Consider the following 239,827-nt stretch of genomic DNA (forward strand, 5'->3'; position numbering starts at 1 on the left):
GGCCTTCCTACAACAGGGCCTGGACTTGGGCCTTCGTCTGGCCTCCCTCAAGGTTCATATTTCTGCCTTGTCGGTATGGTTTCAGAGAAAAATTGCGACTGCCTGATGTTCATACATTCACTCAGGGTTGTCTTACGGATTGAACCTCCCTATGTCCCAACTGTGGCTCCTGGGGATTTGTCTGTGGTTCTGGAGGCTTTGCAACCTCTTGAATCCGAGGACCTTAAGTGGCTTTCCCTCAAGGTCTTGTTTCTGCTGGCTATTGCCTCCGCTAGACGGGTTTCAGATTTGGGTGCCTTGTCTTGTAGGTCCCCCTATCTGATTTTTCACCGTGACTGGGCGGTTCTTCGGATGCGCCCTGGTTATCTACCTAAGGTGGTGTCTTCTCTCCACCTTAACCGGGAGATTGTGGTTCCGGCCTTTGTCTCTCCGGATTTATCCTCTAAAGACCAGTCTTTGGATGTGGTACGGGCTCTCCGTATCTATGTGAAGAGGACAGCCTCCGTTAGGAAGTCTGATTCTCTCTTTGTACTGTTTGGTTTTCACAAATGTGGCTGACCTGCTAACAAGCAGCCCTTGGCCAGATGGATTAGAATTGTGATTGCACATGCTTATGTACAGGCTGCCTTCCAGCTCCTGCTACCATCAAAGCCCATTCTACTCGGTTGGACCTTCTTTGGCGGCCCGCCGTGGTGCGACCCTTGAACAATTGTGCAAGGCGGCTACGTGGTCCTCAGTGAACATGTTCATAAGGTTCTATGCCTTCGATACTTCCACCTCCTAGGATGCTTCCTTTGGACGCCGGGTTCTTGTGCCCGCTACAGTGCATCCCCTCCCATAAGGAACTGCTTTAGGACATCCCCGATATTATTCCCTGTGGAATACAGTGTACCTCGCTGCAGAAAAGGATATTTATGGTAAGAACTTACCTTTGTTAAATCTTTTTCTGCGAGGTACACTGGATTCCACAGGGCTCCCACCCTGACGCACTTAGCTTCTTTGGGTTGGTATGGCATTAGCTGCTGATACCTTCTCCTGTCGTGAGAATGTGGTGTCTGTGGCTACTAACTGTTATTGTCTCTTTTACCTGCTACTGCATTGCACTGGTTAACAAAACTGAGCTCCTGTGCACGGAGGCGGGGTTATAGAGGCAGTGCTGAGCATCTTGGGACCAAAGCTTTTAGCTTGTTGGTGCCTCGGATCAAGATCCTACTCTACACCCCGATGTTATTCCCTGTGGAATCCAGTGTACCTCGCAGAAAGATATTTAACAAATGTAGGTTCTTACCATAAATCTTTTTTAAATGATGTGTGCTCTATAGAAGTCTGACGTTCAGTGAGTTCACCAGACAATAAGCTTCTATGCTATAGGAATCATTATGAAGTCCAGGTATGGAGTAGGATCTCTCCCAATCTAACTTCAATGAATACAAGAGCACACTTACTTGAATGAACATTAAATGTGCCTGTTCTTCCCCATCCAGGCACATGCATACTCAATTGTAAGGTGGAGTCACCACTTTCAGTCATTTCAAGAGATGGGTGGATTTTGTCCATATCTTCATCTTGCATTCAGTAACACATATATCTCTCGTTTGATTGCAGATTGCTTACTTGTAAAAGTTGTATGTCCAGTGTTATATTATTCTTACATGTTTCATTCAAAATAAAAAAAATGCATTATGTTCAAATGCAAATTTTATTCTGAAAACCTACATCTAGAATCCTTTTTTTCCTATTCTGGATAGGTGGATTAATCCTTATTATACCAAGGGAGGTCTTCTGAGGACCCCAGAATGTTATTTTTTTGTGATCCTGCCGTATCTAGAACAACTATTTTACTCCTGATTTTTCTGTGTCCCGCATCGGATTAAGATAAATACTGTGCAATTAGGCTTATAAAATGTTCTTTACAAAAAACCATAAATAATAGAAAACGACTACGTTACAAATGCAGGACGGTTTATATGTGAGAAACACAAGAAAACAACCACCACTGTGACATGTCCTAAGGACTGTAGCGATGGCAACACATGAATAGTGATGTATTGTTACCGTAGTAAAATGATATAACCTTTTTACAAGAATATACAGTATCCAATCGGATGTAAAAATGTACACACTATAATGAAGAATATATGGCTTTTATTGGCTAACTACTCTTGAAATAAATAAGCAACTAATTAAATATGCTGTCATACCCTTACTAGAATGTATCCCTTCATAACCCCAAAAAAATAATTTTAGTAATTTACCGCATCAAATAGTTGAGAATTTAGACAAAAAAACGCGGTGTCCTCTGAAAACCCCAGCTTAGTTAAGTACGTTGACGAGGTAGGTTTGGTATATTAAGGGTTAACACCTTGCCTGCATACAAAATGAGGAACACCGCTCTCCCAGTGTTCTCAAATAACAGAAAATGTTGCATTCCTATTTGGGTATAGTATTCTCCCAGTTTGGTTACTGATTCTATACCACTCCACTTTGAATCTGGTATGCAGTCTCCTCCAGTCAGTACAGCTGTTGGCAAGAACTGTCAATGGACAGTTAAACATAGAATTTGATGGCAGATAAGAACCACTTGGCCCATCTAGTCTGCCCTTTTTTTTAACCATATTTTTATCTCAAAACTTATTTGATCCTTATTTCTTTGTAAGGATATCCTTATGACTATCCCATGCATGTTTAAATTGCTCTACTGACTTAGCCTCTACCACCTCTGATGGGAGGCTAGTCCACTTGTCCACTACCCTTTCTGTGAAGTAATTTTTCCTCATATTTCTACTGAACCTCTCCCCCTCCAGTTTCAGTGCATGTCCTCGTGTCCTATTGCTTGGTGAATGTTTCCCTCCTGGACTTTTTTAAAACCCTTGATATATTTGAAAGTTTCTATCATGTCCCCCCTTTCCCTTCTCTGCTCCAAACTATACATATTGAGATTTCTTAGTCTTTCTGGGTATGTTTTGTGATGTAGGCCATGTACCATTTTAGTTACCCTTCTTTGTACAGTCTGTAATGTATTAATATCATTTTGAAGATATGGCCTCCAGAATTGAAAACCGTATTCTAGATGAGGCCGTACCAATGACCTATACAGTGGCATTATTACTTCTTTCTTTCTGCTGCTGATTCCTCTTCCAGTGCAGCCAAGCATCCGACTAGCCTTCCTCATTGCCTTGTTACATTGCTCACCTGCCTGTAAGTCACCTGAAATAGTGACTCCTAGATCCCTTTCCTCCTCAGTAGTTTCCAGTATAGTACCATTAATACTATATTTAGCTTTATGATTTTTGAGACCCAAGTGCATGATTTTGCATTTTTTGGCATTAAACTGTAATTGCCAGACTCTTGACCATTCCTCTAGTCTACCTAGATCCTCAGTCATTTGTTTTACCCCACCTGGTGTGTCTACCCTGTTGCATACCTTTGTGTCATCTGCAAAAAGGCATACTTTCCCTTTAATGCTATTTGCAATGTCACCAATAAAGATATTAAAAAGCACTGGTCCAAGTACAGATCCCTGGGATACTCCACTTGTAACATTTCCCTCCTGTGAATGCACTCTATTTACCACAACTGTTTTCTATCCTGCAACCAAGATCTTATTCATTCAATAATCCTAGTATCCATTCCCAAGCATCTAAGTTTATTTAGCAGTCTGCGATGTGGAACAGTGTCAAAAGCCTTACTAAAGTCTAGTTAAGCTATATCCATGGCTCCACCTTTATCCATCACTTTAGTCACACAGTAAAAAAAGTCAATAAGATTTGTTTGACATGATCTCCCCCCAGTGAATCCATGCTGTTTGGGATCCTGTAAATTGCTGGATTTGAGATAATCTACAACTCTTTCTTTTAAGAGTGTTTCCATCAATTTCCCTATTACTGATGTAAGACTCACTGGTCTGTAGTTGTTTGCCTCTTCCTTGCTTCCACTTTTGTGCAGTGGGACTACACTCTTTTACAGTCCTCTGGAATTTCTCCTGTAGCTAATGACTGGTTGAATAATTCTGTCAATGGTGCTACCAGCACCTCTTTAAGTTCTTTTAGTATCCTTGGATGTATCCCATCTGGCCCCATAGATATGTCCACTTTCTGCTTTGAGAGTTCTGTGAGGACCTTCTTCGTAAATGTACTTGTTTCATTTTCTTGAATAACCCTGCAACTTAACTGTGGCCCCTCCCACTCTTTCAGTTAAGATGATCTGCTATTATCTCCCTCAACAAGACTCCCAGTTCTTAAAGCGCATGACACAAGGGCTATCCCAGTTGCAATCCTGTACTTTCCTGTTTGTCACAGCTCTGGCCCGTCTGCTGGATAGTTAGTACCAGTCACTTTTAGGGCTTCTGAGTGGCACTCACACATTCTGACCCTCCGAGGTCTTTCTTTAGTTAAGCCAAGAAAGCTAAAGCCTGGCACAGCCACAAGAGATGTGATCACAAGTAGGCTTTCATTGATCCTCAGCACCTTGTGTGACATGAGGAACACCAACCCATGACTAGTTATTGGGGAGAAGGAAATGGAATAGTCTTGGTAGCAGACACAGAGGAAGGATGAGAGCCTGATGAGCAGAGAGGAGGAACCTTGAAGGTATAATTGGTGTAGGTGAGAGAGATTCTGATGTGTAGAGGAGAAAGGTCGAGGGTGGTAAACAGAGAGAAAAAGGGAAGGGTCTTTTAAGTAATGAGGAGGAAGCTTGAGGGTATAGGTTGAAGAGTGAGGTTCTGGTGAGCAAAATGTGAATGGTAAGGATCATCTAAGAGAAGGACCTGTGAAGGTGTGAGCAGAAAGGAACAAAAATGGTTACGGTCTGGTGATCTGAGAGGAGGCTTGAGGTTAGGATTGGTAGGTGGGAGGGTAAGGGACTTGTGAACAGAGACAATATACAGATTGCACACCCATGGGAGTAGGGGCAGTAGATATTAAAAGTATAGTACTGTACATTTAAAAGAATATACACCTTTTTACACGGTTACCTGATGGGGCAGTAGATTGTAAAGGTACAGTAATGTACGTTATACAGTTCACAAACATGGGAGAGGTGCACATGGTGGAACACTAAATAGTAGAGGTGAAGCACTGTACACAGAGTCTACCTTTGGGATTGAAACTTAAATCTCAATCCAATAAAAGTCTCACAAAATGTTAGAACTGCAAAAGGTATTTTATTTGAAGTAATCCAATTGATACATCATGTGGCATGAGGACAGTTCTAGACTGAAGAGTTGACCCCTAATATTGTTTAGACAGTCAGTTATATTCTTACTAGGCAGATTTAACTGAATCAGTGAATCACATCACACTATTTAAAATACACCTTAAAAAAATACGTAATACATTTAAATAGATGGTAGGAACTCAATGCCAGGACTTGAGGTGGTGGCTCCGAGTCTGGGGCATTTTGAGTCTAATAACAGGAGAAAAAGCTTATCTTATGCTCAGAAGTCTCAGAACATTCTGTATATAGGATAAAAGTCTCATGAAGAACAGCTTGGTATATTGTCTAAAGCAGTGGTTCCCAAACTTTCTTGAATCACGACACCCTAGAGTATCAGATATTTTTTTCACGGTACCCCTAGGCCAAAAGTTTCTTATTGAGAAATTTAGAAAGAGATAATAAATTAACTAAATTGTGTTTTTATGTCATCGTTAGGTTCAGTTGTGTGGTGAGGGACAATATTTTCATCTGATTGTCCACATACTTTTTTGGCCATTGGCCAACTCCCCAATGTGTTCTGCTAAAGGAATAAGATCCTCAGCTGGAAGTTCTTCTCGCAAGCTCGCTGCCAATTGTTGTGCACAGGTTTCAATCGCTTTGTTAACCCAGCAGCACACCATTGCAGGGCACAGTGTCACATCCGCTGCTGTGTATATGGACTTTAGGTTGTTCTCCAACTTCCTGTCCGACGACTCCTTTAAGGAGGTGGCTTCTGGGACAGGCAGATTTAAGTTTTTAGACAGATGAGACAGAGGGATCTACCGTAGGGGGAGTCTCACATAGTTTCCTGTTTTCAGCAGGAAAAGGGTAGCTGGACACCTGGAATTTTTTATCCAGGTGCTTCCAAGCCGTGGTAAGGATAAGATCCAGTTCCTCTGTCACTGGGAAGGAAGCAGTCAGTGTTTGTTTCTTTCCAAAGAAGGACTTGAGCAGGACCCTGGTCCGCTTTTTCCACTTTTAACACTTGGTGTATTGCTAAAATCTATGCCTCTATCCCCTGGGGCCCAGACTACAGGTTTTCCGGAGCCTGTTCCTCTCCCAAGTCCTGTGTAAATTTGTCCTCTTCTAAAGGGGGCAAATCCTCATTCTGTGAGTCCTCTGACTACAGGACTGAGGGTAACAGTCTCTTTTTAGAGACCGCTTGTACCACAGGAGCAGACGGGGCCATGGCCTTAATGAGCCCCTCCACCGACCTTGCTAGGGCCCGAGCCAAGGCCAGTTCGGGTTCAGGCGAGGGGGCATTCTGCTGAGATTTGGAAACCTGTCTTTGAGAAGCTTCCAGCTCTGCAGTCAGGTGTGACATAACAGACGTGAATTGCGCCACCCAAGCTGGTGTTTCCTGTACCCGGGGTGATCCCCAAGCCTGTTGCTCAGAATCACAAGTAGCACATAACAGAGAGCTAGATGATTGACCCTGAGTGAACTTTTCTGCAGTTTGTGCAAGTAAAGGTCTTCTGTGAAGCCTTTGACCCTTTTTCCAGCCATGGTGTAACACACTGTTACACAAACAATTTGGCAGCTTAGTGGACAGTGGGGGGTCATTCCGAGTTGATCGCTCGCTAGTTTTAGCAGCCGTGCAAATGCTATGCTGCCGCCCACTGGGAGTGTATTTTATCGTAGCAGAAGTGCGAACGGTTGTATCGCAGAGCTGTGTAGTTTTAGAGTAGCTCAAAACCTACTCAGTGCTTGCGATCACTTCAGAATATTCAGTTCCGGATTTGACGTCACAAACCCGCCCAGCCACGCCTGCGTTTTTTCTGGCACGCCTGCGTTTTTCCACACACTCCCTAAAAATGGTCAGTTGCCACCCAGCAACGCCCACTTCATGTCAATCACACTGCGGCAAGCAGTGTGACTGAAATGCATCCTAGACCCTGTGCAAAACTACATCGTTCGTTGTGCCTGTACGTCGCACATTCGCATTTCGCCACATACGCAGAACTGCCAATTTTTAGCATGATCGCTGTGCTGCGAACAAATTCAGCTAGCGATCAACTCGGAATGACCCCCAGTGTTAGGGAGAGACTGCCAGAGAGGCTGGAGAGAAGGGCAGAGAGAGATGAGAGAATAAACACACTTGCCCTAATCAGCACTCTTAGCAGTGCTAAAAACGCCAGCCACCTTAATGCAGTAACAAAAGTGAAAGTAAAACTTCAATCACCCTGTGCAAACGCTCTCCATACAAGTCTACACCCCACTGATTTGAAAACACTACTGGGGAAGACTGTCGCAGACAGGCATGGGCAGCCGGCTGCCTGTCATCTCCTCAATGCTCAGATTCTATACTAAATTATACTAATTCCATGAGGAGAAACCCAGAACGTGACCAGCTCCCTCGGGCACTAAATTAAGACTGGCATGCAGGAGGGGTATAGAGGGGGAGGAGCTAGTCACAATTTCTAAATTTAGAGCGGCAGCTCCTGGTTGGCATCCATCTATACCCCCACTGTCATGAAGGCTCCAGTGTCCCCTAGTGGATGAAGGAGAAAACATACAAGGAAAACACGTTATCCTTCAAAGGCATGACTTTCCCCAGGCTCACTAGCTAAATACCCCTGGCTCATTTCTAGCACACTGCCCATTTTGCCATTATATATTGTCACAAGGACATCATGAACATGCCTGACATGGATGTGTAACAGCAGAGTGTGGAATCCAGTCCAGGTATTCAGTTTGATCACATCTGAGCAACAGCAAGCATGATTACAGACACCTGTCAGCCTGCTGTTTAAATGGTTTCAGACATAAGAGACAGGGCTCCTGACGGAGAACTAGTCGCCCAGGTGATAGGCCAGGGTGGTGGCTACAGTTAGGGGTCCCGGATTAATGGTATCTGGAGAATTTACACCTTGTATGCTACGACCTGCTGTGAACTGTGTTGTCACCTGTGACCCGCTGGTAATTGCGTACAGTATGTTCAGTTGTGAAGTGTCTATCTGTGGGTGTGCAAAATGAGCATAGATAAATCCCTTTCTCCGATTCCACAGGGGACACTGGAGAGCAGTTACAGTGGGGATATAGTAGGTAGCAACTGGGAGCTGGCACTTTAAATATTAACAATGTGACTAGCTCCTCCCCTACTATGTCCCACCTCCAAGTCAGTCTACTAAAACTGCCCAAGAGCTGGAAAAACCAACACTAAACAGAGGAGGTTAACAAAGTCACAGAAAACAAAGGCCCTCATTCCGAGTTGTTCGCTCACTAGCTGCTTTTAGCAGCCGTGCAAACGCTAAGGCGCAGCCGTCTGGGAGTGTATCTTAGTTTAGCAGAAGTGCAAACGAAAGGATCGCAGCGCGGCTACAAAATTTTTTCGAGCAGGTTCTGAGCAGCTCCAGACCTACTCCTAGCTTGCGATCACTTCAGACTATTTAGTTCCTGTTTTGACGTCACGAACACGCCCTGCGTTCGACCAGCCACGCCTGTGTTTCCCCCGGCACGCCTGCGTTTTTACACACTCCCCCGAAAACGGTCAGTTACCACCCAGAAACACCCACTTCCTGTCAATCACTCTGCGGCCAGCAGTGCGACTGAAAAGCGTCGCTAGACCTTGTGTGAAACTGCATCGTTTGTTGTGAAAGTACGTCGCGCATGCACATTGCGTCCCATACGCATGCGCAGAAATGCTGATTTTTAGCCTGCTCGCTGCGAACAATGGCAGCTAGCGATCAACTCGGAATGACCCCCAAAGACAACACACAAGGAAACGTGTGAAACAAAAAACTGCAGTGAAGGTGAGTTGAACAAAAAACAAGCATTCACACAGTGATAGGCAAGAAGACAAACCAATAAGGCAGGAAACAGCGCTGGGTGGGCGTCCAGTGTCCCCTGTGGAATCTGAGAAAGGGATTTATCGGTAAGTACAAAAATCCTCCTTCATCCACTGGACAGCAGTTACACTGGGGACGTCCCAGAGCTCCTATTACGGGTGGGAGAGCACTGAGAGCCCTGCGAAACGGCGCGCCAAACTGCAATGCAGAGACCAAAAAAGTATCAAATCTGTAAAACCTGATAAAAGTATGTCAGCCCGACTAAGTGGCTACGCAACATAAATAAGTCATGGGTCCCACAGAGCGCGTAGAGTGCGCAAAAATGGAAGGAGGTTCCCAAGAAACCGCCAAATAAGCCTGTCGGATAGTCAGACTAATCTAACGGGCTAAAGTCTGTTTGGGAGCTAGCCATCGAGAACGAGCGGCATCGTACCGGACAAATAAGGAATCAGACTTTCGAATAGCAGAAGTCCTATCCACATCGATCTTCAGTGCCATGACAACATCCAAAGATTTGGTGTCCGGTGAATCCGAGAGGGCCGGACCCACAAGCGGCTAATTGATGTGAAAATCGGAAACCACTTTTGGGAGAAACGACATGTCAGTATGAAGCTCCGCTCTATCCTCATGGAACACCAGGTAGGGAGGTCGGCAAGAGAGAATTCCAAGTTCCGACACCCGTCTGGCCGAAGCCAGAGGAAGGACCACTTTCTCAGGTGAGATATTTAATCTCCACCGACTCAAGAGGCTCAAACAACGGAGACTGTAGAAAAGAAGGGACCAGGTTGAGGTCCCACGGAGCTGTCGGATGAAAGGGTGGTTGTATTCTGAGAAGCCCCTGAAAGAAGGTCTGAACCTCCGGAATCAAGGCCAATTTTCTCTGGAAGAAAACAGAAAGAGCAGAGACCTGAACCTTCAGAGAACCAAGTCTCAGTCCCGCAGAGAAACCAGCCTGCAGCGAAACAAAAAGAAAAGGGAGAAGGCGGGCCAAGTGAAAAACCCGTAGGGGAAAACTCCCGGCGTTCAAACCAGGCCACATAGGCTTTTCACATGCAGTAGTAATGAGATGATAGGCTCCGAGCCAGGAGCATGGTAGGTATAACAGTAAGAGGAATCCCCTTCCACCTTAAGATGGCCTTCTCAACAGCCACACTATCAAATGTAGCCTGCGTAAGTCTGGATAAAGAAAAGGACCCTTTTGTAGTAAATCGTCCCGTATTGGTAGGGGCCAAGGTTCCGCTATGGACGCTTGAGTACCAAGCCCTGCGTGGCCAACCCCGAGCCACTAGGAGGACCAGCGTGTCTTCTCTCTTTATGCGCTGCAGAATCCAAGGCAGCAACGGGAAAGTAGGAAAGAGATAAACGAACTGGAAGTCCCAAGGAGCCGTGAGGGCATCCATGGTCGCTGCCACCAGGTCTCTTGTCTGAGAGTAGTAAAGAGGCAGCTAGTGGTTTAGGCGTGATGCCATGAGGTCGATCTGTGGGTGGCCCCACCGATGGACCAGCTGAAGAAACACCTGAGGACTGAGAGTCCACTCTCCTGGGTGCATATCTTGACGGCTGAGATAATCAGCCTCCCAATTTTCCACCCCTAGAATAAAGATTGCCGACATGGCCAGAGTGTATTCCTCTTTCCAGAGTAGGATATTGGTGACCTCTCTCATCACTGCACGGCTGCGAGTGCCGCCCTGTCGGTTGATGTATGCCACTGTCGTGGCGTTGTCGGACTGAACTCTGACGGCCTGCCCGCGAAGCAGGTGATCTGCCTGAAGCAGGGCATTGTACACTGCTCGCAATTCAAGTATGTTTATCAGGAGAGCAGATTCTAGGGATGACCAGTGCCCCTGAAACTGGTGTTTCAGGGTCACAGCCCCCCACACCCGCAGACTTGCGTCTGTGGTGAGGAGAGTCCAGTCCCAAACCCCAAACCATTTTCCGTCCAACAGATGAGTCGAATTTAGCCACCAGAGACAATCATACCTTCGGAGATGGCGTCACCCGTTGATGAAGAAACAGATGAGACATGGACCGCTGATATAGGAGAGACAGCTGGAACGCCCTTGAGTGGAACCGATCATACAGAAGGGTCTCGAACGCCGCCACCATCATCCCAAGGAGACGGATACACAGATACACTGATACCCGACGGTGTTGAAGGACCAACCTCACCAACGTCTGAAGAGAGAGGATCTTGTCTTGAGGAAGAAATACCTTCTGACGTACTGTGTCAAGGATCATCCCCAGGAACAGTAACCGTTGTGTGGGGCATAAGTGAGACATCGGGAAGTTAAGGTCCACCCATGCCGAATCAGAAGGTTCTGGGTCATCTGGATATTTTGAAGCTACTGGTCTGCGGAGTGGGCCTTCAGCATCAGATAGTCCAGATAGGGGACAATCGTCACACCCTGCAAGCAAAGAAGGGCCATCATGACGGCCATGATCTTTGTGAACACTCTGGGGGCCAAAGAGAGGCCGAACGGATGGGCCTGGAATTGGAAGTGAGCGTCCCGTATAGCGAATCGGAGAAAAGCCTGATGTGGAGGCCAAATGGGAACATGTAAGTAGGTGTCCTTGATGTCAAGGGATACCATGAACTTGTTCTGCACCAAGTGGGCGCTACTTTATAGTTGATTAATTATATATTCTAATGGCAGCCCACACAAGGAGGATCTGGATATCCTCCAACAGTTAACTAGAGAAAAAGAAGATTAGTGTGGGCACTCAACTAGAGAGCGCCCACACTAACCTTCTTTTTCATTCTTAATCAACCCTCCTAATGGTCTGGTTCCAAACATATTAACATCTATACACCATACCATATTTGTGGCAGTCATCTGTTTGGTGACTATTTTGTACTTTTATTGGCCTATATATATATATATATATATATATATATATATATATATATATATATATATATATATATAGTATCTGATAATCTATGTGATATCAGTTGACTAGAACATAAAGAACCTAAAACATTCTATTGACCCATATAAACAATTAAAGCATAAACTTTATTATATTTCTTAGAAAGGACAGTGAAGTATAAGGTGACAATGGGGCAGATGCATTTAGCCTGGAGAAGTGATAAAGCAGTGATAAGTGCAAGGTGATAACACACCAGCCAATCAGCTCCAATATATAAATTTACAGTTAGGAGCTGACTGGCTGGTGCGTTATCACCTTACACTTATCACTTCTCCAGGTTTAATACATCTGCCTTAATGTGTGTATTGTGATAAAAGTGTGACTGAATAAAAAAACTGTACCCACCAGCTGTTGTATGCATTCCTCCAGTACTGTACTGTACTGCTATCTAAATGGATACCCTCAATTCTTGCATAAATACAGATGTGTCCTCCTACATCCTTGCTGCAGTCATGTTAAACAGTTGTTCTAGTCACACCTAGGGCCTAATTCAGAACTGATCGCAGCAGCAAATTTGTTAGCAGTTGGGCAAAACCATGTGCACTGCAGGTGGGGCAGATGTAACATGTGCAGAGAGAGTTAGATTTGGGTGGGTTATATTGTTTCTGTGCAGGGTAAATACTGGCTGCTTTATTTTTACACTGCAATTTAGATTTCAGTTTGAACACACCCCACCCAAATCTAACTCTCTCTGCACATGTTACATCTGCCCCACCTGCAGTGCACATGGTTTTGCCCAACTGCTAACAAATTTGCTGCTGCGATTAGGTCTGAATTAGGCCCTTACTCATGTGTGCATTTACAATCGCCAGATGTCTTTCCTGAAAAACACTGTAATGTAGCATTTTGTATGCAGTTACAGCCACATACAGAATATAGGCATGCCGCATATCATTTTAATCGGCAAAGTCTTCTTTTGTGTCTTATTTGCATAATGATGCATTTTCTGCAAAGGCCCCTAATGATAGCATAGCTGCCCGAGAGGTGTGGTATGTTAGACAGAATAGACTTAGGTCGACAGTGTCTATGTTGACCACTATTGGTCAACAGTAAGTAGGCCGACATGGTTTCAAGGTCGACAGGGACTCTAGGTCGACATGAGTTTTTCACATTTTTTTGGGGTGTTGTTTTCTTCGTAGAGTGACGGGGAACCCCAATTAGTGCACCGTGTCCCCTCGCATGGCGAGCGAGCTTCGGGCAAGGTTACCGTTCCCAATTGTAGTCCACGTGGATCGTAAAGTATGAAAAAGTAAAAAAAACGAAGAAAAAAAAAAGTGACAAACTCATGTCGACCTTTTGTCATGTCGACAGAGTCCCTGTCGACCTAGAAACCATGGCGACCAATAGTGGATGACCTAAGTCTTGTCGACCTAGAGACCGAATCCATATAGCCAATCTGGTGTCTATGGTGCTTTTTAAATTTAAAATTTTCTTTTTTTTTTCCTTTTTAATTATCTGCAATATTTATTTTTATTATTATTTTTTAGTTTATTCTATTTTTGTGGTTAAGGAAAACACTGTGCTTGTGTGTGTGTACAGTAAAATTGTTGTTCCCCTTATTTAAATAAAACTATAAAATGAATAACTGCTGTTACATGTGTTGGCTTCTTCGAAAATATACAAAAATGAGACGCAGTAGTCAAAAAATTTGATAGGAAATGTACTTTTACGTAACAAAACAGCTTTATAACAAGAACTTGTAACACAATAGTTTTATAACACATCACTTTAAATGATTTTGCATGATTTTGCATAACATAACAAAACATAACAAAAACTATTACCACGTTATAACAAATATACTGTTACAAGTTAAGTAGGTGTTTCTCGAAGAAGGCAATGATGTCGCTCACACAATTTTTTATATCTACCAAACCTGTGAAAAGAAAAGAAAAAATTAGAATTTACTCACCGGTAATTCTATTTCTCGTAGTCCGTAGTGGATGCTGGGGACTCCGTAAGGACCATGGGGAATAGACGGGCTCCGCAGGAGACTGGGCACTCTAAAAGAAAGATTAGGTACTATCTGGTGTGCACTGGCTCCTCCCTCTATGCCCCTCCTCCAGACCTCAGTTAGGGAAACTGTGCCCGGAAGAGCTGACACTACAAGGAAAGGATTTGGAATCCAGGGTAAGACTCATACCAGCCACACCAATCACACCGTATAACTTGTGATAACCATACCCAGTTAACAGTATGAACAACAACTGAGCCTCAATCAACAGATGGCTCATAACAATAACCCTTTAGTAAGCAATAACTATATACACGTATTGCAGAAGAAGTCCGCACTTGGGACGGGCGCCCAGCATCCACTACGGACTACGAGAAATAGAATTACCGGTGAGTAAATTCTTATTTTCTCTGACGTCCTAGTGGATGCTGGGGACTCCGTAAGGACCATGGGGATTATACCAAAGCTCCCAAACGGGCGGGAGAGTGCGGACGACTCTGCAGCACCGAATGAGCAAACTCAAGGTCCTCCTCAGCCAGGGTATCAAACTTGTAGAACTTAGCAAATGTGTTTGAACCCGACCAAGTAGCAGCTCGGCAAAGCTGTAAAGCCGAGACCCCTCGGGCAGCAGCCCAAGAAGAGCCCACCTTCCTTGTGGAATGGGCTTTTACTAATTTTGGATGCGGCAATCCAGCCGCAGAGTGAGCCAGCTGAATCGTGCTACAGATCCAGCGAGCAATAGTCTGCTTCGAAGCAGGAGCGCCAACCTTGTTGGCTGCATACAGAATAAACAGCGAGTCAGACTTTCTGACTCCCGCCGTTCTGGAAACATACATTTTCAAAGCCCGGACTACGTCCAGCAACTTGGAATCCTCCAAGTCCCTAGTAGCCGCAGGCACCACAATAGGTTGGTTCAAATGAAACGATGATACCACCTTAGGGAGAAATTGGGGACGAGTCCTCAATTCTGCCCTGTCCATAAGGAAGATCAGATAGGGGCTTTTACATGACAAAGCCGCCAATTCTGACACACGCCTAGCCGAAGCTAGGGCCAATAGCATGACCACTTTCCACGTGAGATATTTTAGCTCCACGGTCTTAAGTGGCTCAAACCAGTGGGATTTCAGGAAATCCAACACAACGTTAAGATCCCAAGGTGCCACTGGTGGCACAAAAGGAGGCTGAATATGCAGCACTCCCTTTACAAACGTCTGAACCTCAGGCAGTGAAGCCAGTTCTTTTTGAAAGAAAATGGATAGGGCCGAGATCTGAACCTTTATGGATCCTAATTTGAGGCCCATAGTCACACCTGACTGTAGGAAATGCAGAAAACGACCCAACTGGAAGTCCTCTGTAGGGGCCTTCCTGGCCTCACACCAAGCAACATATTTCCGCCATATGCGGTGATAATGCTTTGCTGTCACATCCTTCCTAGCTCTTATCAGCGTAGGAATTACTTCATCCGGTATACCCTTTTCCGCTAGGATCCGGCGTTCAACCGCCATGCCGTCAAACGCAGCCGCGGTAAGTCTTGGAACAGACAGGGCCCCTGCTGCAACAGGTCCTGTCTGAGAGGCAGAGGCCATGGGTCCTCTGTGACCATCTCTTCAAGTTCTGGGTACCAAGTCCTTCTTGGCCAATCCGGAACAATGAGTATCGTTCTCACTCATCTTTTTCTTACTATTCTCAGTACCTTGTGTATGAGAGGAAGAGGAGGAAACACATATACCGACTGGAACACCCACGGAGTTACCAGTGCGTCCACAGCCATCGCCTGAGGGTCCCTTGACCTGGCGCAATATTTTTTTAGCTTTTTGTTTAGGCGGGACGCCATCATGTCCACCTGTGGCCGTTCCCACCGATTTGCAATCTGCTCGAAGACTTCTTGATGAAGTCCCCACTCTACCGAGTGGAGGTCGTGCCTGCTGAGGAAGTCTGCTTCCCAGTTGTCCACTCCCGGAATGAACACTGCTGACAGTGCTTGTACGTGATTCTCCGCCCAACGAAGAATCCTTGTGGCTTCCGCCATCGCCACCCTGCTTCTTGTGCCGCCCTGTCGGTTTACATGGGCGACTGCCGTGATGTTGTCTGACTGAATCAGCACTGGTTGGTCTCGAAGCAGGGGCTCCGCTTGACTCAGGGCGTTGTATATGGCCCTTAATTCCAGTATGTTTATGTGCAGACGAGTCTCCTGACTTGACCACAGCCCCTGGAAGTTTCTTCCCTGAGTGACTGCCCCCCATCCGCGGAGGCTTGCATCCGTAGTCACCAGGACCCAGTCCTGCGGCCCTCGAGAAGATGAGCACTCTGCAGCCACCACAGAAGAGACACCCTGGCCCTCGGGGACAGGGCGATCAGCCGATGCATCTGAAGATGCGATCCGGACCACTTGTCCAACAGATCCCACTGAAAGATCCTGGCATGGAGCCGGCCGAAAGGAATGGCTTCGTATGACGCTACCATCTTTCTCAGGACTCGCGTGCAGTTGTGCACCGACACCTGCTTTGGTTTCAGGAGATCCCTGACCATGGTCACTAACTCCTGAGCCTTCTCCTCCGGGAGAAATACCTTCTTCTGTTCTGTGTCCAGAATCATGCCCAGGAAGGGCAGACGCGTCGTAGGAATCAGCTGAGACTTTGGAATATTCAGAATCCAGCCGTGCCGTAGCAACACTTCCTGAGAGTGCGCTACGCTGACCAACAACTGCTCTCTGGACCTCGCCTTTATGAGGAGATCGTCCAAGTACGGGATAACTGTAACTCCTTGCTTCCGGAGAAGTACCATCATCTCCGCCATTACCTTGGTAAAGACTCTCGGTGCCGTGGATAGACCAAACGGCAACGTCTGGAATTGGTAATGACAGTCCTGTACCACAAACCTGAGGTACTCCTGGTGAGGCAGATAAATGGGGACATGCAAGTTCGCATCCTTGATGTCCAGAGATACCATAAAATCCCCCTCTTCCAGGCTGGCAATGACCGCTCTGAGCGATTCCATTTTGAACCTGAACTTTTCAATGTAAATGTTCAAGGATTTTAAATTTAGAATGGGTCTTACCGAACCGTCCGGTTTCGGTACCACAAACAGTGTGGAATAGTAACCCCTTCCATGCTGAAGGGGGGGGGTACCATTATTATCACTTGCTGGAGGTACAGCTTGTGAATAGACATCAGGACTATCTCCCTCCCCGTGGGAGAAGCTGGCAAGGCGGATTTTAGGTAACGGTGAGGGGGCGTCACTTCGAATTCCAGCTTGTATCCCTGAGATACAATTTGTATAGCCCAAGGATCCACTTGTGAGCGAACCCACTGGTTGCAGAAATTTCGGAGACGCGCCCCCACCGCTCCTGGCTCCGCCTGTGGAGCCCCAGCGTCATGCGGTGGACTTAGTGGAAGCAGGGGAGGACTTTTGTTCCTGAGAACTGGCTGCATGGTGCAGCTTCTTTCCTCTACCCCTGCCTTTGGCAAGAAAGGATGCACCTCTGACTCTCTTGCTTTTTTGAGAACGAAAGGACTGCATTTAGTAATACGGTGCTTTCTTAGGCTGTGAGGAAACCTGTGGCAAGAAAGTCGACTTTCCAGCTGTCGCTGTGGATACGAGGTCCGAGAGACCGTCCCCAAACAATTCCTCACCCTTATAAGGCAAAACCTCCATGTGTTTTTTAGAGTCGGCATCCCCTGTCCATTGCAGAGTCCATAAGACCCTCCTGGCAGAAATGGACATTGCATTTATTCGAGAGCCCAGCAGGCAAATGTCCCTCTGGGCATCCCGCATATATAAGATGACGTCTTTAATATGGCTAAGTGTTAGCAATACGGTATCCCTGTCCAGGGTATCCAACCCCTCTGACAGAGTATCTGTCCATGCTGCAACAGCACTGCACATCCAAGCTGAAGCAATAGCCGGTCTCAGTAGAGTACCAGAGTGTGTATACACAGACTTCAAGATACCTTCCTGCTTCCTATCCGCAGGTTCCTTTAGGGCGGCCGTATCCTGAGACGGCAGGGCCACTCTTTTAGATAAGCGCGTCAGGGCCTTGTCAACCCTAGGGGAGGATTCCCAGCGTAACCTATCCGTTGGCGGGAAAGGGTACGCCATTAGTATTCTCTTGGGAATCACCACTTTCTTATCAGGGGAAGACCATGCTTCTTCACATAACTCATTTAATTCATGTGACGGGGGAAAAGTCACTGGCTGCTTTTTCTCCCCAAACATATTTACCCTCTTGTCAGGGACAGGGTCAGCCTCTGAAATGTGTAATACATTTTTCATTGCAATAATCATGTATCGGATGGCCTTAGTCATTTTGGGCTGTAATAGTGCCTCATCCTCGTCGACGCTGGAGTCGGATTCCGTGTCGACATCTGTGTCAACCAACTGAGATAGTGGGCGTTTTTGAGACGCTGACGGCCTCTGAGGTTCCTGGGCAGGCCCGGATTGAGAGCCCGGCTGTCCCCCGGCAGCAACATAATCAAATCTCTTATGTAATGAGTTTACATTGTCATTTAAGACCTTCCACATATCCATCCAATCAGGTGTCGGCACCGACGGGGGCGACACCACATTTATCTGCACTTGCTCCGCCTCCACGTAACCCTCCTCATCAAACATGTCGACACAGACGTACCGACACACAGCACACACACAGGGAATGCTCTGACTGAGGACAGGACCCCACAAGGTCTATGGGGAGACAGAGAAAGAGTATGCCAGCACACACCACAGCGCTATATACACAGGGATACACACTACCAGAAGTGAATTTTTCCCAATAGCTGCTGTATCAATACACCTTTTGCCTAAATTTATGTGCCCCCCCTCTCTTTTTTACCCTCTTAGTGCCAGGAGACTGCAGGGGAGAGCCTGGGGAGCGTCCTTCCAGCGGAGGTGTGTAGAGAAATGGCGCTGGTGTGCTGAGGAAGAAGGCCCCGCCCCCTCAGCGGCGGGCTTCTGTCCCGCTGTTTCTGACTAAAAAATGGCGAGGGTTTTACACATATACAGTCACAGACTGTATTATGTGTCTTTTTTATGCCAAAGGTATTCTTATTGCTGCCCAGGGCGCCCCTTCCCCCAGCGCCCTGCACCCTACAGTGACCGGAGTGTGTGGTGTGCAGTGGGAGCAATGGCGCACAGCTGCGGTGCTGTGCGCTACCTTAATGAAGACAGGAGTCTTCAGCCGCCGATTTCATCACCAACTTCTGATCTTCTGGCTCTGTGAGGGGGACGGCGGCGCGGCTCCGGGAACGGACGACCGAGGACCTTTTGCCTGTGTTCGAACCCTCTGGAGCTAATGGTATCCAGTAGCCTAAGAAGCGCAACCTAGCTGTGAACAGGTACGTTTGCTTCTCTCCCCTCGGTCCCACGTAGCAGTGAGTCTGTTGGCAGCAGATCTCACTGAAAATAAAAAACCTAACATTACTTTCTTTACTAGAAGGCTCAGGAGAGCCCACTAGGTGCATCCAGCTCTGGCCGGGCACAGATTCTAACTGAGGTTTGGAGGAGAGGCATAGAGGGAGGAGCCAGTGCACACCAGATAGTACCTAATCTTTCTTTTAGAGTGCCCAGTCTCCTGCGGAGCCCGTCTATTCCCCATGGTCCTTACGGAGTCCCCAGCATCCACTAGGACGTCAGAGAAAAATAAAGAAAGCAGTAGAACAGTAATGAATCAATGGGTTTTATTTTTTCCCTGTGTTTTCCAATATGTCTAATCTGAATTTCCTGTAATCTTAATCCATACTTCCTGATATTCTGGCTGCTGCCTCTGGGAGGGGGACAGCCAGGTCAGCGCAGTTTGGGAGAGTGAGGGGGCATGATGTGGCTTAAGTAGGCAGTGTGCCAGAATAATGGCATCATTGCGGCCCCGCCACCCGCTCTACAATTCCAATAATAACGGCGTTGTAAAACAGCGGGGCATGGCTACAATGACACAAATCAGCACAATTCATCAGCCACCTGGCCCACCCACTTAACTCGTAGAAGTGGGCGGTGCTGGATGGGTGACACTGAGGGATAGTATGTGGCCGGGAGCAGCACCTGATTTTCGGTAACTTTAATCTGAGCTTTATATTATTATAAATGGAAAAAAAACATTCTTATACCGGTTCCTGTTCGATTTTTTAATTAGTACACTCAGCAGGGATTCCCGAAACGGTTAATCCATGGACACAGAATTTAATCTGGCCCTGATAAGAAAGGGAGCCAGCAGACAAGGCAGCAATGCTCCATTTCCAAGGCGGAGACGGAGTGTTGCGGGTACGTGGCTTAGAAACGGGGAAGGGGGGTGCCGGCACGAACATAGCCGCCGGAATCAAAAAGATGGCAGGAGGCTGCCATCATTTTAGCGATCACGGCTGAAATTGCGGTGCGACCACAATTTCAGCGTGGTTAAGGGAAAAGGGGGGTATATGGCGGCTGCTAGCATACTGGGTGTTCTTGCCCTGCAATGGGCGGCCCTCAGCATGCGATCGGAAGCATTGATAATTCTGCTACTTAGCCGAATTTGCAATCCTTACTGCATCAGGTCCAATATCCCCTATCACACGTAAACACACACACGGGTTAATTTGTGTTAGGAGCTAATTAACACAAGTGGTTCTTATCTGGCGTCAATCTTAGGTAGCTATATTTCTACAGTATACTATAAGATTGACTAATACAGGAGTCTAAAAAAAGCATGCACTTACAGTTCAGTATACCGAGCACGAGCTCTGGTATCCCATCTCCCAGAGAATCTGCCGCCACCGCTGCTTGCGCTGGGCCTACCAATGAGAACACAAAAATACTTCACAGCAATAAAAATAAGATTTTACTCACCGGTAAATCTATTTCTCGTAGTCCGTAGTGGATGCTGGGTACTCCGTAAGGACCATGGGGAATAGACGGGCTCCGCAGGAGACTGGGCACTCTAAAGAAAGATTTAGATCTACCTGGTGTGCACTGGCTCCTCCCCCTATGACCCTCCTCCAAGCCTCAGTTAGGACACTGTGCCCGGAAGAGCTGACACAATAAGGAAGGATTTTGAATCCCGGGTAAGACTCATACCAGCCACACCAATCACACCATATAACACGTGATAGGAACCCCGGTTAACAGTATGATAACAATGGAACCTCTGAATAGATGGTTCGCAATAACAACCCGATTTTTGTAACAATAACTATTTACAAGTATTGCAGACAATCCGCACTTGGGATGGGCGCCCAGCATCCACTACGGACTACGAGAAATAGATTTACCGGTGAGTAAAATCTTATTTTCTCTGACGTCCTAGTGGATGCTGGGTACTCCGTAAGGACCATGGGGATTATACCAAAGCTCCCAAACGGGCGGGAGAGTGCGGATGACTCTGCAGCACCGAATGAGAGAACTCCAGGTCCTCCTCAGCCAGGGTATCAAATTTATAAAATTTTGCAAACGTGTTTGCCCCTGACCAAGTAGCAGCTCGGCAAAGTTGTAAAGCCGAGACCCCTCGGGCAGCCGCCCAAGATGAGCCCACCTTCCTTGTGGAATGGGCTTTCACATTTTTAGGCTGCGGTAGTCCCACCGTAGAATGCGCCAGCTGAATAGTGCTACAAATCCAGCGTGCGATAGACTGCTTTGAAGCAGGTGCACCCAGCTTGTTGGGTGCATATAGAACAAACAGCGAGTCAGTTTTCCTGACTCCAGCCGTCCTGGAAACATAAATTTTCAGGGCCCTGACTACGTCCAGAAACTTGGAATCCTCCAAGTCCCTGGTAGCCGCAGGCACCACAATAGGTTGTTTCAAGTGAAAAGCTGACACCACCTTCGGGAGAAACTGAGGACGAGTCCTCAACTCTGCCCTATCCATATGGAAAATCAGATAGGGGCTTTTACAGGAAAAAGCCGCCAATTCTGACACCCGTCTGGCTGAAGCCAGAGCCAACAACATAACCACTTTCCACGTGAGATATTTTAAATCCACAGTCTTAAGTGGCTCAAACCAATGTGATTTTAGAAATTCCAAGACCACATTGAGATCCCAAGGTGCCACTGGGGGCACAAAAGGAGGCTGAATATGCAGGACACCCTTGACAAAAGTCTGAACTTCAGGCAGTGAAGCCAGTTCTTTCTGGAAGAAAATCGACAGGGCCGAGATCTGGACCTTAATGGACCCCAATTTGAGGCCCAAAGTCACACCTGCTTGCAGGAAGTGTAAGAAACGACCCAGTTGAAATTCCTCCGTTGGGGCCTTCTTGGCCTCACACCAAGCAACATATTTCTGCCAAATGCGGTGATAATGCTTTGCGGTGACATCCTTCCTGGCTTTGATCAGGGTAGGGATGACTTCCTCCGGAATACCTTTTTCCTTCAGTATCCGGCGTTCAACCGCCATGCCGTCAAACGCAGCCGCGGTAAGTCTTGGAACAGACAGGGTCCCTGCTGCAGCAGGTCTTGTCTGAGCGGCAGAGGCCAAGGGTCCTCTGCAAGCATCTCTCGAAGTTCCGGGTACCAAGTCCTTCTTGGCCAATCCGGAGCCACGAAAATAGTTCTCACTCCTCACCTTCTTATTATTCTCAGTACCTTGGGTATGAGGGGCAGAGGAGGAAACACATAAACCGACTGGTACACCCACGGTGTCACTAGAGCGTCCACAGCGATCGCCTGAGAGTCCCTTGACCTGGCGCAATACCTTTTTAGCTTTTTGTTTAGGCGGGACGCCATCATGTCCACCTGTGGTTTTTCCCAACGGTTGACCAGCATTCGGAAAACTTCTGGATGAAGTCCCCATTCTCCCGGGTGGAGGTCGTGCCTGCTGAGGAAGTCTGCTTCCCAGTTGTCCACTCCCGGAATGAATACTGCTGTCAGTGCTAACACATGATTCTCTGCCCATCGGAGAATCCTTGTGGCTTCTGCCATTGCCCTCCTGCTTCTTGTGCCGCCCTGTCTGTTTACATGGGCGACCGCCGTGATGTTGTCTGACTGGATCAGCACCGGCCGGTTCTGAAGCAGGGGTCTTGCTTGACTTAGGGCATTGTAAATGGCCCTTAGCTCCAGAATATTTATGTGAAGTGAAATCTCCTGATTTGACCATAGTCCTTGGAAATTTCTTCCCTGTGTGACTGCCCCCCAGCCCCGGAGGCTGGCGTCCGTGGTCACCAGGACCCAGTCCTGTATTCCGAATCTGCGGCCCTCTAGTAGATGAGCCGTCTGCAGCCACCACAGCAGCGACACCCTGGTTCTTGCCGATAGGGTTATCCGCTGTTTTATCTGGAGATGGGACCCGGACCATTTGTCCAACAGGTCCCACTGGAAAGTCCTTGCGTGGAACCTTCCGAATGGAATTGCCTCGTACGAAGCTACCATCTTTACCAGGACTCGTGTGCATTGATGTACCGACACCTGTCCCGGTTTTAGGATGTCTCTGACTAGAGATGACAACTCCTCGGCTTTTTCCACTGGAAGAAACACTCTTTTCTGGTCTGTGTCCAGAATCATTCCCAGGAACAGAAGACGTGTCGTCGGGACCAGCTGTGACTTTGGAATATTGAGAATCCAGCCGTGCTGTTGTAGCACGTCCCGAGCAAGTGCTACCCCTACTATCAACTGTTCCTTGGACCTCGCCTTTATCAGGAGATCGTCCAAGTACGGGATAATTGAAACTCCTTTCTTGCGAAGGAGTATCATAATTTCGGCCATTACCTTGGTAAAGACCCTCGGTGCCGTGGATAACCCAAACGGCAGCGTCTGGAACTGATAGTGACAGTCCTGTACCACAAATCTGAGGTACTCCTGGTGAGGAGGGTAAATGGGGACATGTAGGTACGCATCCTTGATGTCCAGAGAGACCATGTAGTCCCCCTCCTCCAGGCTCGCAATAACCGCCCTGAGCGATTCCATCTTGAACTTGAACCTTTTGATATAAGTGTTCAAGGATTTTAAATTTAAGATGGGTCTCACCGAACCGTCCGGTTTCGGTACCACAAACATTGTGGAATAGTAACCCTTTCCTTGCTGAAAGAGGGGTACCTTGACAATCACTTGCTGTGAATACAGTTTTTGAATAGCCACCAACACTGCCTCCCTGGCAGAGGGAGTTGCCGGTAAGGCAGATTTTAGGAAACGGCGGGGGGGAGACGTCTCGAATTCCAGTCTGTACCCCTGAAGTACTACTTGAAGGACCCAGGGATCCACCTGTGAGAGAGCCCACTGTGTGCTGAAATTTTTGAGACGGGCCCCCACCGTACCCGGGTCCGCCTGAGCAGCCCCAGCGTCATGCTGTGGACTTACCGGACGCAGGGGAGGACTTCTGCTCTTGGGAACTAGCTGTGTGTTGCAGCTTTTTTCCTCTACCTTTGCCTCTCGGCAGAAAGGATGAGCCTCTAGCCCTCTTGCTTTTCTGGGAACGAAAGGACTGTACCTGATAATACGGTGCTTTCATTTGCTGTGGGGCAGCCTGTGGCAAAAAGGTCGATTTCCCAGCAGTAGCTGTGGACACGAGGTCCGAAAGACCATCCCCAAACAGTTCCACCCCCTTATAGGGCAAAACCTCCATGTGCCGCTTTGAGTCGGCATCGCCAGCCCATTGCCGAGTCCATAACCCCCTTCTGGCGACAATGGACATAGCGCTTATTCTTGATGCCAGCCGGCAAATATCCCTCTCTGCATCACGCATGTATAAGACTGCATCTTTTATATGCTCAATCGTCAGCAAAATATTGTCCCTATCCATGGTATCGATATTATCTGACAGGGAATCTGACCACGCAGCTGCAGCACTGCACATCCATGCCGATGCAATCGCTGGTCGTAATATAATGCCTGTGTGTGTGTAAATAGCTTTTAGGGTAGCCTCCTGCTTTCTATCAGCAGGTTCCTTCAGGGTGGCCGTATCCGGAGACGGTAGTGCCACGTTCTTTGATAAGCGTGTCAGCGCCTTATCTACCCTAGGGGGTGTTTCCCAACGTGACCTATCCTCTAACGGGAAAGGGTACGCTGCCAATAATCGTTTTGAAATTATCAATTTCTTATCAGGGGAAGTCCACGCTTCCTCACACACCTCATTTAATTCCTCAGATGCAGGAAAAACTACAGGTAGTTTTTTCTCACCAAACATAATACCCTTTTTTGTGGTACCTGGGGTATTATCAGAAATGCGTAAAACATTTTTCATTGCCTCAATCATGTAACGGGTGGACCTATTGGAGGGTACACTTGTCTCATCATCGTCGACACTGGAGTCGGTATCCGTGTCGACGTCTGTATCTGTCACCTGAGTTAGCGGGCGTTTTAAAGCCCCTGATGACATTTGAGACGCTGGAACAGGCACAAGCTGTGTAGCCGGCTGTCCTATGTCGTCAAACCTTTTGTGTAAGGAGTTGACCCTTTCATGCAATTCCTTCCATAAGTCCAGCCACACAGGTGTCGACCCCGCAGGGGGTGACATCACATTCACAGGCATTTGCTCCGCCTCCACATCATTTTCCTCCTCATACATGTCGACACAGCAGTACCGACACACAGCAGACACACAGGGAATGCTCTTACAGAGGACAGGACCCCACAAAGCCCTTTGGGGAGACAGAGGGAGAGTATGCCAGCACACACCAGAGCGCTATATATCACAGGGATATCACCTATAGAAGTGTGTTTTCCCTTTATAGCTGCATAAATATAGTTATACTGCGCCTAATTTGTGCCCCCCCTCTCTTTTTTACCCTTTTCTGTAGTGCAGGACTGCAGGGGAGAGCCAGGGAGCTTCCTTCCAGCGAAGCTGTGAGGGAAAAATGGCGCCAGTGTGCTGAGGGAGATGGCTCCGCCCCTTTTTCGGCGGGCTTTCTCCCGCTAATGTAAAAGTTCTGGCAGGGGTTAAAAAGCACCTATATAGCCCCTGGGGCTATATATGGTGCCAGTTTGCCAGCCAAGGTGTTAGTATTGCTGCTCAGGGCGCCCCCCCCCCCCCCCAGCGCCCTGCACCCATCAGTGACCGCAGTGTGTGGTGTGCATGAGGAGCAATGGCGCACAGCTGCAGTGCTGTGCGCTACCTTGGAGAAGACAGAAGTCTTCAGCCGCCGATTTTCTGGACCACCTTCTTGCTTCTGGCTCTGTAAGGGGGACGGCGGCGCGGCTCCGGGAACGGACGACGAGGTCGGGTCCTGTGTTCGATCCCTCTGGAGCTAATGGTGTCCAGTAGCCTAAGAAGCCCAAGCTACCACCACTTAGGTAGGTTCGCTTCTTCTCCCCTTAGTCCCTCGATGCAGTGAGCCTGTTGCCAGCAGGTCTCACTGAAAATAAAAAACCTAAACTATACTTTCTTTCTAGGAGCTCAGGAGAGCCCCTAGTGTGCATCCAGCTCGGCCGGGCACAGAAATCTAACTGAGGCTTGGAGGAGGGTCATAGGGGGAGGAGCCAGTGCACACCAGGTAGACCTAAATCTTTCTTTAGAGTGCCCAGTCTCCTGCGGAGCCCGTCTATTCCCCATGGTCCTTACGGAGTACCCAGCATCCACTAGGACGTCAGAGAAAAAAAAAATAGACAGTGAGAATCACTTCCTCTCAGTCCTGCCTCCACGACTTTCACAGTGCTGCTCCTGACCTCTGGTATTCTCTACCTCTCCCTGTCAGACTCTTGCCTCCCTCCAAAAACTTACAACCGGCTCTCAAGACCCACTTCATCCTATGCAGCCCTCTCTCATCCTAGCCTTCTGTTCCGTGCTGTCTACCTCATCTGTGTCACCCCTATCTGTCTGCCCACCCGCCACTTTTAGACTATAATCTACTCCATACTCCCTTACCCTTGGTCTCTGCCGCCCTGCTATTTATTTGATGCAGCGATGCCTATGAACCATGTACTTGCCCTGCATTGTCTTGTACTGTAAGTCACAGAACATCATTATTTACGTCCTATAACAATATATATTATACACCTGGTTCAGTGTCTGGCGGTGGAGGCGTAAGTGGGCAGTGGGTATGGGGGGCATCAGAATGATCGCATCATTGTGGCCCTGCCCCCCGCTATTCAATGCTAATAACTGCATTGTAAAACAAGGCGCATTGCTACAATGACGCGAATCAGCACCCTTCGTCAGCCACCTGGCCCAAACGCTTTGATGGTGGAAGTGGGCGGTGCTGGACGGACAGCACTGCAGTATACTTGCATGTCTTTACAGGAGGAGTACCCCATTTTCGGTAGCCTTAATCAGACCTTTTTATTATAATAAAAATAAGAATTTACTTACCGATAATTCTATTTCTCATAGTCCATAGTGGATGCTGGGGACTCCGAAAGGACCATGGGGAATAGCGGCTCCGCAGGAGACTGGGCACAAAAGTAAAAGCTTTAAGACTACCTGGTGTGCACTGGCTCCTCCCCCTATGACCCTCCTCCAAGCCTCAGTTAGGATACTGTGCCCGGACGAGCGTACACAATAAGGAAGGATTTTGAATCCCGGGTAAGACTCATACCAGCCACACCAATCACACCGTACAACCTGTGATCTGAACCCAGTTAACAGCATGATAACAGAGGAGCCTCTGAAAAGATGGCTCACAACAATAATAACCCGATTTTTTGTAACAATAACTATGTACAAGTATTGCAGACAATCCGCACTTGGGATGGGCGCCCAGCATCCACTACGGACTATGAGAAATAGAATTATCGGTAAGTAAATTCTTATTTTCTCTGACGTCCTAGTGGATGCTGGGGACTCCGAAAGGACCATGGGGATTATACCAAAGCTCCCAAACGGGCGGGAGAGTGCGGATGACTCTGCAGCACCGAATGAGAGAACTCCAGGTCCTCCTCAGCCAGGGTATCAAATTTGTAGAATTTAGCAAACGTGTTTGCCCCTGACCAAGTACCTGCTCGGCAAAGTTGTAAAGCCGAGACCCCTCGGGCAGCCGCCCAAGATGAGCCCACTTTCCGTGTGGAATGGGCTTTTACAGATTTTGGCTGTGGCAGGCCTGCCACAGAATGTGCAAGCTGAATTGTACTACAAATCCAACGAGCAATAGTCTGCTTAGAAGCAGGAGCACCCAGCTTGTTGGGTGCATACAGGATAAACAGCGAGTCAGATTTTCTGACTCCAGCCGTCCTGGAAACATATATTTTCAGGGCCCTGACTACGTCCAGCAACTTGGAATCCTCCAAGTCCCTAGTAGCCGCAGGCACCACAATAGGCTGGTTTAAGTGAAATGCTGAAACCACCTTAGGGAGAAATTGAGGACGAGTCCTCAATTCTGCCCTGTCCGTATGAAAAATTAGGTAAGGGCTTTTATAGGATAAAGCCGCCAATTCTGAGACACGCCTGGCTGAGGCCAGGGCTAACAGCATTATCACTTTCCATGTGAGATATTTTAAGTCCACAGTGGTGAGTGGTTCAAACCAATGTGATTTTAGGAACCCCAAAACTACATTGAGATCCCAAGGTGCCACTGGAGGCACAAAAGGAGGCTGTATATGCAGTACCCCCTTGACAAACGTCTGAACTTCAGGAACTGAAGCTAGTTCTTTTTGGAAGAATATTGACAGGGCCGAAATTTGAACCTTAATGGACCCTAATTTTAGGCCCATAGACAGTCCTGTTTGCAGGAAATGCAGGAAACGACCCAGTTGAAATTCCTCTGTAGGGGCCTTCCTGGCCTCACACCACGCAACATATTTACGCCAAATACGGTGATAATGTTGCACAGTTACATCCTTCCTGGCTTTGATCAGGGTAGGGATGACTTCATCCGGAATGCCTTTTTCCTTCAGGATCCGGCGTTCAACCGCCATGCCGTCAAACGCAGCCGCGGTAAGTCTTGGAACAGACATGGTCCCTGCTGGAGCAGGTCCTTTCTTAGAGGTAGAGGCCACGGGTCTTCCGTGAGCATCTCTTGAAGTTCCGGGTACCAAGTCCTTCTTGGCCAATCCGGAGCCACGAGTATGGTCCTTACTCCTCTCCTTCTTATGATTCTCAGTACCTTGGGTATGAGAGGCAGAGGAGGGAACACATACACTGACTGGTACACCCACGGTGTTACCAGAGCGTCCACAGCTATTGCCTGAGGGTCCCTTGACCTGGCGCAATATCTGTCCAGTTTTTTGTTGAGGCGAGACGCCATCATGTCCACCTTTGGTTTTTCCCAACGGTTCACAATCATGTGGAAGACTTCTGGGTGAAGTCCCCACTCCCCCGGGTGGAGATCGTGTCTGCTGAGGAAGTCTGCTTCCCAGTTGTCCACTCCCGGAATGAACACTGCTGACAGTGCTATCACATGATTTTCCGCCCAGCGAAGAATCCTTGCAACTTCCGTCATTGCCCTCCTGCTTCTTGTGCCGCCCTGTCTGTTTACGTGGGCGACTGCCGTGATGTTGTCCGACTGGATCAGCACCGGCTGACCCTGAAGCAGAGGCCTTGCCTGACTTAGGGCATTGTAAATGGCCCTTAGTTCCAGGATATTTATGTGAAGTGACGTTTCCATGCTTGACCACAAGCCCTGGAAATTTCTTCCCTGTGTGACTGCTCCCCAGCCTCTCAGGCTGGCATCCGTGGTCACCAGGACCCAGTCCTGAATGCCGAATCTGCGGCCCTCTAGAAGATGAGCACTCTGCAACCACCACAGGAGAGACACCCTTGTCCTTGGAGACAGGGTTATCCGCTGATGCATTTGAAGATGCGATCCGGACCATTTGTCCAGCAGATCCCACTGAAAAGTTCTTGCGTGGAATCTGCCGAATGGAATCGCTTCGTAAGAAGCCACCATTTTTCCCAGGACCCTTGTGCATTGATGCACTGACACTTGGCCTGGTTTTAGGAGGTTCCTGACTAGGTCGGATAACTCCCTGGCTTTCTCCTCCGGGAGAAACACCTTTTTCTGTACTGTGTCCAGAATCATCCCTAGGAACAGCAGACGTGTCGTCGGAATCAGCTGCGATTTTGGAATATTTAGAATCCATCCGTGCTGTCGTAGTACTACTTGAGATAGTGCTACTCCGACCTCTAACTGTTCTCTGGACCTTGCCCTTATCAGGAGATCGTCCAAGTAAGGGATAATTAAGACGCCTTTTCTTCGAAGAAGAATCATCATTTCGGCCATTACCTTGGTAAAGACCCGGGGTGCCGTGGACAATCCAAACGGCAGCGTCTGAAACTGATAGTGACAGTTCTGTACCACAAACCTGAGGTACCCTTGGTGAGAAGGGCAAATTGGGACATGGAGGTAAGCATCCTTGATGTCCAGAGACACCATATAGTCCCCTTCTTCCAGGTTCGCTATCACTGCTCTGAGTGATTCCATCTTGAATTTGAACCTTTGTATGTAAGTGTTCAAGGATTTCAGATTTAAAATAGGTCTCACCGAGCCGTCCGGCTTCGGTACCACAAACAGCGTGGAATAATACCCCTTTCCCTGTTGTAGGAGGGGTACCTTGATTATCACCTGCTGGGAATACAGCTTGTGAATGGTTTCCAATACCGCCTCCCTGTCGGGGGGAGACGTTGGTAAAGCAGACTTCAGGAACCGGCGAGGGGGAGACGTCTCGAATTCCAATTTGTACCCCTGAGATACTACCTGCAGGATCCAGGGGTCCACTTGCGAGTGAGCCCACTGCGCGCTGAAATTCTTGAGACGGGCCCCCACCGTGCCTGAGTCCGCTTGTAAGGCCCCAGCGTCATGCTGAGGACTTGGCAGAAGCGGGGGAGGGCTTCTGTTCCTGGGAAGAGGCTGTCTGCTGCAGTCATTTTCCCCTTCCTCTGCCCCGGGGCAGATACGAGTGGCCTTTTGCCCGCTTGCCCTTATGGGGACGAAAGGACTGAGCCTGAAAAGACGGTGTCTTTTTCTGCTGAGAGGTGACCTGGGGTAAAAAGGTGGATTTCCCAGCCGTTGCCGTGGCCACCAGGTCCGATAGACCGACCTCAAATAACTCCTCCCCTTTATACGGCAATACTTCCATATGCCGTTTGGAATCCGCATCACCTGACCACTGTCGCGTCCATAACCCTCTTCTGGCAGAAATGGACAGCGCACTTACTCTTGATGCCAGAGTGCAAATATCCCTCTGTGCATCTCTCATATATAGAAATGCATCCTTTAAATGCTCTATAGTCAATAATATATTGTCCCTGTCCAGGGTATCAATATTTTCAGTCAGGGAATCCGACCAAGCCACCCCAGCACTGCACATCCAGGCTGAGGCGATTGCTGGTCTCAGTATAATACCAGTATGTGTGTATATACTTTTTAGGATATTTTCCAGCTTCCTATCAGCTGGTTCCTTGAGGGCGGCCGTATCAGGAGACGGTAACGCCACTTGTTTTGATAAGCGTGTGAGCGCTTTATCTACCCTAGGGGGTGTTTCCCAACGCGCCCTAACCTCTGGCGGGAAAGGGTATAATGCCAATAATTTTTTAGAAATTAGCAGTTTTTTATCGGGGGAAACCCACGCTTCATCACACACCTCATTTAATTAAACTGATTCAGGAAAAACTACGGGTAGTTTTTTCACACCCCACAGAATACCCTTTTTTGTGGTACTTGTAGTATCAGAAATGTTCAAAACCTCCTTCATTGCCGTGATCATGTAACGTGTGGCCCTACTGGAAAATACGTTTGTTTCCTCACCGTCGACACTGGAGTCAGTGTCCGTGTCGACCACCTGAGGTAACGGGCGCTTTAGAGCCCCTGACGGTGTTTGAGACGCCTGTACAGGTATTAACTGATTTGCCGGCTGTCTCATGTCGTCAACAGTCTTTTGTAAAGTGCTGACACTATCACGTAATTCCTTCCATAAGACCATCCAGTCAGGTGTCGACTCCCTAGGGGGTGACATCACTAATACAGGCAATTGCTCCGCCTCCATACCATTTTCCTCCTCATACATGTCGACACAACGTACCGACACACAGCACACACACAGGGAATGCTCTGATAGAGGACAGGACCCCACTAGCCCTTTGGGGAGACAGAGGGAGAGTTTGCCAGCACACACCAGAGCGCTATATATATACAGGGATAACCTTATATAAGTGTTTTTCCCTTATATAGCTGCTGTATAGATTTATCTGCCAAATTAGTGCCCCCCCTCTCTTGTTTTACCCTGTTTCTGTAGTGCAGGACTGCAGGGGAGAGTCAGGGAGCTTCCCTCCAACGGAGCTGTGAGGAAAAATGGCGCCAGTGTGCTGAGGAGATAGGCTCCGCCCCCTTCTCGGCGGCCGTTCTCCCGCTTTTTTATGGAAAAACAGGCATGAGTTAAATGCATCCATATAGCCCAGGAGCTATATGTGATGCATTTTTTGCCCCCTAAGGTGTTTATATTGCGTCTCAGGGCGCCCCCACCCAGCGCCCTGCACCCTCAGTGACCGGAGTGTGAAGTGTGCTGAGAGCAATGGCGCACAGCTGCGGTGCTGTGCGCTACCTTATTGAAGACAGGACGTCTTCTGCCGCCGATTTTTCCGGACCTCTTCTGCTCTTCTGGCTCTGTAAGGGGGACGGCGGCGCGGCTCTGGGACCCATCCATGGCTGGGCCTGTGATCGTCCCTCTGGAGCTAATGTCCAGTAGCCTAAGAAGCCCAATCCACTCTGCACGCAGGTGAGTTCGCTTCTTCTCCCCTTAGTCCCTCGATGCAGTGAGCCTGTTGCCAGCAGGTCTCACTGAAAATAAAAAACCTAAAACTAAACTTTTTTCTAAGCAGCTCAGGAGAGCCACCTAGACTGCACCCTTCTCGTTCGGGCACAAAAATCTAACTGAGGCTTGGAGGAGGGTCATAGGGGGAGGAGCCAGTGCACACCAGGTAGTCTTAAAGCTTTTACTTTTGTGCCCAGTCTCCTGCGGAGCCGCTATTCCCCATGGTCCTTTCGGAGTCCCCAGCATCCACTAGGACGTCAGAGAAATGAAATAAATGTGGACGCTCAATGCTGCCCGGCATTAAAAACACCAATCCCGGGCGATTTTTGACCTAAATTCTAAGATCCCGATCCCGGGATTGGCCACCCTAATGTACACACATACACACTGGAGTTAATTTGTTTTAGGTGCCAATTAACCTACAAGTATTAATGGGACAAGTGCTTCTTACCTGGAGTGAATTCTAGGTATTTATATTTCTACAGATGTACGTTACAGAATAAACTAATACAAAAGTAAAAAAATTAACGTCTAGAAACATGAACTTACGGCTTTGTGTACGACGCCTGGGCCCTGGTACCTCCACTGCCAGAGAATCTGCCGGAGCCGCTGCTTGGACTATGCGGGGTTGTTTATTACCCGTCGGAGAAAAAGCTTGCGTAGATGTGTTTCCTGATCGTTCTCCTTTAATGCATCTGCTTGTGCTGCTCCTTGCTGAAATAACATCATTAATATTATTTCAATATTCGGGTTATTTGCTTCTCTAAGCAACCTGGTTTATTATAAAATAGACATTAATATGTTGATCTCACGTTCTTCCAAGACAGCCGCAGACGCATCTTCCTTATTGGGACGTCTTTTGGCGATTTCCTTTTCTTTGAGGCCTATTTAATACAGCATTGATATTATAATTAACATAGTTGGGTTTTTTTTTGTTTTTTTAATCTTCACCTTTTTATCTTCTTTTTTTACCTTTTCTCTTCATCGTTTTCTTGGCTCCGGCTGGCGGCATGTCACTGCCCGAAGCTTATATAAAGTGAAACAACATTGTTATTTTTACCAAAGTTGCAGTTTATACCCTTCAAATTTATAGAATACATTTCTTATCTTTATATTTGCTAATTTTATTTTCTATTAAGCTGTCTTAGCCACAAATAAAAATCCTAATATGGTAATTTATAAAAAAAAAAACCTGTGATAAATTGTTGAAAGCTAGTTCGCCTACAAAGAGATAATAGATAATGTACATAATAATAATAATAATAATAATAGATAATACATGAAAGCTCTCAATTGGAAACAGGCATACTTCTGGATATTAATGTTATTTTTTTTATCTATTTTTATTGATTCTGAAGCATATGAACAAGGGGGTCTATTTACTAAGCCTAGGGGGGGAATAAAGTGGACGGGGATAAAGTACCAGCCTATCAGCTTCTAATTTACATGTTACAGGCTGTGTTTGAAAAATGACAGCTAGGAGCTGATTGGTTGGTAATTTATTTCTCACGGTTTTATTGATAAATACTCCCCCCGATAGCTTTCATACACCAAATTATATCGTAATGGCAGAGATAGAGCCCAGATTGCAAGATCTCACATTATAAAATGGCTAAATTAAATAAATAACATAAGTATTAAAATAGGATTTTAATACCTACCGGTAAATCCTTTTCTCTTAGTCCGTAGAGGATGCTAGGGACACTTCAAGAACCATGGGGTATAGACGGGATCCGCAGGAGACATGGGCACTTTAAGACTTTTAAATGGTGTGACCTGGCTCCTCCCTCTATGCCCCTCCTTCAGACTCCAGTTTAAGGAACTGTGCCCAGGGAGACGGACATTTTCGAGGAAAGGATTTATTGTTAAACCACGGTGAGTCTTTTACCAGCTCACACCTTAAGCATGCCGCAGAACGTGGCATTCAACAGAACACAAGCCAACGGCATGAAAAATATGCAGCAATATGCTGACAAAAATCGTAACACAACCTGTGTGTAACCACAACCAATAACTGCAGATACCGTACGCACTGGGATGGGCGCCCAGCATCCTCTACGGACTAAGAGAAAAGGATTTACTAGTAGGTATTAAAATCCTATGTTCTCATATGTCCTAGAGCATAGGTTCTCAAACTCGGTCCTCAGGACCCCACACAGTGCATGTTTTGCAGGTAACCCAGCAGGTGCACAGGTGTATTAATTACTCACTGACACATTTTAAAAGGTCCACAGGTGGAGCTAATTATTTCACTTGTGATTCTGTGACGAGACCGGCAAAACATGCCCCGTGTGGGGTCCTGAGGACCGAGTTTGAGAACCTGTGTCTTAGAGGATGCTGGGGACACTTCAAGAACTATGGGGTTATACCAAAGCTCTAAAATGGGCGGGAGAGTGCGGATGACTCTGCAGTACCGAATGACCAACGTGAGGTCAAGCTCGGCCAAGGCATTAAAACTGTAAAACTTAGACCAATTGTTTGCTAAATGAGCTGCTCGGCGAAGATGCAATGCCGAAACTCTCCGGTCAACTGCCCCGGAAGAGCCCACCTTTCTAGTAGAATGGGCCTTCACCTATTTCGGTAACGGCAATCCTGCCGTGAGATGAGCATGCTAAACCGTACCACAGATCCAGCCCGCAACGGTCTGCTTGGAAGCAGGACACCCAATCTTGTTGGGAGCAAACAGGATAAACAGATCCTGTGTTCCTAAACGGAGCCGTTCTGGCGACATACATTTTCAAAACTCTGACCACATGCAGAGACTTCGATTGAATGAAGGCGACCGTAGCCACCCGCACTACAAAAGGTTGGTACAAGTGGAAAGAAGAAACCACCTTTGGTAGAAAATGTTGACAAACTCTGCTCTATCTTCATGAAAGATCAACTAAGGTCTCTTGTGAGACCAGACCGCTAACTCAGACACTCGCCTGGCGTATGCCAAGGCCAACCTGACGACCACTTTACAAGTGAGGAATTTCACTCCGCCTTACGCAAAGGTTCAAACCAATGTGATTGAAGGACCTGCAACACCCCATTAGATTCCCTGGTGCCACTGGGGCACAAAAAGAGGTTGGATGTGCAACACTCCCTTCACGACAGTCTGAACTTCTGACAAGGAGTCCAATTGATTCTGAAAGAAAACCGATAAGGCCGATTTTAATAGTTGAAAACTCTGCCGTAGGAGTCTTCTTGGATTCACACCAAGAAACCTATTTTCTCCAAAACCGGTAGTAATGTTTAGACATTACCCCTTTTCTAGTCCGAATAAGTGTGGGAACTACTTCCGTGGGAATACCATTACGGACTAGGATCTGGCGTTCAACCGCCATGTCGTAAAACATAGCCGCGGTAAGTCCTAATACATGCATGGCCCCTGTCGCAACAGGTCCTCGCGCAAAGGAAAAAGCCAAGGATCTCCTATGAGTAATTCCTGAGCTCTGGATACCAAGCTCTCCTTGGCCAGTCTGGGACCATGAGGCTCGACCGAATTTTCTTTGTATGAACCCAGAACTTTTGGAACGAGAGAAAACGTAGGGAATACATATACCGACTGAAAACTCCCACGGTGTCACCAGTGTATTCACTGTTCCTGTTTGAGGGTCCCTTGACCTGGAACTCTGAAGCTTCTTGTTGAGACGAGATGTCATCAATTCCTACTCGAGAAAATCCCAACGACATGTCACCCCTTCGAAGACTACTTGAAGGAGTTCTCCCCACTCCCGGATGGAGACCGTCTGCTGAGGTCTGCTGCTCAGTCGTCCACTCCTCGAACGAACATCGCTGACAAAGTGCTTGTATGTTGCTCCGTCCAGCGGAAAATCCTTGTGGCTTTTGCCATTGCTGTTCTGCTTTTCGTTTGTAGAAAATCGTTGTAAACGGCCCTTAATTCTAGACCGGTTACGTGGTGACAAGTTTCCTAACTTGACCAACTTCCTTGGAAGTTTCCCCCCTGAGTGACCGCCCCCCCCCCCCCCCGCCTCGGAGCCTTGCATCCGGGGTCACCAGGATCCAGTCCCGGATCTCGAACCTGCGCCCCTCTAGGATGTGAAAACTGCACAGCCACCACATGAGTGAGATTCCGGTCTTGGAAGACAGGACTATCCTCCGGTGTATGTATAGGTGGGGAACCGGACCACTTGTCCAACAGGTCCCTCTGGAACACCCTGACATGGAAACTGCCAAATCGAGTGGCCTCGTAGGCTGCCACCATCTTTTCCAGCAACCGAATGTATTGATGAAATGACACTCTTGCTGGACTCGGAATTTGTTTTACCAGACTTTGGATCTCCAGAGCCTTTTCCACTGGAAGAAAACAAAAACTCTTTTTCTAGTATTATTCCGAAAACAGACAACAGCGTCGTTGGGACTAACAGAGATTCTGGCAAGTTCAGGAGCTAATCCTGTTGTTGAAGAACTGACAGGGAGAGTGCAATGTTTTGCACCAACTGGTTCCTTGAACACGCCGTTATCAGGGGATCGTCCCAGTACGGGATAATTGTGACTCCGTACTAGCGACGGAGAACCATCATTACCACTATCACCCTGGTGAAAATCTTTGGAGCCGTGGACAGACCAATGGCAACGTCTGAAATTGGTAATGACACCGCTGAATTTCAAACTTCAGGTAAGTCTAATGCGGAGGAAAATGTAATTAGGCCTTCTTTGTGTCTACTGAGCCCAAGAAAATACTAATCACTGCCCTGAGAGATTCCATCTTGGATTTGAATTTCTTCAAGTAGAAAATGAGGGATTTTAGATTTAGGATTGGCCTGACCGAGCCGTCTGGCTTCGGGACCACGAAGAGGCTTGAAAAAAACAAAAACCTTCTCCCTGCTGTGCCAGGGGAAAAACCAGGTCCATGACCTGATCCTGATACAACCTTTGTATTGTGTCACATACTACCTCCCCGTCCGGAGGAGAATCGGTAATTTGTAAAATTGCGGAGGGGAAACGTCTGGAAACTCCAGTATGAACCCTTCGGACACTATTCGTAAAACCCACGGGTCCAGGTCCGTTCCAGGATTGACTGAAGAGTTTTTAGACGTGATCCCACCGGTGTGGGCTCCCGCAAGAGTCCCAGCATCATGCGGTGGATGTGACAGAACAGAGGATGACGTCTGCTCCTGTGATCTTGAAGAGGCTGCTGACCTCTTCCCTTTCCTCCTTCTTCTACCTGCAAAGTAAAGGGGGAACCTGTATCTATTATGCCGAAATGACTGCATCAGACAATGATATGTCATCCGTTGTGAGGGAACATATGGCAAGAAGGTAGATTTACCAGCTACATCTGCCGAGATCACACTAACGAGGCCGTCACCAAACCAGGCTTTACCTTCATAGGAAAGAAAACTCCATTTCTTCTCGGAGTCAGCACCAGCATTCCATTGGTGAATACACAACGCCCTCCTAGCCGAGACCGCCATGAAATTGTCCCGCGAACCCAAGAGTCCTATATCCCTTGTAGTCGTACGGCAGTATGCTGCAGTGTCCTAGTTATGACCCAACTTAAGGAGTATCCCATCTCTCCCCAGGGTATCTATATCGGATGACAAGGTAACCGACCATTTCTGAATACTACTACTCCCCCATGCACATGCAATAGCAGGTATAATTAACGTACGCTTGGACACATAACTAGAATATAACGTAGCTTCCTGCATACGATCCTTTGTGACAGGGCCCCCTACAGAACAAGGGGTAACACCCACTTTATCCTCTCCGCGGCGGGAAAAGAATAAACACTCAGAAATTTTTCGAGGATTTGAAACCATCTTGTCAAGGCTGACCCCGACTTTTTTCAACAGAGCGCTCAGCACCTGAGAAGGAGGAACTTTACCTCAGCATTCATTATAAATTTCTATATATATATATATATATATATATCTCCATACCCATACACACATACACATATATTCATATACACACATATATATATATCTCATATATATATAACCTTTTGTCAGGAACAGCAGGGTCCGTAGTGACGTTAATAGGTTCTTAATGTGTATGAAACATGTACTGAATGCTGTATATTATTTTGTGGATCTAATCAGGAAACATTACGGTTGACAGAAGAACAGTATTCGTGTCTATATCCGGGAGTAGTAATTGGACAAAAATAAGAATTTACTTACCGATAATTCTATTTCTCGTAGTCCGTAGTGGATGCTGGGGACTCCGTCAGGACCATGGGGAATAGCGGCTCCGCAGGAGACAGGGCACAAAAGTAAAAGCTTTAGGATCAGGTGGTGTGCACTGGCTCCTCCCCCTATGACCCTCCTCCAAGCCTCAGTTAGGATACTGTGCCCGGACGAGCGTACACAAACCAGCCACACCAATCACACTGTACAACCTGTGATCTGAACCCAGTTAACAGCATGATAACAGCGGAGCCTCTGAAAAGATGGCTCACAACAATAATAACCCGATTTTTGTAACAATAACTATGTACAAGTATTGCAGACAATCCGCACTTGGGATGGGCGCCCAGCATCCACTACGGACTACGAGAAATAGAATTATCGGTAAGTAAATTCTTATTTTCTCTGACGTCCTAAGTGGATGCTGGGGACTCCGTCAGGACCACGGGGATTATACCAAAGCTCCCAAACGGGCGGGAGAGTGCGGATGACTCTGCAGCACCGAATGAGAGAACTCCAGGTCCTCCTCAGCCAGGGTATCAAATTTGTAGAATTTTTCAACGTGTTTGCCCCTGACCAAGTAGCAGCTCGGCAAAGTTGTAAAGCCGAGACCCCTCGGGCAGCCGCCCAAGATGAGCCCACCTTCCTTGTGGAATGGGCATTTACATATTTTGGCTGTGGCAGGCCTGCCACAGAATGTGCAAGCTGAATTGTACTACACATCCAACTGGCAATCGTCTGCTTAGAAGCAAGAGCACCCAGTTTGTTGGGTGCATACAGGATAACAGCAAGTCAGTTTTCCTGACTCCAGCCGTCCTGGAAACCTATATTTTCAGGGCCCTGACAACATCTAACAACTTGGAGTCCTCCAAGTCCCTAGTAGCCGCAGGTACCACAATAAGCTGGTTCAGGTGAAACGCTGACACCACCTTAGGGAGAAACTGGGGACGAGTCCGCAGCTCTGCCCTGTCCGAATGGACAATCAGATATGGGCTTCTGTGAGACAAAGCCGCCAATTCTGACACTCGCCTGGCCAAGGCCAGGGCCAACAGCATGGTCACTTTCCATGTGAGATATTTCAAATCCACAGATTTGAGCGGTTTAAACCAATGTGATTTGAGGAATCCCAGAACTACGTTGAGATCCCACAGTGCCACTGGAGGCACCAGACATGGTACTTGCTGAAGCAAGTCCCTTCTTAGCGGCAGAGGCCATGAGTCCTCTGTGAGCATTTCTTGAAGTTCCGGGTACCAAGTCCTTCTTGGCCAATCCGGAGCCACGAGTATAGTTCTTACTCCTCTACGTCTTATAATTCTCAGTACCTTGGGTATGAGAAGCAGAGGAGGGAACACATACACCGACTGGTACACCCACGGTGTTACCAGAACGTCCACAGCTATTGCCTGAGGGTCTCTTGACCTGGCGCAATACCTGTCCAGTTTTTTGTTCAGGCGGGACGCCATCATGTCCACCTTTGGTCTTTCCCAACGGTTCACAATCATGTGGAAGACTTCCCGATGAAGTCCCCACTTTCCCGGGTGGAGGTCGTGCCTGCTGAGGAAGTTTGCTTCCCAGTTTTCCACTCCCGGAATGAACACTGCTGACAGTGCTATCACATGATTTTCCGCCCAGCGAAGAATCCTTGCAGTTTCTGCCATTGCCCTCCTGCTTCTTGTGCCGCCCTGTCTGTTTACGTGGGCGACTGCCGTGATGTTGTCCCACTGGATCAATACCGGCTGACCTTGAAGCAGAGGTCTTGCTAAGCTTAGAGCATTGTAAATTGTCCTTAGCTCCAGTATATTTTCTTGCGTGAAATCTGCCGAATGGAATCGCTTCGTAAGAAGCCACCATTTTTCCCAGGACCCTTGTGCAATGATGCACTGACACTTTTCCTGGTTTTAGGAGGTTCCTGACTAGCTCGGATAACTCCCTGGCTTTCTTCTCCGGGAGAAACACCCTTTTCTGGACTGTGTCCAGAATCATCCCTAGGAACAGTAGACGTGTCGTCGGAAACAGCTGCGATTTTGGAATATTTAGAATCCACCCGTGCTGTCGTAGAACTACTTGAGATAGTGCTACTCCGACCTCCAACTGTTCTCTGGACCTTGCCCTTATCAGGCGATCGTCCATTTTCTTTGAAGAAGAATCATCATTTCGGCCATTACCTTGGTAAAGACCCGGGGTGCCGTGGACAATCCAAACGGCAGCGTCTGAAACTGATAGTGACAGTTCTGTACCACGAACCTGAGGTACCCTTGGTGAGAAGGGCAAATTGGGACATGGAGGTAAGCATCCCTGATGTCCAGGGACACCATATAGTCCCCTTCTTCCTGGTTCGCTATCACTGCTCTGAGTGACTCCATCTTGATTTGAACCTTTGTATGTAAGTGTTCAAATATTTCAGATTTAGAATAGGTCTCACGAGCCATCTGGCTTCAGTACCACAATATAGTGTGGAATAATACCCCTTTCCTTGTTGTAGGAGGGGTACTTTGATTATCACCTGCTGGGAATACAGCTTGTGAATTGTTTCCAATACTGCCTCCCTGTCGGAGGGAGACGTTGGTAAAGCAAACTTCAGGAACCTGCGAGGGGGAGACGTCTCGAATTTCCAATCTGTACCCCTGGGATACTACTTGTAGGATCCAGGGGTCCACTTGCGAGTGAGCCCACTGCGTGCTGAAACTCTTGAGACGACCCCCCACCGCACCTGTTTGTACGGCCCCAGCGTCATGCTGAGGACTTGGCAGAAGCGGTGGAGGGCTTCTGTTTCTGGGAATGGGCTGCCTGCTGCAGTCTTCTTCCCTTTCCTCTATCCCTGGGCAGATATGACTGGCCTTTTGCCCGCTTGCCCTTATGGGGACGAAAGGACTGAGGCTGAAAAGACGATGTCTTTTTCTGCTGAGATGTGACTTGGGGTAAAAAAAGGTGGATTTTCCAGCTGTTGCCGTGGCCACCAGGTCCGATGGACCGACCCCAAATAACTTCTCCCCTTTATACGGCAATACTTCCATGTGCCGTTTGGAATCTGCATCACCTGACCACTGTCGTGTCCATAAACATCTTCTGGCAGATATGGACATCGCACTTACTCTTGATGCCAGAGTGCAAATATCCCTCTGTGCATCTCGCATATATAGAAATGCATCCTTTAAATGCTCTATAGTCAATAAAATACTGTCCCTGTCAAGGGTATCAATATTTTCAGTCAGGGAATCCGACCAAGCCACCCCAGCGCTGCCCATCCAGGCTGAGGTGATCACTGGTCGCAGTATAACACCAGTATGTGTGTATATACTGTTTAGGATATTTTCCAGCCTCCTATCAGTTGGCTCTTTGAGGGCGGCCGTATCTGGAGACGGTAACGCCACTTGTTTTGATAAGCGTGTGAGCGCCTTATCCACCCTAAGGGATGTTTCCCAACGCGCCATAACTTCTGGCGGGAAAGGGTATACCGCCAATAATTTTCTATCGGGGGAAACCCACGCATCATCACACACTTCATTTAATTTATCTGATTCAGGAAAAACTACAGGTAGTTTTTTCCACCCCACATAATACCCTTTTTTGTGGTACTTGTAGTATCAGAAATATGTAACACCTCCTTCATTGCCCTTAACATGTAACGTGTGGCCCTAAAGGAAAATACGTTTGTTTCTTCACCGTCGACACTGGAGTCAGTGTCCCTGTCTGTGTCTGTGTCGACCGACTGAGGTAAATGGGCGTTTTAAAGCCCCTGACGGTGTTTGAGACGCCTGGACAGGTACTAATTTGTTTGCCGGCCGTCTCATGTCGTCAACCGACCTTGCAGCGTGTTGACATTATCACGTAATTCCCTAAATAAGCCATCCATTCCGGTGTCGACTCCCTAGAGAGTGACATCACCATTACAGGCAATTGCTCCGCCTCCTCACCAACATCGTCCTCATACATGTCGACACACACGTACCGACACCCAGCACACACACAGGGAATGCTCTGATAGAGGACAGGACCCCACTAGCCCTTTGGGGAGACAGAGGGAGAGTTTGCCAGCACACACCAAAACGCTATAATTATACAGGGACAACCTTTATATAAGTGTTTTCCCCTTATAGCATCTTAATATATAATCATATCGCCAAATAAGTGCCCCCCCTCTCTGTTTTAACCCTGTTTCTGTAGTGCAGTGCAGGGGAGAGCCTGGGAGCCTTCCCACCAGCAGTTCTGTGAGGGAAAATGGCGCTGTGTGCTGAGTAGAATAGGCCCCGCCCCCTTTTCGGCGGGCTTCTTCTCCCGTTTTTCTGACAACCTGGCAGGGGTTAAATACATCCATATAGCCCCAGAGGCTATATGTGATGTATTTTTAGCCAGTATAGGTATTTTCATTGCTGCCCAGGGCGCCCCCCCCAGCGCCCTGCACCCTCAGTGACCGTTGGTGTGAAGTGTGCTGAGAGCAATGGCGCACAGCTGCAGTGCTGTGCGCTACCTCATGAAGACTGAGAAGTCTTCAGCCGCCGATTTCTGGACCTCTTCTCTCTTCAGCATCTGCAAGGGGGTCGGCGGCGCGGCTCCGGTGACCCATCCAGGCTGTACCTGTGATCGTCCCTCTGGAGCTAGTGTCCAGTAGCCTAAGAAGCCAATCCATCCTGCACGCAGGTGAGTTCACTTCTTCTCCCCTAAGTCCCTCGTTGCAGTGAGCCTGTTGCCAGCAGGACTCACTGAAAATAAAAAACCTAATAAAACTTTTACTCTAAGCAGCTCTTTAGGAGAGCCACCTAGATTGCACCCTTCTCGGCCGGGCACAAAAACCTAACTGAGGCTTGGAGGAGGGTCATAGGGGGAGGAGCCAGTGCACACCACCTGATCCTAAAGCTTTTACTTTTGTGCCCTGTCTCCTGCGGAGCCGCTATTCCCCATGGTCCTGACGGAGTCCTCAGCATCCACTTAGGACGTCAGAGAAATAACCATTTTTACGACCCCAAGGGGTCTGAGGGAAATGTATTCTATGAATATGACACCCTCCATAAATATTATTACGTCTGTGCCTGGGCCACAGCTTTATGCAACCTTACTGTACATATATACATATAGGTATAGCCCTTTCTGAGATTTTTTTATTTTATTTTTTTACTTTAGTCAGATATTGGTGGAGCCGTCAGGGTCACCCACACACTTTTGTGTCCCCATATAGTTTCCTTTTGGGAAAAACATCTACCGACATGTTGACACTTTTTTCATGTACCATGTATCCTCAGGAGTCGGCGGTGCCGACAGGATCACTCCCACAGCCGTTTGTGGCAGAGCACTCAGCTTCAGAAATGCCGACCCACGTGTAGCAAACACCCACCGACATTACACTGGCTATAAGGGAAGGACCCCAGTAAATTCTGTCTGGGAACACAGAAGGAGTTTACCAGCTCACCACTCAGCGCTCAATCCTTTATATATTGTGCTTTATTATTAACTTAACTTGCACCAATCAACTGTGCCCCCCCTTCATATTTCACCCTGTTATGTACAGTAGTGTTTTGGAAGGACCAGCGTCTCTGTGGAGAGAAAATGGCGCTGATGTGAGTTGTGAGGGCTAAGCCCCACCCCATCAATGGCACGCTTCAGCCCTGCTATTTCTTTAATATATTTATACTGGCAGGGGTTGTATATAGTGCCTAGGCACTCATATTTGTTTGCCAGTCTCTATTTGAGGATTTATATGCTGCCCAGGGTGCCCCCTGCACCCTACAGTGCCGCTGTGCGTGTGGGAGCATGGCGCGCAGCGCGGTACCTCAAAGCCGTCACTGAAGTCTTCTGATCTTCTTCTACTCACCTGTCTTCTGGCTCTGCAAGGGGGGTGACGGCGGGCTCTGGGAGTGAACCCCTAGGCGTACCTAGTGTTCCAAACCCTCAGGAGCTAATGGTGTCCTGTAGCCAAGAAGCAGAGCCTTTAAACTCACTAGAAGTAGGTCTTACTTCTCTCCCCTAAGTCCAACGATGTAGGGAGACTGTTGCCAGAAGTGCTCCCTGAACATAAAAAACCTAACATAAAGTATTTTCCGAGAAACTCAGTAGAGCTCCTCAGTGTGCATCCAGTCTGCCTGGGCACAGATTCTAAACTGGAGTCTGGAGGAGGTGCATAGAGGGAGGAGCCAGGTCACACCATTTGAAAGGTTTAAAGTGCCCATGTCTGCTGCGGATCCCGTCTATACCCCATGGTTCTTGAAGTGTCCCCAGCATCCTCTAGGACGTATGAGAAAAGATAATAGATTACATATTGTATCCTCTGATTGTTAGAATCTAAAGGAATGCTAGAGCATTCCTCCACCTTGTCACAATCAACCTGGAACAGAACATCCCTTTAATCACTTGCCTGGCATCAGACGCAACCAAGCCCGGCTGGGCATTCCCTGAGATGGTCGCATCCCGGTCGACCAGCCAGAAACGCCCATTCAGAGGGATCTGCCAGCCCTTCTGCACTGGTGGCGGCTCTGCCCCCTGTGTATCCTGATCCCTGCTGGCCACAGTGATAGGGGCAGTCCTGCGGCACCTCCCCACCCGGCGGAAGCCCTCCCACCTTCTCTCCAGATCACACATCAGTGAAAGCAAGAAGTGCAACCCTGTTCTCCCTCCCGCTTACTCCCTCTGTCCCAATCACCGCAGCCAGCAGTGATCGAGCAGGCAGACCAGCATTAACCCCTCCTGCCGGAATCAGAGAAAAAACACCTGGACAGCCGTGGCTCTACACTTCCCTGTCCTGATCACTGTAGCCAGCAGCGATCGTGAAGACCAGCGTTACACCCCCTCCTTGCCAGCATCAGTCACAGGGGTCTGACAAACACAGACACACACACCGCTGCTGGAAGACCGGATTCCAATGCTGGAGGAAGAAGACCTAGCTTCAGAAGGTAATTAAGGACTAATTAAGGTAATTGGTTAATTAGTCCTCACGTGGGGGTTACGCAGGTGCTCCAGAGAAAGTCCCAATTAATTTTTCTAAAAATAACGATTTTAGGAGAAAGCAGACTTGTGGGGATGAGGGGAAAAATAGGATTTTGGTACCTACCGGTAAATCCTTTTCTCATAGTCCGTAGAGGAGGCTGGGGTCCACATTAGTACCATGGGGTATAGACGGGTCCACCAGGGGCCATTGGCACTTTAAGAGTTTGAGAGTGTGGGCTGCCTCCTCCCTCTATGCCCCTCCTACCAGACTCAGTCTAGAAACTGTGCCCGAGGAGACGACATACTTCGAGAGAATTAGATAGTGGTGAGATTCATACCAGCTCCCACAGACCAGGCTCGTCAAGACAACTAGCTTGAACTACTCAGCAACTGCTGAAACATTACTTACCAAGTAACAATGCAGTACTCAACTAAAACAAAGTTGTACTGAACCAAATAACATTTGCAGGAGAACGAAGCGCTGGGCGGGCGCCCAGCATCCTCTACGGACTACGAGAAAAGGATTTACCGGTAGGTACAAAAATCCTATTTTCTCTTACGTCCTAGAGGATGCTGGGGTCCACATTAGTACCACGGGGATGTACCAAAGCTCCCAGAACGGGAGGGAGAGCGCGGAGGCTCCTGTAGAACTGATTGACTGAACTTTAATTCATCAGAGGCCAAAGTATCGAACTTGTAAAACTTTGCAAACGTGTTCGACCCAGACCAAGTTGCAGCTCGGCAAAGTTGCCCTGCCGAGACACCCCGGACAGCCGCCCAAGAAGACCCCACTTTACGAGTAGAGTGGGCCTTAACAGATTTCGGACACGGCAGTCCTGCTGTAGAATAAGCGTGCTGGATAGTGAATCTAATCCAGCGAGAAATAGTCTGCTTAGAAGCAGGACACCCAATTTTCTTGGGATCATACAGGACAAATAGAGAGTCCGACTTTCTGTGATGAGAAGTTCTCTTCACATATATTTTCAGAGCCCTTACAACATCCAAGGACTTTGAAGTAATTGAGGAGTCAGTAGCCACTGGCACCACGATAGGTTGGTTGATATGGAATGCCGACACAACCTTCGGAAGAAACTGCTGACGAGTCCGTAGCTCATCTCTATCTTCATGGAAGATTAAGTAAGGGTTTTTACATGGTAAAGCCCCCAGCTCGGACACGCGTCTAGCAGAAGCTAAGGCCAACAGAGTGACCACCTTCCATGTAAGAAATTTGACCTCCACCTCCTGTAGAGGCTCAAACCAATCCGACTGGAGGAACTGCAACACCACGTTAAGGTCCCAAGGCGCCGTAGGCGGTATAAAGGGAGGTTGGATATGCAGAACTCCCTTCAAAAAGGTCTGAACCTCAGGGAGTGCAGGCAATTGTTTCTGAAAGAAAATGGATAGAGCTGAAATCTGGACCTTCACAGATCCCAACCTCAGACCCATATCCATGCTTGCAGGAAGAGGAGTTGAAACTCCACCGTAGGAAACTTCTTGGACTCACACCAAGAGACATATTTCTTCCAAATACGATGGTAATGTTCAGACGTTACCCCTTTCCTAGCCTGTATGAGGGTAGACATAACCTTCTTCGGAATGCCCTTCCGAGCAAGAATCAGACGCTCAACTTCCATGCCGTCAAACGTAGCCACGGTAAGTCTTGATAGGTGAACAAGAGGCCTCGGCTCTTCTTGCAGTAGATTCAGAAGGTCCGCGTACCAAGCCCTTCTTGGCCAGTCTGGGGCAATGAGGATCGCTTGAACCCTTGTTCTCCTTATGAGCTTTAGGATTCTTGGGATGAGTGGGAGTGGTGGAAACACGTACACTGACTGGAACACCCATGGAGACACCAGGGCTTCCACTGCCACTGCTTGTGGGTCCCTCAACCTGGAACAATAACGCAGAAGCTTCTTGTTGAGACGAGAGTCCATCATGTCTATTTGGGGTAGACCCCAAAGATCTGTTACTTACTTGAACACCTCCGGGTGGAGTTCCCACTCTCCTGGATGGAGATCGTGTCTGCTGAGGAAGTCTGCTTCCCATTTATCTACTCCCGGAAATGAAGATGGCTGGCAGCGCCAATGCGTGCTTTTCTGTCCAGAGGAGTATTTTCATCACCTCTGAACTTGCCGCTCTGCTCTTCGTTCCGCCCTGTCAGTTTATGTAAGCCACTGTTGTAACGATGTCCGACTGAACTTGAATGGCCCGGTATCTTAGAAAAGGGGCCGCCTGAAGACCGTTGTAGACGGCTCTTAGTTCCAGAATGTTGATGGGAGGCCGGCTTTCAGGCTTGACCACTGTCCTTGAAAGGTCACCCCTTGAGTGACTGCTCCCCAGCCCCGGGGGCTCGCATCCGTTGTTAGCAGGACCCAGTCCTGAATTCCGAACCTGCGGTCTTCCAGGTGAGGCAGTTGGAGCCACCAGAGGAGTGAGATCCTTGCCCTTGGCGATAGACGAATTCTCTAATGCATGTGGAGGTGAGAACTCGACCACCTGTCCAGGAGATCCAGTTGGAAGGTCCGAGCATGGAACCTCCCGTACTGGAGAGCCTCGTAAGAGGCCACCATCTTTCCCAAAGACGAATGCATCGATGAACCGACACCCGGGGTGGCTTCAAGACATCTCGAACCATGGATTGGATCACCAACACCTTGTCCCGCGGAAGAAACACCCGCTGCACTTCCGTATCCAGGATCATTCCCAGAAATGACAATCTCCGGGTTGGTTCCAAATGTGACTTTGGAAAATTCAGAATCCAACCGTGACTCTGGAGCAGTCGCGTCGTTAGAACAATGGACTGCAGCAGCTTCTCCTTGGACGATGCCTTTATCAGGAGATCGTCCAGATAAGGAATGATGTTCACACTCTGCTTGCGGAGTAGTATCATCATCTCCGCCATCACCTTGGTAAACACCCTTGGTGCTGTGGAGAGGCCGAATGGCAGGGCCTGGAACTGAAAATGACAGTCCAGCAATGCGAAGCGGAGATAAACCTGATGCGGCATTCCAATTATATAAGTCATGGTCCGGATACTGTCGTTAAATGTTAAGGGGTTAAATTCCCCTAATAAGAGGAGATTGGCCCTTACATATTTTTTTAAACAGAAAGTGGACATTGTTGCGGTACAAGAAACCCACTTTTCATCCTTGAAGCACCCGGTCTTTGGTGACCAGAGATATCCCCAGCGTTTTTTTGCAAATGGCCCATTTAAACGTAATAGAGTGGCGATTCTGATTAGTGCAAGGACACCCTTTGTGTTGCAAGCACAAGCGTCTGATAAAAAAATAGGATTTTGGTACTTACCAGGTAAATCCTTTTCTTTGAATCCATAGGGGGCACTGGAGTACTCTTGGGATATGGACGGGCGTAGCCGAACAAGGGCACTGAATATTTAAATTTAGGACCCTCCCCCCCCTCCATATCCCCGAGTACCTCAGTGTACGACCTCAGTGTTTTTTACTGAGCGAACAGGAACGATATAGAGAGGTTGACAATGGAGAATACCTATAACATAACGGACAACACAATGTTGACCCATAACCTTACTGTCAACTAAACAGTTGACACCATAACCGATAGAACTTTATAATTTGAACCAATCGGTGAAAATGTGTTACCATAAGCTCCTTTGAGCTTAATAGCAATGAAGTAAAACTTGTTACCCTAAGCTCCCTTGAGCTTAACACAACCCAGGTAAAACTGCTCTGGGTGGGCGTCCAGTGCCCCCTATGGATTCAAAGAAAAGGATTTACCTGGTAAGTACCAAAATCCTATTTTCTTTATCATCCACTAGGGGTCACTGGAGTACTCTTGGGACGTACCAAAGCTTCCCTCGTGGGCGGGAGAGCTGTTTGATACTTGTAACAGTAGGCAGCCCAAAGCTAAATGCTGATGGCGCCACCATTTATAACGTGTAAACGTGCACAAACATGGTGCACATGAAGGCTATATAGCCGCGTTTTAGACACTCCACGACCCACTGGGTCTGACATTCCCACAGAACCTGTGGCATGAGCTATTACTGACGTAGGCGATTGTAACTTAGCCTTAAAGTAAACCTGACTTGTAGTCATTATTATTACCCAACTGGATAATGTCTGCTAAGAAACTGGCTAACCCCAGTTGGCAGTATCATAGAGAACAAACAACGTATTTATATCACATACTGTTGACGTTCGGGACATATATAAACGCGTAATGCGTGTACCACATTCAGAATTCTAGAATGTGCTGTCCACACAGGAACCCCTATTGGTATATTGATGTGAAGAATACGAAAGCGTGATTCGTCCGAAGATCTGCTTTGTCATGAGAAAACTCAAATACGGTGGCTTGGAATACAAGGCACCCAAATATGAAAACAAAACCCTTGCCGAAGCCAAGGCTATAAGAAAATTGTTTTCCAAAGTGAGAAACTTAATTCCCATTTGTTGAAAGGGTTCAAAATATGAAAACTGTAAGAAATCTGAACCCAACTTCAAGTCGCCTGGCGCTGTAGGTGGGATAAATAGAGTGTGAACTTTGATGACACCTTGTAGAAAGATGTGTACAGACGCCAATAGAGGCAAACGTCTTTGAAAATAAGTTTACCACACAGATACCTGCACTCTTCGTGCAGATCAACGCAGTTTTCCATCCCACCCCGTTTAACAGAATACGGGTTACTTGAAGGATGATGTTGGAAACTTCTGAGGTTTACAACCTATGTAAGCACACGAAATTTTGTAAAAATGAGCTGCCTTAAACGGCTTACTATTTCGTAACATGGTTAGTATAACCGATACTGTAATGCTCAATTTCTTAAGAGGGCGGTCTGCACCCTCACCCCGTCAACCGCAGCTGCGGTACCTAGATAATAGGTACATAGGTAACTATGGGTAAACTAACGTTCCCTGATGTAACAGGTTGGACGTATTATGAGCGGGCCAAGATCGTGTGCAAGTATTCCTTGAAAATTCGAGAAGCAAACTTCTCCGAAACCCATGAGCTACCACCAGTATGACTGTGACAACTGTCTTATGAGCCGTTTTGACAACAGAGAGAGCAGCGGAAACTGGTGGAGCCAGATACACGATGATGAATGACCACATGAATATGAGAGACTCCACCGCCACTGCCCTTGTGATCTGTTTTGTACACATACTGAGCTTTTGTAATTGTGGCGAGATGCCATCATGTATACTTGAGGGTAACCCCCTTCTGTGGACTCACCTATGAAACACCTCTGGATTTAATGTCCAGTTTTCAGGATCCAAATTCTGACGGGTGAGATCCTCTGTCTAACAGATGTCCACTCACGTAATGATCTCTTGACATTTTCACATAATGGTGTTCTGAGCCATTGAGGATTTGAGTCACATGCCGCATTGCCATGCGGCTTCTTGGTTCTCACTGGTTGTTGTGTATGCAACTGCCGTTGCCTTGTTTGACTGCTTAAGGCCAGCGTGAGACAGGCATCAAACATTTACCTGAAACTCATGGTTGTTCCTCTCCACAGAAATCTTTAGTAAAAGGCGAAAGATTTATTCGTTCTGAAGAGAAAATAGAGTATATACCTGGTCAGACTGAAAGCGAATCATGTATTGCATTGTAAAATGCACAGAGTTCTAGGACCTTTATCGACAGCAATCTGTCGTGTTTTAGAACCTTTGTCGCTGATTTTAACTACAAATCCTGACCCTCTGCGACTGTCGTCCAGAGTATATGCACCCTTTTCCCTCTGTGGGAAACGCGAGTGAAGGGTGGTGAACTAAATTGAAAACACATCTTTATTCTTAATAGGTGAATACACCAATGTACCGCTAGTGTGCGTGTTTTGCACTAATTACTAGACGTACATTTGTTATTGCTGGTGTAGTAGGTAAAAGTCTTTGATTTACCGTATTTATCATCTTACCTAGGCATTGACATCGTTTAGACGGAATTAGATGCGATTGTTTTCGAACTTGATCTGCTACCGCAGTATACCTTAGTAGCGCAAGTTAGAGGAACTTTGTTGAGACAGAGTTCTTATGTGAGATGCGCTATCATCCCAACATCACTTTGGTAAATACCCAAAGCGATAAGCAACGGTAGATATGAAATGGTTAATGGTTGTGGCGATTTGCAAATGCTAGAACCTGTGATGAACATACCGGACTGGGTAAATACGCATTGTCAAGATCAAATGCAATTATGCAAATTTTGTGGCTCCAATAAGCAAATACTAACCGCAGAAAATCCATTTTCTACTGTAGTAAATGACTTTTGATATTGCGACAGAGCTGTTTGGTCTTGCTAAAACAGAGGTGAATAAATAACTCTGACTCTGTTGGCGTACTACTGCCTGGTTTATAAACCAGCAAAGACTAAATGACAACCTGCCAAACCGTTCGACAGAGGCAGTTTTGTACTTTAAGCTGTAAATAGCTGAGACATGTATGAGTTGAAGTCCTGAAACCTCGCAAATGTAACATGTAAAGACGCGCTTCCACAATTGTAAAAGAGGTCATTAAACCACTGGCTTGCTGACTGTAACGTCCTGTCGTTACAAGGCGTGACTGTTTCTTATAAAGGAATAAAACGCCGTTACAAGTATTGTATGCGCTAATGGCAGAATATCCTAAAGGGATAAAATGGCGTTACACATATATCAAATTTAGGAGCAAACAAGCTCTGGTCTTGTCGCACTTAACTAGCGACAATGAAAATAACCGGCGTTAGCAGAAGCTTTACAGATATACTTTGCAGCTTCTTTTAACAGTGATCGGCATGGTTCCATACATAGATTCTAGTGACCCAAATGTATCTGTGGTTTTTATAATGTTTTCCAAAACCCCGCACTATCTGAATGCTGGACTAATGTACACTTCTCACTTGTAGTTATCGGTGTGAGATTTGACATAGAATCGTGCATTAAATTATAAGACTAGTGAAATAAACACTCTGGTACCCAAAGGAAAATTGTCACTTTGGAAAGACTGTCTTTTGTTAGCGCTGGCGGAGTTATTCTGAGACTCCGATTACCGCTGTTTTAATTTGAATTGCCAATGTTAACATTTTTAGTCTGCACTAGAGCCTTATTTGCTATGTAGACAGACATCATAATAGGCAACAGACAGACACTTGCACGCCTTAATAACATTATTATATGGCATATATCTCTATATATATATTGCTGAACAGCATATTTATTAGGAAACTAAATTGTTCTTTATGTGAAAAGCAGTTCACATGGGCATGAAACCCGAACCAAATTCCTACTAACACCCCTGCGCCTTCTGGTGGCTTAACGATGTAGGGCAGGAATGTTCTAGAATTATCCTGAAGTAAAAATTCCCACTAACACCCCTGCGCCTCCTTGTGGATTAGAGGTGTATGGTCTAGAATTATAACTGGAAAACCAGCAATGATTAAAATGGCCGTCATGCCATGCTTTCACAGAAAATCACAGTACAGTTTACCTGCTGCAGTTTTAATATATATAGGCTTAATAGCCTATTATACAGTTACTATGCTTATATACAGTTATAACCCAGTTGTAGGATACAGTAAAATATATGCATTTAGTCAAATAATATGAGCACTGCCTGCAGTGTATTTATTTTGCAACCTTAACCAAAAATAACAGAAAACTTGGTTAAACGTGCAATAGGTTATGCCACTGATAACCTATTGCCAGCCAAAGCCTCATATATATATTATATATATATACAAAGTGTTTACACATATAATCAGTTCATACTGATATTATAGACAGTTATGCCAGCAAAAGCTTTATTATATATTATATATATATAAAACGTGCTGTATATCACAGTACACAGTGTACATTGTTTAAAGTGCTGCGCTGCTTGAACCCATGCAGCCTTTGCTGCTGCTATGGGTATTATTCCCCCCCCCCCCCCCCCCCCCCCCCCTGCATCCCCATGTTACCTGCAGCGTACGGGGATCGGGTGCAGGGAGAGCAGGAGAGCCTGTATCTAGCGCCGGGGAGCCGACCGGAAGCTCCTTCTTTCAGCAGTACACAGTCTCCCTGTGTCTGCGGTGTTTCACTGGGAGAGTGGCCGGCGTCCTTGAGTGACGTGCGGCCGCTCTTTAGTACACAGGAGAGTGTCGGCGGCGTGCCGGGCCATCCGAGCAGTGAGAGCGGCCGGCGTCTGAGTGACGTGCGGCCGCTCTGTTTAGATGAGCGCCCGGAGAGTGCGGCATAGCGGTGCCGCATCAGAGCAGTGAGAGCGCCCGGAGAGTGCGGCATAGCGGTGCCGCATCAGAGCAGTGAGAGCGGCCGGCGTCTGAGTGACGTGCGGCCGCTCTGCTTAGTTCAGCCAAGGAGTCGGCGCTGCGTAGTGGTGGCGGGCCCTCAGAGCAGTGAGAGCGGCCGGCGTCTGAGTGACGTGCGGCCGCTCTGCGCGTATAATGTAAGGAGAACCTTTCTCATTCTAACCACTATCAGGTGGAACTTCATTGCTTCAGCGGGACCCGTCAGCGGCGTGCTCAGCGGCGGCCAGCTCCCTGTACAGTTAACACTCACACAGCAGGGCGGCAGCGTGAGCTGACCGCCCTGACCCCCTCACCATTGTAGTGTCGTACTTCTGTAAGCTCCGTCCAGATTGTGACGGGGCTTCCATCCTGGCTGTGACGGGGCTTCTTACTGTAAGCACCGTCCAGTTTTCAGCTCTCCTCCTGGCTGTGACGGCTTTGTAATCTCCGTCCAGTTGCAGTAGGAGACAGTCTGCCTGTGGCTGTGAGGGTGCTCTTTGTGAGGACCGACACGCCATGCGCTGCCTTGTAGCGCCTGTGGCTGTGAGGGTGCTCTTTGTGAGGACCGACACGCCATTCGCTGCCCATGCAGCGGCACTATCCCGGACCCATGTTTTTCCAGAAACTGGGAAGGGATGTGCTAAGTGTAAAAATAAAAAGTAAAAATTTAAAAATAAAAATCCAAGTGTGGATATACCACAAGCCTTGTTCGTGCTGTGAGCACCGAAAAAACACTGAGGTCGTACACTGAGGTACTCGGGGATATGGAGGGGGGGGAGGGTCCTAAATTTAAATATTCAGTGCCCTTGTTCGGCTACGCCCGTCCATATCCCAAGAGTACTCCAGTGACCCCTAGTGGATGATAAAGAAATAGGATTTTGGTACTTACCAGGTAAATCCTTTTCTTTGAATCCATAGGGGCACTGGAGTACTCTTGGGATATGGACGGGCGTAGCCGAACAAAGGCACTGAATATTTAAATTTAGGAGTCTCCCCCCTCCATATCCCCGAGTACCTCAGTGTACTCTCTCAGTGTTTTTTACTGAGCGAACAGGAACTATATAGAGAGGTTGACAATGGAGAATACCTATAACATAACGGACAACAACCATGTTGACCCATAACCTTACTGTCAACTAAACAGTTGACACCATAACCGATAGAACTTTATAATTTGAACCCATCGGTGAAAATGTGTTACCATAAGCTCCTCTGAGCTTAATATCAATCAAGTAAAACTTGTTACCCTAAGCTCCCTTGAGCTTAAAACAACCCAGGTAAAACTGCTCTGGGTGGGCGTCCAGTGCCCCCTATGGATTCAAAGAAAAGGATTTACCTGGTAAGTACCAAAATCCTATTTTCTTTATCATCCACTAGGGGTCACTGGAGTACTCTTGGGACGTACCAAAGCTTCCCTCGTGGGCGGGAGAGCTGTTTGATACTTGTAACAGTAGGCAGCCCAAAGCTAGATGCTGATGGCGCCACCATTCATAACGTGTAAACGTGCACAAACGTGGTGCACTGAAGGCTATGTAGCCGCGTCGTAGACGCTCCACGACCCGCTGGGTCTGACATTCCCACAGAACCTGTGGGATGAGCTATTACTGACGTAGGCGATTGTAACCTAGCCTTAAAGTAAGCCTGACTTGTAGTCATTATTATTATCCAACTGGATAATGTCTGCTGAGAAACTGGCTAACCCCAGTTGGCAGTATCATAGAGAACAAACAACGTATTCATATCACGTACTGTAGACGTTCGGGACATATATAAACGCGTAATGCGTGTACCACATTCAGAATTCTAGAATGTGCTGTCCACACAGGAACCACTATTGGTATATTGATGTGAAGAATACGAAAGCGGAATTCGTCCGAAGATCTGCTTTGTCATGAGAAAACTCAAATACGGTGGCTTGGAATACAAGGCACCCAAATATGAAAACAAAACCCTTGCCGAAGCACCCTTGCCGAAGCCAAGGCTAGAAGAAAAATGTTTTCCAAAGTGAGAAACTTAATCCCCATTTGTTGTAAGGGTTCAAAATATGAAAACTGTAAGAAATCTGAACCCAACCTCAAGCCACCTGGTGTTGTAGGTGGGATAACTAGAGTCTGAACTTTGATGACACCTTGTAGAAAGATGTGTACAGACGCAAATAGAGGCAAACGTCTTTGAAAATAAGTTTACCATACAGATACCTGCACCCTTAGTGCAGATAAACGCAGTTTTCCATCCCACCCCGTTTATCAGAATAAGGGTAACTTGAAGGATGATGTCGGATACTTCCGAGGTTTACCACCTATGTAATCACACGAAATTTTGTAATAATGAGCTGTCTTAAGCGGCTTACTAGCTCGTAACATGGTTGGTATAACCGATACTGTAATGCTCTATTTCTTAAGAGGGCGGTCTGAACCCTCACCCCGTCAACCGCAGCTGCGGTACCTAGGGAATAGGTACATAGGTAACTATGGGTAAAAGAACGTTCCCTGATGTAACAGGTTGGACGTATTATGAGCGGCCAAGATCGTGTGCAAGTATTCCTTGGAAATTCGAGAAGCAAACTTCTCCGAAACCCATGAGATACCACCAGTATGACTGTGACGAACTGTCTTATGATCCGTTTTTGCAACGGAGAGAGCAGCGGAAAATGGTGGAGCCAGATACCCGATGCTGAATGACCACATGAATGTGAGAGACTCCACCACCACTGCCCTTGTGATCTGTTGTTTTGTACACATACTGAGCTTTTGTAATTGTGGCGAGATGCCATCATGTATACCTGAGGGTAACCCCCTTCTGTGGACTCACATATGAAACACCTCTGGAATTAATGTCCAGTTTTCAGGATCCAAATCCTGACGGGTGAGATCATCTGTCTAACAGATGTCCACTCACGGAACAGATGTCCACTCACGGAATGATCTCTTGACATTTGCACATAATGGTGTTCTGAGCCATTGAGGATTTGAGTTACCTGCCGCATTGCCATGCGGCTTCTTGGTTCTCCCTGGTTGTTGTGTATGCAACTGCCGTTGCCTTGTCTGACTGCCCCTGGTCAGACTGAAAGCGAAGCATGTATTGCATTGTAAAATGCACGGAGTTCCAGGACATTTATCGACAGCAATCTGTCGTGATCCATTTTAGAACCTTTGTCGCTGATCTTGTTTAACTACAAATCCTGACCCTCTGCGACTCTCGTCCCGAGTATATGCACCCTTGTTCCTCTGTGGGAAACGCGAGTGAAGGGTGGCGAACTAAATTAAAAACACATCTTTATTCTTAATAGGTGAATACACCAATGTACCGCTAGTGTGCGTGTTTTGCACTAATTACTAGATGTACATTTGTTCTTGCTGGTGTAGTAGGTAAAAGTCTTTGATTTACCATATTTATAATCTTACCTAGGAATTGACATCGTTTAGACGGAATTAGATGCGAATGTTTTCGAACTTGATCTGCTACCGCAGTATACCTTAGTAGCGCAAGTTCGAGGAACTTTGTTGAAACAAAGTTCTTATGAGCAGATCAGCTAAGATAGAGAAACTCTGTTGAGACAGAGTTCTTCTGTGAGATGAGCTATCATCCCCAACCTCACTTTGGTAAATACCCGAGGCGATAAGCAACGGTAGACCTGAAATGGTTAATGGTTGTGGCGATTTGCAAACGCTAGAACCTGTGATGAACAAACCGGAATGGGTAAACACGCATTGTGAAGATCAAATGCAATTATGTAATCTTGTGGCTCCAATAAGCAAATACTAACCGCAGAAAATCCATTTTCCCACTGTAGTAAGTGACTTGCTGATTGAAATTGCAACGGAGCTGTTTGGTTTTGCTCAAACAGAGGGGAATAAGTAACTCTGACTCTGTTGGAGTACTACTGCCTGGATTATAAAGACAGCTGAAAACCAGGCAAGACTAAATGGCAACCTGCCAAACCGTTCCACAGAGGCAGTTTTGTCCTTTAATCTGTAAATAGCTGAGACATGCATGTCTGGAAATCTCGCAAATGTAACATGTAAAGACGCGCTTCCACAATTGGAAAAGAGGTCATGAAACCACTGGCTTGCTGACTGTAGCGTCCTGTCATTACAAGGCGTGACTGTTTTGTACCACCGCTTATAAAGGGATAAAACGCCGTTACAAGTATTTGCGTTTTGATATCTGAATATCAAATTTAGGAGCAACCAGCTCAAACGCCGTTACAAGTATTTGCGTTCTGATATCTGAATATCAAATTTAGGAGCAACGAGCTCAAACGCCGTTACAAGTATTTGCGTTTTGATATCTGAATATCAAATTTAGGAGCAACCCAGCTCTGGCCTTGTCGCGCTTAACTAGCGACGATGAAAGTAACCGGCGTTAGCAGAAGCATTACAGATATCCTTTGCAGCTTGTTTTAACAGTGATCGTCATTGTTTCATACATAGATTATATTAACCCAAATGTATCCTGGGTTTTTATAAAGTTTGACAGAAACGCATTTACCAATAGCGGATTGCGTCATTTTGGAACCGATTATGTATGTTGTCAAAAACCCCGCACTATCTGAGTGCTGGACTAATGTACCCTTCTCACTTGTAGTTATCGGTGTGAGATTTGACATAAAATCGTGCATTCAATTATAAGACCAGTGAAATAAACACTCTGGTACCCAAAGGGAAATTGTTTGGAAAGACTGTCTTTTGTTAGAGCTGGCGGAATCACTTCCGAGACTCCGATGTTACCGCTCTTTTAATTTGAATTGCCAACGTAAGATTTTTTAAAAATTATTTTTAGTCTGCGCTAGAGCCTTACTCGCTATGTAGACAGACACCACAATAGGCAACAGACAGACACTTGCACGACTTATTGACGTTATTATGTGTCATATATATATATGTTATTGCTGAACATATTAAACTCATGGTTGTTTCTCTCTACTGAAACTTTAGTAAAAAACGAAAGATTTATTCGATGTGAAGAGAAACCAGAGTATTCTTTATGTGAAAACAGTTCACATGGGCATATGAAACCCGAACCAAATTCCTACTAACCCCCCTGCTCCTCTGGTGGCTTAGAGATGTAGGGCAGGAATGTTCTAGAATTATGTAGAAATACAGCCAAAAATTCCCACTAACACCCCTGCGCCTCCTTGTGGAGTAGAGGTGTATGGCCGGAATGTTCTGGAATTATAAGCTGGAAAACCAGCAATGATTAAAAATGGCCGTCATGCCATGCTTTCACAAAAAATCACAGTACAGGTTACCTGCTGCAGTGTTAATATAGGCTTAATAGCCTATTATACAGTTAATATAGGCTTAATAGCCTATTATACAGTGATAACACAGGTCTAGGATACAGTAAAATACATGCATTTAGTTAGGCTTCATTAATATGAACAGTGCCTGCAGTGAATTTTGTATTATCTTGCAGCCTTAACAGAAAATACCAGAAAACATGGTTAAAAAAAAAAAAAAATGCAATAGGTTATGACACTGATAGCCTATTCCTTACTGTTTAAAACGCTGACCAGCCTATTCTTAACCCATGCAGCCTTGCTATATGGTGCTGCTGCTATGGGCATTACTCCCCCTCACCCCCCCTGCAGCTGCGCTGCTTGTGAGGTAGTGTTACCTGTAGCGTACGGGAGCGAGTGCAGGGAGAGTAGGGAGCGCTGTGTATAGCGCCGGGGAGCCGTCTGAAAGAGCGGGCGGCCCCTTCATACAGCAGTGGCCGGGCATCAGCGGCGTGCGGTGTCCTCACTGGAAGAGCGGCCGGCGTCTGTGAGTGACGTGCGGCCGCTCTGTTAGAACACTTTCTCTCTCTCGGCGGCGCCTTACAGTGGTGCCGGGTAATCAGCGCTGGGAGAGCGGCCGGCGTCTCTGAGTGACGTGCGGCCGCTCAGCGCTGTTTCTAGCTTAATTCAGCGGGACACCTTCAGCGGCGGCTTCAGCGGCGGGCAACAGTAAAATCACACTTCCCACACAGCAGGGCGGCAGCGTGAGCTGACCGCCCTGACCCCCCACCATACCTTGTGCCTCCTGTAAGCTCCGTCTCATGTGACGGACTTTCATCCTGGCTGTGACGGGGCTTCTCTCTGTAAGCTCCGTCCAGCTTCTCATCCTGGCTGTGACGGGGCTTCTCTCTGTAAGCTCCGTCCAGCTTCTCTGTCAGATACCTCATCTTGGCTGTGACGGGGCTTCTTCCTGTAAGCTCCGTCCAGCTCTTTGCTTATTCCTGGCTGTGACGGGGCTTCTTCTGTAAGCTCCGTCCAGCTTGCAGGAGACAGTGGCTGCCTGTGGCTGTGAGGGTGCTCTTTGTGAGGACCGACACGCCATGCGCTGCCTTGCAGCGCCTGTGGCTGTGAGGGTGCTCTTTGTGAGGACCGACACGCCATACGCTGCCTTGCAGCGGCACCATCCCGGACCCATGTTTTTCAAGAAACTGGGGAAGGGAAGTGTAAAATAAAAAGTAAAATGAAAAATAAAATAAAATCTCAACTGTGGGCACTTCCCACAAGCCGATGTTCGTGCTGTGAGCACCGAAAAAACACTGAGAGAGTACACTGAGGTACTCGGGGATATGGAGGGGGGAGAGTCCTAAATTTAAATATTCAGTGCCTTTGTTCGGCTACGCCCGTCCATATCCCAAGAGTACTCCAGTGACCCCTAGTGGATGATAAAGAAATGGCAGGCATTTGATTGTGCAAGGCCTTCTGGCTGATAAACTGGTGACTATAGTATCGGTGTATGCCCCTAACGCCAACCAGCTTCCCTTTTTGCGTAAATTATTCACTAAAATTCAGGCGCTTCGTAAAGGTTCCTTGATGGTTATGGGAGACTTCAACCTGGTATTGGATCCAACCTTAGATAGATCCCCGAAGGGTGTTCCGTTGTGTCCGGCCCCCCTCTCCATCTTCCACTGGGTTTAGGGCGTTAGTGAACGAGTTTGACTTGTACGACACATGGAGAGTCCAGAACCCTTCAGCAAGGGATTACACCTTCTACTCGCCTGTACATAATTCATATTCACGCACTGATATTACTTTCTGTGACAAATGGACTCTACAGCACATTCGCTCAGTTAACATTCTCCCCATAACGTGGTCGGATCATGCCCTGATACTTTGCCGGTGGGATCTGGATAAACGGTACCTACCCCCCCACCCTTGGCGGCTATCCCCCCACTTGCTCTCCAATTAAATATCTAAGATGATCGAGGATAGTATTTCAGGTTATCTATTATCTAATGCCCCTTCAGACACGTCCACATGTAATCACTGGTGTGCCTTAAAAGCAGTAGTTAGGGGAGCGGCTATCCAAGCAGGTGCATTACTAAAAGGTCAATCAGCTAAATTACAAAGTGACTTAGAAGCTAAATTGAAGTGTTTAGAAGATCAAAACAAACAGACCCCATCTCTGTCATTCGAAAGGAGCTTGCCGTTTTACGGGGCCAACTGCAAAAACTTCTAATGGCCCGAACACAGCAAGCTCTGAATAGATTACGTAAGAGATTCTATTTAGCAGGTAATAGACTAGGCAGGTTACTGGCCCAAAGGTTACGATCCCAACAGGCTCGGAATAAAATTAAATTCTTACTTTTTCCCTCTGGTTTAAAAATCTCCTATCCACTGGATATCTCAAACCAATTTGCCCATTACTACGCCCAACTATATAATCTCTCGTCGGACCCCACCACCCACCAACCTACAGCATCATCTACTGATAGCTTTTTAAGTTCTCTGCGTCTTCCTTCTTTGTCGGAGGCCCAGGTAGAGCTCTTGAATGCTCCTTGGACCTCGGATGAAGTTGATGAGGCGATGAAGTCATTGCCCTCTGGTAAAGCTCCGGGACCGGACGGTTTCATAAACGATTTTTATAAAGTATACCAAAGGCTATTGACACCTACATTGATCAACGTTTTTAATGACATAACTTAGACGGGCGCCCCCCCCCCACCGGGGAGATGCTGGAGGCGCAAGTGGTGACGTTGCCTAAGCCAGGGAAGGACCTCTCTTCCTGCCAAAATTACCGCCCCATAGCGTTATTGAATGGAGACATTCAATTATTTGCCAAGATTATTGCCACCCGAGTGAAGCTCTTCTTGCCTACCTTGATCCACCAGGACCAAGTGGGGTTTGTACCGGGAAGGCAGCCCCTTGTTCCCTGGTGTTTCTCTTGGGTCCCAATCGCATAAATTGTGCCTTTTCGCTGATGATGTTCTACTATTTGTAACCGAACCCACAGAGTCCCTTCCCCACTTACATTCTTTATTGGATGATTATAGTAGAGCCCCTTACTACAAGCTTAATACTTCAAAAACGGATGCCCTGCCAATTAATCTCTCTGATTCTCTTGCTACCCTTCAATCAAAATACCCTTATAACTGGCAAACTTCGTCCCTCAATTATTTAGGTGTTTCCATATTCCCTAGTATAGAGACAGTATTGGAGGAAAACCTCAATCCCCTTCTTGCCTCACTCACACTTTTAACCAGATCCTGGGCGCTATATGATATATCTTGGCTTGGACGCCTAGCTGCATTCAAGATGTCCCTCCTTCCCAAACTGATGTACCTCTTCCGTACAATACCCTACTCCTTCCCTAACCGGTACCTTGATAAACTTTCGCCCATTATGGTAAAATATATATGGGCAGCACGGGCCCCTAAGATAGCTCGCTCACGGATGGTTTTACCCAAGACTTTAGGAGGACTGGCGATGCCAGATCTTACACTTTACCATGAGGCGTGTACATTAGCACATGTAAGGATGTTTGGGGTTGCTGGATTAGAACTGGGATGGGCTTGTCTGGAGAGAGAAGCTTGTACAGCTTACCCGTTGGGGGACATACTACATACCCCTAAGAGTCTCCGACCATCTTCTTTACCAACACTTCCCTCTACTCGTGCATCACTGCGAACATGGGACAAATTAGCGGCGAAACTGACTGCTACACCACCCACCATTACATCCATTTCTCTTCGTGCCCTGATGAAAGTAATTCCAAATTTGACTATATCTCGATGGCATATATATGGCCTCTCTACATTGAGTGATCTGTTAGACGGTTCAGTAATGATACCTTTCCCCATCCTGCAATCTAAATTTTCCTTACCTGACTCCTCACGACTGAGTTATTACCAAATTAGTCATTGGTGGAGCTCGCTTCCTGTTGTCACCAGAGATGTTCATCCATATACTCATCGGGTTTACGCCAGGCTGAATGTGACTGACTCTAAGGGCGAAATATCCTTTTGGTACAACACTCTCATAGCTTTATTGCCCAACCCTAAAGTCAAGGCACAGATTAAGTGGGAGGAGAATTTGGGCCTCGGACTGTCTGATTCCCAATGGAGCATCGTCTATATGTCTTCACATACTATGTCTAAGTGTCTCAACCACACTGAGATGCACACAAAGTTACTGAACAGACTATATCTCACCCCGGATAGACTCCATATGTTCTGGCCCTCATGCTCAAAATTTTGTTGGCGGCAATGTGGGGAAGTAGGCGATATATTTCACATTTTTTGGTCCTGTCCTCTACTGGTCTCCTTTTGGGCGGCTGTATTTGATTTAATTAATAACGTCCTTCATATGTCTCTAAGCCCCTCCCCTACCATAGCGTTGCTTCATTTGATGCCGGATACCCTATCCTCCTGACACAAATATGTATTAGGTCACATTCTTATAACGTCAAAAACAGCTCTGGCGCAAAATTGGAAGCAGTCCACATTGCCTCATATTTCAAAGGTTATTAAAAAAATGTAATACCATTGTGAGATGGAAACGCAGTTTGTGGCAATATCTCTTCACACCCCTGCGAAGCAACCAGACTGGTCATTATGGCAGGAGTATGGAGTAAGTAGAGCCCAGTCCCAAACCTTACAGACCGCTTCTAGTCCTGGTTCCAGCCTGTTCCCCTTAAATGAACCGGACGTGCCCCTTAGCCTCAGTTCATAAATGATTTGATCTCTTTATGCTCCTATATGTTAGTGAACTTATATGCAAATACCATATTCAACTTAGATGCATTGTACTTCTGATATTATGGATGTTTCCCCCCTTATAAATGTCTAACAATCCCCCCCCCCCCTTTCTTTCTGTATCCTATTCCTTTTTGTTGTTGTTGTTGATTGAAATAATAAAAAATAATTGATGGTAAAAAAAAAAAAAAAAACCTGATGCGGCAGCCAGATCTGAATGTGGAGGTACGCATCCTTGATATCCAGTGATACCAGGAATTCCCCCTCTTCCAGACGTGATATCACCGCCCTGAGAGACTCCATCTTGAACTTGAACTCCTTTAGAAAGGGGTTCAATGATTTTAGGTTCAGAATGGGCCTGACCGAACCATCCGGTTTCGGTACCACGAAAAAGTTCGAATAGTAACCTTTGGTCAGCATGTGAGGTGGCACTGGCACAATGACCTGTGCCTCCACCAGCTTTTGGACAGCGTCTTGAAGCACTGTGATGTCCTCCAACAGAGTTGGTAAGCCCGACTTGAAAAAACGATGAGGAGGGAGACTTTGAAATTCCAGCCTGTATCCCTGAGACACAATATCTACTATCCAGGGATCCAGGCCGGACGATACCCAGACATGACAGAAATGTCTGAGTCTCGCGCCCACAGGCCCCACCACCGGGCCCTGCAGTCCACCATCATGCGGAGGACTTTGGTGTACATGAAGCAGGCTTTTGTTCCTGGGAACCTGCAGCGGTAGGTTTCTTGGACATAACCTGACCTCCCCTAAAGAAGGTATTGGATGATCTGGCCTTTCTAGGCTTGATAGGCCGAAAGGACTGCTGCACAGCTGAGGAGAAGGATTTCTTCGGAGCAAGTGCTGCTGAGGGAAGAAACGGAGACTTACCTGCTGTGGCGGTGGATATCCACGCGTCAAGAGCTTCCCCAAAGAGAGCCTGACCTGTATAGGGTAGCGACTCCACGCTTCTTCTGGATTCCGCGTCAGCCGACCACTGGCGCAGCCACAGTCCCCGACGAGCTGAAACAGACATGGAAGAAATTCCAGCAGCCATGGAACCCAGGTCTTTCATGGATTCTACCATAAAACCTGCAGAATCATGTATGCTGCGTAAATATAATGCAACGTCATCCCTATCCATCGTATCCCAATCCTCAAGCAAGGTAGCCGACCACTTCACTATTGCCTTTGCAATCCATGCATTAGCAATAGTGGGACGTAATATGGCCCCTGAAGCAGTGTACATTGATTTAAGCATGTTATCAATATTCCTATCTGCCGGCTCCTTCAAGGCGGTAGATCCCGGAACAGGTAAAACCACCTTTTTTGAGAGTCTGGATACAGATTTTTGAGAGTCTGGATACAGATGCGTCAACAATCGGTGGGTTTTCCCACTTTTTCCTATCCTCTTTAGGGAAAGGAAAAGCCACCAGAACCCTCTTAGGGATCTGAAATTTCTTTTCAGGGTTAACCCATGCTTTTTCCAAAAATAGCATTCAGCTCCTTTGACGCAGGGAAGGTTAGCGAGGCTTTTTTATTTTCAGTGAAAAAAGCCTCCTCAACCAGCTCAGGTGTGGTATCATTAACATTTAACACATCCCTGATAGCCTCTATCAACAATTGCACCCCCCTTGCAAGAGATGCGGACCCCCGCAACACATCCCCATCACCATCTGTAGTGTCAGAATCGGTATCCATGTCGTCTTGTGTGACATGCACAAGCGCACGTTTGTGGGGGTATATAGCGGGGCGTCCTGAGGTACCAGACACAGGCCATACTGCCATAGAGCTCTGTAATACCTGGGTTGCAGATTCATTACTAGCAACCCTGTCAGAAATCTGAGAAAATAAGATTTTACTTACCGGTAAATCTATTTCTCGTAGTCCGTAGAGGATGCTAGGACTCCGTAAGGACCATGGGGAATAGACGGGCTCCGCAGGAGATAGGGCACTTTAAGAAAGCTTTGGATTCTGGGTGTGCACTGGCTCCTCCCTCTATGCCCCTCCTCCAGACCTCAGTTAGGGAAACTGTGCCCAGAGGAGATGGACAGTACGAGGAAGGATTTTTGTAAATCTAAGGGCGAGATTCATACCAGCCACACCAATCACACCGTATAACTTAAGATAAACTTACCCAGTTAACAGTATGAACAACAACATAGCCACGGTATCACCGAAAACTATAACATAACCCTTATGTAAGCAATAACTATATACAAGTCATGCAGAAGAAGTCCGCACTTGGGACGGGCGCCCAGCATCCTCTACGGACTACGAGAAATAGATTTACCGGTAAGTAAAATCTTATTTTCTCTAACGTCCTTGAGGATGCTGGGACTCCGTAAGGACCATGGGGATTATACCAAAGCTCCCAAACGGGCGGGAGAGTGCGGATGACTCTGCAGCACCGATTGAGCAAACAGGAGGTCCTCCTCAGCCAGGGTATCAAACTTATAGAACTTTGCAAAGGTGTTTGTCCCCGACAAAGTAGCTGCTCGGCACAACTGTAATGCCGAGACCCCTCGGGCAGCCGCCCAAGAAGAGCCCACTTTCCTAGTGAAGTGGGCCTTAACCGATTTCGGTAACGGCAATCCAGCCGTAGAATGCGCCTGCTGAATCGTGTTACAGATCCAGCGAGCAATAATCTGCTTTGAAGCAGGGGCGCCAACCTTGTTGGCCGCATACAGAACAAACAAAGCTTCAGTCTTCCTGATAAGAGCCGTTCTGGTCACATAAATCTTCAAAGCCCTGACTACATCCAGGGACTCGGAATCCTCTAAGTCCCTTGTAGCCACAGGCACGACAATAGGTTGGTTCACATGAAAAGATGAGACCACTTTTGGCAGAAAGTGAGGACAAGTCCTCAACTCTGCCCTATCCACGTGAAAAACCAAGTATGGGCTTCTATGCGATAAAGCCGCCAATTCTGAACACGTCTCGCCGAAGCTAACGCCAACAACATGACCACTTTCCACGTGAGGTATTTCAACTCCACAGTTTTAAGTGGTTCAAACCAAGGTGACTTGAGGAAACGTAACACCACGTTAAGATCCCAAGGCGCCACCGGAGGCACAAAGGGAGGCTGAATATGCAGCATCCCCTTCACAAAAGTCTGTACCTCAGGAAGAGAGGCTAATTCTCTTTGAAAGAAAATGGATAAGGCCGAAATCTGAACCTTTATGGACCCTAATTTCAGGCCCAAGGTCACTCCTGTTTGAAGGAAGTGAAGTAGACGGCCCAAATGGAACTACTCCGTAGGAGCAGCTCTGGCCTCACACCAAGAAACATATTTCCGCCATATACGGTGATAATGTTTCAACATCACGTCTTTCCTAGCCTTGATCAGGGTAGGAATGACTTCCTCCGGAATTCCTTTTTCCGCTAGGATCCGGCGTTCAACCGCAATGCCGTCAAACGCAGCCGCGGTAAGTCTTGGAACAGACAGGGCCCCTGCTGCAGCAGGTCCTGCCTTAGAGGAAGAGGCCACGGATCTTCTGTGATCAACTCTTGCAGCTCCGGATACCAAGTCCTCCGTGGCCAATCTGGAACAATGAGGATTGTTCTGACCCTGCTTATTCTTACAATTCTCAACACCTTGGGTATGAGAGGAAGAGGAGGAAACACATAGACCGATCTGAACACCCAAGGTGTCACCAGAGCGTCTACCGCTACCGCCTGAGGGTCCCTTGACCTGGCGCAATACCGCTTTAGCTTTTTGTTGAGATGGGACACCATCATGTCTATTTGAGGCAGGCCCCACCGATCCGCGATCTGTGCAAAGACTTCTTGATGAAGTCCCCACTCCCCCGGATGCAGGTCGTGCCTGCTGAGGAAGTCCGCTTCCCAGTTGTCCACCCCCGGGATGAACACCGCTGACAGCGCGCTTACATGGCCTTCCGCCCAGCGTAGAATCCTGGTTGCTTCTGCCATGGCCACTCTGCTCCTTGTTCCGCCTTGGCGGTTTATATGAGCCACTGCCGTGACATTGTCTGACTGAATCAGAACCGGTCTTCTCCGAAGTAAGTTCTCTGCTTGACGCAGGGCGTTGTATATGGCCCTCAACTCCAGTACGTTGATGTGGAGACAAGTCTCCAGGCTTGACCAGAGACCTTGGAAATTTCTTCCCAGTGCCACTGCTCCCCAGCCTCGGAGGCTTGCGTCCGTGGTCACCAGGACCCAGTCCTGAATGCCGAACCTGCGACCCTCTAGAAGGTGAGCACTGTTCAGCCACCACAGGAGAGATACCCTGGTCCTGGGAGACAGGGTGATCCTTTGATGCATTTGTAAATGGGACCCGGACCACTTGTCCAAGAGGTCCCATTGAAAAGTCCTCGCATGGAATCTGCCGAAAGGGATGGCCTCGTATGAAGCCACCATCTTCCCCAGGACCCGCGTGCACTGATGCACTGAAACCTTCTTTGGTTTCAATAGGTTCCTGACCATGGTCATGAGTTCCTGAACCTTTTCGATCGGAAGAAAAACCTTTTTCTGGTCTGTGTCTAGGATCAGGCCCAGAAAGGTCAGACGCGTTGTAGGAACTAGCTGGGACTTCGGTATATTGAGAATCCAGACGTGTAGCTGCAACGTCTTCATGGACAGAGATACGCTGTCCAGCAACTTCTCCCGAGATCTCGCCTTTATTAGGAGATCGTCCAAGTATGGGATAATTGTGACCCCCTGCCTGCGCAGGAGCACCATAATTTCCGCCATTACCTTGGTGAAAACCCTCGGGGCCGGCAACGTCTGAAATTGGTAGTGACAGTCCTGCACTGCAAATCTCAGGAACGCCTGATGGGGGGGGGGGGGGGGGGGGGGGAGAATATTGGAACATGAGGGTATGCATCCTTTATGTCCAGGGACACCATCCAATCCCCCCCCTCCAGGCTGGCGATGACCGCCCGGAGTGATTCCATTTTGAACTTGAACCTTTTCAAGTACAAGTTCAGAGATTTCAGGTTTAAAATGGGCCTGACCGAACCGTCCGGTTTCGGGACCACAAACAGGGTTGAATAATATCCCTTTCCCTGCTGGAGATGAGGAACTGTGACAATCACCTGTTGAACATACAATTTTTGGATTGCTGTCAACACTGACTCCTTCTCTGACGGGAAAGTCGGCAGAGCCGATTTGAAAAACCGGCGAGGAGGCAAGTCTTCGAATTCTAGCCTGTATCCCTGAGCAACAATCTCTACTGCCCAGGGATCCACCTGCGATTGAACCCAGACATGGCTGAAAAACCGAAGACGAGCTCCCACCAGATCTGCCTCCCCCCGGGAAGCCCCAGCGTCATGCGGTGGACTTTGTAGACGCAGGGAAGGACTTCTGCTCTTGGGAACTAGCTGTGTGCAGCTTCTTTCCCCTGCCTTTTCCTCTGGTAACAAAGGATGATCCCCGCACCTTCTTGTTTTTATTGGAACGAAAGGACTGCATTTGATAATGAGGTGCCTTCTTAGTATGCTGCGGGGGGACATAAGGTAAGAAATTCGACTTACCAGCCGTAGCGACAAGGTCCGAGAGGCCCTCTCCAAACAACTCCTCCCCCTTGTACGGCAAGGACTCCATGTGCCGCTTAGAATCGGCATCTCCCGTCCACTGCCGGGTCCACAGGAGTCGCCTAGCAGAAATAGACATAGCATTTATTCTGGAGCTTAATAAACAAATGCCTCTCTGAGCATCTCTCATATACAAGGCAGCATCTCTGATATACTCTATGGTCATTTGCATGGCATCCCTATCTAAGGTGTCAATCTCCGCAGATAAGGAATCTGCCCATGCCACAACCGCACTACAAACCCAGGCCGACGGCATAGCCGGTCTAGCAATAGTACTGGAGTGAGTGTAAATGTGCTTCTAGGTAATTTCCTGCCTGCGATCAGCCGGTTCCTTGAGGGAAGCCGTATCCTGAGAAGGCAGGGCCACCTTTTTGGCCAAGCGTGTCAGCGCCTTGTCCACCTTTGGTGAAGATTCCCAGCGTATCCTATCAGTTTGTGGAAAAGGATACGCCATAAGAATCCTTTTGGGAACTTGTGGTCTCCTATCTGGAGAGTCCCAAGCCTTTTCGCACAATTCACTTAATTCAAATGATGATGGAAAAGTGACTTCAGGCTTTTTCTCTTTATACATGTGTACCCTCGTGTCAGGGACAGGGGGTTCCTCAGTAATATGCAAAACCTCTTTAATGGCCATAATCATGTACCGAATACCTTTTGCCACCTTCGGCTGTAATTTTGCATCTTCATAGTCGACACTAGAGTCAGAATCTGTGTCGGTATCTGTGTCATCGATCTGGGATATGGTGCGCTTCTGAGACCCCGACGGGCCTGGTGCCACAGGGACAGGCATGGACTGGGTACCTGACTGATCCCTAGCTTCTGCCTTGTCTAACCTTTTATGCAATAGATTGACATTTGCATTCAAGACATTCAGCGTTGCCGACGGCGACCTGACATTCAAGCACTCCCCCTCCACAGTAAGCGAGCCTTCCTCGTCAAACATGTCGACACACGCGTACCGACACACTTCACACACACAGGGAACCCCTTTTCTGAAGACAGTATCCCTGTCAAGGCCCTTTGGAGAGACAGAGAGAGAGTATGCCAGCACACACCCCAGCGCAACAACCCTGGAGACCAACACAAAATGTTTTTCCCCAGCAGCGCTGTGTAATATGTAAACCGCCAATTATGTGCCCCCCCCTCTCTTTTAAGCACCCTTTCACCGTGTGTAAGCAGGGGAGAATCCGGGGAGCTTCCTCTCAGCAGTGCTGTGGAGAGAAAATGGTGCTGGTGAGTGCTGAGGGAGAAGCCCCGCCCCCTCAGCGGCGGGCTTCTGTCCAGCTCAAACTTAGTAAAATATGGCGGGGCTCTTTTATATACATGTACAGAGCCCATCTGTACATGTATATAGTCTTTTTGCCATGCAGAGGTTTATATTGCTGCCCAGGGCGCCCCCCCCCCCCCCTGCACCCTTACAGTGACCGGAGTGTGTGAGATGTATGGGAGCAATGACGCACAGCTGCAGTGCTGTGCGTTACCTCAGTGAAGCTGAAGGCTTCTGCCGCCTGAGACGTCTTCTGACTTCTGGCTCTGTGAGGAGAACGGCGGCGCGGCTCCGGGGGTGGACGCCAAGTAAGAACCTGCGTTCACCCCCTCTGGAGCTAATGGCGTCCAGTAGCTGAGGAAGCAGAGCCTATCTTTGACAAGAAGGTCTGCTCCTCTCTCCTCAGTCCCTCGATGCAGGGAGCCTGTTGCCAGCAGTGCTCCCTGTGAAAAAGTAGTAAAAAATAGGATTTTGGTACTTACCAGGTAAATCCTTTTCTTTGAATCCATAGGGGGCACTGGAGTACTCTTGGGATATGGACGGGCGTAGCCGAACAAAGGCACTGAATATTCAAATTTAGGACTCTCCCCCCCTCCATATCCCCAAGTACCTCAGTGTACTGTGCCAGTGTTTTTTACTGAGCGAACAGGATATAGAGAGGATTGACAATGGAGAATTCCTATAACATAACAGACAACCACAAAGTTGACCTGTAACCTTATTGTCAACTAAACAGTTGACACCTTAACCGATAGAACTTTATAATTTGAACCAATCGGTGAAAATGTGTTACCATAAGCTCCTTTGAGCTTAACACCACCCAAGTAAAATTTGTTTACTAAGCTCCCTTGAGCTTAAAACAACCCAGGTAAAACTGCTCTGGGTGGGCGTCCAGTGCCCCCTATGGATTCAAAGAAAAGGATTTACCTGGTAAGTACCAAAATCCTATTTTCTTTATCATCCACTAGGGGTCACTGGAGTACTCTTGGGACGTACCAAAGCTTCCCTCGTGGGCGGGAGAGCTGTTTGATACTTGTAACAGTAGGCAGGCCAAAGCTGAATGCTGATGGCGCCACCATTCATAACGTGTAAACGTGCACAAACGTGGTGCACTGAAGGCTATGTAGCCGCGTCATAGACGCTCCACGACCCGCTGGGTCTGACATTCCCACAGAACCTGTGGGATGAACTATTACTGACGTAGGCGATTGTAACTTAGCCTTAAAGTAAGCCTGACTTGTAGTCATTATTATCCAACTGGATAATGTCTGCTGAGAAACTGGCTAACCCCAGTTTGCAGTATTATATAGAACAAACAACGTATTTATATCACGTAATGTAGACGTTCGGTACATATATAAACGCGTAATGCGTGTACCACATTCAGAATTCTAGAATGTGCTGTCCCCACAGGAACCACTATTGGTATATTGATGTGAAGAATACGAAAGCGGATTTCGTCCGAAGATCTGCTTTGTCATGAGAAAACTTAAATACGGTGGCTTGGAATACAAGGCACCCAAATATGAAAACAAAACCCTTGCCGAAGCACCCTTGCCGAAGGCAAGGCTAGAAGAAAAATGTTTTCCAAAGTAAGAAACTTAATTCTCATTTGTTGTAAAGGTTCAAAAAATATGAAACTTAATTCCCCTTTGTTGAAAAGGTTCCAAAATATGAAAACTGTAATAAATCTGAACCCAACCTCAAATCGCCTGGCGCTGTAGGTGGGATAAATAGAGTCTGAACTTTGGTGACACCTTGTAGAAAGATGTTTACAGACGCAAATAGAGGCAAACGTCTTTGAAAATACGTTTACCACACAGATACCTGCACTGTTAGTGCAGATGAACGCAGTTTTCCATCCCATCCCGTTTACTTGAAGTATGATGTTGGAAACTTCCGAGGTTTACAACCTATGTAAGCACACGAAATTTTTTAATAATGAGCTGCCTTAAGCGGCTTACTATTTCGTTACATGGTTGGTATAACCGATACTGTAATGCTCTATTTTCTAAGAGGGCGGTTTGAACCCTCACCCCGTCAACCGCAGCTGCGGTACACAGATAATAGGTATACAGATAATAGGTATATAGGTAACTATGGATAAAAGAACGTTCCCTGATGTAACAGGTTGGACGTATTATGAGAGGGCTAAGATCGTGTGCAAGTATTCCTTGAAAATTCGAGAAGCAAACTTCTCCGAAACCCATGAGCTACCACCAGTATGACTGTGACGAACTGTCTTCTGATCCGTTTTGGCAACGGAGAGAGAAGCGGAAAATGGTGGAGCCAGATACACGATGCTGAATGACCCCATGAATGTGAGAGATTTCACCGCCACTGCCCTTGTGAACTGTTTTGTACACCTACTGAGCTTTTGTAATTGTGGCGAGATGCCATCATGTATACTTGAGGACAACCCCCTTCTGTGGACTCACATATGAAACACCTCTGGATTTAATGTCCAGTTTTCAAGATCCAAATCCTGACGGGTGAGATCATCTGTCTAACAGATGTCCACTCACTGATTGATCTCTTGACATTTTCACCTAATGGCGTTCTGAGCCATTGAAGATTTGAGTGACCTGCTGCATTGCCATGCGGCTTCTTGGTTCTCACTGGTTGTTGTGTATACAACTGGCGTTGCTTTGTTTGACTGCTTAAGGCCAGCGTGATCTAGGCATGAAAAAACAAAATTACATGAAACTCACGGTTGTTTCTCTCCACGGAAATCTTTAGTAAAAAGCGAAAGATGTATTCGTTCTGAAGAGAAACCAGAGTCTATGCCTGGTCAGACTGAAAGCGAATCATTTATTGCATTGTAAAATGCACAGAGTTCTAGGACATTTATCGACAGCAATCTGTCGTGTTTTAGAACCTTTGAGTTGATTTTAACTACAAATCCTGACTCTCTGTGACTGTCGTCCAGAGTATAAGCACCCTTGTCCCTCTGTGGAAAACGCGAGTGAATGGTGGCGAACTAAATTGAAAACACATCTTTATTCTTAATAGATGAATACACCAATGTACCGCTAGAGTGCGTGTACTTTTGTTCTTGCTGGTGTAGTAGGTAAAAGTCTTTGACTTACCATATTTATAATCTTACCTAGGAATTGACATCGTTTAGACAGACTTAGATGCGATTGTTTTCGAACTTGATCTGCTACCGCAGTATACTTTAGTAGCGCAAGTTAGAAGAACTTTGTTGATACATAGTTCTTATGTGAGATGAGCTATGATCCCAACATCACTTTGGTAAATACCGGAAGCGATAAGCAACGGTAGAAATGAAATGGGTAATGGTTGTGGCGATTTGCAAACGCTAGAACCTGTGATGAAGAAACCGGACTGGGTAAATACGCATTGTGAATTTCAAATGCAATTATGCAATTTTGTGGCTGCAAAAAGCAAATACTAACTACAGAAAATCCATTTTCTAACTGTAGTAAATGACTTGCTGATTGATACTGCAACGGAGCTGTTTGGTTTTGCTCAAACAGAGGGGAATAAGTAACTCTGACTCTGTTGGCGTACTATTGGCTGGTTTATAAACCAGCAAAGACTAAATGACATATTGCCAAACCGTTCGACAGAATCAGTTTTGTACTTTAAGCTGTAAATAGCTGAGACATATATGAGTTGAAGTCATGAAATCTCGCAAAAGTAACATGTAAAGACGCGCTTCCACAATTATAAAAGAGGTCATCAAACCACTGGCTTGCTGACTGTGACGTCCCTTCGTTACAAAGCGTGACTGTTTGTTATAAAGGGTTAAAATGCCGTTACAAGTATATTATTTTAGGAGCAAACAAGCTCTGGCCTTGTCGCGCTTAACTAGCGACAATGAAAATAACCGGCGTTAGCAGAAGCTTAACAGATATACTCTGCAGCTTCTTTTAACAGTGATCGTCATGGTTTCATACATAGATTCTAGTGACCCAACTGTATCTTGGGTTTTTGTAATGTTTGACAGAAACGCATCTTCCAATGGTGGATCGCGTCCTTTTGGAAACGATTATGTATGGTTGTCCAAAACCCCGCACTATTCGGTGTGAGATTTGACATAGAATCGTGCATTAAATTATAAGACCAGTGACATAAACCCTTTGGTATCCAAAGGGAAATTGGCCCTTTGTAAAGACTGTCTTTTGTTAGAGCTGGCAGAGTCATTTCGAGACTCCGATTACCGCTCTTTTAATTTGAAATGCCAATGTTAACATAGGTTTCTTAAAAAAAATAATTAAATATTTTTAGTCTGCACTAGAGCCTTATTCGCTATGTAGACAGACATCATAATCGGCAACAGACAGACACTTGCACGACTTAATGAAGTTATTATATGGCATATATATATATATATATATATATAAATATGTTATTGCTGAACAGCATATTTATCTCTACGGAAATCTTTAGGAAACTAAAGTGTTCTTTATGTGAAAAGTAGTTCACATGGCATATGAAACCCGAACCAAATTCCTACTAACACCCCAGCGCCTTCTGGTGGCTTAAAGATGTAGGGCAGGAATGTTCTAGCATTATCCTGAACTAAAAATTCCCACTAACACCCCTGCGCCTCCTTGTGGAGTAGAGGTGTATGGCCGGAACGTTCTGGAATTATAACTGGAAACACAGCAATGATTAAAATGGCCGCCATGCCATGTTTTCACATAAAATCACCGTACAGGTTATTTGCTGCAGTTTTAATATATAGGCTTAATAGCCTATTATACAGATTATACAATGATAACACAGGTGTAGGATACAGTAAAAATACATGAATTTAGTTATCCATTACACTGCCTGCAGTTAATGTTATTATCTTGCAGCCTTAACAGAAAATAACAGAAAACATGGTTAAACGTGGAATAGATTATGCCACTGATAGCCTATTGCAAACCAAAGCCTCATATATATATTATATATATAAATTGCTTAAACATATAATCACAGTTTATACTGATATCAGACACAGTTCTGGCAGCAAAAATCTTCATTATATATTATATATATAACATGTATAATCACAGTTCTGTGATATTATAGCCCCTGACACTGTATAAAAATCGCTTTGCTGCTTGTGTCTATTTTTAACCCATGCAGCCTTTGCTGCTGCTATGGGCATTACTTCCCCTCCCCCATCCCCATGTTACCTGCAGCGTACGGGTATCGGGTGCAGGGAGAGGAGGAGAACGCTGTATATAGCGCCGGGGAGCCGTCCGGAAGAGCGGGCGGCGGCGGGCCTTCCAACAATAGTACCCAGTTTCTGTGTCCGGCATCAGCATGCGGTGACTGGAAGAGCGGCCGGCGTCCGTGAGTGACGTGCGGCCACTCGTTAACACACGGGAGACTCTCGGCGGCGCCTCTGTATTGGTGCCGGTCCATCAGCGCAGTGAGAGCGGCCGGCGTCTGAGTGACGTGCGGCCGCTCTTTAGCACACGGTAAAGTCTCGGCAGCGTGCACAGTGAGAGCGGCCGGCGTCTGAGTGACGTGCGGCCGCTCTGTAGGGTAGTTAAGCAGGAACCCTTCAGCGGCGTGCTTAGCGGCGGGTACAGTGAGAGCGGCCGGCGGCTGAGTGACGTGCGGCCGCTCTGTAGGGTAGTTAAGCAGGACCCCTTCAGCGGCGTTACAGTATAACATCACACACAGTAGGGCGGCAGCGTGCGCTGACCGCCCTGACACCCATACCTTGTGCCGTTTTCATCCTGGCTGTGACGAGCTTCTCTCTGCAAGCTCTGTTTTAGCCTCCAGCTTCTCTTGTGACGGGCTTTCTGTAAGCTCCTTGCAGCTGTAGCTCTTCCAGCTCTTTGTCTCATCCTGGCTGTGCCGGAGCTTCTTTCTGTAAGCTCCGTTCAGCTTGCAGGAGACAGTGGCTGCCTGTGGCTGTGAGGGTGCTCTTTGTGAGGACCGACACGCCATTCGCTGCCCGTGCAGCGGCACTATCCCGGACCCATGTTTTTCCAGAAACTGGGAAGGGATGTGCTAAGAATCCAAGTGTGGTTATACCACAAGCCTATGTTCGTGCTGTGAGCACCGAAAAAACACTGGCACAGTACACTGAGGTACTTGGGGATATGGAGGGGGGGAGAGTCCTAAATTTGAATATTCAGTGCCTTTGTTCGGCTACGCCCGTCCATATCCCAAGAGTACTCCAGTGACCCCTAGTGGATGATAAAGAAAGTAGAAAGAAAAATCCAAACAAAAATGCTTTCTAGGCAGAGAACTCAGGAAGCTCCCTGCAGTGCACCCATCTTGCTCTGGGCACAGTGTAAAAACTGAGTTCTGGAGGAGGGGCATAGAGGGAGGAGCCAGCGCACACCCAGAATCCAAAGCTTTCTTAAAGTGCCCTATCTCCTGCGTAGCCCGTCTATTCCCCATGGTCCTTACGGAGTCCCAGCATCCTCAAGGACGTTAGAGAAATCCAAGTTTTGATAGAGGAAAACCACTCCGGTTCCCTTGCTGGTATCTGTGCTAAACCAGTGCTACCCTGATTACATGGAATGGGATCATCCTGGGAGGATAAATCCTCTGCAGCATATGACACAGTGTCCCTGGACATAGCTAAAGGAGACCACCAAACACCACACACACACACACACACACACACACACACACACACACACACACACACGTGGGGGAAGACAGTTCCCCCCCCCCGAAGAATGGCAAGAGAGAGACAGAGATTGGAGCCAACCCAACACACAGCGCTTTCTAGCAAAGGGAGACTCTTTGTTAGCGCTGACTGTGCTCCTTAATAGGATACACAGTCTAATTACAGCCCCTCCCTCCCTTCTACAACCCCCTAGAACCGTGTACAGTAAGCTGGAGTTGCTGTGGAGGGACCTGTTCTTCCTCCCAGTGCTGTGCAGGCAGGAAAATGGCACTGGAACGCTGCTGGGTCTGCACTGAGGAGAAGCTCCACCCCCTTAATGTCTTCCCGCTCTTCAGATGCTTATACTGGCCTGAGGACTTTTGCTGGCTGAGATCCGTGGACCCCGACAGGCTTGCTGACCAGTGTGGGGGGTAAGCGCTGGCCCAGGGCGCCCCTCACAGCGCCGCACTATGTGCCTCTGGTACCTTCGAGGAGCACAGTTGATACTGCGCTCCCTCCCCGCTGCCGCCATCTTCACCCCCCCCCCCCCCCCCCTTCCTAGGGGGGTCGGTGACTCACTCACCACTTCTTCAGCTCTGTAAGGGGTTGGCGGCATGCTGCTGGTGCGAGCGGTTCCCCTCTGGCGGAGACCGATCAGACCCCTCTAGAGCTCAGTGTCCAGTCAGCAGAGTAAGTGGCTCAGATCCCGCAGGGCGGACACTGCTCCCCCCCTTAGTCCCACGCTGCAGAGAGGCTGTTGCCAACAGCCTCCTGTAAAAAAATAAACTCTAAAATAAAACGTTACTAGAAAAGCTCAGGAGAGCTCCCCTAGCTGTGATCGGCTCCTCCGGGCACATTTTCTAAACTGAGTCTGATAGGAGGGGCATAGAGGGAGGAGGCAGCCCACACTCTCAAACTCTTAAAAAAGTGCCAATGGCTCCTGGTGGACCAGTCTATACCCCATGGTACTAATGTGGACCCCAGCATCCTCTAGGACGTAAGAGAAATTACGCAGTGCTGACATAACATCATTAATATTATTTAAATATTCGGGTTATTTGCATCTCTAAGCAACCTGGTTTATTATAAAATAGACATTCATATGTTGATCTCACGTTCTTCCAAGACAGCCGCAGACGCATCTTCCTTAATGGGACGTCTTTTGTCAATTTCCTTATCTTCAGTGCCTGTTTAATACAGCATTGATTTTATGATTAACATAGTTGTTTTTTTTTATCTTTTATCTTCACCTTTTTATCTTCTTTTTCTACCTTTTCTCTTCATCGTTTTCTTGGCTCCGGCTGGCGGCACATCACTGCCCGAAGCTTATAAAAAGTGAAACAACATTGTTATTTTTACTACAGTTGCACAGTTTATACCCTTCAAATTTACGGAATACATTTCTTATCTTTATATTTACTAATTTTATTTTCTATTAAGCTGTCTTAGCCACAAATAAAAATCCTAAAATATGGTAATTTATATGATAATGTAATATTACATGAAGACTCCCAATTGGAAACAGACATACAAGGGGGTTATTTATCAAAGCTTGGCAAGAGATAAAATTGTGAGTGATAAAGTACTAACCAATCAGCTTCTAATTTACATGTTACAGGCTGTGTTTGACAAATGACAGCTAGAAGCTGATCTTGTTTAAATACCAATGCATTCCCCCACCTTGTCACACTCAACCTGGAATAGAACATCCCTTTAATTACTTGCCTGGCATGGTCGCATCAGATGCAACCAAGCCAGGCTGGGCATTCCCTGAGATGGTCGCATCCCGGTCGACCAGTCAGAAACGCTGATCACTGCTGGCCACAGTGATAGGAGCAGTCCTGCGGCACCTCCCCACCCGGCGGAAGCCCTCTCTCCTTCTATCCAGATCATGCATCAGTGAAAGCAAGAAGCGCAACCCTGTCCTCTCTCCCTTTGACACCTCTGACACGGCAGCCCTGCTCTTCGTTCCGCCTTGTCGGTTTATGTAGGCCACTGTGGTCACGTTGTCCGACTGCACCTGAACAGCCCGATCCTGTAGAAGGTGTGCTGCTTGCAGAAGGCCGTTGTACACGGCTCTTAGCTCCAGAATGTTTAACGGGAGAAGGGGTTCTTGATCCGACCACCGTCCTTGGAAGGTTTCCCCTTGAGCGACTGCTCCCCACCCTCTTAGACTTGCATCCGTGGTTAGTGAACTCTGAACCTTCGGCCTTCCAGAAGGTGAGGAAGTTGTATCCATCAGAGGAGCGAAATCCTGGCTTTTGGAGACAGACGGATCCTCTGGTGCATGTGTAGGTGAGATCCCGACCACTGGTCCAAGAGATCCAGCTGAAAGGATCGAGCATGAAACCTTCTGTATTGTAGAGCCTCGTAGGAGGCAACCATCTTCCCCAGAAGGCGGATGCACTGATGAACTGAGACCCGGGTAGGCTTTAAGACATCCCGGACCATTGATTGAATAACCCATGCTTTCTCCAGCTGCAGAAACACCCTCTGCACTTCCGTGTCTAGGATCATTCCCAGGAAAGACCGCCTCCTTGTCGGCTCCAGATGAGACTTCGGAAGGTTCAGGATCCAACCGTGCTATTTGAGCAGATGTGTCGTGAGAGCAATGGATCGCAACAATTTCTCCCTGGACGACGCCTTGATCAGGAGATCGTCCAGATACAGGATTATGTTCACCCCTTGCTTGCGCAGGAGAACCATCATCTCCGCCATCACCCTGGTGAAGACCCTCAGTGCTGTGGAGAGGCCAAATGGCAGCGCCTGAAACTGATAGTGATCGTCCAACAGTGCAAACCGGAGATATGTCTAATGCGGAGACCAGATGGGAATGTGGAGGTACGCATCCTTGATGTCCAGGGACACCAGGAACTCCCCCTCTGTCAGACCTAAGATGACAGCTCTCAGAGACTCCATCTTGAATTTGAACTCTGTGAGAAAGGGGTTCCAAGATTTTAAGTTCAGAATTGGCCGTACCGAACCATCCGGCTTTGGTACCACGAAAAGGTTCGAATAGCAACCTTTGTTCCACTGATGAGGTGGAACTGGAACTATAACCCTGGACACCACCAATTTTTGGATAGCTTCCAGAAGAATTGTTCTGTCCGCCAGCAGAGCTAGCAAGCCTGACTTGAAGAAACGGTGAGGCGGGAGATCTTGAAACTCCAGCCTGTACCCTCTGGACACTATATCCAGTACCCAGGGGTCAAGTCCTGACGACACCCAGACGTGGCTGAAATGCCGGAGTCTTGCCCCCACCTGACCCTCCTCCAGGCCTAGCTGTCCACCGTCATGCGTAGGACTTTGGGGCATCAGAAGCGGGCTTCTGGTTCTGGGAGCCAGCGGGAGCAGCCTTCTTTCCTTTAGCACGACCACCTCTGAAGAAAGTGGTCGAAGGCTTGTTCTTTCTAGGCCTCGTGGGCCGAAAGGACTGTGACGTGGCTGGTGTAAAAGGCTTCTGCGTAGCCGGTGCAGCTGAGGGGAGAAAAGGAGACTTACCCACTGTAGCCGTGGCAATCCACGCATCTAGCGCTTCCCCAACGAGAGCCTGACCTGTATAAGGTAGACCTCCACACTTTCCTGGATTCCGCGTCCACAGACCATTGGCGCAGCCAGAGACCCCTGCGAGCCGAGACAGACATGGAGGAGATCCCCGCAGCCATGGAGCCCAGGTCCTTCATGGAATCTACCAGGAACCCTGCAGAATCCTGAATATTACGTAAAAGTAAATCAACGTCACCTCTATCCATCGTAGTCATGTCCTCCTGCAGAGTGATTGACCACCTGGCAATAGATTTTGCAATCCAAGCACAGGCTATAGTATATGGATTTTAGCGTAGCATCCACCTTTCGATCTGCCGGGTCTTTCAACGCGGTGGATCCCGGGACTGGCAGCACCACCTGTTTTGACAGCCTAGAGACAGAGGCGTCGACTATCGGCGGGGACTCACATTTTTTCATATCTTCCTCTGGGAAGGGAAAAGCAACCAAGACCCTCTTAGGGATCTGGAATTTCTTTTCCGGATTTTCCCAGGCTTTTTCAAATCAGGATTTTGGTACTTACCGATAAATCCCTTTCTCCGATTCCACAGGGGCCACTGGAGTGCAGATACAATGGGGAAATAGTAGGCAGTAACTAGGAGCTGGCACTTTAAATTTATTACCATGTGACTAGCTCCTCCCCTACCATGTCCCCCCTCCAAGACAGTCTAGTGAAAACTGTGCCCGAGGAGAGCTGGAAAAGACCAACGTTAAAGTAGAGGAGGTTCGCTAAGTCAACTAAAACAAGATAATAGGAAAAAAACACGCAGGCACACAGTGACCTGCAACCCGATAAGCGTAGAAGGACGAAACAGCGCTGGGTGGGCGTCCAGTGGCCCCTGTGGAATCGGAGAAAGGGATTTATCGGTAAGTACCAAAATCCTGATTTCTCCTTCATCCACTAGGGGCCACTGGAGAGCAGATACAATGGGACGTCCCAGAGCTACCAAAACGGGAGGGAGAGCGCGGAGAGTCCTGCAAAACCGCTCGGCCAACCCGTGACACAGAGGCCGCAAAAATGTAAAATCCGTAAAACGTGATAAACATATGATGTCCCGACTAAGCGGCATTGCAACATAAAGCAGTCATGAAAACCCTGTGGGCGGCAGCCCCCGAAGGTCCCCCAGAGCGCGTGGAGTGCGCCGAAATGGAAAACGGAGGCTCTCGAGCAACCATCAAATAAGACTGTCTGATGGTCAGACGTATCCAATAGCCCAACGTCTGTTGGGACCCCGGCCATTTAGGACGGGAGCAACGCACAGAACAAAGAAGAAATAAATTGGAGAAAAGACCTCTGTAGAGAGAGTCGGTGAGCCCTGACAACATCCAAAGAGGGCCGAAAACACAAGTGTCAGATTTATATGAAAAGCGGACATCACCCCAGGAAGAAACGACAGCTGAGTATGAAGCTCAGCCGTAACCTTAATCGAAAGGGGGGCTGCCAGTAGAGTACGCCCTGCAAGAGATCCCGAACTTCCGGCAGCCAGGCTAATTTCCTTTGGAAAAGAACCGAAAAAGGAGAGACCTGGGTCAGGTCAAACTAGTCGAAGCGCAGCCGAGCAAACCACCAGGAGAAACCAAAGGTGGCGGCTAAATGAAAAAACCCTCATTATCCACACCAGGCCACATAAAGTTTCCAAAAGCGGCAAAAGTGAGACGAGGTAACCGACTTCCAAAATCAGGGCCCAGTAGGTATCACCGAACTAGGGGACTCCTGCCTTCTGAGAAGGTCTCGTGAACAGCCACGCCGTTAAACGAAACCTGTGTAAGACTGCAGGGTGGATCTTCAAGTCATGCGCGGCCAAACTGGAGTTACAGGGAAGACTAGCGCGCATTCTCCCTTTATGTGTTGCCGAAAGAGAGGTAGAAACAGAAAAGGAGGAAAGATAGACTAACCAGAACTTCCAAGGAGCCGTGAGGGCATCCCCGGCTACTGCCGCCAGAGCTCACGTCCGAGAGTAGTAAATGGTTGAAGAGTCAGTCGGAGCACCATGAGGTCGATCCGAGTTCTCTGCCAACAGCGGACCAGCTGACAAAACTCCGGGGAATGTCCACTCACCCGGGTGCCTGACCTGGCGGCTTGACCTGGAATGAAGATTGTCGTCCTCTGTTCAGAGGAGAATGTAGGCGACCTCTCTCAGTGCCGCAACTTGGCTGCAAAGAGAAAGGAACTGGTCCCGAGGAAGGAAAAATCCTCTGATGGACCGAGGTGAGAACCGTCCCTAAACACATAAAAACAGTACAAGGAGCATAAATGGGACCTGGGTCGAATCAGGAAATCTTGGATCCTCCGGATATTCAGAAGCAACCTAATCTGCAGAGTGGGTTTCCAGCAGTAGATTGTCCAGTTAGGGAACAAACGTCACTCCCTGCCTTTGAAGTAGGATGGCCCTTCATGAACACGGTGGGAGCGGAAGAGAGACCGAACGGAAAGGTCTAACAGTAGAAATGAGTATCCTGTACTACGAACTGGAGAAAAGCTCAATGAGGAAGCCCAGTGGAAACCAGTAAACAGGCATCCCTGATGACTAAGGACGCCTAAAACCCCTTTTTTCTTCCAATTAGCAATCACAGACCGAAAGAATTCTAAATTCAGAATAGGCCTGGCCGAGCCATCTGGCTACGGCACGGGAAAAAACAAAGGCCTGAGCAAAAGCTCCAATTCCAATGATGTGCGGAAACAGGACCCTTGCGGTTTGAAGCATCTGGAACGCCTCCTACAGGACGACTCTCTTGTCGTCGTAAACCGGCAGACCCGTGGTGAGGGACCCCTGAGGCGATGGGACTCCGAAATCGAGTGTGTAATCGCCTGTGATGAGAAACCTAGCCCAAGCGTACCCAGGCCTCCCAGAAAAACCACAGACATGTGCCCACCCTGGGATCTCCAAGGTGGGAGGGAGGTCTGACCTGCGGTGGTTGTGTTGGAGGACCTACAATCAGACTGGCCGAGGATGCTGAACCTCTGCCTCTTACTCTGAGATCCCTTGGTGACGGAGATAAAGCCCCTGTCATGGATTCGAAACCTGGAAAGGGCACGGAAAGATCTAAAGGCAAGACCGGTATAGGTCCGTCTTGGAGCTGGAGCAGCAGTAGGGGAAAGAAAAGTGGACTTACCCCCAATGGCCTGAGACATCCAGGCAGGAAGAACCTTCCCGACCAGGCCCGTAATGAACCTGCTGCCCATTAGGATTCAATATCCACCTGTCACTGTCGCCTCCCCAAAGGTCGTCGGGTTAAGACACCCCAAGCGGAAATTCAGGCTCCGAGTATACAGACGTCCTTGGAGGCCTCAAAAGAATATAAAGAAGAAACGAGACTCTGACCTGCCCAAGGTATCAGCTGATCCTGATGCAAACCATCCGGTAACCTAGAGGACAATTGTTCCACAACCTACCTGCTCCGGACAAGGTAGAATCCCTGCTGCCGCATATTTCTCTCAGATGGCTCCCTTAGCAAGGTTGCCCCAGGAAACAGCAGCTTGGACCGGCGATACATCGAGGGGTATACCCTTGGAGAGGTCCGATATCGTTTCCTGCTATCTGCGGGGAAAGGATAGGAAAACAAACATTGTTTGATACCTGAAATTGTGCATTCGGATGTCTTCAGGCCGCCGACCGGAGCATATCCAGCTCATCCGAAACTGGACAAGTTGCTGTCATTTCTTCATTTGCGCCGAACTCCGCGGTACATGAAGTGGCCGACTCCGTTACCTGCAGCACCAGATGAACTGCTGTACAATGCACCTCAATATCCTGAGATACTGTATCAGTCATCAATATCCTGGACCTCTCTCGCCTCCTCCAAGAGAGGCCTCTCATCCACAGAGTCATGTAACCTGGAGGTTAGCAACCTCCTTTTAGAAACCTGGAGAGGAAAAATACATACTTTGGCTTCCAATAAAAATGTAGCTTCTAATGTGAGTAGCCAGACATCTTCTACAGTACTCCCTGCATGTCTGTGACATGACCCATCTATAAATACAAAAGTGTATTTAACTACCTCAGGTTCACTGTAGGTGTGTGTGTATATATGTGTCGGTGTATGTATGTATATATGTATGTATGTATGTATACTGTTTGAACAGCTCGGCTTATGCAGGTAAGGTCGCTGTTAACCAGAGACCTTGTACGTTATTTTTGGGGCGTGGGAGGAAGTACATACAAACTCCACACTGGGTGGGAATCAAACCCAGGACCCCTGCGCTGTGATACTGAATCTAGGTTCCACTAACCCTAATGGCTCTCTATAAAGATGCGAGAGCGCTGCATTGCAGTGTGAGCCGCGGCCGGGGTGCCCGCTGAGCAAAGTGGGACTAAGCTCCGCCCCCCGAAAGCAACTTGAACTTGTAAATATGCGTGCTGTGGCCGGAGAGCGGGGAGCGCTGAGCCCGCTGTACAGAGCGGGAGTCAGCGCCGCTAGTTCAGATGGAGCGGGGTGCGCCCTGCATCCCCCGCCGGCAATGCGTGCTGTGGCCGGGGAGCCCGCTGTACAGAGCGGGAGATAACGCCGCCCCCTCTATTTTAAACCCAACCGCTGAGCCCACTCTACAAAGCGGGAGTTAGCTCCGCCCCCCATTATGGTGCTTAATTTAAACTTACCCGCTGCAAATCAACCGGAGCGGGGAGTGCCCGATATCCCCGCCGGCAATGCGTGCCGCGGCCGGGGAGCGCTGAGCCCGCTTTACAGAGCGGGATGAAGCTCCGCCCCCCCTCAATGGCGCCGATTTTAAATTAAAAAAGGCGCCTCTAGTCTTAACCCTGACCCACTCCAGACAGGGTATGACTGTGAATAAAAGTATTACAAATTAGTATGAGATCAGGCATGGATTTGAACAGGCATGGATTTGAGGATGCCTGCCTAGGAATCTGTAGCATTAGTCCACTACAATACAGCCTCTCTCCATATAGCATATGTGGGCACTGCAAACTAAACATGGCTTAGCAATGTACTAGTTAAATTATCCAACAATGTGGAGGGGGGGGGGGGTGTTTACTCACCACTGCTTGCAGATGATGGAGTGGCCCCGACACGCGCCGCACGCAGCGGTGTCCGGACTCTGCCGACGGAGTGGCCCCGACGCGCGCCGCACGCAGCGGTGTCCGGCCACTGATACTTACCGCTGCCGCGCTGCCGGAATCTTCTGCCGACGGAGCGGCCCCGACACGCGCCGCACGCAGCGGTGTCCGGCCAGCTCCGGAGAGCTCAGTGTCTCCTTCAGCCGGGGCCCATTCCGAGCCGCACGCAGCTGCGATGGGACCCCGCCGGCAGCCTCCCGCGGTGCAGACTGGTAGTGGCAGAGCTGCCAGTCTGTGAGTATGAAGAAAGAAAATAAAAAATCTTCAGAAGTCCCAAGAGTGACCAGCTCCCTCGGGAACTAAAATAAGACTGGCTTGGAGGGGGGACATAGTAGGGGAGGAGCTAGTCACATGGTAATAAATTTAAAGTGCCAGCTCCCAGTTACTGCCTACTATTTCCCCATTGTATCTGCACTCCAGTGGCCCCTAGTGGATGAAGGAGAAAGACAGCATTTCATTTTTTGGATGCCGGGAAGGTGAGGGGGGGCTTTTTGTCTGTGAAAAAGGCCTCCTCTGCCTGCTCAGGAGCTGTGTCAGTAAGGTGTAACACATCCCTTACAGCTTCAATCATCAACTGCACCCCCTTAGCAAGTGATCCCGTCCCCCTTGACACATCCCCGTCACCGTCTGCAATGTCAGAATCGGTGTCCGTGTCATCCTGCATAAGTTTGGCAAGTGCACGTTTATGAGAATGTACTGCAGGGGACTCCGAGGAAGCAGTATCAGACCATACAACTATAGAGGATTGCAGGACCTGAGTGGCATGCTCAGTCCTAGCAACCCTATCAGAAATCTGAGAAATAGTCTCCCTCAGGGAGACTAACCATTCTGGCTCTCTTGCTGGGATCTGAGCTACAACCGTGCAATCCTGATTACTTGGTATGGAGTCTTCCTGGGAAGATAAATCCTCTGCAGCATATGAAACATTGTCCCTAGACATGTTGTCACATACACACCAAACACCCCACAAACACACAGGGTACTGGGCAGACAAGAGTCCCCCTCCCCTCCCCAAGAATGGCAGAGAGACACAAAGATTGGAGCCAACGCACACACAGCGCTATTAGAGGTATAGGGAGACCCTAACCAGCGCTGACTGTGTACCTTAATAGGTGACACAGTCTATACACAGACTCCCCTCCCTTCTACAATCCCCTGGTACCGTACAGATAGCTGGAGTTGCTCTGGAGGGAACTGTTCATCCGCTGGCAGTGAGCTGCAGGCAGGAAAATGGCACTAAATGCTGCTGGGTCCGCTCTGAGAAGCTCCGCCCCCTTAATGGCGCGGTCTTCCCGCTCTTAGTGGATTATACTGGCCTGAGGATTTTGTGCTGGCATGGATTCGCAGACCCCGACAGGCTTGTTTTGCTCAGTGTAGGGTCAGGTGCTGGCCCAGGGCGCCCCTCACCGCAGTACCGCTGAGCCGTCCAGGAGCGCGGTTAATACTAGACTCCTACCCCTAAGCCGTCCTCCTCACGCTGACCCCCCGCTTGTAAGGGGGGACAGTGACTCACTCACCACTTTCAGCTCTGTAAGGGGGTGGCGGCTGGCTGCTCTGGTGAGCGTTCCCCTGTGGCGGGGCGTGATCTGTCCCCTCTGGAGCTCAATGTCCAGTCAGCGGCTCAAGACCCCGCAGGGCGGACACTGCTCCCCCCGTCAGTCCCTTGATGCAGGCAGGCTGTTGCCAGCAGCCTCCTGTAAAAAAATAAACTCTAAGAAAAACTTTTACCAGGAAAGCTCTGTAGAGCTCCCCTAGCTCCTCCGGGTACATTTTCTAAACTGAGTCTGGTAGGAGGGGCAGAGGGAGAAGCCAGCCCACACTATTAAACTCTTAAAAGTGCCAATGGCTCCTGGTGGACCCGTCTATACCCCATGGTACTAATATGGACCCCAGCATCCTTTAGGACGTAAGAGAAATTAGGGAATCTAGGGAGTAATTCAGACGTGATCACACGCTAGGATTTTTCGCTGCGACCAGGTCAGAACTGCACATGAGTATGCACTGCAATGCGCAGGCGCGTTGCACGGGTACAAAGCGGATCGTTGCTGTGTGATGGATTGTACAAATATTCATTCGCATAGCCGCTCGCAAGGTGATTGATAGGAAGAAGGCGTTTGTGGGTTGCAACTGACCGTTTTCTGGGAGTGGTTGGAAAAACGCAGGCGTGTCCAAGCGTTTACAGTGCGGGTGACTGACGTCAATTCCGGACACGAACAGGCTGAAGTGATCGCAGCGGCTGAGTAAGTCCTGGGCAACTCAGAAACTGCACAAAACTTTTTTGTACCGCTCGGCTGCACATGTGTTCGCACACTTGTAAAGCAAAAATACTCTCCCCTGTGGGCGGTGACTATCTGCTCGCAGTAGTGCAAAAAACCCCTAGTGAGGGATCAGGTCTGAATTAGGCCCCTAGTACGATGGGGACGTCCCAAAGCTTCCAGAATGGGCGGGAACGTGCGGAGACTACTGCAGCACCGCCTGCCCAAACTGGGTATCCTCCTTTGCCAGGGTATCAAACTTGTAGAAGTTCACAAAGGTGTTCTTCCCCGACCAGGTAGCAGCTCGGCATAGTTGTACGGAAGAGACTCCACAGGCAGCCGCTCAGCAAGAACTCACTGATCTTGTAGAGTGGGCCTTCAGAGACTTAGGAACAGGTAAGGCTGCCGACACATAGGCCTGTTGTATAGTAAGCGTAAGTCAACGAGCAATGGACTGTTTTGAAGCAGGACAACCCTTTTTCTGCGCATCATAGAGCATGAACAAAGAATCAGTCTTTCTGATCCAAGTCGTTCTCTTGACATAGATTTTCAAGGCTTGCACAGCATCCAATGCCTCCGGACGAGCAGAAGTGTCAGAACTGGACGGAACCACAATAGGCTGTTTCAAGTGAAAAGCAGAGACAACCTTCGGCAGAACTGCTGCCTAGTCCGGAGCTCTGCCCTGTCCTCGTAAAAATAGGATTTTGGTACTTACCAGGTAAATCCTTTTCTTTGAATCCATAGGGGGCACTGGAGTACTCTTGGGATATGGACGGCTTCCGTAGGAAACAGCACTGAATATTTAAATTTAGAACACTCCACCCCTCCATATCCCCGAGTACCTCAGTGTTTTTTACTGAGCCGAACAGGAACTATAGAGAGGTTGACAATGGAGTATTACATATAACATAACGGACAACAACGAAGTTGACACATAACGTTACTGACAACTAAACAGTTGACACCATAACCAGCACTTGATAATTTGAACCAGTCGGTGAGAGTGTGTTACCATAAGATCCTCTGAACTTACCACAAACCAGGTAAAACTGCTCTGGGTGGGCGTCCAGTGCCCCCTATGGATTCAAAGAAAAGGATTTACCTGGTAAGTACCAAAATCCTATTTTCTTTTTCATCCACTAGGGGTCACTGGAGTACTCTTGGGACGTACCAAAGCTTCCCCCGTGGGCGGGAGAGCTGTTTGGCACCTGTAACACTAGGCGGCCAAAGCTAGATGCTGATGCCGCAAACGTATCAAACTTGTAAAAGCGCACAAACGTGTGCACTGAAGACCATGTAGCCGCACGGCAAAGCTGCGTCGTAGAAGCTCCCCGACCAGCTGCCCATGAAGTTCCCACAGAACGTGTGGAATGAGCGGTTACTGATGTAGGCGGCTGTAACCTAGCATGAAGGTAAGCCTGACGTATGGTCAGTTTTATCCATCTGGATAAGGTTTGTTTAGACGCTGGCCAACCCATCTTGGCAGCATCATAGAGAACAAACAACGTATCCGTCTTACGAACTGAAGACGTTCGGGATACATAAACGCGTAATGCGCGTACCACATCCAAAGTTCCAGAATGTGCTGTCAACACAGGAACTACTATTGGTTGATTGATGTGAAAAGATGACACTACCTTTGGTAAGAACGCGGGATTCGTCCGAAGTTCCGCTCTGTCATCATGAAACACCAAATACGGTGGCTTGCATGACAAGGCACCCAAATCTGAAACACGCCTTGCCGAAGCTAAGGCTAGAAGAAAAATTGTTTTCCAAGTGAGAAAATTTATATCCACTTGCTGTAAGGGTTCAAAATATGAAGACTGTAAGAAATCTAAAACCAGATTCAAGTCCCATGGCGCTGTAGGTGGAATGAATGGAGGCTGAACTCTGAGGACACCTTGGAAAAAAGTGTGTATAGACGGCAATAGAGCCAATCGTCTTTGAAAGTAAATTGACAAAGCAGATACCTGCACCTTTAGTGTAGATAAACGCAGTCCTCCATCTAAACCCGTCTGTAGAAATAACAAAAGGCGGGATAACTTGAAAGATGATGTCGGAAACTTCCGAGCTTCACACCAACCTATATAGGTACGCCATATTCTGTAATAATGAGCTGCCGTAACCGGCTTCCTAGCTCGTAACATGGTTGGTATAACCGATTCTGGAATGCCCTCTCTTCTTAAGAGGGCGGTCTCAACAGCCACCCCGTCAAACGCAGCCGCGCTAAATCGGGGTAAAGGAACGGACCCTGTTGTAACAGGTCTGGACGTAGTGGGAGCGGCCAAGGATCGTCTGCGAGTAGTCCTCGGAGATCCGAGAACCAAGCTCTCCGAGGCCAATGAGGCGCCACTAGTATGACTGTGACAGACTCTATTTTGATCCGTTTTAGCACCAGAGGGAGCAATGGAAACGGTGGAAACAGATACACAAGGCTGTACGGCCACGCAACGGTGAGAGCATCCACCGCCACTGCCTTTGGATCTCTTGTTCTGGACACATACTGGAGCGTTTGGTGATTGTGTCGAGACGCCATCAGGTCCACCTGAGGATAACCCCATCGCTGAACCAACATGTGAAACACTTCTGGATTTAATGCCCATTCTCCTGGATGAAAATCCCGACGACTGAGATAATCCGCTTCCCAGTTGTCCACTCCCGGAATGAACACGGCCGACAATATCACCTGGTGGTATTCCGCCCAATTGAGGATTCGAGCTACTTCCCGCATTGCCATGCGGCTTCTCGTTCCTCCTTGTTTGTTGATGTATGCGACCGCCGTCGCATTGTCCGACTGCACTTGGACAGTCTGAGAGCGAAGCATGTGCACTGCTTGTCGTAGCGCATTGTAAATTGCGCTGAGTTCCAGGACATTTATAGACAGCAATCTTTCGTGATCCGCCCAGAGACCCTGAAGCTGACAATTTTGAACTACCGCTCCCCAACCTCTGAGACTGGCGTCGGTCGTTAGAATTATCCAATTCCAGCCTCCGAACAGTCTCCCTGCGGTTAAATTGTGTTCCTTGAGCCACCAGAGCAGAGACACTCTTGCCCTTGGCGAAAACTTCATCCTGTGGTGAATCTGCAGATGCGAGCCCGACCACTGGGCGAGCACATTCAGTTGAAATGGACGCGAGTGAAATCTTCCGAACTGAAGCGCTTCGAAAGCTGCCACCATTGTGCCTAAGAGGCGAATGCACAAGTGTACAGACACTGTGCGTGGCTTGAGCACTAATTGTACTAGATGGCGTAGAATCTGTACTTTCTGTTGTGGTAGGTAAATTTTTTGATTGACCGTATCGAGAATCATACCTAGGAATTGAAGGCGTTGAGACGGAATTAGATGTGATTTCTTGAAGTTGACAATCCAACCGTGGTGAACAAGTACATTGTACGTTAGCAGCGCATGTTGGAGAAGCATCTGTTGAGACAGAGCTTTGATGAGCAGATCATCTAAATACGGAACTATTGTCACTCCCAGGGATCTGAGATGAGCTATCATCACAGACATCACTTTGGTGAATACCCGAGGCGCTGACGATAGGCCAAACGGTAGAGCCTGAAACTGGTAATGGTTCTGGCGTATTGCAAACCGCAAGAATTTCTGATGAGGCTGCCAAATCGGAATGTGTAAGTACGCATCCTTGAGATCTAGCGCAATCATAAATTCCTTTGGCTCTAAACCCGCAATCACGGAACGCAGAGACTCCATCTTGAATCTGTAGTAAGTTACGTACTGATTGAGACCCTTTAAGTTCAATATTGGTCTGACTGAGCCGTCCGGCTTCGGTACCACAAACAGACTGGAATAATAACCCTGACCCTGTTGATGTACAGGGACCGGAATCAAAACTGCTGAATCCAGTAGGGACTGAATGGCAATTTGCAGAACCGCCCTCTTGTCGTCCGACAGAGGCAATCCTGTCTTGAAAAACCGCAGTGGCGGAAGACAGTCGAACTCTATTTTGTAACCTTTTAACACTAAATTGCGAATCCACCCATCCGCGGATGTGTGGAACCACGCCAAATGGAACGTCTGAAGGCGTGCTCCCACAATCAGAGAACCGAGATGGGCTGGTAGCCCGTCATGCCACTGGTTTGTCGGTAACCTTAGCGTCCTGGCGACTTGTGTTGGTTTGTTGGAAACCACGTCCACGACCACGTCTAGCAGGCGTGGCTGTTCCTCTGCCACGTCCTCGAAAGGACTGAGGTCTAAAGGATTTGAACGAAGGTCCAGCGTACCTCCTTCTTGATACCGGTGGAGGCAATGGTAAGAAAACCGACTTACCTCCCGTAGCCTCAGCAATCCATGCGTCCAATTCAGGACCAAACAACTTCTTGCCATCGTAAGGCAACGCCTCTATACCTCGTTTGACCTCTGCCTCTGCTTGATAATCACGCAGCCAGAGTGCTCGTCGTGCCGTAACTAGCGACGATGAAATACGAGAAGTGAGCTGACAGACGTCAGTAGACGCTCTACAGAGATACTCTGCAGCCTCACACATTTGATTTGCAAGAAGTATCAGGTTTTCGTCATGTAAAGCAGATTTGAGTTCTGTAATCCATATTATGCCTTAGTGACCCAGATGCCAACCAATCCAGGTCTCAGCATCACTCCTGCTGCTACATACATGGACTTTAGCATAGTTTCTATCTTGCGATCTGAAGGGTCTTTAAGCGTAGTAGCCGCTGGCACTGGTATGGTTAATTTCTTGGTAAGCTTCGACACTGACGAATCAACTATTGGTGGATTCTCCCATGTACATGTTACAGAGTCTGGAAACGGGTAACTAGACTTAAATCTGCGAGGTATAGAAAACCGTTTATCTGGATTCTGTCGTGTTTCTACCAACATCTGATTCCGAGACAGGAAAACTTATTGGAGTTCTTTGTCGTTTAGTAAATACGACCTGATCATTTGTGAGAGGCTCCTCAGTTTCAGTAAACCTCAGAGACTGACGCACCGCTCTGATGAGATTATCAATGCCGGAGCTGTTAAAATCCTCACTCGCTGACTCCACTTCGCCCTCCTCACCCTCATCTTGTTCCGTGAGGTCTGGCATGGAATCGTCAGAATGCAACATAGCAGAAACTGGAAAATCATAAGACATATGAAATTTATCACGTTTACCCAAAATGGATTTGGACCTTTCGCAAGGCTGAGACGCCTCCGGTAGTTCTGGCGGTCTCACCCTAGACTCAGATCTTGCCGTTTCCCGCTCTTGTCGAGCGGCGGCCAATTCTGATTGCAACCCAGCCAGTACATTGGCTAGCATTTCCCAAGGAGGGTTCGGTGAGGAAATTGGCTGTAAAACTGGAGCAGAAATTGTATTCTGAACCGAATCCACAAAACACACTGTACATGTGGTAGATCCATCCGGTAACACACTGCTACAGACTTTGCAATTATGCTTTTTAGTTTTTGCTGGTGCCTTACTCATTATGGCGACAGACAATACAATACACAAAAAACAGACACTTGCACGACTCAGTAAAATAGTAGTAAGGTGTCTCAATATATATCTGGCCAAGTGCAGTACACGTGGCCAGTACTATGAAATGTGATCCCAAATTCCCACTAACACCCCTGCGCCTCCGGTGGAGTAGAGATGTAGTACTGGAACGTTCTGGAATCACAGCAGGAAGACACAGGAAGCATGGTTAAAATGGCTGCCATGCTTAACTTATAATCACAGTGCAGTTTCTATTCTTAACTGATATTATAAACAGCCTGTGCAAAAATCCCTGCCAGTATAAAACAGCTTGTCATACTGCTGATGCTGCTGCTTTCCCTTCTATTCCGTTATTAGCCTCCTGTAATGACTCCCCCCCCCCCCCCCCCGCGCCCCCCTGTCTGCTCCGTTGCGGATGCAGTGCGGGCCGGGCAGCGGGTAGCCGCCAGCGGGAACCTGGAAGCGGGACGGGGAGCGCTATGATTAGCGGGCAGAGCAGCGGTGGCTCGGAGAAGCGGCGGCCGGAGCAGCGGTGGGGCTCGGAGAAGCGGCGGCCGGAGCAGCGGTGGGGCTCGGAGAAGCGGCGGCCGGAGCAGCGGTGGGCTCGGAGAAGCGGCGGCCGGAGCAGCGGCGGCGGGCGGCCGTCAGTAGAGGGATCCCAGCGCCTTTAATCAATGTCCCCACACCTCGGGGCGGCAGCGGGAGCTGACCGCCCCGTTCACATACCTGCACTCCTGCTTGTGATGAGGCTCCGACGGGGCTTCTGTACAAGCGCCGGCCAGCCTGTGTGCAGGAGATCTGTGTGTGTGGCTGTGAGGGTGCTCATTCAGTGAGGACCGACACGCCACTGCTGCTTCAGCAGCTTGCACTATCCCTGACCCTGCCTTTTGGAAGGGGGAAAGGGATGTATATAAAATAGAAAAATATTCCAAAAAAAAATAAAATAATTCAAAGTAATTGTGGACTCAGCCACAGAGCTGTTATTACTTCGAGCACAGAAAAAACACTGAGGTACTCGGGGATATGGAGGGGTGGAGTGTTCTAAATTTAAATATTCAGTGCTGTTTCCTACGGAAGCCGTCCATATCCCAAGAGTACTCCAGTGACCCCTAGTGGATGAAAAAGAAAGATCAAGTATGGATTTTTACACGACAAGGCCCCCAATTCTGAGACACGTCGAGCAGAAGCCAGGGCCAGTAACATCACCGTTTTCCACGTGAGGAACTTGTCTTCTACCGTCATCAGAGGTTCAAACCAGGAGGACTGTAGAAAATCCAACACAACATTCAGATCCCAAAGTGCCTTAGGCGGCACAAAAGGAGGTTGCATGTGGAGTACCCCTTGCAAGAAAGTCTGAACTTCTGGCAACACTGCCAATTTCTTCTAGAAGAAAATGGAGAGAGCTGAAATCTTGACCTTAATGGAACCCAGACGTAAGCCTGTATCCACACCAGCCTGCAGAACACGTAAGAAACGTCCCAAGTGAAACTCAGCAGGCGGATACGTGCCCTCCTCACACAAAGAGAAATATCTCCTCCAGATATGATGATAGTGTTTTGATGTCAACGGTTTTCTTGCCTGAACCATGGTAGCAATAACCTTTTTGGAAAGGCCCTTGTGACCTAGGATGTTCCGCTCAAGCTGCATGCCGTCAAACGAAGTTGCTGTAAGTCTGGGTGGACGAACGGTCCTTGTTGAAGAAGATCGCTTCTTAGTGGCAGAGGCCAAGGGTCTTTGACGGACATGTCCAGAAGATCCACGTACACGCTCTCCGAGGCCAATCCGGGGCAATCAGAATTGCCTGGATTCTTGGATTCCTGATTCGTTTTAGCACACTTGGGAGCAATGGAATCGGAGGAAACAGACAGACCAGCAGGTAAGGCCAAGGCGATGCCAATGCATCCACTGCCCTCGCCCGAGGGTCCCTGGTTCAAGAGCAGACATGCCCAGAAGAGCTTTCGTGGGCTGACCACCTGCCCTGGAACTTTGCTCCTTGAGTGACAGCTCCCCATCCCCTTAGACTTGCATCCATCATGAGGGTCCAATCCTGAATCCCAAAACTCCGGCCTTCCAGAAGATTGGAGGACTGTAGCCACCACAGGAGGGAAATCCTGGCCTGCGGTGACAGCTGAATCATCTGGTGCATCTGTAGATGTGATCAGGACCACTTGCTTAGGAGATCCAGTTCAAATTTTCTGTCTCGGAACCTCCAATACTGGATCGCCTCGTACGAGGCAACCATCTTTCCCAATAATCTTATGCAAAGATGGATGGACACTCGAGTAGGTCGAAGCACCATGCATACCATCTCCTGAAGTGTTCTCGCCCTTGTCCTCTGGTAGGAACACCTTCTGGGCCACAGTATCCAGCAACATGCCCAGGAACAGGAGCCTCTGAGTTGGCTCCAGATGGGACTTCTGTAAGTTGAGGATCCACCCATGGTGTGACAGAAGGTGGATAGTGCAGTCGACATGGAGCAATAAAAGATCCCTGGATCTTGCTTTTATCAGAAGATCGTTCAGGTAAGGGACAACATTGTCCACCTGGACCCGGAGCTGGAACATAATCTCCGCCATCACCTTCGTGAATACCCTCGGGGCTGTGGACAGGCCGAAGGGCAGTGCCTGGAATTGAAAGTGATTGTCCAGCAGGGCAAACCGCAGGTACGCCTGATGAGGGGGCCAAATCGAAATATGGAGGTAGGTGTCCTTGATATCCAAGGAGACCATGAATTCCTGTTCTTCCAGGCCCGCAATCACTGCTCGCAGGGATTCCACTTTGAACTTGAACACATTCTGCAGCGGGGAAGCGGCTCTGCACCTCGTAAGGCCGGTGACCCCCCCCCCCCCCTACCTCCCACGGTGCAAGTATGCTGTTGCCCAAACTCGGAGATGTGCATCTTCTCCTGAGGGCACTTTTTCCTAAACTGACTGTGGGAGGGGGCATAGAGGGGAGGAGCCAGCACACCCAGTTGAAGAAATTTAAAATGCACTGGCTCCTTTGGACCCCGTCTATACCCCCATCGTACTAGATTCCACAATATCCCTTATGGATGCTAGAGAAATAACATCATTAATATTATTTAAATATTCGGGTTATTTGCTTCTCTAGGCAACCAGGTTGATTATAAAATAGACATTCATATGTTGATCTCACGTTCTTCCAAGACAGCCGCAGACGCATCTTCCTTAATGGGACATCTTTTGTCGATTTCCTTTTCTACGGGGCCTATTTAATACAGCATTGATTTTATGAATAACATAGTAGTTATTTTTAATCTTTTATCTTCACCTTTTTATCTTCTTTTTTTTACCTTTTCTCTTCATCGTTTTCTTGGCTCCGGCTGGCAGCACGTCACTGCCCGAAGCTTATAAAAAGTGAAACAACATTGTTATTTTTACTACAGTTGCACAGTTTATACCCTTCAAATTTATAGAATACATTTCTTATCTTCATATTTACTCATCTTATTTTCTATTAAGCTGTCTTAGCCACAAATAAAAATCTTAAAATGTGGTAATTTATATGATAATGTAATATTACATGCGGGCTCCCAATTGGAAACAGGCATACAAGGGGGTTATTTATCAAAGCTTGGCAAGAGATAAAATTGTAAGTGATAAAGTACTAACCAATCAGCTTCTAATTTACATGTTACAGGCTTTGTTTGAATAATGACAGCTAGAAGCTGATCTTGTTTAAATACCAATGCTTTCCCCCACCTTGTCACACTCAACCTGGAATAGAACATCCCTTTAATTACTTGCCTGGCATGGTCGCATCAGATGGAACCAAGCCAGGCTGGGTATTCCCTGAGATGGTCGCATCCCGGTCGACCAGTCAGAAACGCCGATCACTTCTGGACACAGTGATAGGGGCAGTCCTGCGGCACCTCCCCACCCACCGGAAGCCCTCCCTCCTTCTATCCAGATCACGCATCAGTGAAAGCAAGAAGCGCAACCCTGTCCTCCCTCCCGCTTCCTCCCTCTGTCCCAATCACCGCAGCCAGCAGTGATCGAGCAGGCAGACCAGCGTTACCCCCTCCTGCCGGCATCAGAGAAAATAAACCTGGACAGCCGTGGCTCTACACTTCCCTGTCCTGATCACTGTAGTCAGCCGTGATCGTGAAGACCAGCGTTACACCCCCTCCTTCCAAGCATCAGTCACAGGGGTCTGACAAACAAAGACACAACGCTGCAGCAAGACCGGATCCCGGTGCTGGAGGAAGAAGACCTAGCTTCAGAAGGTAATTAAGGACTACTTAAGGTAATTGGAAACTTCCAATTGCTTAATTAGTCCTCACGTGGGCATTCCGCAGGTGCTCCAGAGGAAGTCCCAATGATTTTTTCTAAAAATAACGATTTTAGGAAAAATCAGACTTGAGGGGGTGTGGGGAAAAAGACGCAGTGCTGAAAACAGGATTTTAAGTACCTACCAGTAAATCCTTTTCTCGTAGTCCATAAGGGATATTGGGGAATCTAGTACAATGGGGTATAGACGGGGTCCAAAGGAGTCAGTGCACTTTAAATTTCTTCAACTGGGTGTGCTGGCTCCTCCCCTCTATGCCCCTCCCACAGGCAGTTACAGGTAAAAACGTGCCCAAAGGAGAAAGGACATATATGAGAGAAGGAACAGGATAACATAAAAGGTGGTGAGATTCACATACCAGCACCCCACTAACATATAACAGCCAGCAACGGCTGGTAACAACAAACAGCAAAAGCTGAACAGGTAACCACACAACAAGAACCTGCAGAAAAGTCAACGCACAGAGGAGGGTGCCTAATCTCCCTTATGGACTACGAGAAAAGGATTTACCGGTAGGTAATTAAAATCCTATTTTTTCTAGCATCCATAAGGAATATATTGGGTAATCTAGGGGGTCATTCAGACCTGATCACATGCTAGGATTTTTTGCTGCGATTAGGTCAGAACTGCACATGCGTATGCACTGCGCAGGCGTGTTGCACGGGTACAAAGCGGATCATTGCTGTGCGATGGATTGTACTAAGAATCCATTCGCATAGCCGATCGCAAGGTGATTGATAGGAAGGTGTTTGTGGGTGGCAACTGACCGTTTTCTGGGAGTGGTTGGAAAAACGCAGGCGTGTCCAAGCGTTTGCAGGGCAGGTGACTGACGTCAATTCCGGAGATGAACAGGCTGAAGTGATCGCAGCGGCTGAATAAGTCCTGGGCAACTCAGAAACTGCACAAAACTTTTTTGTATTGCTCGGCTACACATGTGTTCGCACACTTGCAAAGCAAAAATACACTCCCCTCTCGGCGGTGACTAACTGCTCGCAGCAGTGCAAAATAACCCTAGCGAGGGATCAGGTCTGAATTAGGCCCCTAGTACAATGGGGATGTCCCAAAGCTTCCAGAACGGGCGGGAACATGCAGAGACTGCTGCAGCACCACCTGCCCAAACTGGGTATCAAACTTGTAGAACTTAACAAAGGTGTTCTTCCCCGACCAGACTCGACATAGTTGTACGGCCGAGACTCCACGGGCAGCCGCCCAGGAAGAACCCACTGATCTTGTGGAGTGGGCCTTCACAGACGTAGGAACATGTAAGGCTGCCGACACATAGGCCTGTTGAATAGTAAGCCTAATTCAAAGAGCAATGGACTGTTTTGAAGCAGGACAACCCTTTTTCTGCGCATCATAGAGCACGAACAAAGAATACGTCTTTCTGATCCAAGCTGTTCTCTTGACATTGATCTTCAAGGCTTGCACAGCATCCAATGCTTCCGGAGAAGCAGAAGTGCCAGAACGGCTGGAATCACAATAGGCTGTTCAAGTGAAATGCAGAGACAACCTTCGGAAGGAACTGCTGCCTAGTCCGGAGCTCTGCCCTGTCCTCGTAAAAGACCAAATATGGACTTTTACACGACAAGGCCCCCAATTCTGAGAAACATCGGGCAGAAGCAAGGGCCAGTAACATCACCGTCTTCCACGTAAGGTACTTGTCTTCTACCGTCATCAGAGCTTCAAACCAGGACGACTGTAGAAAGTCCAACACAACATTCAGATCTTTAAGTGCCGTAGGCGGCACAAAAGGAGGTTGGATGTGGAGTACCCCTTGCAAGAAAGTCTGAACTTCTGGCAACACTGCCAATTTCTTCTGGAAGAAAATGGAGAGGGCTGAAATCTGGACATTAATGGAACCCAGACGTAAGCCTGTATCCACACCAGCCTGCAGGAAACGTAAAAAACGTCCCAAGTGAAACTCAGCAGGCGGATACTTGTCCTCCTCGCACGAAGAGACATATCTCCTCTAGATATGATGATAGTGTTTTGATGTCACCGGTTTTCTTGCCTGAACCATGGTAGTAATAACCTTTTTGGAAAGGCCCTTGTGACCTAGGATGTTCCGCTCAAGCTGCATGCCGTCAAGTCGCTGTAAGTCTGGGTAGACGAACAGTCCTTGTTGAAGAAGATAGCTTTTTAGTGGCAGAGGCCAAGGGTCTTCGACGGACATGTCCAGAAGATCCGCGTACCACGCTTTCCGAGGCCAATCCGGGGCAATCAGAATTGCCTGGATTCTTGGATTCCTGATTCGCCTTAGCACCCTTGGGAGAAATGGAATCTGAGGAAACAGGTAGACCAGCAGGTAAGGCCAAGGCGATGCCAGTGAATCCACTGCCCTCGCCCGTGGGTCCCTGGTTCAAGAGCAATTCCAGGGAAGTTTCTTGTTGAGACGAGAAGCCATCTTGTCTATCTACGGGCAGCCCCACCGGTTGATGACCTGCTGGTGGAGACCCCACTCCCCCGGGTGGAGATCGTGAAGACTCAGGAAGTCCGCTTCCCAGTTGCCCGCACTCGGAATGAAGATTGCTGACAGAGCTCTTGCATTTCTTTCCGCCCAGAGAAATATCTTTGACACCTTTTGCAGGCAGACTCTGCTTTTTATCCCTCCTTGTCAATTGATGTACGCCACCACCGCCGTGGCGTTATCCGACTGTACCTGGATCGCGAGATCCCTGAGGAGAGCCCTGAAGCAGAGCATTGTAGATCGCCCCAAGTTCAAGAATGTTGATCAGAAGGAGGCTTTCGTTGGCTGGCCACCTGCCCTGGAACTTTGCTCAACCACCTGCCATGGAACTTTGCTCCTTGGGTGACAGCTCCCCATCCCCTTAGACTTGCATCCATCATGAGGAGGGTCTAATCCTGAATCCTGAAACTTCCAGAAGATTGGAGGACTGCAGCCACCACAGGAGGGAAATCCTGGCCTGCGGTGACAGCCGAATCATCCGGTGCATCTGTAGATGTGATCCGGACCACTTGCTTAGGAGATCCAATTGAAATGTTCTGGCATGGAACCTCCAATACTTGATCGCCTCATACGAGGCAACCATCTTTCCCAATAATCTTATGCAAAGATGGATGGACGCTCGAGTAGGTCGGAGTACCATGCATACCAGCTACTGAAGTGTTCTCGCCTTGTCCTCTGGTAGGAACACCTTCTGGGCCACAGTATCCAGCAACATCCCCAGGAACAGGAGCCTCTGAGTTGGCTCCAGGTGGGACTTCTGTAAGTTGAGGATCCACCCATGGTGTGACAGAAGATGGATAGTGCAGTCGACATGGAGCAATAAAAGCTCCCTGGATCTTGCTTTTATCAGAAGATTGTTCAGGTAAGGGACAACATTGACCCCCCTGGACCCAGAGTTGGAACATAATCTCCGCCATCACCTTCGTGAATACCCTCGGGGCTGTGGACAGGAATTGGAAGTGATTGTCCAGCAGGGCAAACCGCAGGTACACCTGATGAGGCGGCCAAATCGAAATATGGAGGTAGGTGTCCTTGATATCCAAGGAGACCATGAATTCCTGTTCTTCCAGGCTCGCAATCTCTGCTCGCAGGGATTACATTTTGAACTTGAACACCTTCAAATAAGGATTCAAGGATTTTAGATTGAAAATGGGTCTTACTGAACATACCGGTTTCGGCACCTTAGGTTGGAGTACAACCCCTTGCCGCGTTGCGGTATTGGTAAAATGACGTGGACTGGACCAACTTTTGGATGGCCTGTTGCAACGTAACTTGCATATCCTCGAAAGCTGGTAAGCTTGATTTGAAAAATTGATGGGGAGGAGCACTGTCGAACTTCAGCTTGTAGCCTCGAGAAACTAGATTTCTGACCCAGGTATCCTGGCAGGAGGTATCCCAGACGCGGCTGAAGTGACGCAGTCAAGCTCCCACTTCGAGATCCCCTCGGGGTGGATGAGCACCGTCATGCTGAGGCCTTAGCGGAAGCAGAACTGGTAGTCTGTTCCTGAGAGCTGGTGCTTGCAGGTTTTCTTGACTTACCTCTGGTGCCTCTAGTCGCATTGGAGGCACCTCTGGCCTTAGATTGAAATCTGTGAGACCAAAAGGACTGGACAGATGGCCCCGGATAGGAGCACCTCGCCGGCGGGGCTCCAGTGGGTAGAAACGTGGATTTCCCAGCTGTAACTTTAGAAATCCAGGTATCTAATTCAACCCCAAAGAGCCATTCCCCAGAAAAGGGAAGGGATTCCACACTACATCTGGATTCTGCGTCCGCAATCCACTGACACAGCCACAAGGCCCTACGCGCCGACACTGCCATGGCTGAAGTCCTAGCATTAATGTTCCCCATCTCATTGAGCGAATCAAAGAGGACACGGGTAGTGTCCTGAATGTGTTTTAGGAGGGTCACCATAGTGACCAAGGGCAGATCCCCCGAGAGGCCCCCCTGAATTTGAGTGGCCCAGCCATGTAAATAGATTTGAGTGTAGTCTCTATTTTCCTATCCCCAGAATCCTTCCTGGTAAAGGAGCCCGGGGCAAGCAGCATCGCCTTTTTGGACAGGCGAGAGACTGATACATCAACCACTGGGGTTCCTCCAAAAATGTTCTACCTTCAGAAGCAAATGGGAAAGTGCGACAAATTTTTTTGGACACTTGGAAGTTTTTGTCTGGATTTTTCCACGCCAGCTTGAATAGGTCATCTAACTCTATAGTCAGGGAAAGTGACATTAGGCTTGTTTTGTATAAAGAAAAAATTACTGCTGTGACGCAGCGTCCTCTAGAGGGACTTTTAACACGTCCCATATAGCCATAATTAGGGGTTCAATACCCTGAGCAGAATTGGGATCCCCAGTAACGGGATCCAAGTCATCCCCATCCTCCTGTATATCCTCATCTGTATCAGAGAGTAGAGCAAGTAACCCACGCTTCTGTGGACCTGCATGAGAGAGGGGGGGCTGTGCTGCATCTGCCCTAGCAGCTAAATCTGCAACAACTTGTTGTAGTAGCTGAGTCTTCTGTACATTAGCAGTGAGCTGGGATGACATATCTGATAGTATTAAGAGACCCTAGCCAGTGGGGCTCTGGACCTTCTCCCCCAGCCCAGTCACTGATTTGTGAAGATTGGCTGCATTGTACACATGAAACAGAATCAGATGATAATGGGGAGAATCTGGTGTGGCATACACTGCACAGCTTGTATTTACCCATGTTTCACAGTAAGCACAATTACATACACATACACACAGACAGTTATATTGCAAGCTTGTCCTACTGTATGTGAGAGAGAAGGACACCGGCACACCCCTAGCTATACAGACCCAGAGAGGCTGTCAGCTCACTATATTACAGTACACACTAACAATTCCTGGCCCCAAGAGGACCCAGATAGTGTACACAAGCGGCTCTCCCCCTTTGCTACACCCTGTACCAGATATTCAGCGTGGCTGAGGAGTCAGGAAGCGCTGTGTGTGCTGAGAATGGCTGCAGTAAGCAGAGGAAGGCGCCAAAGAGCCTCAGGTCCCGCTCTGATGTAGCTCCGCCCCCTCCAATGGTGCCGAAGTTACACTGATATATTATACTGGCAAAGCCTCCATATAGCTTAAAAACATCACAACAAGTGCTAGTCAAAGCGTTTTTGTGCCAGTATAGCAAGAGCCCCCCGGGAGGGTCCCGTAAGCAGCGCCCGTGGTCAGCCGCACTTTGAACCGGGGGACCACCCTAGCGAGGCCCCCGGTGTGTACTCACCACCGATGTCACCTTCAGGCAGCGTTAGGGGTGTGCGGCATGCTGCGGCTGAGACAGCCAAGGCGCAGTGCCCTGCTGAACAACCCCTCACGGTGGTCCTGCAGCGGGGAAGCGGCTCTGTACCTCGTAAGGCCGTTGACCAACCCCCCTCTCCCCCCCCCCCCCCTAACTCCCACGATGCAGGTATGCTGTTGCCCAAACAGCATAAGGAAAATAACAAACATAAAAAAGACAATAAGATTTTACTCACCGGTAAATCTATTTCTCGTAGTCCGTAGTGGATGCTGGGACTCCGTAAGGACCATGAGGAATAGCGGCTCCGCAGGAGACTAGGCACAACTAAAGAAAGCTTTAGGAATACCTGGTGTGCACTGGCTCCTTCCTCTATGACCCTCCTCCAGACCTCAGTTAGGATACTGTGCCCGGAAGAGCTGACACAATAAGGAAGGATTTTGAATCCCGGGTAAGACTCATACCAGCCACACCAATCACACCGTATAACTCGTGATACTATACCCAGTTAACAGTATGAACAATAACTGAGCCTCTCAACAGATGGCTCAACAATAACCCTTTAGTTAAACAATAACTATATACAAGTATTGCAGACAATCCGCACTTGGGACGGGCGCCCAGCATCCACTACGGACTACGAGAAATAGATTTACCGGTGAGTAAAATCTTATTTTCTCTGACGTCCTAAGTGGATGCTGGGACTCTGTAAGGACCATGGGGATTATACCAAAGCTCCCAAACGGGCGGGAGAGTGCGGATGACTCTGCAGCACCGAATGGGCAAACTCTAGGTCCTCCTCAGCCAGGGTGTCAAACTTGTAGAATTTAGCAAATGTGTTTGACCCCGACCAAGTAGCTGCTCGGCAAAGTTGTAGAGCCGAGACCCCTCGGGCAGCCGCCCAAGAAGAGCCCACCTTCCTCGTGGAATGGGCTTTCACTGATTTAGGATGCGGCAGTCCAGCCGCAGAATGTTCAAGCTGAATCGTACTACAGATCCAGCGAGCAATAGTCTGCTTTGAAGCAGGAGCACCCAGCTTGTTGGGTGCATACAGGATAAACAACGAGTCAGTTTTCCTGACACTAGCTGTCCTGGAAACATAAATTCTCAGGGCCCTGACTACGTCCAACAACTTGGAAGCCTCCAAGTCTTTAGTAGCCGCAGGCACCACGATAGGTTGGTTCAAATGAAAGGCTGATACCACCTTAGGGAGAAACTGGGGACGAGTCCTCAATTCTGCCCTATCCATATGGAAAATCAGATAAGGGCTTTTACATGACAAAGCCGCCAATTCTGACACACGCCTGGCCGAAGCCAAGGCCAACAGCATGACCACTTTCCACGTGAGATATTTTAATTCCACGGTTTTAAGTGGATCAAACCAAAGTGACTTTAGGAAAACCAACACCACGTTGAGATCCCAAGGTGCCACTGGAGGCACAAAAGGGGGCTGAATATGCAGCACTCCCTTAACAAAAGTCTGAACTTCCGGTAGTGAAGCCAGTTCTCTATGGAAGAAAATCGACAGAGCCGAAATCTTGTCCTTAATGGAACCCAATTTTAGGCCCATAGTCTCCCCTGACTGTAGGAAGTGCAGAAAACGGCCCAGCTGAAATTCCTCCGTTGGGGCCTTCCTGGCCTCACACCACGCAACATATTTTCGCCAAATGCGGTGATAATGGTTTGCGGTCACTTCTTTCCTAGCTTTAATCAGCGTAGGAATGACTTCCTCCGGAATGCCCTTTTCCTTCAGGATCCGGTGTTCAACTGCCATGCCGTCAAACGCAGCCGCGGTAAGTCTTGGAACAGACAGGGCCCCTGCTGCAGCAGGTCCTGTCTGAGCGGCAGAGGCCATGGGTCCTCTGAGATCATTTCTTGAAGTTCCGGGTACCAAGCTCTTCTTGGCCAATCCGGAACAGTGAGTATAGTTCTTACTCCTCTTCTCCTTATTATCCTTAGTACCTTGGGTATGAGAGGAAGAGGAGGGAACACATAAACCGACCGGTACACCCACGGTGTCACTAGAGCGTCCACAGCTATCGCCTGAGGGTCTCTTGACCTGGCGCAATATCTTTCTAGCTTTTTGTTTAGGCGGGACGCCATCATGTCCACCTGTGGCCTTTCCCAACGGTTTACAATCAGTTGGAAGACTTCTGGATGAAGTCCCCACTCTCCCGGGTGGAGGTCGTGCCTGCTGAGGAAGTCTGCTTCCCAGTTGTCCACTCCCGGAATGAACACTGCTGACAGTGCTAACACGTGATTTTCCGCCCATCGGAGAATCCTTGTGGCTTCTGCCATCGCCGTCCTGCTTCTTGTGCCGCCCTGTCGGTTTACATGGGCGACTGCCGTGATGTTGTCTGACTGGATCAGTACCGGCAGGTTTTGAAGCAGGGGTTTTGCCTGACTTAGGGCATTGTAAATGGCCCTCAGTTCCAGAATATTTATGTGTAGGGAAGTCTCCTGACTTGACCATAGTCCTTGGAAGTTTCTTCCCTGTGTGACTGCCCCCCAGCCTCGAAGGCTGGCATCCGTGGTCACCAGAACCCAGTCCTGTATGCCGAATCTGCGGCCCTCTTGAAGATGAGCACTTTGCAGCCACCACAGCAGAGACACCCTGGTCCTTGGAGACAGGGTTATCAGCCGATGCATCTGAAGATGCGATCCGGACCACTTGTCCAACAGGTCCCACTGAAAGGTCCTTGCATGGAACCTGCCGAATGGAATTGCTTCGTAGGAAGCTACCATTTTTCCCAGGACTCGCGTGCAGTGATGCACCGACACCTGTTTTGGTTTCAGGAGGCCTCTGACTAGAGATGACAGCTCCTTGGCTTTCTCCTCCGGGAGAAACACTTTTTTCTGTTCTGTGTCCAGAACCATCCCCAGGAACAGTAGACGTGTCGTAGGGACCAGCTGTGACTTTGGATATTTAGAATCCAACCGTGCTGTTGTAGCACCTCCCGAGATAGTGCTACCCCGACCAACAACTGCTCCCTGGACCTCGCCTTTATCAGGAGATCGTCCAAGTACGGGATAATTAAAACTCCCTTTTTTCGAAGGAGTATCATCATTTCGGCCATTACCTTGGTAAATACCCTCGGTGCCGTGGACAGACCAAACGGCAACGTCTGGAATTGGTAATGACAATCCTGTACCACAAATCTGAGGTACTCCTGGTGATGATGGTAAATGGGGACATGCAGGTAAGCATCCTTGATGTCCAGTGATACCATGTAATCCCCCTCGTCAAGGCTTGAAATAACCGCCCTGAGCGATTCCATCTTGAACTTGAATTTTTTTATATATGTGTTCAAGGATTTCAAATTTAAAATGGGTCTCACCGAACCGTCCGGTTTCGGTACCACAAACATTGTGGAATAGTAACCCCGTCCTTGTTGAAGGAGGGGCACCTTGACTATCACCTGCTGGGAATACAGCTTGTGAATTGCCTCTAGCACTGCCTCCCTGCCTGAGGGAGTTGTTGGCAAGGCAGATTTGAGGAAACGGCGGGGGGAGACGTCTCGAATTCCAGCTTGTACCCCTGAGATACTACTTGAAGGATCCAGGGATCCACCCGTGAGCGAGCCCACTGATTGCTGAAGTTTTTGAGACGGGCCCCTACCGTACCTGGCTCCGCCTGTGGAGCCCCAGCGTCATGCGGTGGACTTGGAGGAAGCGGGGGAGGAGTTTTGCTCCTAGGAACATGGCTGTATGCTGCAGCTTTTTCCCTCTACCTCTGGGCAGAAAGGACGCGCCTTTAACCCGCTTGCCTTTATGGGGCCGAAAGGACTGTACCTGATAACAAGGTGCTTTCTTTGGCTGTGAGGGAACATGGGGTAAAAATGCTGACTTCCCAGCTGTTGCTGTGGAAACGAGGTCCGAGAGACCATCTCCGAACAACTCCTCACCCTTATAAGGCAAAACTTCCATGTGCCTTTTAGAATCTGCATCACCCGTCCACTGCCGAGTCCATAATCCTCTCCTGGCAGAAATGGACATTGCACTTATTTTAGATGCCAGCCGGCAAATATCCCTCTGTGCATCTCTCATGTATAAGACTGCGTCTTTTATATGCTCTATGGATAGCAATATAGTGTCCCTGTCTAGGGTATCAATATTTTCCGACAGGGAATCTGACCACGCAGCTGCAGCACTGCACATCCATGCTGAAGCAATAGCTGGTCTCAGTATAATACCTGCGTGTGTATATACAGACTTCAGGATAGCCTCCTGCTTCCTATCAGCAGGCTCCTTTAGGGCGGCCGTGTCCAGAGACGGTAGTGCCACCTTTTTTGACAGACGTGTAAGCGCTTTATCCACCCTAGGGGATGTTTCCCAACGTGACCTATCCTCTGGCGGGAAAGGGTACGCCATTAGTAACCTTTTAGAAATTACCAGTTTCTTATCGGGGGAAGCCCACGCTTCTTCACACACCTCATTTAATTCCTCAGATGGGGGAAAAACCACTGGTAGTTTTTTCTCCCCAAACATAATACCCTTTTTTGTGGTTCCTGGGGTAATATCAGAAATGTGCAACACATTTTTCATTGCCTCAATCATGTAACGTGTGGCCCTATTGGAATGTACATTTGTCTCATCGTCGTCGACACTGGATTCAGTATCCGTGTCGACATCTGTGTCTGCCATCTGAGGTAGCGGGCGTTTAAGAGCCCCTGATGGCTTTTGAGACAGCTGGGCAGGCACAAGCTGAGAAGCCGGCTGTCCCACATCTGATATGTCGTCAAACCTTTTATGTAAGGAGCTGACACTTTTAATTCCTTCCACAAGTCCATCCACTCAGGTGTCGGCCCCGCAGGGGGTGACATCACATTTATCGGCACTTGCTCCGCCTCCACATAAGCCTCCTCATCAAACATGTCGACACAGCCGTACCGACACACCGCACACACACAGGGAATGCTCTGACTGAGGACAGGACCCCACAAAGCCCTTTGGGTAGATAGAGAGAGAGTATGCCAGCACACACCAACAGCGCTATATAACACAGGGATTAACACTATAACTGAGTGATTTTTCCCAATAGCTGCTTGTATACACAATATTGCGCCTAAATTTAGTGCCCCCCCTCTCTTGTTTACCCTATGTAGTCTGGAAACTGCAGGGGAGAGCCTGGGAGCGATCCTTCCAGCGGAGCTGTGAGGGAAAATGGCGCCAGTGTGCTGAGGGAGATAGCCCCGCCCCTTTTTCGGCAGACTTCTCCCGCTTTTTTCTATGTATATCTGGCAGGGGTATTTTACACATATATAGTCTCTATGACTATATTATGTGTTTTTTTTGCCAGCCAAGGTACTTAATATTGCAGCCCAGGGCGCCCCCCCCCAGCGCCCTGCACCCATCAGTGACCGGAGTGTGAGGTGTGCATGGGAAGCAATGGCGCACAGCTGCAGTGCTGTGCACTACCTTGTTTGAAGACCGAAGTCTTCTGCCGCCGATTTCCAGGACTCTTCTTGCTTCTGGCTCTGTAAGGGGGACGGCGGCGCGGCTCCGGGAACGGACGATCGAGGTCGGGCCCTGTGTTCGATCCCTCTGGAGCTAATGGTGTCCAGTAGCCTTAGAAGCCCAAGCTAGCTGCAAGCAGGTAGGTTCGCTTCTCTCCCCTTAGTCCCTCGTAGCAGTGAGTCTGTTGCCAGCAGATCTCACTGAAATAAAAAACCTAAAATAAACTTTCTTTTTCTAGGAGCTCAGGAGAGCCCCTAGTGTGCATCCAGCTCAGCCGGGCACAAAATTCTAACTGAGGTCTGGAGGAGGGTCATAGAGGGAGGAGCCAGTGCACACCAGGTAGTCCTAAAGCTTTCTTTAGTTGTGCCCAGTCTCCTGCGGAGCCGCTATTCCCCATGGTCCTTACGGAGTCCCAGCATCCACTTAGGACGTCAGAGAAATTGAAGAAAACTCTCTGGAGCTCGGAGATGTGCATCTTCTCCTGAGGGCACTTTTTCCTAAACTGCCTGTGGGAGGGGGCATAGAGGGGAGGAGCCAGCACACCCAGTTGAAGAAATGTAAAATGCACTGGCTCCTTTGGACCCCGTCTATACCCCCATCGTACTAGATTCCACAATATCCCTTATGGATGCTAGAGAAATAACATCATTAATATTATTTAAATATTCGGGTTATTTGCTTCTCTAAGCAACCTGGTTTATTATAAAATAGACATTCATATGTTGATCTCACGTTCTTCCAAGACAGCCGCAGACGCATCTTCCTTAATGGGACATCTTTTGGCGATTTCCTTTTCTACGGAGCCTATTTAATACAGCATTGATTTTATGATTAACATAGTTGTTTTTTTTTTTAATCTTTTATCTTCACCTTTTTATCTTCTTTTTTTACCTTTTCTCTTCATCGTTTTCTTGGCTCCGGCTGGCGGCACATCACTGCCCGAAGCTTATAAAAAGTGAAACAACATTGTTATTTTTACTACAGTTGCACAGTTTATACCCTTCAAATTTATAGAATACATTTCTTATCTTTATATTTACTCATTTTATTTTCTATTAAGCTGTCTTAGCCACAAATAAAAATCCTAAAATATGGTAATTTATATGATAATGTAATATTACATGAAGGCTCGCAATTGGAAACAGACATACAAGGGGGTTATTTATCAAAGCTTGGCAAGAGATAAAATTGTGAGTGATAAAGTACTAACCAATCAGCTTCTAATTTACGTTACAGGCTGTGTTTGAATAATGACAGCTAGAAGCTGATCTTGTTTAAATACCAATGCATTCCCCCACCTTGTCACACTCAACCTGGAATAGAACATCCCTTTAATTACTTGCCTGGCATGGTCGCATCAGATGCAACCAAGCCAGGCTGGGCATTCCCTGAGATGGTCGCATCCCGGTCGACCAGTCAGAAACGCTGAGCCCTGCTGGCCACAGTAATAGGGGCAGTCCTGCGGCACCTCCCCACCCAGCGGAAGCCCTCCCTCCTTCTATCCAGATCACGCATCAGTGAAAGCAAGAAGCGCAACCCTGTCCTCCCTCCCGCTTCCTCCCTCTGTCCCAATCACCGCAGCCAGCAGTGATCGAGCAGGCAGACCAGCGTTACCCCCTCCTGCCGGCATCAGAGAAAAAACACCTGGACAGCCGTGGCTCTACACTTCCCTGTCCTGATCACTGTAGCCAGCCGTGATCGTGAAGACCAGCGTTACACCCCCCCTTGCCAGCATCAGTCACAGGGGTCTCACAAAAATAGGATTTTGGTACTTACCAGGTAAATCCTTTTCTTTGAATCCATAGGGGGCACTGGAGTACTCTTGGGATATGGACGGGCGTAGCCGAACAAAGGCACTGAATATTCAAATTTAGGACTCTCCCCCCCCTCCATATCCCCAAGTACCTCAGTGTACTTTGCCAGTGTTTTTTACTGAGCGAACAGGATATAGAGAGGATTGACAATGGAGAATCCCTATAACATAACAGACAACCACAAAGTTGACCTGTAACCTTATTGTCAACTAAACAGTTGACACCTTAACCGATAGAACTTTATAATTTGAGCCAATCGGTGAAAATGTGTTACCATAAGCTCCTTTGAGCTTAATACCACACAAGTAAAATTTGTTTAGTAAGCTCCCTTGAGCTTAAAACAACCCAGGTAAAACTGCTCTGGGTGGGCGTCCAGTGCCCCCTATGGATTCAAAGAAAAGGATTTACCTGGTAAGTACCAAAATCCTATTTTCTTTATCATCCACTAGGGGTCACTGGAGTACTCTTGGGACGTACCAAAGCTTCCCTCGTGGGCGGGAGAGCTGTTTGATACTTGTAACAGTAGGCAGGCCAAAGCTAAATGCTGGTGGCGCCACCATTTATAACGTGTAAAGGTGCACAAACGTGGTGCACTGAAGGCTATGTAGCCGCGTCGTAGACACTCCACGACCCGCTGGGTCTGACATTCCCACAGAACCTGTGGGATGAACTATTACTGACGTAGGCGATTGTAACTTATCTTTAAAGTAAGCCTGAGTTGTAGTCATTATTATCCAACTGGATAATGCCTGCTGAGAAACTGGCTAACTCCAGTTTGCAGTATCATATAGAACAAACAACGTATTCATATCACGTACTGCAGTCGTTCGGTACATATATAAACGCGTAACGCGTGTACCACATTCAGAATTTTAGAATGTGCTGTCCCCACAGGAACCACTATTGGTATATTGATGTGAAGAATACGAAAGCGGATTTCGTCCGAAGATCTGCTTTGTTATGAGAAAACTCAAATACGGTGGCTTGTAATACAAGGCACCCAAATCTGAAAACAAACCCCTTGTCGAAGCACTATTGCCGAAGCCAAGGCTAGAAGAAAAATGTTTTCCAAAGTGAGAAACTTAATCCCCATTTTTTGAAAGGGTTCCAAAATAAGAAAACTTAATTCCCTTTTGTTGAAAAAGGTTCCAAAATATGAAAACTGTCATAAATCTGAACCCAACCTCAAATCGCCTGGCGCTGTAGGTGGGATAAATAGAGTCTGAACTTTGGTGACACCTTGTAGAAAGATGTTTACAGACGCAAATAGAGGCAAACGCTTTGAAAATAAGTTTACCACACAGATACCTGCACTCTTAGTGCAGATGAACGCAGTTTTCCATCCCATTCCGTTTAACAGAATACGGTTACTTGAAGTATGATGTTGGAAACTTCCGAGGTTTACAACCTATGTAAGCACACGAAATTTTTTAATAATGAGCTGCCTTAAGCGGCTTACTATTTCGTAACATGGTTGGTATAACCGATACAGTAACGCTCTATTTTTTAAGAGGGCGGTCTGAACCCTCACCCTGTCAATCGCAGCTGCGGTACATAGATAATAGGTACATAGGTAACTATGGGTAAAAGAACGTTTCCTGATGTAACAGGTTGGACGTATTATGAGCGGGCCCAGATCGTGTGCAAGTATTCCTTGAAAATTCGAGAACCAACTTCTCTGAAACCCATGAGATCCCACCAGTATGACTGTGACGAACTGTCTTCTGATCCGTTTTGGCAACGAAGAGAGAAGCGGAAAATGGTGTAGCTAGACACACGATGCTGAATGACCTCATGAATGTGATGTACACATACTGAACCTTTGTAATTGTGGCGAGATGCCATCATGTATACTTGAGGGTAACCTCCTTGTGTGGACTCACATATGAAACACCTCTGGATTTAATGTCCAGATTTCAAGATCCAAACCCTGACGGGTGAGATCGTGTGTCTAACAGATGTCCACTCACGGATTGATGTCTTGACATTTTTACATAATGGCGTTCTGAGCCATTGAAGATTTGAGTTACCTGCCGCATTGTCATGCGGCTTCTTGGTTCTCACTGTTGTTGAGTATGCAACTGCCGTTGCTTTGTTTGACTGCTTAAGGGCAGCGTGAGCCAGGCCTGAAAAACAAAATTACATGAAACTCACGGTTGTTTCTCTCCACAGAAATCTTTAGTAACAAGCGAAAGATTTATTCGTTCTGAAGAGAAACCAGAGTCTATCCCTGGTCCGACTGAAAGCGAATCATTTAATGCATTGTAAAATGCACAGAGTTCTAGGACATTTATCTATTGCATTGTAAAATGCACAGAGTTCTAGTACATTTATCGACAGCAATCTGTCGTGTTTTAGAACCTTTGCGTTGAATTTAACTACAAATCCTGACTCTCTGTGACTGTACAAATCCTAACTCTCTGTGACTGTCGTCCAGAGTATACGCACCCTTGTCCCTTTGTGGGAAACGCGAGTGAAGGGTGGCGAACTAATTGAAAACACATCTTTATTCTTAATAAGTGAATACAGCAATGTACCGCTAGTGTGCGTGTACTTTTTGTTGTTGCTGGTGTAGTAGGTAAAAGTATTTGATTTACCGTATTTATATCTTACTTCGGAATTGATATCGTTTAAACAGACTTAGATGTGATTGTTTTCGAACTTAATCTGCTACCGCATTAGTAGCGCAAGATAGAGGAACTTTGTTGATACATAGTTCTTATGTGAGATGAGCTATCATTGCAACATCACTTTGGTAAATACCGCAAGCGATAAGCAACGGTAGAAACGAAATGGGTAATGGTTGTGGCGATTTGCAAACGCTAGAACCTGAGATGAAGAAACCGGACTGGTAAATACGCATTGTGAAGATCAAATGCAATTATACAATTTTGTGGCTCCAATAAACCAAACTAACTGCAGAAAATCCATTTTCTAACTGTAGTAAATGACTTGCTGATTGATATTGCAACGGAGCTGTTTGATTTTGCTCAAACAGAGGGAAATAAGTAACTTTGACTCTATTGGCGTACTATTGCCTGGTTTATAACCCAGCAAAGACTAAATGACAACCTGCCAAACCGTTCGACAGAAGCAGTTTTGTACTCCAAGCTGTAAATAGCTGAGACATATATGAGTTGAAGTCATGAAACCTCGCAAATGTAACATGAAAAGACGCACTTCCACAATTGTAAAAGAGGACATCAAACCACTGGTTTGTTGACTGTAACGTCCTGTCGTTACAAGGCGTGACTGTTTCTTATACAGGAATAAAACGCCGTTACCAGTATACTGTATGCGCTAATGTCAGAATATCCTAAAAGGGATAAAATGCCGTTACAAGTATATCAAATTTATGAGCAAACAAGCTCTGGCCTTGTCGCGCTTAACTAACGACAATGAAAATAACCGGCGTTAGCAGAAGCTTTACAGATATACTCTGCAGCTTATTTAACCGTGATCGACCTGGTTTCATACATAGAATCTAGTGACCCAAATGTATCTGGGGTTTTTATAATGTTTGACAGAAACGCATATACCAATGGCGGATCGCGTAACTTTGGAAACGATTATGTATGGTTGTCCAAAACCCCGCACTACCTGAGTGCTGGACTAATGTACCCTTCTCACTGGTAGTTATCGGTGTGAGATTTGACATAGAATCGTGCATTAAATATAAGACCAGTGAAATAAACACTCTGGTACCCAAAGGTAAATTGTCCCTTTGGAAAGATTGTCTTTTGTTAGCGCTGGCGGAGTTAAAGATTGTCTTTTGTTAGCGCTGGCGGAGTTAAAGATTGTCTTTTGTTAGCGCTGGCGGAGTTATTCCGAGACTCCGATTACCGCTGTTTTAATTTGGATTGCCAATGTTAACATTTTTAGTCTGCACTAGAGCCTTATTCGCTATGTAGACAGACATCTTAATAGGCAACAGACAGACACTTGCACGACTTAATAAAGTTATTATATGGCATATATATCTATATATATATGTTATTGCTGAACAGCATATTTATTAGGAAACTAAAGTGTTCCTTATGTGAAAAGCAGTTCACATGGGCATGAAACCCGAACCAAATTCCTACTAACACCCCTGCGCCTTCTGGTGGCTTAAAGATGTAGGGCAGGAATGTTCTAGAATTATCCTAAACTAAAAATTCCCACTAACACCCCTGCGCCACCTTGTGGAGTAGAGGTGTATTGCCGGAATGTTCTGGAATTATAACTGGAAAAACAGCAATGATTAAAAAGGGCGTCATGCCATGTTTTCACATAAAATCACAGTACAGGTTACCTGCTGCATTTTTAATATAGACTTAATAGCCTATTATACAGATTATACAGTGATAACACAGGTGTAGGATACAGTAAAATACATGTATTTTCTTGCAGTGTTAACAGAAAATAACAGAAAACATGGTTAAACCTGCAATAGATTATGCCACTGATAGCCTATTGCCAACCAAAGCCTCATATATATATTATATATATAAAATGCTTAACATATAATCACAGTTCATACTGATATTAGACACAGTCTGGCAGCAACAAGCTTCATTATATATTAGATATATAAAATGTGCTGAACATATAATCACAGTTCCCACTGATCTTATATCTACAGTCTTATACTGATAATATAGCCTCTGATTCTGTTTAAAACGCTGCGCTGCTTATTTTTAACCCATGCAGCCTTTGCTGCTGCTATGGGCATTACTCCCCCTCCCCCCCCCGTCTCCCCATGTTACCTGCAGCGTACGGGGTTCGAGGTGCAGGGAGAGCAGGAGAGCGATAGCAGAAGAGCGCTGTATATAGCGCCGGGGAGCCGTCCGGACGAGCGGGCGGCGTAGTACACCGTCTCCTGTGTCCGGCATCAGCAGCGTGCAGTGTGTCATTGAAAGAGCGGCCGGCGTCCGTGAGTGACGTGCGGCCGCTCTTTAACATACAGGAAAGTCTCGGCAGTCTCCGTGTAATGGTGCCGGGCATTAGCGCAGTGAGAGCGGCCGGCGTCTGAGTGACGTGCGGCCGCTCTGCGCGTATTCAGCACACGGAGTCTCTCTGCGGCGTGTAGTGGTGCCGGGCATCAGCACAGTGAGAGCGGCCGGCGTCTGAGTGACGTGCGGCCGCTCTGCGCATAGTTTAGCAGGACCCCTCAGCGGCACTTAGTGGCGGGTACAGTTAACACTTTCACACACAGCAGGGCGGCAGCGTGAGCTGACCGCCCTGACACCCCTACCTTGTGCCGTTTTCATCCTGGCTGTGACGAGCTTCTCTGTGTAAGCTTCGTTGCAGCCTCCAGCTTCTCATCTGTGACGGGCTTCTGTTGTAAGCTCCTTGCAGATGTAGTTTCTTCCAGCTCTTTGTCTCATCCTGGCTGTGACGGAGCTTCTTCCTGTAAGCTCCGTTCAGTTTGCAGGAGACAGTGGCTGCCTGTGGCTGTGAGGGTGCTCTTTGTGAGGACCGACACGCCATGCGCTGCCTTGTAGCGCCTGTGGCTGTGAGGGTGCTCTTTGTGAGGACCGACACGCCATACGCTGCCTTGCAGCGGCACCATCCCGGACCCAATTTTTTCCAGAAACTGGGACGGGAAGTGTAAAAATTAAAAATAAAATAAAAATAAAAATCTTCTGAAAAGTGGCCATTGCCACAAGCCGATGTTCATCTGTGAGCACCGAAAAAAACACTGGCAAAGTACACTGAGGTACTTGGGGATATGGAGGGGGGGGAGAGTCCTAAATTTGAATATTCAGTGCCTTTGTTCGGCTACGCCCGTCCATATCCCAAGAGTACTCCAGTGACCCCTAGTGGATGATAAAGAAAATAAGAATTTACTTACCGATAATTCTATTTCTCGGAGTCCGTAGTGGATGCTGGGGTTCCTGAAAGGACCATGGGGAACAGCGGCTCCGCAGGAGACAGGGCACAAAAAAGTAAAGCTTTACTAGGTCAGGTGGTGTGCACTGGCTCCTCCCCCTATGACCCTCCTCCAGACTCCAGTTAGGTACTGTGCCCGGACGAGCATACACAATAAGGGAGGCATTTTGAATCCCGGGTAAGACTCATACCAGCCACACCAATCACACCGTACAACTTGTGATCTAAACCCAGTTAACAGTATGACAACAGAAAGGGCCTCTTAAAGATGGCTCCTTAACAATAACCCGAATTAGTTAACAATAACTATGTACAAGTATTGCAGATAATCCGCACTTGGGATGGGCGCCCAGCATCCACTACGGACTCCGAGAAATAGAATTATCGGTAAGTAAATTCTTATTTTCTCTATCGTCCTAAGTGGATGCTGGGGTTCCTGAAAGGACCATGGGGATTATACCAAAGCTCCCAAACGGGCGGGAGAGTGCGGATGACTCTGCAGCACCGAATGAGAGAACTCCAGGTCCTCCTTTGCCAGGGTATCAAATTTGTAAAATTTTACAAACGTGTTCTCCCCCGACCACGTAGCTGCTCGGCAGAGTTGTAATGCCGAGACCCCTCGGGCAGCCGCCCAAGATGAGCCCACCTTCCTTGTGGAGTGGGCTTTTACAGTTTTAGGCTGTGGCAGGCCTGCCACAGAATGTGCAAGTTGAATTGTGTTACAAATCCAACGAGCAATCGACTGCTTAGAAGCAGGTGCGCCCAACTTGTTGGGTGCATACAATATAAACAGCGAGTCAGATTTTCTGACTCCAGCCGTCCTTGCAATGTATATTTTTAAGGCTCTGACAACGTCCAACAACTTGGAGTCCTCCAAGTCGCTAGTGGCCGCAGGCACCACAATAGGTTGGTTCAGATGAAATGCTGATACCACTTTAGGGAGAAAATGCGGACGAGTCCGCAGTTCTGCCCTATCCGAATGGAAGATTAGATAAGGACTTTTATAAGATAAAGCCGCCAATTCAGATACTCTCCTGGCAGAGGCCAGGGCTAGTAACATAGTCACTTTCAATGTGAGATATTTCAAATCCACCTTTTTCAATGGTTCAAACCAATGGGATTTGAGGAAATCTAAAACTACATTTAGATCCCACGGTGCCACCGGAGGCACCACAGGAGGCTGTATATGCAGTACTCCCTTGACAAAAGTCTGGACCTCAGGGACAGAGGCCAATTCTTTTTGGAAGAATATTGACAGGGCCGAAATTTGAACCTTAATGGATCCCAATTTGAGACCCATAGATAATCCTGATTGCAGGAAATGTAGGAAACGACCCAGTTGGAATTCCTCCGTCGGAACCCTCCGATCCTCGCACCACGCTACATATTTTCGCCAAATGCGGTGATAATGTTTCACGGTGACTTCCTTCCGTGCCTTAATCAAGGTAGGAATGACTTCTTCTGGAATGCCTTTCCCTTTTAGGATCTGGCGTTCAACCGCCATGCCGTCAAACGCAGCCGCGGTAAGTCTTGAAAAAGACAGGGACCCTGCTGTAGCAGGTCCCTTCTCAGAGGTAGAGGCCACGGTTCGTCCGTGAGCATCTCTTGAAGTTCCGGATACCAAGTCCTTCTCGGCCAATCCGGAACCACTAGTATTGTTCTTACTCTTCTTTGCCGTATGATCTTCAATACCTTTGGTATGAGCGGCAGAGGAGGAAACACATACACTGACTGGTACACCCAAGGAGTTACCAGTGCGTCCACAGCTATTGCCTGTGGATCTCTTGACCTGGCGCAATATTTGTCCAGTTTCTTGTTGAGGCGAGACGCCATCATGTCTACAATTGGTCTTTCCCAACGGTCTATTAACATGTTGAAGACTTCTGGATGTAGACCCCACTCTCCCGGATGAAGATCGTGTCTGCTGAGGAAGTCTGCTTCCCAGTTGTCCACGCCCGGGATGAACACTGCTGACAGTGCTATCACGTGATTCTCCGCCCAGCGAAGAATCTTGGCAGCTTCTGCCATTGCACTCCTGCTTCTTGTGCCGCCCTGCCTGTTTACATGGGCGACCGCCGTGATGTTGTCCGACTGAATCAACACCGGCTTTCCTTGCAGGAGAAGTTCCGCCTGGCTTAGAGCATTGTAGATTGCTCTTAGTTCCAGAATGTTTATGTGAAGAGACTTTTCCAGACTCGTCCATACTCCCTGGAAGTTTCTTCCTTGTGTGACTGCTCCCCAGCCTCTCAGGCTGGCGTCCGTGGTCACCAGGATCCAATCCTGAATGCCGAATCTGCGGCCTTCTAATAGGTGAGCCTTCTGCAACCACCACAGAAGTGACACCCTTGTCTTTGGTGACAGGGTTATTCGCAGGTGCATCTGCAGATGCGACCCTGACCATTTGTCCAACAGATCCCTTTGGAATATTCTTGCATGGAATCTGCCAAATGGAATTGCTTCGTAAGAAGCCACCATTTTTCCCAGGACTCTTGTGCATTGATGTACTGACACTTTTCCTGGTTTTAGGAGGTTCCTGACCAGATCGGATAACTCCTTGGCTTTTTCCTCTGGAAGGAAAACCTTTTTCTGAACCGTGTCCAGAATCATTCCTAGGAACAGCAGACGAGTTGTCGGGATTAAATGGGATTTTGGAATATTCAGAATCCACCCGTGTTGTCTTAGCACCTCTTGAGATAGTGCTAAAGCTGTCTCCAGCTGTTCTCTGGACCTTGCCCTTATTAGGAGATCGTCCAAGTATGGGATAACTAATACGCCTTTTCTTCGAAGAAGAATCATCATCTCGGCCATTACCTTGGTAAAGACCCGAGGCGCCGTGGACAATCCGAACGGCAGCGTCTGAAACTGATAGTGACAGTTTTGAACAATGAACCTGAGGTACCCCTGGTGTGCGGGGTAAATCGGAACGTGTAGATACGCATCCTTGATGTCCAAGGATACCATAAAGTCCCCTTCTTCCAGGTTCGCTATCACTGCTCTGAGTGACTCCATCTTGAACTTGAACTTTTTTATGTAGAGGTTCAAGGACTTCAGATTTAGAATAGGCCTTACCGAGCCATCCGGCTTCGGTACCACAAATAGAGTGGAATAATACCCCTTTCCTTGTTGTAATAGGGGTACTTTGACTATCACCTGCTGAGCGTACAGCTTGTGAATGGCTTCCAACACCCTCTCCCTTTCGGAAGAGACGGTTGGTAAGGCAGACTTCAGGAAACGATGAGGAGGATCCGTCTCTAATTCCAACCTGTACCCCTGAGATATTATCTGCAGGATCCAGGGGTCTACCTGCGAGTGAGCCCACTGCGCGCTGTAATTTTTGAGACGGCCCCCCACTGTCCCCGAGTCCGCTTGAGAGGCCCCAGCGTCATGCTGAGGTTTTTGCAGGAGCCGGGGAGGGCTTCTGTTCCTGGGAAGGAGCTGCCTGTTGGTGTCTCTTCCCTCTTCCTCTGCCTCGTGGCAGGTACGACAAGCCCTTTGCTCTCTTATTTTTGTAGGAGCGAAAAGGCTGCGGTTGAAAGGTCGGTGCCTTTCTCTGTTGGGGAGTGACTTGAGGTAAAAAAGTGGATTTCCCGGCAGTAGCCGTGGCCACCAAGTCTGATAGACCAACTCCAAATAACTCCTCCCCTTTATACGGCAAAACCTCCATGTGACGTTTTGAATCCGCATCGCCTGTCCACTGTCGTGTCCATAAGGCTCTTCTGGCTGAAATGGACATAGCACTCACCCGAGATGCCAGTGTGCAAATATCCCTCTGTGCATCACGCATATAGATAAATGCATCCTTTATTTGTTCTAACGACAGTAAAACATTGTCCCTATCTAGGGTATCAATATTTTCAATCAGGGATTCTGACCAAACTACTCCAGCACTGCACATCCAGGCAGTTGCTATAGCTGGTCGTAGTATAACACCTGCATGTGTGTATATATTCTTTTGAATAACTTCCATCTTTCTATCTGATGGATCCTTAAGTGCGGCCGTCTCAGGAGAGGGTAACGCCACTTGTTTGGATAAGCGTGTGAGCGCCTTGTCCACCTTAGGGGGTGTTTCCCAGCGCGCCCTAACCTCTGGCGGGAAAGGGTATAATGCCAATAACTTTTTTGAAATTATCAACTTTTTATCAGGAGCAACCCACGCTTCATCACACACGTCATTTAATTCTTCTGATTCAGGAAAAACTGTTTGTAGTTTTTTCACACCATACATAATACCCTGTTTTACGGTATCTGTAGTATCAGCTAAATGTAACGTCTCCTTCATTGCCAAAATCATATAACGTGTGGCCCTACTGGAAAATACGTTTGAATTTCTACCGTCGTCACTGGAATCAGTGCCCGTGTCTGGGTCTGTGTCGACCGACTGAGGCAAAGGGCGTTTTACAGCCCCTGACGGTGTTTGAGGCGCCTGGACAGGCATTAATTGATTGTCCGGCCGCCTCATGTCCTCAACTGACTGTTTAAGGGAAGATAAACCATCACGTAATTCCACAAATAAAGGCATCCATTCTGGTGTCGACCCCCTGGGGGGTGACATCTGCATATTTGGCAATTGCTCCGCCTCCACACCAATATCGTCCTCATACATGTCGACACCACGTACCGACACACACCGCAAACTCACAGGGAATGCTCTAATGAAGACAGGACCCACTAGCCCTTTTGGGGAGACAGAGGGAGAGTCTGCCAGCACACACCACAAAGCGCTATATATACAAGGGATATCCTTATATTAAGTGCTCCCTTATAGCTGCTTTAATATATATATATATATAGCCATTAATGTGCCCCCCCTCTCTGTTTTACCCTGTTTCTGTAGTGCAGTGCAGGGGAGAGACCTGGGAGCCGTTCTGACCAGCGGAGCTGTGACAGAAAATGGCGCCGTGTGCTGAGGAGATAGGCCCCGCCCCTTTTTCGGCGGTTCTTCTCCCGCTATTTTTCCAGTCAGGCAGGGGTTAAATATCTCCATATAGCCCCTATGGGCTATATGTGAGGTATTTTTAGCCTTGTATAAGGTTTATATTTGCCTCTCAGAGCGCCCCCCCCCAGCGCTCTGCACCCTCAGTGACTGCCCAGTGAAGTGTGCTGAGAGGAAAATGGCGCACAGCTGCAGTGCTGTGCGCTACCTTATGAAGACTGAGGAGTCTTCAGCCGCCGGTTTCCGGACCTCTTCACGCTTCAGCATCTGCAAGGGGGTCGGCGGCGCGGCTCCGGGACCGGACTCCACGGCTGGGCCTGTGTTCGATCCCTCTGGAGCTAATGGTGTCCAGTAGCCAAGCAGCAAATCCACTCTGCATGCAGGTGAGTTTACTACTTTCCCCCTAAGTCCCACGTTGCAGTGATCCTGTTGCCAGCAGGACTCACTGTAAAGAAAAAAACCTAAACTAAACTTTCTCTAAGCAGCTCTTTAGGAGAGCCACCTAGATTGCACCCTTCTCGTTCGGGCACAAAATCTAACTGGAGTCTGGAGGAGGGTCATAGGGGGAGGAGCCAGTGCACACCACCTGACCTAGTAAAGCTTTACTTTTTTGTGCCCTGTCTCCTGCGGAGCCGCTGTTCCCCATGGTCCTTTCAGGAACCCCAGCATCCACTTAGGACGATAGAGAAATAGGCTTTTAATACCTACTGGTAAATCTTTTTCTCTTAGTCCATAGGGGATACTGGGGATCATTTAGTACGACGGGGTATAGATGGGGTCCAAAGGAGCCGATGCACTTTAAATTTCTTCAACTGGGTGTGCTGGCTCCTCCCCTCTATGCCTCCTCCTACAGCAAGTATAGGTAAAACTGTGCCCGAAGGAGAATGAACATACTTGAGAGAAGGAACATAACAACAAAAAGTGTGGTGACATTTTCACACCAGCACACCTATATATAACTTAGCCAGCAACATCTGGTAACATTAACAGCAACAGCTGAACAGGAACACATAACAGAGAACCTGCAGAAAGTCACCGCACAGGGGCGGGCGCCCAGTATCCCTTATGGACTACGAGGAAAGGATTTACCAATAGGTATTAAAATCCTACTTTCTCTAGCATCCATAAGGGATACTTCGTACGATGGGGTTGTCCCAAAGCTTCCAGAACGGGCAGGAAAGTGCGGAGACGTCTGCAGCACCGCCTGCCCAAACTGGGTATCCTCTTTGGCCAGGGTATCAAACTTGCAGAACTTCCCAAAGGTGATCTTTCCTGACCAGGTAGTGGCTCGCAATAGTTGCAAGGCCGAGACTCCACGGGCAGCCGCCCAGGAAGACCCCACCGATCTGGGCCTTCAGAGACTGTGGAACAGGTAAGGCTGCCAACACATAGGCCTGTTGGATAGTAAGCCTAATCCAACGAGCAATGGACAGCTTAGAAGCAGGACAACCCTTTTTCTGCGCATCATAGAGCACGAACAAGGAATCTGTCTTTCTGATCCGAGCCATCCTCTTGATATATATCTTCAAGGCTCGCACAGCATCCAATGCCTCCGGTGGAGCAGAAGTGGCAGAACTTGACGGAATCACAGTAGGTTGATTCAGGTGAAACGCAGAGACAATCTTTGGCAGGAACTGCTACCTAGTCCTAAGCTCCGCTCTGTCCCGTAAAAGACCAAGTAGGGACTTTTACACGATAAGGCCCCCCATTCTGACACACGCCAAGCAGAAGCCAGGGCCAATAACATCACCATCTTCTATGTGAGGTACTTGTCTTCTACTGTCACCAGAGGTTCAAACCAGGAGGACTGTAGAAATTTCAACACAATGTTCAAATCCCAGGGTGCCGTGGGCGGCACCAAAGGAGGTTGTATGTGAGGTACGCCTTGCAAGAAGGTCTGAACTTCTGGCAACACTGCCAATTTCTTCTGGAAGAAAATTGAGAGAGCTGAAATCTGGACCTTAATGGAACCTAGACCTAAGCCCATATCCATCCCAGCCTGCAGGAAACTTAAAAAACATCCCAAGTGGAACTCAGCAGGCGGATACGTGCATTCTTCGCACCAAGAGACATATCTTCTCCAGATATGATGATAGTGTTTTGACGTCACAGGCTTCCTAGCCTGAACTATGGTAGCAATAACCTTATTGGAAAGGCCATTTTGAGCTAGGATGTTCCAATCAACCTCCATGCCGTCAAACAAAGTCGCCGTAAGTCTGGGTAGACGAACAGTCCTTGTTGAAGAAGATCTCTTCTCATTGGCAGAGGTCAAGGGTCTTCGACGGACATGTCCAGAAGATCCGCGTACCACGCCCTCCGAGGCCAATCCGGGGTAATCAGAATTGCATGGACTCTTTGATTCATGATACGCTTGAGCACCCTCGGGAGCAATGGAATCGGAGGAAACAGGTAGACCAGCCAGTAAGGCCAAGGCGACGTCAGTGCATTTACTGCCCTCGCCTGAGGGTCCCTGGTTCGTGAGCAATACCAGCAAAGCTGCTTGTTGAGTCGAGAAGCCATCATGTCTATTTGTGGGCAGCCCCACCGGTTGATGATCTGCTGAAACACCGGATTGTGGAGACCCCACTCTCCCGGGTGGAGATCGTGACGACTGAAGAAAATCCGCTACCCAGTTGTCCACTCCCGGAATGAAGATTGCGGACATTGCTCTTGCATTTCTTTCTGCCCAGAGGAGTATCATTGACACTTCTTGCATGCAGGCTTTTTGTCCCTCCCTGTCAATTTATGTAAGCCACTGCCGTGGCGTTGTCCGACTGAACCTGGATCGCTTGATCCTTGAGTACAGGAGGGGCCTGAAGCAGAGCATTGTAGATCGCCCGAAGTTCCAGAATGTTGATCGGGAGTAGGGCTTCATGGGCTGACCACCTACCCTGGAACCGAGCCCCTTGGGTGACAGCTCCACATCCTGTATCGTGAGGAGGATCAAATCCTGAAATCTGGAATTTTGACCTTCCAGTAGGTTTGAGGACTGTAGCCACCACAAGAGGGAAATCCTGGCCTGAGGTGACAGCCATATCATCCGATACATCTGAAGATGTGAGCCAGACCACTTGCTCAGGAGATCCAACTGAAATGTTCTGGCATGGAAGCTTCCGTACTGGATCGCTACCATTTTCCCCAACAATCTTATGCAAAGATGGATGGATATTCGAGTAGGCCGTAGAAACATTCGGACCATCTCCTGGAGTGTTCTCGCTTTGTCCTATGGAACACTTTCTGAGCCACAGTATCCAGTACCATTCCCAGGAACAGGAGCCATTGAGTTGGGAATCCACCCATGGTGTGACAGAAGCTAAATAGTGCTGTCTATATGGAGCAATAAAAGCTCCCTGGATCTTGCTTTCCACCCATGGTGTGACAGAAGCTAAATAGTGCTGTCTATATGGAGCAATAAAAGCTCCCTGGATCTTGCTTTTATCAAGAGATCGTCCAGATAAGGGACAATATTGACCCCCTAGACCCGGAGCTGGAATATCATTCCCGCCATCACCGTCGTGAAAACCCTTAGAGCTGTGGACAGACCGAAGATTAGTGCCTGGAACTGGTAGTGTTTGTTCAGCGGGGCAAACCGTAGGTAAGCTTGGTGAGGCGGCCAAATCGGGATATGGGGATAGGCGTCCCTTATATCCAACGAGACCAAGAACTCCCGTTCTTCAGGACCCGCAATCATATATCCCGCAAGGCCCTCTTGAATTTGAGTAGCCCATGTATGAATGGCATGTGTCATCCAGCAACCCACAAGCACAGGCCTTTGTGTAAATAGATTTTAGTGTAGTCTCTATTTTCCTATCCCCATGGTCCTTTAGTGTAAAGGAACCCGGATCTGGTAGCACCACCTTCTTGGAGAGGCGAGAGACCGATACGTCCACGGCTGAGGGTTCTTCACAATTTTTCCTACCCTCTGAGGCAAATGGGAAAGTATGCAAAACCATTTTGTCACCTGATATTTTTTATCAGGAGTTTTCCAGATTTGCTTAAATATGTCCTCTAATTCCGGGGAATCAGGGAAAGTGACACTGAGTTTTTTCTGTGCTAAGAAAAACGCCTGCGTTCCTGCAGCGTCTTCTAAAGGAATTTTTAAAACATCCATGATAGCCAGTATGAGGGGCTCAATACCCTGTGCAGTAGTAGAATCTTCTGTAGTTGGATCTAATTCCTCCCCCTACTCTTGTACTAGGAAGGGGGGGGGGGGGGGGTTGTTTATCATCTGCCTTTGCAGCCAGGTCTGTGACAGCCTGCTGCAGCTGTTGTGTCTTCTGAGTATTTGCAGTGAGTTGTGATGACATTTCTGCCATCATAGTTTTTATGGCTCCTGACACTCCGCCCCCCCCTCCCCCCCCCCCTCCCCCCAGTCTACTCACTAACTTGGGAGGACTGACTGCATTGTAAATATGATAGGGAACCAGACGTAGAGGGAGAGAATCTGGTGTGACATACACTGCATAATTGGTGTTTTACCATGTTTACAGTAGACCACACACATAGACAAGTATTATATAGCAAGCCTGCCTTACTGTATGTGAGAAGAAGACATAGTGAGAGGGACAGCACACCCAAGCTTGTCAGGCTCAGTGAGACTACAAGCTGTATTTATACATATATCACAGTGAAAAGATATTTATACTGGCAATGTCTCTTACACAGTGTAAGAAAGGAGATTTATGGTAAGAACTTACCCTTGTTAAATCCCTTTCTGCGAGGTACACTGGATTCCACAGGGAAAAACATCAGGGAATAACATTGGGGTGTAGAGTAGGATCTTGATCCGAGGCACCAACAGGCTAAAAGCTTTGACTGTTCCCAAGATGCTCAGCGCTGCCTTCTCTACATCCCCGCCTCCAAGCACTGGAGCTCACTTTTGTTAACCAGTCCAATGCAGTAGCAGGTAAAAGAGACGACAACCGTTAGTAGCCACAAACACCACATTCTCAGGACAGGAGAAGGTACCAGCGGCAAATGGTATACAAACCCAAAGACGCTAAGTGCATCAGGGTGGGCGCCTTGTGGAGCCCAGTGTACCTCACAGAAAGAGATTTAACAACTGTAATTTCTTACCATAAATCTTGTTTTCTGCTGCGGGGTACACTGGACTCCACAAGGATTAACATTGGGGATGTCCTAAAGCAGTTCGTTATGGGAGGGGGACGCACTGTAGCGGGCACAAGAACCTGGTGTCCAAAGGAAGCATCCTGGGAGGTGGAAGTATCAAAGGCATAGAACCTTATAAACGTGTTCCCTGAGGACCACGTAGCCGCCTTGCACAATCGTTCAAAGGTCGCACCACGGTGGGCCGCCCAAGAAGGTCCAACCGACCGAATAGAATGGGCTGTAATGGTAGCAGGAGCTAGACGACCAGCCTGAACATAAGAATGTGAAATCACCATTCTAATCCATCTGGCCAGAGTCTGCTTAGAAACAGGCCAGCCAAGTTTGTGAAAACCAAACAGTACAAACAGAGAATCAGATTTCCTAATGGAGGATGTTCTCTTCACATAGATACGGAGAGCTCATACCAAATCCAAAGACTTGTTGGAAGACAACTCAGAAGAATTAAAGGCCGGAACCACAATCTCCTGGTTAAGGTGGAATGAAGACACCACCTTGGGTAAATAACCCGGTCGCGTTCTAAGAACTGCCCGGTCACAATGAAAAATCAAATGGGGGGACTTACAGGATAAGGCACCCAAGTCCAAGACCCTTCTAGCTGAAGCAATAGCCAGTAAAAACAGCACTTTAAGGGACAGCCACTTAAGGTCAGCAGAGGCAAGAGGTTCAAATGGAGACTCTTGCAAGGACTCCAGTACCACCGACAGAACCCAAGGGGCCACAGGAGGTACATACGAGTAGAGTGGGCCTTGACAGTCGTAGGACACGGCAATCCTGCCGCAGAATACACATGCTGGATAGTGAACCTGATCCAGTGATAGATCGTCTGCTTAGAAGCAGGACACCCAATTTTCTTGGGATCATACAGGACAAACAGAGAGTCCGATTTTCTGTGACGAGCATTCCTCTTCACACAGATTTTCAGAGCCCTTACAACATCCAAGGACTTTGATGAAATTGAGGAGTCAGTAGCCACTGGCACCACAATAGGTTGGTTGATATGAAATGCCGACACAACCTTCGGAAGAAACTGCTGATGTGTCCGGAGCTCAGCTCTATCTTCGTGAAAGATCAAGTATGGGCTTTTACAGGACAAAGCCCCCAACTCCGACACACGTCTAGCAGAAGCTAAGGCCAACAACGTGACAGCCTTCCATGTAAGAAATTTGACCTCAACCTCCTGTAGAGGCTCGAACCAGTCCGACTGGAAAAACTGCAACACCACGTTAAGGTCCCAGGGCGCCGAAGGCGGTACAAAGGGAGGTTGGATGTGCAGAACTCCCTTCAAAAAGGTCTGAACCTCGGGGGAGGGCAGCCAATTGTTTCTGGAAGAAAATGGATAGGGCTGAAATCTGGACCTTTACAGATCCCAACCTCAGGCCCATATCCACACCGGCTTGTAGGAAGAGAGAAATCGTCCCAGTTGAAACTCCACCGCAGGAAATTTCTTGGACTCACACCAAGATATATATTTTTTCCAAATTCGATGGTAATGTTTAGACGTTACTCCTTTCGTAGCCTGTATCAGGGTAGGAATAACCTTGTTCGGAATGCCCTTCCGAGCTAGTATCAGGCGTTCAACCTCCATGCCGTCAAACGTAGCCGCGGTAATTCTTGATAGGCGAACGGCCCCTGCTGCAGCAGGTCCTCCCAAAGAGGAAGAGGCCTGGGCTCTTCTTGCAGCAGATCCAGAAGATCCGTGTACCAAGCCCTCCTTGGCCAGTCTGGAGCAATGAGGATCGCTTGAACCCTTGTTCTCTTTATGAGCTTTAGAACTCTTGGGATGAGTGGAAGTGGAGGAAACACATACACCAACTGGAACACCCACGGAGTCACTAGGGTGTCCACTGCCACTGCTTGCGGGTTCCTCGACCTGGAACAATACAGCCGAAGCTTATTGTTGAGACAAGAGGCCATCATGTCGATCTGTGGTACACCCCAAAGATCTGTTACCTCTTTGAACACCTCCGGATGGAGACCTCACTCCCCTGGATGGAGATTGTGTCTGCTGAGGAAGTCCGCTTCCCAGTTGTCTACTCCCGGAATGAAGATTGCTGACAGCGCCAACGCATGTTTTTCGGCCCAGAGGATGATTCTTGTTACCTCTGACATTGCAGCTCTGCTCTTCGTTACGCCCTGTCGGTTTATGTAAGCCACTGTTGTCACATTGTCCGACTGCACTTGAGCGGCCCGATTTCTCAGAAGATGGGCCGCTTGGAGAAGACCGTTGTAGACGGCTTTTAGTTCCAGAATGTTTATCGGTAGGCCGGCTTCCAGACTTGACCTCCTTCCTTGGAAGGTTTCCCCTTGAGTGACTGCGCCCCAGCTCCGGAGACTTGCATCAGTGGTTAGAAGGATCCGGTCCTGAATCCCGAACCTGCGGCCCTCCAGAAGGTGAGACAGTTGCAGCCACCAGAGGAGTGAAATCCTGGCCTTTGGTGACAGACGTATTCTCTGGTACATGTGTAGATGGGATCCCGACCACTTGTCCAGGAGATCCAGTTGGAAGGACCGAGCGTGAAACCTCCTGTACTGCAGGGCCTCGTAAGAGGCCACCATCTATCCAAGAAGGAAGTGCAGAGGGTGTTTCTTCCAGGGGGAAAAGCGGAAGTGCTTCAAACGATGGTCCGGGATGTCCTGAAGCCAACCCGGGTGTCGGTTCAATGGGCCGTAATGTGAGCAGGAGCTGATAGACCAGCCTTCACATAAGCATGTGCAATCACCATTCTAATCCATCTAGCCAAAGTTTGCTTGTGAGCAGGCCAGCCCCGTTTGTGAAATCCAAACATCACAAAGAGAGAATCAGATTTCCTAATAGAAGCAGTTCTCTTCACATAGATACAGAGAGCCCGTACCACATCCAAAGACCGCTCTTTGGGAGACAGATCAGGAGAAACAAGTGCCGGAACCACAATCTCCTGGTTAAGGTGGAACGAAGAAACCACCTTAGGCAAATAACCGTGACGAGTCCTAAGAACCGCCCGGTCATGGTGAAATATCAGATATGGGGCACTACAAGACAAGGCACCCAAATCCAACACTCTTCTAACTGACGCAATGGCCAGCAGAAACACCACCTTAAGGGAAAGCCACTTAAGATCAGCTGAACCAAGAGGTTCAAACGGAGACTCTTGCAACGCTTCCAAAACTACCGACACGTCCCAAGGAGCCACAGGCGGGACATAGGGAGGTTGGATACGCAACACACCCTGAGTGAAGGTATGCACATCAGGTAAGGTTGCAATCTTTCTCTGAAACCACACCGACAAGGCAGATATGTGAACCTTGAGGGAGGCCAGACGCAGGCCTAAGTCCAGACCCTGCTGAAGAAAGGACAACAAATTGGCTGTACTATACTTGGAAGCCTCATAATTTTTAGATGCGCACCAAACAAAGTAAGAATGCCAGACCCTATAGTAAATCCGAGCAGAAGACGGTTTCCGGGCCCGCAACATAGTTTGAATGACCGCCTCAGAAAACCCTTTAGCCCTCAAGACGGAAGCTTCAAGAGCCACACCATCAAAGACAGCTGGGCTAGGTCCCGGTAGACATAGGGGCCCTGAACGAGGAGGTCTAGGCGTTGTGTAAGTAGAATTGGACGCTCTGACGATAGGCCCTGCAGGTCTGAGAACCAGTGCCGTCTGGGCCACGTTGGAGCTATGAGAAGCAGTATACCCCTTTCTTGCTTGAACTTCCGAATTACCCTGGGCAGGAGTGATACTGGAGGGAACACGTATGGCAGCCGAAACCTCCACGGCACCGCCAGCGCATCCACGAATGCTGCTTGAGGATCCCTTGTCCTTGTTTCGAAGACCGGAACCTTGTGATTGTGTCGAGACGCCATCAGATCTACGTCTGGAAGGCCCCACTTTTCCACTAGGAGTTGAAACACTTCTGGATGGAGGCCCCACTCGCCGGCATGTACGTCCTGACGACTGAGAAAGTCCGCTTCCCAATTCAGGACTCCCGGAATGAATATTGCCGATATGGCCGGTAGATGGCGTTCCGCCCAATGTAGAATCCGTGAGACTTCCTTCATTGCCAAACGGCTTCGAGTGCCGCCTTGATGATTTATGTAAGCCACTGTGGTGGCGTTGTCCGACTGTACTTGAACAGGACGGTTCTGAATTAAATGCTGGGCAAGGTTCAACGCATTGAAGACCGCCCGCAATTCCAGAATGTTGATCGAGAGGAGGGATTCCTCCTTGGTCCACCGACCCTGAAGGGAGTGTTGCTCCAGCACCGCGCCCCAACCTCTTAGACTGGCATCTGTTGTCAACAGGACCCAGTCGGATATTCAGAAGGGACGGCCCCTGCACAATTGCCGGTCCTGGAGCCACCAGAGCAGCGACAGACGGACCTCCGGAGTCAATGAGATCATGTGAGACCTGATCCGGTGAGGAAGGCCTTCCCACTTGACTAGAATCAGCTTCTGGAGGGAGCGAGAATGGAATTGAGCATACTCCACCATGTCGAATGCCGACATCATGAGGCCCAGCACCTGCATCGCCGAATGTATCGACAGTTGCGGACGAGAAAGGAAGCAACGAATCCTGTCCTGAAGCTTCAGGACTTTCTCCTCTGTTTGTGAGTGTCCAATAGCGCTCCCAGGTGCACCATGCTCTGAGCAGGGACCAGGGAGGATTTCTTCCAGTTGATGAGCCACCCGTGGGCTTGTAGAAACCGGACAGTCATATCCAGATGACGTAGGAGAATTTCTGGGGAATTTGCCAGGATTAACAAGTCGTCCAGATACGACAGTATCCTGATCCCTTGACGGCGGAGTACCACCGTCATCATCTCCATAACTTTGGTGAAGATTCGCGGAGCCGTAGTTAAACCAAAAGGTAACGCCCGAAACTGGTAATGGAGGTTGCCAATCGCAAACCTCAGGTACTGCTGATGTGACGCTGCTATAGGTATGTGCAGGTAAGCATCCTGTATATCCAGGGAGACCATATAATCCCCAGGTTCCAAGGCCAGAACTATAGAGCAAAGAGTTTCCATACGGAACTTGGAGACTTTCACAAACTTGTTCAATGCCTTGAGGTTGAGAATGGGCCGGGAGGACCCATTCGGTTTCGGGACTAGAAACAGCGGAGAATATTACCCCTGGCCTCTCTGAGCAAGAGGCACCTGTACTACCACTCCTGTGTCCAGGAGGGTCTGTACCACCGAATGTAGAGTTTTTGCCTTTGTCTGGTCCAAAGGGACGTCTGTCAGGCAAAATCGATGAGGGGGACGGTTTTTGAAGGCCATGGCGTAACCTCGAGTGACGACTTCCCGTACCCAGGCATCTGAAGTGGTCTTCAACCATTCCTGGGTATACCCTAGAAGCCGGCCCCCCACCCTGGTATCCCCCAGGGGGAGGCCCGCCCCGTCATGCGGCAGGCTTATCAGTCTTGGAAGCTGGCTGACGGGCCGCCCAGGCTCTTTTGGGCTTCGGCTTACCAGGTTTGGAAGTGCGGGCCTGCTTGTTGTACGCCTGACCTTTTGCTTTACCTGAAAGACGAAAGGGGCGAAAGGAAGTACCTTTAGCCTTCGCCACAGAAGGAGCGGTACTTGGCAGAAAGGCAGTTTTGGCAGTAGCCAAGTCAGCCACTATCTTATTTAAGTCCTCCCCAAGCAGAATATCTCCCTTGAAAGGGAGTACCTCCAGGGTTTTTCTAGAGTCCAGATCCACAGACCAGGATCTCAGCCACAATATTCGGCGAGCCAGGACTGATGTAGCAGAGGCCTTGGCTGCTAAGATACCGGCATCAGAAGCCGCTTCTTTAATATAGCGAGAAGCTGTGACAATATATGACAAGCATTGTCTAGCATGGTCAGAAGAGATTTCAGCTTCTAACTCTAAGGCCCATGCTTCAATAGCCTCTGCAGCGCATGTTGCTGCAATAGTGGGCCTTTGTGCAGCACCCGTGAGGGTGTAAATCGCTTTCAGACAACCCTCCACACGTTTATCCGTAGGCTCTTTTAGAGACGTGACGGTGGTAACAGGTAGAGCTGAGGAAACCACCATCCTAGCCACATGTGAGTCTACTGGAGGAGGCGTTTTCAATTTTTAGACAGCTCTGGCGCGAGGGGATAGTGAGCCAGCATCTTCTTTTGAGGCACAAACTTCTTACCCGGGTTTCCCCAGGGTTCCTTATGTATATCCACTAGGTGGTCAGAGTGAGGTAAAACATGTTTAACCACCTTCTGACGCTTGAACCTATCTGGTTTCTTAGGAGGGACGGATAGCTCGGGATCATCCGTAATCTGTAAAAATAAGAATTTACTTACCGATAATTCTATTTCTCATAGTCCGTAGTGGATGCTGGGGACTCCGAAAGGACCATGGGGAATAGCGGCTCCGCAGGAGACTGGGCACAAAGTAAAAGCTTTAGGACTAGCTGGTGTGCACTGGCCCCTCCCCCTATGACCCTCCTCCAAGCCTCAGTTAGGATACTGTGCCCGGACGAGCGTACACAATAAGGAAGGATTTTGAATCCCGGGTAAGACTCATACCAGCCACACCAATCACACCGTACAACTTGTGATCTGAACCCAGTTAACAGCATGATAACAGAAGGAGCCTCTGAAAAGATGGCTCACAACAACAATAACCCGATTTTTGTAACAATAACTATGTACAAGTAATGCAGACAATCCGCACTTGGGATGGGCGCCCAGCATCCACTACGGACTATGAGAAATAGAATTATCGGTAAGTAAATTCTTATTTTCTCTAACGTCCTAGTGGATGCTGGGGACTCCGAAAGGACCATGGGGATTATACCAAAGCTCCCAAACGGGCGGGAGAGTGCGGATGACTCTGCAGCACCGAATGAGAGAACTCCAGGTCCTCCTCAGCCAGGGTATCAAATTTGTAGAATTTAGCAAACGTGTTTGCCCCTGACCAAGTAGCTGCTCGGCAAAGTTGTAAAGCCGAGACCCCTCGGGCAGCCGCCCAAGATGAGCCCACTTTCCGTGTGGAATGGGCTTTTACAGATTTTGGCTGTGGCAGGCCTGCCACAGAATGTGCAAGCTGAATTGTACTACAAATCCAACGAGCAATCGTCTGCTTAGAAGCAGGAGCACCCAGCTTGTTGGGTGCATACAGGATAAACAGCGAGTCAGATTTTCTGACTCCAGCCGTCCTGGAAACATATATTTTCAGGGCCCTGACTACGTCCAGCAACTTGGAATCCTCCAAGTCCCTAGTAGCCGCAGGCACCACAATAGGTTGGTTTAAGTGAAATGCTGAAACCACCTTAGGGAGAAATTGAGGACGAGTCCTCAATTCCGCCCTGTCCGAATGGAAAATCAGATAAGGGCTTTTACAGGATAAAGCCGCCAATTCTGACACGCGCCTGGCCCAGGCCAGGGCCAACAGCATGACCACTTTCCATGTGAGATATTTTAACTCCACAGATTTAAGTGGTTCAAACCAATGTGACTTTTGGAACCCAAAAAACTACATTGAGATCCCAAAGTGCCACTGGAGGCACAAAAGGAGGCTGTATATGCAGTACCCCTTTTACAAACGTCTGAACTTCAGGGACTGAAGCTAGTTCCTTTTGGAAGAAAATTGACAGGGCCGAAATTTGAACCTTAATGGACCCCAATTTCAGGCCCATAGACACTCCTGTTTGCAGAAATGTAGGAATCGACCCAGTTGAATTTCCTCCGTCGGGCCTTACTGGCCTCGCACCACGCAACATATTTTCGCCAAATGCGGTGATAATGTTTTGCGGTTACATCCTTCCTGGCTTTGATCAGGATAGGGATGACTTCATCCGGAATGCCTTTTTTCCTTCAGGATCCGGCGTTCAACCGCCATGCCGTCAAACGCAGCCGCGGTAAGTCTTGGAACAGACAGGGTCCATGTTGGAGCAGGTCCCTTCTTAGAGGTAGAGGCCACGGATCCTCCGTGAGCATCTCTTGAAGTTCCGGTTACCAAGTCCTTCTTGGCCAATCCGGAGCCACGAATATAGGCCCTCATTCCGAGTTGATCGGTCGCAAGGCGAATTTAGCAGAGTTACACACGCTAAGCCGCCGCCTACTGGGAGTGAATCTTAGCTTCTTAAAATTGCGACCGATGTATTCGCAATATTGCGATTACTAACTACTTAGCAGTTTCAGAGTAGCTCCAGACTTACTCTGCCTGTGCGATCATTTCAGTGCTTGTCGTTCCTGGTTGACGTCACAAACACACCCAGCGTTCGCCCAGGCACTCCCACCGTTTCCCCGGCCACTCCTGCGTTTTTTCCGGAAACGGTAGCGTTTTCAGCCACACGCCCCTGAAACGCCGTGTTTCCGCCCAGTAACACCCATTTCCTGTCAATCACATTACGATCGCCGGAGCGAAGAAAAAGCCGTGAGTAAAAATACTTTCTTCATAGTAAAGTTACTTGGCGCAGTCGCAGTGCGAACATTGCGCATGCGTACTACGCGGATTTTCACTGCGATGCGATGAAAAATACCGAGCGAACAACTCGGAATGAGGGCCATAGTGCCTACTCCTCTCCATCTTATCAATCTCAGTACCTTGGGTATGAGAGGCAGAGGAGGGAACACATACACTGACTGGTACACCCACAGTGTTACCAGAGCGTCTACAGCTATTGCCTGAGGGTCCCTTGACCTGGCGCAATACCTGTCGAGTTTTTCCCAACGGTTTATAATCATGTGGAAGACTTCTGGGTGAAGTCCCCACTCTCCCGGGTGGAGGTCGTGCTGAGGAAGTCTGCTTCCCAGTTGTCCACTCCCGGAATGAATACTGCTGACAGTGCTATCCCATGATTTTCCGCCCAGCGAAGAATCCTTGCAGCTTCTGTCATTGCCCTTCTGCTTCTTGTGCCACCCTGTCTGTTTACGTGGGTGACTGCCGTGATGTTGTCCGACTGGATCAACACCGGCTGTCCTTGAAGCAGAGGTCTTGCTAAGCTTAGAGCATTGTAAATGTCCCTTAGCTTCAGGATATTTATGTGAAGTGATGCCTCCAGGCTTGACCATAAGTCCTGGATATTCCTTCCCTGTGTGACTGCTCCCCAGCCTCGCAGGCTGGCATCCGTGGTTACCAGGACCCAGTCCTGAATGCCGAATCTGCGGCCCTCTAGAAGATGAGCACTCTGCAACCACCACAGGAGGGACACCCTTGTCCTTGGTGACAGGGTTATCCGCTGATGCATCTGAAGATGCGACCCGGACCATTTGTCCAGCAGGTCCCACTGGAAAGTTCTTGCGTGGAATCTGCCGAATGGGATTGCTTCGTAGGAAGCCACCATTTTACCCAGAACCCTTGTGCATTGATGCACTGAGACTTGGCTCGGTTTGAGGAGGTTCCTGACTAGCTCGGATAACTCCCTGGCTTTCTCCTCCGGGAGAAACACCTTTTTCTGGACTGTGTCCAGGATCATCCCTAGGAACAGAAGACACGTCGTCGGAACCAGCTGCGATTTTGGAATATTGAGAATCCAATCGTGCTGCCGCAACACTACCTGAGATAGTGCTACACCGACCTCCAACTGTTCCCTGGATCTTACCCTTATCAGGGAATCGTCCAAGTAAGGGATAACTAAAATTCCCTTCCTTCGAAGGAATATCATCATTTCGGCCATTACCTTGGTAAAGACCCGGGGTGCCGTGGACCATCCCTACGGCAGCGTCTGAACTGATGGTGACAGTTCTATACCATAAACCTGAGGTACCCTTGGTGATAAGGGTAAATTTTGACATGAAGGTAAGCATCCTTGATGTCCCGAGACATCATGTAGTCCCCTTCTTCCAGGTTCGCAATCACTGCTCTGAGTGACTCAATCTTGAATTTGAACCTCTGTATGTAAGTGTTCAAAGATTTTAGATTTTAGAATCGGTCTCACCGAGCCGTCTGGCTTCGGTACCACAATAGTGTGGAATAATACCCCGTTCCCTGTTGCAGGAGGGGTACCTTGATTATCACCTGCTGGGAATACAGCTTGTGAATGGCTTCCAAAACTGCCTCCCTGTCAGAGGGAGACGTCGGTAAAGTCGACTTTTGGAAACGGCGAGGGGGAGACGTCTCGAATTCCAATATGTACCCCTGAGATATTACCTGAAGGATCCAGGGGTCTACTTGCGAGTGAGCCCACTGCGCACTGAAATTCATTGAGAACGGGCCCCCACCGTGCCTGAGCTTGTAAAGCCCTAGCGTCATACTGAGGGCTTGGCAGAGGCGGCAAAGGATTTCTGTTCCTGGGAACTGGCTGATCTCTGCAGCCTTTTTCCTCTCCCTCTGTCACGAGCAGAAAAGAGGAACCTTTTGTCCGCTTGCCAACAAAGGACTGCGCCTGATAATACGGCGTCTTATTTTGAGAGGCGACCTGGGGTACAAACGTGGATTTACCAGCTGTTGCCGTGGCCACCAGGTCTAAAAAACCGACCCCAAATGTCCCCTTTCAAAGGCAATACTTCCAAATGCCGTTTGGAATCCGCATCACCTGACCATTTTACTGGTAGAATTGGACAACGCACTTATACTTGATGCCAGTCGGCAATTATTCCGCTGTGCATCATGCATATATAGAAATGCATCTTTTAAATGCTCTATAGGCAATAATATACTATCCTTATCTAGGATATCAATATTTCCAGTCAGGGAATCCGACCATGCCAACCCAGCACTGCACCTCCAGGCTGAGGCGATAGCTGGTCGCAGTATAACACCAGTATGTGTGTAAATACCTTTTTTGGATACCCTCCTGCTTTCTATCAGCAGGATCCTTAAGGGCGGCCATCTCATGAGAGGGTAGAGCCCTTGTTCTTACAAGCGTGTGAGCGCCTTATCCCCCCTAGGGGGTGTTTCCCAATGCATCCTAACCTCTGGCGGGAAAGGGTATGCAGCCAATACTTTTTAAGAAATTATTAATTGTTATCGGGGGGAAACCCACGCATCATCACACACCTCATTTTATTTCTCAGATTCAGGAAAACTACAGGTAGTTTTTCCCTCACCGAACATAATACCCCTTTTTTTGGTGGTACTCGTATTATCAGAAATGTATAAAACATTTTCCATTGTCTCAATCATGTAACGTGTGGCCCTACTGGAAATCACGGTTGTCTCTTCACCGTCGACACAGGAGTCAGTATCCGTGTCGGCGTCTGTATCTGCCATCTGCCTGACGGCCTATGAGACGTCTGGACAGGCACAAGCTGAGTAGCCGGCTGTCTCATGTCAACCACTGTTTTTTTTATATAGAGCTGACACTGTCACGTAATTTTCAACAGTACATCCACTCAGGTGTCGACCCCCTAGGGGGTGACATCACTGTTACAGACACTCTGCTCCGTCTCCACATCATTTTTCTCCTCATACATGTCGACACAAACGTACCGACACACAGCACACACACAGGGAATGCTCTGATAGAGGACAGGACCCACTTAGCCCCTTGGGGAGACAGAGGGAGAGTTTGCCAGCACACACCAGAGCGCTATATATGTATAGGGACAACCTTACAATAAGTGTCTATCCCTTATAGCTGCTTATATCTGTTATTTTGCCAAATAAGTGCCCCCCTCTCTTTTTTACCCTGTTTCTGTAGTTGCAGGATGCAGGGGAGATTCTGGGAGCCTTCCTACCAGCGGAGCTGTGTGGGAAAAATGGTGCTGTGTGCTGAGGAGATAGGCCCCGCCCCCTTCACGGCGGGCTCTTCTCCCGCTTTTTTCTGGAAAACTGGCAGGGGTTAAATACATCCATATAGCCCAGGAGCTATATGTGATGTATTTTTTTGCCAAATAAGGTAAATTCATTGCTTCCCAGGGCGCCCCCCCCCAGCGTCCTGCACCCTCAGTGACCGAAGTGTGAAGTGTGCTGAGAGCAATGGCGCACAGCTGCAGTGCTATGCGCTACCTTATGAAGACAGGAAAGTCTTCTGCCGCCGATTTATGGACCTCTTCTTGCTTCAGCATCTGTAAGGGGGCCGGCGGCGCGGCTCCGGGACCCATCCATGGCTGGGCCTGTGATCGTCCCTCTGGAGCTAATGTCCAGTAGCCTAAGAAGCCCAATCCACTCTGCACGCAGGTGAGTTAGCTTCTTCTCCCCTTAGTCCCAGTGATCGCAAAAATGCGCTATAGCGCGTTTTTTACGCGCTATAGGCAGTGAGGGACTCAATTTTGAAATATGAGTGGGTCCTGCAGGACGCGCTCTGACTCAACCACCAATCACCGCCGGCAGTATTCCCCGTCTCAACCAATCACCGCCGCAGCGTCCCCAGTCTTCACAGCCAATCACTGCCGGGCCGGCAGCGGCTCCCATCTCCCCATTCAATTGCGCCCTGCCGCCAGCACACACCCATCTTACCTCTGTGCAGCTTCAATCTGCATTTGGGCATCCTCCTCCACGGACTCCGGGTAACAGGATTCGCTAGCTTTTGCAATCATCAGCGTGCTCTGTGCCGGCTGCAGGGTGGGCTCCCGTGCTGCTTAACAGGCTGCATCTCACCAGGAACTGAGCGGCAGTGCACAGGCTAACCCCTTGTATTGAATATGCACCGCGATCAGCAACATTGGCGGCTTCGGGGCAGGGCACCAAGGTATGTGCTCCAGGACAGGGTTTCTGAATCATACTGTGCACTTACTTACAGGGCTGCGGCAAGCTGATGCCCTAGTACAGTCTAATGCTGGCCGCACATAGCTTTAGGCATAAAGTAGAAACAGCGAGCAACCATTTACAGAGAGGACTGCAAGCTCCAGCCCCGCCCCCTCCATCCTGTGCGGCAGACCAGATTACAATCTAATGTCCCTCTTCTCTAACCCTCCCGTTGTCTCCCTCCTCCCAGTAGTAATGAAGTCTATTTTACTGTGTAGACTAGTACGGAGTTTGCAGACTGCAACCCATAACTCCCCCCTCCCACCCCCAGCCGACATAAGGCTGCTCTTCGTGCTCCTGGAGTTACAGGCAGCCTGCTGCTGGAGGGGCACAGAGGTCGTTGGACTTAAGAGCACTCTGAATTTGATTTATATGAAATCCCTGCACAATATAAACTTCAACTCTAGAGTGATTGCACTGGGAGACTGGTGTCCCGCTGTGTAGCAGCTGTCTGCAAACTACAGGTATGAAGTACACTGTGTGTAGCCTCCCTCTGCTCCAACCCTGTGTACACTGACACTGTAAAGTCAATATATGCCCCCATCCTGTGTATACTGAGACTGCATCCTTGTCTGGGGGTTCAGTAGTGAAAGCCAGCGCAAGGGATCCCGACGTAAGAAATACCAACATCGGGATACTGAGTGAGAAAAAGCAGAAAGGGATGAGAAAATAAGAATTTACTTACCGATAATTCTATTTCTCGGAGTCCGTAGTGGATGCTGGGGTTCCTGAAAGGACCATGGGGAATAGCGGCTCCGCAGGAGACAGGGCACAAAAGTAAAGCTTTCCGATCAGGTGGTGTGCACTGGCTCCTCCCCCTATGACCCTCCTCCAAGCCAGTTAGGTACTGTGCCCGGACGAGCGTACACAATAAGGGAGGAATTTTGAATCCCGGGTAAGACTCATACCAGCCACACCAATCACACCGTACAACTTGTGATCTAAACCCAGTTAACAGTATGATAACAGCGGAGCCTCTGAAAAGATGGCTCACAACAATAATAACCCGATTTTTGTAACTATGTACACGTATTGCAGATAATCCGCACTTGGGATGGGCGCCCAGCATCCACTACGGACTCCGAGAAATAGAATTATCGGTAAGTAAATTCTTATTTTCTCTATCGTCCTAGTGGATGCTGGGGTTCCTGAAAGGACCATGGGGATTATACCAAAGCTCCCAAACGGGCGGGAGAGTGCGGATGACTCTGCAGCACCGAATGAGAGAACTCCAGGTCCTCCTTAGCCAGGGTATCAAATTTGTAGGATTTTACAAACGTGTTTGCCCCTGACTAAATAACCGCTCGGCAAAGTTGTAAAGCCGAGACCCCTCGGGCAGCCGCCCAAGATGAGCCCACCTTCCTTGTGGAATGGGCATTTACATATTTTGGCTGTGGCAGGCCTGCCACAGAATGTGCAAGCTGAATTGTATTACACATCCAACTAGCAATAGTCTGCTTAAAAGCAAGAGCACCCAGTTTGTTGGGTGCATACAGGATAACAGCAAGTCAGTTTTCCTGACTCCAGCCGTCCTGGAACCTATATTTTCAGGGCCCTGACAACATCTAGCAACTTGGAGTCCTCCAAGTCCCTAGTAGGTGCAAGGCACCACAATAAGCTGGTTCAGGTGAAACACTGACACCACCTTAGGGAGAGAACTGGGGACGAGTCCGCAGCTCTGCCCTGTCCGAATGGACAAACAAATATGGGCTTTTTTGAGAAAAAAACCACCAATTTGACACTCGCCTGGTCCAGGCCAGGGCCAAGAACATGGTCACTTTTCATGTGAGATGCTTCAAATCCACAGATTTGACTGGTTTTAAACCAATGTGATTTGAAGAATCCCAGAACTACGTTGAGATCCCACAGTGCCACTGGAGGCACAAAAGAGGGTTGTATATGCAATACTCCCTTGACAAAGTTCTGGACTTCAGGAACTGAAGCCAATTCTTTCTGGAAGAAAATTGACAGGGCCGAAATTTGAACCTTAATGGACCCCAATTTGAGGCCCATAGACACTCCTGTTTGCAGGAAATGCAGGAATCGACCGAGTTGAAATTTCTTTGTGGGGCCTTCCTGGCCTCACACCACGCAACATATTTTCGCCACATGTGGTGATAATGTTGTGCGGTCACCTCCTTTCTGGCTTTGACCAGGGTAGGAATGACCTCTTCCGGAATGCCTTTTTCCCTTAGGATCCGGCGTTCCACCGCCATGCCAACAAACGCAGCTGCGGTAAGTCTTGGAACAGACATGGTACTTGCTGAAGCAAGTCCCTTCTTAGCGGCAGAGGCCATAAGACCTCTGTAAACATCTCTTGAAGTTCCGGGTACCAAGTCCTTCTTGGCCAATCCGGAGCCATGAGTATAGTTCTTACTCCTCTACGTCTTATAATTCTCAGCACCTTAGGTATGAGAAGCAGAGGAGGGAACACATACACCGACTGGTACACCCACGGTGTTACCAGAACGTCCACAGCTATTGCCTGAGGGTCTCTTGACCTGGCGCAATACCTGTCCCGTTTTTTGTTCAGACGGGACGCCATCATGTCCACCTTTGGTATTTCCCAACGGTTTACAATCATGTGGAAAAAACTTCCCGATGAAGTTTCCACTCTCCCGGGTGGAGGTCGTGCCTGCTGAGGAAGTCTGCTTCCCAGTTTCCATTCCCGGGATGAAACACTGCTGACAGTGCTATCACATGATTTTCCGCCCAGCGAAAAGTCCTTGCAGTTTTTGCCATTGCCCTCCTGCTTCTTGTGTCGCCCTGTCTGTTTACGTGGGCGACTGCCGTGATGTTTTTCCCACTGGATCAATACCGGCTGACCTTGAAGCAGAGGTCTTGCTAAGCTTAGAGCATTATAAATTTACCCTTAGCTCCAGTATATTTATGTGGAGAAAAGTCTCCAGACTTGATCACACTCCCTGGAAATTTTTTCCTTGTGTGACTGCTCCCCAGCCTCTCGGGCTGGGCTCCGTGGTCACCAGCATCCAATCCTGAATGCCGAATCTGCGGCCCTCTAGAAGATGAGCACTCTATAACCACCACAGGAGAGACACCCTTGTCCTTGGATATAGGGTTATCCGCTGATGCATCTGAAGATGCGATCCGGACCATTTGTCCAGCAGATCCCACTGAAAAGTTCTTGCGTGAAATCTGCCGAATGGAATTGCTTCGTAGGAAGCCACCATTTTCTACCAGGACCCTTGTGCAATGATGCACTGTTTTTAGGAGGTTCCTGACTAGCTCGGATAACTCCCTGGCTTTCTCTTTCGGGAGAAACACCTTTTTCTGGACTGTGTCCAGAATCATCCCTAGGCACAGCAGACGTGTCGTCGGGATCAGCTGCGATTTTGGAATATTTAGAATCCACCCGTGCTGTTGTAGCAGTATCCGAGATAGTGCTACTCCTACCTCCAACTGTTCCCTGGACTATGCCCTTATCAGGAGATCGTCCAAGTAAGGGATAATTAAGACGCCTTTTCTTCGAAGAAGAATCATCATTTCGGCCATTACCTTAGTAAAGACCCGGGGTGCCGTGGACAATCCAAACGGCAGCGTCTGAAACTGATAGTGACAGTTCTGCACCACGAACCTGAGGTACCCTTAGTGAGAAGGGCAAATTTGGGACATAGAGGTAAGCATCCCTGATGTCCCGGGACACTATATAGTCCCCTTCTTTGTTCGTTATCACTGCTCTGAGTGACTCCATCTTGAATTGAACCTTTGTAAGTGTTCAAAAAATTTTTAGATTTAGAATAAGTCTCACCTAGCCTTCTGGCTTCAGTACCACAATATAGTGTGGAATAATACCCCTTTTCTTGTAGTAGGAGGGGTAATTTAATTATCACCTGCTGGGAATACAGCTTGTGAATTTTTTCCCATACTGCCTCCTTGTCGGAGGGAGACCTTGGTAAAGCAGACTTCAGGAGCCTGCGAAGGGGAAACGTCTCGACATTCCAATCTGTACCCCTGGGATACTACTTGTAGGATCCAGGGGTCCTGTACGGTCTCAGCGCCATGCTGAGAACTTGTCAGAAGCGGTGGAACGCTTCTGTTCCTGGGAATGGGCTGCCTGCTGCAGTCTTCTTCCCTTTCCTCTATCCCTGGGCAGATATGATCTTATAGGGACGAAAGGACTGAGGCTGAAAAGACGGTGTCTTTTTCTGCAGAGATGTGACTTAGGGTAAAAACGGTGGATTTTCCAGCAGTTGCCGTGGCCACCAGGTCCGATGGACCGACCCCAAATAACTCCTCTTCCTTTATACGGCAATACACCTTTGTGCCGTTTGGAATCTGCATCACCTGACCCCTGTCGTGTCCATAACATCTTCTGGCAGTTATGGACATCGCATTTACTCTTGATGCCAGAGTGCAAATATCCCTCTGTGCATCTCGCATATATAGAAATGCATCCTTTAAATGCTCTATAGTCAATAAAATACTGTCCCTGTCAAGGGTATCAATATTTTTAGTCAGGGAATCCGACCAAGCCACCCCAGCTCTGCACATCCAGGCTGAGGCGATCGCTGGTCGCAGTATAACACCAGTATGTGTGTATATACTTTTTATGATATTTTCCAGCCTCCTGTCAGCTGGTCCTTGAGGACGGCCCTATCTATAGACGGTACCGCCACTTGTTTTGATAAGCGTGTGAGCGCCTTATCCACCCTAAGGGGTGTTTCCCAACGCGCCCTAACTTCTGGCGGGAAAGGGTATACCGCCCATAATTTTCTATCGGGGGGAACCCACGCATCATCACACACTTTATTTAATTTATCTGATTCAGGAAAAACTATGGTAGTTTTTTCACATCCCACATAATACCCTCTTTTGTGGTACTTGTAGTATCAGAAATATGTAACACCTCCTTCATTGCCTTTAACGTGTGGCCCTAATAAGGAATACGTTTGTTTATTCACCGTCGACACTGGATTCAGTGTCCCTGTCTGTGTCTGTGTCGACCGACTAAAGTAAACGGGCGTTTTAAAACCCCTGACGGTGTTTTTGAGACGTCTGGACCGGTACTAATTGTTTGTCGGCCGTCTCATGTCGTCAACCGACCTTGCAGCGTGTTGACATTATCACGTAATTCCCTAAATAAGCCATCCATTCCGGTGTCGACTCCCTAGAGAGTGACATCACCATTACAGGCAATTGCTCCGCCTCCTCACCAACATCGTCCTCCTACATGTCGACACACACGTACCGACACACAGCACACACACAGGGAATGCTCTGATAGAGGACAGGACCCACTAGCCCTTTGGAGAGACAGAGGGAGAGTTTGCCAGCACACACCAAAAACGCTATAATTATATAGGGACAACCTTATATAAGTGTTTTCCCTTATAGCATCTTTTTTATATATTTCTAACGCCAAATTAGTGCCCCCCCTCTCTGTTTTAACCCTGTTTCTGTAGTGCAGTGCAGGGGAGAGCCTGGGAGCCTTCCCTCCAGCCTTTCTGTGAGGGAAAATGGCGCTGTGTGCTGAGGAGATAGGCCCCGCCCCTTTTTCGGCGGCCTCGTCTCCCGCTCTTAACGGATTCTGGCAGGGGTTAAATATCTCCATATAGCCTCCGGAGGCTATATGTGAGGTATTTTTAGCCAAAATAGGTTTTCATTTGCCTCCCAGGGCGCCCCCCTCCCAGCGCCCTGCACCCTCAGTGACTGCCGTGTGAAGTGTGCTGAGAGGAAAATGGCGCACAGCTGCAGTGCTGTGCGCTACCTTTAGAAGACTGAGGAGTCTTCTGCCGCCGATTCTGGACCTCTTCTTATTTCAGCATCTGCAAGGGGGCCGGCGGCAAGGCTCCGGTGACCATCCAGGCTGTACCTGTGATCGTCCCTCTGGAGCTGATGTCCAGTAGCCAAGAAGCCAATCCATCCTGCACGCAGGTGAGTTCACTTCTTCTCCCCTAAGTCCCTCGTTGCAGTGATCCTGTTGCCAGCAGGACTCACTGTAAAATAAAAAACCTAAGCTAAACTTTTCTAAGCAGCTCTTTAGGAGAGCCACCTAGATTGCACCCTTCTCGGCCGGGCACAAAAATCTAACTGGCTTGGAGGAGGGTCATAGGGGGAGGAGCCAGTGCACACCACCTGATCGGAAAGCTTTACTTTTGTGCCCTGTCTCCTGCGGAGCCGCTATTCCCCATGGTCCTTTCAGGAACCCCAGCATCCACTAGGACGATAGAGAAAGGGGTGTTTTACCCTCTCCCCTAACCTCCCTCAGTGTCTAACCCTAACCTTCCCCGGTAAGGGTATAAACCTAACCCCCTGTCTTCGCTGCCTAAACCTATCCCTCCCACCCCACAGCCTAAGCCTAACCTTTGGAAGGGGGTGCCTAACACCCCCCCCCCCCCCCTTCTCCCTGCACCCTAACCCTCCCAGGACGCAGGCTAAAATTAACCCCCTTTTCCCGCAGCATACCTCTCCTGTGCCATGGTGTGTGGTATTCTGACTGGCAGGATCTTGGCTGCATCCCCTTGTCTGTGCTCTCACCCCGTGTACACTGGCACTATGTAGCCCACCTGTGCCCATTCCCAGTATACACTGACATGGATCCAAAGGGAGATCGCTTCCTCAGTGATCGCAAAAACACACTATAGCGCGTATTTTACTCCATAATGAGGACCGGGGACGCGTGCCGTTGTAGGCAGTCCTGTAGCTCCTTTGATCTTTCCGCCAGGTCCCGCTGCCAATCCTGTAGCTTCTTTGATGTCTCTGGGTCCAGCGGCCAATCCTGTGGTGCCTTTTAGGTATCCAGGTCCAGTGGCCAATCACGTGGATACAATGTGGTCTCCCTCTCAAACCCTTCCAATAGCCGGGCTTCCGGGAGGACTATTAGACGGGGAGGAGGAGCTGTTGGTGCCTTTCACTCCTGTATGCAGCTGCGGCACCCGGCATACTCAGAAGGCAGACCGAACTGCAGCATTAACTGGCTTTCTCTGCGGCCACCTGTCTCCTCCTCATCCCGGCGCTGCTATTCACTTCTCCCCATCACCGCCACGGCCACTCTGGATGCGGGGGCATGCGCCGGTGAATTCCAAGGCTCGGCGCGGCATCCGCAAAGCCGAGTCCTGAGTGGCCGTGGCGGTGAGGAGTAGAAGCGAAGTGCCATCACATGCGCCCCACCAACCACACAGTGCCCATCATACACACACTGCCTATTACACCCCCCCAATACCCACACATTGGCCATTATACACACTCACACAGTGCCAATTATACACCCCCAATATTCACACATTGCCCATTACACACTCACAGTGCCAATCATACGCACTCCCCACAACATGTTCACAGTGCCCATTTAACACACACCCATCTGACACCCCCTCCACTGACACCCGTGATCACTGTGTCTGGGGATGACAACTGGGGGTCCGAGATGGTGGCTACAATGTGTCTAAGTGGTCACCTGGTGCAATGTGTATAACGCGCTCTGTCTGGTGCAATGTGTATAACGCGCTCTACCTGGTGCAATGTGTATAACGCGCTCTACCTGGTGCAATGTTTATATGTGCTTTACCTGGTACAATGTGTCTAAGTGTTCTACATGGTGCAATGTATATATGTGCTCTACCTGGTGCAATGTATATAATGTGCTCTAACTGGTGCAATGTGTATAATAATGCACTCTAACTGGCGCAATGTGTATAATGTACTCTGCCTGCGCAATGTGTATAACGTTCTCTGCCTGCGCAATGTGTATAAAGTGCTCTACCTGGTGCAAAGTGTATAACGTGCTCTACCTGGAGCAAAGTGTATAACGTGCTCTACCTGGTGCAATATGTGTAACGTGCTCTACCTGGTGCAATATGTATAACGTGCGCTACCTGGCGCAATATGTATAACGTGTGCTACCTGGCGCAGTGTGCATAGGCGGTTCTACCTGGTGCAATGTGTATAAGCGGCACTAGTATGTGGTGTAATGTGAATTGGAACTTATGTGGTCATGCCCCTTTCCCATGAAGCCACGCCTCTTAAATTTTGCGGTGCGCACTGCCTATGCTTTGCGTTCTAGCAGGTGGAACACCAATTCACTTTATGCCTAGGGCACCAAAATGTCTAGTTACAGCTCTGGTGCAGAGTGTCCTGCATGCTACACAGTCCAGCAGCACCGTCACTTCCCCCCTCCTGCTACACTATTGTAGTGTCCAAACAAGATTAAGATTAATAAGAACCTTCATTCCGATGGGACCCAGAAAAAGACCGGTAGGACCCCAATTTTTAAAAGTGAGGGGTCCCTGGGACCCACTTTTTTTTTTGATCAGCGCGATCACTGAGTCCCTCGATGCAGTGAGCCTGTTGCCAGCAGGTCTCACTGAAAATAAAAAACCTATTTAAACTTTTACTCTAAGCAGCTCAGGAGAGCCACCTAGATTGCACCCTTCTCGTTCGGGCACAAAATCTTAACTGAGGCTTGGAGGAGGGTCATAGGGGGAGGAGCCAGTGCACACCAGATAGTCCTAAAGCTTTTACTTTGTGCCCAGTCTCCTGCGGAGCCGCTATTCCCCATGGTCCTTTCGGAGTCCCCAGCATCCACTAGGACGTTAGAGAAATTAATTTAATAGCCTCCAAAAGATCAGGAACATCCATCTGTGATCTGACTCAGCAGTATCTGAGTCAGAATCTGTGGGGTCAGTGTAAGAGCCATCTTCATCAGACGAGGTGTCAGTGACAGCAGTGGATTGTGAGTCGATAAGAGCTCGCTTAGAGGACCCCTTGGATTTAGGCGAGCGAGGGTCAGACTGCTTAGTAGTCTGGGACTGGTTCAACTTCTTCAATTGAGCAGATAAATCGTCCGCCCATTAGCTGCAGGGACCACATACGGTTGCACCGGCATAGGGGGTCCAATAGGGGGTGTTAGTTTATTAACTAGCGTATATAGAAGCGTGGAAAAAGCAGCCCACGGTGGGTCATTATGTACCTCCGTTGCCACAGTCACACTGGGGGGCAAGGAGCCCACAGAACCAGAGCCCACAGCTGCTATATTCTCCTCATATGGAACTGTGGCTTCAGCAACACCAGCAGTGTGTTCAGCCCCAGAACCGTTACCCTCAGAAGCAGACATGATATAACTTGCAGTATCAGGTAACACAGTACAATTATCAGCAGTACTATACCTCTAAACCCAAACCCCTGCGCAGTGTAGTCAGCACTAGCAGAGATAAAGGAGAGATATGGTGACTAGAATCACAGAGAAAAATACGTATCAGTGTATATCTTGTGAAAATCCTATATTATTATAAAACCTGAAGCACCAAGCCCCCTCAGGTTATAGAATATAGGGATAGCAAGTTGAGTGTGAGACACGAATGGAAACTACTCAGCAAGCTAATGCACACACATATAGTCATAGTTGTACAATGCAGAGGTTATTACTAACAATAATACTGCACTGGACCAGCTTATATAGCTATGTAGTCAATAGATATAACACTGCACAGTAAGAACTGGATGTATATCACAGGGTAATTGTACTAGAGAACCCTGACTAAATGCACTCTTTCTTAACTAACACTGTCTAAGTGACAGGTAGAATACTTAAGTGTCATGTAAAGTCACAGTGCTGTCAACCATGCGGCTTTACATAAGAGGATTTGCCCAAGTAGTCCCAGGAACAGTGTAGCTGAGAGAAATGGCGCCCAAACACTGACAGGGAGTGAGGGAGAGATAGATATGCAGCTCCAGGGCGGGAACATTTGCGGGAAATGGCACCCTGGGGCTGGGGGAGGGGCTGCAGGTCTAAGCCTTATCCCCCTGCTGGCAAAACCACCGGGTACTGCGGGCTACTAGTAAAATGGTTTTAAGGGAAAACCTGACCTGCACCCATGCCCTGGTGATCTAGTGGGATCGCCTGTTCTGCCACAGTGTCCACCGCCAGCGTGCGCGGCCCATCTCCCACTGACCGCGCCGGATCACTATAAAGTACGGGTCCCGCAAGCGGGACCCACTCACCACCTCCCGAAGCGCGGCCACTCGATCCCGGAGAGCCCCCGTCGTGTGTGCCTGACCATAGAAGAAAACCGGAGCCTCCTGCTGTAGTTACCCGGCAACCAGGGCTCGGGAGTGTACAGCGCCGCTGGGGAGAGATGGAGCTGCAGCAGTGAATGTCACTAGACATGTACACACTGCTGCAGCCCTTGAAGTCATCACTTTTCTTCTCAAAAAGCTCTTCTTAGGGCTGCCCAGAGCAGCCCCTCTGTTATGTGCCTGCTATCTGCGACACCAACTACAAAACTGAGCTCCTGTGCAGGGAGGCGGGGTTATAGAGGAGGAGGCGCTGTGCATTCTGGGAACAGTCAAAGCTTTTCAGCCTGTTGGTGCCTCGGATCAAGATCCTACTCTACACCCCAATGTCTATCCTTGTGGAGCCCAGTGTACCCCGCAGCAGAAAATAGATTTGATAGAGGATAACCACTCAGGCTCCCTTGCTGGTATCTGTGCTAAACCAGTGCAATCCTGATTACATGGAATGGGATCATCCTCTGCAGCATATGACACAGTCCCTGGACATTGCTTAATGGAGACCACAGATACTATACACACACACACACACACACACACACACACACACACACACACACACACACACACACACACACACACACACACACAGGGGAGGACAAAGTTTCACCTCCAAGAATGGCAAGAGACACAGAGATTGGAGCCAACCCACACACAGCGCTTTTAATGTAAAGGGAGACCCCTACTAGCGCTGACTGTGCACCTTAATAGGTTACACAGTCTTAATGCAGCCTCCCCACCCTTCTACAACCCCCTGGTACAGTGAGAGATAGCTGGAGGGACTTGCTCTTCCTGAACAGCGCTGTGCAGGCAGGAAAATGGCGCTGAACGCTGCTGGGTCTGCTCTGAGAAGCTCCGCCCCCAAAATGGCGCTGTCTTCCCGCTCTTCACAGGATTATACTGGCCTGAGGTAAAATGCTGGCTGAGATCCACGGATCCCGACAAGCTTGCTGACCAGTGCAGGGTTCAGGCACTGTCTTAGGGTGCCCTTCCCAGCGCCGCACTAAGTACCGCTGAGCCTCCAGAGCGCAGTTAGTACTGCACTCCTACCCTGTTGCCGCCATCTTCACACCGGCCCCCTGCTGGGGTCGGTGACTCACTCGCCATTGATCTTCAGCTTTGTAAGGGTGTGGCGGCATGCTGCTGGGGTGAGTGATCCCCTGTGGTGGGGAACGATCTATCCCCTCAGGAGCTCAGTGTCCTGTCAGCGGAGATAGTGGCTCAGACCCCGCAGGGCGGACACTACTCCCCCACCTTAGTGCCACGAAGCAGGGAGGCTGTTGCCAGCAGCCTCCCTGTAAAATAATAAACTCTAAAAAAAACTTTACTAAAGAAGCTCTGTATAGCTCTCCTAGCTGTGACCGGCTCCTCCGGGCACATTTTCTAAACTGAGTCTGGTAGGAGGGGCATAGAGGGAGGAGCCAGCACACACTCTCAAACTCTTAAAGTGCCAATGGCTCCTGGTGGACCCGTCTATACCCCATGGTACTAATGTGGACTCCAGCATCCTCTAGGACGTAAGAGAAATCGTATTATTTTTTTGTACTAACTATCCCTGGAAAAATAAGAATTTACTCACCTGTAATTCTATTTCTCGTAGTCCGTAGTGGATGCTGGGAACTCCGTAAGGACCATGGGGAATAGCGGGCTCCGAAGGAAACTGGGCACATCTAAGAAAGAATTAGGACTACCTGGTGTGCACTGGCTCCTCCCTCTATGCCCCTCCTCCAGACCTCAGTTAGGAAACTGTGCCCGGAAGAGCTGACACAATAAGGAAAGGATTTGAAATCCCGGGTAAGACTCATACCAGCCACACCAATCACACCGTACAACTCGTGATACTATACCCAGTTAACAGTATGAATAACAACTGAGCCTCTCAACAGATGGCTCCAAACAATAACCCTTTAGTTAAGCAATAACTATATACAAGTATTGCAGACAATCCGCACTTGGGGTGGGCGCCCAGCATCCACTACGGACTACGAGAAATAGAATTACCGGTGAGTAAATTCTTATTTTCTCTGACGTCCTAGTGGATGCTGGGAACTCCGTAAGGACCATGGGGATTATACCAAAGCTCCCAAACGGGCGGGAGAGTGCGGATGACTCTGCAGCACCGAATGAGCGAACTCCAGGTCCTCCTCAGCCAGGGTATCAAACTTGTAGAATTTTGCAAATGTGTTTGAACCCGACCAAGTAGCAGCTCGGCAAAGTTGTAAAGCCGAGACCCCTCGGGCAGCCGCCCAAGAAGAGCCCCCTTCCTTGTGGAATGGGCTTTTATAGATTTAGGATACGGCAGTCCAGCCGCAAAATGTGCAAGTTGAATCGTGCTACAGGTCCAGCGAGCAATTTTCTGCTTTGAAGCAGGAGCACCCAGCTTGTTGGGTGCATGTAGGATAAATAGCGAGTCAGTCTTTTTGACTCTAGCCGTCCTGGAAACATAGAGTTTCAGGGCCCGGACTACGTCCAGTAACTTGGAATCCTCCAAGTCCCGAGTAGCCGCAGGCACCACAATAGGTTGGTTCGAATGAAATGCTGATACCACCTTAGGGAGAAACTGGGGACGAGTCCTCAGTTCTGCCCTGTCCATATGGAAAATCAGATATGGGCTTTTACACGACAGAGCCGCTAACTCTGACACCCGCCTGGCCGACGCCAAGGCCAACAACATGACCACCTTCCCCGTGAGATATTTTAACTCCACGGTCTTAAGTGGTTCAAACCAATGTGATTTTAGGAAATCCAACACCACGTTGAGATCCCAAGGTGCCACTGGAGGCACAAAAGGAGGCTGAATATGCAGCACTCCCGTAACAAACGTCTGAACTTCAGGCAGTGAAGCCAGTTCATTTCTGAAAGAAAAAAGACAGGGCCGAAATCTGGACTTTTATGTATCCCAGTTTTAGGCCCATAGTCACTCCTGCCTGTAGGAAGTGCAGAAATCGACCCAGCTGGAATTCTTCCTTTGGGGCCTTCCTGGCCTCACACCAAGCAACATATTTTCGCCATATGCAATGATAATGTTTTGCTGCCACATCCTTCCTAGCTTTAATCAGCGTAGGAAAGACTTCAACTGGAATGCCCTTCTCCGCTAGGATCCGGCGTTCAACCGCCCTGCCGTCAATGCAGCCGCGGTAAGTCTTGGAACAGACAGGCCCCTGCAGTAGCAGGTACTGTCTGAGGGGCAGAGGCCATGGGTCCTCTGAGATCATTTCTTGTAGTTCTGGGTACCAAGTTGTTCTTGGCCAATCCGGAACGATGAATATTGTCCTTACTCCTCTCTTTCTCACTATCCTCAGTACCCTGGGTATGTGAGGAAGAGGAGGGAACACATAAACCGTCTGGTACACCCACGGTGTCACCAGAGCGTCCACAGCTATCGCCTGAGGGTCCTTGACCTGGTGCAATATCTTTTTAGCTTTTTATTGAGGCGGGACGCCATCATGTCCACCTGTGGTCGTTCCCACCGGTGTACAATCAGCTTGAAGACTTCTGGATGAAGTCCCCACTCTCCCGGGTGGAGGTCGTGTCTGCTGAGGATGTCTGCTTCCCAGTTTTCCACTCCCGGAATGAACACTGCTGACAGTGCTATCACGTGATTCTCCGCCCATCGAAGAATCCTTGTGGCTTCTGCCATTGCTTTCCTGCTTCTTGTGCCGCCCTGTCGATTTACATGGGCGACAGCCGTGATGTTGTCTGACTGAATCAGCACCGGTTGTTTTTGAAGCAGGGATTCTGTTTGACTCAGGGCATTGTAAATGACCCGTAGTTCCAGAATATTTATATGCAAGGAAGTTTTTGTCCTTGGACGTTTTCTTCCCAGAGTGACTGCCCCCCACCCTCGGAGGCTTGCATTCGTGGTCACCAGGACCCAGTCCTGTATGCCGAATCTGCGGCCTTCACGAAGATGAGCACTCTGCAGCCACCACAGCAGAGACACCCTGGCCCTTGGTGACAGGGTGATCAGCCGATGCATCTGAAGATGCGATTCGGACCACTTGTCCAATAGATCCCACTGGAAGATCCTCGCATGGAACCTGCCAAAGGGAAACGCTTCGTAAGAGCTACCATCTTTCCCAGGATTCGCGTGCAGTGATGCACCGACACCTGTTTTGGTTGCAGGAGGTCCCTGACCAGAGATGATAATTTCTGGGCCTTCTCCTCCGGGAGAAAAACCTTCTTCTGTTCTGTGTCCAGAATCATACCCAGGAACAGCAGACGCGTCGCGGGAATCAGCTGCGACTTTGGGATATTCAGGATCCAGCCGTGCTGATGCAGCACTTCCTGAGATAGTGCTACGCTGACTAGCAACTGCTCCTTGGACCTCGCCTTTATCAGGAGATCGTCCAAGTACGGGATAATTATAACTCCCTTCTTTCTAAGGAGTATCATCATTTTGGCCATTACCTTGGTAAATACCCTCGGTGCCGTGGACAGACCAAACGGCAACGTCTGGCATTGGTAATGACAGTCTTGTACCACAAACCTGAGGTACTCCTGGTGAGGTGGGTACATGGGGACACCCTCTTCCAGGCTTGTAATAACCGCCCTGAGCGATTCCATCTTGAACTTGAACTTCCTTATATAAGTGTTCAAGAATTTTAAATTTAGGATGGGTATCACCGAACGATCTGGTTTCGGTACCACAACATTGTGGAATAGTAACCCCGCCCCTGTTGAAGGGGGGGTACCTTGATTATCACCTGCTGGAAGTACAGCTTGTGAATGGCGTCCAGTACTACCTCCCTTTCTTTGGGAGCAGCCGGCAAGGCAGATTTGAGGTAACGGCGAGGGGGAGTGACCTCTAACTCCAGCTTGTATCCCTGAGATACCACTTGTAGAACCCAGGGATCTACCTGTGAGCGAACCCACTGGTCGCTGAAGTTCCGGAGAAGCGCCCCCACCGCACCTGGCTCCGCCTGTGGAGCCCCAGCGTCATGCTTTGGACTTAGAGGAAGCGGGGGAGGATTTTGGTTCCAGGGAACTGGCTGTTTGGTGCAGCTTTTTCCCTCTTCCCCTGCCTCTGGGCAGAAAGGAAGCGCCTCTGACCCGCTTGCCTTTTTGTGGCCGAAAGGACTGTACCTGATAATACGGTGCTTTCTTAGGCTGTGAGGAAACCTGAGGTAAAAATGTCGACTTCCCAGCTGTTGCTGTGGATACAAGGTCCGAGAGACCATCCCCAAACAATTCCTCACTCTTATAAGGCAAAACCTCCATGTGCCTTTTAGAATAAGCATCACCTGTCCACTGCCGAGTCCATAATACTCTTCTGGCAGAAATGGACATTGCATTAATTTTAGATGCCAGCCGGCAAATATCCCTCTGTGCATCTCTCATATATAAGACCACGTCTTTAAAATGCTCTATAGTTAGCAAAATAGTATCCCTGTCTAGTATCAATATTATCTGACAGGGTATCGGACCAAGCTGCTGCAGCACTACACACTGAAGCAATTGCAGGTCTCAGTATAATACCTGAGTGTGTATACACAGACTTCAGGATAGCCTCCTGCTTTCTATCAGCAGGCTCCTTTAAGGCGGCCGTATCCTGAGACGGCAGTGCCACCTTTTTTGACAAGCGTGTGAGCGCCTTATCCACCCTAGGGGATGTCTCCCAACGTAACCTGTCCTTTGGCGGGAAAGGGTACGCCATCAGTAACTTTTTAGAAATCACTATTTTCTTATCGGGGGAAGCCCACGCTTCTTCACACACTTTATTCAATTCATCTGATGGGGGAAAAACCACTGGATGCTTTTTCTCCCCAAATATAATACCCTTTTTTGTGGTAACTGGGTTAATGTCAGAAATGTGCAACACATTTTTCATTGCCGTAATCATACAACGGATGGCCCTTGTGGATTTTACATTTGTCTCATCGTCGTCTACACTGGAGTCAGACTCTGTGTCGACATCTGTGTCTGCCATCTGAGGTAGCGGGCGTTTTTGAGCCCCTGATGGCCTTTGAGACGCCTGGGCAGGCACGGGCTGAGAAGCCGGCTGTCCCACTGCTGTACGTCATCTAGCCTTTTATGTAAAGGAGTTGACACTGTCGGTTAATACCTTCCACATATCCACCCACTCTGGTGTCGACCCCGCAGGGGGTGACATCACACTTATCGGCACCTGCTCCGCCTCCATATAATCTTCCTCATCAATCATGTCGACACAGCCGTACCGACACACGCACACACAGGGAATGCTCTGACTGAGGACAGGACCCCACACAGTCCTTTGGGGAGACAGAGAGAGAGTATGCCAGCACACACCAGAGCGCTATATAATGCAGGGATTCACACTACACACAGTGATTTTTCCCCTATAGCTGCTATAATATACAGTTTGCGCCTAAATTTAGTGCCCCCCCTCTCTTTTTCACCCTATTGAGCCTGGAAACTGCAGGGGAGAGCCTGGGGACCTGTCTTCCAGCTGCACTGTGAAGAGACAATGGCGCCAGTGTGCTGAGGGAGATAGCCCCGCCCCCTTCTCGGCGGACTTCTCCCGCTTTTTTAAGGATATTTTTGGCAGGGGATTTTACACATATATAGTCCTACTGACTATATTATGTGTTTTTGCCAATATAAGGTACTCTTATTGCAGCCCAGGGCGCCCCCCCCCCCCAGCGCCCTGCACCCATCAGTGACCGGAGTGTGTGGTGTGCATGAGGAGCAATGGCGCACAGCTGCAGTGCTGTGCGCTACCTTAATGAAGACCGGAGTCTTCAGCCGCCGATTTCCTGGACGTTCTTCTTGCTTCTGGCTCTGCAAGGGGGACGGCGGCGCGGCTCCGGGACCGGACGACCGAGGCTAGGCCTGTGTTCGATCCCTCTGGAGCTAATGGTGTCCAGTAGCCTAGAAGCCCAAGCTAGCTGCAAGCAGGTAGGTTCGCTTCTCTCCCTTAGGGGAGCAGTGAGTCTGTTGCAGTGAGTCTGTTGCCAGCAGATCTCACTGAAAATAAAAAACCTAAATATATACTTTCTTTTCTAGGAGCTCAGGAGAGCCCCTAGTGTGCAACCAGCTCGGCCGGGCACAGAATTCTAACTGAGGTCTGGAGGAGGGGCATAGAGGGAGGAGCCAGTGCACACCAGGTAGTCCTAATTCTTTCTTAGATGTGCCCAGTCTCCTTCGGAGCCCGCTATTCCCCATAGTCCTTACGGAGTTCCCAGCATCCACTAGGACGTCAGAGAAACAGATATTATAACTTGTTTTTAGAAATCAGCCAATCGGGAACCTCTGCAATCCTTAAGCTAGTGTGAAACTCTAGTCCTATTGCTGGAGAGGAAAAAGACCCACTTGCTAAGGCAAGGTTCTCCAGCAGATGCAGATGGAGGAGGAGACTAGTCAGATCTCTGGGCTGGTAACACACAGTGACATGATGTGAGGGGGAGAGCAGGAGTATAATAGGGGCTGATGGCTCCTGATGTATGAGATAAACCAGAGAGTGTGGGGAGGAGACTGGTCAGATCTCTGGGCTGGTAACACACAGTGACATGATGTGAGGAGGAGAGCAGGAGTATAATAGGGGATGATGGCTCCTGATGTATGAGATACTCCAGAGAGTGTGGGGAGGAGACTGGTCAGATCTCTGGGCTGGTAACACACAGTGACATGATGTGAGGGGAGAGCAGGAGTATAATAGAGGCTGATGGCTCCTGATGTATGAGTTACACCAGAGAGTGTGGGGAGGAGACTGGTCAGATCTCTGGGCTGGGAACACACAGTGACATGATGTGAGAGGGAGAGCAGGAGTATAATAGGGGATGATGGCTCCTGATGTATGAGATACTCCAGAGAGTGTGGGGAGGAGACTGGTCAGATCTCTGGGCTGGTAACACACAGTGACATGATGTGAGGGGGAGAGCAGGAGTATAATAGGGGCTGATGGCTCCTGATGTATGAGATACACCAGAGAGTGTGGGGAGGAGACTGGTCAGATCTCTGGGCTGGTAACACACAGTGTCATGATGTGAGGGAGAGCAGGAGTATAATAGGGGCTGATGGCTCCAGATGTATGTGATACACCAGAGAGTGTGGGGAGGAGACTGGTCATATCTCTGGGCTGGTAACACACAGTGACATAATGTGAGGAGGAGAGCAGGAGTATAATAGGGGATGATGGCTCCTGATGTATGAGATACACCAGAGAGTGTGGGGAGGAGACTGGTCAGATCTCTGGGCTGGTAACACACAGTGACATGATGTGAGGGGGAGAGCAGGAGTATAATAGGGGATGATGGCTCCTGATGTATGAGATAAACCAGAGAGTGTGGGGAGGAGACTGGTCAGATCTCTGGGCTGGTAACACACAGTGACATGATGTGAGGGGGAGAGCAGGAGTATAATAGGGGCTGATGGCTCCTGATGTATGAGATACACCAGAGAGTGTGAGGAGGAGACTGGTCAGATCTCTGGGCTGGTAACACACAGTGTCATGATGTGAGGGAGAGCAGGAGTATAATAGGGGCTGATGGCTCCAGATGTATGTGATACACCAGAGTGTGGGGAGGAGACTGGTCATATCTCTGGGCTGGTAACACACAGTGACATGATGTGAGGAGGAGAGCAGGAGTATAGTAGCGGCTCATGGCTCCTAACTTTCATACTGACAGATACATTTTCCTCATTAGTCTGTACTGATAGAGGAGGGTGTAGGATAAGAGATTACTGTAGTGACAGAACAAGGAGAATATGTGACTCTGTACGTAGTGATTTTTACTCACCTGTGCTGATATCTGTAGGGATTTCCTCCTCCTTACACTGCTGATCACCCCTCACATACATCCCTTTTTCTTCCTTTATAACGTCTGTTTTAATATCAGTTAAGTCACCCTAATCAACCAATAAAACAATAAAATAACACTTTAAAAATGTCTACTTATTTTTTAAGATTAATCAGTGTACTATCAGTGCTCTACAGAACATAGAATGAGTCACTTTGGTATACTGGCAAGACCCTAATCCCAACTACCTGACCCTCCTGTGGGACACTGTGATTCTCCTCTGTACAGTCCTGGGAATAATGAGCATGGAGAAATCTCTCTGGGGTATTCCTGTTACTGGCCCCATCTGTAGGAGAGACACAGTTACTGAGTACATTGTATAATGAGAGTTATGGTAGACTTACCATGGTTAACTCTCTTTCTGTGAGATACACTGGGTTCCACAGGGAAACATCGGGGTATAGAGTGGATCTTGATCCAGAGGCACCAACAGGCTAAAACTTTAGGCTGTCCCATGATGCATTGGGGCCTCCTCTATAACCCTGCCTCCAGGCACTGTGAGTTCAGTTTCGTTAACCAGTCCAATGCAGAAGCAGGTAAGAGAGAAGGCAGATGTTAGTCACATAGAACCACATTCTCACGACAGGAGAAGGGACCAGTGGCTAATGCTATACAAACCCATAGAAGCTAGGTGCGTCAGGGTGAGTGCCCTGTGGAACCCAATGTACCTCACAGAAAGAGAGTTAACAATGGTAAGTCTACCATAACTCTCCTTTTCTGCAGCAGGGTACATTGTGTTCCACAGGGAAACATTAGGGATGTCCTAAAGCAGTTCCTCATGGGAGGGGATGTGCCTTAGCGGGTATGAGAACCCGGAGTCCAAAGGAAGCATCCTGGGAGGCGGAAGTATCAAAGGCATAGAACCTATTGAACGTGTTCACTGAGGACCACATAGCTGCCTTGCACATAAGCTTGTGCAATCACCATTCTTATTCATCTGGCCAAGGTTTGCTTATTTGCAGGCCAGCCACGTTTGTGGAAACCAAACAAGACAAAAGGGGAACTGACCTCCTGATAGAGGCAGCCCTCTTCACATATATACAGAGAGCCCTTACCACATCCAAAGACCGCTCTTTGGGGGACAAATCAGAAGAGATAAAGGTCAGAACCACAATCTCTTGGTTAAGGTGAAAAGATGACACCACCTAAGGTAAATAACCAGGGTGAGTTTTAAGAACTGCCCAGTCACGATTAAATATCAGAAAGGGTAACGACAGGACAATGCGCCCAAGTCCGAAACCCTTCTAGCAGAGGCAATAGCCAGTAAAAACAAGAACATGGCTGTGAGCCATTTAAGGTTCACTGACTCAAGAGGTTCAAACGGAGACTCTTGCACTGCATTCAGGACAACAGACAGATCCCAAGGAGCCACCGGAGGGACATAGGGAGGCTGAATCCGTAAGACACCCTGAGTGAATGTATGAACGTCAGGTATAGACACATTTTCACTCTGAAACCAAATCGACAAAGCAGATATGTTAACCTTGAGGGAGGCCAGACGAAGGCCTAAGTCCAGGCCGCGTTGCAGAAAAGCCAGGATTCTGGATGTTTTGTATCTGTACGCATCATAATTCTTATCAGTACACCAGGTGAAGTAAGAATGTCAGACTCTGTAGTAAATCCGGGCAGATGCCAGTTTGCAGGCTTTCAACATAATCTGGATGACCGCCTCAGAGAATCCTTTGGCCCTCAGGAGTGATGCTTCAAGAGCCACGCCATCAAAGCCAGTCTGGCCAGGTCAGGATAAAGCACACCGAGTGAATAATATTACTATATAATAATAGTCAGATAATACGGAGATCTTAGTTGCGTATATCTGCAGATATAGGGTTAAGCCCCCAGGCCGATCGACAAGGCTTCTCCGTCACTGGGGGTCCCTAATACTAGGTATGGGCCTGGGGCGCAGGACCCCACCATGTCGGCACAGGTCGGCCACCCCAGGTCAGCACACAGGTGAAAATTAATAGGGGTTAATAAGAAGCACAGAAGTGCTATGTAAGTGATGTGATTAAAATAATATATACAAAGTGATAGGAAAAATAATAAGTGTTAATAAAGTGTTAGGGTGTGCCGACCTGCAGCAGCCCACCCATACCGACACAGGGGCCACCGCACCCCACACCCACCCCATAAATAATTACATATATATATATATCTGGGTTTTTTTTTTTTCCTACACAGAATTACCCCTCCCCTTTTAGCACCTGAGTGACATTACAATCTGATTGAGCAGCTTTCCACCTTGTGTACAGGTCAGGATAAAGACAAGGGCCCTGAACGAGGAGGTCTGGACGCTGAGGAAGTAGAAGGGGATGCTCTGTCGATAGACCCAGCAGGTCTGAGAACCAATGCCGTCTGGTCCACGCTGGAGCGACTAGAAGTAGAAATCCTCCTTCTTGTTTGAACTTCCGCAGGACCCTGGGCAGGAATGACGCTGGAGGGAACATGTAGGGCAGCCGAAAGTTCCATGGAATGGCCGGTGCGTCCACGAACGCTGCTTGAGCATCCCTGGTCCTTGATCCGAAGACCAGACCTTGTGATTGTGTCGAGACGCCATCGGGTCTACATCTGGTAGGCCCCACTTGTCCACTAGGAATTGAAAGACTTCTGGATGAAGACTCCACTCTCCGGCATGCACGTCCTGGCGACTGTGGAAGTCCGCTTCCCAGTTTAGGACGCCCGGAATGAACACTGCCGATATTGCTGGCAGATGGAATTCCTCCCAACGAAGGATCTTTGACACTTCCATCATAGCCATGCGGTTTCGGGTGCCGCCTTGATGTTTTATGTAAGCCACCGTGGAGGCATTGTCTGATTGTACTTGAACCGGCCTGTTCAGTACCGGATGAACGGCGAGGGTCAATGCACTGAACACCTCCCGCAACTCCAGAATGTTTATTGGGAGGAGTGATTTCGCCTTGGTCCAGCGACCCTGAAAAAAGTGTTGCTCCAACGCCGCACCCCATCCCCTCAGACTGGCGTCCGTCGTCAGCAGGACCCAGTCGGTGATCCAGAAGGGACAGCCCCTGCTCAATTGCTGGTCCTGTAGCCAACAGGTCAGCGACAGACGAACCTCCAGAGTCAAAGTGATCATGTGAGAGCTGATCCGATGAGGTAGAAGTCCCACTTGGAATGTAATATTCTCTGCAGAGGGCGGGAATAAAATTGAGCATACTCTACCATGTCGAATGCCGACACCATCAGGCCAAGTACTTGCATCGCCGAGTGTATCGACACTCTGGGGCGACATAAGAAGCATCTTATCCTGTCCTGAAGCTTCAGGACTTTCTCTGGACACAGAAACAGCCGCTGACAATGTGTGTCCAGGAGTGCCCCCAGATGCACCATGCTCTGAGCAGGGATCAGTGTGGATTTCTTTCAATTGATGAGCCACCCGTGGGCTTGTAGGAAGCTTACCATCAGTTGCACATGACTGAGGAGGATATCGTGGTAGTTTTCCAGAATCAGCAAGCCATCCAGATACGGCAGGTTCCTGACTCCCTGGCGACAGATATGGGCCGTCATTACGGCCATAACCTTGGTAAAGATCCGAGGAGCCATAGCCAGTCCAGATGGCAGAGCCTGGAACTGATAGTGAAGGTTCCCAATAGCAAACCGCAGATACTGCTGATGCGACATGGCAATAGATATATGCAGGTACGCATCCTGTATATCCAGGGATACCATATAGTCTCCAGGTTCCATAGCCAGTACAAATAAGCGCAGCGTTTCCATACGGAACTTGGACACTCTCACAAACTTGTTCAGTGATTTGAGGTTGAGTATAGGCCGGAAAGACTCATTGGGTTTCAGAACTAGAAACAGGGTCGAGTAGTAACCTATGCCTCTCTGGGACTGAGGTACTGGCACTACCACTCCTGTGTTCAGGAGGGAACTCACAACCTTTTACAGAGCTTGCGCCTTTAACGGATACAAAGGGATAACCGTGGTGCAGAACTGGTGAGGGGGACATCTCTTGAAGGAGACTGCGTACCCGTGAGAAATAACTTCCCGCACCCATGCGTCTGAAGTGGTCTTTAACCAGACCTTGGCGAACTGCAGAAGTCGGCCTCCCACCCTGGGGTCCCCTTTTGCTTTCCCTTGAGGCTGAAAGGAACAAAAAGTGGTACCTTTAGCCTTCTGCACAGAAGGATTAGCATTTGGGAGAAAGGCAGTCTTAGCAGCCGCCATTTCATACACAATTTTATTTAGGTCTTCCCCAAACAAAATGCCCTCCTTAAAGGGGAGCACATCCAAGGTCTTTTTGGAGTCTAGGTCCACCTACCATGACCTCAACCACAGAATACGGCGAGCCAGGACAGACGTAGTAGACGCCTTGGCCGCTAACAAACCCGCCTCAGAGGACGCCTCCTGAATGTAATATGCGGCGGTGGTAATGTGAAACAGGTGTTGTCTGGCATTGTCCGATATATCCTTGGGCAGCTCTTCTTCTAATGCATGAACCCATGCTTCAATACCTTTAGCAGCCCAAGAGGCTGCAATAGTGGGTCTATGTACAGCATCTGTAATGGAGTAAATAGATTTCAGGCATCCCTCCACACGCTTATCTGTCAGTTCCTTCAGTGAAGTGACAATGGTGACAGGCAGAGTAGATGACACCACTAGGCGGGTGACATGAGTATCCACCGGCGGTGAATTTTCCCACTTGTTACATAACTCTGCAGGGATAGGATAGTGAGCCAAGGCCCGTTTAGACAGAGGGAATTTATTCCCTGGATTAGACCAGGGTTCTTGCCGGATGTCCACTAAATGGTCAGAATGTGGTAACAGAGTTTTAACCACAGTAGTGGAATGCTCATCAGTGATTTGTAGGATCTGCTTAATAGCAACTACTAGGGCAGGGACATCAATTTGCAATGTAGAATCCTCGTCAGAAACACCTGAATCAGTGTCTGACAGGACAGTATGCTCCCCCTCCTCTTCAGAAGAAACATCTGAGAGATTTGTGGATTGTGAGGAGGAAGCAGCCCGCTCAGATGACCCAGAGACACGGGAGTGACTTGGAGTAGATTTTTGTCTGACCAAGGATTGATTTAATTGCTGCAACTGGTTAGACAAATTTTACGCCCAAGGTGGATTAACCATAGGGAAAATTTGTGGATGTAGTGGCACAGGTGGTCCTATAGGGGGCGTAAGGTATTCTACCAGAGTATCCAGTAGGTTTTTGAACGCAGCCCAGGGTGGCTCCTGATTGGTTACAGGAGCTGCGGACTGACTGGGAGATGTATGACACAAAGTACACAGACCATCATACAAAACTTCCTCCTCCAGTAAATTTTTTGTGCATGCTCTGCATGATGCAGGAGCGTCCACAGACTTACTGCCCTACATGTTACACATTGTACACAAATGCAACAACAGAGAGCGGTTTAGTACGATGAATCCAGACAGAGTACAATAGCTGCGAATAAATCCATTATTATGTGACTGAGTACACAGCAGAATACATGTAATAGGTAAATATTGTGATGCACTATATATATGACCCTGACGCACCTAGTCCCTTAGGGTTCAGAATAATAGGATTTTGGTACTTACCAGGTAAATCCTTTTCTTTGAATCCACAGGGGGCACTGGAGTACTCTTGGGATATGGACGGCTTTAGCAGAACAAAAGGCACTGAATATTTAAATTTAGTAACTCTCCTCCCCTCCATATTCCCAGAGTACCTCAGTGTTTTTTACTGAGCCGAACAGGAGCGATAGAGAGAATGACAATGGAGAATTACATACAACGGACAACAATAAAGTTGACACATAACGTTACTGACAACTAAACAGTTGACACTATAACAGATAGAACATGAAAATTTGAACAAATCGGTGAGAATGTGTTACCATAAGATCCACTGAACTTACCAAAAACCAGGTAAAACTGCTCTGGGTGGGCGTCCAGTGCCCCCTATGGATTCAAAGAAAAGGATTTACCTGGTAAGTACCAAAATCCTATTTTCTTTTTCATCCACTAGGGGTCACTGGAGTACATTTGGGACATACCAAAGCTTCCGCCGTGGGCGGGAGAGCTGTTTGGCACCTGTAACACTAGGCGGCCAAAGCTAGGTGCTGATGCCGCAAACGTATCAAACTTGTAAAAGCGCACAAACGTGTGCACTGATGACCATGTAGCCGCACGGCAAAGCTGCGTCGTAGAAGCCCCACGACCAGCTGCCCATGAAGTTCCCACAGAACGAGTGGAATGAGCTGTTACTGATGTAACCTAGCACTAAGGTAAGCCTGACGTATGGTCAGTTTTATCCATCTGGATAAGGTCTGCTTAGACGCTGGCCAACCCATCTTGGCAGCATCATAGAGAACAAACAACGTATCCGTCTTACGAACTGTAGACGTTCGGGATACATAAACGCGTAGTGCGCGTACCACATCCAAAGTTCCAGAATCTTCTGTTAACACAGGAACTACTATTGGTTGATTGATGTGAAAAGATGACACTACCTTTGGCAAGAAAGCGGGATTCGTCCGAAGTTCCGCTCTGTCATCATGAAACACCAAATACGGTGGCTTGCATGACAAGGCACCCAAATCTGAAACATGCCTCGCCGAAGCTAAGGCTAGGATAAAAATGGTTTTCCAAGTGAGAAACTTAATATCCACTTGCTGTAAGGGTTCAAAATATGAAGACTGTGTCAAAGTCAGAAAAATGTCTCTATGCACGTTGCCATATTTGCACCGCACACTGGTCCGCGCTGCGCGTGCGTACGCTCTCCCGTGAAGGCGCATACCCGCAATAGCGTGCACTCGCAGGCGCGGTATGCGTATTTACGGTACAGTTTATGTGGTCGTAGCGTGCGACTCATTCGTTACATATTTTCACAATTAATGTAGTTTATAGATCATGGTCCCTTTGATAGATTCTGAAAGTTTGGTTAAAATAGAATGTCCCTGAGCTGAGGAGTCCCTCTTTGCATCGTACGAAGGGTCTAACAGGAATCATACAGCAGTGTTTGGTACCCATCGGAAGAGTATTTAATTAGCAATATTCCGGTGTTGGTTTGGAGCGTATTAATTGCTCGTGCGAATAGTTATGGACATAAGAAGTTATGTCCATTTATTTATTATTATTTGTTCTTACTTAGTCATGCATCTGAACAGTTGGAGACAGGCATCAGTAGGTCTCAAATGTCTCTTTGACCTCAGAGATCCCCCAAACAATAGTTTGCATGTTAAGAGGGCCTCATATCTACACATGCATAAGGTAAACACAGGAATAGTAATTGAAGATCAATTGTACTCCAAATCAGTATCTTTCCCGCAGACGGAGTACAATAGCCTTTAATTACACTGAGCTTTTGAGACTCAATAAGGAGGGCCAACACCTGTGTTTACAAATGGGGCTGGATTTGTATACAGGAGAATGAGGGCTGAGATGTCATTGTCTCAACTGAAAGTGGACATCATGAATATAGAACAAAACCCAGACAGGATTCTGTTTTGTATTCGCCAAACAATAGCTTCTCACTAGACAGGAATGTGTTGGTCATCACCCATTGTGTTACATAACCAAGGCCACTGATGCAGCTGGCTCACATGCTGGGAGGGACACACACTTCCTGTGGTTGACACACCCCCACAGCTGGAATGCAGGTATGATATACCCACTGGAGATCACAGGGCTGACTGACACTCAGAACTAAGCTAGCATCAAGCAGCATGGCGGCTACATCCCCAGGACAGAATTCCTTCCCAAAGGCTAAGTATAGAATCACATGGCTATAGAAGGAAATATAGACATATTGCTTTCTGGTTTAAATAGGATATTGTAACTTGGCTGTGATGATTGTTGGGTGTTAGTGTTGGTGCCCTGTGGAATCTGTGATGGTAGCTGGGATCTTGTTAATCATAAATACCACCATGCAGTACTTTTGAATATGTGCTGGTAGCAATGGCAGGCTGATACTTGTGAGTACCTGGTGGTCTGGTCTTGTGATAACTCATATGCTCTGGTTATAGAGATACTGTGTTTGCTTGAAATTGTGAAAGGTGATTTAGATTGTTTGGAATTGTAAAATCAGAACATATGCATTGTTTTGAGGCTTGGACATTTTGGAATAAAATGGAGTCTAGCTTCTGCCCCATGCGGCATTGTAGGGACGATTGTGTAGCTGGGTGTTGTGTATATAGGGACAGGCAGCATGGGTAAGCTCAAGTACTTTCTAAACAAAGATTCTCAGCATTGATTAACTGCGCAGCGATTGTTCCTCACATGTGTAAGCTTCGCTGCAACCATATTGTCTTTTAATGTTATTGTGAGCCAATCTCTCTCAAATCTCTCTCTCTCTCTTGTCTTCTCATCTTCTCTTATTTCTCCTTAAACTTAACTGTATTGTATTGTAGTGTGTTTCCTGTATAGTTATCTGGTTAGGTGGTTTATGTTATACTGTAGTGTATCATTTGTACTGTGATTCCTTTTTGCAAGTATATTAGTTATAATACATAGTTAATAGGCTTTGGAACCTAAACCAGTATCTGTGTATTTTCTATAGTGTTAAGTGTTCACTTGAGCGTCGGTGACGCTCAAGCAGCTTTGTAGTTAGTCAGGTTACACAAGGTTGCACTTACACCCTGTACTCACATTAAGGTATTCAGTGTATTTCATTGGTATAAGGTTTTAACATAAAGGTATAGTGTTGTGAGCGTCTGCATCGCTGGTGACCTCCTCGTGGTCTCGAGCGTAGGCTACGCTACAGCGAATCATTCCCCTAGACATAACCAATAACGTGTCCTGTGATCACTGGGCCGTGAGCGAACGTGACGCTTGAGCGTCTCGCCTACGGCTTAGCGATCGTTACGCAGATAGCGTACCCATACGGTATTTCTTAAGCAAACAGCGTACAGTGTTCTTAGCTTCATAAAGGGTTGTTTATACGACAAAAGTATTTAGTATTCTCAATTGGGAACTCGTCCTATACTTCTCACATCTGCACTAGGTAGATCAGCAGACATTATCCCCCAGCAAAGGGTGGGAGATTGTCTCATAGTGCTGGCGGGATAAGCGTCTGCTTCGCTTAGATAAAGAGTGCTGAAGGAACCCGGTAACCGGAAGTAAGAACAAAACGCTTGTGTCTTTTTAAAACTGTTTATTTTTCTTTTGTCTTGCGTACGCACGCATATATCTGCATTTCTGTTTCATTTTCGTATATCACTATTCCTGTTTGCCAATTTTATAGTTGATAGAAAGTGCTAAAAAGAGATTTGCTGTTATTTCATAGTAGAGGTAATAGTTAAAGTATAGAACAACACACGGTTTGTCTGAGATACAAGGCAGTCAGTGTGGATTGCGGTAGATGATCAGGGATCATTTACATTGATAAAAATATATTGTGTTACGGTGGATCCTTTGCATTGCGTACACGTGTCGCTAACAAAGACTAGCGTACGCAATCCAAAAGGCAGACGCACGCAGTGTACATTACGCAACGTAGCGTCCGGTTACGCCCACGTAGCTCAAGTTGTGATAAAGTGAAGTAACGCAAAGGCGATAATTAACGCACAGCGGTAGATAACGCGACGCGGAAAATAACGCAAATCTATTTTTGGAAAATCTGAAATTTAGTTTAACAGATCCTGCTCCTAATTGGTAACACTTTTGGCCTAAAGACAATTTCTGCGCAGAAATAGATATAGAAACAAAAGTGTACATGTGTTGAGTGAGTGTGTTTTGTATACAAAAGTTTATATAACTGTAAGGTGGAACCAAAAGGAAAGCCGGGTACTCGTCAAGGGACATACGTGTAAGTGACATATACGGTGGCTAGGGAGGCATCCCTGGTTAAATAATATTTGAGCATTAGAGTATAGCGGACCATAAGGTAACAAGACCAGGAGGTCATAAGGTAACAGACCAGGAGGTCATAAGGTAACAGACCAGGAGGTCATAAGGTAACAGGTAAAATAGACAAAGAGGTCCGCTATAAAAGTCCAGTGGCACAACGCCTGGGGTGTTGGTGCAGAACCCATATAGGCCATACAAGCTCTTGCTGAAGGAATCGCGGCCGGAAACATCGATTCCATTGATCTTTCAGTACATGACAAATAGTGCTCGTGTACTGAACGATTGGACCGCACGTAATTGTGTGCAGTAGTTAGTAATCTGACCTAATACCATTAGAGTAAAGTGGTCACAAACGCTATTTGTACATTCTGACGTGATTTGTGTAATTTTTTATTTTTGGAAGGGAAGTTCGCTGGTCACTCAGGAACTATCCAACAACCGATACTTGCTGGGGAACGCGCCCCAGTAAATAAAGGTTCACAGGGGCCCTAGGTTGGGTACAGCAGCTCTGGTTACAGTGATTGCAGTACTGGCCAACGTGGGCGAGAAGTAAGTGGGGTACTTGATAAACCACCACCGCCGGCCTGCCCAAGGACATCTTGGTTTGTTTGTAAGGGTTCGCTGAAAACCTTGAGATAAAGATCCAAGGAGGAATAAGCAACGCCTGCAGATTATGGGGGCCATTTGTTCAGGTAGGGGGCGATCAACCTCGGTTCGGGTTGATTCAGAGAACCGACCAGTTGGGTCGGCACGATATGTAATGTGTGAAAAATACGGTAGTCACACAGAGGTTTTATGTGATGAATGGGAGAGAATGACTGTACAAGACAGGGACAAATTCCCAAGAATAGGTAGCTTCAGTCCAGTAGTGTTACAAAATTTAAGGAGGAGGATAAGTCTCATTGAACCAACGAAGAGACAAAATAAACATTATGAATATTTACAGTTATGGCAACAGGAAAGTGAATTACAAAAAGAGTCTATTGACTTTTCTGACTCTTATCTTGAGAGGAGAGACAGTGGCATCAGGAGAGGGGTTGATTGCGGAGAGAAAGACACAAGGGTGAACAATAAAAACGCTCTTAGCAACTGTAATATAGATTATAAGAATAAGTGTAATAAATGTAACAATGATTATTGTAATACTGTTGAATGTACAACTATTAACCTGTGCAAGCTGCACCCCATGTCAAACCTCCCTCAGGAATACAAACAAGAAAGTGAGCCCAGAACGATGTCGGCACCTCTTCCAGAAGCCATCCTACAAGACATCCAGGTGGACACGACCAAATTGGTAAAGGCAATAATCAAACCCCCTAACGGAGGGTCAGGTGAGGTCGTGTCCACAGGTACGTACAATGTTTTATATCACGCACAAACAAATGTACCCCATATTATAAGACCAAAACAAGGTGATGTAATTGAGTTTAGTCCTGTCAGGGTGATCACAGTCCCCAATGGGAAGACTGACGATCAGGGAACCATTCCCGTCAAGGACAGTGCAATGCGCCATCCCTGGTCCCGGACAGAAGTGAGATCAATCATGTCTGATTACCCAGATCCTAGGAAAGATCTAACTGTATGATCAAAGATTCACAGAAGGTATATCAACTCCCTAGACAACGACATAATCATGGTATCCAAGGAATCAGGTAGGTACAGGGAAAGCGGTTGATGGTGATGAGCATCCAAGCGTTTGAGGAGGCATCAAATCAACCAAAACCCCAGGCCATTGGCACATGGAGGAACTTAAGGATTTGTGATCTGTGCAAAAGAGAAGGGCATTGTGCTAGCAACTGTAATAACCCACATAAAGTTAGACCCCCTAGACCAAGAAATGAGCAAAATTACAATACACACCATTATAATCAAGGATCACATAGGCAGGAAAGGTGATTATTAGGAATGGAGGCAAGCCTGAAGTAACGGTTAATGAAGTGGGAGGTCATTCACTAAAGACACAGGAATGACCAGGTGAAAAGTTGTAAATGTATTTGTGAAAAATGTTTTTCTCTCCCTCTCTCTATCCCCATCTCTGACTAGTAGTGGTAAGAATTCACACATTGCATACCCACTTGGTCTTTGCAGAAGTCTACCAAACCCCAGCATGACCTCCGCCACAATGTATTTCTGGCCAGATACAGACAGTGGAGTAATGCAGGTGCTGGTGGGGAGGGACTGCTCAAGGAGACCAGTAGACACATAGATATGACAGCCTAATAAGTCTGACAATGTTTTTCTAATGCTAACAATGTTTTCTTACAATGTTTAAAAATGCTTTGTTTCTCTTTTCTTATTGATGGTTATTGTCGAGTTATGTAATGTATATATGCACATGAATTGTTCTCTATCTCTTTTGTTTTTTTTTATTTTCTCTCTCTTCTCACTCATGTTTCCATGGTTTAAAGATGCTATGTCACCCCTCAGTTGGACCAATGGTAATGCCAGATTTTTGCTCCTTACAGAAAGATCGTCGGTTAGGAAGGAATATTGCATCACCAGAATGATCGTTTTTGAAGACTGAGAGACAACACCTTTGAGAGGACAGCAGAACAAGAAGAACAACAAGACGAGAGAACTTATTATCGTAACGAGTTCTCTCCCCCTCAAACTGATTTTCTTATACCCCATTTACAAATTTCTTCTTTTCTCCTCCTGTAAGATGGACTTGCCCCAAGAGACTGTGATATGGATTTTTCCCGTTAACCATGATGTTGACCAGAGCAGTCTGTTTCGGTGAGAGTACCAGTGAGGTCGAGAAAGGATCCAGAAAGGTCCTGATGACTGAGACGGAGGTGTAAATTTCCAATAGCAACCCAATCACCAAGCAAAGGCGAGTACCGGGCACGATCTAACAACCATGTTATTTGTAAACAACTGTGAAGGAATGTTAGTTCAAAAAGAAAGTTGTATCTGTAGGCTCTGTAACAAAGAAATGCCAATCCAGTTTTAATATCCATATGGACCGGCATCCATTGAGTGACTATCACTCTCTAGTGGGTAACGTGTTAAACCAAACAGATTGTTGGGTATGCTCTCAAGTACCTCAGGGTCACAGCAAATCAGGGCTAGTACCATTTCCTTTAACGTTAGGGGAGGTACTTGAGCTAAGTGGTGGGAGACCGGTGGACCGGAGGTTTAACATCTCCAGCCCTCCTAGTTTGAAGCTCCACCAATACCATGTGGATAGGTCCCTCATATGTTTTAATATCTCCAATCCCAGAAAACCGGGAAATTGGGAAGTGTCATGGAGCAACCTTACCATGACCTTTTCACACAGAGCAGATAGAATGCCTACAGATACAGAGCTCGTACGCCACATAGCCAGTAGAGGAAAATCTTTCCGGTATCGATATACCTTAGGAAATAGGATTACTAGAGTTGGAGAGGTATCACCAGGATACTGTGCACATATCGTACAAACTGATACGTGCATTAAGCAGATGGAAGAGTTAGGGTCAGGAGATTTCACCTGGAAGGTTTGTAACATGGTCATGTCCTTCTCCGTCCCATATGTTCTCCCCGATGATGCATATTTCATATGCGGGAGAAAGGCGTACAAGTGGCTTGCCCCAAACTCTGAAGGATTGTGTTATATTGGAAAAGTATTGCCTGAAGTGATGACTGTTACACATGACAAAATGAAGGACATACACCGTGGTGCCCAAGCTCCTTATACTCACACTCATTACGAGCACCGAGTTAAAAGACAACTGTCAGAAAGGTTAGAGCATCCGGCCTCTGATCTTATCCATGAATCCACCGGGATTCAGGTTCTGGTAGCGTTAGATTTCACTCGTACCGCTCGAGGAGTGATGAATTATAGATACATTTCCGCACTCGCCAATTTGTTAGATAATATCACTGAAATGTATGATGACACGTTTAGATACACTGGAAGAGAACTTCAAGCTTACAAAACAGAACTAGTTCAGCATAGGATGGTTCTTAATTATCTTACAGCAGTAACAGGCGGATATTGTGTTACATTGGCAACACAGTACGGCATAAAGTGTTGCACGTATATCACAAATAGCACCGAGGATCCGGTAGAGGTCATAGACCAAAAGATGGACGATATTCTCCAATTGAAGTGGGAATTTCGTCGAAAACACAATCTCACCCTTGCTGCTGTAGGTAATGAGCTGACTGGTTGGGTGTCATGGTTGAACCCGCGAAATTGGTTCTCCGGTTTGGGAGAATGGGCTCAAGGAGTCATAATGGATGTTGGAAAGTTTCTCCTATGTATTTTGGGTGTTGTTATATTTATTGGATTGATATTTAGATGCGGGCAGGCTTTAATGAGGTGCAAACAAAGTACAAAAGTGATGAGCTTGAGGAGTGAGGAAACCGTAATTAACCTGGATTTGATTTATGACCCAATGATAGAAACCAGAATGTGATGAAAATGCGATTATACGGTCCGTTTCTTTCACCTGTTTTTCTGCTTTTCTCCAAGATACAAAGACCCCTTGGACGAGGAAGTTGACGAGACGGTATACAGACAAGACAACAGACAAGCACCAAAGATGAAGTTTTGACAACCTATGATATGGACACTTGATGAACTTTGCCATGGATCCCCAGTTTCCCTAGTACTTTTAAACTCACGCTAGCCCAACATTTTTTGTAAATCTGATGGCTCAGACAAAGCTATTTGCTCATGCCTAAGGAGCAATACAGCGCAAAGAAGACGACTCTCAACAGATACCGAACACAACCTCAACGACAGATGTACATTTCCCTGACATAGAATATCATTGCATTCTCCATAAGTGTTCTTTATCTTCATCTCTACAACCCTCAGGTAATAACACACATAGTCGACAGGGAATACAGGCACAGATATCAGCAACCACATACCTCCCCCATTCATGTATCATCAACTAAAATGTGCATCCCCATTTTGTTACAACCATAGCCGAAATGAGCTCGGTAGAGTTTGACAGCCCATCCACAGACCCTTAGAACGGGATAAGAAGGAATTCAAATGTATACTTCGCAATACCTCGAAGATTGATTTACCACACGTACGGCACGATGATACATGACCCTCCAAACATGGACTCATACACACATGCTTCTACTCTCTCACTAGGTCATACCCTTTTCACACCTACTCCTCTCTTCTTCCTTACCCCACCATGGAAATCAATTAACCCCTGACTTACATTTTTCTCCTTAAACGTTTTGTGGCAGTTATTATTGACTGCCAAAGGGTGGACTGTCAAAGTCAGAAAAATGTCTCTATGCACGTTGCCATATTTGCACCGCACACTGGTCCGCGCTGCGCGTGCGTACGCTCTCCCGTGAAGGCGCATACCCGCAATAGCGTGCACTCGCAGGCGCGGTATGCGTATTTACGGTAGAGTTTATGTGGTCGTAGCGTGCGACTCATTCGTTACATATTTTCACAATTAATGTAGTTTATAGATCATGGTCCCTTTGATAGATTCTGAAAGTTTGGTTAAAATAGAATGTCCCTGAGCTGAGGAGTCCCTCTTTGCATCGTACGAAGGGTCTAACAGGAATCATACAGCAGTGTTTGGTACCCATCGGAAGAGTATTTAATTAGCAATATTCCGGTGTTGGTTTGGAGCGTATTAATTGCTCGTGCGAATAGTTATGGACATAAGAAGTTATGTCCATTTATTTATTATTATTTGTTCTTACTTAGTCATGCATCTGAACAGTTGGAGACAGGCATCAGTAGGTCTCAAATGTCTCTTTGACCTCAGAGATCCCCCAAACAATAGTTTGCATGTTAAGAGGGCCTCATATCTACACATGCATAAGGTAAACACAGGAATAGTAATTGAAGATCAATTGTACTCCAAATCAGTATCTTTCCCGCAGACGGAGTACAATAGCCTTTAATTACACTGAGCTTTTGAGACTCAATAAGGAGGGCCAACACCTGTGTTTACAAATGGGGCTGGATTTGTATACAGGAGAATGAGGGCTGAGATGTCATTGTCTCAACTGAAAGTGGACATCATGAATATAGAACAAAACCCAGACAGGATTCTGTTTTGTATTCGCCAAACAATAGCTTCTCACTAGACAGGAATGTGTTGGTCATCACCCATTGTGTTACATAACCAAGGCCACTGATGCAGCTGGCTCACATGCTGGGAGGGACACACACTTCCTGTGGTTGACACACCCCCACAGCTGGAATGCAGGTATGATATACCCACTGGAGATCACAGGGCTGACTGACACTCAGAACTAAGCTAGCATCAAGCAGCATGGCGGCTACATCCCCAGGACAGAATTCCTTCCCAAAGGCTAAGTATAGAATCACATGGCTATAGAAGGAAATATAGACATATTGCTTTCTGGTTTAAATAGGATATTGTAACTTGGCTGTGATGATTGTTGGGTGTTAGTGTTGGTGCCCTGTGGAATCTGTGATGGTAGCTGGGATCTTGTTAATCATAAATACCACCATGCAGTACTTTTGAATATGTGCTGGTAGCAATGGCAGGCTGATACTTGTGAGTACCTGGTGGTCTGGTCTTGTGATAACTCATATGCTCTGGTTATAGAGATACTGTGTTTGCTTGAAATTGTGAAAGGTGATTTAGATTGTTTGGAATTGTAAAATCAGAACATATGCATTGTTTTGAGGCTTGGACATTTTGGAATAAAATGGAGTCTAGCTTCTGCCCCATGCGGCATTGTAGGGACGATTGTGTAGCTGGGTGTTGTGTATATAGGGACAGGCAGCATGGGTAAGCTCAAGTACTTTCTAAACAAAGATTCTCAGCATTGATTAACTGCGCAGCGATTGTTCCTCACATGTGTAAGCTTCGCTGCAACCATATTGTCTTTTAATGTTATTGTGAGCCAATCTCTCTCAAATCTCTCTCTCTCTCTTGTCTTCTCATCTTCTCTTATTTCTCCTTAAACTTAACTGTATTGTATTGTAGTGTGTTTCCTGTATAGTTATCTGGTTAGGTGGTTTATGTTATACTGTAGTGTATCATTTGTACTGTGATTCCTTTTTGCAAGTATATTAGTTATAATACATAGTTAATAGGCTTTGGAACCTAAACCAGTATCTGTGTATTTTCTATAGTGTTAAGTGTTCACTTGAGCGTCGGTGACGCTCAAGCAGCTTTGTAGTTAGTCAGGTTACACAAGGTTGCACTTACACCCTGTACTCACATTAAGGTATTCAGTGTATTTCATTGGTATAAGGTTTTAACATAAAGGTATAGTGTTGTGAGCGTCTGCATCGCTGGTGACCTCCTCGTGGTCTCGAGCGTAGGCTACGCTACAGCGAATCATTCCCCTAGACATAACCAATAACGTGTCCTGTGATCACTGGGCCGTGAGCGAACGTGACGCTTGAGCGTCTCGCCTACGGCTTAGCGATCGTTACGCAGATAGCGTACCCATACGGTATTTCTTAAGCAAACAGCGTACAGTGTTCTTAGCTTCATAAAGGGTTGTTTATACGACAAAAGTATTTAGTATTCTCAACTGTAAAAAATCTAAAACCAGATTCAAGTCCCATGGCGCTGTAGGCTGAATGAATGGAGGCTGTACTTTGAGGACACCTTGCAGAAAAGTGTGTACCGACGGCAATAGAGCCAATCGTCTTTGAAAGTAAATGGACAAAGCACATACCTGCACCTTTAGTGTAGATAAACGCAGTCCTCCATCTAACCCCGTCTGGAGAAATAACAAAAGACGGGATAACTTGAAAGATGATGTCGGAAACTTCCGAGCTTGACACCAACCTATATAGGCACGCCAAATTCTGTAATAATGAGCTGCCGTAACTGGCTTCCTAGCAAGTAACATGGTCGGTATAACCGATTCTGGAATGCCCTCTTTTCTTAAGAGGGCGGTCTCAACAGCCACCCCGTCAAACGCAGCCGTGCTAAATCGGGGTTAAGGAACGGACCCTGTTGTAACAGGTCCGGACGTAGCGGGAGCGGGCAAGGATCGTCTGCGAGTAGTCCGTGGAGATCCGAGAACCAAGCTCTCCGAGGCCAATGAGGCGCCACTAGTATGACTGTGGCGGACTCCCTTTTGATCCGTTTTAGCAACAGAGGGAGCAGCGGAAAGGGTGGAAACAGATACACGAGGCTGTACGGCCACGCGATTGTGAGAGCATCCACCGCCACTGCCTTTGGATCTCACGTTCTGGACACATACTGGGGCGTTTGGTGATTGTGGCGAGATGCTACCAGGTCCACTTGAGGGTAACCCCACCTCTGGACCAACATGTGAAACACTTCTGGATTTAATGCCCATTCTCCTGGATGAAAATCCCGACTGCTGAGATAATCCGCCTCCCAGTTGTCCACTCCCGGAATGAACACTGCCGACAATATCACTTGGTGATGCTCGGCCCAATTGAGGATTCGAGCTACTTCCCGCATGGCCATGCGGCTTCTCGTTCCTCCTTGTTTGTTGATGTACGCGACCGCTGTCGCGTTGTCTGACTGCACCTGGACAGTCTGAGACCGGAAGCATGTGCACTGCTTGTCGTAGCGCATTGTAAATTGCCCAGAGTTCCAGGACATTTATAGACAGCAATCTTTCGTGATCCGCCCAGAGACCCTGGAGCTGACAATTTTGAACTACAGCTCCCCAACCTCTGAGACTCGCGTCCGTCGTTAGAATTATCCAATTCCAGGCGCCGAACAGTTTCCCTGCGGTAAGATTGTGTACTTTGAGCCACCAGAGTAGAGATACTCTGGCCCGTGGAGACAACCTCACCCTCTGGTGAATCTGCAGATGCGAGCCCGACCACTGTGCGAGCACATCCAGTTGAAAAGGACGTAAGTGAAATCTTCCGAACTGAAGCGCTTCAAAAGCCGCCACCATTGTGCCTAACAGGCGAATGCACAAATGTACCGAGACTGTGCATGGCTTGAGCACTAATTGTACTAGATGACGAATAATCTGTACTTACTGTTCTGGTAGGTAAATTCTTTGATCTACCATATCGAGAATCATACCTAGGAATTGAAGTCGTTGAGATGGAACCAGATGTGATTTCTTGAAGTTGACAATCCAACCGTGCTGAACAAGTACATTGTACGTTAGCAACGGATGTTGGAGGAGCATCTGTTGAGACGGAGCTTTGATGAGTAGATCGTCCAAGTACAGAACTATTATCACTCCCAGGGATCTGAGATGAGCTATCATCACAGACATCACTTTGGTGAATACCCGAGGTGCTGACGAGAGGCCAAACGGTAGAGCCTGAAACTGATAATGGTTCTGCCGTATTGCAAAACGCAAGAACCTCTGATGAGGTGGCCAAATCGGAATGTGTAAGTACGCATCCTTGAGATCCAGCGCAATCATGAATTCCTGTGGCTCTAAACCTGCAGTTACTGACCGCAGACATTCCATCTTGAATCTGTAGTAAGTGACGTACTGATTGAGGCCCTTTAAGTTCAATATTGGCCTGACCGAACCATCCGGCTTTGGTACCAAAAACAGACTGGAATAATAACCCTGACCTTGTTGGTGTACAGGAACCGGAATCAAAACTGCTGAATCCAGCAGAGACTGAATGGCAATTTGCAGGACCGCCCTCTTGTCGTCCGACACAGGCAGTCCTGTCTTGAAAAACCGCAGTGGCGGGAGACAGTCAAACTCTTATCTTGTAACCTTTTAACACTAAATTGCGGATCCACCCATCTGTGGATGTCTGGAACCACGCCAAATGGAACGTCTGAAGGCGTGCTCCCACAACTGGAGATCCGAGATGGGCTGGGAGCCCGTCATGCCACTGGCTTGTCGGTGACCTTAGCGTCCTGACGACTGGTGTTGGTTTGTTGAAAACCACGTCCTCGACCTCGTCTACCAGACGTGACTGTTCCTCTACCACGGCCTCGAAAGGGCTGAGGTCTAAAGGATTTGATCGCCGGCCCAGAGTATTTCCATCTAGGTACCGTTGGAGGCAAGGGTAGGAAAACAGACTTCCCTCCCGTGGCCTCAGAAATCCATTTGTCCAAATCAGGACCAAACAACTTCACGCCACCGTAAGGTAACGCCTCTATACCTCTCTTAACCTGTGCCTCCGCTTGCCAAGACCGCAGCCAGAGTGCTCGTCGTGCCGTAACTAGCGACGATGAAAGGCGAGAAGTGAGCTGACAGACGTCAGTAGAAGCTGTACATAGATACTCAGCAGCTTCACAGATTTGATCAGCGAGAAGTATAAGGTGATCGTCATGTAGACCAGACTTGAGTTCTGTTATCCATACAATTAGCGCCTTAGTTACCCAAATGCCAACCAACCCAGGTCTAAGCAACACTCCTGCTGCTATATACATGGACTTTAGCATAGCTTCTATTTTCCGGTCTGAAGGGTCTTTAAGCGTAGTAGCCGTTGGTACTGGTATGGTTCATTTTTTTGTAAGTTTTGACACAGACGAATCCACCATTGGCGGATTCTCCCATGTGGATGTCACAGACTCTGGAAACGGGTAACTAGACTTAAAATCGTCGAGGTATAGAAAACCGTTTATCCAGATTCTTCCGTGTTTCTACTAACATCTTATTAAGAGATTCCGAAACAGGAAAACACATTGGAGATCTCTGTCATTTAGTAAATACGACTTCATCATTTGTCAGAGGCTCCTCAGATTCTGTAAACTTCAGAGACTGACGCAACTGCCCTGATGAGATTATCAATGCCTGGGCTGTCAAAATCTTCACTATCTGACTGCTGGTCTAATTCGCCCTCCTCACCCTCATCTTGCGCAGTGAGGTCTGGCATAGAATCGTCATAATGCAACATAGCAGAAACTGGCAAATCATAAGACAAATTAAATTTATCCCTTCTACCCAAAGTGGACTTGGTCCTTTGGCAAGGCTGAGACCCCTCCGGTAGTTCTGGCGGTCTCACCCGAGACTCAGATCTTGCCGCTTCCCACTCGTGTCGAGCGTCGGCCAATTCTGATTGCAACCCAGCCATTACATCTGCTAACATTGCCCATGGAGGATTCGGGGATGAAACCAGCTTCGAAACCGGAGCGGAAAATAAGAATTTACTCACCGGTAATTCTATTTCTCGTAGTCCGTAGTGGATGCTGGGAACTCCGTAAGGACCATGGGGGAATAGACGGGCTCCGCAGGAGACTGGGCACTCTAAAAGAAAGATTAGGTACTATCTGGTGTGCACTGGCTCCTCCCTCTATGCCCCTCCTCCAGACCTCAGTTAGGGAAACTGTGCACGGAAGAGCTGACATTACAAGGAAAGGATTTGGAATCCAGGGTAAGACTCATACCAGCCACACCAATCACACCGTACAACTTGTGATAACCATACCCAGTTAACAGTATGAACAACAACTGAGCCTCATTCAACAGATGGCTCATAACAATAACCCTTTAGTTAAGCAATAACTATATACATGTATTGCAGAGAGTCCGCACTTGGGATGGGCGCCCAGCATCCACTACGGACTACGAGAAATAGAATTACCGGTGAGTAAATTCTTATTTTCTCTGACGTCCTAGTGGATGCTGGGAACTCCGTAAGGACCATGGGGATTATACCAAAGCTCCCAAACGGGCGGGAGAGTGCGGGTGACTCTGCAGCACCGAATGAGCAAACTCAAGGTCCTCCTCAGCCAGGGTATCAAACTTGTAGAACTTAGCAAATGTGTTTGATCCCGACCAAGTAGCAGCTCGGCAAAGCTGTAACGCCGAGACCCCTCGGGCAGCCGCCCATGAAGAGCCCACCTTCCTTGTGGAATGGGCTTTCACTGATTTTGGATGCGGCAGTCCAGCCGCAGAATGCGCCAGCTGAATCGTGCTACAGATCCAGCGAGCAATAGTTTGCTTTGAAGCAGGAGCACCCAGCCTGTTGGGTGCATGCAGGATAAATAGCGAGTCAGTTTTCCTGACTCCAGACGTCCTGGCTACATAGATCTTCAAAGCCCTGACTACATCAAGTAACTTGGAGTCCTCCAAGTCCCGAGTAGCCGCAGGCACCACAATAGGTTGGTTCAAATGAAACGCTGATACCACCTTTGGGAGAAATTGGGGACGAGTCCTCAATTCTGCCCTGTCCATATGGAAGATCAGATATGGGCTTTTACAGGACAAAGCCGCCAATTCTGACACACGCCTTGCTGAAGCTAAGGCCAATAGCATGACCACCTTCCACGTGAAATACTTTAGCTCCACGGTCTTAAGTGGCTCAAACCAGTGTGATTTCAGGAAATCCAACACAACGTTAAGATCCCAAGGTGCCACTGGAGGCACAAAAGGGGGCTGAATATGCAGCACTCCCTTAACAAACGTCTGAACCTGAGGCAGTGAAGCCAGTTCTTTTTGAAAGAAAATAGATAGGGCCGAAATCTGAACCTTTATGGACCCCAATTTTAGGCCCATAGTCACCCCTGACTGTAGGAAGTGTAGGAATCGACCCAGCTGGAATTCCTCTGTTGGGGCCTTCCTGGCCTCACACCAAGCAACATTTTTCCGCCATATGCGGTGATAATGCTTTGCTGTCACATCCTTCATAGCTTTTATCAGCGTAGGAATCACTTCATCTGGAATGCCCTTTTTCGTTAGGATCCGGCGTTCAACCGCCATGCCGTCAAATGCAGCCGCGGTAAGTCTTGGAACAGACAGGGCCCCTGCTGCAACAGGTCCTGTCTGAGAGGCAGAGGCCACGGGTACTCTGAGATCATTTCTTGCAGTTCTGGGTACCAAGACCTTCTTGGCCAATCCGGAACGATGAGTATAGTTCTTACTCATCTCTTTCTTACTATCCTCAGTACCTTGGGTATGAGAGGAAGAGGAGGAAACACATAAACCGACTGGTACACCCACGGTGTCACTAGTGCGTCCACAGCTATCGCCTGAGGGTCCCTTGACCTGGCGCAATATCTTTTTAGCTTTTTGTTGAGGCGGGACGCCATCATGTCCACCTGTGGCATTTCCCAACGATTTGTAATCTGTGTGAAGACTTCTTGATGAAGTCCCCACTCTCCCGGGTGGAGGTCGTGTCTGCTGAGGAAGTCTGCTTCCCAGTTGTCCACTCCCGGAATGAACACTGCTGACAGTGCTAGCACGTGATTCTCCGCCCATCGAAGAATCCTTGTGGCTTCTGCCATTGCCATCCTGCTTCTTGTGCCGCCCTTGCGGTTTACATGGCCGACCGCCGTGATGTTGTCTGACTGAATCAGCACTGGTTGATTTTGAAGCAGGGGCTCTGCTTGACTCAGGGCGTTGTAAATGGCACTTAGTTCCAGTATATTTATGTGTAGTGAAGTCTCCAGACTTGACCACTGCCCTTGGAAGTTTCTTCCCTGAGTGACTGCCCCCCATCCTCGGAGGCTTGCATCCGTGGTCACCAGGACCCAGTCCTGTATGCCGAACCTGCGGCCCTCGAGAAGATGAGCACTCTGCAGCCACCACAGCAGAGACACCCTGGCCCTCGGGGACAGGGTGATCAGCCGATGCATCTGAAGATGCGATCCGGACCACTTGTCCAACAGATTCCACTGAAAAATCCTTGCATGGAACCTGCCGAAGGGAATTGCTTCGTATGAAGCCACCATCTTTCCCAGGACTCGCGTGCAGTGATGCACCGACACCTGTTTTGGTTTCAGGAGGTCCCTGACCAGAGACGACAATTCCTGGGCCTTCTCCACCGGGAGAAACACCTTCTTCTGTTCTGTGTCCAGAATCATGCCCAGGAAAGGCAGACGCGTCGTAGGAATCATCTGCGACTTTGGGATATTCAGAATCCAGCCGTGCTGTTGCAACACTTCCTGAGAGAGTGCTACGCTGACCAACAACTGCTCTCTGGACCTCGCCTTTATGAGGAGATCGTCCAAGTACGGGATAATTATAACTCCCTTCTTCCGAAGGAGTATCATCATTTCGGCCATTACCTTGGTAAATATTCCCGGTGCCGTGGAGAGACCAAACGGCAACGTCTGGAATTGGTAATGACAGTCCTGTACCACAAACCTGAGGTATTCCTGGTGAGGTGGGTAAATGGGGACATGCAAGTAAGCATCCTTGATGTCCAGCGACACCATAAAATCCCCCTCTTCTGAGCCAGAGGGCGTTTATGAGCCCCTGACGTCTTCTGAGTCGCCTGGGCAGGTGCGGGCTGAGACCCCGGCTGTCCCAAGGCTGCTGCGTCATCGAACCTTTTATGTAAGGAGTTGACACTGTCGGTTAAGACCTTCCACATATCAATCCAATCCGGTGTCGGCCCCGACGGGGGCGACACCACACTTATCTGCCCTTGCTCCGCCTCCACGTAATCCTCCTCATCAAACATGTCGACACAGCCGTACCGACACACCGCACACACACAGGGAATGCTCAGAGGACAGGACCCCACAAAGTCCTTTGGGGAGACAGAGAGAGAGCATGCCAGCACACACCACAGCGCTATATAACACAGGGATTTACATAAGTGATTTACCCAATAGCTGCTTATTTATCTTATTTGCGCCTAAATTTATGTGCCCCCCCCTCTCTTTTTTACCCTCCTTGTACCTGGATACTGCAGGGGAGAGCCCGGGGAGCTGCTTCCAGCGGAGCTGTGAAGGGGAAATGGCGCTGGTGTGCTGAGGAAGAAGGCCCCGCCCCCTCAGTGGCGGGCTTCTGTCCCGCTTTTTGTGTAAAATAATGGCAGGGGTTTTTACACATATACAGTGCTAGACTTGTATATGTGTATTTTTAGTGCCAAAAGGTATTATAATTGCTGCCCAGGGCGCCCCCCCCCCCAGCGCCCTGCACCCTACAGTGACCGGAGTGTGTAAGTGTGCTGGGAGCAATGGCGCACAGCTGCGATGCTGTGCGCTACCTTAATGAAGACCGGAGTCTTCTGCCGCCGATTTCGTCTTCATCTTCTGTCTTCTGGCTCTGCAAGGGGGACGGCGGCGCGGCTCCGGGAACGGACGATCGAGGTCAGGCCCTGTGTTCGAACCCTCTGGAGCTAATGGTGTCCAGTAGCCTAAGAAGCCCAAGCTAGCTGCAAGCAGGTAGGTTTGCTTCTCTCCCCTCAGTCCTACGTAGCAGTGAGTCTGTTGCCTGCAGAAGCTCACTGAAAATAAAAAACCTAACAAATACTTTCTTTTCTAGCAAGCTCAGGAGAGCCCACTAGGAGCACCCAGCTCTGGCCGGGCACAGATTCTAACTGAGGTCTGGAGGAGGGGCATAGAGGGAGGAGCCAGTGCACACCAGATAGTACCTAATCTTTCTTTTAGAGTGCCCAGTCTCCTGCGGAGCCCGTCTATTCCCCATGGTCCTTACGGAGTTCCCAGCATCCACTAGGACGTCAGAGAAATTGTATTTGTAGCTGAATTAACAAAACATACTGTACATGTGGTAGATCCATCCGGTAACACACTCTTACAGACATTGCAGTGAAACTGTTTTTTAGTTTTTGCTGGTGCTTTACTCATTATGCAGACAGACAATACAATATACAAAGACAGACAACTTGCACGACTCAGTAAAATTGTTACTAAGGTGTGTCTATATATATATATGGCCGAAGTGAAGTGCACGTGACCAGTACTATATGAAACCTGATCCCAAATTCCCACTAACACCCCTGCGCCATCCGGTGGAGTAGAGATGTAGGACAGGAACGTTCTGGAATCACAAACAGGAAGAAACAGGAAACATGGTTAAAATGGCCCCCATGCCATGCTTACAGTTATAATCACAGTTCAGGGTATAATCCTTATAACCTGTAACTATTTCATCAAAAGTAACCCTGTTAATAGCCTATGTAATTATTGCTATAACCCACGCAGCCTATATTGCTGCTGCTGTTATGCATGCCGCCCCCCCCCCCTTGCAGCTGTGCTGCCTGTGAGGAGACTTCTCCCCCTGTGCCCCGTGTACCGCTGGCTTAGCAGGGAGCAGTTACCGGGGAGCGGGTATCCGGAGTCCGGAGATCGGGTGCAGGGAGCCGGGGAGAGCTGTAGCGGAGAGCGGTCCTGCTGTACGGCCGGCGTGTGTGAGCGGCGGAGGAGCGGCTCATGGCGGGCGCTTATTGGAAGCGGCTGTGGCGGGCGCTGAGCCCCGTACAGCAGACGGACGGAGCGGCTTGTTCGAGCAGCTACAAACAGCGGTGGGTGCGGGAGGCGGTGACAGGAAACACGGACCCCACACAGCGGGGCGGCAGCGTGTGCTGACCGTTCCGTCCCCCCAGCATACCTTGTCTGTAGTGAGGGCTATGACGGGGCTTCTGTCTGTAAGCTCCGTCCAGCTCTTCCTGCAGGTCAGTTATTGAGCTGCGTGTGGCTGTGAGGACCGACACTCCATGCGCTGCCTCCATGCAGCGGGCACTATCCCGGACCCACGTTTTTTGATAAACTGGGAAGGGATGTGCCTAAGTGTATAAATAAAAATTAAAAATTAAAAAGTAAAAATTAAAAATAAAATATTCAAAGAAAGTGTGGGAGATCCACACAAGCCTGTTAGTGCTGTGAGCACAGAAAAAACACTGAGGTACTCTGGGAATATGGAGGGGAGGAGAGTTACTAAATTTAAATATTCAGTGCCTTGTTCTGCTAAAGCCGTCCATATCCCAAGAGTACTCCAGTGACCCCTAGTGGATGAAAAAGAAATAGTGATAGTTATATCTGGGAAACACTGAAAGTGAAACCACACTGCAGATACAGGCACACACAGACACAGGCAATGCAGATAATTATTATGACAATAAAACTGCAGTGGACTAGTATATGTACAGATATATACATATATATATATATATATATATATATAAATAACACAGCGCGGTCCAAGACCGGAGGTATATATCAGAATACTTGTACAATACATCCTGTAATAGGTACACTTTTTCTTAACTAACGGTCTGTATAAAGACACGTAGAATGCTCAAGTGTTTGTAAAGTCACAGTGCTGTATACAGGCGGCTTTACAAGGGAGACCTTGCCCTGCAATCCTGGAGACCAGCCGCAGCTATGCTTAGAAGATGGCGCCCAGCGTCTCAGTCAGGGAGTGAGGGGGAGTATGAGGCAGCTCCATGGTGGGAAAATCTGCAGTAGATGGTGCCCTGGGCTGGGGGAGGGCTACAGGTCAAGCGCCGACTCCCCTATGCTGGACACCCTTGGTACTGTGAGCCTTATTAAATGGGGCATTACTACACCCGACCTGTGCTCTATTGCCTTAGTGGGGTCCCTGCTCGGTGACAGTGTCCACAATAGCATCACAATCCGTCTCCCTAGACCGCGACAGGAGCGCGATTTAATGACGGGTCCCGCCTGGTGGACCTTCTTACCTCTTCCCTTCGTAGCAGCCACGCGAACCAGGAGAGCGCCTGTGACCGTGTGCCTAAAGCCGGAGCGCCCCCGCCACAAGTACCTGGGAACAGGCCGCAGGAGCATGAAACGTCACTTGGGAAGTGATGGAGTGCAGAACTGAATGCCACACTGACATATCAGCGCTGCGGTCCTTGAAGTTTTCTTAGAAAGCTTTTCAGAGCTTAACCCTGTTAAGTGACCTGCTGCTGCAGGCACCAACTCGAAACTGAGCTCCAGTGCCTGGAGGCGGGGCTATAGAGGAGGACCTATTGCATCCTGAGACAGCCTAAAGCTTTAACCTGTTGGTGGCTCTGGATCAAAATCCACTCTACACCCCAATGTTTCCCTGTGGAACACAATGTACCCTGCTACAGAAATATATGATTATCAGATGATGTGTGTATATAGGGGCCCCCATACCTGCTCTCCACTGTACAATAAATGACAGTCTCCTCTTACCCAGTGATGTGAGGGGCTGGTGATTCTCCATCATCACGTCCTTGTACAGACCCGTGTTCCTCTATATACTTCCCCTCCTGCATGGAGACATAGACAGTGACATCTTGACACCTTATAGGAATCTGACACACACAATGATACAGTCCTCACCCAGACACATCCCCTGGTGTTACTGTATAATGTCCCATTCCCAGCAATCACCTCTCCAGTCATCACTCAGACATGTCCCCTGGTGTTACTGTACAATGTCCCATTCCCAGCAGTCACCTCTCCAGTCATCACCCGGACACATCCCCTGGTGTTACTGTAGAATGTCCCTTTCCCATCAGTCACCTCTCCAGTCATCACCCAGACACATCCCCTGGTGTTACTGTATAATGCCCCATTCCCAGCAGTCACCTCTCCAGTCAGCAGCTGGATGATCATATTGGTGAGTTCCAGGATCTTCTGGTCATTGTGCCTCTCATGTATCAGTGGGTGAAATAGAGGCATCGGGATGAGGCTCAGGATCCTGCCCAATCCAAATATCACTGTGTGCCGGGAGCTGTGTTATTCCCCTCATATATCAATGTATGGTCCCCTCCCCCTATATAATAATAATACCACATATCAGTGTGTGCCGGGAGCTGTGTTATTCCCCCTCATATATCAATGTATGGTCCCCTCCCCCTATATAATAATAATACCACATATCAGTGTGTGCCGGGAGCTGTGTTATTCCCCCTCATATATCAATGTATGGTCCCCTCCCCCTATATAATAATAATACCACATACCAGTGCGTTCCGGGGGCTGTGTTATTCCCCTCATATATCACTGTACGGTCCCCTCTCCCCTATATAATAATACCACATATCAGTGTATGCAGGGAGCTGTGTTATTCCCCCTCATATATCACTGTACGGTCCCCTCCCCCTATATAATAATTATACCACATATCAGTGTGTGCCGGTAGCTGTGTTATTCCCCCTCATATATCACTGTACGGTCCCCTCTCCCCTATATAATAATACCACATATCAGTGTATGCAGGGAGCTGTGTTATTCCCCCTCATATATCCCTGTATGGTCCCCTCTCCCCTATATAATAATAATACCACATATCAGTGTGTGCCGGGTGCTGTGTTATTCCCTCTCATATATCACTGTACGGTCCCCTCTCCCCTATATAATAATAATACCACATATCAGTGTGTGCCGGGAGCTGTGTTATTCCCCCTCATATATCACTGTACGGTCCCCTCTCCCCTATATAATAATACCACATATCAGCGTGTGCCGAAGCTGTTATATATCAGTGCACAGCCCCCCCCCCCTATCCTATATAATAAAAATAAGATTTTACTCACCGGTGAATCTATTTCTCGTAGTCCGTAGTGGATGCTGGGAACTCCGTAAGGACCATGGGGAATAGCGGCTCCGCAGGAGACTGGGCACAACTAAAGAAAGCTTTAGGTCACCTGGTGTGCACTGGCTCCTCCCACTATGACCCTCCTCCAAGCCTCAGTTAGGACACTGTGCCCGGACGAACTGACATAATAAGGAAGGATTTTGAATCCCGGGTAAGACTCATACCAGCCACACCAATCACACCGTATAACTCGTGATACTATACCCAGTTAACAGTATGAATATAACTGAGCCTCTCAACAGATGGCTCAACAATAACCCTTTAGTTAGGCAATAACTATATACAAGTATTGCAGACAATCCGCACTTGGGATGGGCGCCCAGCATCCACTACGGACTACGAGAAATAGATTTACCGGTGAGTAAAATCTTATTTTCTCTGACGTCCTAGTGGATGCTGGGAACTCCGTAAGGACCATGGGGATTATACCAAAGCTCCCAAACGGGCGGGAGAGTGCGGATGACTCTGCAGCACCGAATGAGAGAACTCCAGGTCCTCCTCAGCCAGGGTATCAATTTTGTAGAATTTAGCAAACGTGTTTGCCCCTGACCAAGTTGCAGCTCGGCAAAGTTGGAAAGCCGAGACCCCTCGGGCAGCTGCCCAAGATAAGCCCACCTTCCTTGTGGAATGGGCTTTTACAGATTTTGGCTGCGGTAGTCCAGCCGCAGAATGCGCCAGCTGAATTGTGCTACAAATCCAGCGAGCAATAGTCTGCTTAGAAGCAGGAGCACCCAGTTTGCTGGGTGCATACAGGATAAACAGCGAGTCAGTTCTCCTGACTCTAGCCGTCCTGGAAACATAATTTTTCAAGGCCCTGACTACGTCCAGTAACCTGGAATCCTCCAAGTCCCTAGTAGCCGCAGGCACTACAATAGGTTGGTTCAAGTGAAAAGCTGATACCACCTTAGGGATAAACTGGGGACGAGTCCTCAATTCTGCCCTATCCATATGGAAAATCAGATAAGGACTTTTATATGACAAAGCCGCCAATTCTGATACACGCCTGGCCGAAGCCAAGGCCAATAACATGACCACTTTCCGCGTGAGATATTTTAGATCCACGGTTTTTAGTGGCTCACACCAATGTGATTTTAAGAAACTCAACACCACGTTGAGAACCCAAGGTGCCACTGGAGGCACAACCGGGGGCTGAATATGCAGCACTCCTTTTACAATGTCTGAACTTCAGGTACTGAAGCTAGTTCTTTCTGGAAGAAAATCGACAGAGCCGAGATCTGTACCTTAATGGAGCCTAATTTTAGGCCCATAGACACTCCTGCTTGTAGGAAATGCAGAAATCGACCTAGTTGAAATTCCTCTGTTGGGGCCTTTTTTGGCCTCACACCAAGCAACATATTTTCGCCATATGCGGTGATAATGTTTTGCAGTTACATCTTTCCTGGCTTGAATCAGCGTAGGAATGACTTCCTCCGGAATGCCCTTTTCCTTTAGGATCCGGCGTTCAACCGCCATGCCGTCAAAACGTAGCCGCGGTAAGTCTTGGAACAGACAGGGCCCCTGCTGCCGCAGGTCCTGTCTGAGCGGCAGAGGCCATGGGTCCTCTGATATAATTTCTTGAAGTTCTGGGTACCAAGCTCTTCTTGGCCAATCCGGAACCACGAGTATCGTTCTTACTCCTCGCCTTCCTATTATTCTCAGTACCTTTTGTATGAGAGGCAGAGGGGGGAACACATAAACCGACTGGTACACCCACGGTGTTACCAGAGCGTCCACAGCTATCGCCTGAGGGTACCTTGACCTGGCGCAATATCTTTTATAGCTTTTTGTTGAGGCGGGACGCCATCATGTCCACCTGTGGCCTTTCCCAATGGTGTACAATCCTTTGGAAGACTTCTGGATGAAATCCCCACTCTCCCGGGTGGAGGTCGTGTCTGCTGAGAAGATCTGCTTCCCAGTCGTCCACTCCGGGAATGAACACTGCTGACAGTGTTAACACATGATTTTCCGCCCATCGGAGAATCCTTGTGGCTTCTGCCATCGCCATCCTGCTTCTTGTGCCGCCCCGTTGGTTTACATGGGCGACTGCCGTGATGTTGTCTGATTGGATCAGTACCGGCTGGTTTTGAAGCAGAGGCCTTGCCTGACTCAGGGCATTGTAAATGGCCCTCAGTTCCAGAATATTTATGTGTAGGGAAGTCACCTGACTTGACCAAAGTCCCTGGAAGTTTCTTCCCTGTGTGACTGCCCCTCAGCCTCAAAGGCTGGCATCCATGGTCACTAGGACCTAGTCCTGTATGCCGAACCTGCGGCCCTCTTGAAGATGGGCACTCTGCAGCCACCACAGTAGAGATACCCTGGTCCTTGAAGACAGGGTTATCAGCCGATGCATCTGAAGATGTGATCCGGACCACTTGTCCAACAGGTCCCACTAAAAAGTTCTTGCATGGAACCTACCGAATGGGATTGCTTCGTAGGAAGCTACAATTTTTCCCAGGACTCGCGTGCAATGATGCACCGATACCTGTTCTGGCTTCAGGCGGTCTCTGACTAGAGATGACAGCTCCTTGGCTTTCTCCTCCGGGAGAAACACTTATTTCTGTTCTGTGTCCAGAACCATCCCCAGGAACAGTAGACGTGTCGTAGGAACCAGCTGTGACTTTGGACTGTTTAGAATCCAACCGTGCTGTTGTAGCACTTTCCAAAATAGTGCTACCCCGACTAGCAACTGCTCCTTGGACCTTGCCCTTATAAGGAGATTGTCCAAGTACGGGATAATTAAAACTCCCTTTTTTCGAAGGAGTATCATCATTTCGGCCATTACCTTGGTAAACACCCTCGGTGCCATGTACAGTCCAAACGGCAGTGTCTGGACTTGGTAATGGTAATCCTGTACCACAAATCTGAGGTACTCCTGGCGAGGATGGTAAATGGGGACATGCAGGTAAACATCCTTGATGTCCCGGGATCCCATGTAATCCCCCTCGTCCAGGCTTGCAATAACCGCCCTGAGCGATTCCATCTTGAACTTGAATTTTTTTATGTATGTGTTCAAGGATTTTAAATATAAAATGGGTCACACCGAACCATGCGGTTTCGGTACCCCAAACCGTGTGGAATAGTAACCCCGTCCTTGTTGAAGTAGGGGCACCTTGAGTATTACCTGCTGGGAATACAGCTTATTAATTGCCTCTAGCGCAGCCTCCCTGCCTGAGGGAGTTGTCGGCAAGGCATATTTGAGGAAACGGCGGGGGGGAGACATCTCGAATTCCAGCTTGTACCCCTGAAATACTACTTGAATGAAACAGGGATCCACCTGTGAGCGAGCCCACTGATCGCTGAAATTTTTGAGACGGCCCCCCACCGTACCTGGCTACGCCTGTGGAGCCCCCGCGTCATGCTGTGGACTCAGAGGAAGCGAGAGAAGAATTTTGATTCTGGGAACAGGCTGACTGGTGCAGCTTTTTCCCTCTTCCCATGTCTCTGTACAGAAAGGAAGCGCCTTTGACCCGCTTGCTTTTCTGAAGCCGAAAGGACTGTACCTGATAATACAGTGCTTTCTTAGTCTATGAGGAAACCTGAGGTAAAAATATTTCTTCCCAGCTGTTGCTGTGGATACGAGGTCCCAGAGACCATCCCCAAATAATTCCTCACCCTTATAAGGCAGAATCTCTATGCGCCTTTTAAAGTCAGCATCACCTGTCCAGTGACAGGTCTCTAATACCCTCCTGACAGAATGGACATTACATTCATTTTGGATGCCAGCCGGCAAAATATCCCTCTGTGCATCCCTCATATATAAGACGACGTCTTTAATATGTTCTCATGTTTGACAGGGTCACCGACCACGCTGCAGCAGCACGATCTGCAGGTCTCAGTCTAGTACCTGAGTGTGTAAATACAGACTTCAGGATAGCCTCCTGCTTTTTATCAACAGGTACCTTCAAAGTGGCCGTTCCTAAAACGGCAGTGCCACCTTTTTTTGACAACCGTGTGAGCGCCTTATCCACCCTAGGGGATATCTCCCAGCGTAACTTATCCTCTGGCGGGAAAGGGTACGCCATCAGTAACTTTTTAGAAATTACCAGTTTCTTATCGGGGGGAACCCACGCTTTTCACACACTTCATTCATTCATCTGATGGGGAAACAAAACACTGCCTGCTTTTTCTCCCCAACATAAAAACCCATTTTTAGAGGGTTAATGTCAGAAATGTGTAACACATTTTTTTTTATTGCCGGGATCAAGTCACGGATGTTCCTAGTGGATTGTGTATATGTCTCAACCTTGTCGACACTGGAGTCAGACTCCGTGTCGACATCTGTGTCTGCCATCTGAGTGAGCGGGCGTTTTTGAGCCCCTGATGGCCTTTGAGACGCCTGGGCAGGCGCGGACTGAGAAGCCGGCTGTCCCACAGCTGTTACGTCATCCACCCTTTTATGTAAGGAGTTGACACTGTCGGTTAATACCTTTCACCTAACCATCCACTCTGGTGTCGGCCCCACAGGGGGCGACATCACATTTATCGGCATCTGCTCCGTCACCATATAAGCCTCCTCATTAAACATGTCGACACAGCCGTACCGACACACCGCACACACACAGGGAATGCTCTGACTGAGGACAGGACCCCACAAAGCCCTTTGGGGAGACAGAGAGAGAGTATGCCAGCACACACCAGAGCGCTATATAATGTGGGGATTAACACTATAACTGAGTGAAATTTCCCCAATAGCTGCTTGTATATATAATATTGCGCCTAAATTTAGTGCCCCCCCTCTCTTTTTAACCCTTTGAGCCTGAAAACTACAGGGGAGAGCCTGGGGAGCTTTCTTCTAGCTGCACTGTGAAGAGAAAATGGCGCCAGTGTGTCTGAGGGAGATAGCTCCGCCCCTTTTTCGCTGACTTTTCTCCCGCTTTTTTCTGGATTCTGGCAGGGGTATTTACCACATATATAGCCTCTGGGGCTATATATTGTGGTATTTTTGCCAGCCAAGGTGTTTTTATTGCTGCTCAGGGTGCCCCCCCCAAGCGCCCTGCACCCTCAGTGACCGGAGTGTGAAGTGTGTATGAGGAGCAATGGCGCACAGCTGCAGTGCTGTGCGCTACCTTGGTGAAGACTGATGTCTTCTGCCGCCGATTTTCCGGACCTCTTCTTGCTTCTGGCTCTGTAAGGGGGACGGCGGCGCGGCTCCGGGACCGAACACCAAGGCTGGGCCTGCGGTCGATCCCTCTGGAGCTAATGGTGTCCAGTAGCCTAAGAAGCCCAAGCTGGCTGCAAGCAGGCAGGTTCGCTTCTTCTCCCCTTAGTCCCTCGCTGCAGTGAGCCTGTTGCCAGCAGGTCTCACTGAAAATAAAAAACCTAATTCTATACTTTCTTTCTAGAAGCTCAGGAGAGCCCCTAGTGTGCATCCAACCTCGGCCGGGCACAAAATCTAACTGAGGCTTGGAGGAGGGTCATAGTGGGAGGAGCCAGTGCAACCAGGTGACCTAAAGCTTTCTTTAGTTGTGCCCAGTCTCCTGCGGAGCCGCTATTCCCCATGGTCCTTACGGAGTTCCCAGCATCCACTAGGACGTCAGAGAAATGATAATGCTGCTCCTCACTTCCCCCGGGAGATATGAAGTGTTTTGTGTGCCGACTTCAATTGTTGCTCCGTCGGGGCACACACACAGACGCCGGCGCTGACATTACTGTTATGTTGTTGCATCATGTTGACGGGCTGGGAACTAGTATAATAAAACTACATATCAGTGTGAATTCTTTGTGTGCACCCTCCCAGATACATGCATGTGGATAGGGAATGCATGGCTACCGGTTCGTGTCCTCTTACTACAGGAAAGTGGATTATACCATCGACGCCAAACTTTTACCGTATATACTCGAGTATAAGTCGACCAGACTATAAGCCGAGGCACCTAATTTTACCATAAAAACCTAGGAAAACCTATTGAGTCGAGTATAAGCCTAGGGTGGGAAATGCAGCTCTAGCCGTACACAGCCCTCATACTGCCAGATATGCCCCCACAGTGCCAGATATGCCCTCAGTGCCAGATATGCCCTCAGTGCCAGATATGCCCCCTCAGTGCCAGATATGCCCCCTCATAGTGCCATATATGCCCCTCAGTGCCAGATATGCCCTCATAGTGCCAGATATGCCCCCTCATAGTGCCAGATATGCCCCCTCAGTGCCAGATATGCCCCCTCATAGTGCCAGATATGCCCCCTCATAGTGCCAGATATGCCCTCATAGTGCCAGATATGCCCCCTCATAGTGCCAGATATGCCCCCTCAGTGCCAGATATTCCCTCATAGTGCCAGATATGCCCCCATAGTGCCAGATATGCCCTCTCAGTGCCAGATATGCCCTCATAGTGCCAGATATGCCCCCTCCAGATATGCCCCCTCAGTGCCAGATATTCCCTCATAGTGCCAGATATGCCCTCATAGTGCCAGATATGCCCTCATAGTGCCAGATATGCACCCCTTAAGTGCCAAATATGCTTCCCCAGTGCCAGTTACTTACCTTCCGCCGCTCCCGCGCTGTCTTATGAAGGAGGGACACGGAGGGCACAGCGCGCGCCTCTCCTGTGTCCCTCCTGCGTCTCCGGCGGGTCTGTTAAAATAAGAATTTACTCACCGGTAATTCTATTTCTCGTAGTCCGTAGTGGATGCTGGGTACTCAGTAAGGACCATGGGGTATAGACGGGCTCCGCAGGAGACTGGGCACTCTTAAAAGAAAGATTAGGTACTATATCTGGTGTGCACTGGCTCCTCCCTCTATGCCCCTCCTCCAGACCTCAGTTAGGGAAACTGTGCCCGGAAGAGCTGACATTACTAGGAAAGGATTTGGAATCCAGGGTAAGACTCATACCAGCCACACCAATCACACCGTACAACTTGTGATAACTACACCCAGTTAACAGTATGAACAACAAATGAGCCTCATTAACAGATGGCTCATAACAAAACCCTTTAGTTAAGCAATAACTATATACACGTATTGCAGAGAGTCCTCACTTGGGACGGGCTCCCAGCATCCACTACGGACTACGAGAAAATAAGAATTTACTTACCGATAATTCTATTTCTCGGAGTCCGTAGTGGATGCTGGGGTTCCTGAAAGGACCATGGGGAATAGCGGCTCCGCAGGAGACAGGGCACAAAAAGTAAAGCTTTAGGATCAGGTGGTGTGCACTGGCTCCTCCCCCTATGACCCTCCTCCAAGCCTCAGTTAGGATACTGTGCCCGGACGAGCGTACACAATAAGGAAGGATTTATGAATCCCGGGTAAGACTCATACCAGCCACACCAATCACACTGTACAACCTGTGATCTGAACCCAGTTAACAGTATGATAACAGCGGAGCCTCTGAAAAGATGGCTCACAACAAATAATAATAACCCGATTTTTGTAACTATGTACAAGTAATGCAGATAATCCGCACTTGGGATGGGCGCCCAGCATCCACTACGGACTCCGAGAAATAGAATTATCGGTAAGTAAATTCTTATTTTCTCTATCGTCCTAGTGGATGCTGGGGTTCCTGAAAGGACCATGGGGATTATACCAAAGCTCCCGAACGGGCGGGAGAGTGCGGATGACTCTGCAGCACCGAATGAGAGAACTCCAGGTCCTCCTTAGCCAGGGTATCAAATTTGTAGGATTTTACAAACGTGTTTGCCCCTGACTAAATAGCCGCTCGGCAAAGTTGTAAAGCCGAGACCCCTCGGGCAGCCGCCCAAGATGAGCCCACCTTCCTTGTGGAATGGGCATTTACATATTTTGGCTGTGGCAGGCCTGCCACAGAATGTGCAAGCTGAATTGTATTACACATCCAACTAGCAAAAGTCTGCTTAAAAGCAAGAGCACCCAGTTTGTTGGGTGCATACAGGATAACAGCAAGTCAGTTTTCCTGACTCCAGCCGTCCTGGAACCTATATTTTCAGGGCCCTGACCACATCTAGCAACTTGGAGTCCTCCAAGTCCCTAGTAGGCGCAAGACACCACAATAAGCTGGTTCAGGTGAAACACTGACACCACCTTAGGGAGAGAACTGGGGACGAGTCCGCAGCTCTGCCCTGTCCGAATGGACAAACAGATATGGGCTTTTTTGAGAAAAAAAAACCACCAATTTGACACTCGCCTGGTCCAGGCCAGGTCCAAGAGCATGTTCACTTTTCATGTGAGATGCTTCAAATCCACAGATTTGACTGGTTTTAAACCAATGTGTTTTGAGGAATCCCAGAACTACGTTGAGATCCCACAGTGCCACTGGAGGCACAAAAGGGGGTTGTATATGCAATACTCCCTTGACAAACTTCTGGACTTCAGGAACTGAAGCCAATTCTTTCTGGAAGAAAAATCGACAGGGCCGAAATTTGAACCTTAATGGACCCCAATTTGAGGCCCATAGACACTCCTGTTTGCAGGAAATGCAGGAATCGACCGAGTTGAAATTTCTTCGTGGGGCCTTCCTGGCCTCACACCACGCAACATATTTTCGCCACATGTGGTGATAATGTTGTGCGGTCACCTCCTTTCTGGCTTTGACCAGGGTAGGAATGACCTCTTCCTGAATGCCTTTTCCCTTAGGATCCGGCGTTCCACCGCCATGCCGTCAAACGCAGCTGCGGTAAGTCTTGGAACAGACATGGTACTTGCTGAAACAAGTCCCTTCTTAGCGGCAGAGGCCATAAGTCCTCTGTGAGCATCTCTTGAAGTTCCGGGTACCAAGTCCTTCTTGGCCAATCCGGAGCCATGAGTATAGTTCTTACTCCTCTACGTCTTATAATTCTCAGTACCTTAGGTATGAAAAGCAGAGGATGGAACACATACACCGACTGGTACACCCACGGTGTTACCAGAACGTCCACAGCTATTGCCTGAGGGTCTCTTAACCTGGCGCAATACCTGTCCCGTTTTTTGTTCAGACGGGACGCCATCATGTCCACCTTTGGTAATTCCCAACGGTTTACAATTATGTGGAAAACTTCCCCATGAAGTTCCCACTCTGCCGGGTGGAGGTCGTGCCTACTGAGGAAGTCTGCTTCCCAGTTTCCATTCCCGGAATGAAACACTGCTGACAGTGCTATCACATGATTTTCCGCCCAGCGAAAAGTCCTTGCAGTTTTTGCCACTGCCCTCCTGCTTCTTGTGCCGCCCTGTCTATTTACGTGGGCGACTGCCGTGATGTTTTATCCCACTGGATCAATACCGGCTGACCTTGAAGCAGAGGTCTTGCTAAGCTTAGAGCATTATAAATTTACCCTTAGCTATATTTATGTGGAGAAAAGTCTCCAGACTTGATCACACTCCCTGGAAATTTTTTCCTTGTGTGACTGCTCCCCAGCCTCTCGGGCTGGCCTCCGTGGTCACCAACATCCAAAACTGAATGCCGAATCTGCGGCCCTCTAGAAGATGAGCACTCTGTAACCACCACAGGAGAGACACCCTTGTCCTTGGATATAGGGTTATCCGCTGATGCATCTGAAGATGCGATCCGGACCATTTGTCCAGCAGATCCCACTGAAAAGTTCTTGCATGAAATCTGCCGACTGGAATTGCTTCGAAGGAAGTCACCATTTTTTTTACCATGGCCCTTGTGCAATGATGCACTGATTTTAGGAGGTTCCTGACTAGCTCGGATAACTCCCTGGCTTTCTCTTCCGGGAGAAACACCTTTTTCTGGACTGTGTCCAGAATCATCCCTAAGCACAGGAGACTTGTTGTCGGGATCAGCTGCGATTTTGGAATATTTAGAATCCACCCCTGCTGTTGTAACAGTATCCGAGATAGTGCTACTCCGACCTCCAACTGTTCCCTGGACTTTGCCCTTATCAGGAGATCGTCCAAGTAAGGGATAATTAAGACGCCTTTTCTTCGAAGAAGAACCATCATTTCGGCCATTACCTTGGTAAAGACCCGGGGTGCCGTGGACAATCCAAACGGCAGCGTCTGAAACTGATAGTGACAGTTCTGTACCACGAACCTGAGGTACCCTTAGTGATAAGGGCAAATTTGGGACATGGAGGTAAGCATCCCTGATGTCTCGGGACACCAGATAGTCCCCTTCTTCCCGGTTCGTTATCACTGCTCTGAGTGACTCCATCTTGATTTGAACCTTTGTAAGTGTTCAAATTTTTTTAGATTTAGAATAGGTCTCACCTAGCCTTCTGGCTTCAGTACCACAATATAGTGTGGAATAATACCCCTTTTCTTGTTGTAGGAGGGGTAATTTAATTATCACCTGCTGGGAATACAGCTCGTGAATTGTTTCCCATACTGCCTCCTTGTCGGAGGGAGACCTTGGTAAAGCAGACTTCAGGAGCCTGCGCAGGGGAAACGTCTCGACATTCCAATCTGTACCCCTGGGATACTACTTGTAGGATCCAGGGGTCCTGTACGGTCTCAGCGTCATGCTGAGAGCTTGTCAGAAGCGGTGGAACGCTTCTGTTCCTGGGAATGGGCTGCCTGCTGCAGTCTTCTTCCCTTTCCTCTATCCCTGGGCAGATATGACTCTTATAGGGACGAAAGGACTGAAGCTGAAAAGACGGTGTCTTTTTCTGCAGAGATGTGACTTAGGGTAAAAACGGTGGATTTTCCAGCAGTTGCCGTGGCCACCAGGTCCGATGGACCGACCCCAAATAACTCCTCCTTTATACGGCAATACACCTTTGTGCCGTTTGGAATCTTTAAATGCTCTATAGTCAATAAAATACTGTCCCTGTCAAGGGTATCAATATTTTTAGTCAGGGAATCCGACCAAGCCACCCCAGCTCTGCACATCCAGGCTGAGGCGATCGCTGGTCGCAGTATAACACCAGTATGTGTGTATATACTTTTTATGATATTTTTCCAGCCTCCTGTCAGCTGGCTCCTTGAGGACGGCCCTATCTATAGACGGTACCGCCACTTGTTCTGATAAGCGTGTGAGCGCCTTATCCACCCTAAGGGGTGTTTCCCAACGCGCCCTAACTTCTGGCGGGAAAGGGTATACCGCCCATATTTTCTATCGGGGGGAACCCACGCATCATCACACACTTCATTTAATTTATCTGATTCAGGAAAAACTACGGTAGTTTTTTCACATCCCACATAATACCCTCTTTTGTGGTACTTGTAGTATCAGAAATATGTAACACCTCCTTCATTGCCCTTAACGTGTGGCCCTAATAAGGAATACGTTTGTTTATTCACCGTCGACACTGGATTCAGTGTCCCTGTCTGTGTCTGTGTCGACCGATTAAAGTAAACGGGCGTTTTAAAACCCCTGACGGTGTTTTTGAGACGTCTGGACCGGTACTAATTGTTTGTCGGCCGTCTCATGTCGTCAACCGACCTTGGCGCGTGTTGACATTATCACGTAATTCCCTAAATAAGCCATCCATTCCGGTGTCGACTCCCTAGAGAGTGACATCACCATTACAGGCAATTGCTCCGCCTCCTCACCAACATCGTCCTCATACATGTCGACACACACGTACCGACACACAGCACACACACAGGGAATGCTCTGATAGAGGACAGGACCCACTAGCCCTTTGGAGAGACAGAGGGAGAGTTTGCCAGCACACACCAAAAACGCTATAATTATATAGGGACAACCTTATATAAGTGTTTTCCCTTATAGCATCTTTTTTATATATTTCTAACGCCAAATTAGTGCCCCCCCTCTCTGTTTTAACCCTGTTTCTGTAGTGCAGTGCAGGGGAGAGCCTGGGAGCCTTCCCTCCAGCCTTTCTGTGAGGGAAAATGGCGCTGTGTGCTGAGGAGATAGGCCCCGCCCCTTTTTCGGCGGCCTCGTCTCCCGCTCTTAACGGATTCTGGCAGGGGTTAAATATCTCCATATAGCCCCCGGAGGCTATATGTGAGGTATTTTTAGCCAAAAATAGGTTTTCATTGCCTCCCAGGGCGCCCCCCTCCCAGCGCCCTGCACCCTCAGTGACTGCCGTGTGAAGTGTGCTGAGAGGAAATGGCGCACAGCTGCAGTGCTGTGCGCTACCTTAAGAAGACTGAGGAGTCTTCATGCCGCCGATTCTGGACCTTCTTCTTGTTTCAGCATCTGCAAGGGGGCCGGCGGCGAGGCTCCGGTGACCATCCAGGCTGTACCTGTGATCGTCCCTCTGGAGCTAATGTCCAGTAGCCAAAGAAGCCAATCCATCCTGCACGCAGGTGAGTTCACTTCTTCTCCCCTAAGTCCCTCGTTGCAGTGATCCTGTTGCCAGCAGGACTCACTGTAAAATAAAAAACCTAAGCTAAACTTTTCTAAGCAGCTCTTTAGGAGAGCCACCTAGATTGCACCCTTCTCGGCCGGGCACAAAAATCTAACTGAGGCTTGGAGGAGGGTCATAGGGGGAGGAGCCAGTGCACACCACCTGATCCTAAAGCTTTACTTTTTGTGCCCTGTCTCCTGCGGAGCCGCTATTCCCCATGGTCCTTTCAGGAACCCCAGCATCCACTAGGACGATAGAGAAATAGAATTACCGGTGAGTAAATTCTTATTTTCTCTGACGTCCTAGTGGATGCTGGGTACTCCGTAAGGACCATGGGGATTATACCAAAGCTCCCAAACGGGCGGGAGAGTGCGGATGACTCTGCAGCACCGAATGAGCAAACTCAAGGTCCTCCTCAGCCAGGGTATCAAACTTGTAGAATTTTGCAAATGTGTTTGAACCCGACCAAGTAGCAGCTCGGCAAAGTTGTAAAGCCGAGACCCCTCGGGCAGCCGCCCAAGATGAGCTCACTTTCCTTGTGGAATGGGCTTTTACTGATTTAGGATGCGGCAGTCCAGCCGCAGAATGTGCAAGTTGAATCGTGCTACAGATCCAGCGAGCAATAGTCTGCTTTGAAGCAGGAGCACCCAGCTTGTTGGGTGCATGCAGGATAAATAGCGAGTCAGTTTTTCTGACTCCAGCTGTCCTGGAAACATAGATTTTTAGGGCCCTGACTACGTCCAGCAACTTGGAATCCTCCAAGTCCCGAGTAGCCGCAGGCACCACAATAGGTTGGTTCAAATGAAAAGCTGATACCACCTTAGGGAGAAACTGGGGACGAGTCCTCAATTCTGCCCTGTCCATATGGAAAATCAGATATGGGCTTTTACACGACAAAGCCGCCAATTCTGACACACGCCTGGCCGAAGCCAAGGCCAATAGCATGACCACTTTCCACGTGAGATATTTTAGCTCCACGGTTTTAAGTGGCTCAAACCAATGTGATTTTAGGAAATCCAACACAACGTTGAGATCCCAAGGTGCCACTGGAGGCACAAAAGGGGGCTGAATATGGAGCACTCCCTTAACAAACGTTTGAACTTCAGGCAGTGAAGCCAGTTCTTTTTGAAAGAAAATAGACAGGGCCGAAATCTGGACTTTTATGGAACCCAATTTAAGGCCCATAGTCACTCCTGACTGTAGGAAGTGCAGAAATCGACCCAGCTGAAATTCCTCCGTTGGGGCCTTCTTGGCCTCACACCAAGCAACATATTTTCGCCATATGCGGTGATAATGTTTTGCTGTCACATCCTTCCTAGCTTTTATCAGCGTAGGAATGACTTCATCCGGAATGCCCTTTTCCTTTAGGATCCGGCGTTCAACCGCCATGCCGTCAAACGCAGCCGCGGTAAGTCTTGGAACAGACAGGGCCCCTGCTGCAACAGGTCCTGTCTGAGAGGCAGAGGCCATGGGTCCTCTGTGATTATCTTTTGAAGTTCTGGGTACCAAGTCCTTCTTGGCCAATCCGGAACAATGAGTATAGTTCTTACTCCCCTTTTTCTTATTATCCTCAGTACCTTGGGTATGAGAGGAAGAGGAGGGAACACATACACCGACTGGTACACCCACGGTGTCACTAGAGCGTCCACAGCTATCGCTTGAGGGTCCCTTGACCTGGCGCAATATCTTTTTAGCTTTTTGTTGAGGCGGGACGCCATCATGTCCACCTGTGGCCGTTCCCAGCGATTTACAATCAGCTTGAAGACTTCTGGATGAAGTCCCCACTCTCCCGGGTGGAGGTCGTGTCTGCTGAGGAAGTCTGCTTCCCAGTTGTCCACTCCCGGAATGAACACTGCTGACAGTGCTAGCACGTGATTCTCCGCCCATCGAAGAATCCTTGTGGCTTCTGCCATTGCCATCCTGCTTCTTGTGCCGCCCTGTCGATTTACATGGGCGACTGCCGTGATGTTGTCTGACTGAATCAGAACTGGTTGGTTTTGAAGCAGGGGTTCTGCTTGACTCAGGGCGTTGTAAATGGACCTTAGTTCCAGAATATTTATGTGTAGGGAAGTTTCCTGACTCGACCATTGTCCTTGGAAGTTTCTTCCCTGGGTGACTGCCCCCCAACCTCGGAGGCTTGCATCCGTGGTCACCAGGACCCAGTCCTGTATGCCGAATCTGCGGCATTCGAGCAGATGAGCACTCTGTAGCCACCACAGCAGAGACACCCTGGCCCTCGGGGACAGGGTGATCAACCGATGCATCTGGAGATGCGATCCGGACCACTTGTCTAACAGATCCCACTGAAAGATCCTTGCATGGAATCTGCCGAAGGGAATTGCTTCGTAAGAAGCTACCATCTTTCCCAGGACTCGCGTGCAGTGATGCACCGACACCTGCTTTGGTTTCAGGAGGTCCCTGACCAGAGATGATAATTCCTGGGCCTTCTCCTCCGGGAGAAACACCTTCTTCTGTTCTGTGTCCAGAATCATGCCCAAGAACAGCAGACGCTTCGCAGGAATCAGCTGTGACTTTGGGATATTCAGAATCCAGACGTGCTGATGCAGCACTTCCTGAGATAGTGCTACGCTGACTAGCAACTGTTCTTTGGACCTCGCCTTTATAAGGAGATCGTCCAAGTACGGGATAATTATGACTCCTTTCTTTCGGAGGAGCATCATCATTTCGGCCATTACCTTGGTAAATACCCGCGGTGCCGTGGACAGACCAAACGGCAGCGTCTGGAATTGGTAATGACAGTCCTGTACCACAAACCTGAGGTACTCCTGGTGGGGTGGATAAATGGGGACATGCAGGTAAGCATCCTTGATGTCCAATGACACCATAAAATCCCCCTCTTCCAGGCTTGCAATAACCGCCCTGAGCGATTCCATCTTGAACTTGAACTTTTTTATATAAATGTTCAAGGATTTCAAATTTAGAATGGGTCTCACCGAACCGTCTGGTTTCGGTACCACAAACATTGTGGAATAGTAACCCCGTCCCTGTTGAAAGAGGGGTACCTTGATTATCACCTGCTGAAGATACAGCTTGTGAATTGCTGCCAGTACTACCTCCCTTTCTCTGAGAGCAGCAGGCAAGGCTGATTTGAGGTAACGGCGAGGGGGAGTCGCCTCGAACTCCAGCTTGTATCCCTGTGATACTACTTGCAGAACCCAGGGATCCACCTGTGAGCGAACCCACTGGTCGCTGAAGTTCCGGAGACGCGACCCCACCGCACCTGGCTCCACCTGTGGAGCCCCAGCGTCATGCGGTGGACTTAGATGAAGCGGGGGAAGATTTTTGATCCTGGGAACTGGCTGTCTGGTGCAGCTTTTTCCCTCTTCCCTTGCCTCTGGGCAGAAAGGAAGCGCCTCTGACCCGCTTGCCTTTCTGGGCCCCGAAAGGACTGTACCTGATAATACGGTGCTTTCTTAGGCTGTGATGGAACCTGAGGTAAAAATGTCGACTTCCCAGCTGTTGCTGTGGAAACGAGGTCCGAGAGACCATCCCCAAACAATTCCTCACCCTTGTAAGGCAAAACCTCCATGTGCCTTTTAGAATCCGCATCACCTGTCCACTGCCGAGTCCATAATACTCTCCTGGCAGAAATGGACATTGCATTAATTCTAGATGCCAGCCGGCAAATATCCCTCTGTGCATCTCTCATATATAAGACGACGTCTTTAATATGCTCTATGGTTAGCAAAATCGTATTCCTGTCGAGGGTATCAATATTATCTGACAGGGTATCGGACCAAGCTGCTGCAGCACTACACATCCAAGCTGAAGCAATTGCAGGTCTCAGTATAGTACCTGAGTGTGTATATACAGACTTCAGGATAGCCTCCTGCTTTCTATCCGCAGGCTCCTTTAAGGCGGCCGTATCCTGAGACGGCAGTGCCACCTTTTTTGACAAGCGTGTGAGCGCTTTATCCACCCTAGGGGATGTCTCCCAACGTAACCTGTCCTCTGGCGGGAAAGGGTACGCCATCAGTAACTTTTTAGAAATCACTAGTTTCTTATCGGGGGAAGCCCACGCTTCTTCACACACTTCATTCAACTCATCTGATGGGGGAAAAACCACTGGTTGCTTTTTCTCCCCAAACATAATACCCTTTTTAGTGGTACCTGGGTTAATGTCAGAAATGTGCAACACATTTTTCATTGCCGTAATCATGCAACGGGTGGCCCTAGTGGAATGTACATTAGTCTCGTCCTCGTCGACACTGGAGTCAGACTCCGTGTCGACATCTGTGTCTGCCATCTGAGGTAGCGGGCGTTTTTGAGCCCCTGATGGCCTTTGAGAGGCCTGGGCAGGCATGTCATCGAACCTTTTACGCAAGGAGTTGACACTGTCGTGTAATACCTTCCACATATCCACCCACTCTGGTGTCAGCCCCGCAGGGGGTGACATCACACTTATCGGCACCTGCTCCGCCTCCACATAAGCTTCCTCATCAAACATGTCGACACAGCCGTACCGACACACCGCACACACACAGGGAATGTTCTGACTGAGGACAGGACCCCACTAAGTCCTTAGGGGAGACAGAGAGAGAGTATGCCAGCACACACCACAGCGCTATATATCACAGGGATGCATACTATACTGAGTGATTTTTCCCAATAGCTGCTATTATACACAATTTGCGCCTAAATTTATGTGCCCCCCCTCTCTTTTTTACCCTAGAAGTCTGGAACTGCAGGGGAGAGCCTGGGGAGCGTTCTTCCAGCGGAGCTGTGAAGAGAAAATGGCGCTGGTGTGCTGAGGAAGATAGCCCCGCCCCTTTCTCGGCGGACTTCTCCCGCTTTTTTATATGTTTTATGGCGGGGGATTATGCACATATACAGTTTAATAACTGTATTATGTGCTATTTAGCCATGTAAGGTACTCTAATTGCTGCCCAGGGCGCCCCCCCCAGCATCCTGCACCCATCAGTGACCGGAGTGTGTGGTGTGCAGAGGGAGCAATGGCGCACAGCTGCGGTGCTGTGCGCTACCTTAATGAAGACCGGAGTCTTCAGCCGCCGCTTTTCCACTTCTCTTCGTTCTTCTGGCTCTGCGAGGGGGATGGCGGCGCGGCTCCGGGACAGTACGACCGAGGCTGGGCCTGTGTTCGATCCCTCTGGAGCTAATGGTGTCCAGTAGCCTTAGAAGCCCAAGCTAGCTGCAAGCAGGTAGGTTCGCTTCTCTCCCCTCAGTCCCACGTAGCAGTGAGTCTGTTGCCAGCAGATCTCACTGAAAATAAAAAACCTAACAAATACTTTCTTTTCTAGGAAGCTCAGGAGAGCCCACTAGGTGCATCCAGCTCTGGCCGGGCACAGATTCTAACTGAGGTCTGGAGGAGGGGCATAGAGGGAGGAGCCAGTGCACACCAGATATAGTACCTAATCTTTCTTTTAAGAGTGCCCAGTCTCCTGCGGAGCCCGTCTATACCCCATGGTCCTTACGGAGTACCCAGCATCCACTAGGACGTCAGAGAAATGAAGTTCCGGTTCGTGAGCCAATCAGAGCTCACGAACGGGTACTTTCTTTAATAGACCCGCCACTGCCGCCGGAGACGCAAGAGGGACACAGGAGAGGCGCACGCTGCGCCCTCCGTGTCCCTCCTTCACACTGCACTGCCCTCCGTGTCCCCTGCACTGACTTGAGTATAAGCCGAGGGGGCTTTTTCAGCACAAAAAAAAGTGCTGAAAAAGTCGGCTTATACTCGAGTATATACGGTATATGTGTATGTTTATTGTACATTGTAATAATGACTAGTGATTCATAATATCTTATTTGAAGCCTTATGTCTACAGGTTGAGTATCCCATATCCAAATATTCCGAAATACGGAATATTCCGAAATACAGACTTTTTTGAGTGAGAGTGAGAAAGTGAAACCTTTGTTTTTAGATGGCTCAATGTACACAAACTTTGTTTAATACACAAAGTTATTAAAAATATTGTATTAAATGACCTTCAGGCTGTGTATAAGGTGTATATGAAACACAAATGAATTGTGTGAATGTACACACACTTTGTTTAACGCACAAAGTTATAAAAAAATATTGGCTAAAATGACCTTCAGGCTGTGTGTATAAGGTGTATATGTAACATAAATACATTCTGTGCTTAGACTTAAGTCCCATCACCATGATATCTCATTATGGTATGCAATTATTCCAAAATTAGGAAAAATCCCATATCCAAAATACCTCTGGTCCCAAGCATTTTGGATAAGGGATACTCAACCTGTACTAGCAATTGTCTCTGTGACTGCATATGGCTATTTGTACTGCAACTGCATAGCTAAATCTATAAGGGGAACACTGAGGTTCGGGGTGTGTGTGTGTGTGTGTGTGTGTGTGTGTGTGGGGGGGGTACTGAAGCGATGAGAGGTGCGGATTCAGAGACCATGGGGGGACACTGAAGCACTGAGGGTGCTACTGAGGCTATATAGAGGGGGGATAGAGGCTATGAAAATAAGAATTTACTCACCGGTAATTCTATTTCTCGTAGTCCGTAGTGGATGCTGGGGACTCCGTAAGGACCATAGGGAATAGACGGGCTCCGCAGGAGACTGGGCACTCTATAAGAAAGATTTGGTACTATCTGGTGTGCACTGGCTCCTCCCTCTATGCCCCTCCTCCAGACTTCAGTTAGGATACTGTGCCCGGAAGAGCTGACACAATAAGGAAGGATTTTGAATCCCGGGTAAGACTCATACCAGCCACACCAATCACACCGTATAACTCGTGATATTATACCCAGTTAACAGTATGAAATATAACTGAGCCTCTCAACAGATGGCTCAACGATAACCCTTTAGTTAGGCAATAACTATATACAAGTATTGCAGACAATCCGCACTTGGGATGGGCGCCCAGCATCCACTACGGACTACGAGAAATAGAATTACCGGTGAGTAAATTCTTATTTTCTCTGACATCCTAGTGGATGCTGGGGACTCCGTAAGGACCATGGGGATTATACCAAAGCTCCCAAACGGGCGGGAGAGTGCGGATGACTCTGCAGCACCGAATGAGAGAACTCAAGGTCCTCCTCAGCCAGGGTATCAAATTTGTAGAATTTAGCAAACGTGTTTGCCCCTGACCAAGTTGCAGCTCGGCAAAGTTGTAAAGCCGAGACCCCTCGGGCAGCTGCCCAAGATGAGCCCACCTTCCTCGTGGAATGGGCTTTCACTGATTTAGGATGCGGCAATCCAGCCGCAGAATGCGCCAGCTGAATTGTGCTACAAATCCAGCGAGCAATAGTCTGCTTAGAAGCAGGAGCACCTATTTTGTTGGGTGCATACAGGATAAAAAGCGAGTCAGTTTTCCTGACTCCAACCGTCCTGGAAACATAAATTTTCAACGCCCTGACTACGTCCAGCAACTTGGAATCCTCCAAGTCCCTAGTAGCCGCAGGCACCACAATAGGTTGGTTCAAGTGAAAAGCTGATACCACCTTAGGGAGAAACTGGGGACGAGTCCTCAATTCTGCCCTATCCATATGGAAAATCAGAGGGCATGACAAAGCCGCCAATTCTGACACACGCCTGGCCGAAGCCAAGGCCAATAACATGACCACTTTCCACGTGAGATATTTCAGATCCACAGTTTTAAGTGGTTCAAACCAATGTGATTTTAGGAAACTCAACACCACATTGAGATCCCAAGGTGCCACAGGAGGCACAAAAGGGGGCTGAATATGAAGCACTCCCTTTACAAAAGTCTGAACTTCAGGCAGTGAAGCCAGTTCTTTCTGGAAGAAAATCGACAGAGCCGAAATCTGGACCTTAATGGAACCCAATTTTAGGCCCATAGTCACTCCCGACTGTAGGAAGTGCAGAAAACGACCCAGCTGAAATTCCTCTGTAGGGGCCTTCCTGGCCTCACACCACGCAACATATTTTCGCCAAATGCGGTGATAATGGTTTGCGGTTACTTCTTTCCTGGCTTTTATCAGCGTAGGAATGACTTCCTCCAGAATGCCCTTTTCCTTTAGGATCCGGAATTCAACCGCCATGCCGTCAAACGCAGCCGCGGTAAGTCTTGGAACAGACAGGGCCCCTGCTGTAGCAGATCCTGTCTGAGCGGTAGAGGCCATGGGTCCTCTGATAACATTTCTTGAAGTTCCGGGTACCAAGCTCTTCTTGGCCAATCCGGAACCACGAGTATCGTTCTTACTCCTCGCCTTCTTATTATTCTCAGTACCTTTGGTATGAGAGGCAGAGGAGGGAACACATAAACCGACTGGTACACCCACGGTGTCACTAGAGCGTCCACAGCTATCGCCTGAGGGTCCCTTGACCTGGCGCAATATCTCTTTAGCTTTTTGTTGAGGCGGGACGCCATCATGTCCACCTGTGGCCTTTCCCAACGGTTTACCAACAGTAGGAAGACCTCTGGATGAAGTCCCCACTCTCCCGGGTGTAGGTCGTGTCTGCTGAGGAAGTCTGCTTCCCAGTTGTCCACTCCCGGAATGAACACTGCTGACAGTGCTAGTACGTGATTTTCCGCCCATCGGAGAATCCTTGTGGCTTCTGCCATCGCCATCCTGCTTCTTGTGCCGCCCTGTCGGTTTACATGGGCGACTGCCGTGATGTTGTCTGACTGGATCAGAACCGGCTGGTTTTGAAGCAGGGGCCTTGCCTGACTTAGGGCATTGTAAATGGCCCTCAGTTCCAGAATATTTATGTGTAGGGACGACTCCTGACTTGACCAAAGTCCCTGGAAATTTCTTCCCTGTGTGACTGCGCCCCAGCTTCGAAGGCTGGCATCCGTGGTCACCAGGACCCAGTCCTGTATGCCGAATCTGCGGCCCTCTAGAAGATGAGCACTCTGCAGCCACCACAGAAGAGACACCCTGGTCCTTGGAGACAGGGTTATCAGTTGATGCATCTGAAGATGCGATCCGGACCATTGGTCCAACAGGTCCCACTGAAAGATTCTGGCATGGAACCTGCCGAAAGGAATTGCTTCGTAAGAAGCCACCATCTTTCCCAGGACCCGCGTGCAGTGATGCACCGATACCTGTTTTGGTTTCAGGAGGTCTCTGACTAGAGATGACAGCTCCTTGGCTTTCTCCTCCGGGAGAAACACTTTTTTCTGGACTGTATCCAGAATCATACCCAGGAACAGTAGACGTCTCGTCGGAACCAGCTGTGATTTTGGAATATTCAGAATCCAACCGTGCTGGTGTAGCACCTCCTGAGATAGTGCTACTCCCACCAACAACTGCTCCTTGGACCTCGCCTTTATTAGGAGATCATCCAAGTACGGGATAATTAAAACTCCCTTTCTTCGAAGGAGTATCATCATTTCTGCCAAAACCTTGGTAAACACCCTCGGTGCCGTGGAGAGTCCAAACGGCAGCGTCTGGAATTGGTAATGGCAATCCTGTACCACAAATCTGAGGTACTCCTGGTGAGGATAGTAAATGGGGACATGCAGGTAAGCATCCTTGATGTCCAGGGATACCATGTAATCCCCCTCGTCCAGGCTTGCAATAACCGCCCTGAGCGATTCCATCTTGAACTTGGATTTTTTTATGTATGTGTTTAAGGATTTCAAATTTAAAATGGGTCTCACCGAACCGTCCGGTTTCGGTACCATAAACAGTGTGGAATAGTAACCCCGTCCTTGTTGAAGTAGGGGCACCTTGATTATCACCTGCTGGGAATACAGCTTGTGAATTGCCGCTAGCACAGCCTCCCTGTCTGAAGGAGTAATCGGCAAGGCAGATTTTAGGAACCGGTGGGGTGGAGACGCCTCGAATTCCAGTTTGTACCCTTGAGATACTATTTGCAGGATCCAGGGATCCACCTGTGAGCGAGCCCACTGATCGCTGAAATTTTTGAGGCGACCCCCCACCGTACCTGGCTCCGCCTGTGGAGCCCCACCGTCATGCGGCGGACTTGGAAGAAGCGGGGGAGGACTTTTGCTCCTGGGAACCTGCTGTTTGTTGCAGCCTTTTTCCCCTACCTCTGCCTCTGGACAGAAAGGACCCGCCTTTTCCACGCCTGTTTTTATGAGTCCGAAAGGACTGTACCTGATAAAACGGCGCCTTTTTAGGCTGTGAGGGAACATGGGGTAAAAATGCTGACTTCCCAGCAGTTGCTGTGGAAACTAGGTCCGAGAGACCATCCCCAAATAACTCCTCACCCTTATAAGGCAAAACTTCCATGTGCCTTTTTGAATCTGCATCCCCTGTCCACTGGCGAGTCCATAAGCCTCTCCTAGCAGAAATGGACAATGCACTTATTTTAGATGCCAGCCGGCAGATCTCCCTCTGTGCATCTCTCATGTATAAGACTGAGTCTTTTATATGCTCTATGGTTAGCAGAATAGTGTCCCTGTCTAGGGTGTCAATATTTCTGACAGGGAATCTGACCACGCAGCGGCAGCACTGCACATCCATGCTGACGCAATAGCTGGTCTAAGTATAATGCCTGAGTGTGTATATACAGACTTCAGGATCGCCTCCTGCTTTCTATCAGCAGGTTCCTTGAGGGCGGCCGTATCCGGAGACGGTAGTGCCACCTTTTTAGACAAACGTGTGAGCGCTTTATCCACCCTAGGGGGTGTCTCCCAACGTGACCTATCCTCTGGCGGGAAAGGGAACGCCATTAGTAACTTCTTAGAGATTACCAATCTTTTATCAGGGAAAACCCACGCTTCTTCACACACTTCATTTAATTCTTCTGATGGGGGAAAAACTACGGGTAGTTTTTTCTCCCCAAACATAATACCCTTTTTAGTGGTACCTGGGTTTATATCAGAAATTTGTAACACCTCTTTCATTGCTTCAATCATGCAACGAATGGCCTTAGTGGACATTAGACTAGACTCATCGTCGTCGATACTGGTGTCAGTATCCGTGTCGACATCCGCGTCTGCCATCTGAGGTAGCGGGCGTTTTAGAGCCCCCGATGGCCTTTGAGACGCCTGGACAGGCACGAGCTGAGAAGCCGGCTGTCCCGCATTTGGCATGTCGTCAAATTTTTTGTGTAAGGAGTCGACACGTGCACGCAATTCCTTCCATAAGTCCATCCACTCAGGTGTATGCCCCGCAGGGGGTGACATCCCTTCTATAGGCATCTGCTCCGCCTCCACATCATTATCCTCATCAAACATGTCGACACAGCCGTACCGACACACCGCACACACACAGGGAATGCTCTAACAGAGGACAGGACCCACAAAAGCCCTTTGGGGAGACAGAGTGAGAGTATGCCAGCACACACCAGAGCGCTATATAATGCAGGGACTAACTGAATTATGTCCCCTATAGCTGCTGTTATATATACTGCGCCTAAATTTAGTGCCCCCCCTCTCTTTTTTTTACCCTTTTCTGTAGTGTAGACTGCAGGGGAGAGCCAGGGAGCTTCCTTCCAGCGGAGCTGTGAGGGAGAAATGGCGCCAGTGTGCTGAAGGAGATAGCTCCGCCCCTTTTTCGCAGACTATTCTCCCGCTTTTTTATGGATTCTGGCAGGGGTAATTATCACATATATAGCCTCTGGGGCTATATATTGTGGTATTTTTGCCAGCCAAGGTGTTTTTATTGCTGCTCAGGGCGCCCCCCCAAGCGCCCTGCACCCTCAGTGACCGGAGTGTGAAGTGTGTATGAGGAGCAATGGCGCACAGCTGCAGTGCTGTGCGCTACCTTGGTGAAGACTGATGTCTTCTGCCGCCGATTTTCCGGACCTCTTCTTGCTTCTGGCTCTGTAAGGGGGACGGCGGCGCGGCTCCGGGACCGAACACCAAGGCCAGTTCCATGCGGTCGATCCCTCTGGAGCTAATGGTGTCCAGTAGCCTAAGAAGCCCAAGCTAGCTGCAAGCAGGTAGGTTCGCTTCTTCTCCCCTTAGTCCCTCGCTGCAGTGAGCCTGTTGCCAGCAGGTCTCACTGTAAAATAAAAAACCTAATTATATACTTTCTTTTTAGAAGCTCAGGAGAGCCCCTAGTGTGCATCCAACCTCGGCCGGGCACAAAATCTAACTGAGGCTTGGAGGACGGTCATAGTGGGAGGAGCCAGTGCACACCAGGTGACCTAAAAGCTTTCTTTAGTTGTGCCCAGTCTCCTGCGGAGCCGCTATTCCCCATGGTCCTTTCGGAGTTCCCAGCATCCACTAGGACGTCAGAGAAATTGGGGTGATACAGGGGATATGGGGGGTTTGAGAAGGGGAGTACTGAGATTATATGGTGGGTTGTAGTGAGGCTGTGAGGGAGGATATATTGCAGACACTGTGAGGGCTATTTAGATATTAAATGGGAGACTATAAGGCCATGAGAGTGTGCTGGGAGGTCAGGGGAGCGCAGGCCTGTGTCACCGCCAGGAGGGAGGAAGCTGCAGCACATGGAAGAGCACCCGCACACCAGACAGCTGCGCACTCACCGCTCCGCCACGCGCCACTCTCGTCTCCTCTTCTACCACACCCAATATCCGGCCTGTGCCGCGCGCGCCGCGCCACTTCCGGTCCGGCCTGTGCGGTGCACGTGACTCCCCGGATACCCTAGTAGCCTGCCGTGCAGCGGAGTGGGGTTGGGTAACACGTGACGGGGCAGATTGGGGTGTCACACTGACACTGTGCTTCCTGCTGCTGTCTCCTGATTCCTGCCCCTGTTCCCCCAGCGCTCAGCGTTTTATTCTGCTCCCCTGCAGACATTACTATAGGGGTAATTACTGAGAGGCTGTGACCTCACATTAGTGCGGTGATGAATTCACTCACCAGTGGGCACTGAAAGACTGTGACCTCACCCTACAGAGTGATGACATCACACACCGCACACTGCTACTCTGGGGCACTGATAAACTGACCTCAAACAGCGCAGTGATGATGTCATACACCACCATGCCGTGATGATGTCATACACCACCATGCCGCTTCCCCTCGGCACCGAGAGACTGTGACCTCATACAGCGCGGCGATGACATCACTTCATGCTGCATACAGCCAGTCAGTGACACTGAGTATTAGCATGGGGGGGTCATTCAGATCTGACCGCTGCTGTGCGTTTTCGCACAGCGGGCGATCAGGTCCTAACTGCGCATGCGCCGCAATGCGCACGCGCGTCGGACAACAACAACGGGCATCACCGGTCAGCGACAGGATGGTGCGAAAATTCCGATCACACGGGCGTACGCAACGTGATTGACAGGAAGAGTACGTTTGTGGATGGTAAATGACCATTTACTGGGAGTGCCTGGAAAAATGCAGGCGTGCCCAAGCGTTTTCAGGGCGGGTGTCTGACGACAGCTCCGGCCCCGATCAGCCTGTTGTCATCGCACTGTAGGAGTAAGTCCTGGGCTGCGCACACACTGCACACAGTTGATTTTGCAGTTTGACGTACACATAGCATCACACACTTGCACGGCGAATTTACACTCCCACTTGGGCGGCGACTATCTGATCGCATGACATCAAAGCAGCCCAGCGTTCAGGTCTGAATCACCCCCATTGTGTGTGGGTTGAGATCGGGATGCCGGCGGTCAGAATGTCACCCCCCCCAAAAAAACAAACCAAGACCTGAACCCCACCCCCCGCAGCCACATTACTAAGCGGCTTACCCCCACCCCACAGGCCATCCAAACCCACGGCCACTCAACTAATCCAAGCCAGTCCTCCACAGCAAACCCACCAACCTGTGGACACATAACTACCCCCTCTGCAGCCACAATCCCAGGGCCTGGCCAGGCATAGACCTTCTTATCGGAGATCTCTATGCAGATGAAGTTTGAAGGCAGCAGTCAGCGCAGGATGGGATGAGCAGGCACAGCAGTCAGCGCAGGGTGGGATGAGCAGGCACAGCAGTCAGCGCAGGATGGGATGAGCAGGCACAGCAGTCAGCGCAGGATGGGATGAGCAGGCACAGCAGTCAGCGCAGGATGGGATGAGCAGGCACAGCAGTCAGCGCAGGATGGGATGAGCAGGCACAGCAGTCAGTGCAGGATGGGATGAGCAGGCACAGCAGTCAGCGCAGGATGGGATGAGCAGGCACAGCAGTCAGCGCAGGATGGGATGAGCAGGCACAGCAGTCAGCGCAGGATGGGATGAGCAGGCACAGCAGTCAGCGCAGGATGGGATGAGCAGGCACAGCAGTCAGCGCAGGATGGGATGAGCAGGCACAGCAGTCAGCGCAGGATGGGATGAGCAGGCACAGCAGTCAGTGCAGGATGGGATGAGCAGGCACAGCAGTCAGCGCAGGATGGGATGAGCAGGCACAGCAGTCAGCGCAGGATGGGATGAGCAGGCACAGCAGTCAGCGCAGGATGGGATGAGCAGGCACAGCAGTCAGCGCAGGATGGGATGAGCAGGCACAGCAGTCAGCGCAGGATGGGATGAGCAGGCACAGCAGTCAGCGCAGGATGGGATGAGCAGGCACAGCAGTCAGCGCAGGATGGGATGAGCAGGCACAGCAGTCAGCGCAGGGTGGGATGAGCAGGCACAGCAGTCAGCGCAGGATGGGATGAGCAGGCACAGCAGTCAGCGCAGGATGGGATGAGCAGGCACAGCAGTCAGCGCAGGATGGGATGAGCAGGCACAGCAGTCAGCGCAGGATGGGATGAGCAGGCACAGCAGTCAGTGCAGGATGGGATGAGCAGGCACAGCAGTCAGTGCAGGCCAGGACGGGTAGTCAGCACATGCAGTCCTGTGAATGAAATGGCCGCCGCATTACAGTGTGGGCACACCCACGAATCGCCGCTAGGGCTCAAGAGCATCTGCTTCCTCCCTCTCTGCATAATCTGGTAGCCAGGCAGTAAAATCTAGGGGTCATGGCTACCTGGCCATTTGTTCTCATATCTTATCACAGCACAGGAACCTGACCAAAACAGCATTCAGGAAAGAGGTCTCACAGATACTTTGGGATGTTTACAAATATTCTGGTCTTGGCAGTTCAGAAGTATCAGTCCTATATTAACAGTCCCAGGGGGGTGATTCAGTAAGGATCGCATGTATTTACCCTGATGGTCGAGTCCTGATTGACAGGCTGAGGCATTGGCAGGGAAGCACGGGGCGGGTGGCGTTCTGGAAAATAGGGGCATGTCGCCCCTGTGGTACAGGAGTGGCGAGGCTAAGGACTGCGTAGCGAGATGCAGGGCCTAATTCAGATCAGATCGCTGTGCTGTGTTTTTTGCTGTCCTGCGATCAGAAGTCGCCCAGCCTACAGGGGGAGTGTATTGTCGCTGTGCAAGTGTGCGTTCCTGTGTGTAGCAGAGCTGCTCAAAATCAGTGTGTGCAGTCTCTGCGCAGCCCAGGACTTACTCTTCCAGTGCCATTGAATCCTGCTGATCAGGTCCGGAGCTGATGTCAGACACCCTCCCTGAAAACGCTTGGGCCCGTCTGCGTTTTTCAAGACACTCCCTGAAAACGGTCAGTTACCACCCACAAACGGCCTCTTCCTGTCAATCACCTTGCAAATGCCCGTGCGAATGGATCCTTCGCACCATCCCGTGGCTGACCGGCGATGGCCATTGTAGCCGTCCGACACGTCTGCACATTGCGGGTCAGACGCATGCGCAGTTCGGATCTGATGGCCCGCTGTGCGAAAACGCACAGCAGCCATCAGATCTGAATGACCCCCGCAGTTTCCTTGGCGTCGCAAGCATCACAAATGCAGGGAGGATTGCAATCCTTGATGACTGCATAGTCCATATAACACCAGTATTATATAAAGTTTCCTAGTCAGACAGTTGTATTCAGAGGTTCTCAAACTCGGTCCTCAGGATCCCACACAACTCACGTTTTGCATGTCACCTAGCAGGAGCACAGGTGTATTCACTGACACATTTTAAAACATCCACAGATGGAGCGCGCAGCTGTGCACTGTTGGAGGCCCTGAGGACCGAGTTTGATTACCTGTGTATTAGTTGATGAGACCCGGTGTGGGCTGACTCAAAAAGGGTGTGGCCTCATGCGAGGGGTGTGGCTTAGTGGGAGGGGCTGTGGCCTTGCGGCCCGAAAGCCCCGTTTTCAGCACTCAGGGAATTTGGGAGATGCGTTGCGCACCCCTCCCCCCCCCCACTTGTGACGCCACGGCATCCACTGTTCCTATAAAGAGTTGTTTCCAGTTACTGCTGTTAAATATCCCTCTTCGGTGGATTTTCGTCCAACTTTATAAATCATTCGGGTAAATACACAATCACATCGGCCTTTTATTCCTGACAGGATTAATCTATTTGCTGTTTAGAAACTTTCACAGTGAGAAAATTGTCATATATAGTGCCAAAATTGTATTCGTTGTGTAGGGCTATACTACCAGCATTGTAGGCAAAGCAATGCACTGGGGCCCTTAGCCACCCATTCTCGGGAACCAATGAAAAAAATAAAATCACAGCGTGCCCCTCCTGCGGTCCTGCACCACCTCTCCACATTTTTATACTGTGTCTGGCTGTCTGGACTCTAATTGGTGGATAGCTGCTGCCACCCACCAATCAGCATGCTTACAGCCATTCGCTGTCTGCTAATGTCAGTATAAAGCCATTGTGACAGGACGATACCGTACGGAAGCACTCGCAGCTTCCGCGTCCCGTTGACTGCGCACAGAATGGAAGGTCAAGCCGCACGAGGCCTGACCACATAGGGGATTCCCGCTTACCGTCAGTAACCGCCTGTTACTGACTCCACCCACTGCGCTGTGGGCGGGTTCTCGCTGCCACCACCAAACTCCTAACCTGCCGTGGCGTTTGGAACCACGGTTCTGCTCTGTATGTGCCGACGCACTGCTTTACCACACCTGTGTGGTGTCGACGAATCCCCACTAGCCACTTGCTAGGCCTCTACCGGTAGCTGGCGGAAGGCGGAGCTTGGAGACGTCAGGTGCTTCCCTGGACAGCCGGAGAACGGGGCTAGGTTTGGCCTAACCCTGTTGGTCACAAGATGAAGCAGTCTTCTTGAGGCAAAGGTGTTTATTGCTCAAATAACCTTTAAAAAGGCTCCTCCCTATTGCTAGGGGCAACAGCATACAATCAAGATCTTTTCAGCAGAAGAAGATGTTACAATCCACTCCTATGGGCCAACTGCCCTTCTTTTATCCCTCTCCAAGACCCCTTACCACAGGGGGTAAGCCCGCCCTGTGGTGCACAACCAATCAATGTTTACCCATGAGCTGTGCATGCTCTGGTCTCATGCACACCTAACATTGTTCCCTATGGACAGTGGGGAGTGGTCGGTCTCCTTTGTCTCTCCCATCTGGGAGAGCAGGGTACTCCCACGGTGCCGTTCAGTCTGGCTGGGGGGAGGTTTTCCCTCCTAAACTGACTTCCAGAAACCTGCCCGGGACCCCTCTCACTGCCTGCAGCCTGGATTTGGGCTCCAGAGCTGGGCAGCCTGGCTCCCCGGTCCAGGTCTCTGGTCCACTACGGCTGATCTCCATGGAGCTCCAAGAAACCACTCAGCTTGCTTCACAGCTAAGCTGCTCCTCTCTCTTCCTGTACCCCTTGGAACTATGAGGCTGGATGGGAAAACATTCAGTTTTTGGGGAAAAGGTCTGGGAGAATCCATCAGCCTGCACAGCCATGGATTCCCCCCTCCTGGGACACACAATCAAGTAAGTGCAATTTCTCTTTAAATACATTACATTTTAAATCACACTGTACATTTCCCTGTAACTATACACTGAGCCTGTGCCCTGCACAGACTCTACATACTCAGGCACTACAGTGCCTTCCCTAGCCCTGCAGCCTGGCTGCTAGGGCTCTCCCTCTCAGTGCTGGAGGTATGGGGCTGGCTTCCCCCATCCTCCAGCCTGCCTCTGGGGTTCCAGGGAGCTGGCTCTCCCTGTCCCCCCAGTGTGGCACTAACCAGTGGCCTCACCGCACGCAGCGGCGCACCCCCCTGTACCTAAGCCCGGCGGCCCGGGACACTTGTCCCGGCCGCCGTGACTCTGGCTTTGTTGTAGCGCTGGGGCGCCGGGAGCATAGCTCCCGGACCCCAGCGCTCACCATCCTGCTCGCCCGCCTAATTCACCCACGCCGCTAGGGAGCCGGCTAGCCCGGTCCCCCATGCGCGGCGCTGACTGGTGGCCTCGCCGCACAGGAAGCCGGCTAACTCGGTCCTCGTGTGCGGCGCACCCCCCTTGCTGCCCGGCAGCCCGGGACGTCCGTCCCGGCTGCCGCGGCTGGCCACCTCCGACGGGCTGAGGCGCTGGGAGCAGAGCTCCCGGCCCCCAGCGGCGGCTCTCACATAGAGCACTACAGCTGGAGCCGAGCTCCCAGCCGCAGCGCTCACCCTTCTCCCCGGCGCGCACACTCCAGTGCGCCCGGGGCTACACTGACCGCTGCCGGGAGCGGAGCTCCCGGACTCCGGCGGTCAGCGGCTGCCTCCTCTCCCCCGGCGTGCACACTCTGCTGAGCGCGCCGGGGGCTGTCCTCCCTGCCGTGGTCTCCGGAGGGGTCCGGGACCACGGCACAGTTAAAAATACATTTTTTACACACTTTATACATCACGGCGCCTAGCGCCCAACATAATTCAAATATGGCGCCAAGCGCCCATTGTCCTTGCAAATGGCGCCGGGCACTAGGGATTAACCCCTTCAGTGCCAGGGCGGCCATTTGCCTCGTGGCTGGGGCTCTCCGGCCACAGCCATAGTCTTACTTTAGATGCTAATAATATTTCTTCTCTTGATAATTATCTAGGTATATACTTAGGTGATCCCAGCGCTGCGCAGCAGAGTGTCTGCAGAGTGACTGGATCGTCAGACTAGGTCACTGCTGTGTGTAATGTTTAGCCCCTACAATTTCACACATATCTAATGACAGCGCTAGTCTGGTGGAGCCTCTAGCATGCTACCAATGCGCATTTCGCCTGTAGCTTAATCATGGGTACAGGGTGGGTACCTTGTGTGTACTCCTGTGTGCATACCAGCACCTGTATCTGGGGGGAGCGATTAATATGCCAGCAGTCGGGATGCCAGACGTCGGAATCCTGAAACCCATCAGGATGCCGACGACAGTATCCCGAAAAGGTCAGGATACCGACGTCAGACTCCCTACAGCCAGCATCCTACCCATAGTTAGTACAGCGCTGCTTAGGTTTTGGCGCCATGTGGGCGGGTTAGGTTTAGGCTGCGCCCCGGGAGATTTTAGGGTTAGGCTGCGGGGAGGGGGGTTAGGGAGCCCTGGGAAGGGTTTAGGGGGGTACACATGGGAGGTTTCTGCCGGAGATGTGTGATGAGCAATATATCACAGACCGCTCAGCACACAGCACAGCGCAATGTGTGCTGAGCGAGGGAGGGGGGATGGGTGGACCGCTCATTACACCCAGCAGGGGAAATGAGCGATCTCACTAGATTGGGCTTAAGTGATCATTGCTCCGTGTGTACCCCCCTTTAGGCTGCGGGTGAGAGAGGTTTAGACTGCTGGGTGGGGGTTAGGTATAAGCACCAAGAGAGGAAGGTTAGGGTTAGGCACTAAGGGGGGAGGTTAGGGTTAGGCTGCGGGACAGGTGGATTAGAAGGTTGGGGTTAATAGCCAAATCTCATCCCTGACGGTATTTGATTGATCGGTATCCCGGCGGGCGGGATCCCAAGCGCCAGCAAATCATTCTGAACCCGTATCTGGGAACCCAGAATGAGGGCTGTGATCTAGGTATCAGGTGCAGCTAAGTCCATACCTCCCTGTGGGGGTCCCTGGTGAATACTAACAGCATGTTAGAGTCTGCACCTCAGTACATGGTCCCCACCAATCCCACAGTACAGGATCGCATTCATAATTCATTCATGACATTGTGACAGGATTCCTAGTAAAAATATTTGGACATGACTTCTAAACTCCGCTGTCTTTGGGGAGCATGTACTAAGCAATGATAAAAGTGGAGAAGTGAGCCAGTGGAGACGTTCCCCATGGCAACCAATCAGCTGCTCTGTATACTTTCATCATGTCAGACATATCCTAGTCTGTGGCAGCACCCCCTACCATCCAATAATTGTACAAGTTATAGACATTACGAGATATGTAGGGATTAATAGATGTGATCTTATCAGAGAATAACCCAGGACAATAAACAGGGGCCACAGAGATCCTGGGTGGGCCCCGGGATACTGGTTTGGTGTGTGTGTGTGGCCTTATTGTGGAAGTGTGTCCACACACCCTTACAAAAAATGGGATTTAGAAAGTAATTATGCCATGTGCCTCTCTGCCAGGGGCAGTTTGGGAGTGGGGGCTATTATTGCGGCTAGGGACAGAGGGTGGGGTGGGGGGGTTATTAGCACACACTCACCTCTTCTCTCCTTCGGTGACCCATTGCTCTGTGCCCCCCCCCCCCCCTCCCTGTCCTTGGGTGCCTTCTCTCAGCTTCCCCTCACTCCCGGTGTCCCTGCCCCCTCTCTGTGCAGTGACTGTAGCAGGGTGGTGAAGTCACTGGGAGTCTGGGCAGGAGAGGGAGGTCTGACTGCTCGCCGCTGCAGCAGCCTTATGCTCCCAATGTACATGGCACTGTTGTCTGTTACAGGGGGAGGACGGGGGGTAGTAAGTTGCAACCAGTCTGGGTAAAGAGTACCCACTCCCCCCCTCTTGCCACCACTGACAAACACTCACCCTCTTTTCCTCTTCACTCTTTGTGGTCCTGCCAAAAGTGGATAATAAACACAAAATTCAAATAATATGTTTCCAATTAACATTAAGTAGTACAGGGCCCCATATAGGCAGTTCCCTTCCGCGCCCCGCTCACTCACTGCGCCACACCCATCCCGCTGCTCAGCTCTGTACAGTCCCCCTTCTCTGCCTGCTCCTTATCTCATTCTATCTGTCCTGTCCCGCTCTGCCCCTTCTCTGCCAGCTTCTCCCCATCCCATCTGTCCTGTCCCGCTCTGCCCTCTTCTCTGCTCCCCATCCCATCTGTTCTGTCCCGCTCTGCCCCCTTCTCTGCCTGCTCCTCCTCCCCATCCCATCTGTCCTGTCCCACTCTGCCCCTTCTCTGCCAGCTTCTCCTCCCCATCCCATCTGTCCTGTCCCGCTCTGCCCCTTCTCTGCCAGCTTCTCCCCATCCCATCTGTCCTGTCCCGCTCTGCCCTCTTCTCTGCTCCCCATCCCATCTGTCCTGTCCCGCTCTGCCCCCTTCTCTGCCTGCTCCTTCTCCCCATCCCATCTGTCCTGTCCCACTCTGCCCCTTCTCTGCCAGCTTCTCCTCCCCTTCCCATCTGTCCTCTCCCACTCTGCCCCTTCTCTGCCAGCTTCTCCTCCCCATCCCATCTGTCCTGTCCCACTCTGCCCCCTTCTCTGCCAGCTTCTCCCCATCCCATCTGTCCTGTCCCGCTCTGCCCCCTTCTCTGCCAGCTTCTCCCCATCCCATCTGTCCTGTCCCGCTCTGCCCCCTTCTCTGCCAGCTTCTCCCCATCCCATCTGTCCTGTCCCGCTCTGCCCCATTCTCTGCCAGCTTCTCCCCATCCCATCTGTCCTGTCCCGCTCTGCCCCCTTCTCTGCTCCCCATCCCATCTGTCCTGTCCCGCTCTGCCCCCTTCTCTGCCTGCTCCTCCTCCCCATCCCATCTGTCCTGTCCCACTCTGCCCCTTCTCTGCCAGCTTCTCCTCCCCATCCCATCTGTCCTGTCCCGCTCTGCCCCTTCTCTGCCAGCTTCTCCTCCCCATCCCATCTGTCCTCTCCCACTCTGCCCCTTCTCTGCCAGCTTCTCCCCATCCCATCTGTCCTGTCCCGCTCTGCCCCCTTCTCTGCCAGCTTCTCCCCATCCCATCTGTCCTGTCCCGCTCTGCCCCCTTCTCTGCCAGTTTCTCCCCATCCCATCTGTCCTGTCCCACTCTGCCCCCTTCTCTGCCAGCTTCTCCCCATCCCATCTGTCCTGTCCCGCTCTGCCCCTTCTCTGCCAGATTCTCCCCATCCCATCTGTCCTGTCCCGCTCTGCCCTCTTCTCTGCTCCCCATCCCATCTGTCCTGTCCCGCTCTGCCCCTGCTCTGCCAGCTTCTCCCCATCCCATCTGTCCTGTCCCACTCTGCCCCTTCTCTGCCAGCTTCTCCCCATCCCATCTGTCCTGTCCCGCTCTGCCCCCTTCTCTGCCAGCTTCTCCCCATCCCATCTGTCCTGTCCCGCTCTGCCCCCTTCTCTGCCAGCTTCTCCCCATCCCATCTGTCCTGTCCCACTCTGCCCCTGCTCTGCCAGCTTCTCCCCATCCCATCTGTCCTGTCCCGCTCTGCCCCCTTCTCTGCCAGCTTCTCCCCATCCCATCTGTCCTGTCCCACTCTGCCCCTGCTCTGCCAGCTTTTCCCCATCCCATCTGTCCTGTTCCGCTCTGCCCCCTTCTCTGCCAGCTTCTCCCCATCCCATCTGTCCTGTCCCGCTCTGCCCTCTTCTCTGCCAGCTTCTCCTCCCCATCCCATCTGTCCTGTCCCACTCTGCCCCCTTCTCTGCCAGCTTCTCCCCATCCCATCTGTCCTGTCCCGCTCTGCCCCCTTCTCTGCCAGCTTCTCCCCATCCCATCTGTCCTGTCCCACTCTGCCCCCTTCTCTGCCAGCTTCTCCCCATCCCATCTGTCCTGTCCCGCTCTGCCCCCTTCTCTGCCAGCTACTCCCCATCCCATATGTCCTTTCCCGCTCTGCCCCCTTCTCTGCCTGCTCCTCCTCCCCATCCCATCTGTCCTGTCCAGCTCTGCCCCTTCTCTGCCAGCTTCTCCCCATCCCATCTGTCCTGTCCCGCTCTGCCCTCTTCTCTGCTCCCCATTCTATCTGTCCTGTCCCGCTCTGCCCCTGATCTGCCAGCTTCTTCCCATCCCATCTGTCCTGTCCCACTCTGCCCCTACTCTGCCAGCTTCTCCCCATCCCATCTGTCCTGTCCCGCTCTGCCCCCTTCTCTGCCAGCTTCTCCCCATCCCATATGTCCTGTCCCGCTCTGCCCTCTTCTCTGCTCCCCATCCCATCTGTCCTGTCCCGCTCTGCCCCCTTCTCTGCCAGTTTCTCCCCATCCCATCTGTCCTGTCCCGCTCTGCCCCCTTCTCTGCCAGCTTCTCCCCATCCCATCTGTCCTGTCCCGCTCTGCCCCCTTCTCTGCCAGCTTCTCCCCATCCCATCTGTCCTGTCCCGCTCTGCCCTCTTCTCTGCCAGCTTCTCCTCCCCATCCCATCTGTCCTGTCCCACTCTGCCCCCTTCTCTGCCAGCTTCTCCCCATCCCATCTGTCCTGTCCCACTCTGCCCCCTTCTCTGCCAGCTTCTCCCCATCCCATCTGTCCTGTCCCGCTCTGCCCCCTTCTCTGCCAGCTTCTCCCCATCCCATCTGTCCTGTCCCGCTCTGCCCCCTTCTCTGCCAGCTTCTCCACATCCCATCTGTCCTGTCCCGCTCTGCCCCCTTCTCTGCCAGCTTCTCCCCATCTCATCTGTCCTGTCCCGCTCTGCCCCTTCTCTGCCAGCTTCTCCCCATCCCATCTGTCCTGTCCCGCTCTGCCCTCTTCTCTGCTCCCCATCCCATCTGTCCTGTCCCGCTCTGCCCCCTTCTCTGCCTGCTCCTCCTCCCCATCCCATCTGTCCTGTCCCGCTCTGCCCCTTCTCTGCCAGCTTCTTCTCCCCATCCCATCTGTCCTGTCCCACTCTGCCCCCTTCTCTGCCAGCTTCTCCCCATCCCATCTGTCCTGTCCCACTCTGCCCCCTTCTCTGCCAGCTTCTCCCCATCCCATCTGTCCTGTCCCGCTCTGCCCCCTTCTCTGCCAGCTTCTCCCCATCCCATCTGTCCTGTCCCGCTCTGCCCCCTTCTCTGCCAGCTTCTCCCCATCCCATCTGTCCTGTCCCGCTCTGCCCCCTTCTCTGCCAGCTTCTCCCCATCCCATCTGTCCTGTCCCGCTCTGCCCTCTTCTCTGCCAGCTTCTCCTCCCCATCCCATCTGTCCTGTCCCACTCTGCCCCCTTCTCTGCCAGCTTCTCCCCATCCCATCTGTCCTGTCCCACTCTGCCCCCTTCTCTGCCAGCTTCTCCCCATCCCATCTGTCCTGTCCCGCTCTGCCCCCTTCTCTGCCAGCTTCTCCCCATCCCATCTGTCCTGTCCCGCTCTGCCCCCTTCTCTGCCAGCTTCTCCACATCCCATCTGTCCTGTCCCGCTCTGCCCCCTTCTCTGCCAGCTTCTCCCCATCTCATCTGTCCTGTCCCGCTCTGCCCCTTCTCTGCCAGCTTCTCCCCATCCCATCTGTCCTGTCCCGCTCTGCCCTCTTCTCTGCTCCCCATCCCATCTGTCCTGTCCCGCTCTGCCCCCTTCTCTGCCTGCTCCTCCTCCCCATCCCATCTGTCCTGTCCCGCTCTGCCCCTTCTCTGCCAGCTTCTTCTCCCCATCCCATCTGTCCTGTCCCACTCTGCCCCCTTCTCTGCCAGCTTCTCCCCATCCCATCTGTCCTGTCCCACTCTGCCCCCTTCTCTGCCAGCTTCTCCCCATCCCATCTGTCCTGTCCCGCTCTGCCCCCTTCTCTGCCAGCTTCTCCCCATCTCATCTGTCCTGTCCCGCTCTGCCCCTTCTCTGCCAGCTTCTCCCCATCCCATCTGTCCTGTCCCGCTCTGCCCCCTTCTCTGCCAGCTTCTCCCCATCCCATCTGTCCTGTCCCGCTCTGCCCCCTTCTCTGCCTGCTCCTCCTCCCCATCCCATCTGTCCTGTCCCGCTCTGCCCCTTCTCTGCCAGCTTCTCCCCATCTCATTTGTCCTGTCCCGCTCTGCCCCCTTCTCTGCCAGCTTCTTCCCATCCCATCTGTCCTGTCCTGCTCTGCCCCCTTCTCTGCCAGCTTCTCCCCATCTCATCTGTCCTGTCCCGCTCTGCCCCTGCTCTGCCAGCTTCTCCCCATCCCATCTGTCCTGTCCCACTCTGACCCTTCTCTGCCAGCTTCTCCCAATCCCATCTGTCCTGTCCCGCTCTGCCCCCTTCTCTGCCAGCTTCTCCCCATCCCATCTGTCCTGTCCCGCTCTGCCCCCTTCTCTGCCAGCTTCTCCCCATTTCATCTGTCCTGTCCCACTCTGCCCCTGCTCTGCCAGCTTTTCTCCATCCCATCTGTCCTGTTCCGCTCTGCCCCCTTCTCTGCCAGCTTCTCCCCATCCCATCTGTCCTGTCCCGCTCTGCCCTCTTCTCTGCCAGCTTCTCCTCCCCATCCCATCTGTCCTGTCCCACTCTGCCCCCTTCTCTGCCAGCTTCTCCCCATCCCATCTGTCCTGTCCCACTCTGCCCCCTTCTCTGCCAGCTTCTCCCCATCCCATCTGTGCTGTCCCGCTCTGCCCCCTTCTCTGCCAGCTTCTCCCCATCCCATCTGTCCTGTCCCACTCTGCCCCCTTCTCTGCCAGCTTCTCCCCATCCCATCTGTCCTGTCCCGCTCTGCCCCTTCTCTGCCAGCTTCTCCCTATCCCATCTGTCCTGTCCCGCTCTGCCCCCTTCTCTGCCAGCTTCTCCCCATCCCATCTGTCCTGTCCCGCTCTGCCCCCTTCTCTGCCTGCTCCTCCTCCCCATCCCATCTGTCCTGTCCCACTCTGCCCCTTCTCTGCCAGCTTCTCCCCATCTCATCTGTCCTGTCCCGCTCTGCCCCCTTCTCTGCCAGCTTCTCCCCATCCCATCTGTCCTGTCCCGCTCTGCCCCCTTCTCTGCCAGCTTCTCCCCATCTCATCTGTCCTGTCCCGCTCTGCCCCTGCTCTGCCAGCTTCTCCCCATCCCATCTGTCCTGTCCCACTCTGACCCTTCTCTGCCAGCTTCTCCCAATCCCATCTGTCCTGTCCCGCTCTGCCCCCTTCTCTGCCAGCTTCTCCCCATCCCATCTGTCCTGTCCCGCTCTGCCCCCTTCTCTGCCAGCTTCTACCCATCCCATCTGTCCTGTCCCACTCTGCCCCTGCTCTGCCAGCTTTTCTCCATCCCATCTGTCCTGTTCCGCTCTGCCCCCTTCTCTGCCAGCTTCTCCCCATCCCATCTGTCCTGTCCCGCTCTGCCCTCTTCTCTGCCAGCTTCTCCTCCCCATCCCATCTGTCCTATCCCACTCTGCCCCCTTCTCTGCCAGCTTCTCCCCATCCCATCTGTCCTGTCCCACTCTGCCCCCTTCTCTGCCAGCTTCGCCCCATCCCATCTGTGCTGTCCCGCTCTGCCCCCTTCTCTGCCAGCTTCTCCCCATCCCATCTGTCCTGTCCCACTCTGCCCCCTTCTCTGCCAGCTACTCCCCATCCCATCTGTCCTGTCCCACTCTGCCCCCTTCTCTGCCAGCTTCTCCCCATCCCATCTGTCCTGTCCCGCTCTGCCCCTGCTCTGCCAGCTTCTCCCCATCCCATCTGTCCTGTCCCACTCTGACCCTTCTCTGCCAGCTTCTCCCAATCCCATCTGTCCTGTCCCGCTCTGCCCCCTTCTCTGCCAGCTTCTCCCCATCCCATCTGTCCTGTCCCGCTCTGCCCCCTTCTCTGCCAGCTTCTCCCCATCCCATCTGTTCTGTCCCGCTCTGCACCCTTCTCTGCCAGCTTCTCCCCATCTCATCTGTCCTGTCCCGCTCTGCCCCTTCTCTGCCAGCTTCTCCCCATCCCATCTGTCCTGTCCCGCTCTGCCCTCTTCTCTGCTCCCCATAACATCTGTCCTGTCCCGCTCTGCCCCCTTCTCTGCCTGCCCCTCCTCCCCATCCCATCTGTCCTGTCCAGCTCTGCCCCTTCTCTGCCAGCTTCTCCCCATCCCATCTGTCCTGTCCCGCTCTGCCCTCTTCTCTGCTCCCCATCCCATCTGTACTGTCCCGCTCTGCCCCTGCTCTGCCAGCTTCTCCCCATCCCATCTGTCCTGTCCCACTCTGACCCTTCTCTGCCAGCTTCTCCCAATCCCATCTGTCCTGTCCCGCTCTGCCCCCTTCTCTGCCAGCTTCTCCCCATCCCATCTGTCCTGTCCCGCTCTGCCCCTTCTCTGCCAGCTTCTCCCCATCCCATCTGTCCTGTCCCGCTCTGCCCTCTTCTCTGCTCCCCATCCAATCTGTCCTGTCCCGCTCTGCCCCTGCTCTGCCAGCTTCTCCCCATCCCATCTGTCCTGTCACACTCTGCCCCTTCTCTGCCAGCTTCTCCCAATCCCATCTGTCCTGTCCCGCTCTGCCCCCTTCTCTGCCAGCTTCTCCCCATCCCATCTGTCCTGTCCCGCTCTGCCCCCTTCTCTGCCAGCTTCTCCCCATCCCATCTGTCCTGTCCCACTCTGGCCCTGCTCTGCCAGCTTTTCCCCATCCCATCTGTCCTGTTCCGTTCTGCCTCCTTCTCTGCCAGCTTCTCCCCATCCCATCTGTCCTGTCCCGCTCTGCCCTCTTCTCTGCCAGCTTCTCCTCCCCATCCCATCTGTCCTGTCCCACTCTGCCCCCTTCTCTGCCAGCTTCTCCCCATCCCATCTGTCCTGTCCCACTCTGCCCCCTTCTCTGCCAGCTTCTCCCCATCCCATCTGTGCTGTCCCGCTCTGCCCCCTTCTCTGCCAGCTTCTCCCCATCCCATCTGTCCTGTCCCACTCTGCCCCCTTCTCTGCCAGCTTCTCCCAATCCCATCTGTCCTGTCCAACTCTGCCCCCTTCTCTGCCAGCTTCTCCTCCCCATCCCATCTGTCCTGTCCCGCTCTGCCCCTGCTCTGCCAGCTTCTCCCCATCCCATCTGTCCTGTCCCACTCTGACCCTTCTCTGCCAGCTTCTCCCAATCCCATCTGTCCTGTCCCGCTCTGCCCTCTTCTCTGCTCCCAATCCCATCTGTCCTGTCCCGCTCTGCCCCCTTCTCTGCCTGCTACTCCTCCCCATCCCATCTGTCCTGTCCCGCTCTGCCCCTTCTCTGCCAGCTTCTCCCCATCCCATCTGTCCTGTCCCGCTCTGCCCTCTTCTCTGCTCCCCATCCCATCTGTCCTGTACCGCTCTGCCCCTGCTCTGCCAGCTTCTCCCCATCCCATCTGCCCTGTCCCACTCTGCCCCTACTCTGCCAGCTTCTCCCCATCCCATCTGTCCTGTCCCGCTCTGCCCCTTCTCTGCCAGCTTCTCCCCATCCCATCTGTCCTGTCCCGCTCTGCCCTCTTCTCTGCTCCCCATCCCATCTGTCCTGTCCCACTCTGCCCCGTTCTCTGCCTGCTCCTCCTCCCCATCCCATCTGTCCTGTCCCGCTCTGCCCCTTCTCTGCCAGCTTCTCCCCATCCCATCTGTCCTGTCCCGCTCTGCCCTCTTCTCTGCTCCCCATCCCATCTGTCCTGTCCCGCTCTGCCCCTGCTCTGCCAGCTTCTCCCCATCCCATCTGTCCTGTCCCATTCTGCCCCTTCTCTGCCAGCTTCTCCCCATCCCATCTGTCCTGTCCTGCTCTGCCCCCTTCTCTGCCAGCTTCTCCCCATCCCATCTGTCCTGTCCCGCTCTGCCCCCTTCTCTGCCAGCTTCTCCCCATCCCATCTGTCCTGTCCCACTCTGCCCCTTCTCTGCCAGCTTCTACCCATCCCATCTGTCCTGTCCCGCTCTGCCCCCTTCTCTGCCAGCTTCTCCCCATCCCATCTGTCCTGTCCCGTTCTGCCCCCTTCTCTGCCAGCTTCTCGCCATCTCATCTGTCCTGTCCCGCTCTGCTCCTTCTCTGCCAGCTTCTCCCCATCCCATCTGTCCTGTCCCGCTCTGCCCTCTTCTCTGCTCCCCATCCCATCTGTCCTGTCCCGCTCTGCCCCCTTCTCTGCCTGCTCCTTCTCCCCATCCCATCTGTCCTGTCCCGCTCTGCCCCTTCTCTGCCAGCTTCTCCTCCCCATCCCATCTGTCCTGTCCCACTCTTCCCCCTTCTCTGCCAGCTTCTCCCCATCCCATCTGTCCTGTCCCACTCTGCCCCCTTCTCTGCCAGCTTCTCCCCATCCCATCTGTCCTGTCCCGCTCTGCCCCCTTCTCTGCCAGCTTCTCCCCATCCCATCTGTCCTGTCCCCCTCTGCCCCCTTCTCTGCCAGCTTCTCCCCATCCCATCTGTCCTGTCCCGCTCTGCCCCCTTCTCTGCCAGCTTCTCCCCATCTCATCTGTCCTGTCCCGCTCTGCCCCTTCTCTGCCAGCTTCTCCCCATCCCATCTGTCCTGTTCCGCTCTACCCTCTTCTCTGCTCCCCATAACATCTGTCCTGTCCCGCTCTGCCCCCTTCTCTGCCTGCTCCTCATTCCCATCCCATCTGTCCTGTCCCGCTCTGCCCCTTCTCTGCCAGCTTCTCCCCATCCCATCTGTCCTGTCCCGCTCTGCCCTCTTCTCTGCTCCCCATCCCATCTGTCCTGTCCCGCTCTGCCCCTGCTCTGCCAGCTTCTCCCCATCCCATCTGTCCTGTCCCACTCTGCCCCCTTCTCTGCCAGCTTCTCCCCATTTCATCTGTCCTGTCCCGCTCTGCCCCCTTCTCTGCCAGCTTCTCCCCATCCCATCTGTCCTGTCCCGCTCTGCCCCCTTCTCTGCCAGTTTCTCCCCATCCCATCTGTCCTGTCCCGCTCTGCCCTCTTCTCTGCTCCCAATCCCATCTGTCCTGTCCCGCTCTGCCCCCTTCTCTGCCTGCTACTCCTCCCCATCCCATCTGTCCTGTCCCGCTCTGCCCCTTCTCTGCCAGCTTCTCCCCATCCCATCTGTCCTGTCCCGCTCTGCCCTCTTCTCTGCTCACCATCCCATCTGTCCTGTACCGCTCTGCCCCTGCTCTGCCAGCTTCTCCCCATCCCATCTGCCCTGTCCCACTCTGCCCCTACTGTGCCAGCTTCTCCCCATCCCATCTGTCCTGTCCCGCTCTGCCCCCTTCTCTGCCAGCTTCTCCCCATCCCATCTGTCCTGTCCCGCTCTGCCCCCTTCTCTGCCAGCTTCTCCCCATCCCATCTGTCCTATCCCACTCTGGCCCTGCTCTGCCAGCTTTTCCCCATCCCATCTGTCCTGTTCCGTTCTGCCCCCTTCTCTGCCAGCTTCTCCCCATCCCATCTGTCCTGTCCCGCTCTGCCCTCTTCTCTGCCAGCTTCTCCTCCCCATCCCATCTGTCCTGTCCCACTCTGCCCCCTTCTCTGCCAGCTTCTCCCCATCCCATCTGTCCTGTCCCACTCTGCCCCCTTCTCTGCCAGCTGCTCCCCATCCCATCTGTGCTGTCCCGCTCTGCCCCCTTCTCTGCCAGCTTCTCCCCATCCCATCTGTCCTGTCCCACTCTGCCCCCTTCTCTGCCAGCTTCTCCCCATCCCATCTGTCCTGTCCAACTCTGCCCCCTTCTCTGCCAGCTTCTCCCCATCCCATCTGTCCTGTCCCGCTCTGCCCCTGCTCTGCCAGCTTCTCCCCATCCCATCTGTCCTGTCCCACTCTGACCCTTCTCTGCCAGCTTCTCCCAATCCCATCTGTCCTGTCCCGCTCTGCCCCCTTCTCTGCCAGCTTCTCCCCATCCCATCTGTCCTGTCCCGCTCTGCCCCCTTCTCTGCCAGCTTCTCCCCATCCCATCTGTCCTGTCCCGCTCTGCCCCCTTCTCTGCCAGCTTCTCCCCATCTCATCTGTCCTGTCCCGATCTGCCCCTTCTCTGCCAGCTTCTACCCATCCCATCTGTCCTGTCCCGCTCTGCCCTCTTCTCTGCTCCCCATAACATCTGTCCTGTCCCGCTCTGCCCCCTTCTCTGCCAGCTTCTCCCCATCCCATCTGTCCTGTCCCACTCTGCCCCTGCTCTTCCAGCTTTTCCCCATCCCATCTGTCCTGTTCCGCTCTGCCCCCTTCTCTGCCAGCTTCTCCCCATCCCATCTGTCCTATCCCGCTCTGCCCTCTTCTCTGCTAGCTTCTCCACCCCATCTCATCTGTCCTGTCCCACTCTGCCCCCTTCTCTGCCAGCTTCTCCCCATCCCATCTGTCCTGTCCCACTCTGCCCCCTTCTCTGCCAGCTTCTCCCCATCTTATCTGTGCTGTCCCGCTCTGCCCCCTTCTCTGCCAGCTTCTCCCCATCCCATCTGTCCTGTCCCGCTCTGCCCCCTTCTCTGCCAGCTTCTCCCCATCCCATCTGTCCTGTCCCGCTCTGCCCCCTTCTGTGCCAGCTTCTACCCATCCCATCTGTCCTGTCCCGCTCTGCCCCCTTCTCTGCCAGTTTCTCCCCATCCCATCTGTCCTGTCCCGCTCTGCCCCTTTTCTGCCAGCTACTCCCCATCCCATCTGTCCTGTCCCGCTCTGCCCTCTTCTCTGCTCCCCATCCCATATGTCCTGTCCCGCTCGGCCCCCTTCTCTGCCTGCTCCTCCTCCCCATCCCATCTTTCCTGTCCCGCTCTGCCCCTTTTCTGCCAGCTTCTCCCCATCCCATCTGTCCTGTTCTGCTCTGCCCTCTTCTCTGCTCCCCATAACATCTGTCCTGTCCCGCTCTGCCCCTGCTCTGCCAGCTTCTCCCCATCCCATCTGTCCTGTCCCACTCTGCCCCTTCTCTGCCAGCTTCTCCCAATCCCATCTGTCCTGTTCCGCTCTGCCCCCTTCTCTGCCAGCTTCTCCTCATCCCATCTGTCCTGTCCCGCTCTGCCCCCTTCTCTGCCAGCTTCTCCCCATCCCATCTGTCCTGTCCCGCTCTGCCCCCTTCTCTGCCAGCTACTACCCATCTCATCTGTCCTGTCCCGCTCTGCCGCTTCTCTGTCAGCTTCTCCCCATCCCATCTGTCCTGTCCCGCTCTGCCCTCTTCTCTGCCAGCTTCTCCTCCCCATCCCATCTGTCCTGTCCCACTCTGCCCCTTTCTCTGCCAGCTTCTCCCCATCCCATCTGTCCTGTCCCACTCTGCCCCCTTCTCTGCCAGCTTCTCCCCATCCCATCTGTGCTGTCCCGCTCTGCCCCCTTCTCTGCCAGCTTCTCCCCATCCCATCTGCCCTGTCCCGCTCTGCCCCCTTCTCTGCCAGCTTCTCCCCATCCCATCTGTCCTGTCCCGCTCTGCCCCCTTCTCTGCCAGCTTCTCCCCATCCCATCTGTCCTGTCCCGCTCTGCCCCCTTCTCTGCCAGCTTCTCCCCATCTCATCTGTCCTGTCCCGCTCTGCCTCTTCTCTGCCAGCTTCTCCCCATCCCATCTGTCCTGTCCCGCTCTGCCCTCTTCTCTGCTCCCCATCCCATCTGTCCTGTCCCGCTCTGCCCCCTTCTCTGCCTGCTCCTCCTCCCCATCCCATCTGTCCTGTCCTGCTCTACCCCTTCTCTGCCAGCTTCTCCTCCCCATCCCATCTGTCCTGTCCCACTCTGCCGCCTTCTCTGCCAGCTTCTCCCCATCCCATCTGTCCTGTCCCGCTCTGCCCCCTTCTCTGCCAGCTTCTCCCCATCCCATCTGTCCTGTCCCGCTCTGCCCCCTTCTCTGCCAGCTTCTCCCCATCCCATCTGTCCTGTCCCGCTCTGCCCCGTTCTCTGCCAGCTTCTCCCCATCCCATCTGTACTGTCCCGCTCTGCCCCCTTCTCTGCCAGCTTCTCCCCATCTCATCTGTCCTGTCCCGCTCTGCCCCTTCTCTGCCAGCTTCTCCCCATCCCATCTGTCCTGTCCCGCTTTGCCCTCTTCTCTGCTCCCCATCCCATCTGTCCTGTCCGCTCTGCCCCCTTCTCTGCCTGCTCCTCCTCCCCATCCCATCTGTCCTGTCCCACTCTGCACCCTTCTCTGCCAGCTTCTCCCCATCCCATCTGTCCTGTCCCGCTCTGCCCCCTTCTCTGCCAGCTTCTCCCCATCCCATCTGTCCTGTCCCGCTCTGCCCCCTTCTCTGCCAGTTTCTCCCCATCCCATCTGTCCTGTCCCGCTCTGCCCTCTTCTCTGCTCCCAATCCCATCTGTCCTGTCCCGCTCTGCCCCCTTCTCTGCCTGCTACTCCTCCCCATCCCATCTGTCCTGTCCCGCTCTGCCCCTTCTCTGCCAGCTTCTCCCCATCCCATCTGTCCTGTCCCGCTCTGCCCTCTTCTCTGCTCCCCATCCCATCTGTCCTGTACCGCTCTGCCCCTGCTCTGCCAGCTTCTCCCCATCCCATCTGCCCTGTCCCACTCTGCCCCTACTCTGCCAGCTTCTCCCCATCCCATCTGTCCTGTCCCGCTCTGCCCCCTTCTCTGCCAGCTTCTCCCCATCCCATCTGTCCTGTCCCGCTCTTCCCCCTTCTCTGCCAGCTTCTACCCATCCCATCTGTCCTGTCCCACTCTGCCCCTGCTCTGCCAGCTTTTCTCCATCCCATCTGTCCTGTTCCGCTCTGCCCCCTTCTCTGCCAGCTTCTCCCCATCCCATCTGTCCTGTCCCGCTCTGCCCTCTTCTCTGCCAGCTTCTCCTCCCCATCCCATCTGTCCTGTCCCACTCTGCCCCCTTCTCTGCCAGCTTCTCCCCATCCCATCTGTCCTGTCCCACTCTGCCCCCTTCTCTGCCAGCTTCTCCCCATCCCATCTGTGCTGTCCCGCTCTGCCCCCTTCTCTGCCAGCTTCTCCCCATCCCATCTGTCCTGTCCCACTCTGCCCCCTTCTCTGCCAGCTACTCCCCATCCCATCTGTCCTGTCCCACTCTGCCCCCTTCTCTGCCAGCTTCTCCCCATCCCATCTGTCCTGTCCCGCTCTGCCCCTGCTCTGCCAGCTTCTCCCCATCCCATCTGTCCTGTCCCACTCTGACCCTTCTCTGCCAGCTTCTCCCAATCCCATCTGTCCTGTCCCGCTCTGCCCCCTTCTCTGCCAGCTTCTCCCCATCCCATCTGTCCTGTCCCGCTCTGCCCCCTTCTCTGCCAGCTTCTCCCCATCCCATCTGTTCTGTCCCGCTCTGCACCCTTCTCTGCCAGCTTCTCCCCATCTCATCTGTCCTGTCCCGCTCTGCCCCTTCTCTGCCAGCTTCTCCCCATCCCATCTGTCCTGTCCCGCTCTGCCCTCTTCTCTGCTCCCCATAACATCTGTCCTGTCCCGCTCTGCCCCCTTCTCTGCCTGCCCCTCCTCCCCATCCCATCTGTCCTGTCCAGCTCTGCCCCTTCTCTGCCAGCTTCTCCCCATCCCATCTGTCCTGTCCCGCTCTGCCCTCTTCTCTGCTCCCCATCCCATCTGTACTGTCCCGCTCTGCCCCTGCTCTGCCAGCTTCTCCCCATCCCATCTGTCCTGTCCCACTCTGACCCTTCTCTGCCAGCTTCTCCCAATCCCATCTGTCCTGTCCCGCTCTGCCCCCTTCTCTGCCAGCTTCTCCCCATCCCATCTGTCCTGTCCCGCTCTGCCCCTTCTCTGCCAGCTTCTCCCCATCCCATCTGTCCTGTCCCGCTCTGCCCTCTTCTCTGCTCCCCATCCAATCTGTCCTGTCCCGCTCTGCCCCTGCTCTGCCAGCTTCTCCCCATCCCATCTGTCCTGTCACACTCTGCCCCTTCTCTGCCAGCTTCTCCCAATCCCATCTGTCCTGTCCCGCTCTGCCCCCTTCTCTGCCAGCTTCTCCCCATCCCATCTGTCCTGTCCCGCTCTGCCCCCTTCTCTGCCAGCTTCTCCCCATCCCATCTGTCCTGTCCCACTCTGGCCCTGCTCTGCCAGCTTTTCCCCATCCCATCTGTCCTGTTCCGTTCTGCCTCCTTCTCTGCCAGCTTCTCCCCATCCCATCTGTCCTGTCCCGCTCTGCCCTCTTCTCTGCCAGCTTCTCCTCCCCATCCCATCTGTCCTGTCCCACTCTGCCCCCTTCTCTGCCAGCTTCTCCCCATCCCATCTGTCCTGTCCCACTCTGCCCCCTTCTCTGCCAGCTTCTCTCCATCCCATCTGTGCTGTCCCGCTCTGCCCCCTTCTCTGCCAGCTTCTCCCCATCCCATCTGTCCTGTCCCACTCTGCCCCCTTCTCTGCCAGCTTCTCCCAATCCCATCTGTCCTGTCCAACTCTGCCCCCTTCTCTGCCAGCTTCTCCTCCCCATCCCATCTGTCCTGTCCCGCTCTGCCCCTGCTCTGCCAGCTTCTCCCCATCCCATCTGTCCTGTCCCACTCTGACCCTTCTCTGCCAGCTTCTCCCAATCCCATCTGTCCTGTCCCGCTCTGCCCTCTTCTCTGCTCCCAATCCCATCTGTCCTGTCCCGCTCTGCCCCCTTCTCTGCCTGCTACTCCTCCCCATCCCATCTGTCCTGTCCCGCTCTGCCCCTTCTCTGCCAGCTTCTCCCCATCCCATCTGTCCTGTCCCGCTCTGCCCTCTTCTCTGCTCCCCATCCCATCTGTCCTGTACCGCTCTGCCCCTGCTCTGCCAGCTTCTCCCCATCCCATCTGCCCTGTCCCACTCTGCCCCTACTCTGCCAGCTTCTCCCCATCCCATCTGTCCTGTCCCGCTCTGCCCCTTCTCTGCCAGCTTCTCCCCATCCCATCTGTCCTGTCCCGCTCTGCCCTCTTCTCTGCTCCCCATCCCATCTGTCCTGTCCCACTCTGCCCCGTTCTCTGCCTGCTCCTCCTCCCCATCCCATCTGTCCTGTCCCGCTCTGCCCCTTCTCTGCCAGCTTCTCCCCATCCCATCTGTCCTGTCCCGCTCTGCCCTCTTCTCTGCTCCCCATCCCATCTGTCCTGTCCCGCTCTGCCCCTGCTCTGCCAGCTTCTCCCCATCCCATCTGTCCTGTCCCATTCTGCCCCTTCTCTGCCAGCTTCTCCCCATCCCATCTGTCCTGTCCTGCTCTGCCCCCTTCTCTGCCAGCTTCTCCCCATCCCATCTGTCCTGTCCCGCTCTGCCCCCTTCTCTGCCAGCTTCTCCCCATCCCATCTATCCTGTCCCACTCTGCCCCTTCTCTGCCAGCTTCTACCCATCCCATCTGTCCTGTCCCGCTCTGCCCCCTTCTCTGCCAGCTTCTCCCCATCCCATCTGTCCTGTCCCGTTCTGCCCCCTTCTCTGCCAGCTTCTCGCCATCTCATCTGTCCTGTCCCGCTCTGCTCCTTCTCTGCCAGCTTCTCCCCATCCCATCTGTCCTGTCCCGCTCTGCCCTCTTCTCTGCTCCCCATCCCATCTGTCCTGTCCCGCTCTGCCCCCTTCTCTGCCTGCTCCTTCTCCCCATCCCATCTGTCCTGTCCCGCTCTGCCCCTTCTCTGCCAGCTTCTCCTCCCCATCCCATCTGTCCTGTCCCACTCTTCCCCCTTCTCTGCCAGCTTCTCCCCATCCCATCTGTCCTGTCCCACTCTGCCCCCTTCTCTGCCAGCTTCTCCCCATCCCATCTGTCCTGTCCCGCTCTGCCCCCTTCTCTGCCAGCTTCTCCCCATCCCATCTGTCCTGTCCCCCTCTGCCCCCTTCTCTGCCAGCTTCTCCCCATCCCATCTGTCCTGTCCCGCTCTGCCCCCTTCTCTGCCAGCTTCTCCCCATCTCATCTGTCCTGTCCCGCTCTGCCCCTTCTCTGCCAGCTTCTCCCCATCCCATCTGTCCTGTTCCGCTCTACCCTCTTCTCTGCTCCCCATAACATCTGTCCTGTCCCGCTCTGCCCCCTTCTCTGCCTGCTCCTCATTCCCATCCCATCTGTCCTGTCCCGCTCTGCCCCTTCTCTGCCAGCTTCTCCCCATCCCATCTGTCCTGTCCCGCTCTGCCCTCTTCTCTGCTCCCCATCCCATCTGTCCTGTCCCGCTCTGCCCCTGCTCTGCCAGCTTCTCCCCATCCCATCTGTCCTGTCCCACTCTGCCCCCTTCTCTGCCAGCTTCTCCCCATTTCATCTGTCCTGTCCCGCTCTGCCCCCTTCTCTGCCAGCTTCTCCCCATCCCATCTGTCCTGTCCCGCTCTGCCCCCTTCTCTGCCAGTTTCTCCCCATCCCATCTGTCCTGTCCCGCTCTGCCCTCTTCTCTGCTCCCAATCCCATCTGTCCTGTCCCGCTCTGCCCCCTTCTCTGCCTGCTACTCCTCCCCATCCCATCTGTCCTGTCCCGCTCTGCCCCTTCTCTGCCAGCTTCTCCCCATCCCATCTGTCCTGTCCCGCTCTGCCCTCTTCTCTGCTCACCATCCCATCTGTCCTGTACCGCTCTGCCCCTGCTCTGCCAGCTTCTCCCCATCCCATCTGCCCTGTCCCACTCTGCCCCTACTGTGCCAGCTTCTCCCCATCCCATCTGTCCTGTCCCGCTCTGCCCCCTTCTCTGCCAGCTTCTCCCCATCCCATCTGTCCTGTCCCGCTCTGCCCCCTTCTCTGCCAGCTTCTCCCCATCCCATCTGTCCTATCCCACTCTGGCCCTGCTCTGCCAGCTTTTCCCCATCCCATCTGTCCTGTTCCGTTCTGCCCCCTTCTCTGCCAGCTTCTCCCCATCCCATCTGTCCTGTCCCGCTCTGCCCTCTTCTCTGCCAGCTTCTCCTCCCCATCCCATCTGTCCTGTCCCACTCTGCCCCCTTCTCTGCCAGCTTCTCCCCATCCCATCTGTCCTGTCCCACTCTGCCCCCTTCTCTGCCAGCTTCTCCCCATCCCATCTGTGCTGTCCCGCTCTGCCCCCTTCTCTGCCAGCTTCTCCCCATCCCATCTGTCCTGTCCCACTCTGCCCCCTTCTCTGCCAGCTTCTCCCCATCCCATCTGTCCTGTCCAACTCTGCCCCCTTCTCTGCCAGCTTCTCCCCATCCCATCTGTCCTGTCCCGCTCTGCCCCTGCTCTGCCAGCTTCTCCCCATCCCATCTGTCCTGTCCCACTCTGACCCTTCTCTGCCAGCTTCTCCCAATCCCATCTGTCCTGTCCCGCTCTGCCCCCTTCTCTGCCAGCTTCTCCCCATCCCATCTGTCCTGTCCCGCTCTGCCCCCTTCTCTGCCAGCTTCTCCCCATCCCATCTGTCCTGTCCCGCTCTGCCCCCTTCTCTGCCAGCTTCTCCCCATCTCATCTGTCCTGTCCCGATCTGCCCCTTCTCTGCCAGCTTCTACCCATCCCATCTGTCCTGTCCCGCTCTGCCCTCTTCTCTGCTCCCCATAACATCTGTCCTGTCCCGCTCTGCCCCCTTCTCTGCCAGCTTCTCCCCATCCCATCTGTCCTGTCCCACTCTGCCCCTGCTCTTCCAGCTTTTCCCCATCCCATCTGTCCTGTTCCGCTCTGCCCCCTTCTCTGCCAGCTTCTCCCCATCCCATCTGTCCTATCCCGCTCTGCCCTCTTCTCTGCTAGCTTCTCCACCCCATCTCATCTGTCCTGTCCCACTCTGCCCCCTTCTCTGCCAGCTTCTCCCCATCCCATCTGTCCTGTCCCACTCTGCCCCCTTCTCTGCCAGCTTCTCCCCATCTTATCTGTGCTGTCCCGCTCTGCCCCCTTCTCTGCCAGCTTCTCCCCATCCCATCTGTCCTGTCCCGCTCTGCCCCCTTCTCTGCCAGCTTCTCCCCATCCCATCTGTCCTGTCCCGCTCTGCCCCCTTCTGTGCCAGCTTCTACCCATCCCATCTGTCCTGTCCCGCTCTGCCCCCTTCTCTGCCAGTTTCTCCCCATCCCATCTGTCCTGTCCCGCTCTGCCCCTTTTCTGCCAGCTACTCCCCATCCCATCTGTCCTGTCCCGCTCTGCCCTCTTCTCTGCTCCCCATCCCATATGTCCTGTCCCGCTCGGCCCCCTTCTCTGCCTGCTCCTCCTCCCCATCCCATCTTTCCTGTCCCGCTCTGCCCCTTTTCTGCCAGCTTCTCCCCATCCCATCTGTCCTGTTCTGCTCTGCCCTCTTCTCTGCTCCCCATAACATCTGTCCTGTCCCGCTCTGCCCCTGCTCTGCCAGCTTCTCCCCATCCCATCTGTCCTGTCCCACTCTGCCCCTTCTCTGCCAGCTTCTCCCAATCCCATCTGTCCTGTTCCGCTCTGCCCCCTTCTCTGCCAGCTTCTCCTCATCCCATCTGTCCTGTCCCGCTCTGCCCCCTTCTCTGCCAGCTTCTCCCCATCCCATCTGTCCTGTCCCGCTCTGCCCCCTTCTCTGCCAGCTACTACCCATCTCATCTGTCCTGTCCCGCTCTGCCGCTTCTCTGTCAGCTTCTCCCCATCCCATCTGTCCTGTCCCGCTCTGCCCTCTTCTCTGCCAGCTTCTCCTCCCCATCCCATCTGTCCTGTCCCACTCTGCCCCTTTCTCTGCCAGCTTCTCCCCATCCCATCTGTCCTGTCCCACTCTGCCCCCTTCTCTGCCAGCTTCTCCCCATCCCATCTGTGCTGTCCCGCTCTGCCCCCTTCTCTGCCAGCTTCTCCCCATCCCATCTGCCCTGTCCCGCTCTGCCCCCTTCTCTGCCAGCTTCTCCCCATCCCATCTGTCCTGTCCCGCTCTGCCCCCTTCTCTGCCAGCTTCTCCCCATCCCATCTGTCCTGTCCCGCTCTGCCCCCTTCTCTGCCAGCTTCTCCCCATCTCATCTGTCCTGTCCCGCTCTGCCTCTTCTCTGCCAGCTTCTCCCCATCCCATCTGTCCTGTCCCGCTCTGCCCTCTTCTCTGCTCCCCATCCCATCTGTCCTGTCCCGCTCTGCCCCCTTCTCTGCCTGCTCCTCCTCCCCATCCCATCTGTCCTGTCCTGCTCTACCCCTTCTCTGCCAGCTTCTCCTCCCCATCCCATCTGTCCTGTCCCACTCTGCCGCCTTCTCTGCCAGCTTCTCCCCATCCCATCTGTCCTGTCCCGCTCTGCCCCCTTCTCTGCCAGCTTCTCCCCATCCCATCTGTCCTGTCCCGCTCTGCCCCCTTCTCTGCCAGCTTCTCCCCATCCCATCTGTCCTGTCCCGCTCTGCCCCGTTCTCTGCCAGCTTCTCCCCATCCCATCTGTACTGTCCCGCTCTGCCCCCTTCTCTGCCAGCTTCTCCCCATCTCATCTGTCCTGTCCCGCTCTGCCCCTTCTCTGCCAGCTTCTCCCCATCCCATCTGTCCTGTCCCGCTTTGCCCTCTTCTCTGCTCCCCATCCCATCTGTCCTGTCCGCTCTGCCCCCTTCTCTGCCTGCTCCTCCTCCCCATCCCATCTGTCCTGTCCCACTCTGCACCCTTCTCTGCCAGCTTCTCCCCATCCCATCTGTCCTGTCCCGCTCTGCCCCCTTCTCTGCCAGCTTCTCCCCATCCCATCTGTCCTGTCCCGCTCTGCCCCCTTCTCTGCCAGTTTCTCCCCATCCCATCTGTCCTGTCCCGCTCTGCCCTCTTCTCTGCTCCCAATCCCATCTGTCCTGTCCCGCTCTGCCCCCTTCTCTGCCTGCTACTCCTCCCCATCCCATCTGTCCTGTCCCGCTCTGCCCCTTCTCTGCCAGCTTCTCCCCATCCCATCTGTCCTGTCCCGCTCTGCCCTCTTCTCTGCTCCCCATCCCATCTGTCCTGTACCGCTCTGCCCCTGCTCTGCCAGCTTCTCCCCATCCCATCTGCCCTGTCCCACTCTGCCCCTACTCTGCCAGCTTCTCCCCATCCCATCTGTCCTGTCCCGCTCTGCCCCCTTCTCTGCCAGCTTCTCCCCATCCCATCTGTCCTGTCCCGCTCTTCCCCCTTCTCTGCCAGCTTCTACCCATCCCATCTGTCCTGTCCCACTCTGCCCCTGCTCTGCCAGCTTTTCTCCATCCCATCTGTCCTGTTCCGCTCTGCCCCCTTCTCTGCCAGCTTCTCCCCATCCCATCTGTCCTGTCCCGCTCTGCCCTCTTCTCTGCCAGCTTCTCCTCCCCATCCCATCTGTCCTGTCCCACTCTGCCCCCTTCTCTGCCAGCTTCTCCCCATCCCATCTGTCCTGTCCCACTCTGCCCCCTTCTCTGCCAGCTTCTCCCCATCCCATCTGTGCTGTCCCGCTCTGCCCCCTTCTCTGCCAGCTTCTCCCCATCCCATCTGTCCTGTCCCACTCTGCCCCCTTCTCTGCCAGCTACTCCCCATCCCATCTGTCCTGTCCCACTCTGCCCCCTTCTCTGCCA

The 239,827-nt window shown here is 49.7% G+C and overlaps 1 protein-coding gene, 3 non-coding genes and 1 pseudogene across 6 annotated transcripts; all 5 read right to left on the reverse strand.

Annotated features, from left to right (window-relative positions):
- Positions 1–13,562: 13,562 nt before the first annotated feature.
- LOC135057475 (nucleolar RNA helicase 2-like) lies at positions 13,563–211,724 on the reverse strand. Of its 3 annotated transcripts, XM_063963358.1 has the most exons (15): positions 211,624–211,724; positions 185,658–185,734; positions 158,286–158,383; positions 158,038–158,146; positions 109,819–109,872; positions 109,660–109,731; positions 96,752–96,805; positions 96,595–96,666; positions 78,384–78,437; positions 78,228–78,299; positions 33,409–33,462; positions 33,249–33,320; positions 32,986–33,150; positions 20,553–20,627; positions 13,563–13,791 (listed from the first exon to the last, which is right to left on the reverse strand). In XM_063963358.1, exons 2-15 carry the CDS (start codon positions 185,689–185,691, stop codon positions 13,721–13,723), a joined length of 1,056 nt encoding a protein of 351 aa, XP_063819428.1. In that variant the 5' UTR covers positions 185,692–185,734; positions 211,624–211,724; the 3' UTR covers positions 13,563–13,720. The 3 variants fall into 3 exon arrangements, with proteins under 3 accessions (XP_063819428.1, XP_063819429.1, XP_063819430.1); XM_063963359.1 differs by lacking the exon at positions 20,553–20,627; XM_063963360.1 differs by lacking the exons at positions 158,286–158,383; positions 211,624–211,724.
- LOC134899875 (U5 spliceosomal RNA) lies at positions 50,928–51,042 on the reverse strand. Its single transcript, XR_010173424.1, has one exon. It is a non-coding gene; the product is annotated as a U5 spliceosomal RNA (small nuclear RNA).
- LOC134899943 (U5 spliceosomal RNA) lies at positions 58,602–58,713 on the reverse strand. The gene has a single exon (XR_010173476.1). It is a non-coding gene; the product is annotated as a U5 spliceosomal RNA (small nuclear RNA).
- Positions 73,184–73,303, reverse strand: LOC134899883 (U5 spliceosomal RNA). Its single transcript, XR_010173432.1, has one exon. It is a non-coding gene; the product is annotated as a U5 spliceosomal RNA (small nuclear RNA).
- On the reverse strand, positions 112,860–112,967 carry LOC134899901 (U5 spliceosomal RNA; annotated as a pseudogene).
- Positions 211,725–239,827: the final 28,103 nt, after the last annotated feature.

The sequence above is a fragment of the Pseudophryne corroboree genome, chromosome 3 (assembly GCF_028390025.1).
Source record: "Pseudophryne corroboree isolate aPseCor3 chromosome 3, aPseCor3.hap2, whole genome shotgun sequence".
Classification (NCBI taxonomy): Eukaryota; Metazoa; Chordata; class Amphibia; order Anura; family Myobatrachidae; genus Pseudophryne; species Pseudophryne corroboree.

Coding starts and splice junctions, on each gene's coding strand:
- LOC135057475 (XM_063963358.1), bottom strand. CDS start 185,691: ATGATGGAGAATCACCAGCCCCTCACATCACTGG. Junction 158,147..158,285: donor GTGTCCCACAGGAGGGTCAG/GTAGTTGGGATT, acceptor TTGGTTGATTAG/GGTGACTTAACTGATATTAA. Junction 20,628..32,985: donor CAGGCGTCGTACACAAAGCC/GTAAGTTCATGT, acceptor TCTCATTGGTAG/GCCCAGCGCAAGCAGCGGTG.